This window comes from Pelophylax lessonae (assembly GCF_965119305.1).
Source record: "Pelophylax lessonae genome assembly, chromosome: 4".
Classification (NCBI taxonomy): domain Eukaryota; kingdom Metazoa; phylum Chordata; class Amphibia; order Anura; family Ranidae; genus Pelophylax; species Pelophylax lessonae.
Genome location: NC_138771.1, coordinates 632,970,902 through 633,259,259, shown reverse-complemented (window position 1 = coordinate 633,259,259; position 288,358 = coordinate 632,970,902). Strand labels below are relative to the sequence as shown.

Sequence of the window (288,358 nt, the reverse complement as noted above, 5' to 3'; positions counted from 1 at the left end):
CAGCCAATGTCTCACATACCCTCCCCATCTATTCAGAAGAAAGGAGCACATTTTGCCAAATACAGCAGAAGCTTGAAAGCCAATCAGATTTAACTTGCTGGGTCCCTGGCCTGTGTTCTACATAAAATTGTATGTTTTGCAGGATGGGAAACCTTCTTGTAACCGTTGTATTGTTCCCATGTTCTGAGGCATCCAGCCTATTTAATCAAACTGTCTGTGAGTGTTTGTCTGACTATGGTGGTGACATCATATAAGAAGCCCCATAAGGACAGGGATAGAGTACACAGTTTATACTTTATATTTTTTAAACTATATAGACAGGGAAACAATAAATGGTAAGCTTCCTAAAGAAGATACATCTACATAGCATGAGTATTTCTTTTTTTCATCTGGTGCAATCGTACCATTGTTTTGTTATTAACCCATACAATGCTAGCATGGATTAGACTCATGGTGTTCCCATCTGTAGAGCTGGAGTCATATCTTCCTACTATAACTTGCTCCAAGGACCCAGTAGAACTTATCTGCCAGTTCACAATATCATAAAGGGCTGGAGGATCTCCATTGTCATCAAAAAATATGTTTGTCTTGTCTGATGTCTGAAACTTTGTTGTTTTAATATAATGGAGAAGCTAGAAAATAACATTAGGAAGAGGATTAAAGCAAAACCAACAAAACATATTATCAATTGACTTTGTGAAAAATAAAAGTAACGTACTTGCCAAGGGTCAAATGACAAAATGTTTGCACATCCATTATGAAATGGGCCTTTTCCTGGCTGGCAGTGAAGTAGACTGTGTAAGGCCCATGCGAATGCATAAACTGAAGTGTAGACATTGAAGGTTATTCCAAAATCAACTTTCAGCATTGACTTCCCAAGGTTTTCTTCTCCAGTGCAGACACGTGCTGTTTTGTTACTTGTCCCATCATCTGAATTCAGGTGGTTAGTCCATCTACAAGAAAACATTTGCTCCCAAAACTCTTCTATAAAAGAATCATTTAGAGCTTTTGATGGATGTAAGCTGTTAAGATACTCCATAAATCCTGGCAATTGTCCTCCATGGGCTGCAAACCCAACAGTGCCCTCCAAGACATGCCGGTACTTTTCTTTAGAAAGAAGAGCAGAGGATGACCATGATTCACTGGCTATCCAGATTCTGTCAGTCACATTCTGCCTTGCTAACTCTTCTACCACTGGTAAAAAGTCTGAGTTGGAAGATAACACTGCCACAACTTTAGCTGTTGACCCCTTAATAACTTTGGCAATGTGTGGAGCATTCCTGTTGGCTTGGCCAGTCATAATTGTTTCGATGAAAGCTACACATGCACCAGCATTGATTAATTCCTGCTTTACCACCTGGAGACTTACTTGGCCATAGTCATTATCACTTGCTAGAAAGCCAACCCATGACCAACCAAAATACAGGATTAGGTTAGCAAGACCTTGGGACTGAAATGCATCACTAGGTATGGTGCGAAAGAAAGAAGGAAAGACTTTTCTGTTGCTGAGAGTTGGGCTGGTTGAGAGGTAGCTTATCTGTGGATTAAAAAAATGACAGGAACCTCATTAGACATACTGGATAAACAAAGCAAATTTTGGTAATTTGGTGTCATCTATGTATGAATAAGATTTAGTGTGTGTAAAGAGGATCACGTTTCTTGGGAAGCCCATCACCAACTGATGAAGAAATGCCCATTAAAAGGTATAAAACATCAACACTATAAGGAAAAAGTTAAAAACACTCATCCTGCTCATCTTATATCTGGGCCCCAGTTGGCTCTCTTAGGCAAGGGTGACATCACTGGGCCTCACTGTAGTATTCTTTAAAAAATGTGGAGCCCACAGTATGTTTTTAAATCATGGGATGGAGGCTTCCCAGATAAGTTGAATTGCATTTACATGACATGGAATAGCCTAATGTCTAGTCTTTTGAATTCTAAAGCATTAAATAAATAAATGTGGCAAATAAGGAAAGGGGTAAAACTTGGTAGAATTTTAATGTTCAATAGTTTCCTTGCCATACCAGTAGGCCATAGAAAAAACTTGTGAAAGATGGAAGATCCTTCACAATGAAAGAGATCAACTAAGGGCACCCACGAGGCAGGCTGCAAAAATTGTGTGAAAAAACTTTATTAGGCACTTGTGCCGTGAAAAGCAGGTATATACATGTGAAAAGATGTGGCACAGCAATGTATAATAAGTATAATAAGTTATTATACATTGCTGTGCCACATCTTTTCCCATGTATATACCTGCTTTTCACGGCACAAGTGCCTAATAAATTTTTTCACACAATTTTTGCAGCCTGCCTCGTGGGTGCCCTTAGTTGATCTCTTTCATTGTGAAGGATCCTCCATCTTTCACAAGTTTTTTCTATAGTCTTAGTGTTTGATCAACGGTCACCCTGTGGGGAACTCAACATTTCAATGCCATTTTTTATTTATGTAACCTTCTAGGGCCATATATGGGAACACATTCTTGTTTCTTCCATACCTGTAGGCCATTTACTCTCTGCCCTCTCAGAAGGCCAAAAAACTTACAGTTAGCAACCACTACATCCTGTTTGGTAGGGTGTGAAGCAATTGTTTTTCATTCCTGTTATTCTGGAAGTTAGCAACCAATGGTTTTCCCATACTATCAACAAGATGGGATGTGAGGGTTGCTAATTAGGAATTTTTTGACCTGGCTTCTGGGAGTCCAAATGGCTTACGGGTATGACAATAAAAAGAATGAACATTTTACAAAGCTGCACAGTTTTTTAATATCTGCTAGGGCATATGACTGAATACCTTATTTTCTAGAAAAGGGAGAATAGCCTTTAAATAAAAAACATGTATTAAAGTGTTTTTAATGGTAAAACTTTTTTTTAAATCTTGGATAGATTAATAAGGGGTTAAAATTATAATTTTTTTTTTTTATATATCTACCGTTTGGGAGATTTTCACTTTCTATGTGTCCTGGTAACTATTGTCGGTGGGACTTGAAAGTGAGAGAAAAAAATAAAAATTTTAAGTTGTCACCAGAAGAGCAACAAAGGGAAATCTTTCAATGAGTACACTTGTTTTGGTGACAACTGTCTAAGACACATGTGTCAAACACAAGGCCCGTGGGCCGAATACGGCCCTCCAGGCCATTTCATGTGGCCCTTGCACCCCTACTAGAGCTGCAGTAGAGCTCCAGCCTTCCTTTAGGCCTCCTCCAGACCCTGCACTTTCTGCTTCCCAGCTCTGCCCCCAGCTTCTTCCTAGCAGCAACACAAGGTAGAGGAGGGTGCACTTTGATGTGGGGGGGGGGGGAGACTCTTGACATCTGATGTAAGGGGATTGGGATACTTTGGACATCTAGTATTACAGATACAACTGGCCCTTTGAGGGCAATAAAAATGCTGATGCGGACCTTGATGAAGTTGAGTTTGACACCCCTGGTCTAAGAGGATATTTCTGTCACCTTTCACTGATTTATTTTCACTTCCTATTGAATCTTCCGGAAGTTTCTTCCAATATTTCTAAATGGTACAGTTTTCCTATGTCTAAAAATTAGCTACCAGTTATTTATTGTCTCATTATGGGTCCACCTTTGTCCAGACAATTCTACATTTTTTAAAGCAGAACTCCAGCCAGCAATAACAAGATAATAACGAATAGCCAATTAAAAGACAAAATAACAAAACCAGCTGCAAAGTTTAGCTCTAATCCAGAGATCTAACCCACAATGCTTTTTTTATGTTATTAGATGTCCTCAGCCTGATGGCCAGCACCATTCCTGAGCCCGGGTAATCCTAAACTGCCCCCAGCCTGTGATTAGACAGTGAAAAGAGAATTAGCACAATGATGTGCTCATCTATCTGTCACTCTGCTCTCTTCTCCTATTCATAGGATTCTTTAGAACAAGAAATGACTGGCTGTTTGTTCTGCTTCTTCCTCTCACACTCCAGCTTTGTTACACAGGAACTGCAGGAGGGTAGTAACAGGTCAAATTCAGATACGTACACTTCTTGCAGTAAGAGGATACATTTAATGATGTATTAATGAATATATAGTGGCATTAAGGTGTATCTTTTATATCTGCCCAGAGTTCAATTTTAGGAAAAGTATTATTTTGTACCTGTGGATATCTATAAAGACCTAAAATGTGTGCCATTAGAATGGAGCGTGTAGACCCAGAGTCACCAACAATACCAGCAAAAGTGCCTGTTTGTTCACACCGATAATTTGGAATGCTTTCCTTCCCTCCAGACAACATCCACAGAGTTCCTTCTACTGCCCGTCTGAGTACAGTACAAGTGTCGAAGATCTGGTAGCCCAGGGTGAGATTGGGTAGAAGGTTTGGATTCTTGTTAATCTCTTCTATGGCATATATCATGGCTTGCATGCTATGGTAATTATCAAGTTCAAGGCTAGCGTAGAGAGTAAAGTATCCAAAAAAGAAGATTAGTTAGTCAATGTCCAGCTTAATCCAACTTATGTACATCCATGATTTCAAAGTACCATTTATGAATAAGTGACTATCATATACAACAAGAGGGACAAAGGGAGTTTTCGCTAACAGACTATTTGTTTTATAGGTTACATGAAATTTTATATTGCCCAGGAAAATAAGTTTCTCCAGTCCTTGAGCATGATGTACTTACATACTAAATGTATTACAATGACTAGCTGTTTTCAAAGGGTAGGTTCACCTTTAAAACACAATTTACAGCACAGTCAAGTTTCCCCAAGTAGGTTACACATCATGGTGCATTGCAGTAAAGATGATTTTATTTTAACCACTTGCCGACCGCCCGCCGCATATATACTGCGGCAGGCTGGCTTGGCTGTGCGAATCGCCGTACCTGTACGGCGATCCGCGGGAGCGCTCCTCGGGTGAGCGTGCGCCGCCGCCAGTGTGCTCCCGCCCCCACTAGGATGCCGATCCACCCTCAATCGCTCCCCTCTGAGAGAGAAGTACAGTCGGCAGTTGTAAACACAGCTGACCGTTCTTCTTCTCCGTGAAATGATCACAGAGCGCCTGTGATCTTTCTATATAGGTTAACAGGTCTCTATGATCATTTCACAAGTCCATCCCCCCCACAGTTAGAAAACACTCCCCTAGGCTCACAATTAACCCTTTGATCAACCCTAGGTAAACCCCTTTTCTGCCAGTGTCATTATTACAGTAACAGTGCATATTTTAAGCACTGATTACTGTAGTAATGTCACTGGTCCTCCCAAAAGTGTCAAAAATGTCAGTTAGGGTCCGATCTGTCTGCTGCAATGTCGCAGTCCTGCTAAAAAAAATGCAGATCGCCGTCATTACCAGTAAAAAATGAATAAAAAATAAAAATGACATGATTCTTTCCCCTAGTTTGTAGACTCGATAACTTTTGCGCAAATCAATTAAAATACACTTATTGGGATTTTTTTTTACCAAAAATATGTAGCAGAATGCAAATTGGCCTAAAAGAATGAGAAAAATAGATTTTTTATTTTTTGGGGGGCGGGGGGGTGTTATACAGTAGAATGTAAAAAATATTGTTTTTTTTTCTTTAAGAATTGTCGCTTTTTTTTGTTTATAGCGCAAAAAATAAAAATCGCAGAGGTGATCAAAGTACCACCAAAAGAAAGCTCTACTTTTGGGAAAGAATGGACATCAGTCTTATTTGGGTACAGCATCGCACGACCGCACAATTGTCCATTAAAGTAACGGACAGCCGAATCGCAAAAAATGGCCTGGTTATTAAGGGGGCAAATCCTTCTGGTCCAGAAGTGGTTAAATTACATAGCTATAGGCCATGTGTACCCTCTGCAAACCCTGGCCAAAAAAGTAGCATCCAGAATGATTTCAGCCATCCTTCATATGTTGAGCACACCTCCATCATCACAGCAAGAAGGATAAAATAGGACTTCCCTTCGTCTACAAATCTGCACATGTTTGGGACTTATTGGGAAATGTTGGAAAGAAGGTCTGGATTCTGGCTTATATGCAGGATTTCATAGATCATTCTAGGTGCTATTTTAAATTTTGTTTTAATAATAAACTAACCTTTTAACACTAAGGTAGGCATGATTTTTTCTTTTTCACACTTTCTTATGTTGATTCTAAGGATGAGCTTAAGTTTGTTTGGATCCTAGTCCAAGCCCAAATGAGCTATCCCACCAGGATTCTGTAAATGTACTTGGTCAATCATAAGCAGATATACTCTATATCAGGCATGTCCAACCTGTGGCCCGGGGGCCTCATGTGGCCCAGAACCGCAAGCAATGCGGCCCCCTGACAATTTTTTTTTTTGAAGGAAGTTGGGTCGGGGGGCACGGCCACAGTGGCTTCCAACTAACTGTAGGCAGAGGCTGCCTCGGAAGGGATCATCCTCTAGTTGTGTTAAATTAGTGCTGGGGGGGGGTGGCAGCGTGGGAAGGGCGTGGCAGCGTTTTATTACTTATATACCTTAACTATAGTAAATATTTTATATGCGGCCCGAGAAAATTTCTCTACACTCAATGTGGCCCAGAGAAGCCAAAAGGTTGGACACCCATGCTCTATATAGAGACTTGTCCTAGTAGCTGCTTCATGCTTATTGCATTTATTTTTTTTATGTTTCACTTAGCAATCATTTATTTAGTCATAAAAGTTACATAGGCTTACAGCTTGCATTTGAGGTCCTCTGGCTTGCTGGTAAATGTGTTTTCAGTGTAGCTTCTGTCCACATGAATAGGGAAAGTTCCTCCAATCACCAGATCGCCTGGCTGCTTTAGGTACCCATTAATAGGAACAACCGGCAAGTGGCAACCATGCATAGGCTCCAGACAGTCCAAGACATCCATAAAAACTATATAAAACCCCCAAATCTTACAGAACAGCAGGCACATAGTACTGCACAACTCGGTCATGCCATTGTAGCTGAAAAATATCTCTATTCTGTAGGCCATGCAGGTGCTTTTTCAAAATTAAGTATACTAAACGTTATATTACCTGCTAGTAATGTACACAGAAGACCATCACACTTATATGCTACCATGAAGCTTCAGATACTATAGCCTTCTACTGACTCATTTATTTCTAGGCGGAGACCTTCAGTGCCATCAAACGTTTCAGAGAAGATCTTTTTTAGTTAAAATTGCACAAGGAGGCCTTATGATATCACGCAACACAAGACCTTCTTCATTCTATTAGTGTTACACACAAGGCAACACCTTCTTTATTCTGTCTGTGTCTTGGACAAGAAGAGTTGTTTTATATTTTTTTAGCGCAACATACAAGAGAAAAATTCCCAGTTCCACCAATATTACATGCAAAAGAAAACCTTAATCGTTATACTGGCATTATATACAAGCATCCTTATTTATAAAAAAAAAAATACCAAATTGACTATATAACAAAAGAAGGAATTGACTGTTACAATGTTTTAGTCTTTGTTTGTCTCAAAGCTGAAGATCATCTTAAGTTATTCATTGTGAGCAAAAAGAAGAAAGTTGGGGACTAGACAGTCACGCAGAGAGTGCTAAAACAAAGAAATGGACAAGCAGACTTCTCATGGATAACAGATTTCCATGTATGTGATGCGAGTTGTCTGCTCTTAGAGAAGCTTTAGCGTTTCAATGGTGGTCTATGGTAGTCCCTTGTGTAAAGACTATGACAGTTACTTCGATCGATGGAGAAATTAGCTTTGGAAGAGTGGAGAGCATCAGTGAGACCCAAAATGAGCCACTTTTGCCTTTTGCTTTCTCAGATGCCAACAGACTTCATTACAAGAAGATATCACGTATACAATCACTTACGTGGCAGCACCGCCAGAAAGCAAAGCTGACAGATATTTTATACACTGCAAAGGTAATTAGACTTAAGGGAATATAAGACCGAATATGATTATATGATGCAAATTGTTTTAAAGGGTAAAAATCTCCCAGGATATTATTATTATCATTACTTAATTTTCTTTTTCCCTTGTCATAGCTGCCAGTATCAAAGGACACTTTGGCATTTGGGTAACTTGTGTAAAATTAGTTATTATGTAGTTTCTGATGTTGTGTTGATAATAATCTCTTACACTCTTACACATCTATCACATTTTATAATGTACAGTTTGTATGATAAAATGTTTTAAAGTGTACCTGTAGGCAAAATAAATAAAATGGCATATACAGTGCCTTAAAAAAGTATTCATTTTCCACATTTTGTCATGTTACAACCAAAAACGTAAACTTATTTTATTAGTATTTTATGTGGTGGACCAACCCAAAGTGGCACATAATTGTGAAGTGGAAGGAAAATAGTAAATGTGTTTCCAAATTCTTTACAAATAAATATGCGAAAAGTGTGGTGTGCATTTGTATTTAGCTTCTCTGGGCCAATACTTTGTAGAACCGCCTTTACCTGCAATTACAGCTGCAGGTCTTTTTGGGGACATCTATACCAGCTTTGCACATCCTGAGAGTGAAATGTTTGCACATTCTTCTTTGCAAAATAGCCCAAACTCTGTCAGATTGGATGGAGAGCGTCTGTGTACAGCAATTTTCAAGTCTTGCCACATATTCTCAATTGCATTTATTTCTGGACTTTGACTGGGCCATTCTAACCAGTGTTAATTTTGGCAGCAAATTTCAATTTAGTTTCAGTCTTAGTCTTAGGACTAAAATGGCATTTTAGTTTTAGTCCCATTTTAGTCTTCTGCAAGTGTTTTAGTTTTAGTCGTATTTAGTCGACTAAAACTCCAGTACATTTTAGTCGACTAAAACATTTTACATTTTAGTCGACTAAAACTCATTTTAGTCATCTATAATCGAATGGGTGTAGTTCAATTGTAATTTGTAATGCATTATTTAAGCATTTCTCTACAATTTCCAAACTCATTATATACTACTGCTGGTCCTGGAGTGAAAAATCGAATATGTTATTATTTATGGTATTAAGCTTTGAGCATGCACTAGCACAGCACTACACCAGTGTTAATATTGGCAGCAAATTTCAATTTAGTTTTAGTTATAGTCTTATGACTAAAATGCCATTTTAGTTTTAGTCGTATTTTAGTCTTAAGACTAAAATGCCATTTTAGTTTTAGTCGTATTTTAGTCATCTGAATTTTTTATAGTCGACGAAAACGTTTTAGTCGGTTTTAGTCGACTAAATTAACACTGATTCTAACACATGAATATGCTTTAATCTAAACCATTCTATTGTAACTCTGGCTTTATGTTTAGGGTCGTTTTCCTGCTGGAAGGTGAACCTCCGCCCCAGTCTCATGCCTTTTGCAGACTTTAACAGGTTTACTTCTAAGATTAGACCTGTATTTGGCTCCATCCATCTTCCCATTAACTCTGACCAGCTTCCCTGTCTCTGCTGAAGAAAAGCATCCCCACAACATGATGCGGCCAGCCGGCCACCACCATGTTTCACGGTGGGGGCGGTGTGGTCAGAGTGATGTGCAGTGTTAGTTTTCCACCACACATAGCGTTTGCTTTTAGGCCAAAAAGTTCAGTTTTGGTCTCATCTGACCAGAGCACCTCCTTCCACATGTTTGCTGTGTCCCCACATGGCTTCTTGCAAACCGCAAATGGGACTTCTTATGGCTTTCTTTCAACAATTGCTTTCCTCTTGTCGCTCTTTAATAAAGGCCAGATTTGTGGAGTGTATGACTAATAGTTGTCCTGTGGAGAGATTCTCCCACCTGAGCTGTAGATCTCTGTAGCTCCTCCAGAGTTACCATGGGCCTCTTGGTTGCTACTTTGATTAATGCTCTCCGTGTCTGGCCTGTCGGTTTAGGTGGACGGCCATGTCTTGGTAGGTTTGCAGTTGTGCCATACTCTTTCCATTCTTGGATGATGGATTGAACAGTGCTCCGTGAGATGTTCAAAGCTTGGAATAGTTTTTTATAACCTAACCCTGCTGTAAATGTGTTCCTTGGCGTTTATGATGCTGTTTGTTAACTAAGGTTCTCTAACAAACCTCTGAACAATATACTACGTATATATTTTTTTACATCAAACCTCTGAACAGCTGTATTTATACTGAAATTGAATTACTCACAGGTGTGATTTCTAAAGGAAATTGGTTCCACTAGATTTTAGTTAGGGGTATCAGAGTAAAGGGGGCTGAATACAAATGCACGCCTCACTTTTCAGATATTTATTCGTAAAACATTTTGAAAACCAGTTATCATTTTCCTTCCACTTCACAATTATGTACCATTTTGTGTTGGTCTATCACGTAAAATCCCAATAAAATACATTTACGTTTTTGGTTGTAGCATGACAAAATGTGGAAAATTTAAGGGGTATGAATAATTTTTCAAGGCACTGTATGGTGCAGTCTATCTGTAGCTTTAAAAAGGCGGATTTGTTCTTCCAAGTCTATTACCTTTTGATCCATGATATCTTTTTTTTTTTTAGCTTTCTGTATGAGCATTACGAGCCAAGTTGTCCAGCAAAAATGTTAGGTGAGATGTTTCCAAAAATGTGGTTTGCATGGACTGATCATAACTGCTCAGCAGATTAGCACAACAATTTGAACTCTCAGCAACTGATGTAGTAATAGAGGGAAATTTTTACGCAGGGTTATTACACACTGGGTCTTTGATTGATCTAATCCTTGTTCTCTTGGCATGGGTTGTATGCATATCACCTAGCCTGAACCCTTTGCCTTGACTCTTTTTCCCTGGTCTTTGTTTTCTCTTTACTTTATCTATTCTTTATAGGTAAACGGTCTGTTGGAGTTCCCTACCTTTCCGGGGAATCTCCACCTGGGAGACAATCTTACCCTGTCTTTCCCTACATCCCCCTTTGCACCTGTGCACATTTTCATTGGTAATACAGAAGGAACTTACTCCAATTAATTTGTTTGCTGTCAGTAGAAATATGTAGGGAGATTTAAGCCTCGTACACAGGATCAGATCTTTCGTCCATTTTTTGTTTCATGCGGGTCTCATATGGAAAGTGAAGAGGTTACTTTCATATGAAAATTCCCATACAACAGAATTCAACTTCAGAAGTGAAGTCATGTTTAATTGTTTTGTATGTGTTCTTTCATTAATGAGCATGAGTAGTCTTGCTCTTACGATTTTTTTCGGACGCAAACTGTACCAATTAAAAGAAAATCGGACATTGTGTTGACTAACGATAACATTTTTATAGCCTGAATATCCAGTTTTTGTTGTCCAAAAATTCATAACCGGCTGTGGAAAGCACTATACTAACAATCTGAAAATCGGCAGATCGTTCGTCGGACAAAATTATACTTCCGATTTTTGTATCGTGTGTACGGACCTTAACTGTATTGATGTGATTTTCCTATAAGAGAAATTTCTGTTTAATTGTTTGTTGTATAGAAATAATCAAGTCTGCTACGGGTGTTTATAAATGCCAATGGCTGCTCCCCTACATGTTGTTTTACTGTAATTTGATTGTTTCTGTCTGTCTTCTGATTGAATTGTTCATTCTAGTATGACTCCTTATTCTGAAAATCTGAAAATAAGGAATACAAAAAAATAAATAAATTAAGGTTGGATAAGGTTACAGAAGGTCTCAGCCTTAGCTGCTGATCAATGGCCAAGGTCATTGACTGCAGCAGTTAGGATGAAAGCCAAAGGGTAAGCACTGTCCTGCAGAACTGGTTGCTGATGGTCACCCTATTAAAGAAAGAGGCCTCAAGAAAAGCAAAAACTGGCTAGCTCAATAGGTGTTTGTTAAAAATGTAATCAAATAAGTATAAAAAAACTTTCATAACTACATTTACAAGCCATAAAGGGAGCTATTTACACGACTTTACATTTTAATTACCCAAGTATCTTAACCACTTCAAGTTGTTTTACCCCCTTCCAGTCCAGGCCATTTTTCAGTTATCTGAACTGTCACACTTTGAATGGCAAATACTCATGCAACACTCTACTAAAAATAATTTATATAATTTTTTTAGACTGATCAAGCTTTCTTTTGATAATATTTAATCACCACTGGCATTTTAATGTTTTTCTATATAAAGGAAGCTTATATAAAGGACGTTTCCACTACAGAATTTCACATAAAAAGTAATATAAGGCTTTATTTATTTGAGAATCTATTTTAATAAATGCCCCTCAATTTTTTTAATTGGATAATAAGAACAACAATGTAAAAAAAAAACATTTTTTGGTTATTTTACACTTAAAAACACTTGCCAGATCCTTAAACAAATGCATACAGTACTCACCTGCAGTGAAAGAGCTATTATACTCACCTCTCCAGTGGCCCCTGCATCCTATCTACCCTCTATTCCAGCACTGCAACTCTGTAAGGCTCTTTGGCACCTCTGGGAGTGTTGGATATCAATGTCCCACACTGTGGCTCCATCCTCTAAACTATAATGTTATGGCTATGTCCTGTATTGCTGTAGGGGTTGAAGGATGGGAACACATCCGACCCTATTAAAAGTGCCCAATTTCTAAGAATCCTAGAAGGAGCATCACCAGCACTGGACACCCAGGGCACATACGCTGCACCTCCTGCAGGGTGCCCCCGGTTCCCAACCCTGGGATTGCTCAACACTGAAGCAGCTGGAATCTCTCCCTGTTGCCTGCATGTCACAGCAATAGACATCGGAGCTGAGGGAAACTGCCGCTAGGTTCCTCCATGGAGTAAGGACATCCCTCAGCCGTCAGCCACATTGTATCTGAGGTCTGTAAGTTCAGAGGTGGAAGGGAGACAAAATGACTATGGGTGGTAAAAAAGTTTTATGCCTGGGGGGAGAGTATTTGTGTTGGGAGGGAGGATTAGGGGGAGAGGATTGGGGCTGGAAGGGAGGATTTTGTGGAGGGGGGATTTTTGCAAATTGTTCAATGTAAAATAGATAAAGTTGGAGACTTACATTATGTTGTATCTATGCTTCTGACCATGGACTATTCCATATATATATATATATATATATATATATATATATATATATATATATATATGTACTGTATATATATATATATATATATATATATATATATATATATATATATATATATATATATTGAAAAGGACGGGGCTTATTTTCCTAGAGTATCAAAAGATCACATTTAGATTAAAAGGCAAGAGCATAAAAATTGGGAATATTGGCTATGCCACATCTTTGACATATTAACCAATGTATTTTGTGATGTGGTATTGTGGCATTCTGTCTGGGGAGCACTGTACAACTGATTTTTTTTTGTTTTACTGTTACATACTGTAATGCTCTGTGACCCAAGATATCCTCAGTCTTCTGGGTTGAATAATCGTAGGCAGGGGGGAATAACAGTTTGGGACAGCACCACAGAGGAGGATTAGCTGTTTGTCAAAGCTGTTTTTTTTTTTTTTTTTTTTTGTGGAACACCTCTTGTGGCACCATTCTTTTAAAGTGTACTTGGAGATGGGATTTAAAATATAACAAAACCTCTAAACCTTCCACACTATTTGCTATTAAAGAAATATTTTTAGCAATGATAAATACATCAAAATGTATTATCTAATTTTGTAGAGTGTAAAATTCATAGAGGCTGTAGTCCCATTTTATTATAAAAATAAAATATTAAATACTATATGTATAGAACACCCAGTAACAAAATTCATAAACCAGATAATGCCCAACAATAGGGTCATTTAATACATAAAGTTACATTTTTTACATTTCATCTGAAACTACAAAATTGTACAAATATTCCAGGGAGAATAATCATTTGACCATTTTTAGTTTTAGGTAAAACACTCATTTCACAGGCTGTTATCTACATTCTATTTCCGGCCTCTGTCTTTCCCCATGAGATATTCTTTGGAGTTCATCTCTGGTCGAAACAGGATTACAAAACATTTAGGAAAAAACATACAGATCACTAGAGCCCAGCTTGATGACTGAATTGCAAAGATTTCCATGGCAACAGTGTATTTTCCTTTTGAGCTGAGAGAGGCCGGGATGTAGGAAATCCAGACACTTAGGAAGGCTAACATGCTGAAGGTGATAAACTTGGCCTCGTTGAAGTTATTGGGGAGTCTTCTGGCCAAGAATGCAACAACAAAACTGATGGAGGCCAAGAGACCAAGATAACCCAGCATGCTCCAAAAGGCAGTGGGTGAGTTTTCATTGCATTCAACAACAATGATTTCAGGTTGTGTTTTTGTGTTATTTTGAGGGAATGGTGGAGCAGCCACCACCCAACTACTGCATAGAAGAAACTGTAGAAGGGAACCGGTGACAATCACCATATAAGACACATAAGGACTGGTCCATCTCTTAAGGTTGCTTCCTGGTTTGGTGGCCATAAAGGCACAAACTACCATTATAGTTTTGGCCAAGATACAGGAGACACAGAGGGCAAAGGCCATACCGAATGCAGCCTGGCGCAGAAGGCACTTCTCAGGCTCAGGATAACCAATGAAAGCCAAAGAACAGAGAAAGCAGAGTGACAGGGACAATAACAGAATACAACTCACAGTGTAATTATTGGCTCTGACAATTGGTGTGGTCTTGTAACGAAGGAAAAGTTTAAAAATGGAAATGGGGATCATGGAAGAGGAAAGGCTTGTAGACATTAAGGTGATTCCCAACGGCTCACTGTATGAAAGATACTCAATGGGTTTTGGAATACATTGATCTTTTTCTGTATTCGGCCACATATCCCATGGACACTTGGAACAATCTATGGCATCTGCAGATGAAAAAGTATTATAAATGGGTTGTCAAAACAAGTCAGAGCTTAAACATATTAATTGCATCTGTTATTTCAGGTAGACACCCTATAGTTATTGTCAAATAAAAAAAAATCTAGGAAGTGAGAAGGAGCGATAGCACTGCCCTCCCAGCAGGTCTTATGACTCTTGGTCACATTATAGTAGCTGACCCACAAGTGCTGTTGACATATTCCATTAAAATTATCACAATGGTGGCTGATGTCAACAGTGCATGTACTGATATGCATGCATCAGAATTGTGCCTTGCCTCCACATCACTTGCTCTCTTTAATTCTCCCCAGGTCCTACACCAGTCACTGGCAACGTGCGCTATGTTCTCAAACATTTGGCATTTGCTGCTACTAGGCTCTTGGCTGGTCTCACACAAAAATGACAGCTACATTGCTTTTGAGAGATGGTACTGTTTTGTGGGAGACCAATTTGGTCTAGCCAAGTGCCTAAAAGTTACCATTGCAATTTTATGGCAGCATTGTGCAGAAGGCCAGTGACCAGTGACCATGTGGGTAGCAAAAGGCCAGGGGAGAATGGAGGAGAGTGACAGCTACTTAAGCAGGCAGGCTTGAGGCTGAGGTGGGTCCCCTGGCAAAGCAGATCTCAGACCAAAGGCAGTATATTGCCATGTTTCTTCTAGAATGTATCTCCACTATGGGAGAGGGATGACAACCAAAATCTAAACACTAAACAGGAAATAGTGAAACCATTAAACAAGTTTATGGTTGAGATCAAACTAAAGGATATATTTTCCCAGGTGATGAGGTTGTTGCATGAATGATCAGGGGCAAATGTAAAAATGAAAAAAAAAAAGGAGAAAGTGCCATGTCAGGAAACTCAATAGGGGTTAGTGTAGGTGTAATACAAATGATATCATGAAATATGATGTCAAACTGAAACAAAGTTTCACCAACTAGCTAACAAACTCTAGAATGAGCAATTTAAGATTGCCCAATTTTGCCTTTAGAGGGGAACGCATGTTATCACAGGGGGTTGTTAAGCCATATCGCTGCAGTTGGTAAGGAACCCTGAGGCTATAAGGACAATAATTTCAGTGCGTGGACCCTGGAGGGGAGCCTGTAGTATTAGAAGACCAGGCAGAAAGAGAAAAATAGCCTCAGGATTTAGGAGGTGCTTTTAGGAGAGGGAGCTAAATAGGAACAGTCCACATAAGGAGATAACATACACTAATGCCTCGTTTCCACTGAGCGGAACAGTTCGGGTTGGTACAGTTTGGAAGGGTTATAATGGTCCGGCCTATTCAGGTGAGCGTTTCCACTGGAAGTCTGGACTATTATCTGGACTGAGCTTTTCGTTTGACGTGAGCATTGACGTTTCCCTGTCCGCCAATCAGTGGAATGTATCGTGTGACGCCAGTAGCTCTGCCCTAACCGTACCGTACCATTTCCTATGGCCCTACATCTGAAGGAGGACCAGGAATGGTGCGGTGTGGTTCGGTTGTATGGGCCACTTTCATAATGGAAACACTCAAAATAGCGTACTGTACCGAACCGACCTGAACCAATCCGCTCAGTGGAAACGAGGCATAAGTGATCTATGTTTGAAAACCAGACACCTATCAGCCAAAACTTTTTTTTTTAGAGTGGGAAAGGTGAGAACAGTTGTCAGGACTTAGTTGCTGTCTGGGTACTGAGGAGATTTCCAATTGAGGAGATCTCGCTATACTTTCTTTCATAAGATACAAAACCGGAAGTGAATGGGAAAGAATGGAGAAACAATCTTACCACTTACAGTTCTTAATGGAACAACTGTCCCTAATAGAACATATCATCACTGACTGTTCCAGCCATAAAGCTTTCTATTCTCACTTTTACTTTCTATATTGTGAGTGACAATGGTCCCTGAGGACAAATAGTGAGACTACATCACTAGACATAGAAGAAAAAAAAAACTTACAAAGGTTCTTATACTCTTTCACTTTATCCAAAACAAAACTTTATTATGGCTGGGGTTGCATTTTAAAATCAAAAGGGACAATTTTGTGTGCCTTCACTGCAACTCCTACTGCTTTTGCCATGAATCTTCTTACCTGTGTTATTAGAGATCTCGCCTTGTGGACAAGGGACACATTCAAAGCAGCATATAGGCTCCCCTCTACGGTGGGCCTTCCTGAACCCTGGCAAGCAGCTAACGCTACAAATAGAGATGGGGACCTGGGAAGAAGTTAAGAATGGATTAGAGTTTATTGTAGCTCAAAGGGATATGAAGTTTGTTAATAGCTAAATTAGCTAAATTAGATAGAGAACATGTTAGAACATGATGTAAACTTGTTGCACAAGGCTAACTGTAGTCATAAGCATGCTGTGATGTTTGGGGGGGTTGATAACTTAAATGTAAAGTGAGTTCAGTCCATGTCAGATATCATGTGGTATTGAAGGCTTTAACCTTCAACATTGAAGAGTTTCCAGTGGATACTGGAAGGAGGCATCTGGTGATTCTATGACATTGAGTGGGGAATTGAGCTCAGGGTCCTAATGACTGTGCTGTTTTGTGGGCAGGGCTACTCACCCGACACGTGGGGATACCTTCTTTGTGAATGCGTTCACAAATGCCTGGGATCAAGCAGGGCTTACAGTCATGTGAAAGTCAAACATTAAAGCAGTTCCCTGACTTAGAGATAAGCCTTATCACCGTGTGCAGCAATAAAAATACAGAGTTCCTCTAAAAGCACTGTACCGTGTCACTGCACACCTTAGCTTGATGTATGTTGCAATTAGGAGGGATGCTGCTGAGCCCACGCCCTCGCCACCATTTCAGTGAACCTCTGTTACCTCACACCTAACAGAATGGGGTCCTGTGGTGCACATAGCATGGACCCTTATGCGGGCACTTATTAACTGTTTCACTCTCGTACAACCAGTTCGTGGATTTCCCTAAGGCAGGTTTCCTTTTGGTTGCTACTGGAAACAAACCGCTAAGGAGGGAGCCAGAACATAAACCCCCTTGCTACCGGAGGATCTATCACCTATACTGGTTACCATGCTTCATGACTGGCTGCAATGTACCTTATTCTATGGTTATCCATAGCAACTGCATTACTCTTCCTGCTTGTCTTGCAGAGTAGACATTTTTAGTAGCTAAGCTTTATACCCCAACAGGTGCAGTAGTCAATAGCTGGCGTTCTTCCCAGTGTTGGTGGATTGTCAGATCCCCGGTGCCTACGATGGACTGCAAGGCACAGCAGTCATCCTCCACAGAAGTGGAGGCATGTCCTGCTTGTGTGGCTGAACCAAAGATCTCTGAACCCAGCCTTTCCCCAAACTGATGCCACCGGTGGGTAGGCTGGATTAAAAAAGCCCAGGAACCACAGCACTCACAATTAGAGTTGAGCGGACACCTGGATGTCCGTGTTCGGCGGGTTCGGCCGAACTTGAAAAAAAAGTCTGGGTCCGTGTCCCGGACTTTTGCCGAACTTTTCCCGGACACCGAACCCCATTGAAGTCAATGGGGACCCGAACTTTCAGGCACTAAAATGGCTCTAAAACACCAATGGAAAGGGCTAGAGTGCTGCAAATGGCAGCAAAACGTAGTTAAGAGCATGGCAAGTGCTCTGCAAACAAAAGTGGATAGGGAAATAACTTAAAACAACAAAAAAAAAAAAACAGAAAAATAAAACAATGTTCTTCATCTCTGAAGGACGAGGCCCATATGGAGTAGGAGGGAGGTTGAGGTGGTGGTGGATGTGGCGGTGTCAAAGGCGTGCGCACAGGGTGTGCCGGGTGTGCCTGGGCACACCCTAATCACCTAGGGCACATAGCATTATCACTCTGTTTGCCAGTGAGGAGATGGGAAAGATCTCCCTCGGACCTGCTCTGCTCTATTTCACTTTGCCAGCAGGGAGAGTAATGTATCGGGGCCATGTACATGTAGGCAAACACATGCATGTGTATTTAAACTTTGGGGTGCACACCCTAATGCAATAGGCTGCGCACACCTATGGGCGGTGTAGGTGGAAGCGGCGGTGGAGGAGGACCAGGCCCGGATTAAGAGCATCATGGGCTTGGTGCTGAGGATTTTGAAGGGCCTTAAGGGCCTTGCCTTGGCATGCACCCAGAGGAGGAAGGGTGCAGCCATGCATGCCTAATTCAACATGGGATGCTGTCTCTGAAGCCCATAAACACATCTATGCATCGGCAACTGTCCCTCCTTGTCCGGCCTTCGTGCTGTGTGGGGAGGTTCTGAGGGAGCTGCCTGGGGAAGCGAGCATAGAAGCCAGACTTCTGTGTTTACAAGTGACAGAAGAGCGGTAACAGTGAATATGGCCAACCCGGGGCCTATATAAAGGTAGGGGCCTGGAGCTGCAGCTCCAATAGCCCCTATGTTAATCTGGCCCTGAGGAGGACGAGGTAGCCAACACTGCTTTTTTTCAGAAATTTTAAATGAGGGTACACCCCAAAAGAGTGAGAAAGAGCAAAAATAGAACAATGGCTGGGTAAGGTCGGTATCCATCGCTATTCTGCACAAGGTACGGAAAAGTCCCGTGGGATCCATGCCTGGTTCATTTTAATGAACGTGAGCTTGTCCACATTGTCTCTGGACAGGCGGCTGCGCTTGTCTGTGAAAACCCCCACAGCCATGCTAAATACCCGTTCAGATAATACACTGGCTGCAGGGCACGCCAGCACCTCCAAGGCGTAAAGGGCAAGCTCAGGCCATGTGCCCAATTTGGAGAACCAGAAGTTGAAGAGGGGAGACCCATCATTCAGTACGTCTAGGCGTGTGCACACATACTGCTCCACCATGTTGGTGAAATGCTGCCTCCTGCTAAGACGTTCCATATGAGCTGCTGGTGCTGCTGTTTGTTGTGGCGTGCTGACAAAGCTTTTCCACATTTCGGCCATGCTAACCCTGCCTTCTGAGGTGCTGGCGGTGCCCTGGTTGCATTGGCGACCTCTTCCTCCTCCTCCTCCTCCTCTGCCTTGTGCTTCCACTGTGGCCCCGCTGTCAGGTGGGAATGCCAGCAGCATCGCGTCTACCAGCGTGCGCTTGTACTCGCGCATCTTGCTATCGCGCTCCAGTGAGTGAATTAAGGACGGTACGTTGTCCTTGTAACGGGGATCCAGCAGCGTGGCCACTCAGTAATCAGCACAAGTTAGAATGTGGGCAACTCAGCGGTCGTTGTGGAGACACTGCAGCATGTAATCGCTCATGTGTGCCAGGCTGCCCAGAGGCAACGAAAGGCTGTCCTCTGTGGGAGGTGTATCGTCTGTGTCCTCTGTATCCCCCCAGCCACGCACCAGTGATGGCCATGAGCTGGCCTGGGTGCCACCCTGCTGTGAACATGGTTCCATCTCCTCCTTCTCCTCCTCATCCTCCTCATCCTACAGAACTGTGCCCCTGCTGGACAATTGTGTCCCTGGCGTTTGTGTGTGCAGGAACCCACCCTCGGAGCCCCTTGCGAATGACTGCCCTGAAAGCCTTGGAAATGTTACCTCTTCATCCTCCTCCTCCTCCTCATCCTGTGCCACATCCTCTTCCATCATCGCCTGAATTGTTTTTTCAAGGAGGCATAGAAGTGGGATAGTTAAGCTGACAACGGCGTCATCGGCACTGGGCATGTTGGTGGAGTACTCAAAACAGCACAACAAGGCACACAGGTCTCGCATGGAGGCCCAGTTATTGGTGGTGAAGTGGTGCTGTTCCGCAGAGTGACTCACGCGTGCGTGCTGCAGCTGAAACTCCACTATTGCCTGCTGCTGCTCGCACAGTCTTTCCAGCATGTGCAAGGTGGAGTTCCACCTTGTGGGCACGTCACATATGAGGCGGTGAGCGGGAAGGCCGAAGTTACGCTGCATCGCTGACAGGCGAGCAGGGTGAGAACGCCGAAAGTGCGCACAGACGGCCCGCACTTTCTGCAGCAGCTCTGACATATCGGGGTAGTTTTTAAGGAACCTCTGCACCACCAAATTCAGCACATGTGCCAGGCAAGGGATGTGCGTCAAACCGGCTAGGCCCAGAGCTGCTATGAGATTTCGCCCGTTATCGCACACCACCAGGCCGGGCTTGAGGCTCCCTGGCAGCAACCACTCATTTGTCTGCTGTTCCATGCTCCTCCACAACTCCTGCGCGGTGTGTGGTTTTTCCCCCAAACAGGCAAGTTTTAAAACTGCCTGCTGTCGTTTACCCCTGGCCCCACTGAAGTTGGTGGTGAAGGTGTTACGCTGTCCGGATGAGGAGGCGGTAGAGGATGAGGAAGCGGAGTAGGAGGAGTTAGGAACAGGAGGCAAACTGAAGCGCCCTGCAATCCTCGGTGGTGGAAGGACATGCGCCAAATTGCTATCCGCCTCAGGCCCATCCGCCACTGCATTTACCCAGTGTGCCGTTAGGGAGATATAACGCCCCTGACCGTGCTTACTGGTCCACGTATCGGTAGTTAGGTGGACCTTGCCACAGATGGCGTTGCGCAGTGCACACCTGATTTTTTCCCCCACTTGGTTGTGCAGGGAAGGGATGGCTTGCCTGGAAAAGTAGTGGCGGCTGGGCACGACGTACTGTGGGACAGCCACCGACATAAGGTTTTTAAAACTGTGCGTCTCCACCAGACGGAATGACAGCATTTCAAAGGCCAAGAATTTTGAAATGCTAGCATTCAGGGCCAGGGATCGCGGGTGGGTTGGGGGGTACTTCCTCTTCCTCTCAAGTTTTTGGGAGATGGAAAGCTGAACGCTTCCACGGGACATTGTGGAGATGGTTGGTGACCCAGGTGGTGGTGTTGCTGACAGCTCCTCTGTTTGCGGGTTGGCAGGTGCCAGTATCACTACAGATGTGGCTGGAGTGGCCGAGACTGCAGCAGAAGAGGAAGCAGGATGAGCCAGAGAAGTTTCTTGGTTTTGAAGGTGTCTACTCCACTGCAGCTCGTGTTTTGCACTTAGATGCCTGATCATGCAGGTTGTGCTCAGGTTGAGAAGGTTTATGCCTCGCTTCAGGCTCTGATTGCACAGGGTGCAAACCACTCGTGTCCTGTCATCAGCACATTTTCTAAAGAACTTCCACGCTAGAGAACTCCTTTGAGCTGGCTTTGGTGCTTGTTCCCTTGCTGCGTTGGGCAGTAGCAGGTGTAGTGTCTAGGGCACAGCCGCTCCGCTTCTGCACCCTGCTCTCTCTTCTGCTGTGCTGGTGGCTCTGTGCGACCACCGCCTCTTCCTCCAAACTACTCAGGTCACCTGCATGACCTTCATTCCATGTGGGGTCGAGTACCTCATCGTCCTCCACATCATCTTCCACCCAGTCTTCACCCCTGCCCTCCTTGTCGGTCTCCACAATTCTGAACGCCGCAGCAGTTGGCACCTGCGTTTCGTCATCATCGGAGACGTGCTGCGATGGTCCTTGCATGTACTCATCTTGAGAAATAAGTGGTTGGCCATCGCTGCACTCAATCTCTTCCACTTCTGGGGCAGGGCTAGGTGGATGGCCCTGGGAAACCCTGCTGACAGAGTCATCAAAAAGAAGAAGAGACTGCTGTATGGCTTGGGGCTCAGACTGCTTGCCTGATTTGCAAGGGGGTGAGGTGAAAGACAATTGGACATTGGCTGCAGGTGCCAACTCTGACCTTTCTGCAGTAGACTGGGTGGGAGACAATGTGAAGGAACTGGAGGCACTGTAAGCAACCCAATCTACTATCGCCTGTACTTCTTCAGGCCTCATCACGTCTAGAGGCACATTATGCCCTACCAAATACTGCTGCAGGTTCTGTCGCCTACTCACACTTGAGGAAGGTGTTTCACTTGTGTGTGTAGCTGGCACAGATCGACCACGTCCTCTCCTTGCAACAGGAGCTCTACCAGCAGCACCATGACCCAGGCCACGGCCCCTATTTGACGGTCTCCTCATATTTCTGTAATTTATGATCTTGCCCTAGAAAGGTGTTTATTGAATAGCGGAACAAAACAACAACAGTATCGCACGGGTGTATCTCACAGTCAAATATGCAAACTATGCCGCAATTTAATGTTTTTTACCCCAAAAGGGTGTATATTGAATAGCGGAATAGGAAAAAGGATTAAAAACGGTGTATCTCACACGTACAAACACAGACTAGGCCCCGATTAAAATTTTTTTGTACCCTAAAGGGAGGATGAGGAAGAGGAGTAGGAGGAGTTGGGAACAGGAGGCCAACTGAAGCGCCCTGCAATCCTTGGCGGTGGAAGGAGATGCGCCAAACAAATGTAAAAGGTGTATCTCACACGTACCGATACAGACTATGCCGTAATTTAATTTTTTACACTCCAAAAGGGTGTATATTGAATAGCGGAATAGGAAAAATGTTATAATACGGTGTATCTCACACGTACAAACACAGACTAGGCCCCGATTACAATTTTTTGTACCCTAAAGGCAGGATGAGGAAGAGGAGTAGGAGGAGTTGGGAACAGGAGGCAAACTGAAGCGCCCTGCAATCCTCGGCGGTAGAAGGAGATGCGCCAAACAAATTTAAAAAGGTGTATCTCACATGTACCGATACAGACTATCCCGCAATTTAATTTTATACACTCAAACAGGGTGTATATTGAATAGCGGAATAGGAGAAATTTTACAAAACGGTGTATCTCACACGTACAAACACAAACTAGGTCCCAATTACAATTTTTTGTACCCTAAAGGCAGGATGAGGAAGAGGAGTAGGAGGAGTTGGGAACAGGAGGCAAACTGAAGCGCCCTGCAATCCTCGGCGGTAGAAGGAGATGCGCCAAACAAATTTAAAAAGGTGTATCTCACATGTACCGATACAGACTATCCCGCAATTTAATTTTTTACACTCAAACAGGGTGTATATTGAATAGCGGAATAGGAGAAATTTTACAAAACGGTTTATCTCACACGTACAAACACAAACTAGGCCCCGATTACTATTTTTTGTACCCTAAAGGCAGGATGAGGAGTAGGAGGAGTTCGGAACAGGCAGGAGGCAGACTGAAGCACCCTCAAATCCTCGACAGTATGAGATGCACCCCAAAATTTGGAAAGGTGTATCTCACATGTACCAACACAGACTATCCAGCAATTTAATTGTTTATACCCAAAGGTTTTTATTGAATAGCGGAATAGAAAATATTATCAAAAAAAGTGTATGTATATCACATGTACAGAACCAGACTAGGCCCCAATTACTATTTTTTGTACCCCCAAAGGCAGGATGAGGAGTAGGAGGAGTTCGGAACAGGCAACACCCTTAAATCCTCAGAAGTATGAGATGCACCCCAAAAATTTGAAAGGTGTATCTGACACGTACCAACACAGACTATCCCGCAATTTAATTGTTTATACCCAAAGGTTTTTATTGAATAGCGGAATAGAAAATATTATCAAAAAAAGTGTATGTATCTCACACGTACAGAACCAGACTAGGCCCCAATTACTATTTTTTGTACCCCCAAAGGCAGGATGAGGAGTAGGAGGAGTTCGGAACAGGCAGCACCCTCAAATCCTCAGAAGTATGAGATGCACCCCAAAAATTGGAAAGGTGTATCTGACACGTACCAACACAGACTATCCCGCAATTTAATTGTTTATACCCAAAGGTTTTATTGAATAGCGGAATAGAAAATATTATCAAAAAAAGTGTATGTATCTCACACGTACAGAACCAGACTAGGCCCCAATTTCTATTTTTTGTACCCCCAAAGGCAGGATGATGAGTAGGAGGAGTTCGGAACAGGCAGCACCCTCAAATCTTCAGAAGTATGAGATGCACCCCAAAAATTGGAAAGGTGTATCTCACACGTACCAACACAGACTATTCCGCAATTTAATTGTTTATACCCAAAGGTTTTTATTGAATAGCGGAATAGAAAATATTATCAAAAAAAGTGTATGTATCTCACACGTACAGAACCAGACTAGGCCCCAATTACTATTTTTGTACCCCCAAAGGCAGGATGAGGAGTAGAAGGAGTTCGGAACAGGCAGCACCCTCAAATCTTCAGAAGTATGAGATGCACCCCAAAAATTGGAAAGGTGTATCTCACACGTACCAACACAAACTATCCCGCAATTTAATTGTTTATACCCAAAGGTTTTTATTGAATAGCGGAATAGAAAATATTATCAAAAAAAGTGTATGTATCTCACACGTACAGAACCAGACTAGGCCCCAATTACTATTTTTTTGAACCCCCAAAGGCAGCATGAGGAGTAGGAGGAGTTCGGAACAGGCAGCACCCTCAAATCCCCAGAAGTATGCGATGCACCCCAAAAATTGGAAAGGTGTATCTCACACGTACCAACACAGACTATCCCGCAATTTAATTGTTTATACCCAAAGGTTTTTATTGAATAGCGGAATAGAAAATATTATCAAAAAAAGTGTATGTATCTCACACGTACAGAACCAGACTAGGCCCCAATTACAATTTTTTGTACCCTAAAGGCAGGATGAGGAAGAGGAGTAGGAGGAGTTGGGAACAGGAGGCATACTGAAGCGCCCTGCAATCCTCGGCGGTAGAAGGAGATGCGCCAAACAAATTTAAAAAGGTGTATCTCACATGTACCGATACAGACTATCCCGCAATTTAATTTTTTACACTCAAACAGGGTGTATATTGAATAGCGGAATAGGAGAAATTTTACAAAACGGTGTATCTCACATGTACAAACACAAACTAGGCCCCGATTACTATTTTTTGTACCCTAAAGGCAGGATGAGGTGTAGGAGGAGTTCGGAACAGGCAGGAGGCAGACTGAAGCACCCTCAAATCCTCGACAGTATGAGATGCACCCCAAAAATTGGAAAGGTGTATCTCACACGTACCAACACAGACTATCAAGCAATTTAATTGTTTATACCCAAAGGTTTTTATTGAATAGCGGAATAGAAAATATTATCAAAAAAAGTGTATGTATCTCACACGTACAGAACCAGACTAGGCCCCAATTACTATTTTTTGTACCCCCAAAGGCAGGATGAGGAGTAGAAGGAGTTCGGAACAGGCAGCACCCTCAAATCTTCAGAAGTATGAGATGCACCCCGAAAATTGGAAAGGTGTATCTCACACGTACCAACACAGACTATCCCGCAATTTAATTGTTTATACCCAAAGGTTTTTATTGAATAGCGGAATAGAAAATATTATCAAAAAAAGTGTATGTATCTCACACGTACAGAACCAGACTAGGCCCCAATTACTATTTTTGTACCCCCAAAGGCAGGATAAGGAGTAGGAGGAGTTCGGAACAGGCAGCACCCTCAAATCTTCAGAAGTATGAGATGCACCCCAAAAATTTGAAAGGTGTATCTGACACGTACCAACACAGACTATCCCGCAATTTAATTGTTTATACCCAAAGGTTTTTATTGAATAGCGGAATAGAAAATATTATCAAAAAAAGTGTATGTATCTCACACGTACAGAACCAGACTAGGCCCCAATTACTATTTTTTGTACCCCCAAAGGCAGGATGAGGAGTAGGAGGAGTTCGGAACAGGCAGCACCCTCAAATCTTCAGAAGTATGAGATGCACCCCAAAAATTGGAAAGGTGTATCTCACACGTACCAACACAGACTATCCCGCAATTTAATTGTTTATACCCAAAGGTTTTTTATTGAATAGCGGAATAGAAAATATGATATAAAATTGGTGTGATTTATCAATAGCACATGTGAACAGCAGTGTCTTATATCATTCAGCTCTGCTGCAAACTATGGAGGGAAAAAAAAATTCCCCTTTTAAGTTTGTAATTTTTAACTAGATTAGTACAGACTATGCCACAATTTAATTTTTTAACCCAAGGGTGTATATTGAATAGTGGAATAGAAAAAAGTGTATAATTTTTGAAATCACTCAATAATAGCACATGTGAACACAGCAGTGTATTATCACAGTCAGCACAGCAGCACTGAAGGAAAAACGCTGCACACAGTGACTGATAGAAAAATACTTTTCTCCCTCCTCTTCAGTGGGCAAAAAAGATTGTTTTCACTGCACCCCACACACAGCAAAATCGATGTGGACCACTGACACCTGCCTATCTCCAGCCTCTCCCTAAAAGGATTGATAAGATCGGTCACTGCAAACCCCCCCCCCCCCACACAGCAAAATCGATTGTAGAACACTGACCCTAAAAATCTCAGCAGCCTCGCCCTAAAATGCCCTACAACTCGCCCTGCCTAACACACTCCGACCTGTCCCTCAATTCTATCCGGACACAAATTATTTTTGCCTGTCTGTCCCTAATCAGCAGCCAGCACGTATGATGTGTGCTCTGTCCCTGAACTACACAGCATAATGACGCAGCGGCGCTGGCTCGAACTTATAAAGACTTGGTCACATGCTTCAGATGGCCAATCACAGCTACTAATACATTTGTAGGCATGGCTGGGATTGGCTGTTGAAAGCCCGCCATGAAAAGCGTGCCAATGCATACAAAACCCGGAAATAAAATGACTGAACACGGATTTTTACCCGAATATACAGTAAAGTTTTCGGGTCCGTGTTCGGGTAACAAAAATCCAATTATTCGGTACGAACACGAATAATACAGTCCGTGTTCGCTCAACCCTACTCACAATAACTCTCTCCTCCCTAGCCTGAGCCAGCCACTAACTAAAACCAGCATACGTATAATAGGCATTGATTATAACAGGTGTGCACAGCTGCTCACTCAGCCTGCTGAACTCCACCAAGACCCGGGCTAAGGATTGGAGGCTTCTTTCCACCCAAAGCTCTCCAAAGCATCCAAGCTTCAGACCCTGATCCTGAAATTACAAAAATATTAGTTTTTGAACTATGGTTAGACTTACATAAAGCTTGGATCACTTTTGTACTATTATAGTTACAAACAGATTTAACAGCAGATGTATGGATTTACCTCCTGTCTGCCTTTAGGCCACTGCATTGAACTTGTATTTATCGAAAATGTTTTTGCAGGTGAGGCAACACTGTCATAGTTTCCAACCTTCACCTGGACCATGGCACCCCTTTGATTCTTTTGCCAATTCACAATATCATACACAGCTGGTGGATCCCCATTTTCATCAAAGAAAACTTCTCTCTTGTCACTTAATTCAACCCGTACTTTCTTGAAGTATTGCAAAAGCTGAAAAGATAGCAACAACCCAGAAATAAATGTAGCTCAAATTTTAATCATTAGATCATGCATAAAAAAATTTGTGTGTAGTGTAACCCATAATAATTAATTCACTTTTGGGAAGTAGTAGTCAAACCAAAGGAAGACCAATAGGAGTTAATTTGGAATTGATTGCTAATAAGGATGGACAAACTTCCAGGTACTTGCCCAATACAAATACATAAGGGCCTCTATTATGAATGAGAAATAGAGGGGGTTCAGGTTTTGATATTTGCCATACTGTTTGTTACATAATTAAATAAAAACATTATTTTCTCTTGTATTCTGTTGACCAAAGGATCCCTTTGCGTTAATAGTCATTTTTTATTTCTACTGAAAGCTTGTGAAAGAAATTATCTCATGATAATAATATAGGGGCCATCATTGCTGACCTCCTCCTAAAAATGCCAAATTGGCTGGCCAATATGGTGATCTCACTTTAGGGCTTTCTAAGCCACTAACTTGCTACAAGAATACAGATAGAGATATAAGAATTACCGATGTGTAAACAGTACATGTTCAGAGGACTGGCATAACATTGAAGTCAGCACTGGCAGCCTATGTAATTTCCTTGAAGCAGGTTTATTTAATGTAGAAATAAATATTCCTTAAAGAATGAAAAACTGAATCCGTTTTTTAAAAGTGAAAATAATGGTGTATATTAAACGTAACCGCATTCTTTAGAACCTGCCATAGGCTCTCCAATAAGTGGAGCCAGACTTCATGACCGCTATTCTATACTTTTGCTAATAGAGGTTTGGGTTTACAGATATAAAAAGGCCAGAAGAGGTTTAGTCACAACCAGTCAGCTATTTGCTGGGTCACTGGTCTCCAAGATCTCGGTGCTCATAGATCATGTGTCAGCTGTCAAGCTTTAGGGCTTCTATGTATTGCATTTGATAATTAATGTCAGAGATTTATTTAAGGGTTCAATTCATGTCAAAGGGTAAAGGTTAAAGTCTTCCCACTTTAGCACCTAAATTGAATAATTTAATTTAATAATTTAATATTTGGCCCCTAAATTTGCATTGATTGCTTATGTATTATCAGACTCACATTAAAAATAAAAAACATTTTTGGACAGCCTTTTACCTGCCATGCTTTAAATTTACCAATATCTACGCATTTTCTCCTTGAAAAGGATCCTTCCTCATCATTGCAAAACATAAAGTCATCAAGAGCTTTGGCTATAACATAGACAGCAGTGTAAATATTGTAAGATGCTCTCAAGCTTGACACATCGTTATAAAGATTATGGATGCTATTAAGGTCCTCATCCCCAGTACATACATTTAATGCATTCCTTGATCCATTAACCATCTTTTGGTCAGGTAATGTGCATCCAAAAGCTTCTTCCCAGAAAATATTGGCCCAAGAGGCACCTGGAGTATTGTACGGGTCAATGTTGTTAAGAAAGTTTTGGAAGCCTGGGATCTTTGAGCTGCGGAATGCAAAACCAATTGTTCCCAACAAGATGGTAGAATACTTATCTATTGAGAGTACGTTTGTAATAGACCAAGCTTCGCTAGCTACAAAGACTTTCCCAGTTGCGTTAAGTATCAAAAGTTCATCAAGTAAAGCAATAAGATAGACATCTGTAGAGAAAACCACCACAACGTTAGCTGTTGAGGTCTTGATTACCTTGGCAATCTTAGGGATGTTTCTGTTTGTAGTCTGCAAATACTCTGTGAATGCCACACAAGCTCCAAATTTTGCAATTTCTTTCTTAATGATCTTAATGCCTTCTTGGCCATAATCATTGTCAGCAGCAACAAGACCTATCCATGTCCATCCAAAATGTGTGACCATCTGTGCCAGTCCCTGAGACTGGAAAGCATCACTTGGAACGGTCCTGAAGAAGGAAGGGAACTTTGCCCTGTTGCTTAGGAGAGAACTGGTTGAAAAATAGCTTATCTGTTGAGTGAAAATTTGCGAGTAAATTATCATTAAAAAAATAAAAAAAATTATTGTCAGTTTTTGTAATGTTGCTATAGAGGAAAATAGAAAACATGTGAAGGGTGGTCATGGAGGGAATACAAGGTAGACCACTTATAGTGTAGTCATTTTATGCAGAAAAAATATTTCTGAAAGGATTCTGATTGAAAAAATGTTGTACTCAAATTTGTGAGGCTGTGTTTTGCCTGTTATGGAAAGAGTTGTATAAAGTACTCAAAACCCATACTTGAGTAAAAGTACAAGTGCTCGATCAAAAAGTGACTTGAGTAGAAGTACTAAAGTATTCAACATTTTTTGTACTTAAGTATTGCAAGTAGTTTTTTTAAAAATTTTGCTACTCAAGTACTGAAAGTAAAAGTACCAGTAGTTTTAAAAAAAAATTGCTACTCAAGTACTGAAAGTAAAAGTACAAGTACTGTTATGTAGTTATTAAAGAAAGAAGTCAAAAGTTTGAACATCATATTGTTTTTATTATTTCAAATGCAGCTTTTATTTATACATACAGTAGCATTTATTTTCGTATGCGCTGATGATACACGTTTTGAGCTTCATGAAACCTGCCATCTACTGTTCTGGCAGTGGTAATTTTTATAATAGTAACGAGTAACTATGCAGCACAAAAAAAAAATATTGGAGTAGAAGTATTGAAATCATCGAAAAAATGTAGTGAAGTAAAAGTGGAAGTAGGAGAAAAAAATTCTACTCTAGGAAAGTACAGATACCGCATTTCGGTACTTAAGTACAGTAGTGAAGTAGTTCTACTTAGTTACTATACATCTCTGGTTATGGCTGACAATCTGGATCTTCTGTGGGTAGAGTATATATCTGTCTCTACTCTTGTTTTTCAATGTTGGATAGCTCTTTAGGCTATTTGTGTTCTTTGACTTTCCATGGTGCCGAAATTAGATAATCATGATCTAGGACTAGGTTGTGTGTGCTAAAAAACAAGGTCTACTATAATGGATATGAGTGTCAATGCTTCTTTAAAGGATTATGTAATGATACATTTTCTGACTTCATTCAAGACAAACTTAGCTAAAAATATCTGTACACAAAACCAAAAAATCATTCAAATAAATTCCATTTAATATGGAAAACAAAAAAAAAGCAAACTTTTTGTTATGAATACAATCATTGTGAAGAAATGTAATTGCTTATTATATAGTCCTTCAAAGGAGCCATCATTGCCATCTTCTCAGCTGCATCTTTTAGATTCAGAGTCCTCTCTGTTCTACCATTGGGTAGCCACAAATGATGTACAGTATCTCATGGGCACGTGCAATGGAAACTGCATTGCATTAGCACCTGGCTACACTTTCAGCATCTGATAGATGGCAGCAATGAGCCCAGAGTGTACATATGCATACAACAATACTCTCCTGAGCATAAGTATGATAGTACAAATCAGAAAAGAGCTTGGTAGTCAGAAGTGGATATTACTTTAGAGCCTTGTTGCCCTCTAGGACTAGGGTTGTCCTCAGAACACTTTTGAAGATAGATAAACACAGAGAGTGCACTGGCCTAGTGCATTATCCAAAACTGTTTTGGCTCAGATGAAGAAGGACATACCTTCGAAATGTGTCAGACAGGAGAAACCCTGGTGAGGTCCTCCCTGAGCTAGAAGCTTTGGCAAAACTGAGATAATGCAACCACTTGCAGTGGCCTGATGAGCACTTTTACTACCTACATTTGTGAGTACTTATATTTTATATTTTATCTTTTACAAATTTGTTGTTGGATAATGCACTAGGCCAGTGCATCCTCTGTTTTTATCTATCTTCCACAGTGTTCTCCAACCCTGTTTTTATGTATCTTGTACATATGCATGGGCTGTAGACAGTGTACACTAAAAAGGTAACGGCTAGGAGAAAGGGGAAAATGTTTTAGGCAGAGGAAACATGCAAAGTCTCTTCTATCAAAACGTTCTACCTTATAGTTACTTTATTTTCAGACTTTCTGCTTTATAATGGCCTTTATGTCTGAAATCTAAACATTTTCCTCAGGAAGATACTTTTGTCAGAGAATGTTCCAGTTATTTGTCTCAGACACACCTGCTGTAATGATCTTTGCTGGCTGTAAGGCCACCTACCCCATGATTTTGCCAAGCAGAAGCATGTTGTTTAGCAACAGAAGAAATGGGGCATTATGAGTCCAGTATGACTCTTTGAAAAGTATTGGAAAACAGGTTGTGGGTGCAACTATTAAGAATCATGTGAGCTCATATTGGTATCACTTAGGAACTATTTAACAGAGCTACTGTACACTGTAAATGTAGTAACAATTTTGGTACTGGTCCCAGGCCAACTAGTATGCTTGTGGAAAAACCAGCCATGTAGCCTTGAGGCCCATACTGGATATGTCTCACTATTGGAACAATGCGTTCAGTGGCAGGCACAGACAGTATCATAGCTACTTTTTTCTTATTTCTAAAACTTTTTGTCCAAGGAGCAATATTGTAAAGAGCTACAACATGCCGGACACAGGCTTTGTCTCCAAAGCATTCCTCAATTCATGGTATGGGACCTAATCCTAGAAGCCCTGAGATTAAGCCCTATATCATAGAGAAATGCATTAATAGAGGAACCTGTATCCAGTGGGATGTTGCTGTTTTTATTCATTAGAGTTAAAAAAAAAAAAGAAGTAAGTAGCGGTGGTATGGCCTGTGTCTCTATATTGATGCAGAGTCAGATAGAGATAGTGAGGTCACAGTTACATACTCATCATTTGGCCCAGTCTCCTATTCCAGATCACCGTGTCTCCTAATCTTTTGTGGATTATATTACTAAGCACAACAACTGCTACTAAACCAGCTAGTTAGCAACATTGAGGTTCTGATTGGCCAGTGTTTGACTAATGGTGACACCTTGATCCAGTCTGTACCCAAGTGGCTTTGGTTTCTTCACCTCTAATGGCTTATGTGTCTTACCTGTGGGTATCTATACAACCCCAAAATGTGAGCCATGAGGATGGAGTATGTGGAGGTTGAGTGGCCAATGATGGCAGCCAGTGGGGGATGGTCAAGACAGCAATAGTTGGGTATGATCGAATCATGTCCCGTCATCATCCACAAGGTGCTCTCTAGCTCCCTCTGCAGTACAGTGCAGGAATCATAAGTATAGAAGCCCAAAGTGATATTGGGGAGAAGTTTGACGCTTTGGTTGATCTCGTCAATAGCAAACCGCATAGCCTGCAACAGCTGATACTGTTCAACGAGGAACCTGAAAGTGAAGAATGGAACAAGAGTAAGAAGTGTGGAGATAAAACAATTTTTGGTAATTGTTTTATCCCAACAGCTGGAAAATATCACCATCAATCTGTCATCATATCATTCTGTGTGCAGACACTCCAAATAAACCAGAAAGAAACAGTAAAAAACTGCCTGTTTACCTCATTATTAAACTGCTGCTCTTTCATTGTCCAATCGCTGTCTGGGGGTCAGAAAGAGTACTTATCTGTATTGCTTTAACTGCAGAAGAAAGCCAGTTCGGCAATGCTGTTTGGCAGTGCTATGTGAGTCTCAAAACAGCTCTCATATACAGTAGGTCGTTCATCTGTGTATTTAGCTGCTTGCAGGGACTTCAAATTTAACACTGGCCACTGTTTAGCTTTTTGTTGCTATGCTTGCATTGGCTGACAAGAGAACCTCCCAGGTTTACTGGTTTGTAGGTGGCATACTGGATACTATGGCTTCTCCTCCACTCCATAATGAAGTGGTGTAGTTCTTTGGACCACATTTTCACAAGTTCTGTATTACAAAAATCAGTGTTAAATATGCCAAACCAGCACCAGGACGTGAGTCGAGGGGCTTTGGGCTGGTGTCAATGGGCAAATGCAATTGACATCAGTTTGAGTTGCTTATGAAATCATTACGAGTTCAGTGACAGGTGCATCAACCAGTACCTGATATCTTTCTGACCTGCACTTGATCTGTTTCTATATTGCATCAACCTGCAGTTTACCTCCTTTTGACTTGCACTTGACCTGCTTCTAAGCTGAATCAACCTGCAGTTGACCTCCTCCTGATTCTGCACTTTACCTGCTTCAACCTGCAACTAACCTTCTTCCAACCTGCACTTACCCTGTTTCTAAGTTGAACAACCTGCAGTTGACCTTTTCCTAATAAATTATCTAACTGTTGATTTGAAAGGGTAGAAAAGAAGTTTTGATGTGAACAATGCTGGCCCTTAGAGAGGATTTTACATTATTTTTTCCCCCCAGGAAAGGAAGGGTCAGCAAGAGGTAGACTCATTTAGGTGAGGTCCATACACAACTTGTACTGGGGCCCCATGTACCTTCTGCCAGTACTGTGTTTTGTTGCTTATGCAATAGAATAATGAGAAAAGAGATGTGCCAAACGCACTCAAACTTGAAAAATCAAAAGCCCTCATTTGGAAGGCTTATATACAAATTATTGGCCATAAAATGGTACTGCCCTGGGGGACATGTACCAATGCAAAAAAAAACCTTTAAAAAAGATAGTTTTTAAATGAGCAGTGATTTTAATACTGCTTAAAGTGAAACAATAAAAATGAAAAATTCCTTTAAATATAGTGGGGTCCCCTAAGTCTTCCTGTAAAGTGGCACATCTGTACTGTGTATAGAACCTGCTGCAGCAAAACTGACATTAATAAAGAAAAAAAATGATATTTAAACTGATTTTCCCTGCAAGCTTTCTTTATTTTGTAAACTGATTGGAGTCTGTGTGATGAGGCTACATATTAGGGCACTCGAAATAAGATTAGACATTCTTTTTTTTTAAATTCTACTGTCTCTTTGGCAGACTTTGGCTGGAAATAACACATTTTTGGGACCACAGTGAGCAAGCCTTATGTGAAGAAACCAAATTATAGTACTCAGGCCAATATTAACACATTTTTTTTTACAAAAATTGGGCCTGGGTTGTTGGTGGTGCCCTCACATCGTAACCCTATAGAGATACTCTTGATAAAAGCAAGAATTGGCCTTGCTGTAAAAAATTGAATTTTTTTTGTCCTTGTCACACAGTTGTGGAAAAAAAGTATGTGGGTGCTGATGGTGCCTTCACCCTGTAACCTTCTAGAGACACTCTTGATAAAAGCAAGAATTAGCCTTGCTGTAAAAAATTGAAATTTGATGCCCTGGTCCAACAGTTGTGTAAAATTAGTCTTTAGGTGTTGGTGGTGCCTTTACCCAGAAACCTTCTAGAGGTACACTTGATGAAAGAAAGAATTAGCCTTGCTGTAAAAAAAAATAAATTTGATGCCCCTGTCACAGTTGTGGAAAAATTGGTCTTTGGGTGTTAGTGGTACCTTCCCCCCGTAACCTTCTGGAGGTAGTCTTAATGAAAGCAAGAATTGATCTTGCTGTAAAAAATTGAAATTTGACTTCCCTGTCACACAGTTGGGGAAAAATTGCTTTTTGGGTATCGGTGGTGCTTTTACCTCGCAGCCTTCTAGAGGTACTCTTGATGAAAGCAAGAATTGGCCTTGCTGTAAAAAAATGTACTTTGATGCAGATGTCAAACAAATGCGGAAAAAATGGTCCTTGGGTGTTAATTGTTTCCATGAAACCTTTACCAAAAAATGACTTCAAGATAAAATCAACACCCACAAAGCTAGGCAGCTTAGACAGTCTTGCAGAGATTCGAGATCCCAATAACACTAAATCAGTGACATCAGCATTAGAGGCTTAAAAATCTACTGCTAATCAAGGACTAATTCATTTTGACAAATATCGGCTGATCAATGGAGCCTGTGGACAGACAAGCTCTTTTATCTGTTACAAAACCTCCGGGAGCACTGAATGCCCATCCAGGAAACACTCTGGATGCAGGGCAGTGCAGAAGCTCAATTGCATACTGGGCAAGTTCTGGCCATTAGTCTATTCTCATGACCCAGAAACCCAGCGGATCGCCTATTCGAGCGGAAAGCTCTCCCTGTCTGTTTTCACCCCTAGATAATCTTCCACCATATGATGCAGATATTGTCAATGGGATCTTAAAACTGACAGCATTTTGAAATGCATCACTGAAGCGTCCCCCTTCTCCGCCGCTCCAACTTTGACCAACAGAAGTGTCAATAGCTTTTCCATGAGACTGTAACCCACCAGAGACTAGAAAAGGCGTTACATAAACTCTTCTTTGTGGTGTCCTCAAGATATTTCATCCTGCGCTCCCTCTGTGAGGGCAGGATAAGTTCTGTGACTTTGCCCTTGTAACGGTGGTCAAGGAGGGTTGCCAACCAATAATGATGTTTTTCCTCAATACCACAAATTCTCTGGTCCTTTCGCAGGCTTTGAAGAATAAGGGAGCCCATGCACCTCAAGTTTGCTGAGGCATGAGAAGCAGAGTCCTCGGGTCACTGAGGATTACAGAATCTGGAACTGCCTCATCCCAGCCACGTCAAACTCCCAAGGTTTCTGGGGACTGAAAATCATCCATTAAGGTTGGACATATGTCTTCCTCTGCTTCTATGTCTCCAAAACTTCAGAATTCACCTCCTCCACCTTCTCATCTTTTGTGTTCTGTGATGTCACAAGAATGGTGACTACAAAAAGCGGGCCCTGAGAGGAAGTCCTCCTCTTCCTCAAGATGCACTGCCTTGAGTGCCCTGTCCATATTGCCATGCAGAGTCTACCCCAGCAGGAACGCAACAAGGATTGTTTCATTGATGCATTCATTGTAACGGCTCACCATCCTTGTCGCCTCCTCAAATGGTGACAGTACAGTGCATGCATCCTTTATCAGCACTCACTTTCCCTGTCAAAGGTTAGTGTCATTATCACACACCACCATTCCTGGCTCAAGCCTCCATGGCGTGAACCACCTCTGGGCCTCCCCTGCAGAGCTAAAATAATTTTTTCTCCAGTATGGCTCCTGTCCCCTAGACAGACCAGCTGAAGCACTGCATGGCATCTTTTAGCCTCACTTGTTGAATGGCCCCTTGAACACTTAGGGGGTACTGGTGGTTCATAGGACAATCCAGCATAGGAGAGAATGGAGGAGGAGGGGTGGAGCTGACATATCTTGCATCATCACCACCAGTTGTATGGAGACATGGTAGAAAAACAAGCTCCAGCACTGGGTTCTTTCCTGCATCCTTCCTAGTTGCAAGTAGAGTTACCCAGTGTTCTGTTAACAAAATATATTGTCCCTGACAATGCTTGCTGGACCACATGTCAGCAGTAATATAGTCCTTGCCACTGATTGCCCTGCAAAACAATACAAAAACATTGCCTTTCACATGACGGTACAGATGGGATGGCCTTAAGTGCAAAGAAATAGCGGCTGGGAACCTTGCATTGTTGTACAGCACATTCTGCAAATTCACAGAAAGGGGCAGAATCCACCAGACGAAAAGGCAGGAGTTTAGCTGGAATTTAGACACTGGGTATGTGGGTAGAAGGGAGTGTATTTATTTTTTCAATGCAGCAGCTGGGGAAATTTGCCTGCTATACTCCACAGCTGGTGGTGTGCTGCTGGCAGACGTGTTGCAAGGATCTGTGACATCCTTAGATATATCATCCCTGTCAGTGGAAGCTGCTTAGAGATCATGAGATATAGTGGGGGATAGACATGAAAGGTGAGGAGTGAGGAGGAGAAAAATTGTGTCCCTTGTGTGTGGCTTTAGGAGTGGTGGGAGGTTAAATGCCTTGCCAAGCATGTGGTACTCAAATGGCTGATGTTTTTGCTACGCTTGATCTGCTTGCGGAAAAGACTGCAAATTGCAACAGTGCGATTGGCTGCACATGTGCTAAATAAGGCCCAGAAAGCTGAGCTTTGGGAAGTGGGCTGGGAGATAACTGTTACACAATCTGATGGAATAGGGTGGCTGCTTTCTACTCTTCCATGAAGGAGGACATCCTGCTTCTTTGTGGCTGTTTCTTCCCCTCACTTTCCTCCTCTGCTCTATCCGGCACCCAAGTTGCATCGGTGACCTCATCATCATCATCCCCTCCATCCTCATCATCACTGAAGCCAACTTGGCAATACGCTGCAGATGGAGGAACAGGACTGCCATTTTGTTGTTTATCATTGTTCTCCCCTCTCTGTTGTCTCATGTTCCTACTTTCCTCAACCTCAGAAGCAACATCAGAATCAAAAAATATCTGTGCATCCTCAGGAAGCAAGTGGCTGACATTGTGTTCAAATATTTAACCTGACTCCTCCATGCATGATGCTGGGGCTATGGCAGGAGTAACTGTGGACAGGCAAAATAAGCTGCTCTGGCACTAGTGTCAGCTTAGATCATAGAAGATGAGGAGGATAAGAATGATTAATAGGCCAGTCGATCCTCTCCCCTGCATGCTGTGGCTGAGTAGCATGGGCAACATCACTAAACAGAGTAAAAGGAATTGGCTGCACTCCAGGTTGGGTCAAAATCCAGATTTATTCACTGGACATCCAAATATGACAATCGTGTCACGATTGTCATATTTGGATGTCCAGTCAATAAATCTGGATTTTGACCCAACCTGGAGTGCAGCCAATTCCTTTTCCTTTACCAAGTTTTCACGGAGGCGACCTGGGGCATGCACCAGTGTGAGTCATCAGGCAATTACACCACCTTGAGCAGTGAGTCCTTGTCTTTCCAATCACTAAACAGAGGCAAATGTGCTCTGCCCGAGGACTGACTAATTCTACCTTTGCCTATGAACACAGACACTGCTGGCCCCCTCATAGTGGCAGGGAACGTCTGCCTCTCTTTGTTGGCCTCCCAGACATGATGGGGGGGTTATTACCAAAATATAAAAGAAAGTACACTTTAATTTGAGGACTGACGTTGACAGAAATGTAAAAACTATAAAAAAAATAAGTTAAATAAATGGGGGGGGGGCAGCATCGCAGTTGAAAAAACCGCAGATAACAATATAAAAAATGGGGGCAGGCAGGGGAAAATAAAAAACAAGACAAAAAGACAAAAAAGAAACAAAAAAAACATGCGGCAACCAAAAAGAAAAAAAAAGGATATACAGCTCTAAATGTTTTGTAATGATGTGTTAAACAATGCACTACACTAACACACTATACTAACACTACACTAACACTCACACACTTCACAATAATTAAACACACTAACTCGAAAGTAGCAAACTGAGCCTTGCCCTATCTATCTCCACTCCAACACACTTAAAAATCTTACTATGGGAAGGAATCTTTTAAACCTTTTACAGTGTGCAGTGGGACTATGAGCACTGAGCCGTCATTGGAGAAAGTCATCATCACTTTGTCCATTCAAGCCTCTGACAGTGCTCTGTGCCCTAACTGGGAAAGCCTTGCACCTGATCAGAGGTCTGTGAAGTGCTCAGTGCATTGTGGGGTGCTCAGCGGGGTGTTCGCCCGCAAATTCGTTTGTTTGCCGAACGGGCGAACAGGCGATGTTGGGGCCGAAACTGGAACTGTTAGCCCAACACTATTTAGGAACTTTATTTCCATTCATTGGTAATAAATAACTATGGATCCACAGAAGGGTGTGCGATTCAACACCCAGCCCCACAACCATACACAGAAATTTTATGACTTGTCTTACATTAAACAAACATCTGCAGGGGGTTTCTCTTGAAAGGTGACTTCTTGGTTAAGATAGTCAATATGGAGGGGAATCACAGCCCCAATGAGAACATCTCCAGGTACCAATATCCCGCTGGGAGGCAAGTCTGTTGGGTTACCATCTGAGTTCGAGGCCGGGACATTGTACAGGACAACAAGGTGCCAGAACGTTTGGTACAGATGGGGCATCAACCTGTAAAAACAAATAAACACACTAAAAATGACCTGTTGATTTTTCAGATATGGTTCAGTTAGATGCCAGTTTGCTCTTTCATTTATGCAAAAAAATTATATATTTTCCAATTTTAATTTTTCCAGTTTACAGCAGTAAGAAGGTGAAGACATCTGTCAATAGCCCAGGCTTCTAAGAAAGTTTGGTGTAACTTTTCTATAAGTATTGCCAGTCAATAGACAGGGGGAATGTTTGGAGATGGGGAAGAGGGCTTGGCTATCAGTCTTTAAAGCGGGTCTCTCTTACAAATGGACATTTTTGTTCAGTAACACAATGTATTTGTCCTGCAAAGCCACATCAATCAGCTAGGTAAGAAGTTCTTCCCGCCCCCTGCGCATGCGTGTATTTACCAAAGGGCTCGGATCCTGAGAGTGCCCTTCAACAGCACATCTATGCATGCACTGGTTTCCCTGGCTATCTGCGTCCATATGGGTTTTCCCACCCATGCGCAAAGACTGCTAGCAGGGGAGTCCAAAACATTTCCTGTATATGTGTATGCATGGAAAATCACCTGTGCATGCACAGATGGGCTGATGGACTTTGCCAGGTGCGTGTGAATTCTTTCCATTTGTTAATTCAGGCGCACATGATGCAAGCCGATATTGTCCAATCAGCTCATGCCATTTCTCTTGATGGGTTTTCTTGGTGGGATTTCTCTAGTGTCCGAAAATATTGAATCTTTCCAATACGATAACATATCGCAAATATATAGCAATCTTCATGAAAAACTGATAAATTTTTTTCGAATCCACTCAGGCCAATGAATATATGAAATGAATGCTGAAGCTATGAAACGAATTCTGAAAATGAATTGGGTCATAATGAATATAACTAAATGAAGGAAAGGACTGCTATATGGCCATGTACATCAATTTATACATAAAGACACCTACGTACCCAATGGAATATTGACCAATATGCTAAAAGGGGTCACCATGAACCAATTGCAAAAAGTGTAACCCAACTAAAATGGAAAAACGCCCATGCACCCAATGGTCAGTGGGCTACTGCACTCGCGACATGGAAGCCTCCAAAAAACATATAAGGGGAGGGGCAATGTATGGGACTTTAATGGTGTCATACAAAAAATTAGTAAAGACAAATTAATAAAATTTGAAAAAAGTATTTATTACATCAAGACAAACATATCTTAAAAAGTGTGCAACGAATAGGGTAAATATACCCACTTCAGAGGACATTGGATACAATATCACATTAATCTGACAAGAGGGACGGCCTGGTCATATGGGTTACTATCAGTGAGTTGATATAGTAGAATATGTATTACTGAATTTTCATTATTGACGCTGTTTTTCTTTTCTTTTGTTTTTGTTTTATTGCTCTATGTTAGAAAATTTAGACCATTGTGTATAATAAACTTCTGAAGAAGCGGTCCAAAACACAGCGAAACATGTAAAGTATCTCAGACGGACATGGACCCTTTGTACCTACTTACCGGAGTTTCTGTTTTTTTGATTAAATATGTATTTTTCCATGTCCCTCTTGTCCAATTAATATGATATTGTATCCAATGTCCTCTGAAGTGGGTATATTTACCCTATTCGTTCCACACGTTTTAAGATATGTTTGTCTTGATGTAATAAATACTTTTTTCAAATTTTATTAATTTGTCTTTACTAATTTTTTGTATGACACCATTAAAGTCCCATACATTGCCCCTCCCCTTCTATGTTTTTTGGAGGCTTCCATGTCGCGAGTGCAGTAGCTCACTGACCATTGGGTGCATGGGCGTTTTTCCATTTTAGTTGGGTTACACTTTTTGCAATTGGTTCATGGTGACCCCTTTTAGCATATTTGTCAATATAACTAAATGAAATTCTTTCGTGAACAATAAACGGATGCATCAAAAAAAAATTGAAATAAACATTTTCAGTGTGCACTTGTCTAATGTGATCAGAAAATAGATGGTATTGGAATCCGTGGGAGTTTAATAAGTGACAAAAAGAGGACATGTAGATAGAGAGAAGAGGTCCCAGGATGGATCTTGGGGGACACCTACAGAAAGAGGACATGTAGATAGAGAGAAGAGGTCCCAGGATGGATCTTGGGGGACACCAACAGAAAGAGGACATGTAGATAGAGAGAAGAGGTCCCAGGATGGATCTTGGGGGACACCTACAGAAAGAGGACATGTAGATAGAGAGAAGAGGTCCCAGGATGGATCTTGGGGGACACCAACAGAAAGAGGACATGTAGATAGAGAGAAGAGGTCCCAGGATGGATCTTGGGGGACACCTACAGAAAGAGGACATGTAGATAGAGAGAAGAGGTCCCAGGATGGATCTTGGGGGACACTTACAGAAAGAGGACATAGAAAGGAGGAGACAGTGTTGAAGGAAACATTGAAGGAACGCTTTGATTGATAGGAGAACAAGGAAAGAGCAGAGTCTTGGAGGCCAAGGGAGTAATGTTTATAGAGGAGGAGTGGGTGGTAAACAGTATAAAAGGCAACAGAAAGGACAAATAGTAAGACGATAGAGCAGGGGCCATTGGTTTTAGCAGCTAGTAAATTATTAGTGAGTTTAGTAGGACAGTTTCTGTGAACTGCTGCAAGCAAAAGTCACACTGTAAGGGCTCAAGAAAGTTGTTGTTGTGAGGTAGTAGGTCAGAAAGTTGTAGACTAAACGTTCTAAAAGTTTTGAGGTAAATGAGAGAAAAGAAATGGGTATTAAAGAAGAAGTACAGCCAAAGCTTTTTTGGCTGTACTTCTCCTGTGGATCACAGCAGTGCAATTCAATCTGCACTCCAGTGACCAGTTTTCAGTAGACAGTGGGATGAAGTCCGCTGTCAGCTGATGTCACAGAGCCGGTCCAGGCTCGGATAAGATCGCGACAATGAAGTCGGGATCCGCCCACATGCCTGGACTGGCATCCGCCTCAGCCTCTCAGCGAGCCGCTGAGGGCTGAGCTGGCCGCTCCCACCCCTTCCACAGCTGAGCACTCCAGTGAGTAAGGGGAGAGGGGCAGAGAAGAGAGCTGCTGACTGACAGTCAGCAGCTCTCTGCTCAGGGAGCTGTGAGAACCGAACGATCGGTGGTATTTGAGCACTCGGTTCTCAGTGTTGGAGGCGCCGGGGGACAGATACAGCATCCAACTGATGCTGCACTCACCTAGGTAAGTATGATTCTTAAAAAAAACAAACAAACCCATACTTCTCTTTTAAGTTGTTCAGGGTGATCAGGTTCAGTGAAGGCTTTCTAAGTATGGGGATGGTCTGTGCATGCTTTAAAAGGAAGGGGAAGGTGCAAATAGAGAGGGAGGGATTGAAGATCTGTGTGAGAGAATATAGGATAAAAAAAGAGGGTGATTATAGAAGTTGCGAGGGAACAAGGTCCAGGTGGTTGCCTGAGAAAAGTTTGATCACCTCTTCTGCATTGGCCGGGTCAAAAGAGGAATGTGCTGTTAGACCTACAGTAGGTTTTGTTAAGCTGGGAAGATCTCCATACAGTGATGTCCTCACGAAATGTATCAATCTTGTTTTTAAGCGATCAGCAATCTCTCGAACGGTGGGAGAGTTAGTGGATAGAGGTGGTGGGGGAAAACGTAGACAGTTAAAGGTAGAAAAGAGCTGATGAAGACTGGATGACAGAGTATTAATAAGAGTGACCAAGTAGGTTTTGTTTAGCACCATGGAGGCAGGAATTGTATTTTGGGAGGGCAGATTTGTATAGGGTGGAGTCTTGCAGGGATTTTGTTTTACACCACAGTCACTCAAGAATGCAGCTCTGTCTCTTGACATTTCTAGTGTTATCAGTTTGCCTAGGTTGTAATGGTTGAGGCCCGATTCTGTGTGTAGTTAGAGGAACAAGTGTATCCAATGAGGACTAGAGTGAACTACTGTACATAGATACATAGTTACATAGTTAGTGAGGTTGAAAAAAGACATCAGTCCATCCAGTTCAACCTATGATGTGTGTGTGTTTGCTTTTAACCGTACATTGTATACCCCTGTATGTTGTGGTCTCTAAGGTGCCCATCTAATAGTTTTTTGAAACTATCGATGCTCCCTGCTGATACGACTGCTTGTGGAAGAGAATTCCACATCCTTACCGCTCTTACAGTGAAGAACCCCTTACGCATTTTAAGGTTAAACCGTCTTTCCTCTAGTTTTAGTGAGTGGCCACGTGTCTTATTGTATTCCCTTACTCTGAATAGTTTGTTCCTTATGCTAGGGTCGCCAGTACAGTATTTGTACATTGATATCATATCCCCCCTCAATCGTCTTCAATCCCCCTCGTAGTCTTTCCTCATAGCTGATGTCCTCCATTCCCCTAATTATTTTTGTTGCCCTTCTCTGGACTCTCTCCAGTTCCAGCACATCCTTCCTGAGGACCGGTGCCCAGAACTGGACAGCATACTCCAGATGTGGCCGGACCAGAGTCTTGTAGAGAGGGAGAATAATCTCTTTATTTCTGGAGTGAATCCCCTTTTTTATACATCCCAGTATTCTGATGGCTTTGCTTGCAGCGGCTTGGCATTGCATGCCACTTCCAAGCCTGTTGTCTACCAGTACCCCCAAGTCTTTTTCCATCCTAGACTCACCCAGACAGAAGTGGGCAGGTTAGAACAGCCTTTTTCAACCATGGTGTCCAGGCTTCCTGGGGCACCTTGAGGTTTCTTCAGGGGTGCCTTGGCAAAATGCCTAAAAAGTTCCCCCACATTATATACAAGCCGGATGGTGGATAAAGGTGTCTTATAGTTACACAAATCCACAGGTTTTCATTGGGCACCATTACAAACTTCTTGAGGGCACCTTAGCTGAGTGATGGAGAAAAATTGAGGGAGAAGAGAAACATTGGAATACTAGTCAGTACCAGTTTGCAAAAGTGTATTTGCTATGAAATAATAAATCACCTCTAACGTTGGATGTTCTACTTGTGTGGATGTTGCTGTGTTATGCAAAACTAATAGAATCGCTTTCAAATTTTAGAATGGAGTGCCTCAAAACTGTCCATAATTTTTAAAGGGTGCCTTGACTGAAAAAATGTTGAGAAACACTGGGTTAGAGCAGGACAGGGGGGAGATTTTGTCATAGAGGTGGTCATTAGAAGATAATAATTGAAAACAAATAAAGCCTCCATGTCATCCTGCCCACACATGAACACAAGTGTATATGTGTATGTAAATAGGGACAGTGCCACACATGTTAGGTATTTCCACAAACATCAGAGTGAGAGCAATAATTCTAGACCCATTATTTGCAATTTAGGTAGTATTGGATTAAAATGTTTAACCACTTTAAGACTGGAAGGCTTTGCCCCCTTAATGACCAGGCCCTATTTTGCAATTCGGCACTGCGTTACTTTAACGGGCAATTGCGCGGTCGTGCGATGCTGTACCCAAATAAAATTGACGTCCTTTTTTTCCCACAAATAGAGCTTTCTTTTAGTGGTATTTGATCACCTCTGCGGTTTTTAGAATTTGTGCTATAATCAATATAAGAGCGACAATTTTGAAAAATTGCCATATTATTTACTTTCTGCTATAAAACATTCCCAATAAAAAATTTTAAATTTTTTTTTATCAGTTTAGGCCAATTTATATTCTGCTACATATTTTTTGGTAAAAATAAAAATCCCAAAAAGTGTATTTTAATTGGTTTGCGCAAAAGTTATAGCATTTACAAACTACAGGATAGATTTTTGGACTTTTTATTTATTTATTTTTTATTATTAATGGCTGCAATTTTTTGCGGGACTGCGACATTGCGGCGGACAGATCGGACCCCTAACTGACATTTTTGACACTTTTTGGGGACCAGTGACACTAATACAGTAATCAGTGCTAAATAATATGCACTGTTACTGTATAAATGACACTGGCAGGGAAGGGGTTAATACTGGCGGTGATCAAAGGGGTTAAATGTATGCCTAAAGTGCTTACTGACTGTGTGTGTGTGTGTGTGTGGGGGGGGGGGGGTTCTGTGACAGGCACAGAGAGATCGGGGTTGTAGCTTAGCTGAAATTGCTGATCTCTCCCTGCCTGTCTGACAGAAGATCCGCCTGCTTTGTTTACATAAGCAGGCAGGTCTTCTCTCGGTTTTTCCGACGATCGCGGGAGGGTAGAGGCAATCGGCGGCGCTCCTCCCACGTCCCGCCTCCCGCTGTGTCTAAACGCAGCGGGAGCGCGGCTCTGGCGGCGTGTGTGCGCCGCTGAAACCACATGCACTCAGTCACGTGACTGGACACAGCCGAACCGTCCTGCCACAGTAAAAAGCCGGCGGGCAGTCGGCAAGTGGTTAAAGCGCAACTCCAATTTTGTTGAGAAAAAACATTCCCCTCTGGGTGATCTCTGTACATTGCAGGGATTTTAACAAACTTTGTTGCAGATTCCTATCTTCCGTTATTCTAAAGAAATCCCCGTGTGTTTATCTGTGTCCATGTGGAAAATTAATCTGTATGGGAGTGGTTTCATAATGATCAATCAGCTGCTTTATCTGCAGGGCTCTAATGAGGAAAATTGCAGGGTCTGCAATTTTCCTATTGGGAGTATCTCACCAAAAAGGAAATTTTTGTTATTTTTATTATAATGCAGGATTTATATATCACCAAAAGTTTGCGTAGCGCTTTACAATATAAAGTGAGACAATACAGCAACAAAACAATTTAATACAAGAGGGTAAGTGGGGCCCTGGTACTGCGAGCTTACAGTCCAATAGGGAGGGGGCTGGTGAAACAAAAGGTAGGGACTGTGAGAGATGAACTGATGAGGGAAGTAAAAGATTTGGTTGTTAGCTGAAGGCAGGATAGGCCTCCCTGAAGAGGCGAGTTTTCAGGAATCGCATAAAAGTGGAGTAGGAGGTAACTGGACAGGTTGGGGTAGTGAGTTCCAGAGGATGGGAGAGGCTCTGAAGAAGTTCTGGAGACAAGCATGGGAGGAGGAGACAAGGGAGCTAGAAAGTAAGAGATCTTTGGAGGAGTGGAAAGCATGATTTGGATGATATTTGGAGAGAAGATTGGTGATGTAGCTTGGTGCAGAGTTGGAAATGACTTTGTAAGTTATTGTTAGTGTTTTCAATTTTTTTCATTGGGCAATGGGAAGCCAGTGTAGGGATTGGCGGAGAGAGGTGGCAGACACTGAGCATGAATTATTTTGTCATAATTAAAAATATCATCGTGTTTGTTATTATTGTGGCTTTTAGTATAACTTTTATCCTAAGCACCGATCCCTAGCAGTCTGACTATGGTGAATGACCTTCCGCTGCCTGTCCCTGATTGACCTCTTTATGACTGCCCGCTGCAGATGTACTGCGGCAGGCAGCGGCTCCTGCGCAAACCGCCATAACTGTACGTCGGTCGTGAGCAGGAGGCTAGTCTAAAACCTGGAAGCTGATTGGTTACCAAGATTCTGTGTGCATCGTCAGCGTGGAAGCCGATGCAGTGGGCAGGCGGGTCCAATTGTGGAGAGAGAAGAACGGTCAGCTGTTGTAAACACAGCTGACCGTTCTTCTCCCTGGAATGATCACAGAGCCCCTGTGATCCTTCTATATAGGATCGCAGGTCTCTATGGTCATTTCACAAGCCACGCCACCCCCACAGTTAGAATCACTCCCCTAGGCTTACATTTAACCCCTTGATCACCCACACTGTTAACCCCTTGCCTGCCAGTGTCACAAATGCGCTTCTGTAACAGTAACAGTGCATATTTTTAGCACTGATTACTGTAGTAATGTCACTGGTACCCACAAAAGTGTCAAAAATGCCAATTAGGGTTTCGATCTGTCCCTTGAAATGTCGCAGTCCCGCAAAAAATCGCAGATCGCCGCCATTACAAGTAAAAAACAATAAAAATGACATAAATCTTTCCCGTAGTTAGGAGACGCAATAAATTTTGCGCAAACCAATCAAAATACGCTTATTGCGATTTTTTTTTTTCTAACCAAAAATATGTAGCAGAAAACAAATTGGCCTAAAATGTTAAAAAATTTAGATTTTTACATTTTTTTTTTGGGAATGTTATATAGCAGAATGTGAAACATAATGATTTTATTCAGAATTGTCGCTCTTTTTTTGTGTATAGCGCAAAAAAATAATCGCACAGGTGATCAAATACCACCAAAAGAAAGCTCTGTTTGTGGGGAAAAAAATGATGTAAATTTTATTTGGGTACAGCGTCGCACGACCGCACAATTGTCAGTTAAATTCACACAGTGGCAAGTTGAAAAAAGTGGCCTGGTCATTAAGGGGGCAAATCCTTCCGGTCTTAAAGTCGTTAAGGGGAAGTTCACATTGGAGCAGGTTTGAAATCGTGGGAGTTCAACCCCCATTTCATTGTGAATTTGGGGGGGCGATTTGAAAGACATCTGTGCGGGTTCATGCACATATGTCTATTGAAATCGCCCCCCCCCCCCCAAGTTGCCAAAAGTAGTGCAGGAACTACTTTAGTACATCAGTGCCACGCTGCAAAGTCGGCGTCCCACCAATTCGGGCGGTGCTGTTGCCGGCAATAGATAGCGATTTGGCATGCGATTCAACATGTCAAATCACATGTCAAATTGCCCCGATGTGAATGGGGACTCAGGCGTACTTTATGTTAAGATCAACACACCTTGGGAGAGATTTACAAAGAACATGTGCACGCAGAATCTGGTGCAGATGTGAATAGTACCAATCAGCTTCGAACTTATATATACATATATATAAAATTATAAATACCTTTTTTCCCTTTCTATAAGTGATCACATCCCCTCTGTTCTCAGCTGCATAAGAGCTGGGGGAGGAGAAGCAACAGCACACTGAGCTTCCCAGTAAATGGCTGTGCAGAGTGTGTGTGCGTGTGTGCGCATGCGTGGTGTGTGTGCGTGTGGGTGGTGTGTGTGTGCTTGTGTGTGTGTGTGCGCGTGTGTGAGTGTGCGGGCGCGCGCGTGTGTAAGGCGTCTAAGTGTGCACATGCGTGCATGTGGGTGTGGTGTGTGTGCATGTGTGTGTGTGTGCGTGCGTGCGTGTGTGTACTCGTGTAAGTGTGCACATGCGTGCATGCACGTGTGCATGTGGGTTTGGTGTGTGTGTGTGTGCATGTGTGTGCGTGCATGCGTGTGTGTGTGGGTGTGGTGTGTGTGTGTGCATGTGTGTGGTGTGTGCGTGCTTGTGTGTGTGTGTGTGCGCGTGTGTGAGTGTGCGTGTGTTCGCGCGTGTGTGTAAGGCGTCTAAGTGTGCACATGCGTCCATGTGGGTGGGGTGTGTGTGCATGTGTGTGTGCGTGCGCGTGCGCGTGCGTGTGTACTCGTGTAAGTGTGCGCATGCGTGCATGCACGTGTGCATGTGGGTGTGGTGTGTGTGTGTGTGCATGTGTGTGCGTGCATGCGTGTGTGTGTGCGTGTGGGTGTGGTGTGTGTGTGTGCATGTGCATGTGTGTGCGTGCATGCGTGTGTGCGCGTGTGTGTGTGTGCGTGCGTGTGTGTGGGGGGGATGTCAGGATAAGTCTCATCAGTGGAGGAGGGCCAGCTGAGTTCTCAGCGCAGCTAGAGAACTGATGATGCTATGTTCACCTGTTTAGTGTGGTCAGTTTTTGATAGAAAAGCTAAGGGACTGACAGGAACACCGGAGATTTCATACAAAGGCGGCGATACAAAGAAAACAGGATACATTTTCATACAAATACATGGTACAACAAGCACATATTAGGAATAATAAATGTTGGGGTAACAAACACTTTAGGCTTTGACAATAAAACCTGGAAGCTGATTGGTTACTAAGATTCTGTGTGCATCAGTTTTTGTAAACAACCCCCCCCCCCCCCATTGTCAAAATTGATATAGCTAACTGCTACACAGAAAGCAGGGAAACCCCCAACAGAATTTTGCTATAGGGCCCCATGATTCATAGGTTCCTCCCCACAGGCAATGGAGCTGATTTACTAAGAGCAAACTTTACAAAAAATTACAAATTTGCAAGGGCTTTTGCACAAGGGCTTGCTTAAGAACACCCAATCACATGCAAGGAACATAAAAACATACAGCTATGTTGCTTGGACACGGTTAGATGATGGAAGTCAGCAGAGCTTTACGTCATTCGCTAAACTCTGGAGCAAATTTCTTTGCAAAGTGCAAAATCCCTTGCAAAGTGAAAAGTCTATCTGTCTTTAGTAAAACAACCATAATGAGACAACGGAAAAGGCCCAATATGACCTAAAATAAGTTCTTAGCTTCCTATACACCTACCTCATTCTGTCCATCTCCCCTGCACTGCGTACACCGCCTGGCCTTTATATAAGATTCATACAGGTAAACAATATCACCCCCTCCCCCCCCTCCTAATTACAGTCCATAGTGGTTACCTTGGTTTGTCCGGGATAATTAACAAGGCCCATGTGCATTTCGCAGCACGGGGACACGTAATAACTCAGTATCCTTCACTAGATAATGCACATATCATATTTAGAATAATAAAGCTCAAGTATCCATATAAAAACCAGCTATACATTCCTATTATAAATGTGCCTATGGCTTCAAGAAACTGTAACCGTTTTTTAATTGTTATTTTATATTCTTTTTAAAGGGCAACTAAACTCTCTCAATCAGCATGAACTATTTTTAATCCTTATGCTGCTAGCCTTAGTAAAAATGTACTCGCTCATCCGTCTCTTTATGGACCTTGCTTTGTGCACCGGTCCAAATCATTTGGTGGAGGGGAGATTATGGTGTGGGGTTGTTTTTCAGGGGTTGGGCTTGGCCCCTTAGTTCCAGTGAAGGGAACTCTTAAGGCGTCAGCATACCAAGACATTTTGGACAATTTCATGCTCCCAACTTTGTGGGAACAGTTTGGGGATGGCCCCTTCCTGTTCCAACATGACTGAACACCAGTGCACAAAGCAAGCTCCATAAAGACATGGATGAGCGAGTTTGGGGTGGAGGAACTTGACCCGCCAGCACAGAGTCCAGAGCTCAACCCAAAAGAACACCTTTGGAATGAATTAGAGTGGAGACTGAAAGTCAGGCCTTCTCGTCCAACATCAGTGCCTGACCTCACAAATGTGCTTCTGGAAGAATGGTCAAACATTCCCGTAGACACTCCTAAACCTTGTGGACAGCCTTCCCAGAAGAGATGAAGGTGTTATAGCTGCAAAGGGTGGGCCAACTCAATATTGAACCCTACGGAGTAAGACTGGGATGCCATTAAAGTTCATGTGTGTGTAAAGGCAGGCGCCCCAATACCTTTATATAAAGGAAGCTGGCATGCAAGGGGCACGGGTGTATCTCAGTCCCATATTGTACAAACACAAAAATAAATCATTGCCCAAGGGACTTTAGTGAGTAACACTCCAACACAAAGTAAAAGAAAGAAAATATGTATATAAAATTTATAAAATAGTTGTATTAATCTAAACCAGCAATGTAACATACATTTAAAAACAGTCATATACAATTGCCAAGGAGAATACAAGAGTAGACAACATAAGAACAATTAAAGTGAGAAGCGTTCCATCAAAAAATTAATAGTCTATGCTGATTGTTTCTCTATGCGTTTCGTGAGATAAAAGCTCACTTCTTCAGGAGAAGCACAGAAGGAAATCTGAAAATAACAAACACATTAGAAACAGGGAGAGAGAGAGAGAAAAAAGGAGAGAAAAAAATCCTCATTTCTACTATGGCAGCACCCTATGTGGTTGATTGAGACACAATCTTTTTCTTTCTTTCATTATGCATGTATGTTTGTTTCTTTATGTCTTCACATTTCACTCAAGATTTTAGTTTTATCATAAACATTGTTTGGATTCTTGGTTTTGTTGGTTTCTTTTTCGTTCACTTATGGACCCATATCTTTTGGTCCTCCAATGTGTTGCAGTCACTCTCCCCTTCCCCTTTTTTATGTCACTTATACACTAACTGGCCAAAAAAAAGTCGCCAACAAAAAAAAAGGTCACACACCCTAATATTTAGTTGGCTTTGATGAAGGGACGCATTCGCTGTGGCATTGCTTTGATAAGCTTCTGTAATGTCATAAGATATATTTTCCTCCAGTGTTGCATTCATTTTTCACCAAGATCTTGTATGGATGATGGTAGAGTCGGACCACTGTGCAATGCCTTCTCCAGCACATCCCAAAGATTCTCAATGGGGGTAAGTTCTGGACTCTGTGGTGGCCAATCCATGTGTGAAAATGATGTCTCATGCTCCCTGAACCATTCTTTCAAAATTTGAGCCCGATGAATCCTGGCATTGTCATCTTGGAATATGCCCTGTGCCATCAGGGAAGAAAAAAAATCCATTGATGGAATAACCTGGTCATTTCGTATATTCAGCTAGTCAGCAGACCTCATTCTTTGGGCACATGCAGTAACTGCATGCTTGGTTTAGTAATGCCTAGTTTTCACTGAGCGGAACGGTTTGGGTCGGTACAGTTTGGAAGGATTGGAATGGTCTGGCCTATTCAGGTGAGCGTTTCCACTGCAAGTCGAACCGCCAGGGGCCATACGGGGTTCACACCAAATGTGGTGTTTGTTTTACGCTTTCATTTGATGTGAGCATTGACGTTTTCCTGTCCGCCAATCAGTGGTATGTATTGCGTGACGCCCTAACCGTACCGTACCATTTCCTATATCTCTTCATCTGAAGGAGGACCAGGAATGGTGCAGTTTGGTTCTGTTGTATGGGCCACTTTCATAATGGAAACACTCAAAATAGTGTATCGTACCGAATCAACCCAAACCGATCCCCTCAGTGGAAACGAGGTATTAGTTGCTTAGTTAATTCCAGATGGCGACTTTTTTTTTTTGGCCAGGCAGTGTATATCATTTGTGGATATTTCATCTTGGTTACACTGTTTTTTCTTGATCATGCGATTTGGCCTTTTATTCACCTTTCTCTTCATGCACATTAGGGATGAACGAACTTTTGAAAAGTTCGGTTCGACCAGAACACCCAAACTTCCCAAAAGTTCGGCCCGGATTTCAGAACCCTATTGAAATCAATGGGACCCGAACTTCGGTAATCAAAAAACACAATTTTGAAGCCCTAAAACCCAATAAATGCCCCTAAAAAGTGCCTAGGGTTCTGGGTCATGCCCCAGGGACTATTAATCACACAAAAAAAGTTCTTAAAAATTGTCATTTTTGATAGAGAGCCAATTATTGAAAAAAAAAAAGAGATTTTTTTTATTTTGACTTTGGATTTAGTGTCTGGGGGGTCTAAAAAGTGTACCTGTGAAGTTTCAGCTCTGTAGCATGTCCAGAACCATAAAAAAAAAAGATTGTTCGTATTGGGTCACTTATAGAACAGGGATATGGCTTCGCTATTTTCACACCTTGCCGGTTTTGTAGCAAGCGTTTTTTTGGGCATTTTTTGGGGGTTATTGGAGGCAGGCATGACATCTAAACTTGTGTATTGGGGTATATATACACACACATGTCTGTATATATACACCTGCACATATATAGGTGTGAAAGTAACAGAATACTATACTTGCGCTAATGAAATAATTAACACCAATATGGTTACGCTCCTATCACACCTATATATGTGTAAAATACATATAAGTGTGTGTGTATATATATACCCCTATACAGAAGTTCAGATGTTTTGCCTGCCTCCAAAGACCCCAAAAAAATGCCCAAAAAAACGCCTGCTGCAAAAACACACCTGGGCGTTTTTTTTTGGCGCTAGCGGTTTTTTTGGGCATTTTTTTGGGTTCTTTGGAGGCAGGCCAAACATCTGAACATGAACATCTGAAGCCTGCCTCTGGTTCCTGTCCCCTCGAAACACCGACTGAAGCAATGCATGGCACCTTTTAGCCTGACTCATTAAATAGCCCTCTTAGGGGTACTTGTGGTTCTTAGGACAATTCAACAGAGGAGGGCATTGAGGAGGAGGAGGTAGAGCTGACAAATCTAACATCATCACCATTAGCTGTATGGAGACATGGCAGCATAACAAGCTGCAGCGCTGAGCCCTGTCCTGCATTCTCCTGAATTGCAAGCAGAGTTACCCAGTGTGCTGTGAATGAAATATAGCATCTCTGACCATGCTTGCTGGACCACGTGTCAGCAGTAACGTAGACTTCACGGCTGACTGCCTTGCTCAATGATGCCACAACATTTCCTTTCACGTGATGATACAGAGCTGGAATGGCCTTAAGTGAAAAGAAATAGCGACTGGGAACCTGCCATTGTGGTACAGCACATTCTGCAAATTAGCTGTAGTCTACAGCTGGTGGTGTGCTACTGGCAGATGTGCTGCAAGGACCTTGGACACCCTTCACTATACCATATCATCCCTGTCAGTGGAGGCTGCTGAGAGGTCATGAGGTTTTGCGGGGGTAGACTGAGGTGAGTAAGGAGAAGTAGCAGAATTGCGCCCCTTTTGTGTGGCTTTCAGGTGTCCTTACTAACGGGCTGAGTGGTGGGAGGTTAAATGCCTTGTCAAGCATGTGGTACCCAAAACGGCTGGTGTTTTTGCCACACTTGATGTGCTTGAGACAAAGTTTGCAAATTGCAACAGTGCAATCGGCTGCACATGTGGTAAAAAAGGCCCAGACAGCTGAGCTGTGGGAAGGGTATTGGGAGATAATAGCTCCACAATGTGATGAAATAGGGTGGCTGTTCTCTACTCTTCCATGATGGCTGTAGGCTCATGTTCCTACCTTCCTAGCTGTGGACAAGGAGGCAGATTTAGCCACTCTGGCAACTGCAGTGGACTGCGCACTAGTCTCTGCTTGGGTGAAGTAGAATGAAGAGGATGAGGATGGTTTAGTAAGCCAGTCCACCACCAAATCTGCATGATGTGGCTGAATAGCATTGGCAACATCACTTAACAGAGTAAATTATTCCCTGCCTGAGGACTGACCATGTCCATTTTTGCCTGTGGAAATATACGCTGCTCGCCCCCTCACAGTGCCATGGGAACGTCTGTCTCTCCTTGTTGGCCTCCCAGACATGATGGGAAGGTGTTTTTTAACAAAATGTAATAAAGATGTGGAAATGTGTACGTGGATGCACTTTAATCAATGGAAAGTGGTGTTTGTTGCACTTTAACCCGAGTATACACAGACACACTCCACCGACACACTACAATATACTGCAGTAAAACTGCACTAACGCACTGAAATAAACTGTGTTAAACATGCAGTAATGCACAGAAATACACTGCGTTAAACGTGCAGTAACGTACTGAAATATACTGAGCTACACATGCACTAACGCACTGAAATATACTGCGTTACACGGCACGTGACGCACTGATATATACTGCGTTACACGGCACGTGATGCACTGAAATATACTGCGTTACACGGCACATGATGCACTGAAATATACTGCGTTACACGGCACATGATGCACTAAAATATACTTTGTTAAATGTGCACTAAGGCACTAAAATATACTGCGTTAAGCGTGCACTAATGGATAGAAATATACTGCGTTACACGTGCAGTAACGCACTGAAATATACTGCGTTAAATGGCACATAATGCACTGAAATATACTCCGTTAAATATTCACTAACGCACAGAAATATATTGCATTAAACGGCATGTAACGCACTGAAATATACTGCGTTAAATGTGCAGCAACGCACAAAAATATACTGCGTTAAACGTGCACTAATGCACAGAAATATACTGCATTAAATGTGCAGTAACGCACAGAAATATACTGCGCTAAACGGCACGTAACGTACTGAAATATACTGCATTAAACGTGCACTAACAGACAGAAATATGCTGCGTTACATGTGCAATGACGCATAGAAATATACTGCGTTAAATGTGCACTAATGCACAGAAATATTCTTGCTTTAAACGGCACGTAGCACACTGAAATATACTGTGTTAAATGTGCACTAAGGCACTGAAATATACTGCATTAAATGGCAATTAATGCACTGAAATATACAGCGTTAAATGTGCAGTAACACACAGAAAAATACTGTGTTACTCTCCAGGAACACAAAACGGGATATCATCTCATTCCTCAACTCCCTTCTCCTTCCTTACCACCATTCCCCAATTGCTTTTCTCCCTGTTTTGTTCTGTTACCTTATATTGCATCATACAGTGGGTACGGAAAGTATTCAGACCCCCTTAAATTTTTCACTCTTTGTTATATTGCAGCCATTTGCTAAAATCATTTAAGTTCATTCTTCTTCCTCATGAATGTACACATAGCACCCCATACTGACAGAAAAACACAGAATTGTTGACATTGTTGCAGATTTATTAAAAAAGAAAAACTGAAATATCACATGGTCCTAAGTATTCAGACCCTTTGCTCAGTATTTAGTAGAAGCCCCCTTTTGATCTAATACAGCCAGGAGTCTTTTTGGGAAAGATGCAACAAGTCTTTCACACCTGGATTTGGGAATCCTCTGCCATTCCTCCTTGCAGATCCTCTCCAGTTCTGTCAGGTTGGATGGTAAACGTTGGTGGACAGCCATTTTTAGGTCTCTCCAGAGATGCTCAATTGGGTTTAAGTCAGGGCTCTGGCTGGGCCATTCAAGAACAGTCACGGAGTTGTTGTGAAGCCAGTCCTTCGTTATTTTAGCTGTGTGCTTAGGGTCATTGTCTTGTTGGAAGGTAAACCTTCAGCCCAGTCTGAGGTCCAGAGCACTCTGGAGAAGGTTTTTGTCCAGGATATCCCTGTACTTGGCCGCATTCATCTTTCCCTCAATTGCAACCAGTCGTCCTGTCCCTGCAGCTGAAAAACACCCCCACAGCATGATGCCGCCACCACCATGCTTCACTGTTGAGACTGTATTGGACAGGTAATGAGCAGTGCCTGGTTTTCTCCACACATACCGCTTAGAATTAAGGCCAAAAAGTTCTATTTTGGTCTCATCAGACCAGAGAATCTTATTTCTCACCATCTTGGAGTCCTTCGGGTGTTTTTTAGCAAACTCCATGCAGGCTTTCATGTGTCTTACACTGAGGAGAGGCTTCCGTCTGGCCACTCTGCCATAAAGCCCCGACTGGTGGAGGGCTGCAGTGATGGTTGACTTTTACAACTTTCTCCCATCTCCTGACTGCATCTCTGGAGCTAAGCCACAGTGATCTTTGGGTTCTACTTTACCTCTCTCACCAAGGCTCTTCTCCCCCGATAGCTCAGTTTGGCCGGACAGCCAGCTCTAGGAAGGGTTCTGGTCGTCCCAAACGTCTTCCATTTGAGGATTATGGAGGCCACTGTGCTCTTAGGAACCTTAAGTGCAGCAGAAATCTTTTTGTAACCTTGGCCAGATCTGTGCCTTGCCGCAATTCTGTCTCTGAGCTCTTCAGGCAGTTCCTTTGACCTCATGATACTCATTTGCTCTGACATGCATTGTGATCTGGAAGGTCTTATATAGACAGGTGTGTGGCTTTCCTAATCAAGTCCAATCAGTATAATCAAACAAAGCTGGACTCAAATGAAGGTGTAGAACCATCTCAAGGATGATCAGAAGAAATGGAAAGCACCTGAGTTAAATATATGAGTGTCACAGCAAAGGGTCTGAATACTTAGGACCATGTGATATTTCAGTTTTTCTTTTTTAATAAATCTGCAACAATGTCAACAATTCTGTGTTTTGCTGTCAGTATGGGGAGCTATGTGTACATTCATGAGGAAGAAGAATGAACTTAAATGATTTTAGCAAATGGCTGCAATATAACAAAGAGTGAAAAATTTAAGGGGGTCTGAATACTTTCCGTACCCACTGTACATTAGGTACTGGATTACTCACTTACTGTTATTTGATCCAATATGTTTGTAATGATAATTACCTCAAACCATAAGCCTTAAACTCTTGAAGTATATTGTACACTGAATACCATGTGTATCCATTGTACTTAGAGATGCAACGTTTTAGTCTGTAATTGATACATGGCTAATTTCTGTATGGATACAAATATTATTTATACAACATGTTTTTTGGGGAAAAAAATATATATACTGTGCTAAAGGTTTAACACACTGAAATATACTGCTTTAAACATGCATTAACGCACAGAAATATACGGCATTAAGCGTGCCCTATACTGTGTTGAATGTGCACTAATGCACTGAAATATACTGCGGTAAACATGCAGTAATGCACAGAAATTGACTGTTTTAAATGTGCACTAACACACAGAAATATACTGCATTAAACGTGCAGTAACACACTGAATTATACTGCTTTAAACGTGCAGTAGCACACTGAAATATACTGCGTTAAACATGCACTAACATAAAGAAATGTACTGCATTAAACGACATGTAACACACTTAAAAATATATTGGGTTAAACGGCATGTAATGCACAGAAATATACTGCGTTAAACGTGCACTAATGCATTGAACTACAATGCAGTAAACTTGCCCTGACAAAATAAACTGACACTAAAGTAAAAATGAATGGTCACTACACTCACACTCACTGAACTATCACTAGATTCACGCTAAACTGATATTCTACACTGACAATAAAATCAGAATAGCACACTATAGCACACTAACTCTCTAGTAGCACTGAACAGAGCCCTTTTCTATCTCTCTCCATGGTGATATCACACTGAAAATGGCCGCTTTTGAAAGAAAACTTTTATAGTGTGGGGTGGGACAAAGAGCAATGAGCCATTATTGGGTAGAGTCATTATTACTTTCTCATGGCTCTGACAGTGCTCTGTGCCCTGTTTGGACAAAGCTTTCATTGCTTCAGCCAATCAGGGCGGCCAATGCACTGTGCGGTGGTGGTGTGGGGCAGGCCGAACAAACGGTTGGTACCCCTGATAACTTGGGTGTTTGTCGAACGGGAGAACAGCCAATGTTTGGCCTGAAATCATGCTTGGGCCAAACCGTTCGCCCAACCCTAGCAATAAAATTCAAGTGGTATTAAACTCAAAACTAAAAATGTAATATATTGCAACCTACTAATCATTGGATGTGGTGGCTGCAATAGTTTTCCTTTTTGTAAGCTCCTTCCTTTCTGGTTTCACCTGGTGATCTGGCCAATAACACACCTCCTGTTTTAGAGTGTCCCCACTTAATATAAAGGAGCACTTGGTGCACCTTTGGACAGCAGCATTGTCAGTCAGGGGGGGGGGGGAGGAGTGTTATTTGTACTAGATACACTAACATATTGAATCCACACTCCAGCAGCAAGTTTCTTTCCTTTTAGGATAAAGGTTTTACATGATTAAATAAAAGCTGATCATTGTAAGCACTCTCTAAGCAGCTCTGCTGGCTCTCAGAGCAGTGGGAGCCATTGGGTCCTGCTGCTGTCAGTCAAATCCTGTCAGAGCAGGGGGCAGGGACAAACCAGGCTGTTTGTCTGAATAGATGCAAAGAGCCCAGCTCAGTATTGAACACACACAAGTGCCTCCATAGGAAGTCGCTTCCTATGGGGGCACTGGGCAGTAGTGATGTCGCGAACCTAAAATTCGCCGTTCGCGAACGGCGAACGCGAACATCGGCAAATGTTCGCGAACCGGCGAACCGGGCGAACCGCCATAGACTTCAATAGGCAGGCGAATTTTAAAACACACAGGGACTCTTTCTGGCCACAATAGTGATGGAAAAGTTGTTTCAAGGGGACTAACACCTGGACTGTGGCATGCCGGAGAGGGATCACGCAAAAAAAAGTTCTTAAAAATTATAATTTTTTGATAGAGAGCCAATTATTGGAAAAATTAAAAAAAAATAAAAATAAAAAATTTCTTTGGATTTAGCATCTGGGGGGTCTAAAAAGTGTACCTGTGAAGTTTCAGCTCTGTAGCATGTCCAGAACCCCTAAAAACAGCATTTGTCTTATATTTTCAGGAATATGGCTTCTCTGCGGCTGGCTTTTTCTCTTGCAGGCATTTATCGGGCATTTTTTTAGGCAGGCATGTCATTTTTTGTATTTAGTGTCTGGGGGGTCTAAAAAGTGTACCTGTCAAGTTTCAGCTCTGTAGCATGTCCAGAACCCCTAAAAAGCAGCATTTTTCTTATATTTTCAGGAATATGGCTTCTCTGCGGCTGGCTTTTTCTCTTGCAGGCATTTATCGGGCATTTTTTTAGGCAGGCATGTCATTTTTTGTATTTAGTGTCTGGGGGGTCTAAAAAGTGTACCTGTCAAGTTTCAGCTCTGTAGCATGTCCAGAACCCCTAAAAAACAGCATTTTTCTTATATTTTCAGGAATACGGCTTCTCTGCGGCTGGCTTTTTTTCTTGCAGGCATTTAGCGGGCATTTTTTTTAGGCAGGCATGTCATTTTTTGTATTTAGTGTCTGGGGGGTCTAAAAAGTGTACCTGTCAAGTTTCAGCTCTGTAGCATGTCCAGAACCCCTAAAAAACAGCATTTTTCTTATATTTTCAGGAATACGGCTTCTCTGCGGCTGGCTTTTTCTCTTGCAGGCATTTAGCGGGCATTTTTTTAGGCAGGCATATCATTTTTTGTATTTAGTGTCTGGGGGGTCTAAAAAGTGTACCTGTCAAGTTTCAGCTCTGTAGCATGTCCAGAACCCCTAAAAAACAGCATTTTTCTTATATTTTCAGGAATACGGCTTCTCTGCGGCTGGCTTTTTCTCTTGCAGGCATATATATCAGTGGTGGGTGGGCAGTGGCACAGTACACTCTCTGTGGACCTGACAGCAGTCACTGGCACCCAGGCAACTGCAATTTAAAAAATATATATATATTTTTTTACTTTGCAAGCTGCTGTGCCACTTTATATATCAGTGGTGGGTGGGCAGTGGCACAGTACACTCTCTGTGGACCTGACAGCAGTCACTGGCACCCAGGCAACTGCAATTTAAAAAATATATATATATTTTTTTACTTTGCAAGCTGCTGTGCCACTTTATATATCAGTGGTGGGTGGGCAGTGGCACAGTACACTCTCTGTGGACCTGACAGCAGTCACTGGCACCCAGGCAACTGCAATTTAAAAAAATATATATTTTTTTTTACTTTGCAAGCTGCTGTGCCACCTTATATATCAGTGGTGGGTGGGCAGTGGCACAGTACACTCTCTGTGGACCTGACAGCAGTCACTGGCACCCAGGCAACTGCAATTTTAAAAAATATATATTTTATTTTACTTTGCAAGCTGCTGTGCCACCTTATATATCAGTGGTGGGTGGGCAGTGGCACAGTACACTCTCTGTGGACCTGACAGCAGTCACTGGCACCCAGGCAACTGCAATTAAAAAAAATATATATTTTTTTTTACTTTGCAAGCTGCTGTGCCACCTTATATATCAGTGGTGGGTGGGCACACAGTGGCACTGCAGTGGGCACAGTACACTCTGTGGACCTGACAGTAACTGGCAGCCCAGGCAACTGCAATAATAAAAATTTTTTTTTTTTTTTTCAATTTATTGCAACAAGATGCTGTGCCACCGTATATATATCAGTGGTGGGCAGTGCACTGCAGTGGGTACAGTGCACTCTGTGGACCTGACACAGCACTCACTGCAATTATGACAGAGGAAAAAAAAAATATTTTTTAAAATGCAAGGTACTGTGCCTGTGCCACCCGAAATGAGTGTGGTGTGCACACAGTACAGTCTGTGGTAGGTCTGTGGCCTCTCACACACAGCGGGCAGGCAACTGCAGTGTACAATAGATATATATAGATATATATATAAAGAAAAAACTCTATTACCTTACCAGCCCTTAAAAGGGCTTTTGGGGACACTATATATATATATATATATGTATATATAAATAAAAAAAATCCTCAATTACCAGCCCTTAAAAGGGCTTTTGGGGACACTAGATAGATATAGATATATATATATATATATATATATATATATATATATATATATAAGAAGAAACAACTCAATTACCAGCCCTTAAAAGGGCTTTTGGGGACGCTAGGTATATATATATATATATATATATATATATATATATATATATAAAAAAAAAAAAAAACACAAATACCAGCCCTTAGAAGGGCTTTTTGGGGTGCTGATATTACAGCAGTAGTGGACCAAGAACACTGCAAGACCAGGAACACTGACTAACTGTCCCTAGCTTAACAGCAGCAGCAGCAGCAGCAGCAGCAGCAGCAGCAGCAGCAGCAGCTCTCTCCCTACTCTCACTACACACACTGCTTCAGAATGATCTAAGATGGATGCTGCCCTTGCTTATTTATAGGAGGTGGGAGGGTGTGGGAGGGAGGTATGCTGATTGGCTGGAAATGTGTCTGCTGACTGTAAAGTTCAGGGTCAAAGTTTGCCTCAATGATGTCTTATGGGGGGCGGACCGAACATCGCATATGTTCGCCGGCAGCGGCGAACGCGAACATGCTAAGTTCGCCGGGAACTGTTCGCCGGCGAACAGTTCTATACATCTCTACTGGGCAGGAGGGAGGAGCCAGGAGCACCGGTGGGGGACCCGAAAAGAGAAGGATTTGTCGGGATTATTGGGGGTGATTAAAATAATAATAGGTAAAAAAAATGGATTTAAAAAGCCATGTATATTTCATCTTATGCATATATGATGTTGGACAGTGCAGCGTCCGTTTTGTTCAAGGTGAATGGGAGTTCATATATGTTCATTTTCAAAATGTCTCTTACAAGCTTACAAGAGAGAGTAGAGTTTTAACAGAGGTCTTTGTATTTCTTTTAAGATTGTAAATAAGATTTACGTAGACACCTCTTTTGATAAGACATAATGGTAGTGCCACTCTGTCTGTAATTATTTAACAATGGACAATACCCCCAGTATACTCTAGCAGACATTTAAAATGAACTAAATATAAGTTTTTAAAGATACATTATTATGTGTGAGAAGATATTAGCCATAATTATGTCATTATATTATGTAAGGCATATAAATATATATTTAGGAATGTTATATCACATTTTGGGTTTATATTCTTACAGTAGAAATCTAACTTGGAATTATTCTTTCTATTAAGTGTAAGAACATGTGTATCTCGTCACTAATTACCTCATTTCAGAGAAGTTTGTGTTTAAGTGTTTGAGGTATCATAGATCTTCCAATCCCAGAAAAAAATGTCTGACAGCCTATGGCATGGTCAAATAATTAATGGACTTTCACTAGCCAACAGGTCAAAGATCATTAGATAAGAATAGTGGTAATTATTGTTACATACAAAATTTAATGAACGGTATGATACTGCCATCTTTGGACGAAATACCAAATGCAGTCTTGGGATAATTTTGGTATTTCCCATATAGAAATATTATATTGTATTAAAAATATAATTATTGAAATGGCATTACTTGCCAAGGTGAATGATGGAGATACAGATGGACATTTATGTATGTACTGGGAGTATGGACAAAGTTTTATGTTGTGTTTTGTGATTACTCTCACATATAGAGAAATCATCCTTTAATTTTATTATACAAGGTATTGAATTATCAGGAGAGGTGTGGCTCTGACCTCACCAGTTAAGGTATAGAATATCCCAACCAATGGGGATAATGTTTCATCCCTCTGGGTTTAACTTATGGTAATTTTAATAGCCCTTTGTTCATACCATATAAAAGAAGGACCCAGATATGAGACATGACACATCACTACTGACAACACACCTTACACTTACATCACACACACACTACTACATCCATCTATAGACTCATCCAGACATACTCCATCTTGCTCCATCATTCATCTGAAACTTTGAGGGACACCAAACAAAACTCCTCCCTCACTGGCATCCATCTTAAGACTCTGGTAACAACCATTTGAAGCTAGCTGCCATCTTAAGTGTGATAAATATAACTTTGCTATGTTAATTGATTTTATTTAACAATTGTTTATTTCCTTCCTTATATGTTTTATATTGCATATTTAAGGGTAATAAGATTACAATCCCAGTCGTATAAACCATGGTAGATTTTTCTCTAAAAAGCTGATTTTTTTTTTATACATTTTATTAATATCAGATTTAGCGCATTATTGCGAATTTAGTCTTCTGTTTTGCATGGCTTATTCTCACTCCATCTGCAGTGGAGTGACTTCGGCCGTGTGATTCGCAGACAATTGTGGTCTGTTTATATAGAACATATACCTATGGTTCATGCTATACCGGGAGAAATGGTAATCTTGCTTTCACTTTCACTTTGTTTCAGTTTCACTTTCATTATTGAGCTAAACATCACATTGCATTAATTGTTTGAAGTTAGTATTTCATGTAGAGTTATTTTTTTTATGTCACTTCTTGTTTGATCATATATTGTGAATACATGTCTGGTGAATAAATATTTTATATATATTCCATACTGTAGACTGTACTCACTAAGATTGGTACATGCTTTTAAAAAGAAATTAATCAATTAAAAAGAATTCACGCCATATTGATTTCTGGAAATAGGTGAAGATTCCCCTTCCTCATAGATCTTTGCTTATTAACCATAAATAGACACTGTTATATTGAGAGCAGTATAAATATTCTGACATAATGAAGTACGAGCGCGAGATATTGTTATTAAATATTCTTACAGATTGGTGGCTGCTCTGTGCAAAACCGTAGCACAGAGCAGGTAAAACCAAAACAAACGTACTGCGCTGAAGGATCAAGACAAAAAATCCTCTCCATGGTGATAAGCTGGGGACCATAAAGCAGCTGTGTGGAAAATCTGCACCAGGAGTGGTGCTGAAGGGCAAGCAAAACACCAAAGGAACCACAAAAGAGCACTGAATGGAACCATTGATGAGTGATATAGATGTCAGCTGTGTGCAGAGTAGCCAATGTTTATAACACCAGTGTAAATGTAAAAACAGTAAAACGTTTTTTTTTAAAACAGACCCATAAGTAAACAATATGTTAGTGGTAATGAGTACAGAGCTCTTCTCAAACACACTGGAAAACCAAAACCAGGGCAAAGATTTACGGGATGGAGCTCCTCTGGGGTGCTGTCAGCTGTGACTCTACCAAACTGGACGGTACTGCGGTGATAACCACCGTTCTGCTCATCAGCGCATGGTAATGGACTGATGGAGAAGAAGCCCGGTGGAACCACAATGGTTGGCTGGGGGAGTGCTGGAGGATGTATAACATGTTTATTATTTTGCTTAAAAAAAATGGAAGGCTTTACATTCACTTTACTGCTTTCAGAGCCAAAGGACACTGCTCCTAGGTTCCTGAATGATTTTAACATGTCACATGTAACATGTCACATGACAAATGACAAGAGGGAGCCTGGGAACATACTTTAGCCATAGGCCACACTATATCTGGGGTCTGTAAGGTCAAGGATGGAAGGAGGACAAAATTACCCTGGGTAGTAACGAAGTTTTATGCCTGTGGGCGAAGATTGTGTTAGGAGGGAGGATGGATTTAAGGAGAGACGATTTGAGCTGGGTGGAGCATTTGTGCAGGAAGGATAGATTTTGTGGAGGGGGGATTTTTGCATATTGTTGAATGTGAAAAAGATATAGTTTGGGGGGGATGTAGTACTTATGCTTCTGACCATGGACTAGTCCTTGTAAGGCATTTACATCCAGCTGACCCTGTCTTGTAATCTTCCACCTATATAATTAAAATGCAGGGCTCATTTTCCTAGAATGTCAGAAGGTCACATTTTGATTACAAAGTAAGAGCATAACGACCAGGAGTATTGGCTATGTCACATCTTTGACACCTTAGCCAATTTAATTTGTGATGTGGTGTTGTGACCCCATGTCTCAGGAGAACTGTACAACTTGTAATATTCATTTCGGAAAGCAAAGTGTAAAAATCATCCAGGCTGTAGTCTCATTGCTATTGAATTTTATTATAAACATAAATATTAAATACTATCTGTATAGAACACACAGAAACAAAATTCATAAACCAGATAATGCCCAATAAATTTAATACATAAAATGCATTTTTTACATTTTATCTGAAGCTACAAAATTGTACAAATGTTCTGCGGACAATGACCATTTGACCATTTTTAGTTTTAAGTAAAACACTCATTTCATGGTCTGTTATCTATGTTCTATTTCCGGCCCTTGTCTTTCCCCATGAGATGTTCTTTGGAGTTCATCTCTGGTCGAAACAGGATGATGAAACATTTAGGAAAAAACATACACACCACTAGAGCCCAGCTTGATGACTGGATTGCAAAGATTTCCATGGCTACGGTGTACTTTCCTTTTGAGCTGAGAGAGGCCGGGATGTAGGAAATCCAGACACTTAGGAAGGCTAACATGCTGAAGGTGATAAACTTGGCTTCGTTGAAGTTATTGGGGAGTCTTCTGGCCAAGAATGCAACAACAAAACTGATGGAGGCCAAGAGGCCAAGATAACCCAGCATGCTCCAAAAGGCAGTGGGTGAGTTTTCATTGCATTCAACAACAATGATTTCAGGTTGTGTTTCTGTGTTATTTTGAGGGAATGGTGGAGCAGCCACCACCCAAATACTGCATAGAAAAAACTGTAGAAGAGAACCGGTGACAATCACCATATAAGACACATAAGGACTGGTCCATCTCTTAAGGTTGCTTCCTGGTTTGGTGGCCATAAAGGCACAAACTACCATTATAGTTTTGGCCAAGATACAGGAGACACAGAGGGCAAAGGCCATACCGAAGGTAGCCTGGCGCAGAAGGCACTTCTCAGGCTCTGGATAACCAATGAAAGCCAAAGAACAGAGAAAGCAGAGTGACAGGGAGAATAACAGAATACAACTCACAGTGTAATTATTGGCTCTGACAATTGGTGTGGTCTTGTAACGAAGGAAAAGTTTAAAAATGGAAATTGGGATCATGGAAGAGGAAAGGCTTGTAGCCATCAAAGTTATTCCCAGTGGCTCACTGTATGAAAGATACTCAATGGGTTTTGGAATACATTGATCTTTTTCTGTATTTGGCCACATATCCCATGGACATTTGGAACAATCTATGGCATCTGAAAATGGAGAATATTTATAAATGGGCTGTCAAAACAAGTCAGAGCCTAAACATATTAAGTGATAGCACTTCCCTCCCACCTCCCACTCCCGTGGAAAAGTGCACAGGAGGTTTTCTGACTCTTTGTCACCTTATAGCAGCTGACACACAAGTGCTATTGACATATTCAATTACAATTCACAAATGGCAACTGTTATCAACTGTGCATGTACTGATACGCAAGTATCAGAACTCTGCCCAACCATCCCCCGTCACCTAGCTGCTGCTCTCTTTCTTCTCCCCAGGTCCTACACTAGTCACTGGCAGACTGCACAACGTTCTCAAATATGCGCAGTGACTGCTACTAGGCTATTGGCTGATCTCACGCAAAAAATGACAGTGATTTTGCTTTTGTGGGAGATCAGGCTTTAAATGACTTCTGTGAATGCATGGTATCAATTTTTTTCAAGCCAAGTGCCTAGAAGTGACTGCAAAAGCCCAAAGCTAAATAATTATGCCTTACGTCACTTGGCTACCAGCGCCTAAACCACTCATGGATAATTGTAAAACGAATGATAATAATGAGAATAAATTGTTACTGGTAATATGGCACATAATAAACGATGATGATAAACAAAATAAAGGGGGGGGGTGGGGTAATGAGTGGGTAGCCCTTATAAATAGACAAAGGAAACGAACAAACTAGGGGTGCTGCTGTCAGCATGGAGGAGGCACTCCATCTGTTAAAACTAAACCTTTTTGGAACTTACTACACTAGAGCGGTTGTGCTGTCTCCCCCCCTTTAAAAGTGCTTAGAAGTGACCATTCCAATTGTATGGCAGCATTGTGCAGAAGGCCAGTGACTAGAGACCATGTGGGCGGCAGAAGGCCAGGGGAGAATGGAGGAGAGTGACAGCTACATAAGTGGCTAGGCTTGACGCTGGGGAGGCTCCCTTGGCAGAGCAGCTCTTGGGGGCCAAAGGCAGCATAATGCCATGTTGCTTCTAGAATGTATCACCAGTTAGGGCAGGGGTGACAAACAAAAGCTAAACAGGAAATGGTGAACCCAGTCATTAGATAAGTTCACGGTTGAGCTTCAACTAAATAATATATTTACCCAAGTGGTGAGGTTGTTGCATGAATAATCAGGGCCAAATGTCAAAACCAAAAAAATAAAAATAGAAAATGCCTTGTCGGGAAACAAAATAGGGGATAGTGTGGGTGGAATAAAAATAGTATCAGGGAAAAAGTGGTCCATCTGAAACACAGTAAAAAGTTGCATCCATTAGCTAACTAATCTAAAATGAGCAGTTTAAGATTGTCTAATATTTTCATTTAAAGGGGGATGCATGTTATCACAGGGGTTGTTCAGCCAAATCCCTACGGGTGGAAAGGAAGCCTAAGGCTATAAAAAGCACAGTAATTTAGGGGGGCCTGCAGTGTGGGAGGACCAGACAGAGAGAGAAACAAGCTTTAGGATTTGGGAGGTGTTTTAGAGGTATTTTCAACAGAGGGAGCTTAGTAGGAACAGTCCACATAGGAAGATAACGTAGATTAAAGCCCCGTACACACGTACCGATTGTCGGCCGTAAATATTCGACCGACGACCGATCGGCCGATTGTAGGCTTGTTAGTATGATGCTTCCGACAGCCGACAGCGCATTTTCGGCCGAACAGAATCTGTCGTGCAGGCATTAAAATTTTTGTTGGCCAACACCAGAACAGCCGATTGTTCGCCAGTCAGTACAGAATTCGGCCGACAGACAACAGATTAGCAAGACTGGGCATGCTCAGAAAAGAAAAAAAAAAAGGAAAGTTAACCATCACATGACATCACTTCTGCAGTCGGCTGTTGTTGGCAGACAAAATTCGTGTGCAGTCTTTTGCAGTTTTCAACAGACACGACAGCCCTGGACAAAAGACGGCCGATCGTTCGGCCGACGATCGCTACATGTGTACGGGGCTTTAGTGAACTATGCATGAAAACCAACTATCTGTCAGCCAAACATTTTCTTTTTTTAGAGTGAGAAGGGTGGGAACAGTTGTTAAATCTTAGTCACTGTCTGGATATTGAAGAGATTTCTAGTGGTGGAGTCCTCCCTATACTTCTTTTCATAAGATACAAAATAGGAAGTGAATGAGAAAAAATGAAAGGAAATCCCGCTACTGAGTATTCTTAATGAAGCAACTTTCCCTACTGGAACATAGTCCCATTACCAACTGTTCCAGCCATAAAGCTTTGCATTCCTACTCACTTTCTAGATTGTGACAATGGTCGACAGGATAAATAGTGAGGAGACATCACTTGACATAGAGAACTTGACAAAAAAAGCCTTACAAAGTTTCTAATCCTCTTTTTCTTATATTTTGACCAGGATGGCTTTTTTTAAACCAAAGAGAGTAGAGGGACACTTCTATGTGCCTCCACTGCAACTTCATTGCTTTTGCCATGAATCTTCTTACCTGTGTTATTAGAGATCTCGCCTTGTGGACAAGGGACACATTCAAAGCAGCATATAGGCTCCCCTCTACGGTGGGTCTTCCTGGACCCTGGCAAGCAGCTAACGCTACAAACAGAGATGGGGACCTAGGAAGAAGTTAGGAATAGATTAAAATTTGTTATAGTACACAGGGATATTAAGTTTGTTAGTAGCTTGACTAGATAGAGAACATGTAAGAACATGATGGAAAATTGTTGCATGAGGCTAACCATAGACATCCACATACTGTGATGTTTGGGGGTTGATAGCTCAAGTGTAGCGCTCACCAGTGAGTTCCGTCCATGCCAGATATGCTGTTTCAGGGCTTGTTGGCTCACTTTTATTTGAGAAGGAAAGGAAGGTACACAAAAACAATTACGATCACAGGAGTTCCCACCATCACTACAATATATGGAAGTAAACTACTTTAGACTCCTGGCTTTGTTTCACAGCAGTGCTGCTCAACTCCCAAACTTAGACCATTGGTTTTGTCCCACAGACCAACTCACTCTCAGCACTGTTGTGCGCTCGTCCAACCTCTGCATGTAACACTCGGCCCTATCTTTCAGCTACCTGCTGCTGTGGACCTCAGGTTTAGGGCCTCTGTCTGTTCAATCGCAGACTATGCTTGTACCTGCACCAAGTAGACACGTACATGCTGGCTGCTCCATTGCAGCCTCACAAATTGCTGCTATGTCCTTGATTATAACAGTTGCATTCTCAGCCTGCTGGTCTCTGGCAAGACCTGGATTCAAGATTGGAAACTTCTTTCCTCCCAAAGCTCTTCAAAACCTCCAAGCTCCAAACCCTGCTCTGGGAATTAGTAAACCCAGAGAAAACCAAAGCTTAGTTTTCTCTGCTCTAAACAGCATTTCTGGATCCCCTTACTCTAGCCACTGAAAGAACCCTGTGCTTTGTTCAATCCAACTAATTCAGTAGCAGGGCCTCACATTGTTGCAAATTCAGATTAAGGAATAAAGCTAGTAAAAGGAAGGCAAAGGCTAATAATGAAACAGCTATAATAACCACAGACAAAAAGACCTGTGAATGGATCTGGCACCCAACCATATGTCCAAAATGATTTCATAGTAAACTACAAAAGTAGGTAAAAAAAACTTAAATTTTTAACTCTGTCCCTGTAACTCTCTATTGTGATCTCTAACATTGACCCTCAATCACAAATCTACACAACCTATTCTAAACCATGAGTTCTGCATCTTTGCATAAGCAGTGTAAGCCAAATGAAAGCACTTGAAAAATAACCACAAGCTTCTCTTATTTCCCTCCTTTTGGTCTTTTGTAACCATTTTGTTATATCTGTTCGATAAATAAAAAACAAAAAAAAAAAAAGTTGATTCTGCCAAAAATCTTGTGGGAACTTCCTTTTTTTTTTTTTTTTTTTGATTAAAAACGTTTATTGAAAGGTTTTCAAATACAACATTAGTGATGCAATAGTATGAACCAGTGCATATACATCACAGTAAAAAGAAATATAAATGAACAATATAGGAAATACCTATGTAACGCGTGTATTTTTTTTTTTTGTAAATTTAATAGAAAAAAATAAAGGTTTCAGAAAAATATAAAATTCTCAATGGGTATCACAGATGGTATAAATACATAGAACATAAAAACTACTAGCGGACCAGATTCTGCCCATATTAGAAAGTACTGGGTTCCATCATTCAATGGAGGGTAAAGACCACTTGAGAGGTCTATCTAGTATATCATTGTGTAGATAATTGAGAAATGCCGGAGGGATAGTATATGGAGTGTGCATGGATGGTGGTTTAACCTTCCTAGCGGTATTCCGGAGTGTGACTCGGGGTAAGATTTTAGAGCCAAAAGCGGTAACCTCGAGCCACACTTGGGGTAGCGCTAGGAAGATCGCTGGATCCTGGAAGAGGTTTTACTTACCTTTTCTCCTGGATCCAGCGAAGAACACGGGCGGTATGCGGCGGAGGAGCTTCCTCCCGATCGTCTGCGAGCCCCGGCTTCCGTCTCCGGTGACGTGACGTCCGCCGGGGGGTGGAACCGGCGGCAAATTCAAATGTAAAACACACCAAACACACTGATACAATGCAAAATAAAATAAAATCACATTACATTGCCCCCCAGTGCCCTTTCCTGCAGTTTTACTGTACTTTTTATGTATATATATATATACAGTATATATATATATACACATATATATATATATATATATATATATATATATATATATATATATATATATGTGTATATATATATATATATATATATATATATATATATATATATATACACGTATATATATATATATATATATATATATATATATATTCATAATTCTTGTGAATGAGCAGCCCAAACCAACTGTATACATTATATATATATATATATATATATATATATATATACGTATATATATATATATAATATATATATATATATATATATATATATATATATATATATATATATATATATATATATAATATGTATATATATATAATATATGTATATATATATATATATATATATATATATATATATATATATATATATATATATAATAAATGTATACAGTTGGTGTGGGCTGCTCATTCACAAGAATTGCATGCAAAATAATGGTACCGCTTTCAGCACCTAAAATCCAAAAGAATCATACCACCAGGGAGGTTAAGTAAGATTTATGAGACTAAGGAGCATTTATATAGAAACCATGGGTTCCATTTTAGGTCAAATGACTTTTTAGAGCTTGTTATTGTGTGATGAAGATTCTCCATGGACCTGATCTCTTCGATTCTGTTCAATACTTGGGAGAATGGGACTTCGGTGTCCTTCCAATGATAAGCTATTGTCCACAACATTGCAACACATATGGTGTGTATTAGTTTTGTGAGATGAGGGGGTATTTCTGGAACGTTGTGAAATAGCAAGCATTGCTGAGGTAGAAGAGTGATTTTTTTATCTGTTAATTTTTCTATTAATGAGAATATCAGGGACCAGCAGCTGGCAAGTTTAATACAGTCCCAGAAAATATGTTTAAGGGTGCCTATTTCACCGCAACCCCTGAAGCAGTCTGGTGGGGTATCTGGGAAAAATGTATTAAGTTGTGCTGGAGTGTAATACCAGCGGGTAAAAACTTTCAATGCCGTTTCCCTGATATTTAAAGATTTGGTGGATTTACGTATATTTTGCGACATACTAGACCATTCTGCTGGGGAGAATGTTATATTACAATCTGTTTCCCATTTCAACATATACTTGAGTTTTGGTGAGGAGACATTTGTAATAAAGTTTGTGTAAATAGAAGATATAAGGCCCTTCCCCTTAGGATTATTCAGACATAAGTGTTCGTAAAGGCTCAAGGAGTTGAGAGAGGGGAGGGGGTAATAAGTGTTAACGTGTTCTTTAATTTTATCGTAATTAGATAACTCCGAGTCTGGAATGTTGTGGGTTTCTTTAAGTTTATTGAAGGAGAGGAACGTTCCACCGTCGCAGAGGTCTTTTATTCTGTGTAGGTTCTTAGTATCCCACCAGAAAAACTGTTCAAATCTGGGGTCGCCTAAAAAGGAGACCGCCAAAGGTGGACTGGAGGATAAGTCTTTAAAGCCCCATACTTTAGCCCATATTTTTAGGGTGTCAGAGACAATTTTATTGCGTGTAGAGATCAGTCTAGTTGGGACAGTACAGTGCCAGAGAATGCTAGATAATCGGTATGGTTTTATGGCAGTCGCTTTGAAGTTAACCAATGGAGGAGCTTCTTTTATTATATGCCACTGTGTTATCTGAGATAGTCTACAACTAACATAATAGGACCAAATATTAGGGGCACCCATCCCTCCTGAGGATTGAGGGTGGTACAATATGTTTTGGGAAAATCTGGGTCTTTTATTATTCCATATGAACTTATTTATTGAAGATTGTATTTCGGAGACATATGTTTTGGTGATGGAGATAGGGAGAGCTCTAAATAAGTATACTAATTTGGGGAGAATGTTCATTTTAATCGCCGTTATTTTCCCTAGGAATGATAAAGGAAAGGAAGACCAGGTTTTAAGGGTAATACGTATACTAGCAAATAAGGGGGGTATGTTACTTTCAAATAGGCTATTATATTCTTTAGTAAGTTTTATACCAAGATATTGGAGTTTATCGGTGGCCCAAGAAAAAGGATACATTTCTTTAAGCTGTGTGAGTTCTGGATCTGTAAAATTGATAGGGAGCGCTACTGTTTTGGAAACATTAATACCTAAACCTGAGAGGGATGCAAATGTATATAAGGTTTGTAGAAGGGTTGGTAGCGAGATATGAGGGTCTGTTAGGAATAAAAGGGTGTCATCTGCGTATAGGCTTAATTTGTAGTTATCGTCTCCTTTCCTAAATCCAATAATATCTGGGTGGTTTTGTATCGCTATGGAAAGAGGTTCAAGAGCTAGAGCAAATAGGAGGGGGGGCAGGGGGCAGCCCTGCCTCATACCTCTGCCCAGGGGGAAGAAGGGAGAGTTACAGCCTGGTATTTTTATTCTGGTTTTGGGCTGGTCATATAGCGCTGAGAATCCATTAAGGAACTCCTTTTCAAATCCAAAAGAAGGCAAAAGTTTCTGTAGGTATGTCCAAGACACACTGTCGAATGCTTTATGGATATCTAATCCGAGCAACAGTAATTTTTTGTTGGATAAACCCACATCTTGTATTATATTGCATGCCAATCTGATGTTGTCTGTAATTTGGCGGTTAGCTATAAATCCAGTTTGAGCGGGGGAAATCAGTTTATGAATAATTGAGGATAATCTGGATGCTAACTTCCTGTGCTCTCTGACCCTGCACTCTGTTATCTGTTAACACTGTTCTCATTGCTCTCTGGACTAAATAACACCTTCTCCCTATGTTATGGAGATGAGGAGAGAGGAAAATGTTCTGTCGTCCTAATACACTTGTAGGCAGGTGCAGTCTACTTTCTCCACTGCAGGTGGCACTTTCCTGCAGTGGCACTGCAGTTGGAGAGGAATTCAGGAGGAACAGTGTTCCTCTATGGTTGCCTGTGTCAATGGGGAAGCTATCCCATTGGATGCTGCTGCCCTATGTGACTCTGGTGGCCATGTTGGGCCAAGCAGAGCCTTTTTAAGGCCTTGTCTTTCAGGTTTGGCACACATTTGCGAGTTGGTAGAGTAGAGACAGGTACCCTGCTTGGTTGGGACAGAACTAGTAGCAGGGAAAGGTTCCTAACCAGAAGGGGAAGCTTAGGGCTTGCAACTTCTCTGGACACCTGCCAGCTTGGGCATAAGACAGGCAGGTCCTATTCTTCCCCTCTCTACAGGCGCTGCATCTTGCTCTCTACACGCTGTTGGAACTGTGAGTGTTCCCGGTTGGGCTGTCTTCACACTTGTTATTTGTAGGGTTGCCACCTTATCCCTTTAAACCAGGACACACATTAATTACAAAGGTTCTGTGGCTGATTAACCACTTTACCACCGGTGGATTTTCCTGCTTTACGTCCAGGCCAAGAGCGAAAATTTTGCAAAAAAATTGACATTTTCTACTTTGACAGTTAAAAAATATCCAATATATTCAACTTTTGTCATATATTTAGGCCAAAATGTATTTAGCTACATGTCTTTGACAAAAAAACTCTCAATGAGCATATTTTTAACCGCTTTAAGACCGGAAGATTTTACCCCATTCCTGACCAGGCTATATTTTGCGATTCGGCACTGCGTTACTTTAACGGACAATTGCGCGGTCGTGCAACGCTGTACCCAAATTAAATGTATGTCTTTTTTTTCCCACAAATAGAGCATTCTTTTGGTGGTATTTGATCACCTGTGCGATTTTTAATTTTTGAAAAAAAGAGCGACAATTTTGAAAAAAAAAAAAACAATATTTTTTTACATTCTGATATATAACATTGCCCAAAAAAAAGGCCAATTTGTTTTCTGCTACATATTTTTGGTACAAAAAAATCACAATAAGCGTATTTTGATTGGTTTGCCCAAAAGTTATTGCGTTTACTAACTACGGGAAAGATTTGTAATTTTTATTTTTTTTTTACTAGTAATGGCAGCGATCTGCAATTTTTTTTTTGCGCTACTGCGACATTGCGGTGGACAGATCGCACCCCTAACTGACATTTTTGACACTTTTGAGGGTACCAGTGACATTACTACAGTAATCAGTGCTATAAATATGCACTGTTACTGTAATAATGACAATGGCAGGGAAGGGGTTAACTTTATTGGTGATCAAGGGGTTAAATGTATGCCTCATGCTTACTGATGTGTGTGGGGGGAGGGGATCACCGCCTCTCCTCCCCTGGCTCGACTCCCGCTTTGTCTGAATACAGCGGGAGCGAGCCGCCGGTGGCGCGAGAGCGCCGCCGAGAGGGGGCAGGATCCAGCGACGTAGGTCTACATCGCTGGACGATAACGAGCCACTTTGCCGCAGTACCTTTCTGTTCTGGTTTAAAGGGATGATGTGGCAACCCTAGTTTTTTGTGAACTGTCTCTGCTTTATTTAAATACAACTGCACTGGGACTGAGTGTGCTACTCCCGCTGCATCGCGTTACATCCCATCTACACACTACTCTTTGGGTCCCAGTGCACTCAACAAACGTAGCCTTTTTAAACATTTTACCTTATTAAAAATGAAAAAAGTATGCAGATATGTTAAAGAAGGATTTAATGGGCCTGTATTCACTCCTACTGTTGCCTATGTGTAGACCTGTTCCAACACCATTGTAATTTGTGCCATTATAGTTACAAACAGATTTATCAAGAGATGTTGTATGGATTTACCTCCTGTCTGCCATTTGGCCACCGCACTGAACTTGCATTTATGGAAAAGGTTTTTTCAGATGAGGCCACACTGTCGTAGTTTCCAACCTTCACCTGGACCATGGCACCCTCTTGGTTCTTTTGCCAATTCACAACATCATATGCAGCCGGTGGATCCCCATTCTCATCAAAGAACACTTTTCTCTGGTCACTTAGTTCAACCCGTACTTTCTTCAAGTAGTGCAAAAGCTGTACAGATAGCAACAACCCAGCATCAGACTTAGCTTAAATTTTCATCATTAAATAATGAGAGGAAAATGTATGTGTAGTGTAACCTAGAGCACTGAATTCACTTTTGGGAGCTTACAGTATTCAAACCAAAGGAAGACAAATAAGAGTTAATTTGGGATTAATACTGTTTGTTCCCTCTTTGTTGTAATCTGTAAACCAAAGGATCCCATGGGCAATGTGGTCCTCTTTGGGGAAATAGTAATTTTTTATTTCTACTGAAAGATTGTGAAAGAAAATCTCTATTGATAATAATAAAGAGGCCACCATTGGCCTCCTTCTAAGAAGAGTAATTGGCTGACCATTATGGTGATCTGGCTTTCTAAGTCACTATCTCACTACAAGATAGGGAGGTAAGAACTACTGTACATGTTCAGAGGATTGACATAACACCAAGGTCAGCACTGGCAGCCAGTGGCAGAACTACCAGGGTTGCAGCAGTCGCACTTGCGACTGGGCCATGAAGTTCCGCCACTGTGGGAGGGCCCGCCGGTCGCCGTTTCTAGGCAATGATCGGGGCATTATGTCCCAGACATAGTGTACACTGTGGGCGCCACCTGCCACTGCCGCTTATTGCAGGCATCATGTCATTCGGGACATTATACACTCACTGTGCCTGAGTGAGCACTCACTGCTACTGGCACAGTGCTTCGCCTATTCCTCAAAGCAGATCAGTTTCGGGTGGAGGAGATAGTCAGCTGATGGGCCAGTAGAGTGAAGGGGGAGGAGATCTCCCCTGCGTGAGCCAATGTGAAGACAGAGTCCCCATGTCGGGAGAACTGCTACTGGAGGCACTGTGAAGCCAGATTGAGAGCGCTGATCAAGGAGGGGGATCTGAGAACAGGTGAGTGCCAATATCACCATCCCATCCCCCTCACCATCCCTCTGCTACTGATCCCATCCCTCCACCACCATTCCATCCCATCCCCCACACCATTTCTCTGCCACTGATCCCATCCCTCCACCACCATCCCATCCCCCCCACCATCCCTCTGCCACTGATCCCATCCCTCCACCACCATTCCATCCCATCCCCCACCATTTCTCTGCCACTGATCCCATCCCTCCACCACCATCCCATCCCCCCACCATCCCTCTGCCACTGATCCCATCCCTCCACCACTATCCCATCCCCCCAACCATCCCTCTGCCACTGATCTCATCCCTCCATACCACCCCCCACCATCCCTCTGCCACTGATCCCATCACTTGATCCCATCCCCCCACCATCCCTCTGCCACTAATCCCATCCCTCCAAGGCCATCCCACCCCCTCACCATCCCTCTGCCACTGATTCCATCCCTCTACCACCATCCCATCCCTATACCCCCATCCAATCCCATCCCTCTACCACTATCCCTCTGCCACTGATCCCATCCCTCTACCACCATCCCATCCCCCCACCATCCCTCTGCCACTGATCCCATCCCTCTATCCCATCCCCTCCACCATCCCTCTGACACTGATCCAATCCCTCCACCACCATCCCATCCCCCCCACCATCCCTCTTCCACTGATCCTATCCCATCCCCCCACTATCCCTATGCCACTGATCCCATTCCTCCATCCCAATCCCCACCATCCCTCTGCCCCTGATCCCATCACTCCAGCACCGTCCCATCCCCCCCCCACCGTCCCTCTGCCCCTGATCCCATCCCTCTCATCATCCTATCCCCCCACCATCCCTCTGCCACTGATTCCATCCATCCATTTCACCCCCCCCAATCCCTCTGCCCCTGATCCCATCCCTCCTCCATCATCCCATCCCCCCACCATCCGTCTGCCACTGATCCCATCCCTCTCTCCCTGATCCCATCCCTCCCACCATCCTATCTCCCTTACTATCCCTCTGCCACTGATCCCATCCCTCTACCACCATCCCTCTGCCAGTGATCCCATCCCTCCATCTCTCTGCCACTGATCCCATCCCTCCACCACCAACCCATCCCCCTCACCATCCCTCTGCCACTGATCCCATCCCTCTACCACCATCCCATCCCCCACCCTCCCTCTGCCACTGATCCCATCCCTCCATCCCACCCCCTATTATCCCTCTGCCCCTGGTCCCATCCCTCTATCACCATTCCATCCCCCCACCATCCCTCTGCCACTGATCCCATCCCTTCATACCATCCCCCAACATCCCTCTGCCCTGATACCATCCCTCCCAGCATCCCATCCCCCTATCATCCCTCTGCCACTGATCCCATCCCTCCACCACCATCCCTCTGCCACTGTACCCATCCCTCCACCCCCACCACCACCATCCCATCCCCCCAACCATCCCTCTGCCACTGATCCTATCCCTCCTACCAGCCCTCTGCCACTGATCCCATCCCTCCCACCACTATCCCTCTGCCACTGGTTCCCCCCCCCCCCACCACCATTGATCCTACCACCACCACTGACTCCATTCCCCTGCCACTGATCCCATCCCTCTCTCATAACACCACCTCCACTGATCCCCCCCCCACAACCACTACTGCCACTGATCCCAAGAGGGCACTCAATAGGATGTGAGGGGGCACTCTGCAGGTACTGTTTTAGTACCTCCAGAGTGCCCCCTTATATCTTCCAGAGTGCTCTGTTACATCCTCCAAAATGCCCGCTAGTAATAGTAATAGTAAAGTCAGTGGCAGAACTACCAGGGTCTTAAAAGTCGTACTTCGACTGGGCCCTGGCGTTCCACCACCATGTGGGGGCCCACTGCAAAACATGAGAAAGGGCCCAGTATGGGTCGGGGGGGGGGGGGCTTTCATGGTTTCTTGCACTGGGTACTGGGTGCCCTTAAGGTTGTAGTTGCGCCTCTGCTGGCAGCCTATGTAATTTTCTTATTTGTAGAAAAAAAATATCCCTGAATGAATTAAAAAAAGATTGAGCTTCCAAAGAGTGGAATTAGTGGAGTAAATGACATGTGTCCCCATTCTGTAGAACCTGCCACAGGCTCTCCAAAGAGAGGAGCCGTAGTTCATGTCTGCTGTTGTATACATTTGCAAATAGGGGTTTGCGTTTGCAGACTTAAAAATGCCACCACCAATCAGTTATTTGCTGGATCACTGGTTTCCAAGACCTTGATGCTCCTAGATCATGTGTCAGGACTGTCAAGCTTTAGGGCTTGTATATATTGCACTTGATACATTTATTGCAATTGTAAGGGATTTAATTAGGGATAAATTATTGTCATGGGATGAGGGTTAAAGTCTTCCCATCCGTCAATCGGTACATTCAGATTTAAAAGAAGTGAAAGATGCCCATCACTGGGGATCCATCAGTTACCACTTCGTGTGGGTAGAGACTCTTAATCCCAGATGTCATTGACAGCTCTGGTCCCCGCTAATGATTGGGAACCAATCAGAGTGCTTGCTGATCATGTGATCACTATATCAGCTATGACACAGTGACTGCTGACATGCAGGCTGGAGGCTTTATTGATAAAATAAGTCTTTAGATTGCAGAAGGCACTGCAGTTGCCCCTCCAGCCTGAATTTGGCAGTGTTCCTCTGTTTAATACTGTAATTGTGGGAGGCATTTGGACAATGCTAAATTTAGCCTGGGAATTTAGGTATCAATGCCCTCTGATCACAAAGGGGTTATTGTTAGGACTGTGTTTTATAAGGTATTTTTACGTTTAACTGGGTATATCTGTAAGGGTTAGGTTTCCTGTTAGGATTTCAAAAAGTCTGGGGTTAAGTGTTAAAGGCTAGAAAAAAGATCAAATATTACATAGACCATACAGGTGCATCTCATAAAATTAGAATACCATCAAAAAGTTTATTTATTTCAGTAATTAAATTCAAAAAGTGAAACTCATATTTTTTATATAAATGTGTTACACACAGAGAGAAATTCTTGAAATATGTCATTCTTTTAATTTTGATGATTTTGGCCTACAGCTAGTAAAAACCCGAAATTCCGTATCTCAGAAAATTAGAATATTACTTAAGACCAGAAAAAAAAAAAGGATTTTTAATACAGAAATGTTGGCTTAGTGAAAAGTACAGTGGGTACGGAAAGTATTCAGACCCCCTTAAATTTTTCACTCTTTGTTATATTGCAGCTATTTGCTAAAATCATTTAAGTTCATTCTTCTTCCTCATGAATGTACACACAGCACCCCATACTGACAGAAAAACACAGAATTGTTGACATTGTTGCAGATTTATTAAAAAAGAAAAACTCAAATATCACATGGTCCTAAGTATTCAGACCCTTTGCTTTCCATTTCTTCTGATCATCCTTGAGATGGTTCTACACCTTCATTTGAGTCCAGCTGTGTTTGATTATACTGATTGGACTTGATTAGGAAAGCCACACACCTGTCTATATAAGACCTTCCAGATCACAATGCATGTCAGAGCAAATGAGAATCATGAGGTCAAAGGAACTGCCTGAAGAGCTCAGAGACAGAATTGTGGCAAGGCACAGATCTGGCCAAGGTTACAAAAAGATTTCTGCTGCACTTAAGGTTCCTAAGAGCACAGTGGCCTCCATAATCCTCAAATGGAAGACGTTTGGGATGACCAGAACCCTTCCTAGAGCTGGCCGTCCGGCCAAACTGAGCTATCGGGGGAGAAGAGCCTTGGTGAGAGAGAGGTAAAGAAGAACCCAAAGATCACTGTGGCTGAGCTCCAGAGATGCAGTCAGGAGATGGGAGAAAGTTGTAGAAAGTCAACCATCACTGCAGCCCTCCACCAGTCGGGGCTTTATGGCAGAGTGGCCCGACGGAAGCCTCTCCTCAGTGTAAGACACATGAAAGCCCGCATGGAGTTTGCTAAAAAAACACCTGAAGGACTCCAAGATGGTGAGAAATAAGATTCTCTGGTCTGATGAGACCAAAATAGAACTTTTTGGCCTTAATTCTAAGCGGTATGTGTGGAGAAAACCAGGCACCGCTCATCACCTGTCCAATACAGTCCCAACAGTGAAGCATGGTGGTGGCAGCATCATGCTGTGGGGGTGTTTTTCAGCTGCAGGGACAGGACGACTGGTTGCAATTGAGGGAAAGATGAATGCGGCCAAGTACAGGGATATCCTGGACAAAAACCTTCTCCAGAGTGCTCTGGACCTCAGACTGGGCCGAAGGTTTACCTTCCAACAAGACAATGACCCTAAGCACACAGCTAAAATAACGAAGGAGTGGCTTCACAACAACTCCGTGACTGTTCTTGAATGGCCCAGCCAGAGCCCTGACTTAAACCCAATTGAGCATCTCTGGAGAGACCTAAAAATGGCTGTCCACCAACGTTTACCATCCAACCTGACAGAACTGGAGAGGATCTGCAAGGAGGAATGGCAGAGGATCCCCAAATCCAGGTGTGAAAGACTTGTTGCATCTTTCCCAAAAAGACTCCTGGCTGTATTAGATCAAAAGGGGGCTTCTACTAAATACTGAGCAAAGGGTCTGAATACTTAGGACCATGTGATATTTCAGTTTTTCTTTTTTAATAAATCTGCAACAATGTCAACAATTCTGTGTTTTTCTGTCAGTATGGGGTGCTATGTGTACATTCATGAGGAAGAAGAATGAACTTAAATGATTTTAGCAAATGGCTGCAATATAACAAAGAGTGAAAAATTTAAGGGGGTCTGAATACTTTCCATACCCACTGTATGTCCATGTACAGTATAGTATGCACTCAATACTTGGTCGGGGCTCCTTTTGCATGAATTACTGCATCAATTCAGCATGGAATGGAGGCGATCAGCCTGTGGCACTGCTGAGGTGTTATGAAAGCCCTGGTTTCTTTGATAGCGGCTTTCAGCTCATCTGCATTGTTGGGTCTGTTGTCTCTCATCTTCCTCTTGAAAATATCCCACAGATTCTCTATGGGGTTTAGGTCAGGCGAGTTTGCTGCCCAATCAAGCACAGTGATACCATGATCAATAAACCAGGTATTGGTAGTTTTTGCAGTGTGGGCGGTGCCAAGTTCTGCTGGAAAATGAAATCAGCATCTCCATAAAGCTGGTCAGCAGAGGGAAGCATGAAGTGCTCTGGAATTTCCTGCTAGAGGGCTGCACTGACTTTGAACTTGATAAAAGTCAGTGGTTTAACACCAGCAGATGACACGGCTCCCCAAATCATTACTAACTGTGGAAACTTCACACTGGACCTCATGCAACTTGGATTCTGTGCCTCTCCACTCTTCCTCCAGACTCTGGGACCTTGATTTCCAAATGAAATGCAACATTTCCCACAGTCTGTGATGATTTGGGGAGCCATGTCATCTGCTGGTGTTGGTCCACTGTGTTTTATCAAGTACAAAGTGTCAGCACAGTCCTCTACCAGGAAATTCTAGAGCACTTCATGCTTCCCTCTGCTGACCAGCTTTATGGAGATGCTGATTTTATTTCCCAGCAGGACTTGGCACCGCCCACACTGCCAAAACTACCAATACCTGGTTTAATGGTTATGGTATCACTATACTCAATTGGCCAGCAAACTCGCCTGACCTAAACCCTATAGAGAATCTGTGGGGTATTGTCAAGAGAAAGATAGGAGACACTAGAGCCAACAATGAAGATGAGCTGAAGGCCTCTATCAAAGAAACCTGGGTTTCTTTAGCATCTCAGTAGTGCCACAGGCTGAATGCATCCATGCCAAGCCGCATTGATTTAGTAATATATGCAAAAAGAGCCCTGACCAAGTATTGAGTGCATAATTATACTATACATGGACATACTTTTCAGTAATCCAACATTTCTGTATAAAAAAAAATCATTTTTTTATGGTCTTATGTAATATTCTAATTTTCTGAGATACTGAATTTTGGATTTTCACTAGCTGTGAGCTAAAATCATCAAAATTAAAAGAAAGAAATGCTTGAAATATATCACTCTGTGTGTAATGCATCTATATAAAATATATGGTTTCACTTTTTGAATTGAATTACTGAAATAATTGACCTTTTTGATGATATTCTAATTTTATGAGATGCCCCTGTATATTACTTACATAACAAGAAAAAAAAACTACATTCATTATTTGTTTAAATGCTGCAAAAAAATTATGAATAATTAGCTCCTAAATTTGCATGCATTGCTTATAAATTATCAGACTCACATTAAAAAAAAAAAAAAAACATTTTTGGACAGCCTTTTACCTGCCATGTTTTAAATTTCCCAATATCGGCGCACTTCCCCCTTGGAAAGGATTCTTCCTCATCTTTGCAAAACATAAAGTCCTCAAGAGCTTTAGCTATAACATAGACAGCAGTGTAAATATTGTAAGATGCTCTCAAGCTTGATACATCGTTATAAAGATTATGGATGCTATTAAGGTCTTCATCTCCAGTACATACATTTAATGCATTCCTTGATCCATTAACAATCTTTTGATCAGGTAATGTGCATCCAAATGTTTCTTCCCAGAAAATGTTGGCCCAAGAAGCACCTGCAGTATTATATGGGTCAATGCTGTTAAGATAGCTTTGGAAGCCTGGGATCTTTGAGCTGCGGAATGCAAAACCAATTGTTCCCAACAAGACAGAAGAATACATATCTACTGAGAGTATGTTTGAAATAGACCAAGCTTCGCTAGCTACAAAGACTTTCCCAGTTGTGTTAAGTATCAAAAGTTCAGCAAGTAAGGGCATAAGATAGATATCCGTAGAGAAAACGACCACAACTTTAGCTGTTGAGGTCTTAATAACCTGGGCGATCTTATGGATGTTTCTATAATAGGTCTGTATATACTCTGTGAATGCCACGCAAGCTCCAGACTTTGCAATTTCTTGCTTAAGGATTTTAATGCCCTCTTGGCCATAATGATTGTCAGCAGCAACAAGACCTATCCATGTCCATCCAAAATGCGTGACCATCTGTGCCAGTCCCTGAGACTGGAAAGTATCACTTGGAACGGTCCTAAAGAAGGAAGGGAACCTTGCCCTGTTGCTTAGAAGAGAACTGGTTGAAAAATAGCTTATCTGTTGGGTGAAAAGGTACAAGCCAATTATCATAGTTAATAAAATATTTGCTGGTACAAATTTATAATGTTGCTATGGAGGAAAAAAAGTAAACATGTGAAGGGTGGTCATAATGGGGATACAGGAGAGACCACTTTTGGTGTAGCAATTATATGTTCAAAAATAGTAAAAACCAGTAAAATTGTACTATTCTTTAAAGTCCCTTGACCGGAACTGTTTTGCTTGCCAATAGATCTGTAATTCTTCTCAGCTAGTCTTGTGATCCAAACACTTCTGCCAAACGGCACAGCCAAGCCTGGGAGTGCCACAGCAACAGCAGCACCACGGCTTGGTCAAGAATAGGGATGATTGAACTTTTGAAAAGTTCGGTTTGACCAGAACACCCGAATTTCCCAAAAGTTTGGTTCGGATTCCAGAACCCCATTGAAATCAATGGGACCCGAACTTCTGGAATAAAAAAACACAATTTTGAAGCCCTAAAACCCAATAAATGCCCCTAAAAAGTGCCTAGGGTTCTGGGTCATGCCCCAGGGACTATGAATCAGGCAAAAAAAAGTTCTTAAAAATTGTTGTTTTTGATATATATATATGTATACCCCTAACCCAGAATCTGCATAGTGGGGTCACCCTGACATGGCAGAGTTCGGTCACCCTGACATGGCAGAGTCAGTTCACCCTGAACTACACTACGGTCACCCTGATATGGCAGAGTCAGGTCACCCTAAACTACACTACGGTCACCCTGACACTTAAAGCTATCCCTACAAAAACTAGATTTTTTAATCTAACTATAGTGGTATATAGTACCCTAACTACACTGCATATCCCTTTCCTCACACTAATAATTGCAAAATGACACTGGAGCAGGACAAATGCTTCCACTCTCTTCCACAGCCCCTGTATTACAGTGCTAGAGTTTTGGTAGGGCTATGTTATATACTGGGGGGCGTATGGGGGGCGTATATACTTCTCATTGGGCTCTGTACCCCGTAGTCACTCCAATCACATTTTACTGATGTTTCTGGGCCAATCATGGGCTTTTAAAGCCCAGTTCCTGTCCCATTGCATTTTGAGCGGTTCTGGTGGCTGAATTCCGAACTTTTACCACAAAAAGTTCAGAATTCGGCCGAATTTCGAACACCCAATGTTCGGTTCGAACCGATGGTCGACCCGAACCGTTCGATCATCCCTAGTCAAGAACACACTCTAAGATTGATAATTGGACTACAAAGGATGTAATGAGTCATCATTCTGCTATCTCTGGTCACTTTTCCTGTCAGCATGTTCACTGTAAGCACAGCCTGAGTGGCTCCTAGTTCTGCCCCTCGTTCTTTGAGCCTAAACGCTACTGTACAGGGGATTATAGAAGGTCAGTATCAAGTTTAATAAAGGAAATAATTAATGCAAATAAACCAACATTCCCTAAAGTACTGGGGAATTTAGCTGAATTGAAGGTCTCCTTAAAAAAAAAAAAAACACATTAGTTTCCTCACCTCTGATGACTTATGTGTCTTACCTGTGGGTATCTATACAACCCCAAAATGTGAGCCATGAGGATCGAGTATGTGGACATTGAGTGGCCGATGACGGCAGCCAGTGGAGGACGGTCTTGACAGCAGTAATTGGGTATGACCCGATCGTGACCCGTCATCATCCACAGGGTGCTCTCTAGCTCCCTCTGCAGTACAGTGCAGGAATCATAAGCATAGAAGCCCAAAGTGATATTGGGGAGAAGTTTGACGCTTTTGTTGATCTCATCAACAGCAAACCGCATAGCCTGCAACAGCTGATACTGTTCAAAGAGGAACCTGAAAATGAAGAATGGAAAAAGTGTAAAAAAAAAATAAATAAATAACTTTTTTGTTAATTGTGATATTTTAACAGCTGGAACATATCACTATCAAACAATAAAAACACAATCATATAAAAACAATAAAAAGGTGTACAGTATAACCCTGACTGGGAGAGGGAGAGGCAGCACTAGGAGCCAAGCGATAGCTCACGATGAAAGGCTTTATTGAACAAGGATGCAAGGTATAGCAAAATGGATGGTACCTTGTTCAATAAAGCTTTTCATCGTGAGCTATCGCTTGGTGTGCGGCCATTTCTCTTGTATCCTGTTTGCGGTGGCGATCCGAGGTCCTGCACCCATGGCTGGCTGTGAAGTTCCAACTGCCTGAGTGGTGTACATCTCTTTCTTATCACTAGGAGCCAATCAAGACTTCTAATAAACCAGAAAGAAACCGTAAAGTACAGTCTGATGACCTCATTAATCAACTATTGCTCCTTTATTGTCCAATCACTGTCCAGGAAGGTTACTTATCTGTATTGCTTTAAATGCAGGAGGAGAAAGCCAGATCGCCAATGCTATTTGTTGTGTGAGTCTTACAACAGCTCTTTTATGCGGTAAGTATTTCATCTGTGTATTTAGCTGCTTGCATGGAGTTCAATTTTATCACTGGGCACTGTTTAGCTATGTGTTATGTTTTCATTCTGGCAAGAGAACCTCCCAGGTTCACTGGTTAGTAGGTGGCATACTGCATACTATGGCTTCTCTTCTGCTCCATAGTGAAGTGGTAAGTAGTTCTTTGGACCAACATTTTACAAGTTCTGTTTTACAGAAAACAAATTAAGAGATACCAAACCAGCACCAGGAGCTGTGTTAAGGGGCTTTGGGCTGGTATCAATGGGTAAATGCATTTGACATCAGTTTGAGATGCTTCTGAGATCTTTCAGAGTTCAGTGACAGGTGCATCAACCAATAGCTGCATTTGATCTTTTTTCTGTTTTCTATATTGCATCAACCTGCAGATGACCTCCATCTAACCTGCATGGAACCTTCTTCTAAGTTGCATCTACTTGCAGTTGATCTCCTTCTGACCTGCATGTGACCCGCTTCTAACTTATACCATCTTGCAGTTGACCTCCTGCTGACTTGCACTTGACCTTCTTCTGTAGCACTACCCCCTTGAGGACTGCGGATTTCTTCACCTTCAGGATTCCCCTGGGTTACCATTAGCAACTGCCACATGCACAATTTAACACTTTACTCCCTGGCTCAGTCAATGAACAGTCTAGGGGATGTAGTTGTTTTTTTGATGTTTTATTTAATTAGGGATGGGAGAAGGGGAGAATGGGATACTCCAAATTGAACTATTCACAATGGTTGAGGACTTCTTACTTGCGATGCAGCCAGGCTGCTAATTCACCCTGCCACTAGGTGGATTTTAGATTAAGTCTCTGTGCAGATAACTTGATAGGATAGATTATCTTCAGGATACCCTCCTGGTATCCCCTTTCACTCCACAGACTGACACCCGTCCTCTGACTATCCTACACCGGGGTGGCCCCCCTCAGGTCAGGCCCCTAGACACGATCCCCTGTACTCACAATACTGTTTTTCGAGGGTCTCCAGTGTCTCTACCCATCCAGTCAGTTCTCCTGGACCTCTGGGCTCAGTTTCTTTCCTCTGGTCCCCAGGCCGACTGCCTGTGACCAGGTGCCACCACTAGAGAGTAGGAGGCAGCTGCCACTCTCCCTCTGGGACTCTGCTCACCAGCCAAATACCCTGCAGCACATGTGCTCCTGGATTTTATACAGTATCCCATAATGCAACCGATCTCTGCCAATCACTGGGACTGTATCAAACCCTATGTACCCATTGGTCAGGTTTCCTCCCACTGTCCAACATACCTCCCTATTGGACCAGTGTGAAACACTATCTAGACCCAATGAATCACACACTGAGCACACTGAGCAGACCTAACTCACAGATCCTGCTCTCTGGTATACAGAAAGCAATATAGATTTGCCTGCTGCTCCTCTGATAGGCAGACCAAGCCAAAAACGATACTCTCTCACTAGCACCTACCTAGGAGGGTGCTACATTTATAAGTTGCATCAAACTTCAGGTGACCTCCTTTAGACTTACACTTGACCTGCTCCTAAGTTGCATCAACCTTCAGCTGGCCTCCTTTCGACCTGCACTTGACCTGCTTATATGTTGCGGCAACCTGCAGTTGACCTCTTTCTGATTTTACCCTTAACCTGTTTCTACTTTACATCAACCTGCAACTAACCTCCTTCTGACCTGCACTTAACCTGTTTCTGAATTGCAGCAAGCTGCAGTTGACCTTTTCCTAATCGATGAGCTGCTTTAATATACTGTAACTGTTGACTTGTATGGGGAGAAAAGAAGTTCTGACGTGAGCAAAAACATATCAATGCTGGCCCTTAGAGAGCATTTTCCATTATTTGTTATCCTCAGGTAAGGAAGCAAGAGGTGGACTCACTTAGGTGAGGTCCATAACACTACTTTTACTGGGGCCCCAGGTACCTTCTGCCAATGCTGTTTTTTGTTTCTCATGTGATAAAATAACTTAAGAGCTTTATTTCCATCCAATGGTAATACATCATTATGGAACCACAGAATGGTGTGAGATTCCACTCCTAGCCCCACAACCATACACAGAAATTCTACTATTTGTCTTACATTGTGCAAACATCTGCAGGGGGTTTCTCTTGAAAGGTGACTTCTTGGTAAATAGGGTTGATGTGGAGGGGAATCACAGCCCCAATGAGAACATCTCCAGATACCAATATCCCGCTGGGAGGCAGGTCTGTTGGGTTACCATCTGAGTACGAGGTCGGGGCATTGTACAGGACAACAAGATGCCAGAGCGTTTGGTACAGATGGGGCATCAACCTGCAAAAACAAACAAAAAAGACACTCTAAAAGGAACCTGTTGATTTTTCAAATATGTGATTTATCAATAATGGCGCTTTTCCACTGCATGGAACCGTACCGGTTCGGCATGCTTTTGTGCTTTTCCACTGCTGGTACCGCATGGTATAGGGTCCGAACGGTTCGGTACGGTACGGTATAGGTTTGCTTTTCCACTGCATGGAACCGAACGGTACGGTACGGTACGGCTCTGAAAAAACAGTACCTACTCGATTGTGGTTCCAACAGGTACCAAACTGGTACCATATCCCACAATCCTTTGCATGCAGTCACTACTAGCCACTGATTGGTCAGAGAATCCCACCCACCCCCTTGTTATCCCACCCACTTAACTTTAGTACTACTTTAGTGGAAAAGCAAACCTATACCGTACCGCACCGAACCGTTCCGACACTATACCATGCGGTACCAGCAGTGGAAAAGCAAACCGGGCCAAGCAGGGCCGAGTAGAGCCGAGCCGCTATGAGCCGGTACTTGCAGTGGAAAAGTGCCATTAGATTCCAGTCTGGTCTTTTATTTACCCCCCCAAAAAAAAATATATATATAATATATATATTTATATATATATAAATATATATATATATATATATATATATATATATATATATATATATATATATATATATATATATATATTTTTTTTTATATATATATATATATATATATACAGTATCTCACAAAAGTGAGTACACCCCTCACATTTTTGTAAATATTTTATTATATCTTTTCATGTGACAACAATGAATAAATGACACTTTGCTACAATGTAAAGTAGTGAGTGTACAGCTTGTATATTTGCTGTCCCGTCAAAATAACTCAACACACAGCCATTAATGTCTAAACCACTGGCAACAAAAGTGAGCACACCCCTGAGTGAAAATGTCCAAATTGAGCCCAAAGTGTCAATATTTTGTGTAGCCACCATTATTTTCCAGCACTGCCTGGGCATGGAGTTCACCAGAACTTCAGAGGTTGCCAGTGGAGTCCTCTTCCACTCCTCCATGATGACATTACACCCCACAGATGCTCAATAGGGTTTAGGTCTGGAGACATGCTTGGCCAGTCCATCACCTTTACCCTCAGCTTCTTTAGCAAGGCAGTGGTCGTCTTGGAGGTGTGTTTGGGGTCGTTATCATGTTGGAATACTGCCCTGCGGCCCAGTCTCCAAAGGGAGGGGATCATGCTCTGCTTCAGTATGTCACAGTACATGTTGGCATTCGTGGATCCCTCAATGAACTGTAGCTACCCAGTGCCGGCAGCACTCATGCAGCCCCAGACCATGACACTCCCACCACCATGATTGACTGTAGGCAAGACACACTTGTCTTTGTACTCCTCACCTGGTTGTTGCCACACAGACTTGACACCATCTGAACCAAATAGGTTTATCTTGGTCTCATCAGACCACAGGACATGGTTCCAATAATCCATGTCCTTTGTCTGCTTGTCTTCAGCAAACTGTTTGCGGGCTTTCTTGTGCATCATCTTTAGAAGAGGCTTCCTTCTGGGATGACAGCCATGCAGACAAATTTGATGCAGTGTGCGGCGTATGGTCTGAGCACTGACAGGCTGACCCCCACCCCTTCAACCTGAGCACTGGGTAAGGTAGATGAGTCTGGCAGTAACATTCATGATAGACTGAAGGGGCCATAGCCTGTGTAGAAGTAGGCCTATGAGAAGGGAGTTGCAATAGAGATCTTAGAGATAAGAGTGGAGTGAATGAGTAGCTTGATGGTTTCATTGATTAGGAAGGGGCATATTTTAGAGATGTTATGGAGGTGAAGTTTACAAGCTTTGGACAGTGATTGGATTTGAGGCTGAAAGGACAGGTCATAGTCATTAATTATACTTAGTACCCTACCGTGGGGTGCGGGACTGATAGTTGTATTCTTTATCTTGATGGAGGAGGGCATGAGCAAGGGGGGATATTACAAGCTTGGTTTTAGAAAGATTTGGTTCGAGGAAGCTGTGTGACAGCCATGCTGATGTGGCAGTTAGTAAGTTAGTAATGTGAGAGGAGACTGAAGGAGTGAGTTGAGGGTTAGAGAGATTCACTTGGGTGTCATCAGCAAACAGATGGTATTGGAAGCTGTGGGAGATGATCAAGTGACCAAGAATCTGGATGTAGATAGAGAAGGGGTCCAAAGACAGATCTTGGGGGACCCCTACAGAAAGTGGAAAGGGGGAGACAGAGTTGTAGGTAACATTGAAGAAAAGCTGCGATAGATATAAGGAAAACCTGAACAGAGCACAGTTTTGGAGGCCAAGGGAGTAAAGTTTGTTGAGGAGGAGCAGGTGGTCAACAGTATCAAAGGCCGCAGAGAGGTCTAGTAGTAAGAGTATGGAGTAGTGGTCATTGGTTTTAGCAGTTAGTAATTTATTAGTGAGTTTAATAGGGCTGTTTCCGTGGAGTGCTACAAACGAAAGCCAGACTGTAAGGGGTCAAGAAGATTGTTTTCAGTGGGACAGAAGCTCAGACAGTTGTAGACTAAGCACTCTAAAAGTTTAGAGGTAAATGGGAGCAAGGAAATGGGTCCTAAGCTGCTCAGGCTGGTGGGGTCCAGTGAGGGACTTTTAAGTATGGGGATGGTTTGTGCATGCTTTAAAAGGGAGAGGAAGGTGGCATTAGAGAGGGAGAGATTGAAAATGTGAGCGAGAGAACATAGGATAGAGGAAGGGGGTGACTGTAGTGGTTGCGAGGGAATGGGGGCAAGGGGGTCGAGTGGTTAGGTGGGAGTCTGAGAAAAGTTTGGTAACCTCTTCTGTAGTGTCCAGGTCAAAAGAGGAAAGTACTGAATGTGCTGTTAGACAAGGTATTTTAGGCGGGGAAGATACATTGCCTGTTTTACTCCCCTAAAATCCTTCACCACTGTGTTAAAACTGCATGCATGGAATGTCGTTGCAGCTCATCGTGTTCAGCGGGCAGTACTGCCTGTGAAACATGACAGGGGATCATTTTTACATGTGTATATCCCTATACAGCTTCCTTTGCAGCTCTGGAAGAGGAGCAATAAAACATGGCTCAACCTCCTGTTTTTACCACCCATCCCCCCTGAAAAGAAAGTGTAAACAGCACTGCCCATTGTTCACACTTCTAGCAGGGACTGAGTTACTAGAGGCAGGATATTAAAGCTCCCAACTGTCCCTGATTTTGAGGGACTGTCCCTGATTTGGAACAAAGTCCTTCTGTCCCTCTTTCCTCCTCATTTGTCCTTCATTTTGGTCTAATCTATATATTTGTATATAAAATTCACTCCTTATCTTTAAAAATGTGTTTCCCAGTGCTAAACCTTTCATCCGATTTCTAAATTTCTTCACTTGTAAATTTCAAAAGCCAATATAAAGGAATAGTAGTGGTAAAAAAAAGCATTTGTGGGTTTAACTAATCTTTATTTTGTATAATTGTCCTTTAAAGGGGCGTGGCAGGGGGCGTGTCCTATGCCTGCATACGTTTGCTATTAGGTGTCCCTCGTTCCCCTCTCAAAAAGTTGGGAGGTATGTTAAAGTATAACTAAAGGCAAAACAATTTTTAAAAATTTTTGGACAAAGTGGAGAGGGATGAGACCCCCTGTCAGGTTTTTATTGCTGTCTGTGCCCCCGCTAATGAGATTCACCCTCTCTATTTCTCCTATTAACCATTATCATTGAAAGTGAAAGTAAAAGAAAATCCCAAATTCTGGATTGTCCCCGGAAAAGTAATAGAGGGGAAATCTTCCAATGGGGATACTAATTCTGGTAACCTGGGGGTCCCCAAGGAATTCCTTTAACCACTTTAGCTCCGGCCACTGTGCCTCTACTGCGGCACAGTGGCTCGTTATCGTCCAGCGACGTAGACCTACGTCGCTGGACTCCTCCCCCTGTAGGCGGCGCTCGCACGCCGCCGGAGGCGCGCTCCCGCTGTTTTCATTCACAGCGGGAGTCGGGCCAGGGGAGGAGCGGCGGCGATCGCCGCTGCTCTTCCCCGATCGTCGGGGAATCTAGTTTGGAGATCCGCCAGCTTGTGTAAACAGAGAGGGCGGATCTCCTAAGTGACAGGGAGTGACAGATCAGAGTGTTCAGCATAGCTGAACCTGCGATCTGTCCCTGACTCACTCAGTCACCTCCCCCCACACACGTCAGTAAGCACCAGGCATACATTAACCCCTCCCTCTCCAATAAAATTAACCCCTTCCCTGCCAGTGTCATTTTTACAGTAACAGTGCATATATATAGCACTGATTACTGTAGTAATGTCATTGGTACCCCCAAAAGTGTCAAAAATGTCAGGCGAGGGTCCGATCTGTCCGCTGCAATGTCGCAGTCCCGCAAAAAAAATCGCAGATCGCCGCCATTACTCGTTAAAAAAAAAAACACCAAAAATGACAGAAATCATTCCCTTAGTTAGTAAACGCAATAACTTTTGCGCAAACCAATCAAAATACGCTTATTGTGATTTTTTTTTACCAAACATAGGTAGCAGAACCAAATTGGCCAAAAAGTAAAAAAAAATTTGATTTTTACATATTTTTTGGGAGGAATTTCATATAAAAAAAATTTAAAAATATTGTTTTTTTTTTCAAAATAAACGCTCTTTTTTTGTTTATAGCGCAAAAAATAAAAATCGCACAGGTGATAAAATACCACCAAAAGAAAGCTCTGTTTGTGGGAAAAAAAGGACGTAAATTTCGTTTGGGACCGCGCAATTGTCAGTTAAAGTCGCACAGCGCTGAATCGCAAAAAGTGGCCTGGATGTAAGACAGCAAAATCCTCCGGTGGTAAAGTGGTTAATTTGTAGGGATTTCCTTTCACTTCCTGTTTGGCTATGGGACAGGAAGTAAAGGGAAATCTCCGCAATGGGACACAGGTGGTGAAAAAAAAAAATCTGACAGGGGTTATAACCCCCCCTTGCTCTATCCAAAATGAAAAAAAAAAAAAAGTTTTGCCTATAATTCTACTTTAGGTATACCAATACTGCACCTATACCACACCTTTGCTACATTTTTACTACACCTCTTTTTTTCACTTTTATGGGCCCCCCCCCCTCCTCCTGCCGTTTTCCTCGCTTACCGAACCCATCGGTAGCGGGGAAAATGATCCGGTCCAAGCTGGCCCCCACTCAACTCTATGGCCTTGGGGGACCGAAGCAATATCATACGTCGCTTCCTCTCAACGGCCTTAATTTTTTTTTGCTTTTAGTGTAGATGTGAGATGTGAGGTCCTTTTGACTCCAGATCTTACATTAAAGAGGACCTGTCATGCTTATTTCTATTACAAGGGATGTTTACATTCCTTGTAATATGAATAAAAGTGATCAAGACATTTTTTTTTTAAAGGGACAGTGTTAAAATAAAAAAATAAAAGATAAAATAAAGAAGAAAAAAAAATTTAAAGGCCCCGTAACTCCAAGTTCGCGTGCAGAAGCGAACGCATCTGCAAGTCGCGCTTACGGTGTTCAAACCACACATGTGAGGTATCTCTGCGATCGTTAAAGCGAGAGCAATAATTTTAGACCTAGACCTCCTCTGTCACTCAAAACTGGTAACCCACAGAAATTTTTAAAGCGTTGCCTATGGAGGTTTTTAAGTTCCAATGTTTGTCTCCATTCCATGAGCGTGCACAATTTTGAAGCATGACATGTTGGGTATCTATTTACTCAGCGTAACATTATCTTTCGCATTATAGAAAAAACATTGGGCTAAATTTACTGTTTTCCCAGTCTGCGCAGCTGCGGACCAGGAAGTGTCTCACTGCCTGTGATTAGGGGTGTGCAGTGTCGGCTTCCTGGTGGGATCGGGCAGGTGGGTTGGTACTCGGATCACTCGTCAACATCAATGCACCTTGTCAGCATAATTCCTGTGTTCCGTAAACCAAGCTTTATTACTGCTCACTGCTACACTTTAGGGGACCTTGCCAGTGGTGTCACTATGGGAGTGTGGACCGCACCCAGGTGACACCTGCCATAGGGGTGACATCAGGGCCAGGACAAGGGGGGCATGAAATGATGAGAGTGCAGACAGTGCCAGGTAAAGTCTGCCTGATGGCAGTTAACCATGCACAGTGGTGCACAGATCACCACAAAGTCCAGAATAGAGCCTGCGCAGTGCCCTTGCAGAGCTGCAGTGGGGTGCCGGGTGCTGGAACCCTTTTGCACTCAGCACTAGTAGACATCAATAAGACTCTGTTCACATCTCAGTGTCCCAGATTGCGGGCAGAATCGCTGCTAATCTGCCCACAATCCTGAATCAGGGCAAATCGCGGGATGCCTGTGCGATCCCCGTCACTTCCAATGGCACCCCAAACGCGGTGCGACTTTGCCGCGATTGTCACCCGACAAATCGCGGTAAATCCTGCAAACAGAATTGCAAGACACCAAGATGTTAACGAAGCCTTACACTTTTCTGTTAACTCCACCCCAACAGATCATTTCTAGTCCCCGCCTCTGACATGATGTCATTCTGAGGTCGGGACAGGAAGAGAGAGGCACCGCCAGGGAGCGTGCATGTTGCTTGGATTAGTTAAGTGAGATAAAACGTAACCAATGCAGACAGAGGAGAATATACTGTATATTGCCTAGCAGTGTAATGGTGCAGTGATTCAGCCGTAAGGCTTTTCCAGTGCACTGGACTGGTTAACTCCTTGTGGTGGTTTCTGTAATTGGGAGTGAAGGGGTTAATTAACTCACCTGCCATTAACCAGTAATGTGCAGCACGAAGGGGTTAATAATGATGCTGGTCACTGATGCATTAGTGGCCAGTGTCAATTAACCCCCCTGCGCTGAATTAGTGGCCAGTGTCAGTGTTAATTACCCATTTGTGCTGTATTAGTGGTCAATGGCAGCGTTGATTAACCTCTTTATGCTCTATCAGTGGTCAATGGCAGTGTTAATTAAACACTTGTGCTGATTTAGTGGCCAGTGTCAGTGTTAATTAACCCCTTTGTGCTCTATTAGTGGTCAACGGCAGTGATAATTAACCACTTGTGCTGATTTAGTGGCCAGTGTCAGTGTTAATTAACCCCTTGCACTGAATTAGTGGACAGTGTCAGTGTTAATTATCTCTATCATGCTGCTGGGTTTTAAAATAGCATAACACCACTGACCACCTATGCTGGGGGCTATTATTGCAGCTACTGGACCAATACTGGGGATCATTGCAGAAACTGGCACCAGTGCTGGGGTTTATTATTGTGGAAACTGGCACCAATGCTGGTGGTTATTGCGGAAACTGGTACCGATGCTGGGGGTTATTATTGCAGAAATTGGCACCAATGCTGGGGGTTATTATTGCAGAAATTGGCACCAATGCTGGGGGTTATTATTGCAAAAATTGGCACTGATGCTGTGGGTTATTACTTCAGAAATTGGCACCCATGCTGGGGGTTATTATTGTAGAAACTGGCACCGATGCTGGGGGTTATTATTGCAGAAATTGGCACCAATGCTGGGGGTTATTATTGCAGAAACTGGCACCAATGATGGGGGTTATTATTGCGGAAACTGGCACTAATGCTGGTGGTTATGTTTGCTGCTACTGACATCAATACTGGGGGTTATTATTGCAAAAATTGGCACCAATGCTGTTGGTTATTATTGCAGAAATCGGCACCAATGATGGGGGTTATTATTGTGGAGACTGGCACTAACACTGGTGGTTATTTTTGCTGCTACTGACACCAATGCTGGGGATAAATATTGCAGAAAAAGACACCAGTGCTGGGGGTTATTATTACGTAAACTGGCATAGATGCTGGGAGCTTTTATTCTAGAAATCTTCACCAATGCGGGAGGGTATTATTGCTGCTACTGACACCAATGCTGGTGGTTATAATTGTGGAAATTGACACCAATGTGGGGGATTATTATTTCGGAAACTGACAGCAATGCTGGGGATTGTTAGTTCAGAAACAGGCACTGATCCTGGCGGTTGTTATTTCCTGGGGAGTTCTATTATTTTCCTATGATATTGTAATTCCTTATTGCTATTGCTAGTTGCTTGATAGGTGTTTACTGTACTATTAATGCCATTATATGCAGTGTTATATGGGAAAAAAAAATTATTGGGGGGGGTGAGACCATGTTTTAACGCACCAGGTGACACCAACCGTAGTGACGCCATTGGACATTGCTACTGTTTATGCTGATCTGGGTGCCAAGCAGAGTGGCCAACTGTCAGTAAATGTACGGACAGTTTGTAAAAATCTATTTTTACAAACTATCTGTATATATAAAGGGCTGATAATTTATCATGCTGTGTTGACTTCTTTAGGTGTAAACCAGTCAAATGACTTGTTATCGGTATTGTCAGTGTTTCCATATTGTGTTTATACTGTGTAAGAATTAATTGTCTTAGTTTTTAACCACTTCCGGACCACCCCACATACATACAGCGGGAAATCACGTACCTGTATGTCTTTTTAGTTTCCGGGTCTAGGGGGCGCATGCGCGCCACATTCGGCCCGCTCCCGCTGTGATTGGACACAGCGGGAGCCAATCAGCGGCTTCCACAGTTAGCAAGCACTGCAAGGAAACACATTTAACCCTTTGATTGCCCCTGATGTTAACCCCTTTCCTGCCAGTGTCATTAGCACAGAGACAGTGCATTTTTTTAGTACTGATCACTGTATTTGTGTCACTGGTCCCCAAAAAGTGTTACTTAGTGTCAGATTTATCCGCCGCAATGTCCTAGCCCCGCTAAAAATTGCTGATCGCTGCCATTACTAGTAAAAAATAAATAAAAAAATTTAAATTTCATAAATCTATCCCATAGTTTGTAGACGCGATAACTTTTGCGCAAACCAATCAATATACACTTATTGAGATTTTTTTTTTTACCAAAAATATGTAGCAGAATTAATTTTGGCCTGAATTGATAAAGAAATTACATTTTTGAAGTTTTAATATTGGCAATGTTTTATGGCAGAAGGTTAAAAAAAAAAAGTTTTTTTTTCTAAATTGACGGCCTTTTTTTGTTTATAGCGCAAAAAATAAAAACTGCAGAGGCAATCAAATGCCATCAAAAGAAATCTCTATTTGTGGGAAAAAAGGATATCAATTTTATTTTGGTACAGTGTCGCACGACTGCGTAATAGTTAGTTAATATAACGCAGTGCCGAATCGCAAAAAAATGGCCTGGTCATGAAGGGGGGTAAACCTTCCGGGGCTGAAGTGGTTAATGTCATTTTTTACGTTGTCAGTAAAAGATGTGCTCCGTCAGTAAATTTCCCATTTTTAAAATGCTGCGGGAGGTTGGCAACACTAATGTCAAGTGTCATCTTAAACCTAGTCCTTATTACCAATCACCCTGTATGCTAAAATGTGTTATTACCATTGTTGTACCCTTCATGCTTAAGGCTCGGTTCACGCTGGGGCAGCTTCAAAGTTGCCCAACTCTGAAGCCGCCCCGTGCAGCGCAACTTCAGCGTGGCTTGCAAACGACTTCTCTAATAGAAGTCAACGCAAGCCGCTCTGAAGTCACCCCCAAGTAGTGCAGGAACCTTTTTCTAAGTTGGAGTGACTTGAGTCACTCAGATTAGAACGGTTCCATTGCACTGAATGGAGCGCGACAAGTTGCCCCAGTGTGAACCGGGACTAAGCCTTTTTCTGACATTTGTTTCTTACAAGTTAAAATCTGTGTTTTTTGATAGAAAATTACTTAGAACCCCCAAACATTTTATATATATATATATATATATATATATATATATATATATATATATATATATATATATATATATATATATATATTTTTTTTTTTTTTTTTTTATCAAAGATCCTAGAGAATAAAATGGCGATTGTTGCAATATTTTATGCTACACAGTATTTGCGCAGCGGTCTTTTAAATGCAATATTTTTGGAAGAAACACATTTTCATGAATTAAAAAAAAAACAAAACAAAACAGAAAAACAGTAAAGTTAGCCCAATTTTTATTGTATGATGTTAAAGATAATGTTATGCTGAGTAAATAGATACCTAACATGTCATGCTTTAAAATTGCGCACACTCGTGGAATGGTGACAGACTTTGCCCCCTAGCTCCCTGCGCGCGACCGACGTATACCTACGGCGATTTACGCAGGAGCGGCTGCCTGCCGCAGTATAACTGCGGCAAGTGGTCGTAAAGAGGTTAAAGCACAGCTGAGGCTTGTAGTTGAAAAAAAAGTTGAAGAAGCTAGAGTTTAACCAGCTCTGGACTGGAAGGCTTTGCCCCCGTTCATGACCAGGCTATTTTTTGCGATTCGGCACTGCCTTAATTTAATGGACAATTGCGCAGCCGTGCAACGCTGTACCCAAATAAAATTGATGTCCTTTTTTTCCCCACAAATAGAGCTTTCTTTTGGTGGTATTTGATCACCTGTGCGATTTTTATTTTTTGCGCTATAAACAAAAAAATAGCGACAATTCTGTAGAAAAAAAAAAAACAATGTTTTTCACATTCTGCTAAATAACATTCCCCAAAAAAAATTAAAAATCAAAATCTTTCATCCTTTTAGGCCAATTTGTATTCTGCTACATATTTTTGGTAAAAAATCGCAATAAGTGTATTTTGATTGGTTTGTGCAAAAGTTATCGCGTCTACAAACTAGGGGAAATATTTCTGTCATTTTTATTTATTTATTTATTTTTTACTAGTAATTGCGGTGATCTGCGATTTTTAACGGGACTGCGAAATTGCGGCTGACAGATCGGACCCCTAACTGACATTTTTGACACTTTTGGGGGGACCGGTGACATTACTACAGTAATCAGTGCTAAAAATATGCACTGTTACTATAATAATGACACTTGCAGGGAAGTGGTTAACACAGTGATGATCAAAGGGTTAAGTGTGAGCCTAGGGGAGTGTTTTATAACTGTATGGGGGGGATGGACTTGTGAAATGATCATAGAGACTTGTGTTCCTATATAGAAGGATCACAGGCACTCTGTGATCATTTCAGAGAGAAGAACGGTCGGCTGTGTTTACAACAGCAGACCGTCCTTCTCTCTCAGTGGGGAGCGATCACGGGTGCCCGGCGGCAATCTCGGCCGTCGGTCCCATGGATTGGCATCCCCGCTGTCTAGTGGAGGCAGAAGTATGCCGCCAGTGGCGCGCACTTGCCCCCAGCACCACATGCGTGACCGACTTAGGGCTACGTCATTTTGCGCAGCCGAGCCAGCCTGCCGCAGTAAATATGCGGCGGGCAGTCGGCAAGTGGTTAAAGAGGGTATTTATTTCAGGAATTTAAAGTATCATCATGTTTATTATCGTTGTAAGTTTTTGTTATAAGTTTTTTATTTTAAGCACTAGTCCCTCCCTAAGCCCCCATTCACATGCAGGCGACGCTACCTCGCACCGCGACCTCGGAGCATTGAAGTCTAGCATTGAAGTCTACGGCGGTCGCCTCCTGGTCGCCCCAAAGAAGCTCCGGACCCTTTTTCTAAGTCGGAGCGACTTGTGTCGCTCCTATTAGAACGGGTCCGCAGCTTCCCTATGGGAGGCGACCTACGGCGACCTGTGAGGCGACCAGGTCGCCTCACAGGTCGCCTTAGTGTGAACGGGGGCTAATAGTCTGACTATGACTGTAACTGACAGATCTCCCACTGACTGTCCTTTATATACGCCTACTTTATGTTAAGATCAATACACCTAATTGATCCAAGGAATACCTGATTGCCTCTCGGGGGTTCAGGAAGGAATTTATTCACCTGCTGTAATAATTTGGATAATGCTTTGCTGGGGTTTTTTTCGCCTTCCTCTGGATCAACTGCGGGTATAGGATTGTGTATATGGGATTCTATGGTTGGGTTTTCTTTACTGTTTCTTGTTTTTTATTGGTTGAACCAGATGGAATTGTGTCTTTTTTCAACCTGACTAACTATGTAACTATGTAACCTAATGTAAAAGTTGATATAGCCAGCAGCTACAGAGAGATAAGCTGGATACACACTGTACAATTATCTTTAGATTTTTTCCTTACAGTTTACCAAAACCATATAATATGAGGTCAAACATAAACACTATCAAAAGTTGTATAGTATGTATCCAGCCTTAGCAGGGAAACCCAACAAAAATTTGCTATAGGGCTCCATTGACTTGTATGTACCTCTCTGCAGTAATGGAGCAGATTTACTAAGGGTAAACAGGCTGTTCAATTTTTAAGGTAAATTGCACGTTGCAAGAAAATTTTCACAAGAGCTTGCCAAAGAGCACCCAATCACATGCATGGAAAATACCAAAAAATACAACATTTTTGCTTACACGTGGTTGGGTGATGGAAGTCAGAACAGCTTCATGTCATACGCTAAGCTCTGGGGTGAATTCTCTTGCAAAGTGCAACTTTCCTTGCAAATTAAATCAACCCCAATGAGAGATTGGAAATTACCTAAAATCAGATGCAATAAGTTCTTAGCTTCCTATACACCTACCTCATTCTGTCCGTCTCCCCTGCACTGCATACACCGTCTGGCCTTTATATAAGATTCATACAGGTAAACAATATCACCCCCTCCCTCTCCTAATTACAGTCCATAGTGGTTACCTCGCTTTGTCTCAGATAATTAACAAGGCCCATGTGCATTTCGCAGCACGTAGACACGTAATAACTCAGTATCCTTCACTAGATAATGCAGATATTATCTTTTGAATGTTAAAGCTTAAAGTGTTCCTAAACCCAGAAGTCTGCAGTCACTATATCTGGTCTCCCACAGTACACAGAACATGGAAATACAATTATTTTAGTAAATATAACCTGCTTAATACCTTTTCTCATCATCAGTATATAGCAGCCTTGTGACTTGTATCATTTCCTAGTAAAGCTTGTAGGAAGAGTTTTCATTCTCCCCTGACCCTCTGTCTGGACAGTGCTGATTGGCACTGTGCTGATCACATGCACCTTCCCCAAAAAAAAATTACTAGCAACTAGTGATGAGCTGAACACCCCCCTGTTCGGTTCGCACCAGAACACAGCGAACAGAGGAAAAGTTTGTTCTAATAAACCAACCCCATTGAAGTTTATGGGAGTCGAACCTCAAAAATCAAACGGCCTTATTTTGAAGGCTTAAATGCAAGTTATTGCCCCACAAAAGTGTATGGGGATCCGGTTACTGACCTGGGGAACATGTAGCAATGAAAAAAAAAAGTTTTTAAAAACAATCGTTTGTAAAGGAGCAGTGATTTACTGATTTTAATGAGGCTAAAAGTGAAACTATAAAAAATGAAAAATTCCTTCAAATATCGTGCCTGGGGGGTCCCCTGAATGTGCCTGTAAAGTAGTGCATCTCTACGATGTATGTAGCCTGCTGCAGCTATACTGAAATTTCTAAAGCAAAAAATGTCATATACAAATATACATACAAATTTCAAATGGCATGTACTTGTCATACAGGTGCAGAAAAATTGGGCCTTGGTTGTTGGTGGTGCCTGAACACCGTAACCCCTCGCAGTTACTCTTGCTGGGTGCAGGAACGGGCCCTGCTGCTAAAAAATCCATACAAATTTGAAATCGCATGTACTTGTCATACAGGTTCCAAAAATTGGGCCTTTGGTGTTGGTGGTGCCTGAACACCGTAACCAACCCCTCGCAGCTACTCTTGCTGGGTGCAGGAATGGGACGTGCTGGTAAGAATTCCATACAAATTTGAAATCGCATGTGCTTGTCACTTGTCATAGAGGTACAGAAAAATTGTGCCTTGGGTGTTGGTGGAGCCTGAACACCGCAACTCCTCGAAGTTACTCTTGCTGAGCGCAGGAACGGGCCCTTCTGGTAAAAATTCCATACTAATTTGAAATTGGCAAAGATCAAGTGTTGTATGTGTTCTTATCAGTGATCTAGTGGGGGCGCTGTGCTGTCATCTGACCTGGCCAAGGTTGGGTGGTGGCTATGCAAACTGGCTAGAGTGATGGGGACCTGGAAGTTTAGTATCGGCAGGAACTGAAACTGAAATTGGGCCTTGGTTGTTGGTGGTGCCTGAACACCACAACCCCTCACAGTTACTCTTGCTGGGCACAGGAATGGGACCTGCTGGTAAGAATTCTATACAAATTTGAAATTGCATGTGCTATACAGGTACCAAAAAATTGGGTCTTTTCTGATGGTGGTGCCCGAACACCATAACCAAGCCCTCGCAGATACTCTTGCTGGGTGCAGGAATGGGACCTGCTGGTAAGAATTCCATACAAATTTGAAATTGCATGTACTGTACTTGTCATACAGGTGCAAAAATATTGGGCCTTTGGTGTAACCCCTCACAGTTAGCAGGGCACAGGGACAGGGCCTGCTGTTAAAAACGACATACGACATTTAAATTGTATGCACCTGTCATACAAGTGCAAATAAATTAGGCCTTGCGGGTTGGTAGTGACTCAAACCAAAAACATTCTTGGAAGCTAGCAGAATCAAGGTAGAGGAATAGAATAGGCAGCATATGCAGACTTCAAGGGATGGCAGACCCATAGCAAATTCAATCAGTTACATCAGCATCAGGGGCTTGATAGCTCTTGGGGATCCAGGACTGGTTCATTTTGATAAAAGTCAGCTGGTCAACAGAGTCTGTGGACAGACGCACTCTTTTGTCCATCACAAAACCTCCAGCAGCACTGAACGTCTGTTCGGAAAGCACACTGGAAGCAGGACTGGCCAGTAGTTCCATTGCATATTGAGCAAGTTCTGGCCAGTGGTCAATCCTCAAGACCCAGTAACCCAGTGGATGCTAAGCTGGAAAGGTCTCCAAGTCTGCTCTTGCGCCTAGATAATCATGCAACATATGATGGCGATGGTTGCTTAAACCTAACAGCCCTGGGTGCTGCTGAGGACAAAAGAACTGTTTAAAGGCATCGGTCAGCCGGCCACCTTCTCCACCGCTCATCCTTTGGCTGAATGATGCCTCAGAAACACGTCCAGAGAATGTTGACCTCCCAGTGTCTGGAAAGGTGGTACACACATTTTTTTTCAAGGCCTCCTCAAGATGTTTCATCCTCTGCTCCCTCAGTTAAGGCAGGATGAGCTCTGCAACTTTACCCTTGTAACGTGGATCAAGAAGGGTTGCCAACCAGTATTGATCCCTCTCCTTGATAGCATGAATCCTCGGGTCCTTTCGCAAGCTTTGCAGAATCAGGGAGCCCATGCAACGTAAGTTGGTGGAGGCATGAGCTTCTGAGTCCTCTGGGTCACTAAGGATGACATTGTCAGCAGGAGAAACCTCTCCCCAACCACGTACAACTCCTCTACATCCATGCTGCCGAAATCTTCCTCCTCCTCTTCCTCCTGTGTGTTTTGTGGCTCTGCAGGAATGATATCTGCATAAAGGGGGCCTTGTGAGGAAAGGAAGTCTTCCTCTTCCTCCCGCTGTTCCGCCTCTGTCCATGATTCCACGCAGTGTGTGCTCCAGAAGGTAGACTAGCGGGATAGTGTCACTGATACATGCATCATCCCGCCTCACCATGCTTGTGGCCTCCTCAAATGGTGACAGGACAATGCATGCATCCTTAATCAAAAGCCACTGGCATGGCGAAAAAAAGCCAAGCTCCCCTGACCCTGTCCTTATGCCATACTCAAACAGGTACTGATTGATGGCCCTATGATGTTTGTGCAGCCACTGCAGCATTGCCAACGTTGAGTTCCACTTGGTGGGCATGTCACAAATGAGGCGGTTGGTGGGCAGGTTGAATTCCCCTTGAATGTCAGATAAGCAAGCACTGGCATTGAACGAATGGCGGAAATGGCCACAGACTTTTCTGGCCTGCCTCAGGAGATCTTAGAAGCCCTGGTATCTGCTCAAGAAACTCTGCACCACCAGATTCAGAACATGTGCCAAGCATGGAACATGTGTCAAGTGTCCCTGTCGGAGGGCGGAGAGAAGGTTGGTGCCATTGTCGCATTCAACCATTCCTGGCTCAAGCTGTCATGGCGTCAACCATCTCTGAGCCTGCCTCTGCAGAGCTGACAGAATCTCTGCACCGGTGTGACTCCTATCCCCTAGGCCGACCAAATGAAGCACATCTTTTAGCCTAACTGCTTGCGTAGCCCCTTGAACGCTTAGGGAGCACTGCTGCTACAGAGGAGAATTGAGCAGAAGAGGACATGGAGGAGGAGTAGGAGGAGAATGTGGTGGAGTAGCCAGATGTGGCAGAACCAACATCAGCTTTTGCATGCGTGGCGGCAAAACAAGCTGTAACACCGAACCCTGTCCTGCATCCTTTCCAGCTGCCAGCAGAGTCACCCGGTGCACCGTGAAAGAAGTGTAATGTCCCTGTCCATGCCTGCTGGACCAAGAGTCAGCAGTAATATGTACCTTCCTGCTGACCGCTTTGTCCAATGAGGCCAAAACACTACCTTCCACATGACAGTAGAGAACTGGTATGGCCTTACGCGAAAATAAATGCCTTTTTAGAACCTGCCACTGTGGTGCAGCACATTCCACAAATTTGCAAAAAGGAGCAGAGTCTATCAGATGAAAAGGCAGCAACTGTAATGCTAGCAATTTGGCCAAGCTAGCATTAAGCCGCTGAGCATGTGGATGGCTGGGACAGTATTTCTTTTTTTAGTATTTTTTGTATTTTCTTTTCTTAGTTCAAAAACTGGGGTAGTGAAATTTGCCTGCTGCTCAAATCAAGCGGTGGTGTACTGCTAGCAGATTGGGTGCAAGTCTCTGTGGCACTCATTGCTATACCATCATCCCTCTCAATGCTGGTATTTGAGAAGGCATGAGGTATAGTAGGGTTAGAGATCACCGATGAGGAGCAAGGTGATGTATGCTTGTTTTGATCTGGTGCCTCTTTCAGGTGCTGTTCCCAACGGACTCCATGGCAGGTCGTCATATGCCTTGTCAAGCATGTGGTGCCCAAGTGGCTGGTGTTCTGGCCACGCTTGATCTGCTTTAGACAGATGTTGCAAACAGCAACACTGCAGTCTACTGCACATGTGCTGAAAAAAAGCCCACACAAATGAACTTTTGTGAGTCCGTGGGGAGTTTACAGCACCCTGCACCTGTGGAGCTCTGTGCTGTGATGCAATATGTTGGCTACTGCTATGGCGGCCCCTGGAGCATATCCTGCCTCGTTGGAGTTGTGCGTCCTCCTCATCCTCCCCCGCCTCACCCTCCCCTCCCCCTCCTCCCCCTCCTCCTCCTCCATCCTGTCAGGCACCCAAGTACAGTCAGTGACCTCATCATCCCCTCCCTCCTCGTCACTGGCGCAAACTTGGCAATATGCTTCAGCTGTGGCAACATGACTGCTGATTTCTTGTCCAACATTGTCACCCCCTCTCTCCAGGCTCACGTTATTGCCTTCATCAACCTGGGAACCAACATCACAGCTTTCAAATTGCTGCTTGCCCTCTTTGCGTGGCCTGTGAGCGTCAGCCTCTCCGTGTCGGACTTTGGGACATGATGTTGATACAGATCAATATAGGGTTTACGCAACTGACCAATAGATACTCAATGACCTGATATGATGTAATCAATAGCCCTATAGATGTCCTGCTTATTGGATGTACGCAAGTGACCAATTAACAATGCTCTCACTGATATGATGTAATCAATAGCCCTATAGATGAGCTGTGCTGCTTATAGGATGTACGCAAGTGATCGATTAACAATACTCTCACTGATATGATGTAATCAATAGCCCTATAGATGAGAATGTGCTGCTTATAGGATGTACACAAGTGATCGATTAACAATACTCTCACTTATATGATGTAATCAATAGCCCTATAGATGAGATGTGCTGCTTATAGGATGTACGCAAGTGACCGATTAACAATACGCTCACTGATGTGATGTAATCAATAGCCCTATAGATGAGCTGTGCTGCTTATAGGATGTACGCAAGTGACCGATTAACAATACTTTCACTGATGTGATGTAATCAATAGCCCTATAGATGAGCTGTGCTGCTTATAGGATGTACGCAAGTGACCGATTAACAATACTCTTACTGATATGATGTAGTCAATAGCCCCATAGATGAGCTGTGCTGCTTATAGGATGTACGGAAGTAACCGATTAACAATACTCTTACTGATATGATGTAATCAATAGCCCTATAGATGAGATGTGCTGCTTATAGGATGTACGCAAGTGAGCGATTAACAATACTCTCACTGATATGATATAATCAATAGCCCTATAGTTGAGCTGTGCTGCTTATAGGATGTACGCAAGTGACCGATTAACAATACTCTCACATATATGATGTAATCAATAGCCCTATATATGAGCTATGCTGCTTATAGGATGTACGCAAGTGACTGATTAACAATACTTTAACTGATATGATATGAGAATAGCCCTATAGATGAGCTGTGCTGCTTATAGGATGTACGCAAGTGATCAATTAATAATACTCTCACTGATATGATGTAATCAATAGCCCTATAGATGAGATGTGCTGCTTATAGGATGTACGCAAGTGACCGATTAACAATACTCTCACTGATATGATATAATCAATAGCCAGAGATGTATAGTAACGAAGTAGAACTACTTAAGTACTGTACTTAAGTACCGAAATGCGGTATCTGTACTTTCCTAGAGTAGAATTTTTTTCTCCTACTTCTACTTTTACTTCACTACATTTTTTCGATGATTTCGATACTTCTACTCAAGTATTTTTTTTTTGTGCTGCATAGTTACTCGTTACTTTTAAAAAAATTACCACTGCCAGAACAGTAGATGGTAGGTTGCATAAAGCTCAAAAAAATGTGTATAATGTCATTTGTAAATCAGCGCATACGAAAATAAAGGCTGTGTATAATAAAAGCTGCTATACCAAATCTTTCCAATAAAAAGAAAATATGAAACAAACAAATAAATGGTGCTACAGCACTTAAAGTGCATCAAGAAACTACTAACAAACACAGGTTAATCATTTAAATAAATCATTTGAAATAATAAAAACAATATGATGTTCAAACTTTTGACTTATTTCTTTAATAACTACATAACACAGTACTTGTACTTCTACTTTCAGTACTTGAGTAGAAATTTTTTTTCAAAACTACTTGTACTTTTTACTTTTAGTACTTAAGTAGCAAATTTTTTGAAAAAAATACTTGCAATACTTAAGTAAAAAAAATGTTGAATACTTTAGTACTTCTACTTAAGTAACTTTTTCTGCAAGCACTTCCACTTCTACTCAAGTAATTTTTTGATCGAGCACTTGTACTTTTACTCAAGTAGAAATTTCGAGTACTTTATACAAGTCTGTCAATAGCCCTATAGATGAGCTGTGCTGCTTATAGGATGTACGCAAGTGATCGATTAACAATACTCTCACTGATATCATGTAATCAATAGCCGAATAGATGAGATGTGCTGCTTATAGGATGTACGTAAGTGACCGATTAACAATACTCTCAGTGATATGATGTAATCAATAGCCCTATAGATGAGATGTGCTGCTTATAGGATGTACGCAAGTGGCCGATTAACAATACTCTCACTGATATGATGTAATCAATAGCCCTATAGATGAGCTGTGCTGCTTATAAGATGTACGCAATTGATCGATTAACAATACTCTCATTGATATCATGTAATCAATAGCCCTATAGATGAGATGCACTGCTTATAGGATGTACGCAAGTGACCGATTAACAATATTCTCACTGATATGATGTAATCAATAGCCCTATAGATGAGAATGTGCTGCTTATAGGATGTACGCAAGTGAACGATTAACAATACACTCACTTATATGATGTAATCAATAGAGCTATAGATGAGCTTTGCTGCTTATAGGATGTACGCAAGTGACCGATTAACAATACTCTCATTGATATGATGTAATCAATAGCCCTATAGATGAGATGTGCTGCTTATAGGATTACGCAAGTTACCGATTAACAATAGTGATGAGCTGAACACCCCCCGGTTCGGCTCACACCAGAACACCGCGAACAGAGGAAAAGTTTGTTCGAACAAACAAACCCCATTGAAGTCTATGGTACTCGAACCTTGAAAATCAAACAGCCTCATTTTGAAGACTTAAATGCAAGTTATTGTCCCAAAAAAGTGTATGGGGGTCCGGGTCCTGACCTGGGGAAACATGTACCAATGAAAAGAAAGTTTTTAAAAACTACAGAAAAATTGGGCCTTGGTTGTTGGTGGTGCCTGAACACCACAACCCATCGCAGTTACCCTTGCTGGGCACAGGAACGGGACCTGCTGGTAAGAATTCCATACAAATTTGAAATTGCATGTGCTATGCAGGTGCCAAAAATTGGGCCTTTGCTGTTGGTGGTGCCTGAACACCGTAACCAGGCCCTCGCAGATAGATAAGCTGTGGTGCTTATAGATGTATGCAAGTGACTGATTAACAATACTCCCACTGATATGATGTAATCAATAGCCCTATAGACGAGCTGTGGTGCTTATAGATGTACACAAGTGACCGATTAACAACACTCTCAGTGATGTGATGTAATCGATAGCCATATAGACGAACTGTGGTATTTATAGATGTACGAAAGTGACCAATTGCCAATACTCTCACTGATATGATATAATTGATAGCCCTATAGATGAGCTGTGGTGCTTATAGATGTACACAAGTGACCGATTAACAATACTCTCATAATATGATATACCGTATTTATCGCCGTATAACACGCACTTTTTCCTCCTAAAAATGGAGGAAAAAGCAGCAGTGCATGTTATACGCCGATATTAAAAAAAAAAAAACGGCCAGGAAGCATTGCCGAGAGCAGAAGGGGCGGGCCGGGTCGAGGAGAAGGAAGGACGAGCTGTCATAAGAGCAGAAGGGGGCGGGCCGGGCCGAGGAGAAGGGAGAACGAGCGAGCGCAGTCATCGGAAGTCCCGCCTATGACAGACGTCACACGATGACTGCGCTCGCTAGTTCTTCCTTCTCCTCGGCCCGGCCCGCCCCCTTCTGCTCTTATGACAGCTAGTCCTTCCTTCTCCTCGGCCCGGCCTGCCCCTTCTGCTCTCTGCGCTGCTTCCCGGCCTTTTTTAAAACAAATTTGGTCAGTTCCAATGGCGCTTGGGAGGCTGCATATTTGGACATTGCGCTTGCGAGGCTGCATATATGGACACTGCTGGTGGGCTGCATTTATGGACACTGCTGGTGGGCTGCATTTATGGACACTGCTGGTGGGCTGCATTTATGGACACTGCTGGTGGGCTGCATACATGGACACTGCTGGTGGGCTGCATTTATGGACACTGCTGGTGGGCTGCATATATGGACACTGCTGGTGAGCTGCATTTATGGACACTGCTGGTGGGCTGCATATATGGACACTGCTGATGAGGATGCATTGTTGGACACTGCTGATGAGGCTGCATTCATGGGCACTGGTGAGATATCATTTGATTTAAAAAAAAAAAATGTTCTGAGTTCAAAGCTGTTTATTTTAAATTTAAGCTTTTTTTCTGAAATTTCTCTCCAAATATTGGGGTGCGTGTTATACGCCGATAAATACGGTAATTGATAGCCCTTTAGATGAGCTGTGGTGCTTATAGATGTACGCAAGTGACCGATTAACAATACTCTCACTGATGTGCTGTAATTGATAGCCCTATAGATGAGCTGTGGTGCTTACAGATGTACGCAAGTGACCGATTAACAATACTCTCACTGATATGATGTCATCGATAGCCCTATAGATGAGCTGTGGTGCTTATAGATGTACGCAAGTGACCAATTAACAATACTCTCACTGATATGATGTCATCGATAGCCCTATAGATGAGCTGTGGTGCTTATAGATGTACGCAAGTGACCGAATAACAATACTGTCACTGATATGATGTAATCGATAACCCTATAGATGAGAAATCTCTCTCCCTCCCTGCTAGGAATGAATCACTGGCACTGCACTGTCTGACAAACGGCAAAGAAACTATTCTCTCCCTGCCTCAAACACGTTCCTCGCCCTCCTTACACTGCTAGGAATGTCTCTCTGAACTGTCTGACAAACTCCAAAAAAAGCTACTCTCTCCCTGCCTCACCCGCATTCCTCTCCCTGTCTCCTCGCTCGCACAATCACACTACACGCTGCGGATTCGCGGGCAGCCTTTATGTAGTGTGGGGCTTGTACTTGGCCCCTGAGCCATGATTGGCTAAAGGCAGCCTGCCTTTAGTCCAATCATGGCAGAGATCATTTGATTGGCCAAAGAATGAGGTCAGGGTGCATGCTTTGGCCAATCACATAACACGCGGCGCACGCGCAGTGCATTATGGGCGGGCGCTCGAATTTCCCACGAAGAAGCACATTTGTTCATCATTCAACAAATGATCAAATGACCAATGTTCGAGTCGAACTTAGCTTCTACTCGAACCTGAAACTCATCCCTAGTCACTAAAAAGATTCTTGGAGAGAATTGAAATGGAATTGTTAGATTGTTAGCTTGGCAGGGTCTAATTGTTCTTTATTTCAGGAATGACAATGGAAAATCGAGTTAAGTGTGCTCTCAGGGGGAAGGAATTGAATCAAATCTATACAAGAATGTGCAGTTAGAGATAATGTGGTGAGAAGGTTGCCTCTACGATTGCTAGGTCCTGGAGGTCTCCTGCCCTGCGGTTTGAGCAGCTTAGGCATAAATTATCCTGGATCATGATGAATGAACGATTGTCGGCTCAACTAGATGATAAGATGCACATATTCGACAAAGTGTGGGAACCATGGCTCAGCTACCCTACTGGGAACGAGTGAGGGATCCGCGTGGGTCTGGGGGCGGGGTGCGGGGTTGGGTCCATTTCCTTTCTTTCCCTTGCTTTTCCTTCCTTTTCTCTCTATACTTTCCTTTCTCTCTATCTTTCATGCTTGTCTTCTTGAAGAATATCTTCCTAAGGTTCTCTCAGTGGTTACATACTGCTGTATAACATCTTGTTTTGGTTCCAGCACAGTTTTCTAGCAGCAGCCCGTAAGGTTACTTATTTGCAGTAGGCATCAATGCTCGCTTCTAGAGTTGTAGTGCAATAAGGACCGATGTCTCAGAATAACTATTTAAATGGGAGCCTTCGGGCCCAAAAGCTACATAAATTCTCTTGTAAATTGCAGTATGGTCTTTGATGCATTTATTTTGTTTGCCTCCCTAAGGCTGTTACAGCCGACCATTGAGAATGTTATACCGCTGTTTGATGTTTTCTATTATTGTTTTCTATATTTGTACTCTGAAAAATTTACAATAAAAACCATTGAAAACGAGAAGGTTGCCTCTGAGGAGAGGGCAGTCTCACTGATGTAAGTAGTTATGTATTCATCCATGCTTAATCTAAATTCCTTTGCAGGCTTGCTTTGGATTTCCAGGTCTGGCTAGGCCCTCCACTACTTCATGTAGATTCTCATGCAATGTATATATTGTATCTAGTTAGCTAGACAGGGTAATGTCTTCTCACCTGTCCAAGCAGATTTTTGTTTGGCGGGCGTTGCATTGATTAAAATGCACCTGCTATGTGTATACAACCATGTGAATATTTGTACAGTAGAATCATATATATTTTTTCACGTAATTTATTATATCTTCTGGCCACATATGAGATATCCCTGTAAATGTGTTACTTCCCTTTTCCCCCTTTACCAGGTTTGTGGGATACTCCCTGGAAATTTTTGGTAAAATCATTTTTGTAGGGGTGGCTGCCCAGAGCAGAGCAGGACATGGCTCGTTTGGCGGGGGGTGAGTGTAGCACCCTCCTAGGTAGGTGCTAGTGAGAGAGTATAGTTTTTGGCTCTGTATGCCTATCAGAAGAGCAGCAGGCAAATCTATATTGCTTTCTGTCTAGCAGAGGGCAGGATCTGTGAGTTAGGTCTGCTCAGTATGCTCAGTATGTGATTCATTGGGTCTAGAGAGTGTTTCACACTGGTCCAATAGGGAGGCATGTTGGACAGTGGGAGGAAACCTGACCAATGGGTACAAAGGCTTTGATACAGTCCTGGTGATTGGCAGGGACCGGCTGTCCCTGTGCATTCTGGGGTACTGTATAAAAGCCAGGAGCACATGTGCTGAGGGGTCTTTGGCTGGTGAGCAGAGTCCCGGATGGAGGGTGGGCAGCTGCCTCCTCCTCTGTAGCAGTGGCATCAGGAGGTCGTCCTGAGGGCTAGAGGTCCAGGAAAGCTGACTGAGGGGGAGACACTGGAGACCCTAGAAAAACAGTATCATGAGTACAGGGGATCGTGTCAAGGGGCCTGATATGAGGGGGGCCACCCCGGAGTAGGATAGTCAGAGGACGGGTGTCAGTGGTCGAGAAAGAGGATGCTAGGAAAGTGTCCTGAAGAGAATATAGTTCATCAAGTCATCTGGATAGAGACTTAACCCCAAATTCACCTAAGTGGCAGGGTGAATCAACAGCCTGGCTGTATCAAGAATTAGAAGTCCTCCATCTTGTAAATAGTTAATTTGGAGTATCCCACTATTCCCTTCTCCCTTTCCTATTTAAAATAAAACACCAAAAACAACTACATATCCCTGGACTGATCATTGACTGAGCCAAGAAGTAAAGTGTTAAATTGTGAAGGCCTGCAATGTGGTCGGACAAACAGGTACCTCCAAGATTGACCTCTTACTAGCGGTGGTGTTCTGAATCATCGGAGTTGAGGGGGGGCATATCAACCATATACGCAGCCCTGATGGATCCCTTAGATAAATAGATCTTATGCCCTCAAATGGGAAAGTGATTTACAGACAGCTTACTCGCTAGACGAATGGCACCGTATGTTTCATAGATCCTTTAAAGGCGTCACTAACACGACTCTCATTGAGGCAAACGTTAAAATTTTGACCCGTTTGGCGCTTATGTTCCCTAGCACATCACCTTTGGGGTTGTGAACACCAGGGATCCTTCATTCACATTTGGTGGTCATGCCCTAGAATCCGTTCCTTTTGGAATAAATTTTTTCATCTGCTCCGACAAGTCACGAACCTGCAGGTCCCCCAAACACCACATGTCACCTTCCTCCACGACTTCCCACGGACGTACCCTAAGAGCTTGTCCGCCCTATTGTTTTTCATGCTCCTAGGAGCGAAGCTCACCTTGGCTAAGTCCTGGAAACGTCCTTCGGTCTCTCTTAATGCTGCTAAAAGTAAGATCTCTTGGATCATGGCCCAGGAAAAAATGGTGGCAATCTTCCAGGACCGAGTTACTAAGTACGAAGCGGTTTGGGATCCATGGGCTCAATATCTGCATATAACCTTGTAGACTTCCCTGACTTACCACACCTACTGTACCCCCGGTGACTTTCCTTCCCTTCTTTCCTCTTCTTCCTGATTCCCTTACCCCTACTTTTCTACTCTTTTCGTCTGATTTTTGAATTTTATTTTACTTCTATATCTATTGTTTTGAGGATTGGGACTTCCCCCGCTCCTCCTGGTGGAGCCTCTTCCCTTTGCACTTGCCTCCGAACCTGCTCAGGGATTCTTCTGCTGAGAACCCTGTTGCATCTTGGTGAGAGACCTGGTCCTCAAAAGGGTCGCAACCCTCTTGGGTGCTTGGGGCCGAAGTTTCCCTCGCCGATTTGCAATATTTTAACTCCTCATCCCCACATGGTTACGCTTGGCTCCCGGGAGGATCTGGGGAAGTCTCCCCAACACTGGTCCCTGTTTTTTGGCACTCATAACGGACCTTTTCTTTGGTCGTCGCTCTTAGTGGGCTAGTTAATGCTCTTTTGTATATTTCATTGCTGTTCGGCATTGTTCAGATCAACCGCTTGTTTCATTGTTTATTGCTCGTGTTTGCATTTGACAGTTTGTATTGTCTTTATTTCCTTCAATAAAAACATTTGAAAGTAAATTGTGAAGGCCAGTGTTGCTAACAGTAACCAAGGGGGACCCGAAAGTGTAATATCCAGCAGTCCTCAAGGGGGCAGTGCCACAATAATAACTACACAGGGAAAAGTTGCTTCCACCTATAGTCACAATACTACTGTGCTAAATGGGAAGTTCAGTACTACATGTGAAATAAAAAAAAAGAAATTCATAAAATGTTATTCTCAATTATTGGATTAACAGCACGCTGTTATCAACCAAACAATATAAGAATAAATTATGTGTTTTGATAGATAGACATCCCTTAATGCTTATAAGATCGTAAAACCCCTGTGTCAGGGTCCGGACTAGCGGCAGGTGACTGCACTGGAGGTGGATCCTCTGTGTCAATGAGGGATTGGCGTGGACCGTACCAGGGGACCGGTTCTAAGTTACTACCGGTTTTCACCAGAGCCCGCCGCAAGGCGGGATGGACTTGCTGCGGCGGTAGCAACCAGGTCGTATCCTCTGGTAACGGCTCAACCTCAAAGACAGCTGATTCAGGCGTGGTACAGAAGGACAAGGCAAAGGCAAGGTCAGATGGAGCAAAAGGTCAAGGCAGGCGGCAAGGTTCGTAGTCAGGGGCAACAGCAGAAGGTTAGATACACAGGCAGGGAACGATACACCAAAAGCTTTCTCAAGGCACCAAAGGCAACAAGATCCGGCAAGGACAGGAAGGGGAAGTGGGTTTTTATATGTTTTGGTACTGATTGGACCAGGCACCAATTAATGGTGCACTGGCCCTTTAAATTTCAAAGCAGCGGCGCGCGCGCCCTAGGGGGCGGGGCCGCGCGCCGGGAGGGGGAAGGCACCCGGCGTGTACCGAGCGGCCGGGATGACGGGACCCGGCGGGTAAGTTGTGTAGATGCGGGGGAACAGCCCGTGGGACGCCTCGAGTGCTCCGGGGAAGCCACGGGACCCGGAGCACTCGGCGGCGTTACACCCTGTAACAAGTTTAGTTGAGTATATCCTTATTGGGACACCTCTAGGAAAATATTCAGATCCATAAAGTTGTTATCATAAACTGAAATCAAAAACACAAACTTCTAAAACACAATCATCACTCATCAGTAGTGTTGAGCGAACACGGACTGTATTATTCGTGTTCGTACCGAATAAGTGGATTTTTTGTACCCGAACACGGACACAGACACTTTACTGTATGTTCGGGTAAAAATCCGTGTTCGGTCGTTTTATTTCCGGGTTTTGCATGCTTTGGCGCTCTTTTCATGGCGGGCTTTCAACAGCCAATCAACAATCGTTTAACTGGTGTGCCTTAAGCCATCCCAGCCATGCCTGCAAATGTCTCAGTAGCTGTGATTGGCCGTCTGAAGCATGTGACCAAGTCTTTATAAGTAGGGTTGAGCGGACACCTAGATGTCCGTGTTCGACGGGTTCGGCCGAACTTTAAAAAAAAGTCCGGGTCCGTGTCCCGGACTTTTACCGAACTTTTCCCGGACACCGAACCCCATTGAAGTCAATGGGGACCCGAACTTTAAGGCACTAAAATGGCTCTAAAACACCAAAGGAAAGGGCTAGAGTGCTGCAAATGGCAGCAAAACGTAATTAAGAGCATGGCAAGTGCTCTGCAAACAAATGTGGATAGGGAAATAACTTAAAACAACAAAAAAAAACAGAAAAATAAAACAATGTTCTTCTTCATCTCTGAAGGACGAGGCCCATATGGAGTAGGAGGGAGGTTGAGGTGGTGGTGGATGTGGCGGTGACATAGGCGTGCGCACAGGGTGTGCTGGGTGTGCCTGGGCACACCCTAATCACCTAGGGCACATAGCATTGCCAGTGAGGAGATGGGAAAGATCTCCCTGGGACCTGCTCTGCTCTATTTCTCCTTGCCTACAGGTACATGGCCCCGATACATTACTCTCCCTGCTGGCAAACACATGCATGTGTATTTCAACTTTGGGGTGCACACCTTAATGCAATAGGCTGCGCACACCTATGGGCGGTGTAGGTGGAAGCGGCGGTGGAGGAGGACCAGGGCCGGATTAAGAGCATCATGGGCTTGGTGCTGAGGATTTTGAAGGGCCTTAAGGGCCGTGCCTTGCCATGCACCCAGAGGAGGAAGGGTGCAGCCATGCATGCCTAATTCAACATGGGATGCTGTCTCTGAAGCCCATAAACACATCCATGCATCGCCAACTGTCTCTCCTTGTCCGGCCTTCACGCTGTGTGGGGAGGTTCTGAGGGTGCTGCCTGGGGAAGCGAGCATAGAAGCCAGACTTCTGTGTTTACAAGTGACAGAAGAGCGGTAACAGTGAATATGGCCAACCCGGGGCCTATATAAAAGGTAGGGGCCTGGAGCTGCAGCTCCAATAGCCCCTACATTAATCTGGCCCTTAGGAGGAGGACGAGGTAGCCAACACTGCTTCTTTTCAAAAATTTTAAATGAGGGTACACCCCAAAAGAGTGAGAAAGAGCAAAAATGGAACAATGGGTGGGTAAGGTCGGTATCCATTGCTATTCTGCATAAGGTACGGAAAAGTCCCGTGGGATCCATGCCTGGTTCATTTTAATGAACGTGAGCTTGTCCACATTGTCTCTGGACAGGCGGCTGCGCTTGTCTGTTATAACGCCCCCAGCCGTGCTAAATACCCGTTCAGATAATACACTGGCTGCAGGGCACGCCAGCACCTCCAAGGCGTAAAGGGCAAGCTCAGGCCATGTGCCCAATTTGGAGACCCAGAAGTTGAAGGGGGCAGACCCGTCATTCACTACATGTAGGCGTGTGCACACATACTGCTCCACCATGTTGGTAAAATGCTGCCTCCTGCTAAGACGTTCCATCTGAGCTGCTGGTGCTGCTGTTTGTTGTGGCGTGCTGACAAAGCTTTTCCACATTTCGGCCATGCTAACCCTGCCTTCTGAGGTGCTGGCGGTGCCCTGGTTGCGTTGGCGACCTCCTCCTCCTCCTCCTCTGCCTTGTGCTTCCACTGTGGCCCCGCTGTCAGATGGGAATGCCAGCAGCATGGCGTCTACCAGCGTGCGCTTGTACTCGCGCATCTTGCGATCGCGCTCCAGTGAGTGAATTAAGGACGGTACGTTGTCCTTGTAACGGGGATCCAGCAGCGTGGCCACCCAGTAATCAGCACAAGTTAGAATGTGGGCAACTCGGCGGTCGTTGTGGAGACACTGCAGCATGTAATCGCTCATGTGTGCCAGGCTGCCCAGAGGCGACGAAAGGCTGTCCTCTGTGGGAGGTGTATCGTCCGTGTCCTCTGTATCCCCCCAGCCACGCACCAGTGATGGCCATGAGCTGGCCTGGGTGCCACCCTGCTGTGAACATGGTTCCATCTCCTCCTCCAGCTCCTCCTCCTCCTCATCCTCCTCATCCTCCAGAACTGTGCCCCTGCTGGACAATTGCGTCCCTGGCGTTTGCGTGTGCAGGAACCCACCCTCAGAGCCCCTTGCGAATGACTGCCCTGAAAGCCTTGGAAATGTTACCTCTTCATCCTCCTCCTCCTCCTCATCCTGTGCCACATCCTCTTCCATCATCGCCCGAATTGTTTTTTCAAGGAGGCATAGAAGTGGGATAGTTAAGCTGAGAACGGCGTCATTGCCACTGGCCATGTTGGTGGAGTACTCAAAACAGCGCAACAAGGCACACAGGTCTCGCATGGAGGCCCAGTTATTGGTGGTGAAGTGGTGCTGTTCCGCAGAGCGACTCACGCGTGCGTGCTGCAGCTGAAACTCCACTATGGCCTGCTGCTGCTCGCACAGTCTTTCCAGCATGTGCAAGGTGGAGTTCCACCTTGTGGGCACGTCACATATGAGGCGGTGAGCGGGAAGGCCGAAGTTACGCTGCAGCGCTGCCAGGCGAGCAGCAGCAGGGTGAGAACGCCGAAAGTGCGCACAAACGGCCCGCACTTTCTGCAGCAGCTCTGACATATCGGGGTAGTTTTTAAGGAACCTCTGCACCACCAAATTCAGCACATGCGCCAGGCAAGGGATGTGCGTCAAACCGGCTAGGCCCAGAGCTGCTATGAGATTTCGCCCATTATCGCACACCACCAGGCCGGGCTTGAGGCTCGCTGGCAGCAACCACTCATTTGTCTGCTGTTCCATGCTCCTCCACAACTCCTGCGCGGTGTGTGGTTTGTCCCCCAAACAGGCAAGTTGTAAAACTGCCTGCTGTCGTTTACCCCTGGCCGTGCTGAAGTTGGTGGTGAAGGTGTTACGCTGTCCGGATGAGGAGGCGGTAGAGGATGAGGAAGCGGAGTAGGAGGAGTTAGGAACAGGAGGCAAACTGAAGCGCCCTGCAATCCTCGGTGGTGGAAGGACATGCGCCAAATTGCTATCCGCCTCAGGCCCATCCGCCACTGCATTTACCCAGTGTGCCGTTAGGGAGATATAACGCCCCTGACCGTGCTTACTGGTCCACGTATCCGTAGTTAGGTGGACCTTGGCACAGATGGCGTTGCGCAGTGCACACCTGATATTTTCCCCCACTTGGTTGTGCAGGGAAGGGATGGCTTGCCTGGAAAAGTAGTGGCGGCTGGGCACGACGTACTGTGGGACAGCCACCGACATAAGGTTTTTAAAACTGTGCGTCTCCACCAGACGGAATGACAGCATTTCAAAGGCCAATAATTTTGAAATGCTGGCATTCAGGGCCAGGGATCGCGGGTGGGTAGGGGGGTACTTCCTCTTCCTCTCAAGTGTTTGGGAGATGGAAAGCTGAACGCTTCCACGGGACATTGTGGAGATGGTTGTTGGTGACCCAGGTGGTGGTGTTGCTGACAGATCGTCTGTTTGCGGGGTGGCAGGTGCCGGTATCACTACAGATGTGGCTGGAGCGGCCGAGACTGCAGCAGAAGAGGAAGCAGGATGAGCCAGAGACGTTTCTTGGTTTTGAAGGTGTGTACTCCACTGCAGCTCGTGCTTTGCACTTAGATGCCTGATCATGCAGGTTGTGCTCAGGTTGAGAAGGTTTATGCCTCGCTTCAAGCTCTGATTGCACAGGGTGCAAACCACTCGTGTCCTGTCATCAGCACATTTTCTAAAGAACTTCCACGCTAGAGAACTCCTTTGAGCTGACTTTGGTGTGCTCGTTCCCTTGCTGCGTTGGGCAGTAGCGGGCGTAGTGTCTAGGGCACGGCCGCTCCGCTTCTGCACCCTGCTCCCTCTTCTGCTGTGCTGGTGGCTCTGTGCGACCACCGCCTCTTCCTCCAAACCACTCAGGTCACCTGCATGACGTTCATTCCATGTGGGGTCGAGGACCTCATCGTCCTCCACATCATCTTCCACCCAGTCTTCACCCCTGCCCTCCTTGTCGGTCTCCACAATGCTGAACGCCGCAGCAGTTGGCACCTGCGTTTCGTCATCATCGGAGACGTGCTGCGATGATCCTTGCATGTACTCATCTTGAGAAATAAGTGGTTGGGCATCGCTGCACTCAATCTCTTCCACTTCTGGGGCAGGGCTAGGTGGATGGCCCTGGGAAACCCTGCTGACAGAGTCCTCAAAAAGAATAAGAGACTGCTGTATGGCTTGGGGCTCAGACTGCTGGCCTGATTTGCAAGGGGGTGAGGTGAAAGACGGTTGGACATTGGCTGCAGGTGCCAACTCTGACCTTTCTGCAGTAGACTGGGTGGGAGACAATGTGAAGGAACTGGAGGCACTGTCAGCAGCAAACCAATCTACTATCGCCTCAACTTGTTCTGGCCTCATCACTTCTAGGGGCGTTTGATGCCCTACCAAATACTGATGCAGGTTCTGTCGCCTACTCACACTTGAGGAAGGTGTTTCACTTGTGCGTGTAGCTGGCACAGATCGACCACGTCCTCTCCTTGCAACAGGAGCTCTACCAGCAGCACCACGACCCAGGCCACGGCCCTTATTTGACGGTCTCCTCATATTTCTGTAATTTAAGATCTTGCCCTAGAAAGGTTTTTATTGAATAGCGGAATAGGAAATATGATCCAAAAAAGTGTATGTATCTCGCACGTACAAAACCACACTAGGCCCCAATTACTATTGTTTCTACCCCTAAAAGGATGGATGAGGAGTAGGAGGAGTATGGAACAGACAGCACCCTCAAATCTTCAGAAGTATGAGATGAACCCCAAAAACTTGGAAAGGTGGATCTCACACGTACCGACACAGACTATCCCGCAATTCAATTGATCCTCAAAGGTTTTTATTGAATAGCGGAATAGGAAATATGATCAAAAAAAGTGTATGTATCTCGCACGTACACAACCACACTAGGCCCCAATTACTATTGTTTGTACCCCTAAAAGGATGGATGAGGAGTAGGAGGAGGAGTATGGAACAGGCAGCACCCTCAAATCTTCAGAAGTATGAGATGAACCCCAAAAACTTGGAAAGGTGGATCTCACACGTACCGACACAGACTATCCCGCAATTCAATTGATCCTCAAAGGTTTTTATTGAATAGCGGAATAGGAAATATGATCAAAAAAAGTGTATGTATCTCGCACGTACACAACCACACTAGGCCCCAATTACTATTGTTTGTACCCCTAAAAGGATGGTTGAGCAGTAGGAGCAGGAGTATGGAACAGGCAGCACCCTCAAATCTTCAGAAGTATGAGATGAACCCCAACAACTTGGAAAGGTGGATCTCACACGTACCGACACAGACTATCTCGCAATTGAATTGATCCCCAAAGGTTTTAATTGAATAGCGGAATAGAAAATATGATCAAAAAGAAAGTGTATGTATCTCGCACGTACACCACCACACTAGGCCCCAACTACTATTGTTTGTACCCCTAAAAGGATGGTTGAGCAGTAGGAGGAGGAGTATGGAACAGGCAGCACCCTCAAATCTTCAGAAGTATGAGATGAACCCCAAAAACTTGGAAAGGTGGATCTCTCTCACACGTACCAACACAGACTATCCCCCAATTTAACTGATCCCCAAAGGTTTTTGATTAAATAGCGGAATAGAAAATATGATCCAAAAAAAGTGTATGTATATCACACGTACACAACCACACTAGGCCCCAATTACTATTGTTTGTACCCCTAAAAGGCTAGATGAGGAGTAGGGGGGGTATGGAACAGGCAGCACCCTCAAACCTTCAGAAGTATGAGATGAACCCCAACAACTTGGAAAGGTGGATCTCTCTCACACGTACCAACACAGACTATCCCCCAATTTAACTGATCCCCAAAGGTTTTTGATTAAATAGCGGAATAGAAAATATGATCCAAAAAAAGTGTATGTATATCACACGTACACAACCACACTAGGCCCCAATTACTATTGTTTGTACCCCTAAAAGGCTAGATGAGGAGTAGGGGGAGTATGGAACAGGCAGCACCCTCAAACCTTCAGAAGTATGAGATGAACCCCAACAACTTGGAAAGGTGGATCTCTCTCACACGTACCAACACAGACTATCCCCCAATTTAACTGATCCCCAAAGGTTTTTGATTAAATAGCGGAATAGAAAATATGATCCAAAAAAAGTGTATGTATATCACACGTACACAACCACACTAGGCCCCAATTACTATTGTTTGTACCCCTAAAAGGCTAGATGAGGAGTAGGGGGAGTATGGAACAGGCAGCACCCTCAAACCTTCAGAAGTATGAGATGAACCCCAACAACTTGGAAAGGTGGATCTCTCTCACACGTACCAACACAGACTATCCCCCAATTTAACTGATCCCCAAAGGTTTTTGATTAAATAGCGGAATAGAAAATATGATCCAAAAAAAGTGTATGTATATCACACGTACACAACCACACTAGGCCCCAATTACTATTGTTTGTACCCCTAAAAGGCTAGATGAGGAGTAGGGGGGGTATGGAACAGGCAGCACCCTCAAACCTTCAGAAGTATGAGATGAACCCCAACAACTTGGAAAGGTGGATCTCTCTCACACGTACCAACACAGACTATCCCCCAATTTAACTGATCCCCAAAGGTTTTTGATTAAATAGCGGAATAGAAAATATGATCCAAAAAAAGTGTATGTATATCACACGTACACAACCACACTAGGCCCCAATTACTATTGTTTGTACCCCTAAAAGGCTAGATGAGGAGTAGGGGGAGTATGGAACAGGCAGCACCCTCAAACCTTCAGAAGTATGAGATGAACCCCAACAACTTGGAAAGGTGGATCTCTCTCACACGTACCAACACAGACTATCCCCCAATTTAACTGATCCCCAAAGGTTTTTGATTAAATAGCGGAATAGAAAATATGATCCAAAAAAAGTGTATGTATATCACACGTACACAACCACACTAGGCCCCAATTACTATTGTTTGTACCCCTAAAAGGCTAGATGAGGAGTAGGGGGGGTATGGAACAGGCAGCACCCTCAAACCTTCAGAAGTATGAGATGAACCCCAACAACTTGGAAAGGTGGATCTCTCTCACACGTACCAACACAGACTATCCCCCAATTTAACTGATCCCCAAAGGTTTTTGATTAAATAGCGGAATAGAAAATATGATCCAAAAAAAGTGTATGTATATCACACGTACACAACCACACTAGGCCCCAATTACTATTGTTTGTACCCCTAAAAGGCTAGATGAGGAGTAGGGGGGGTATGGAACAGGCAGCACCCTCAAACCTTCAGAAGTATGAGATGAACCCCAACAACTTGGAAAGGTGGATCTCTCTCACACGTACCAACACAGACTATCCCCCAATTTAACTGATCCCCAAAGGTTTTTGATTAAATAGCGGAATAGAAAATATGATCCAAAAAAAGTGTATGTATATCACACGTACACAACCACACTAGGCCCCAATTACTATTGTTTGTACCCCTAAAAGGCTAGATGAGGAGTAGGGGGGGTATGGAACAGGCAGCACCCTCAAACCTTCAGAAGTATGAGATGAACCCCAACAACTTGGAAAGGTGGATCTCTCTCACACGTACCAACACAGACTATCCCCCAATTTAACTGATCCCCAAAGGTTTTTGATTAAATAGCGGAATAGAAAATATGATCCAAAAAAAGTGTATGTATATCACACGTACACAACCACACTAGGCCCCAATTACTATTGTTTGTACCCCTAAAAGGCTAGATGAGGAGTAGGGGGAGTATGGAACAGGCAGCACCCTCAAACCTTCAGAAGTATGAGATGAACCCCAACAACTTGGAAAGGTGGATCTCTCTCACACGTACCAACACAGACTATCCCCCAATTTAACTGATCCCCAAAGGTTTTTGATTAAATAGCGGAATAGAAAATATGATCCAAAAAAAGTGTATGTATATCACACGTACACAACCACACTAGGCCCCAATTACTATTGTTTGTACCCCTAAAAGGCTAGATGAGGAGTAGGGGGGGTATGGAACAGGCAGCACCCTCAAACCTTCAGAAGTATGAGATGAACCCCAACAACTTGGAAAGGTGGATCTCTCTCACACGTACCAACACAGACTATCCCCCAATTTAACTGATCCCCAAAGGTTTTTGATTAAATAGCGGAATAGAAAATATGATCCAAAAAAAGTGTATGTATATCACACGTACACAACCACACTAGGCCCCAATTACTATTGTTTGTACCCCTAAAAGGCTAGATGAGGAGTAGGGGGGGTATGGAACAGGCAGCACCCTCAAACCTTCAGAAGTATGAGATGAACCCCAACAACTTGGAAAGGTGGATCTCTCTCACACGTACCAACACAGACTATCCCCCAATTTAACTGATCCCCAAAGGTTTTTGATTAAATAGCGGAATAGAAAATATGATCCAAAAAAAGTGTATGTATATCACACGTACACAACCACACTGGGCCCCAATTACTATTGTTTGTACCCCTAAAAGGCTAGATGAGGAGTAGGGGGAGTATGGAACAGGCAGCACCCTCAAACCTTCAGAAGTATGAGATGAACCCCAACAACTTGGAAAGGTGGATCTCTCTCACACGTACCAACACAGACTATCCCCCAATTTAACTGATCCCCAAAGGTTTTTGATTAAATAGCGGAATAGAAAATATGATCCAAAAAAAGTGTATGTATATCACACGTACACAACCACACTGGGCCCCAATTACTATTGTTTGTACCCCTAAAAGGCTAGATGAGGAGTAGGGGGAGTATGGAACAGGCAGCACCCTCAAACCTTCAGAAGTATGAGATGAACCCCAACAACTTGGAAAGGTGGATCTCTCTCACACGTACCAACACAGACTATCCCCCAATTTAACTGATCCCCAAAGGTTTTTGATTAAATAGCGGAATAGAAAATATGATCCAAAAAAAGTGTATGTATATCACACGTACACAACCACACTAGGCCCCAATTACTATTGTTTGTACCCCTAAAAGGCTAGATGAGGAGTAGGGGGGGTATGGAACAGGCAGCACCCTCAAACCTTCAGAAGTATGAGATGAACCCCAACAACTTGGAAAGGTGGATCTCTCTCACACGTACCAACACAGACTATCCCCCAATTTAACTGATCCCCAAAGGTTTTTGATTAAATAGCGGAATAGAAAATATGATCCAAAAAAAGTGTATGTATATCACACGTACACAACCACACTAGGCCCCAATTACTATTGTTTGTACCCCTAAAAGGCTAGGAGTAGGGGGAGTATGGAACAGGCAGCACCCTCAAACCTTCAGAAGTATGAGATGAACCCCAACAACTTGGAAAGGTGGATCTCTCTCACACGTACCAACACAGACTATCCCCCAATTTAACTGATCCCCAAAGGTTTTTGATTAAATAGCGGAATAGAAAATATGATCCAAAAAAAGTGTATGTATATCACACGTACACAACCACACTAGGCCCCAATTACTATTGTTTGTACCCCTAAAAGGCTAGATGAGGAGTAGGGGGAGTATGGAACAGGCAGCACCCTCAAATCTTCAGAAGTATGAGATTGTGTTCACTGTACCCCACAAAGATTGAGTTCACTGCACCCCACAATGATTGTGTTCACTGCACCCCACAAAGATTGTGTTCACTGCACCTCACAAAGATTGTGTTCACTGTACCCCCCAAAGATTGTGTTCACTGCACCCCACAAAGATTCTGTTCACTGTACCCCACAAAGATTGTGTTCACTGCACCCTAAAAGGATGTTGTTCACTGCACCCCACAAAGATTGTGTTCACTGCACCCTAAAAGGATGTTGTTCACTGCACCCCAAAAAGATTGTGTTCACTGTACCCCCCCAAAGATTGTGTTCACTGCACCCCACAAAGATTGTGTTCACTGCACCCCAAAAAGATTGTGTTCACTGTACCCCCCAAAGATTGTGTTCACTGCACCCCAAAAAGATTGTGTTCACTGTACCCCCCAAAGATTGTGTTCACTGCACCCCACAAAGATTCTGTTCACTGTACCCCACAAAGATTGTGTTCACTGCACCCCAAAAAGATTGTGTTCACTGTACCCCCCCAAAGATTGTGTTCACTGCACCCCACAAAGATTCTGTTCACTGCACCCCACAAAGGATTTTGTTCACTGCACCCCAAAAAGATTGTGTTCACTGCACCCCAAAAAGGATTTTGATCACTGCACCCCAAAAAGGATGTTGTTCACTGCACCCCAAAAATGATTTTGTTCACTCCACCCCAAAAAGATTGTGTTCACTGCACCCCACAAAGATTGTGTTCACTGCACCCCAAAAAGATTATGTTCACTGTACCCCCCAAAGATTGTGTTCACTGCACCCCACAAAGATTCTGTTCACTGTACCCCACAAAGATTGTGTTCACTGCACCCCAAAAAGATTGTGTTCACTGCACCCCAAAAAGGATGTTGTTCACTGCACCCCAAAAAGGATGTTGTTCACTCCACCCCAAAAAGATTGTGTTCACTGCACCCCACAAAGATTGTGTTCACTGCACCCCAAAAAGATTGTGTTCACTGCACCCCAAAAATGATTTTGTTCACTGCACCCCAAAAAGGATTTTGTTCACTGCACCCCAAAAAGGATGTTGTTCACTCCACCCCAAAAAGATTGTGTTCACTGCACCCCAAAAAGATTGTGTTCACTGCACCCCACAAAGGATTTTGTTCACTGCACCCCAAAAAGATTGTGTTCACTGCACCCCAAAAAGGATGTTGTTCACTGCACCCCAAAAAGGATTTTGTTCACTGCACCCCAAAAAGATTGTGTTCACTGCACCCCACAAAGGATTTTGTTCACTGCACCCCACAAAGATTGTGTTCACTGCACACCAAAAAGGATTGTGTTCACTGCACCCCAAAAAGATTTTGTTCACTGCACCCCAAAAAGATTGTGTTCACTGCAGCCCAAAAAGATTGTGTTCACTGCAGCCCAAAAAGATTGTGTTCACTGCAGCCCAAAAAGATTGTGTTCACTGCAGCTCACACACAGAAAAATGGATGTGGATCACTGACACCTGCCTATCTCCAATCCCACACCACACAGCAATATCGATTGTAGTTTGTAGAACACAGTTTCCCTAAAATTCAGCAGACTCTGTCCCTAACAGGATTGAGAAGAGATCGTAGATCAGGATTGAGTGCAGATTCACCCCACCCCCCACACAGCAATATCGATTGTAGTTTGTAGAAGACACTGACCCTATAATTCAGCAGACTCTATCCCTAAAATGCCTACAACTCGCCCTGCCTAAACACTCCGACCTGTCCCTCAATTCTATCCGGACACAAATGGTTTTTTCCTGCCTATCTTTCCCTAATCAGCAGCCAGCACATTGATGTGTGCTCTGTCCCTTAGCTAAGCAGCAGAATGACGCTGCTGCGGCGGCTGCCTCGAACTTATAAAGACTTGGTCACATGCTTCAGACGGCCAATCACAGCTACTAAGACATTTGCAGGCATGGCTGGGATGGCTTAAGGCACACCAGTTAAACGATTGTTGATTGGCTGTTGAAAGCCCGCCATGAAAAGAGCGCCAAAGCATGCAAAACCCGGAAATAAAACGACCGAACACGGATTTTTACCCGAACATACAGTAAAGTGTCCGTGTCCGTGTTCGGGTAAAAAAAATCCAATTATTCGGTACGAACACGAATAATACAGTCCGTGTTCGCTCAACACTATTTATAAGTTCCAGGCAGCCGCAGCGTCTTCATTCTGCTGCTTAGATCAGGGAAAGAGCACACATCAACGTGCTGGCTGCTGATTAGGGAAAGACAGGCAGGAAAAAACCATTTGTGTCCGGATAGAATTGAGGGACAGGTCGGAGTGTTTAGGCAGGGCGAGTTGTAGGCATTTTAGGGATAGAGTCTGCTGAATTATAGGGTCAGTGTCTTCTACAAACTACAATCGATATTGCTGTGTGGGGTCTGCACTCAATCCTGATCTACGATCTCTTATCAATCCTGTTAGGGAGAGGCTGCTGCTGAATTTTAGGGTCAGAGTGTTCTACAAACTACAATCGATATTGCTGTGTGGGGTCTGCACTTAGTCCCGATCTACGATCTCTTCTCAATCCTGTTAGGGAGAGGCTGCTGCTGAATTTTAGGGAAACTGTGTTCTACAAACTACAATCGATATTGCTGTGTGGTGTGGGATAGGAGATAGGCAGGTGTCAGTGATCCACATCCATTTTTCTGTGTGTGAGCTGCAGTGAACACAATCTTTTTGGGCTGCAGTGAACACAATCTTTTTGGGGTGCAGTGAACAACGTCCTTTTTGGGGTGCAGTGAACAAAATCTTTTTGGGGTGCAGTGAACAAAATCCTTTTTGGGGTGCAGTGAACAACATCCTTTTTGGGGTGCAGTGAACACAATCTTTTTGGGGTGCAGTGAACAAAATCCTTTGTGGGGTGCAGTGAACACAATCTTTGTGGGGTGCAGTGAACACAATCTTTTTGGGGTGCAGAGAACAACATCCTTTTTGGGGTGCAGTGAACACAATCTTTGTGGGGTGCAGTGAACACAATCTTTTTGGGGTGCAGTGAACAAAATCCTTTGTGGGGTGCAGTGAACACAATCTTTGTGGGGTGCAGTGAACACAATCTTTTTGGGGTGCAGTGAACAGAATCCTTTTTGGGGTGCAGTGAACAACATCCTTTTTGGGGTGCAGTGAACAAAATCCTTTTTGGGGTGCAGTGAACACAATCTTTTTGGGGTGCAGTGAACAAAATCCTTTGTGGGGTGCAGTGAACACAATCTTTGGGGGGTACAGTGAACACAATCTTTTTGGGGTGCAGTGAACAAAATCCTTTGTGGGGTGCAGTGAACACAATCTTTGTGGGGTGCAGTGAACACAATCTTTTTGGGGTGCAGTGAACAAAATCCTTTTTGGGGTGCAGTGAACAACATCCTTTTTGGGGTGCAGTGAACAAAATCCTTTGTGGGGTGCAGTGAACACAATCTTTGTGGGGTACAGTGAACACAATCTTTGTGGGGTGCAGTGAACACAATCTTTGGGGGGTACAGTGAACACAATCTTTTTGGGGTGCAGTGAACAAAATCCTTTGTGGGGTGCAGTGAACACAATCTTTGGGGGGTACAGTGAACACAATCTTTTTGGGGTGCAGTGAACAAAATCCTTTGTGGGGTGCAGTGAACACAATCTTTGTGGGGTGCAGTGAACACAATCTTTTTGGGGTGCAGTGAACAAAATCCTTTTTGGGGTGCAGTGAACAACATCCTTTTTGGGGTGCAGTGAACACAATCTTTTTGGGGTGCAGTGAACAAAATCCTTTGTGGGGTGCAGTGAACACAATCTTTGTGGGGTACAGGGAACAGAATCTTTGTGGGGTGCAGTGAACACAATCTTTGGGGGGTACAGTGAACACAATCTTTTTGGGGTGCAGTGAACAAAATCCTTTTAGGGTGCAGTGAACACAATCTTTGTGGGGTGCAGTGAACAAAATCCTTTTTGAGGTGCAGTGAACACAATCTTTGTGGGGTACAGTGAACACAATCTCATACTTCTGAAGATTTGAGGGTGCTGCCTGTTCCATACTCCTCCTCCTACTGCTCAACCATCCTTTTAGGGGTACAAACAATAGTAATTGGGGCCTAGTGTGGTGGTGTACGTGTGAGATACATACACTTTCTTTTTGATCATATTTTCTATTCCGCTATTCAATTAAAACCTTTGGGGATCAATTAAATTGCGTGATAGTCTGTGTCGGTACGTGTGAGATCCACCTTTCCAAGTTTTTGGGGTTCATCTCATACTTCTGAAGATTTGAGGGTGCTGCCTGTTCCATACTCCTCCTCCTACTGCTCAACCATCCTTTTAGGGGTACAAACAATAGTAATTGGGGCCTAGTGTGGTGGTGTACGTGTGAGATACATACACTTTCTTTTTGATCATATTTTCTATTCCGCTATTCAATTAAATCCTTTGGGGATCAATTAAATTGCGTGATAGTCTGTGTCGGTACGTGTGAGATCCACCTTTCCAAGTTTTTGGGGTTCATCTCATACTTCTGAAGATTTGAGGGTGCTGCCTGTTCCATACTCCTCCTCCTACTGCTCAACCATCCTTTTAGGGGTACAAACAATAGTAATTGGGGCCTAGTGTGGTGGTGTACGTGTGAGATACATACACTTTCTTTTTGATCATATTTTCTATTCCGCTATTCAATTAAAACCTTTGGGGATCAGTTAAATTGCGTGATAGTCTGTGTCGTACGTGTGAGATCCACCTTTCCAAGTTTTTGGGGTTCATCTCATACTTCTGAAGATTTGAGGGTGCTGCCTGTTCCATACTCCTCCTCCTCCTACTGCTCAACCATCCTTTTAGGGGTACAAACAATAGTAATTGGGGCCTAGTGTGGTGGTGTACGTGCGAGATACATACACTTTTTTTGATCATATTTCCTATTCCGCTATTCAATAAAAACCTTTGAGGATCAATTGAATTGCGGGATAGTCTGTGTCGGTACGTGTGAGATCCACCTTTCCAAGTTTTTGAGGTTCATCTCATACTTCTGAAGATTTGAGGGTGCTGTCTGTTCCATACTCCTCCTACTCCTCATCCATCCTTTTAGGGGTAGAAACAATAGTAATTGGGGCCTAGTGTGGTTTTGTACGTGCGAGATACATACACTTTTTTGGATCATATTTCCTATTCCGCTATTCAATAAAAACCTTTCTAGGGCAAGATCTTAAATTACAGAAATATGAGGAGACCGTCAAATAAGGGCCGTGGCCTGGGTCGTGGTGCTGCTGGTAGAGCTCCTGTTGCAAGGAGAGGACGTGGTCGATCTGTGCCAGCTACACGCACAAGTGAAACACCTTCCTCAAGTGTGATTAGGCGACAGAACCTGCATCAGTATTTGGTAGGGCATCATACGCCCCTAGAAGTGATGAGGCCAGAACAAGTGGAGGCGATAGAAGATTGGTTTGCTGCTGACAGTGCCTCCAGTTCCTTCACATTGTCTCCCACCCAGTCTACTGCAGAAAGGTCACAGTTGGCACCTGCAGCCGATGTCCAACCGTCTTTCACCTCACCCCCTTGCAAATCAGGCAAGCAGTCTGAGCCCCAAGCCATACAGCAGTCTCTTCTTCTTTTTGATGACTCTGTCAGCAGGGTTTCCCAGGGCCATCCACCTAGCCCTGCCCCAGAAGTGGAAGAGATTGAGTGCAGCGATGCCCAACCACTTATTTCTCAAGATGAGTACATGCAAGGATCATCGCAGCACGTCTCCGATGATGACGAAACGCAGGTGCCTACTGCTGCGGCGTTCAGCATTGTGGAGACCGACAAGGAGGGCAGGGGTGAAGACTGGGTGGAAGATGATGTGGAGGACGATGAGGTCCTCGACCCCACATGGAATGAACGTCATGCAGGTGACCTGAGTAGTTTGGAGGAAGAGGCGGTGGTCGCACAGAGCCACCAGCACAGCAGAAGAGGGAGCAGGGTGCAGAAGCGGAGCGGCCGTGCCCTAGACACTACGCCCGCTACTGCCCAACGCAGCAAGGGAACGAGTGCACCAAAGTCAGCTCAAAGGAGTTCTCTAGCGTGGAAGTTCTTTAGAAAATGTGCTGATGACAGGACACGAGTGGTTTGCACCCTGTGCAATCAGAGCTTGAAGCGAGGCATAAACCTTCTCAACCTGTGCACAACCTGCATGATCAGGCATCTAAGTGCAAAGCACGAGCTGCAGTGGAGTACACACCTTCAAAACCAAGAAACGTCTCTGGCTCATCCTGCTTCCTCTTCTGCTGCAGTCTCGGCCGCTCCAGCCACATCTGTAGTGATACCGGCACCTGCCACCCCGCAAACAGACGATCTGTCAGCAACACCACCACCTGGGTCACCAACAACCATCTCCACAATGTCCCGTGGAAGCGTTCAGCTTTCCATCTCCCAAACACTTGAGAGGAAGAGGAAGTACCCCCCTACCCACCCGCGATCCCTGGCCCTGAATGCCAGCATTTCAAAATTATTGGCCTTTGAAATGCTGTCATTCCGTCTGGTGGAGACGCACAGTTTTAAAAACCTTATGTCGGTGGCTGTCCCACAGTACGTCGTGCCCAGCCGCCACTACTTTTCCAGGCAAGCCATCCCTTCCCTGCACAACCAAGTGGGGGAAAAAATCAGGTGTGCACTGCGCAACGCCATCTGTGCCAAGGTCCACCTAACTACCGATACGTGGACCAGTAAGCACGGTCAGGGGCGTTATATCTCCCTAACGGCACACTGGGTAAATGCAGTGGCGGATGGGCCTGAGGCGGATAGCAATTTGGCGCATGTCCTTCCACCACCGAGGATTGCAGGGCGCTTCAGTTTGCCTCTTGTTCCTAACTCCTCCTACTCCGCTTCCTCATCCTCTACCGCCTCCTCATCCGGACAGCGTAACACCTTCACCACCAACTTCAGCACGGCCAGGGGTAAACGACAGCAGGCAGTTTTACAACTTGCCTGTTTGGGGGACAAACCACACACCACGCAGGAGTTGTGGAGGAGCATGGAACAGCAGACAAATGAGTGGTTGCTGCCAGCGAGCCTCAAGCCCGGCCTGGTGGTGTGCGATAACGGGCGAAATCTCTTAGCAGCTCTGGGCCTAGCCGGTTTGACGCACATCCCTTGCCTGGCGCATGTGCTGAATTTGGTGGTGCAGAGGTTCCTTAAAAACTACCCCGATATGTCAGAGCTGCTGCAGAAAGTGCGGGCCGTTTGTGCGCACTTTCGGCGTTCTCACCCTGCTGCTGCTCGCCTGGCAGCGCTGCAGCGTAACTTCGGCCTTCCCGCTCACCGCCTCATATGTGACGTGCCCACAAGGTGGAACTCCACCTTGCACATGCTGGAAAGACTGTGCGAGCAGCAGCAGGCCATAGTGGAGTTTCAGCTGCAGCACGCACGCGTGAGTCGCTCTGCGGAACAGCACCACTTCACCACCAATAACTGGGCCTCCATGCGAGACCTGTGTGCCTTGTTGCGCTGTTTTGAGTACTCCACCAACATGGCCAGTGGCAATGACGCCGTTCTCAGCTTAACTATCCCACTTCTATGCCTCCTTGAAAAAACAATTCGGGCGATGATGGAAGAGGATGTGGCACAGGATGAGGAGGAGGAGGAGGATGAAGAGGTAACATTTCCAAGGCTTTCAGGGCAGTCATTCGCAAGGGGCTCCGAGGGTGGGTTCCTGCACACACAAACGCCAGGGACACAATTGTCCAGCAGGGGCACAGTTCTGGAGGATGAGGAGGATGAGGAGGAGGAGGAGCTGGAGGAGGAGATGGAACCATGTTCACAGCAGGGTGGCACCCAGGCCAGCTCATGGCCATCACTGGTGCGTGGCTGGGGGGATACAGAGGACACGGACGATACACCTCCCACAGAGGACAGCCTTTCGTTGCCTCTGGGCAGCCTGGCACACATGAGCGATTACATGCTGCAGTGTCTCCACAACGACCGCCGAGTTGCCCACATTCTAACTTGTGCTGATTACTGGGTGGCCACGCTGCTGGATCCCCGTTACAAGGACAACGTACCGTCCTTAATTCACTCACTGGAGCGCGATCGCAAGATGCGCGAGTACAAGCGCACGCTGGTAGACGCCATGCTGCTGGCATTCCCATCTGACAGCGGGGCCGCAGTGGAAGCACAAGGCAGAGGAGGAGGAGGAGGAGGTCGCCAACGCAACCAGGGCACCGCCAGCACCTCAGAAGTCAGGGTTAGCATGGCCGAAATGTGGAAAAGCTTTGTCAGCACGCCACAACAAACAGCAGCACCAGCAGCTCAGATGGAACGTCTTAGCAGGAGGCAGCATTTTACCAACATGGTGGAGCAGTATGTGTGCACACGCCTACATGTAGTGAATGAGGGGTCTGCCCCCTTCAACTTCTGGGTCTCCAAATTGGGCACATGGCCTGAGCTTGCCCTTTACGCCTTGGAGGTGCTGGCGTGCCCTGCAGCCAGTGTATTATCTGAACGGGTATTTAGCACGGCTGGGGGCGTTATAACAGACAAGCGCAGCCGCCTGTCCAGAGACAATGTGGACAAGCTCACGTTCATTAAAATGAACCAGGCATGGATCCCACGGGACTTTTCCGTACCTTGTGCAGAATAGCAATGGATACCGACCTTACCCACCCATTGTTCCATTTTTGCTCTTTCTCACTCTTTTGGGGTGTACCCTCATTTAAAATTTGTGAAAAGAAGCAGTGTTGGCTACCTCGTCCTCCTCCTCAGGGCCAGATTAACGTTGGGGCTATTGGAGCTGCAGCTCCATGCAGGCCCCTACCTTTTATATAGGCCCCGGGTTGGCCATATTCACTGTGACCGCTCTTCTGTCACTTGTAAACACAGAAGTCTGGCTTCTATGCTCGCTTCCCCAGGCAGCACCCTCAGAACCTCCCCACACAGCGCGAAGGCCGGACAAGGAGGGACAGTTGCCGATGCATGGATGTGTTTATGGGCTTCAGAGACAGCATCCCATGTTGAATTAGGCATGCATTGCTGCACCCTTCCTCCTCTGGGTGCATGGCAAGGCACGGCCCTTAAGGCCCTTCAAAATCCTCAGCACCAAGCCCATGATGCTCTTAATCCGGCCCTGGTCCTCCTCCACCGCCGCTTCCACCTACACCGCCCATAGGTGTGCGCAGCCTATTGCATTAAGGTGTGCACCCCAAAGTTGAAATACACATGCATGTGTTTGCCAGCAGGGAGAGTAATGTATCGGGGCCATGTACCTGTAGGCAAAGAGAAATAGAGCAGAGCAGGTCCGAGGGAGATCTTTCCCATCTCCTCACTGGCAATGCTATGTGCCCTAGGTGATTAGGGTGTGCCCAGGCACACCCGGCACACCCTGTGCGCATGCCTATGTCACCGCCACATCCACCACCACCTCAACCTCCCTCCTACTCCATATGGGCCTCGTCCTTCAGAGATGAAGAAGAACATTGTTTTATTTTTCTGTTTTTTTTTGTTGTTTTAAGTTATTTCCCTATCCACATTTGTTTGCAGAGCACTTGCCATGCTCTTAATTACGTTTTGCTGCCATTTGCAGCACTCTAGCCCTTTCCTTTGGTGTTTTAGAGCCATTTTAGTGCCTTAAAGTTCGGGTCCCCATTGACTTCAATGGGGTTCGGTGTCCGGGAAAAGTTCGGTAAAAGTCCGGGACACGGACCCGGACTTTTTTTTAAAGTTCGGCCGAACCCGTCGAACACGGACATCTAGGTGTCCGCTCAACCCTACTCATCAGCACAATCAGCAAAAAACAATAGGTCCATAATGTTCATAGCAAAAATGGATGGACAACTGGGATTTTCTATTTTCTGCTTTAAAACATTCCCAATAAAAAAAAATAAATAAAAAATAAAATGTTTTCATCAATTTAGGCCAATATGTATTCTGCCACATATTTTTGGTAAACAAAATCCCAATAAGTGTATATTCATTGGTTTGTGCAAAAGTTATCGCGTCTACAAACTAGGGGAAAGATTTATGTCATTTTTATTTATGTCATGCGTTACTTCCTCCCAACGGCCCTAAAGGGCCTGTTTTTTTATAATGAAAAAAATTATTTTTTTTTTTTTGCTTTTTAGTGTAGATGTGAGATCTGAGGTCTTTTTGACCCCAGGTCTCACACTAAAGATGACCTGTCCTGCTTATTTCTATTACAAGGGATGTTTACATTCCTTGTAATAGGAATAAAAGTGATCAACAAAAAAACATTTTAAAGGGACAGTGTAAAAATAAAAAATAAAAGGTAAAATAAATAAGAAAAAAAAAAAAAATTAAACCCTCCGAGCTTGTGCGCAGAAGTGAACGCATATACAAGTCACCCCCACATATGTAAACGGTGTTCAAACCACACATGTGAGGTATTGCCACGATCGTTAGAGCGAGAGCAATCATTCTAGCCCTAAACCTGCCCTGTAACTCTAAACTTGTAAACTGTAGACATTTTTAAAGTGTCGCCCATGGAGATTTTTAAGTATTTTGAATCATGACATGTTGGGTATCTATTTACTCGGCATAACATTATCTTTCACTATAGAGAAAAGAAATTGGGCTAACTTTACTGTTTAGTTTTTTTTTAGATGCAGTGAAATGTATTTTTTCCCAAAAAATTGTGTTTGAAAGACCGCTGCGCAAATGCTGCATGACAAAAAATATTGCAACATTTTATTCTCCAGAGCCTTTGCTTAAAAAAAAAAAATATATATATATATATATATATATATATATATAATATTTGGCGGTTCTAGGTGATTTTCTAGCAAAGAATACTGATTATAACTTGTAAACAACAATTGTCAGAAATAGGCCTGGCCCTTAAGTGCTTAACTTAAGATAGCCGATATAGGGTGCTCCAAATCTTCCATTTTGATCAATGGTCTACAGGTACAACACTCTGCCACAGAGTTAACTACAATACAAAACAAATTAAAATATGTAACATTTTATTTCCAAGGCTACAATGATTATAGGAAAAATTGAAAGCTCAGTCCCTATGGGAATTATTGTTCTCTCCTGGGCAAATGAGTACAGGATACATTGGGATGGATTTAACTCCTCTCATTATTAGCAAGCTATAAAATCCCTCCTGCCCATCGTAGAGAAAGAGTTTTCCCAGCACATGTCTGAGATTGATGTACTTCCAAGGGGTCAAAACTTATTAGTCTTCTTTTGCTAGTGAAGGAAGTCCGATATTAGAGTAGAAAAAGTAGACTGCATGTGTAGATTGCAGTAGGGAGCTCTTCTGGAAATCTGGAGATGAGGTAAGGACATATATATATATATATATATATATATATATATATATATATATATATATATATATATATATATATATATATATATATCACTTTATATACAAATTGTCCAGTGGCAGTTATTTAAGATTACAAATAGGACTTCATTCTATGCAGATATTATATTATAAACAATGGTGCTTAGTAGGCTTTATCTTGTATTGTGTCCATGTTAGGCCAACCATTCTGCTTTTTGACATTCTGAAAAATCAAAGTACTTTCATTGTTATTTTTTGTTCAAATTTAAAAGGAATGATTGGGCTTTTAGATTGTAAGATCTTTTGAGTAGGGCTCTCTTACCTGTAAAGGCAGTCCCCAGAGTTACAAACAAGATAGGGACTGTAGGTTTGTTCTTAAGTTGAATTTGTTTGTAAGTCGGAAAAGGTAAATTTTTTAAGTGTAGCTCCAGACAAAACAATCATTTTTATGTTTTTTGGATAGCATAGGGAAGGGGTAACACCCCTGTACCATTTGTTTTGCTGTCTGTGCCCCTGTACAGAAGATCACACCTCACTTTCTGCCCCTATGACAACTGGATTTTGAACATTTTGGGTTGTTGTGGAAACAAGGATTGGTTATAAAGCTTCAGGGGAGACACCTTTTTCCCATGAGAACTCTTCCAGGAGTGAATTTCCCTTCCTAGGAGGAGATTTCCTCTCACTTCCTGTTGTCTCTCTCCGTTTTTAAGTAGGAGTCATTTGTATGCTGGATGTTTGTAACCCGGGGATCCGCCTGTACTGTCTCCCATTATATATTCGAAAGTGCTGCGCAAACTGTTGGCACCGTCTACATCCTGTATTATAATAATGATAATAATAATATTAATTAGTAATAATAATAAAAATAATAATTGGACATGCCAGAAATCTTTAATTGTTTTTAACTGTTTAATTGTTTTCGTAGAGAATGTGGTAGAATATAAAAAATGTTTTGGTTTTTTGCTCTTTGTAAGTTTAAATTGAATTACGTTTAAATAATTAAATCTTCATACCATTAATGATTTTAAAACTCAATTTGATTCCAAATAGGATCCTTGGTTTTTGTATCGCTTACCTCAGTTCTCTTGACCTAAAAGTTTTCCTGACTTAAAGGGGTGGTTAAAAATGCAGTGAATCCTCAGCTATAGGAAACCCTGGATGTGGGTTGCCATCGTTCCTAAATACTGCAACAAACAAAAAATTCCCCCTAGGGATGGGACTATAAAGGCAACCACACTTCCAATAGAGTAAAAATTATGTATTTATTCTTGGTTTTTAAAACGAATCATGAGATCAGACTATACATAGAATAGTGGCAAACAACATTCAAAGTGGTACAAAACAAAAATAAAGGTATAATGGTATGAAACTGTAGATATGAGCAATGGGTTGGAGGATTTCCTCATCTCCACTGTATACCTATACACAGTATATGTGTTTTTTATGATCATACCTAAGGTTTCATACCGTTATACCTTTATTTATGTTTTGTACCACTTTGAATGTTGTTTGCCACTATCCTTTATATAGTCTGATCTCCTGATTCATTTTAAATACCACAAATAAATATATAATTTTTACTCTATTGGAAGTGTGGTTGCCTTTATAGTCCCATCCCTAGGGGGAATTTTTTGTTTGTTAAAGGGGTGGTAAAGTCAGGTTTTTTTATCTTAATGCTTTCTAGCAGCCCCCCTTAGCCCCCCTAATACTCACCTTAGCCCCCTCTCTATCCAGCGATGTCCATGACTGTCTGAGCCATCCGGGACTCCCCTCTTCATTGGCTAAGCAGCTGTGCCATTGGCTACCACTGCTGTCAATCAATGTCAGTTAGCCAATGAGGAGAGAGAGGGGGCGGGGTCGAACCACAGCTATGAGTCTGAATAGATACACGGAGCTATGGCTCGGCTCAGGTGCCCCCATAGCAAGCTGCTTGCTGTGGGAGCACTCAAAGGGAGGGAGGGACCAGGAGAGCCGAAGAGGCACCTGAGAAGAAGAGGATCCGGGCTGCTCTGTGCAAAACCAACTCCGAGAAGTGGAGGATCCGGGCTGCTCTGTGCAAATCCGCTGCAACAGAGCAGGTAAGCACAACATGTTTGTTATTTTCATAGGAAAAAAGTGATTGTAAAGTCTCATTTTTTTTCCTATGAAAATAACAAACATGTTGTACTTACCTGCTCTGTTGCAGTGTATTTGCACAGAGCAGCCCGGATCCTCCTCTTCTCGGATCCCTCTTCTGTGATACTGGCCCCTTCCTCCTGTTTAGTGTCCCCACAGCAAGCAGCTTGATATAGGGGGAACCAAGCTGAGTCACAGCTCCCTGTGTCCATTCCGACACAGAGCCCCGACCCGGCCCCACCCCTTTCTCTCCTGATTGGCTAGCCGACTTTGCTTGACAGCAGTAGGAGCCAACGGCACTGCTGCTGTGTCTCAGCCAATCAGGAAGTAGAATCTCAGCTGGCTGAGACACTCGTGGACATTGCTGGATAGAGAGGGACCTCAGGTAGGTATAGGGGAGGGGGGTTGAGTGTGGCTGCTGAACACAGAAGGCTTTTTATCTTAATGCATACAATGCATTCAGATAAAAAAACCTTCTGACTTTACAACTCTTTAATGCCTGATCTTCAATGTCTGAGTATTCCTTTAAGATACATATCCTGTTATGGTACTAACTTGTATCTTTCTTTATACCGGTATAGTGCCTTTTTTTATGTTTGTTATATTTTCTCTTTGTACTGTTTATTTTTCTTTATTGTCTATTTCATAGATACCATTGTGTGCCATCCATTTTGAAGATGATTCTCAATGGCTTGTCTATAGATCCGTTCGGGATCTCGTTTTGCTATGGATAAGCTTGGTTGTAATTATGCAGTCCTTTGTATTTCACTTTTGTCTTAATAAAAGTTTGTAAACAAATAATTAATTTAATTTTTTTTAAATAAATGGGCAGTGCATGCTACAAGCAATCTCTGTACACTCATAAGAAAAAGATTCATTTTCAGTGAGCTTCTCATTGTAATCTTTCAGATTTCGATGCAACATTGAAACCTATGTGACCTGTTTAGGGTGCTCACACACACAGATACACCGATAAGCCACAACTTTTTGACCACTGACAAGTGAAGTGAATAACACTGATTATCTTACAATGGCCGCTGAAAGTTGTTGGGGTATATTAGGCAATACAAATGTCCCTGAAATTAACTTGTTGAAAATAAAAAAAAATGGAAATACAGTTCTTTTTTTATGTTTTATGTTGCCTGTTTGGTTGTTCAGACAAAAGCCAAAACATTTGCCTGTTTAGCCCCCTGTTTGGCAGGAGCCTAGCATCATATATAGAAGTAATATTTCTTTCAATCGTTTCTAAGGAAGCAGCGGGTGCTGGCAACCACTGCGTCCCTAACAACCAGCCAGCACATTGGCTTACATGGTCCCTGGCCGTTTAAGCCAATGAATGAGGATAGTAATGAAATCACTGCCTGAATATGTTTACTGGCCATATTGGGCAATGATGTCACTACTATTCCCCCCTCTTCTCTTATATAGCTGTTGACAGCTGGGGAAGCTGTTTAGTCAGAATCATTCATGTGTTCCAGGTCTATTGGATTATTAATTGAATGAGTCAGCGATGAGTCAATGATGATGGATTTACGAGAGACTTTTTTATGGGAATTTTTTTTAAATAAGAATCAATGTCAAATGTTTGGTGTGTTTATGAAGAAGTTTTTTTTTTCTTGTGAATGAGTAGTACTAGGTGCCCATTACACAGAAGTACAATGTCAGCAGACCAGTACAGCCAGTCACAGTTGCCCTGATCACCGCCTTACCAGTCACAATGTCACCATAACTTTCACATGTATAGTACTCTCTAAGGAGTAACCTGAGTTTGGATCGTTCTTGAGAGAGGAACAGGTTGTGAGGAGGATTTAACAGGTTGTGAGGAGGCATTAAACCTCATGGTCCCCACACAAGCACCCTCATTATCTTGAATGGGTCACAATGGGTGGTGACATGACAGGGGGTATCATTCTTGCCATGGCTGTGAAGCAAAGCATTGTGGCCACAGCATATGTACACCCCCAGCTGCTGCCTCTGCAGCTAAACGGGGTAAGGTTGGGTGGTGGTAAAACAGTGATTGCCTGGATTATTCATTTGCCTGTTTGATGACCATGTCTCCACCTACCACCTGAACTGACTCATCTGCATGTCCCACTGACTACATTCATGTGAGGCACCATCCTGGGAGTCTCATCCATCCCCTGCATACAACTGTGCTCCTGAACTCTTTTTGTTCAGCCTTTGTTCCGCCTCCTGTACTTCCTGTGCAGGCCAGGTTCATCTATTTTTCTGTCGCCGCGCAATCGGGGGGGGGGGGGGGGTTAAGGTGGTGCCGGTGAAAATAATCACAGCTGATTCTGTAGGGGGTGATGGCCAGGCCCCCTTGGAAGCTCGGGCCCCTTACAAGTGTACTGCCCATACCCCCCCCCCAATGGCGGTCCTGACTGACTGATCTGCATGTCCCACTGACTCCATTCGTGTGAGACACCATCCTGTGAGTCTCATCCATCCCCTGCATACAACTGCACAACTGAACTCTTTTTGTTCACCTTTTGTCCAGCCTCCTGTACTTCCTGTGCCTGTGAAAATGGCATTGCTAGTTAAACAAAAAAAAAGAATCACTGCTCCTGGTCAAATTGAATTTAGATTTGACAGATTCAGTTTCAATTGATTTCAGTAGGGTTTGGGTTGAATATCTAAACTTCTCTGAAGTTCACCAAACCCTGCTTAAACCAAAACCAGGGCAGTTCAGCTCGTCCCCAAGTGCAGTTGAGGAAAGCTGGAGAAAAGTCATAAGTCCTTATCTGCATACATGTTCCAGGTCAGCGATTCCCAATATCAAAGCCAATGGTTTAGCATGGCAACCAATTAGCTAACATTTTTTGAAAGAGAGGTGAGCAAAGACTCTCTCATTGACTCTGTTACAACTAGTTTCCTTTAATTTTGTTATTCATTATTTTATTGATTGCGGACCAGGACAATAAATACAGACAGACCTAAATAATAATAAAAAAGAAAATAGGAAGCAAAAATTCAGTTTTGATCACCAGGCTATTTGATATTTTCTCAAAAATGCTTATCAGAGGTGGCAGGCCTTGTGCATGTCCTGTAAACTGGCTTTTTTAAATCTGCAGTTTAATCTGTCTATATTTTTTACCTTTCTTATTTCCTCCTTTCCCTCCTTATCAAGACGCTAATGAAATGTTTAAATAAAACCTTTCAATTTTCATGACATACCTTATTTTAGATCTAGTGATTTAATCACTGGTATTTTGCGCTCCTCTATGCAATACAGGCAGATCATGACTGGTGGGAAGGGCTGGAAGGGTGCTGTACATACTGCAAACATCACAGTAACCTGTCTTAGGATTCTTCTCAAGAGTTATCAGTCCTGATGCAGGCAGTACGCTGGCTCTTGGGAGGAGTTATGCAAATACTAACTTGTCTTGATCGATGGATTTCAGTCTGGGGAAGTAGGTGGTCCTAGGCAGGCTGCATTTGTATGGAGCATGACCTAGGTAATGCCCACATTCAATGATATGCCTCCATGGCTGAAGGAACCGAAGTCTAATGATTGAAAAGGGTGGGCAAGGGATAGGAAAGGGCTGGATGATGCTAAACGTCCTCCAAAAAGGAAGTTGGGGGATCTCTTTGACTTGCTGCAGCTTTTAATTCACACTTTAGGAAGCTCACAGTGTACAGAAAATTATGAGCAAGCAATTTCTCCACAGGAGAGGCTCCTGTCCAACTGTGCATGACTGAAGAGAATGCTGGAGTACAGCTTTAAAAAGTTTTTTAAAAGCAACATTGTGAATCTAGTCTTTGTAATATGTTTTACATGTGCTTTACTTACAATTCCTTGTGTATCCCTTATTCAGACTGATCTTTCATGTGTACTGGTCTCTGTGGCATATTATACTGACCTATGTCCTGCCAGCTTCTCATTTGGACCAGATGATGAGCAGACTGAGTGGCTTGAGCCTTGTTGGAGCCACACAGAGCGGAGATGTGCTAATCGGAGCAATACTTCCCATCCATTTTGACAAAGAGTTTCTGAAAGTGGATTTCACAAGCAGGCCTCCACAAGGAGTTTGTAAGATGTAAGATAAGAAAAGACAATTCACTATATTCCATTGTTTTCTGCCATCAGAGCTGATGTATGTATAGAATTTTAATACAAGGGCTGTACTAAATGTACTGCAAAAGTGGGCATAACTATTTTATTAACTTACATAAGTTGCTTAAATTTCACATTGGTAGAGTAACTCTTCCTCTATAGTAACTCTTCATCTTTTTCATTGCAGGTAAATAATGGATTCCAAGCAGAAGCAACTTGCAATTATTAAAGCCCTGTACACATGAGTCGAAATTCGGCCGATTTTCGGCTTGTTAGTATGATGCTTCCGACAACCGACTCCGACTTTTCAGCCGAAAAAATTCTGGTGTGCAGGCTATAAAATTTTTGTGAATGCTCCAAAAGACAATAAGGTGTGACCACCTTTCTCCTGCGCTTGGTATCCCAGCCCCTCTACCACACTCCTCACGGGACTCACACCTGGCTTCTCAGATGGCTATGGTCTTGCTGCCCAAAACGGACTGGGGTAGTCCACCGATACTAGAAGCAAAGAAAACAAAAAGAGGGCGCACCGACCTAGCGCATTATCCTCAATAACAGGCTTTATTGTGTAACACTAAAAATGACTACTCACAGACGTAGATGAAAGTAAAGCATATCGACCTAAACTGCTCAAATGTCCGGGTCAGTCCATATAATTATCCATGACCGATGAGATGATGGCTGACGCGTTTCGAGGCCCAGCCTCTTCCTCAGGGCTCTGAGGAAGAGGCTGGGCCTCGAAACGCGTCAGCCATCATCTCATCGGTCATGGACAATTATATGGACTGACCCAGACATTTGAGCAGTTTAGCTTTAGCTCGATATGCTTTACTTTCATCTACGTCTGTGAGTAGTCATTTTTAATGTTACACAATAAAGCCTGTTATTGAGGATAATGCGCTAGGTCGGTGCGCCCTCTTTTTTTTTTTTTTTTTGTTTTCTTTGCTTCTATAAAATTTTTGTCCTCCGTCAAAACACGTCCGATTTTCGTGCAGTCAGTACAGATTTCGACAGGGAAAAATCTTATGAGCAAGACTGGGCATGCTCAGAGAAGAAAGAACACAAAGAAAGCAAACCAACACATGACATCACTTCTGAAGTAGAATTCTGTCTTGCGGGAAAATTCGTGTGCAGTCTAGAGCACATTCCAATCAACAGACACCACTCTGGACAAAAGACGGACGACCGGTCGGCGGAAATTCGTTGCGTGTGTACTAGGCTTAAGCTCTTGACGAAGGAGGGATTCAGGTTTTCTGACATTCACATAAGATTACAGAAACTTTATGGAGATGACTCACTAACAAGAGTCAACAATTCAAAGACGTTGAGCTTTTCAATGGTGTCAAAGAACTCAATAGCATGTTGCCTCTGCTTGGAATACATTATTTACCTGTAACGAAAAAGAAGAAGAGTTACTATAGAGGAAGTCTTATTCTACTAAAATTTGACATTTTTTTTAACGGCCTATGTCCATTAATAAAAAAGTTATGACCACTTTTTCATTACTTTTGTTAAAGCCCTGAACTATTCGTCAGTGGTACACCTAGCATATTTGACACCCAGGCAGTGTTATTTTTTATTTTTTTTTTTAAATAATAATTTTTATTGAATTTCACAAGAGAAACAACAAGTACAAACATTCTCATGAAAATAGTTGAAACAAGGCATGTAGTACATAACTTGAGTACAAGAAAAGAGGGGAGGGAGGGGGGAGGGGAGGGGAGGGGGGGAGGGGGGGGTTACTCCAGACAGGACCAGGTGTAGGTTCCAAAACTATAAAATCAGCAGTAAGAACATAGACCAATACTGTCAAGGTACATGCAGTAATCATTATGTGCAAGTCAAGCTATCATATGTGCTACCATACGTGTTAACCTATGTGCTAGGACCCAGCTGAGTGGCGAGTAAGCTTAAAGCATCGGCAGATTGGAGTAAAGACCACCGGTCCAGGCAAGCACGGAGAGGATGACAGCCCCCTCCCCGACATCCCAGTGGGAACATAAGCGTCAGGGAGGAGACCGACCCCACCGCCCCGCCCAGCACCATGGTCAGTGCTTATGATATTTCCAGTGTTGCCACGCTTCAGTAAATCTATGAAGCATCATGTCATTAGTTGCTAGTGCCTTTTCCAGGCGATAATTATCATTTACTACTGTTATTAACTCAGAGAAAGCCGGGATCTCCAGAGACTTCCATCTGCGCAGAATAAGTATTCTAGCCGCTAGCAGAATATGTAATATCATCTGTCGAAATTGAATTGGGTAATCATCAATACCCAAATTCAACAGCGCCAGTTCCTTCTTCGGAGGCCGTAGAATCCCCGTACAGTCCGCTATGCAACTGAAGATTTTTTTCCAGTAGCTTGTGAGTGAGGGGCACTCCCAAAGCACGTGAATCAGGGTTCCAATGCCACCGCATTCACGCCAACAATGTGCTGGGGTGGCGGGGAACAGTTTTGAGAGCCTATAAGGCGTATAATACCACCGATTTACAATTTTTAACATGAGTTCCCAGTGGGAGGTGCAGTGTGAATAACGATAGGTAGACGTTAAAGCTCTAGACCATTGTGTCGTGGTGAAAGTGAGCGCCAACTCCTTCTCCCACCTAATCATGGGCACAGATTTTGGGATATCTGTTACGTCAAGGAGACTGTCATAAAAAATAGAGATGCCTTTGGTTGTGCGTGAATCAGTTTGGTAGAACGCCCAGGGCTTAGCAGGTAAATGACCAGTCGTCGGAGGGTGCCCAGCCAAGAAGCTGTGTATGCGGTGGACCGAGAAAAGCAGCGTGGAAGGGAGCCTATAGTCCTCCATCAGTGAGGCAGTGGAGCGCAAAGAATCGCAGTCGTAGAAATGCGAGATAGAAGTCAGACCCAACCTGGCCAGGTGTGTCAGTTGGAGGGAGGGAATGTGAGCGGACAGGATGTAAACCGGGAGCGACCGAGAGTCTAAGGAGTGTCCGTCCGTCTGCCTCACGCCGGCTAGAGCCAGTCTGCGCCATGCAAGGATCGAAGACCGGGACGTGGGGGGCAGCCGAGATAACGTCCATGGGATCCATAAGTCCCCAAGGAGAAGCAGACGGAGGTCCCCAGTGGGGGCTAGGTGGCTTTCTAGTTGAACCCAGGGAAGGGAGGTAGAATTGAAGAACCACATACGGAGCTGGACCAGTCTTGTGGACCACAAGTACAGATACAGATCAGGAAGCTTGGCCCCGCCCATGAACTTGGGTAGAGCCAGAGTGAAGGCAGCCACCCGGGCTCTTGCGCCTCCCCAGATAAAATCTCGCATATTCTTGGAAAGAGCCTCTAAGTACTTTCTAGGGAAGGCCAGTGGGAGGGCACGAAAAAGATATAGGATTTGGGGCAATATCGACATCTTATAGGCGGCCATCCGGCCACCCCAGGAGAGCTCCACTTTGGACATGGCTGCCAATTGTTTTGATGTCTTCTTCAGTAAGACCTCTACATTAGCAGGGAGGAGTCGTTTAACGGTGGGAGTTATAAGTATACCTAGATAGGGAATAGAGTCTACAGTCCAGGGGTAGGGGAAATCTTTCTGGAGACGGTCAGCGACCCGTTTATCAATTCCCAGGTTCAATACTAATGACTTGGATGTGTTCACCTTGTGGTAAGAGACGGAGCTGAATTCTGAGAGCAGTCTATGGACAGCCGGAAGTGAGCGAGTAGGGTCAGTGAGGGCGATAACGATATCGTCCGCGAAGAGGCTAACCGTGTGGGATACTGACCCCACACGGAACCCCCGTACCTCGCCATCCGATCTAATGGCCTCCGCCAGGGGCTCGATCATCAGGTTGAAAATCGTAGGGGACAGGGGGCACCCCTGGCGGGTGCCATTAGTAATTTGAAATGGAGTCGATGTTACACCAGCAGTGAGGACCTTTGCTGAGGGGCAGGAGTACAGAGCAAGAATTGCAGACAGTATTGCACCCGAGAAGCCAAATTTCTCCAGTGTGAGCCGCATAAAAAGCCAATTCACCCTATCGAACGCCTTCTCTGCGTCCAGCGTTAGGAGCAGAGAAGGCGTTCTGGAGACCTCAGCCAGGTGGATCAAGTTGATGATCCGCCGGGTAGCATCCGATGTTTGCCTACCTGGCATAAATCCCATTTGGTCATTCTTAACAAGCAGAGGGAGGAGTGGCTGGAGTCGGGACGCCAAGATCTTGGCGTAGATCTTGAGGTCACTATTGAGAAGGGAAATGGGTCGGTAGTTTGCTGGGAGGCTGGCGTCCTTACCGGGTTTTGGGATAGTGGAGATGTAGGCACCCAACATTTCACTCGGGAATGCAGCTTTGCGAGCGGCCTGATTGAACACGTCCACTAAGTGTGGACCCAGGGTGTCACAATGAATTCTGTAGTATTCATTGCACAAACCGTCCGGACCCGGTGATTTTCCATTGGGGAGTAATTTAATGGCTTTGGAAACTTCACATAAAGTGAACGGGGATGATAGGGACTTCCTCTGGTCTTCTGTCAGGGAGGGTAAATGTAACTTGTCCAGGAATTGTTGTATAAGAGCCGGAGTCGGTTGAGGAGTGTCAGGGTCTCGGTTCAGGTTATACAGGGACCCATAGAATTCCGCGAATTCATTCGCGATGTCCCTGGGATGAGTCAGTCTAGCTCCAGTCCGTCCATGTGAGAGATGGGAGATACGCATGGACACTCTGCGTTGTTTAATCCTGACTGCTAGAGATTTGCCCGCTCTATTCGCGTGCGCATAGTACTTGAGCTTGAGCACCCTCAGATGACGGTCAAAGCGTTCCATGAGATGGGCCTTTAGAGAGTCTCTTGCACGGGAGAGTTGCGAGATTAGGTCATGGGTGGGAGAAGATTTGTGCGCTTTCTCAAGGTCACGGATCTCGGTTAAGAGAGCCGTGAGCTTGTGGCTGTATGCCTTACGGAGTCTTGCTGACTGTTGGATGCACACTCCCCGGACGAACGCCTTGTGCGCTCCCCAGAGCACCCAGGGGTCCGACACGGAGGAAACATTGATAGCAAAGAATTCTGAGAGCTGGTCCCGAATTAACTTACCAGCAGCTGGGTCCTGAAGCCCCTTTACATCACAACGCCAAACCGACGACCGTTCCCTAGGACCGGACTCCTCCAGAACCATCTCCACAGCCGCGTGGTCAGACCACGTGATGTTTCTGATGGCCGAGGAGGAGGCCTTTCCCAGCGAAGGGAGGTCAGTCCAGAACATATCAATACGTGAGTACGATTTGTGTCTGCAGGAATAAAACGAGTAATCCCTTTCCGAACCATGCTGGCAGCGCCAAACATCAAACAATTGCTCGGAGGCCAACAGAGAGGCCAATGAAAGTTGTCGGCCCCGGCAGGCACCGAGGTGTCAAGCCCCGGGTCGACCACAGAGTTCATATCACCACAAACCACTATATTACCGTAAACATTACTGGAGATTTCCTTTAGCAGTCTGGATAGAAAACGCTTCTGGTGAGTGTTGGGGGCGTAAACCGCCACTAAAGTTAAAGGCAGCGCATTAAAGTCACCCTGAAGAATGAGAAATCTGCCGTCAGGATCTTGGGTCAGGTTGCGGAGTGAGAAGGAAATCGAGTCTCTCAGAGCAATCATCACGCCTCTTTTCTTCACAGGGGCGCTGGCGAAAAAAAGAGTAGGGAAGTTCTTGTGTGAGAACTTGGGCTGATGGTTAAGCTTGAAGTGAGTCTCCTGGATGCATGCCACGTCAGCTCCACTGTTGCTAAGCTCAGTCCAGAGGGAGAACCGCTTGACAGGGTGATTTAGACCATTAACATTTAAAGAAAGGAACTTGATGGTCATGGTATCTTCAGAGACGTAAATAGGGTCATCTGCATGAGGGCCGAGGGGGGTGCGGGCATGTCAAAGAGCACAAGTCCACCATTCCGACTGGAGTAACAAAACAGGAAGGGAAGGGAAGGCAGGGAGGCTGGGGAAACCAAACAAAGAATAAAAAAGAGTCTAGAGGCAGGTACTACCTGCAACCGAAAAAGAGGGGCCAGTAGGTCACCAAAACCTTGGCCAGGGACTAACGTTGAGCAGGTGTGTGCGGGTGCTGGAGCTCCCCTCCGGGTGAGGAGTGTCTAGAGCTAGAACGTTTACGGGACACCACATGCCAGTCATCCGAGAGGGTCTGTGGCGAAGGAGGTCCGGAGGATCTCGAGGAGGCAGATGGAGGCTCCGGAATGATTCCCCAGCGGTGTAGCAGAGCCATACCTTCCTCCAGAGAAGCAATTGTGACAGTGCGGCCCTGATGGGTGATGGAAAGTTGAGCCGGGTGTTTCCACTTGTGCACTATTTGGTGATTCCTCAGGGCCTTTGTTATGGTGGCGAGGTTCCTACGCTTCTGGAGCGTGTGCCTGGAGAGGTCCGGCAGTATCTGCACCTGCGGGAAGTCGCCAGGAAGAACTTGGAGTTGCCTTGAGGCCATTAGGATTTTGTCCTTAGTCTGAAAAAAGTGCACCCGAAGAAGGACATCACGAGGCAGGTCTTGTGCTATGAAGTGAGGCTTAGGGATCCTACGGATCCTGTCTATCTCCAATTCAGAGGAAGACAAGGAGGGGATCAATGCTGAGAATAGGTCTGTAGCCATTTTGCGCAGGTGTTGGGGCTGGACAGTTTCCGGGATCCCCCTTAATTTTAAGTTATTTCTACGGGACCTGTCCTCCAGGTCTGCAAGCTTGTCCTTGATCCAGTCAATGTCATCAGTATGACCATTATGGGCTGTAATGAGAGTGTTGAGAGACAAAGTACATTTTGTCATAGAGGATTCAACAGAGTCCACCCTCACCTCGAGCTGCTGGACATCTTTCCTTGTTTGAGAGAGACTCTGCATCACATCTGAGTGCAGAGAGGACCATAGGGAGTGAAGCATTCCTTTCATGAGTGTACCCGAGATCGGGTGGTCCCCCACTGGGAAGGCAGCGAAGGGGTCTGCAGGAGGTGTGCCCATGCCCCCGGGTTCTGGTGGAGAGGATGCCGCCTGCTCCATCTCACATCGTTGGGATGGATCGGGGGGGGGGAGAGCACCAGCGTGGGCGCTGCTTCGCCGGGCTTCTCGAGGAGGGAGAAGGAGGGGTGGAAGCGCCGGAGGAGTTCCCGCTGTCCGGGTTGGCTACTTGCCTGAGCGGTGGCGGCTTGTGGTGTTGGTTCCCGTCCCGGGAAGAAGCGCGCTGTGGGGACCTGCCGGCGCCATCTTGTCTGCTGCCCGCCGCAGTGGAGACAAGGAATCCCTCCAGCTTACGTGATTGCGAGGTGTTCTTTTTATTCCTCATGGTGCCCGGAGGTTCTGCCACGTTCGTGGGGGATTTTAAACCCGCTGTGAAGGCTGTAGGTGAGCGATGTCCCGGGTGGCCGAGCGGAGCTGAAGATCTATGCGGCCATCTTCAGCGCCGGAAGCCACGCCCCTCCAGGCAGTGTTATTTTTAACACTTCCCACACACATGCTCCATTATACTGTACATAACAATTATTTCTAGTAGTTATAAATGAAATTTAAAAAAAAACGAATAATGGAGAGAAAAAAATGACACACAACACATTTTATGACGTGTTACTATATTAGCATGTTTAGGAATGTTTTCGATGGCGACTTTTCTAGAGGTTTGTTTAACACAATCTGTGAATTTTCTGCCTGTATTTAGTATGTTTCTAAATTTCTTAGGCTATTAAAATGTAAAATTACTCTTTTCTATCTGTCATAGGTTTAGCTTTGAGGTTTTACAGCAGTTCCAAGCCTTGAGGTTTGCTGTGGAAGAGATAACTAGAAGCTTGGACCTACTGCCCAACACCTCCCTGGGATTCCAGGTCTATGACTCTTGTGCAGCATTACATGAGGAGATTGATGGGACCCAAAAGCTGTTGACAGGAAGGGAAAGTGGGATCCCCAATTTTTCCTGCCAGGAGCGATCACCAGTGGTGGCTATCATTGGGCATTCTGTCTCCTCTTACTCCATACAGATGGCCCATGTTCTTGGACTTTTCAGATATCCACAGGTATAGAGCTAAGGGTGATGACCAATAGGAAGTAGGTAAACAATAAACATTTTTTTTTCTTGTCCTGCTATAGGTTATTTGCACATGACACTTTATCACATACATAGATAATTATAAGAGGAACAAAATTAAAGAAACAAAAAACTTATTATACTTAAAAGAATAACTGCACTTTCAAAGTGCCCTTATACTTTTTTGATGCCCTAAACTACCCCTCCCCTTTCCCAAAGCATACTAACTTGAAATTGTGGCCCCTGCTGTTTGTACACATTCTTCATGAAAACCGCTGCGTGCTGCCTGGGCTTGTATAGTAGCTCCTTACATGGGCCCATCACCTAAGCATCCCTGGTCTTGGGGAAAAACCACATAGAAGTCTTTTGGGAGCTTTGGATAGTGTCAGAAAGAGTTGGATGTTCTGTCAACTAGTCATCGCTGTCTGTTCTATTCTATTTTTTTGACAAATTGAGGATCAAACAAGGAGTGAAGAGAAATGTCCCCACAGATAGCAATGGAAACTACTTTTCTAGTAGAATTAAGAAGGTTTAGAAGCTCTGTCCATGCTAAATGTGCAAAAACAAGGGAAAGAGTGTGCAATGACCACATACAGAGGCATGTGTTGCTTGTGACTATGATTTTCCATTCTGCCTGAATATTACTTGATATTGGAAATGGTCACCGTTCCCAATACACAGGTTGAGTATCCACAAGGTAGTCTGCTTCTCCTCTGTAGATACTGAGAATGTGAATGCAGTAGGTTCTTCAAAACAGTGGTAGTGAGTGCTGGGAGGCTGATTAGCTCCATTGTTAAAATTAAACTAGAACCCCCCATGGATTTATATCTTTGAAGACAAAAACACATGGTAGTAAATCTAATAGTGATGAGATTTGCCTCATAGGTACTTGCAAAGCAGTGTAGTGGTTCCACCACAATTGGGCAAGAAAAGAAGTAGTAAAACACCAAGTCAAAAAAGTGATTTTTAGGAACAGGAACTTGCTAGAAACAAAGAAGTAGCCATAAAACAAGGTACTAAAATAGGAAACAAAGCAGAAGATCAAGCAAAGGTTAATACCAGTAGATAAGCCTTTCCTTTTCAAAAGTGATTAAGAGAGAAGCATTGGAAATGTAAAATGGAAAGCATGGAAAGGACCAAGGCCACAAGCTAGGTCAGGTCAGAAAATAGGTACAGAGGTAAAAAAAAAAAAAAAAACGGCTGTGACTAAGCTTAACCACTTAACCAGTCTCACTCAAAGACCAGGGCCTATTTTGCGATTCGGCACTTTAACGGACAATTTGCGCGGTCATGCGACGCTGTACCCAAATTAAATTGATGTCCTTTTTTTTCCACAAATAGAGCTTTCTTTTGGTGGTATTTGATCACCTGTGCAAGTTTTACTTTTTGTGCTATAAACAAAAAAAGAGCGACAATTTTGAAAAAATAACAATATTTTTCACATTTTTTTGTATGAAATTTCCCCCAAAAAATGTAAAAATCAAATTTTTTTAACATTTTAGGCCAATTTTTTTTCTGCTACATATTTTTGGTGAAAAAAATAGCAATAAGCGTATTTTGATTGGTTTGCGCAAAAGTTATTGCATTTACTAACTACGGGAAAGATTTATGTCATTTTTATTGCTTTTTTTTAAACTAGTAATGGCGGCGATCTGCATTTTTTTTTTTGCGGGACTGCGACATTGCGGCGGACAGATCGGACCCTTGACTGACATTTTTGACACTTTTGGGGGTACCAGTGACATTACTACAGTAATCAGTGCTATACATATGCACTGTTACTGTAAAAATGACACTGGCAGGGAAGGGGTTAACTTTATTAGAGATTAAGGGTTTAAGTGTGTCCCTAGGGGTGTGATTCTAACTGTATAGGGGTGTGGCTTTTGATGTAACCACAGAGACATACGATCCTACATAGCAGAATCGTATGATCTCTGTACTTACATCAGGGAGAATGACAGGCGGCTTTGTTTACATCAGCCGTCTGCCTTTCTCCCTCTCCATCGGGAGATCGCGAGTGACCGGCGGACATCCGAGCCGCTGGTCACTCGCACGGGAATGGCATTGTGAACGAGCGGGGGCGGGGGCACGCGGGCGAGTGACGTACCCACTTTGCCCAGGGGGGGCTGACCACCGCAGTATATGTACTTGCGGCGGTCGGCAAGTGGTTAAAAGAAATCAATAGTTTTCACATTCAAAACAAAACCAAAGAAAATTCTCAGCTCAGCTCACCAGCCAGTCTGCAACCAACCGAATTATGCTGTCTAACAGTTTGCGTTAAAAACAAGGGTTTAATTAGCAGACATTTGCAAATACATGCCTAAGCTGCAGAGCCGCTCCAAGGCACTCCAATATTATCTGCAGTCCTAACTCTTGTGGTGAGTTGAGCTGGAAATTTTATTTTTTTGTTGTTGTTTTGCTTGCGTTGCCCTTCCATGTGCTCCTTGCTGTGAAGGCTAGTTATAGGTGGGGGCAGTGGACAGTTTTTTGTTACTGATGGGGTATACATATTCCCCAACATTTCTGCAGGAGATATTTCATCAGTTTTGTGAAATGCAATGGAGTCAATAGGCAAGGTGAAATTAGGGTGTTTTTTTTAAGGGTCCAATGGGCTTTAATGGCCCTGAGCATTGCCAAAGCTTCTTTCAGCTATGAAAAAGGCAAAGCTGGAGTTCATACAATATCTGCAGAATTTATTTATTAAAAGTCAAGTGGTCCAGTATGCAGCAGAAAGCTAACACATTTTAGCTTACAAAGGCTTACTCAAAGCTCAGGAACTCAAGGAGTGGAATTGAACGTTTCCAAAATTCATTTCACTCAAATAAGTCTACTGATCCCTACATATAATCGCAAAATATTAGGGACTTACAGAAGTTTTCCTGCACCTTTTTTGTTTCCTGCACATGCCTATTGGCCATGTCCTGTGAGGCAGCCCATCATAGTGATGGATCAAAAAGAATGGACTGTGCAAGGTAGGAAGTGTTAGAACTTTTCCTGTTAGAACAGTCTGAAATTTGTGAAGAGAAATATAAAATTAAGATGGACTTCCCCTTTGCAGCATCTTGTATCTAGTAAGAGTAACGGTCAAATTAGCCTTATTTTTTTGTCTTAGATCAGTCATTATTCAACCAGCTCAATCTTGAGTGACCGGGTGCAGTTTCCTTCCTTCTTCAGAACAGTTCCCAGTGACCACTTCCAATCTGAGGGACTGGCTCAGCTACTGTTGCATTTTGGTTGGACTTGGGTTGGATTGGTGGCTTTGAATGAAGACTACGGCCAACAGGGAATCCAGGTCATTCGTCAAGAGCTTCTTAAAGCTGGTGCATGTGTGGAATTTGTGGAATACTTGATGACTGATCGTCAGGATAAAAATGCCCCTCACATTATCAAGGTCATTAAAGAATCCACAGCCAAGGTTGTCCTAATCTTTTCCACTGACCCAGAAATGCTCCCTCTTCTAGATGAGATGTTGGTGCAGAACGTTACTGGAAAGATCTTTGTGGCCAGTGAAGCTTGGTCTACTTCAAATTTGTTATCAGATAGAAAATACTCTTCGTTACTGTCTGGGTCCATTGGATTTTCTTTTCATAGCTCTGTCATCCCAAATTTTAAACACTTTCTTAACAGTATTCAGCCTATTTCTGGTCCAGGAAAAGCGTGGGCCAAAATGTTGTGGGAGAGTACATTTGACTGTCAAATATATGATCGGGAAATAAGTGGCGAATCTCTGAGAAATTTTACCAAAATTTGCACATTAGAGGAAGATCTAGATAGCATACAGAACAGGTACAATGATGTGTCCAATTTAAGAGGGGCGTATAATCTTTATCAAGCAATTTATGTTATAGCTAAAGCCTTACATGACTTGCACATGTGCAAAGAGGGAGAAGGACCTTTCTATAATGGGGGCTGTTCTACTCTTCAATTGCTGAAGCCTTGGCAGGTAGGAATTTTTTAAAATAAGAAAAAAATAAAAAAGACAGGCAATATGATAAGACTCTGAAGTATGTACCAAATATTATTTTGATTTGGCTTCTATATAATTTTCATATTAGAATAAAGATGTTTTTTTTTTTAACTGGTAAAATATTCATCAGTCTACGTAATTTGTAAACTGAAAAGGAAAGTATGGTGGATTTTGGTCAGTTTTATTTAACCACTTGCCGTACTGTATTTATACGGCGGCAGAGTGGCTCTCCCAGGCAAAACTACATGTGCATACGTCATTTGCTTGGGAGAAGCTAGGGGGCGAGCACGCGCCGCCTCCGCCGTGCTCCCGCCTCCGCCGCTGCTCCCGCCTCCGCTTGTCAGCGGGGAAGCCGAGCATGTGTCAGCGGCTCCGATTGCCACCTGACACTCTCAATTGTTTCCCACTGAGAGAGAAGGACGGTCGGCTATTGTAAACACAGTCAACCGTCCTTCTCCCGGGGATGATGACAGAGCGCCTGTGATCCTTCTATACAGTATAGGATCACATGTCTCTATGGTCACCTCAGAAGCCCAACCCTCATACAGTTAGAATCACTCCCCTAGGGTCACATTTAACCCCTTAATCACCTATACTGTTAACCCCTTCCCTGCCAGTGTCATTATTACAGTAACAGTGCATATTTTTAGCACTGATTACTGTAGTAATGTCACTGGTACCCCCCAAAAGTGTCAGAAATGTCAGTTAGGGGTCCGATCTGTCCCCCGCCATGTCCCAGTCCCACAAAAAATCACAGATCGCCGCCATTACTAGTAAAAATGACATAAATCTTTCCCGTAGTTAGTAAACGCGATAACATTTGCGCAAACCAATCAAAATACACATATTGTGATTTTTTTTACCAAAAATATGTAGCAGAAAACAAATTGGCCTAAAATGTTAAAAAAATTTGATTTTTAAATTTTTTGGGGAATGTCATATAGCAGAATGTGAAAAATATTGTTTTTTTTTTTCCGAATTGTCGCTTTTTTTTTTTAATAGCGCAAAAAATAAAAATCGCAACATTGTCCGTTAAAGTAATGCAGTGCCGAATCCCAAAATAGGGCCTGGTCATCAGGGGGAAAATCCTTCCGGTCCAAAACTGGTTAAAGTGCTTTCAAAAGTTTACAGGTTTATGAACACATTTTTTTTTCTCATTGAATGCATACAAATGTATTTTGAAAAAAAAAAAAAAAAAATCTAATATAGTGTATCTATGGATGCAGGGCATGCTGGCTTTTTTAACCACTTAAGCCCCGGAAGATTTTACCCCCTTCCTGACCAGGGGGTATTTTGCGATTCGGCACTGCGTGACTTTAACGGACGATTGCGCGGTCGTGCGACGCTGTACCTAAACGAATTTGACGTCCTTTTTTTCCCACAAACAGAGCTTTCTTTTGGTGGCATTTGATCACCTGTGCGATTTTTTGATCACGCGCTATAAACAAAAAAAGAGCGTACATTTTGCAAAAATAACAATATTTTTCACATTTTTTTATATGAAATTCCCCCCCCAAAAAAAAGTAAAAATCAAAATTTTTTAAAATTTTCGGCCAATTTGTTTTATGCTACATATGTTTGGTAAAAAAAATCGCAAAAAGCGTATTTTGATTGGTTTGCGCAAAAGTTATCGCGTTTACTAACAAAGGGAAAGATTTTTGTCATTTTTGTTGTTTTTTTTTTTAACGCGTAATGGCGGCGATCTGCGATTTTTTTTTGCGGTACTGCGACTTTGCGGCGGACAGATCGGACCCTTGACTGACATTTGTGACACTTTTGGGGTTACCAGTGACTTTTCTACAGTAATCAGTGCTATACATATGCACTGTTACTGTAAAAATACACTGGTTGTGAAGGGGTTAACTTTATTTGGGAGGGAGGGGCTGTGTGTATCCCTAGGGGCGTGCTTTCTACTGTGATTGGCTGTGGCTTGAGCTGTAAGGACACTGATCAACGGATCTACATACTAGATCCGTTTGATCAGTGTCTTTACAGCGAGGACAATGACAGGTGGCTTGTTTACACAAGCTGCCTGACATTCTCCCTCTCCCCGCCGATCGCCGAGTGACCGGCGGACATCGGGTCCGCTGGTCACACGCGTGGGGGGTCCATGACCACGCGGGAGCGCGCGCCTCCGGGGGCGCGTGCTCGCTCCCTAGACCCTCACAAGCTAGTGACGTAGCCCTACATCACTTTGCCTGTGAGGGGCTGACCGCCGACGTAGATCGGCGTTAGGCAGTCGGCAAGTGGTTAAAGTATGATAAGCATTGCTTGCATTGTTGTTGTACTCTATTTAAATATTGTATTGTTTGTGTGTAAAGCCTGGTACACTCGGGCTGAATATCGGCTGATATCAGCTGGCTCAACAGTAACCAACCGACATTCAGGCCCATGTGTACACAGCTTGTCCAACAGAAGCCGTCTGAATGTCTGGTTTCTGTTGAATGGGCATGCTAGAAGACCAGCATCTGATCAACATCCAATCAGCTGCTGACTGAGTGCTGAGTTCTGACTGGTGTGTTGTGGTGGTGGGAGACAGAGAGAAAGTGAGAGAGAGATACGCCCCTCACATCTTTGTAAATATTTTATTATATATTTTCATGTGACAACACTGAAGAAATGACACTTTGCTACAATGTAAAGTAGTGAGTGTGCAGCTTGTATAACAGTGTAAATTTGCTGTCCCCTCAAAATAACTCAACACAGCCATTAATGTCTAAACCCATGGCAACAAAAGTGAGTACACCCCTAAGTGAAGGTGTCCAAATTGTGCCCATTTAGCCATTTTCCCTCCCTGTTGTCATGTGACTCATTAGAGTTACAAGGTCTCAGGTGTGAATGGGGAGAACAAAAGTGAGTACACCCCTAAGTGACAATGTCCAAATTGGTCCCAAAGTGTCAATATTGTGTGTGGTCATCATTATTTTCCAGCACTGACTTAACCCTCTTGGGCATGGAGATCCCCAGAGCTTCGCAGGTTGCCACTGGAGTCCTCTTCCACTCCTCCATGACGACATCACGGAGCTGGTGGATGTTAGAGACCTTGAGCTCCTCCACCTTCCGTTTGAGGATGCCCCACAGATGCTCAATAGGGTTTAGGTCTGGAGACATGCTTGGCCAGTCTATCACCTTTACCCTCAGCTTCTTTAGCAAGGCAGTGGTCATCTTGGAGGTGTGTTTGGGGTCATTATCATGTTGGAATACTGCCCTGCGGTCCAGTCTCGAAAGGTGGGGGGATCATGCTCTGCTTCAGTATGTCACAGTACATGTTGGCATTCATGGTTCCCTCAATGAAATGTAGCTCCCCAGTGCCGGCAGCACTCATGCAGCCCCAGACCATGACACTCCCACCACCATGCTTGACTGTAGGCAAGACACACTTGTCTTTGTACTCCTCACCTGGTTACCGCCACACACGCTTGACACCATCTGAACCAAACAAGTTTATCTTGGTCTCAACAGACCACAGGACATGGTTCCAGTAATCCATGTCCTTAGTCTGCTTGTCTTCAGCAAACTGTATGCAGGCTTTTGTTGTGCATCATCTTTAGAAGAGGCTTCCTTCTGGGACGACAGCCATGCAGACCAATTTGATGCAGTGTGCGGCGTATGGTCTGAGCACTGACAGGCTGACTCTTCCACCCCTTCAACCTCTGCAGCAATGCTGGCAGCACTCATACATCTATTTCCCAAAGACAACCTCTGGATATGACGCTGAGCACGTGCACTCAACCTCTTTGGTCGACCATGACGAGGCCTGTTCTGAGTGGAATTTGTTCTGTTAAACCGCCGTATGGTCTTGACCACTGTGTTGCAACTCAGTTTCAGGGTCTTGGCAATCTTCTTATAGTCTTGCCCATCTTTATGTAGAGCAACAATTCTTTTTTTTCAGATCCTCAGAAAGTTTTTTGCCATGAGGTGCCATGTTGAACTTCCAGTGACCAGTATGAGAGAGTGAGAGCGATAACACCAAATTTCAGACACCTGCTCCCCATTCACACCTGAGACCTTGTAACACTAATGAGTCACATGACACCGGGAAGGGAAAATGGTTATTTTGGCCCAATATTGACATTTTCACTCAGGGGTGTACTCACTTTTGTTGTCAGCAGTTTAGACATTAATGGCTGTGTGTTGAGTTATTTTGAGGGGACAGCAAATTTACACTGTTATACAAGCTGTACACTCACTACTTTACATTGTAGCAAAGTGTCATTTTTTCAGTGTTGTCACATGAAAATATATAATAAAATATTTACAAAAATGTGTGTGTATATATATATATGTGTAGGGAGGTGTAGTACGGTGTGGCGGCAGTAATGACACTGAGTCCGGTTCCAAATAAGTCAAAATTTGTATTGCAGAGTATGCACTGCTACAAACTACAAACAACCCCAGCGAGAGAGTGCCACTTTGGGTAAGACTCATATTTCTGTTCAATGCAGAGGTACAGCGGGTAAAGATGCACCGACAGCATCTGTCTTCAGAGGTTAGAATGCAGCCTGGTTGGTCTGGTCCCAAAGAAGAGTCTTCCATAGCAGTCCATACTTTGTCTCTGTGAAAAAATTATAACATATATAAAATAAGTTACAAAAGTGCGCTAATACGTGAGCAAATAAACAATGCCAAGATGTCCAATATGACAAAATTATTATCCAAATAAAGCAATAAGTTATGATGGCAAAGTCTCTTTCATCTAGAAAGGGGTGATCCAAATTGCCCAAGGTGAAGAAAAATCAGCTGCTGGATAGTGCTGGTATGTGTAAAGTAGGTGGATTAACCTCTTACCAAATAAAAATCCATAAGCGTGATATTAAAACAAAAGTGCAATCTTGTGGTGACACCCAGTGATGCGAATGGACTCTTACCACAAATGAGGGAGAATAGAGCATATACTGTGGTACCCAGGAATCCAATATTATATCAGCCAAGGATGATGGAATATCCAGTGGGATGGATGAATCAACAAAGCTTCCTAGTTGTATGGGTCTGGAGACTTCCAGGAACGGGAATACCAGCGAGAGAACCACAATAGAAAAAGGAAGGGACTGATAGCGCATTACCCACGTTTTTATTAAGTATATAAGGTAAAACACTTACAAACATCCGATGTTTAGACAGCAAGTGCTCGGGTTAAAAGATCACGGTCGCCTGCAGTGCGATCCGGGGCGTATAGCAGCGTGACTGGCTCCACTGACGCGTTTCTACTGAAGAGTCGGCTTCTGGGATTTGTCCCTACTCATTAGGAACCTTTCCCTGCTGCAAATACTTTCCCTCAGATGAGTGCTCTTTCCCTACCCACTTTGCCACTGCTCACTAGAGCTCTACTGCGGCAAAGTGGTTTGTTATCGTCTGGCGACGTAGATCTACGTCGCCAGACACTCCCCTTTCTCGGCGGCGCGCGCGCCGCCGGAGGCTCGCTCCCGCTGTATTCAGTCACAGTGGGAGTCGGGCCAGGGGAGGAGCAGCGACGATCGCCGCCGCTCTTCCCCGATCGTCGGGGAATTGAGTCTGGAGATCCGCCCGCTTGTGTAAACAAAGCGGGCGGATCTCCTAAGTGACAGGCAGGGTCAGATTGCAGGGTTCAGCATAGCTGAACCTGCGATCTGTCCCTATATCACTCAGTCACCTCCCCCCACAAATGTCAGTAAGCACCAGGCATACATTAACCCCTCCCTCTCCAATAAAATTAACCCCTTCCCTGCCAGTGTCTTTTTTACAGTAACAGTGCATATGTATAGCACTGATTACTGTAGTAATGTCACTGGTACCCCCAAAAGTGTCAAACATGTCAGCCAAGGGTCCGATCTGTCTGCCGCAATGTCACAGTCCCGCAAAAAAAATCGCAGATCGCCGCCATTACTCGTTAAAAAAAAAAAACACCAAAAATGACAGAAATCTTTCCCTTAGATAGTAAACGCAATAACTTTTGCGCAAACCAATCAAAATACGCTTATTGTGATTTTTTTTACCAAACATAGGTAGCAGAAAACAAATTGGCCTAAAATGTTAAAAAAATTAGATTTTTACATTTTTTTGGGGGGAATTTCATATAAAAAAATGTGAAAAATATTGTTATTTTTTCAAAATTTACGCTCTTTTTTTGTTTATAGCGCAAAAAGTAAAAATCGCACAGGTGATCAAATACCACCAAAAAGGAAGCTCTGTTTGTGGGGAAAAAAGGACGTAAATTTCGTTTGGGTATGGCGTTGTATGACCGCGCAATTGTCAGTTAAAGTCGCACAGTGCCGAATCGCAAAAAGTGGCCTGGACGTAAGACAGCAAAATCCTCCGGTGGTAAAGTGGCTACTCTAGCCACTATCTGAAAGCGTGCCAAAACATGAAAATAAAGTATATACATAAAGTACATACACTACTGTGAAAAGCTTTTAGGCAGTGAAAAAATGCTGTAAATTGGGAATGCTTTCAGAAATAGAAGTGTAAGAGCCCGTTCACACTGGGGCGACCTGTGAGGCGACCTGGTCGCCTCACAGGTCGCCGTAGGTCGCCTTCCATAGAGAAGCTGTGGACCCGTTCTAATAGGAGCGACACAAGTCGCTCCGACTTAGAAAAAGGGTCCGGAGCTTCTTTGGGGCGACCTGAAGCGACCTGCATTGACTTCAATGATATGAAGTCCGTGCCGGCCGCCCCGAGGTCGCGGTGCGAGCAGCGCACCGCGACTTCACAGGTCGCCCCGGGAAGTAGCGTCGCCCCAGTGTGAACGGGGTCTTAATAGTTTATTTTATTCAATTCACAAAATGGAAAGTAAAACAATGAAAGTAAACAAAACAGAAGAGCATTCCAAATCCAATCAATGTTTGGTGAGACCAGCCTTTACCTTCAAAACAACATAAATTCTTCTAGGTAAACTTGCATACGGTTTTTGAAGGAACTTGGCAGATAGTTTGTTCCAAACATCTTGGAGAACTAACCAAAGATATTCTGTGGATGTAGGCTGCTTCATATCCATCTGTCTCTTCATGTAATCCCAGACAGACTTGATGATGATGAGATCAGGGCTCACTTCTAGGACTCATTGTTCTTCTTTACACTGAAGATAGTTCTTAATGACATTGGCTGTATGTTTGGGGTTGTCATCCTGCTGCATAATACATTTGGGGCCATTCACACGCCTCCCTGATGGTATGGCACAATGGATAAGTATCTGCCAGTATTTTTCAGCTTTGAGGACTCCATTGATCTTGACCAAATCTTCAACTCAAGAAATGCAGCCCCAAAGTTGAAAGGAACCTCCGCCATGCTTCACTGTTGCCAGCAGACTCTCATTAATGTACCGCTCTCCAGCCCTTCATGAACAAACTGCCTCCTGCTACAACCAAATATTTCACATTTTGATTCATCAGTCCAGAGCACCTGCTGCCATTTTTTCTGTATCCCCTTTCCTATGTTTTCATACATAGTTGAGTCTCTTAGCCTTGTTTCACATTGGAGGTATGGCTTTTTGGCCACAATTCCTTCATGAAGACCACTACTGGACAGACTTCTCTGGACAGTAGATGGGTGTATCTGGGTCCCACTGGATTCCGCCAGTTCTGTGCTGATGACACTGCTGGACAAGTGGACATCTTCCAATGTGGAAGGAAAATAGGTGTGTGTCTTTTATCTGCTGCATTAGGTTTCCTTTCTTGAGTCTGTGGTCCTCAATATGGCCCGTTTCTTTGTACTTCTTCAAATGAGCTTGAACAGCACATGTCCCTAAGTATAATAAATTATATTATACTTTTAAAGTAGCTTTAGGTGCTATTCACTTGGTCTTATACTTGCCCTTGGCTCCAGTCCAGTGTTCTTCCCTGTGCATCCCTGCTACTAGACGTTCAACATTCCTCCAGAAATGGCCACTTCATACGGCAAATTGTGTCATGGCCTCATTTATTCCTGTAGGGAAACTATACTTATAATGGCCTCAAGTGGTTGCTCATAGTGCAGCTTTCCTATAGGAATTAGTAGAGCTACAGTGCACTTGCCAAGTACAAGGCATTCGGTAAATATGAATGGATGGGGATGAAGGTAAGTTTAGTACCAGATGGGCAGCACTAAGGGGGTAGGGTGGGGAGACACTAAAGGCCCGTACACACGTACCGATCGTCGGCATACAAACGTCGGCGGACGAAAGATCTGCCGATTGTACGCGTGTTAGTATGGTGCCTCCGACAGATGTCTGCGCACAATCCGCGGACAAAAGTCTTTCTTGCAAACATGAAAATTTTTGTCTGCGGACACCAGAACGGACGATTGTTCGCCTGTCAGTACACAATTCGGCCGACACACAGCTACAAATCCCAACACGCATGATCAAACCAAATGAGTTCCCGGAAGAATTTTCTCTAGTAAACTCAACATTTTATTCAGAAAGAACTTTCGGCTCGCGGAAGTCCAAGAAATAGGTGAAATGCGGAGCACATGCTCATCTTGATAAATGTGAGAAGAAGGAAGATGCTGCTCATAATGCCATACTTTTCTAATCAAAAGGCATGTGTTCTGTTATGATGAAGATAATGTTTGTCTATTCTATCTGTTCTATCAAATTTTATAATTAAATAATTTGAACTCTTCACCATTATTTTTGTATTTTCACACCAAAGATCTAACTATTGATATGACCCTTTATTCTTGTATGAATTAATGTCTAAAACATATTTTTCAGGTTATGCACAATATTAAACATGTTAACAAATTCAGATAGGCCATTTTTTATTTTCATTTTCTTTATTTTTTGTATCTCAGCAAAAAAAACCAAAGAAAACATCAATACTTTCCGTATAATAAACTAAACATAAAAAAGTTCCATTTGGACAAAATTAAACTAGAAACTGGCAAACAGGGGTAAAATAAATAATAGGGGGTTACAAAAATTAAAGTTGCTGGTAACTGAAATCAGGTTGCCATGAGGGCAGGTTTGGATCCTGCTGGCCATATTGCCACTGGCCATGTGGCATTTGGCGAGGTGGTGGGTGTTGTGGAGGTGGAGGTGGAGGTGGAGGGCACGGGTGCTCCTGGCATGCATGGCTGTGCTCATTAAGGATCCCGTTTTCAGCCTTTTGCAGCACATCGAGGATAATTTTTCTGGCATACTGACACTGCCTGAGGTCCACCTTATCCAAAATTTTTGCCGTCATGTTGCCGAAGGACTCATTGGCCTCCGGTTTCCGACGTAGGGCTATGGTGGCCTCCTGGATAAATTCATCGGTTATGTCATCCACGTGCTTCCTCTTTTGCCTCCGTTTGGCAGGAGGAGGTGGTGGTGGAAATAGTTCCACAGGCTCCTCAGGCTCCGCAGGCTCCCCAGGCTCCTGGCTGCAACCTGGCTCCTCCTCAGTGACACTTCCCTGTTGATGAAATGAACAATTGATTAGAATGTTATAGTGTATATAAAAATGCATGTTTGTTATATTATTGTGAACAAATAGCAGACTTTACATACAGTGGCGTATCTAGGGTCTCCAGTGCCCTTGTTGAGGAGCTGTATTTGGCAACAACCCCCCCCCCCCCCAAGATCAATGTAAAACTGTAACCCACCCCCCAAAAAAAAATTAAAGGGCATTAAAAGTTTCTAATTTGCCCCTTGTTTGCCCAGTGTAGAGCTCTCTAGTGGGCAATCATTGTCTCAGGTGTGAAAAAGAAAGAGAGGGTTGAGAGATAGAGAGAGGGAGAGAAAGAGGGGGTGTGAGAGAGAGAGGAGGGGGTTGCAGAGAGAGAGGGGCCTGAACTTGCAGAGGGCTTGATGTAGGGCATTGAGGGTGAAGCAGTGCAGGGAAACAGGAATAAGGAAGCCACCTGCCTTGCTGACCCAGAGTGAGAGACCAGAGACATGGAAGCAAGGATGGATGGATCATTTGCAGGAGCTGTTAGTTTTGTATTAAAAAAGGTTGAGCCAGAGGAATGCTGAGGCTACAGCAGTGTTTGTTAGGACCAGAGGTGTGCTGGGGATGCAGCAGTGTTTGTAAGACCAGAGGTGTGCTGGGGATGCAGTGAGAGGCAGTCTCAGTCTCCTGGTCTTTTGGCTCAGCTGCTCTCAATGTTTTACACCTGCATGAAGCAGCTCTCAATGTTTTACACCTGCATGAATCCGCCTGCAAACTGGGGGTTCTGGGGTGTGCAGGCTGAGTGGATTGTTAAAATAAACAATAAAACAATGCCAATGTTTTTGTGACCCACCCCCCTTGGCCTGCGCCCCTGGCGGTTGCCTGTCATGCCAACCCCTTGCTATGCCCGTTTACATAAAGGGTCAATTATGGTTTAGCTTATAATTTTGTTACATGATTACATTTTAGCAGACAATATATTGTGAAATGCCATACCTGAGTAAAACTCTCCTCCAGGAAATCCTCATCCTGGCTTGGATCAACCGACACTGAGCCCTCTGCCGAAGTAGAAGGCAGTGTTGAAATTGACGGCCTGGATTCCATGGTGTCTGCCAGGAATCGCATGTTATCATAGTACCACAGCCGTGGTACATATACATTCCGTGCACCTGCTCCAGACTGGGTGGACTCCTTTATTTTTTTTTAACTCCCGCCTGTAGGCAGTGCGAATACTGTTTATTTTTTTGCGTATATAATTAAAATTTGCCCCAGGACAGACGGGCTTGTAGAAGGCCACCAAATGTTCCATGGCCTGTTTTCTGAGTTTTCTATTTTTATAATCTGCGGACTTCACTTGCCACAAACACGGCAGTTGCCTGAACTCATCAATAAAACTTATTAGAAAGTTGTGGCTGGTGTAATTGTCCACCATATTGCAGGACAGTATATGCCTGCAAGACACAAAACAACACATAACATATTAAAATAGCATGTATTTTGGCACATAATAAAGATATTCCTAATAAAAGCTGTATAGGGCCCAAAACACACACTTTCTATTAAAAGAGTCGTACCTTTGTTTGTGGGGAAAAGTCGTGATTCGCCGCTCGATCGTGCTCCAACTCTCGATATGTCCGCTAGCGAATCGTCGGCCGAACGATCTGGCGTCCTTTAAATACAGCGCAGGCGTCAACTCCTCCTCCAGTGGCGGGCTTGTGCAGGGGTGTGTACGTGCCGAAGATCAGGCCTACATGCGACACTCACACCTGAAGCAGTGGAAAAATCTTGTAATCAAGAATAATGTCTCAACAATCTGGGAGCTCAATTAGTGTGGGCCGAAGTGATTGGGCCACCCGAAAATCAAGGGCTACACCCATGTCAAAGCCAGAAATGGTGGAGATGGTCTCCATTTTAGAAAAAATGGATTATGATGGCAAGTTGGCAAATTACGATCGGCCCAATGCCAGGAAAGATGGCATCATGGATAAGGTGGTGGCCTGTTTGGTAAAAAAATTCGGTGTGGAGCGATCGAAAGATCAGATTCGTAAACGGTGGTCTGACCTGAAACACCGTGAGCAGGATCAGCTGGGCCAAATCCATCGGATTTTGAAAAAAAGTAAGTTTTATTTATTAATTTTTTTTTTAATCATGCAATATGTTTTTTATAATTTTGTGTATGTTGTATTAACATGTCTAGATTATAATGTCTATGTAAAAAGTTAGATTACTCATTTTAGTTGTCATGTCGTGATTAGATCGATCTATTGATGATGTTTTAGTATATGACATTAAAAGTCAGGAAGCCATAGTTAAAAATATATGTATTGTGTTGCAACGAACGTTCTTTCCTGCACGAATCTTCTCAGCAAACATTCCTATTAATCACAGATTATTATTCAAACCTTTAAATAGGAGAAAAACGTAAACTCCGTGCCAAACAATGGGAAAGGAGGAGGAGAGGTTTGGCAGCTCCATCGGCAGTTGTGGAAGAAGAGGAGGACATGGGCCCAGATGGTGGCACAGATTCTACTAAAGGTAATTGGTTCCTATGCACTGTCAAACATTAATGTACCATATTTTTCGTAGATAACCATGTACATGTCTTCATATTTGTTACTAAAAGAGCTATCAAGCAGGGCACCATGTCCTAACAAATGTACCTCTTGTGACTTTTATGATACGGCCAATGTTTTGTATTATGTAGATGAAGACATTATTCCTGAACTTATTCTGGTGGAGCCAACAAGTGATGAGACACCAGAGCAACATGAAGGTTTGTAGGCACAGATTTTTGTGTAGTGGGATCATAGAAATATGTGTATTTGCAATGATTGTTTAACCTTATATTCTTGTATTCCCTTACAAATTTACATTGCAGATGTTGCGTCATGCGAGGATGTGGCATCCCCAGTCAGGTCAGAACCCAGATCTCCTGGCAACTTGCCAAGCAGCGTGGAAGCCACTTCCGAAAATGTGGAGGATCCAGGACCAAGTGTCAGAGAGCCAATTGTGTGCCCACGTAGGTTTTTTCATAATGATTTTTATCAGTGTTTTTTTAGCCTCCAATTGTCAACACTAGTTCCCTATGGGAGCCTCTTTATTTGAATGGAAGTGGCACCGTAAGTCGGATCAGGATGCTCTGACTTGCGGGGCCACTTGCGCTGTGAAGATTTTTGAGGGGGAAGTACACAGACAAATTGAATAACCCACCGTGGGTGTCCACCCCAAGTTTACAACCAGGCCTTTTGTGTGTGGTATTGAGTTTGAGGGTATGCCCACAACAAAAAGACAGCGTGGGTTACCCCCAAAACCCCTACCAGACCCTTATCCAAGCATGCAGCTTGTCAGGCCAGGAAAGAGAACGAGCAAGCGGACCAAACACCCCCTGGACCACAGCAGGACACATGCCCTCAACATGGGGGGGTTTTGTTGCTTTGGGCCAGGGGGCCTCTGCACCGCACACACAAAAGCACCTTGCTCCCATGTAGAGGAGGACAAGGGCCTCATCCCCACAACCCTGTCTGGTGGTTTTGGGGGGTCATGCGGCCAGGGGGTTCCTAGGACTTTGGAAGCAACCTTTAACAAAGGGTGGCCCCCAGATCCCAGACCCCAATCCCTATGTGAATGGGTATGGGGTACATAGTACCCCTACACATTAACCACATAAATGGAAGTGTATGTGAATAACGACAGGAGACGTTTATGAAATGTTCTTAAATATCTTCATCCGGTCTTCTCCACTCTGCTCTTTGGATCTTCTCCTCTCCACTCTTCTGCTGTCCAATCTTCTGCTCTTATGTTGTCTGCTCTTTTGCCCTAGGCTCTTCTTCTTCCTCCTGTCCTCCTCCGATGCTGTTGCCGTGCATTCTGCCCGTCTCTGGTCTCTGCATCTTAATATATATACATTACGACCATGCCCTCACAATGACGTCATCATGCGTTCACACCCCTAATAAATCTATAGTAAGCTCAGGAGACCGGCAGAATCATCAGCAACAGCATCGGAGGAGGACAGGAGGAAGAAGAAGAGCCTAGGGCAAAAGAGCATAAGAACAGGGTAGGTATTAACTCGAGAGGAATTTAAGATTACCTGGACACCAAATGTTTCTCTATTATTATGACCTCATGTAGGTGATTCACATTGACTCATTTTTTTTTTTTTTTTACAGACCATGTTTTACATAGTTGCACATTAGCCAAATTGACCCGTGAGGCTCTCCAATGCTGCGCAGACCTGGAACAAATAAAGGAGACTGCAACGGCATTACAAATCAAAATGCGCAATTTTGTGGACATGATTGGCAAATTTTAAGCCACAATTTTACTACGTTTTTAATGTTTGTATTGGGATGTTCCTGATGTTACAAATTTTTTATAATGTTTTATGGCATTTTAATTACACTCAGATGTTAAAGAGTGTACCCAAGTTTGGGAAAAGCACTTTACAACACCCTAACCCTAACCCTAACCCTAACCCTGTGAATGTTTGATACTAAAACATTTTTACATTCAACAATGTGTGTTCAATTCTTTATTAGACTTTCGTTGGGGGGTCGAGGTCTAAAGCTGTGTAAAGAAGCACTAAATGTATGATGGCTGTCCTATTCACATATTTACATGTTAATGAAAGCATTTTGGACACTGCCATATGCGAGTTGCTGGAGGTGTCAATGAAATGTTAAAGATACCCCCAGTTTTAACGCATATCACAGTGCGATCTGACATTTCACACAGGATCGGATCACACAAGTTTGAACGACTGTGCGATCCTATCCTGATGCGGCTGAATAAATGCATCATGTGCGACTTTTGTGCGAGTGCAGTGCGAATTGAGCCATACAAACTGTATAGCTGATTTTCGCATGAACATCTGATCGCATGTAATAAAGGAGCAGTGCGCTACGATATTACATGCCATCAGATGTGCAGTGTGAATTGAGACATACACTTTGTATGGCTACATTCGCACTGAACACGCATACAAGTCGCACATGACCCTTTATTTCTGATGTATCTGGATTGGATCGCACAGTGCTTAACACTTGTGGAATACAATCCTGTGCAAAAAGTAAGTGGCGGGTCACCCTTATGCAATGCTGGAAGGCTGCAAAGTCGCAGACTTCCCGCATCGCATAAGTGTGACTCAACACTCAAGGTACTAGCAGTCCTAGGATTCAATATGGCATTGATATTGCCAGTAGCAATCAGTGTAGGGAGATCAGTGTAATCTATAGTGTATTGCTTGTTCGTTGCTCTAGTTCACTTTCCATTACCTATATATATATAACACTTTGAGATGAACAATGATCAAGTTTCACATAACACTGACATATCCTAACATTGGTGGGCAGTGAGAAGGAAGTCATAAATGAACACAACATAACAGGTGTAGGTACTTTGTTAATACCCTAATGTATTATATGAAATATATAGTATGGGCAACTTCTGGACAATGAACACCAATGTAAGGTGACATTAGATGAACCTTGGGTGTGACCTAGTTCTCAATGTGACAGGGTTTGTGTACATTTTGTGGGGTGCAGAAGGCCCTTGTATTTACACCACTGGCTAAAAAATAACACATGGCCATCATCACTTTGGATCAGCTGGTGAGAGACTACAGTCAAGAAACACACTGATGAATGTATTAACCCTTCCAAAGTCACACATATATAACACATGATTAACCCAAATAATTGTGTTTGGCATATGTGCCCAAATGATTATAATCCACAATACAGAATCATTGCAATTTTTGTTTAATGTGTTGAAAAATAATATATCTCTGACATTTATCTTGTGTGTCCAATCTTTAACAAGATTAATGGGTGTGTGACAGTGATTGCTGCCAGGACACAGCTCCTCTCCCCACGAAATAGTCCAGATATTCCTGGCGGATCTGACGGCCCTGTGTGATGTCAATGCTGACCGTCCAACTTCCATTGACGGCATGGACTCCACTTGGTTAGAAGGTTGGGCCTCTCCACTTGTACCTGGCATAGCAGGGTCAGTATCCAGTTGCTGCAATACATAATTTTGTGCATTCCTGCGTAGGAAGTTGTGCAAAATGCAGCAACACAAGACCACATTATCCACTTTGTACAGTGCCAGGTTTATGGACGTCAGGAATATCCGGAACCGGTTGGCCATTATCCCGAAGGCATTCTCCACAACTCTGCGAGCTCTGGACAACCGGTAGTTGTAAATCCTTTGGTCTGGGGTGAGGTTCCTCTGAGGGTAGGGCTTCATGAGATGCTCCCCAAGCGCAAAAGCCTCATCTGCGATAAACACAAAGCTCATACCCTCAACAGTTTGCTCCCTGGATGGCAGGTTCAGAGTGCCGTTCTTTAGACGACGAGCAAACTCCGTCTGATCAATAACTCCCCCATCCGAATTGCGGCCATTTTTGCCAATATCCAAAAAAATAAACTCATAGTTTGCATTAACTATGGCTAGCATGACTATACTAAAAAAACCTTTATAATTATAAAAAAATGTGCCGGAATTCGGAGGGGGGACAATGCGGACGTGCTTCCCATCAATAGCACCCCCACAATTGGGAAAATTCCACTTCTCCAGAAATTGATCAGAAATCTCCAGCCATTGCTCTGCGTTTGAAGGAAACTGTGGGGAAAAAATAAAAAAAATAAAATTAGTGCTTGAGCACATCACATTATTAATTACACACACAGTTGTCTGTTAAATGCTTATGCAACTTGCTAAAAAAATATACAACAGGAAGGCAAAGGTTTGGATATGGGGATGTAACATCTACATACATTTATTTTCAACCTCCTATTGTTCTTATATTGTAAAGGGCCATACACACTAGAAGATTCTCTGAAGACTTTTTCGTGCAGATTTACCTTTTCTATGTAGTGCAAGGGCCTACCAGATTGCATAGGATTTGAAAGTGTTTGTTGGACCTCATATTATTTGGTTTTGGTAAATCGGAAGGATAAATTGTTCTGACAATCTTCTAGTGTGTATGGCCCATTATACTCACCAGCTAGAGCTGAGATTTACAAACTACGGCCATCCAGCTGTTGCAGAACTACACATCTCATGAGGCCTTGTAATTCTCTGACATTCACAGACATGACTAGGCATGATGGAAATTGAAGTTCGTGAACAACTGGTGGGCCATAGTTTGAAGACCGCTGAACTTGAGCTTTGGTATATGCTGACTTTGAGATTTAGCATGTGGGTGGGGGATGGGTAAGTAAAACTGGGCATTTATACATCAATAAGGGCTTGTGGTCAGTGAAGGTTTTAACATCATTACATAAACATACAGAATCATAGGTGGGAATGGATGGACTGATGTATTTTAGATAAATCATTAACTAGGTACTAAAACATTGGCCAAGGAATAATTGTTTGAGGGAAAGCAATAAAATTAGATAAATTCGACATACTGTTAACAGGCAATGCGTTTAGGGACACATAGGAGAGAATGGTGGGGTGGTTAGTGGGTAATTTTACAAATGGTTAAAGATAATCTACATCTTTACTACTATGTGCATGCGGACAGAGGGTAGTTTACAAATAATGGCCTGTGTCAATTGCTGTACATCCAAAAACATCATAATTCGGGTGAAACTAGTAATACATGTAATGTAATGTAAACAATCAAACATACCTTGATATAGTCCTTCTGCAAGACCTTGATGATGGCAGAGCAGGTCTCAGGGATGATGATACCAAGAGCTTGGGGGGAGATGCCTGTGGTGAACTTCAGATCCTGCAGGCTTCTCCCTGTTGCAAGATACCTCAACGTCGCAATTAACCTTTGCTCAGGAGTAATTGCAAGCCGCATACAAGTATCCTGCTTCAGAATATAGGGGGACACCAGGGCAAGAAGACGGTAAAAGATGGGATCCGTCATCCTCAAATAATTCCTGAAGTCATCAGGATTATTTTCCTGGAGCTCCCTCAGCAAGGACATATGAGAAAATTGATCACGGTTAAGCAACCAATTTTTCGTCCAGGAGGTCCGCTTCTTCTTCCTATTGCTCGTACGTCGTCTCAGAGCCAAAACTCCAACACTAACGACAGCAACGGACGAATTCACGGTCGCCATAATAAATTCTCGAACGATGTCTCGGAAAATAGCAAAATGTCGTCAACCAAACAAATGCTACCGAAATCAGCGCGAGATGCCCAGAAGGGTCACGGCCAAACACTCACTTCCTCTTTTGTAGCGGCGAACGTGCGTGGAACGTAGTGACGTCATTTTCTGTCGGCAGACAAATGTCCTGGGCAAGTTTTGAGCACTTTTCAACAGACAAACAACAAACACACCAGCCGCGAACATTTGTAGGACGTTCTGTCGGCCGACGATCGGTACGTGTGTACGGGGCTTAAGTAAAAAAATAAATAAATAAAGTGCAGTTGTCCTTTAAAGCCAAGTGGATTGATATTACAGTACATATGTTTTTAGGTCAAAGAAAAAAAAATTGAAAAAAACTTAACGTGTTACAAGTTCAAGGATTCAATGATTATTACATTTACATATTATCCGCTTCCAAACTGGGCAAATTCTGGCATTCCTCTCCTACCTATTAAAATCAACATTTTTTTGCTATAAAATTACTCAGAACCTCTAAACATTATACATATATTTTTTTAAGAGACACTAGGGAATAAAATGGCAGTCATTTAAATTTTTATGTCACACCGTATTTTTGCAGCAATGTTTCAAACGTTTTTGATTTTTTTGGTAAAAAAAAAAAAAACACTTTCATGAGTTAAAAAAAAAAAACAGTAAAGTTAGCCAAATTTTTTTGTAAAACTTAAAAGATGATCTTATGCCAACTAAATAGTTACCTAACATGTCACGCTTTGAAATTGCGCACACTCATGGAATGGGGCCAAAGCTCGGTACTTAAAAATCTTCCTAGGCTATGCTTTAAAACGTTTTACAGGTTACCAATTTCGAGTAACAGAGGAGGTCTTGTGCTAGAATTATTGTTCACGCTCTAACGTTTGTGGCGATACCCCACATGTGTGGTTTGAACGTTGTTTACATATTCAGACACGACCTATGTGTGCGTTCGCTTCTGTGTGCGAGCACGAGGGGACCAGGGTGCTTTAATTTTTTTATTTTTTATTATTGTTTATTTTATTTAAAAAAAATATTTTTACACTTTCCCTTGAATTTATTTTTTTTTTGGATCAATTTTATTCCTATTACAAGGAATGTACACATCCCTTGTAATAGGAATAGGGAATGACAGGTCCTCTTTATGGAGAGATGTGGGGTTCATAAGACCCCACATCTCTGCTCTAGGCTGGATAGCCTGAGACCAAAAAAAAAAAACAAAAAAAAAAACGACCTCAGGCTTTCCAGCTGAACACCCGGCAGTGTTTACAACTGTTGGGGGCGGGTGTAACGTCATAATGGCCTCCGAGAGTCATAGAGATAACCGGGAACCATCTGGTCCTCAGTCCACTCTATGGTAGACGTCCCCTCCCACCGCCTGTAAAAACAATCAAGCTGCGGAACTGCTGCAATGATTGTTTTTACGGTGCAGGGAATCTCCGTCAGAAAAAAAGGATATCTGAATGATGCCTGCAGGTGTATTCATCATTCAGATATCCCTATTGAAAGCCCAGGACATCATATGACGTTCAGCGGTATGGAAGTGGTTAAAGATACAGTACTATACAAATTATGACTTTACAAAAAAAGAGACAAAACCCAAAAATTCCAAATAAGAGGACCAATATCATACTCCCCCAGATTAAGCTATTTTTTTTTTTTTTTTAGTGGGTATTGTTTTGCAGCCTTTAGTACCTGTTTTATAAAAAATTCTCAAATATGCTCACAATTTTTTCCTTGCAGCTCTCTCACTATATTCAGAAGGTCCACATCAGGCTAAGCAATGGTGGTGAAATGTTCTTTGATGAGAACGGCGACCCACCTGCCAACTACGACATTGTCAACTGGAAGATAAATGATAACGGTATTATAGAGCAAGCGAAGGTCGGGAGCTATGACACAACCCGAACCGAAGGAGAAACTTTCACCATTAACACTAGTGCTGTCATTTGGCCTTCTGGAGATGAACTGGTAAGAGCTGACTTATAGCACTCATTGTAGTACTGTGCAAAGGTTTTAGGCAGGTGTGAAAAAATGCAGTAAAATACGAATGCTTCAGGCTGGGTTCACACGAGCTGCACCCGCGGCTCACAGCAGGGGGTCCGCTGTGTCCCTGTTCTCTGTTACATAGTTACATAGTTACATAGTTACATAGTTAGTGAGGCTGAAAAAAGACACAAGTCCATCCAGTTCAACCTATGATGTGTGTGTGTGTTTGCTAACCGTACATTGTATACCCCTGTATGTTGTGGTCTTTAAGGTGTCCATCCAATAGTTTTTTGAAACTATCAAGGCTCCCCGCTGATACGACTGCTTGCGGAAGAGAATTCCACATCCTTACCGCTCTTACAGTGAAGAACCCCTTACGCACTTTAAGGTTAAACCGCCTTTCCTCAAGTTTTAGTGAGTGGCCACGTGTCTTATTGTATTCCCTTACTCTGAATAGTTTGTTCCTTATGCTAGGGTCGCCAGTACAGTATTTGTACATTGATATCATATCCCCCCTCAATCGTCTCTTCTCCAGAGAGAATAAGTTCAGTGCTTGTAGTCTTTCCTCATAGCTGATGTCCTCCATTCCCCTAATTATTTTTGTTGCCCTTCTCTGGACTTTCTCCAGTTCCAGCACATCCTTCCTGAGGACCGGTGCCCAGAACTGGACAGCATACTCCAGATGTGGCCGGACCAGAGTTTTGTAGAGTGGAAGAATAATCTCTTTATTTCTGGAGTGAATCCCCTTTTTTATACAACCCAGTATTCTGTTGGCTTTGCTTGCAGCGGCTTGGCATTGCATGCCACTTCCAAGCCTGTTGTCTACCAGTACCCCCAGGTCCCTTTCCATCCTAGACTCACCCAGAGGTTCCCCCCCTAGTGAGTAGCTTGCTTTCTGGTTACTGGCCCCCAAGTGCATTACTTTACATTTTTCTACATTAAACCTCATCTGCCATGTAGTTGCCCACCCCGTTATTTTGTTCAGGTCTGCTTGCAAGATTTCCACATCCTGCATAGAAGATATTGGCATGCCTAATTTAGTATCATCTGCAAATACTGAGATTGTACTAGATATCCCCTCCTCTAGATCATTTATGAATAAATTAAACAGGATTGGTCCCAGGACAGAACCCTGGGGGACCCCACTTTCCACACCCGCCCACTCAGAGTACTCCCCATTAATCACCACCCTCTGGACTCTCCCCTGGAGCCAGTTCTCTATCCAGGTACTCACCTTATGGTCCATACCTACCTTCCTTAGTTTGTACAGTAAGCGTTTGTGGGGAACGGTGTCAAAGGCCTTTGCAAAGTCCAGATACACCACATCCACAGGCTTACCTTTATCTAAGTGGCAGCTCACTTCATCGTAGAAGGTTAATAGATTGGTTTGGCATGAACGATTTTTCATGAATCCATGCTGATTACTACTTATAATACCGTTTTCATTACTAAAGTCTTGTATGTGGTCCCTTATCATCCCCTCCAAAATTTTGCAGACTACTGATGTTAGGCTGACCGGCCTATAGTTACCCGGGATATATCTCGGCCCCTTTTTAAATATTGGTACCACGTTGGCTTTTTTCCAATCAGCTGGCACCATACCTGTCTGTAAACTATCCTTAAAGATCAAGAATAATGGTCTGGCAATCACCTGGCTGAGCTCATTAAGAACCCTTGGGTGCAAGCCATCCGGTCCCGGGGATTTATTTATGTTAAGTTTCTCTAGTTTAGCTCTAAGTCTATCCTCTGTTAGCCATGGCGGCACTTCCTGAGGTGTATTATTTAGTTCGGCCTTACAAGCTGGGTTCGTGTAGCCCCCCGATTCCTTTGTGAAGACTGAAGAAAAGAAATTATTTAACACTTCCGCCTTTTCTCTGTCCTCTGTGGCCATTTTTCCTTTATCATCTTTTATGGGGCCAATGTGCTCTGGCCTCGCTTTCTTACTGTTTATATACTTAAAGAACTTCTTGGGGTTCTTTTTACTCTCCTCCGCTATATGTCTCTCGTGTTCTATTTTAGCCGCCCTGATTTCATCTTTACATTTCTTATTACACTCTTTGTAGTGCTTAAATGCTGCCACTGACCCCTCAGTCTTGTATTTTTTGAAGGCCTTTTCTTTAGCTCTAATATACATTTTTATGTTGGAGTTTAGCCACCCAGGGTTTAGTTTTGCTCTTTTAAATTTATTTAAGGGGCGAATCAGGCGAATCAGTTCAGCCCCAATTTTTGGCCGAATTCAGACTTGAAATGGACCAGAAGACGCACAGGACCCTTTTCCAGTGCGGACCGTGGCCCGTCTTGGAGCTGTGTGAACCGGCTCCATTGAGAGACGGTCATTGTCTCCTGTCATGCAAATTGGGAAACCTGCATCCTATTTGCATCAAAATGAACCTAGCTTCAAAAAATATATATATTTTAATTGTTTATTTGCATAAATTAACAAAAATGCAAAGTGAGCGACCAAAAGAAAAATTTAAATCAAATCAATATTTGGTGTGACCACTTTCTGGCTTCAAACAATTCTTATAGGTACACTTACCTGCATGCTTCACAGTTGCCTGCAGACCCTCATTATTGTACCGCTCTCCAGCCCTTCGCCAACAAACCGCCTTCTGCTACAGCCAATTATTTCACATTTCAACTTATCAGTCAAAAATTCTGGCAGTTGGGAAACCTCCCACAGTCATAATACAATAGTGCAGCAAGAGGGATGAAAACAATAATGCAAAGCTGCATGCGCATATATATATATATATATATATATATATATATATATATATATATATATATATATATATATGTATATATATATATATATATATATATATATATATATATATACATACTGTGTGTGTGTGTGTGTGCAGAGCTGGGGATAAGGGGGTACCACCAGTCCTCCTGTATGGGGCCCAGGGGGACAGCTGGGTGAGTAGGATGTGGACAGTGAGGATGATCAGCACGGGGGGAGGAGGACATTACTGCAGCTGATCCCATATATGGCTCTCTCTGCAGCAGCTGAAAGCTGGCTTCTTCTCCTCTCCCTCCCACTGGCTTTCAGCTGCTGCAGAGAGAGCCATACAGGGGATCGGTTCCAGTAATTGTGCCCCCCCCCTCCCCCGCCACACCCAGGGCAGCCATCAGAAATTTTGGGGCCCCTTAGACAGCTTTAGGCCTGACAACCAATATTCCCCTCTGGCAGTCCCACCGAATCTGCCCACTGGCCATTCCACCGAGTCCTTCAGTGCACACCGAGTCCTTCAATGCACACACTTTTATTTTAACACTCTTACAACTTAATATATGAAAATGAATCCAATCCAGCAAAGATACAGCCCCAAATATTCAGCAAAGAGACATCCCAATCCAGCAAAGAGATGGCCTCAAATAGTCAGCAAAGAGCCCAATCCAGCAAAGAGACATCCCTTCAGCTGCATTGGCTTACTCTGCGGCAGGGCTTTGTTTTCTCAGAGAATAGGTGCAGGAACTTCCCCCTTCAGAGTGACCCCTTGTCTCCACCCACTACCCACCTCTGAGCACTGTCTCTTGGTTCCATCCCCTACCCACCTCCCACACACAACAAAATACCTCACCCCACAACAAAATATCCACCCCAGCAACATTAGACCCCCCTCCAGTAGCAATAACCGCTCTCCCAGCAACCAGTATCAATAGATCAGCCAACAATAGACCTCTACCTCAACAGGAGATCCCTACCAAGAACATAAGCCCCCCCCCAGCAACAATAGATCCCCCAGCAGCAACAACAGACCCTCACGCAATAACAGATCCCAACCAGTGACAATAGATCCCCAAGCAGCCAGCATCAAGAGACCCTCCAACACACCCCACTCCCCTTGCTATTACATACATACATTCAGTGCTGGAGGTGCCGGAACTGCGTTCCCCCGCGTTCCTGCTGAAAAAAAGCCCTGCTCTGTGGCCACCCTGCTTTAGCAATTGCTAGTTACTACAACAGCAACAACTCAATCTGGTTTGTTGGAGCCTGAGCGGCTGGGCCCCTCAGAATCCCCGGGCCCCCTACATGTGTATGGGCTGTCACCCTCCCTGTGCACCATAAATTTCCCCCTGCTGCCCAGGCCCCACCTGTGTGCCCCTATTACCGCAGTGCACTGGCTTTCCTCCTTCTCACCAGCATTTGCAAGCACACAAAAGGATCCTTCGAGATAGAGAGTGGGGGATGGAAGAGTCTGTTAAATATGTCACATTTACCAGCCCCTTCCTTTCCTGAATGAACACAATAAGGGATTGGTACTGATCACTCAATGTGTCCATTCATAACTTTAAAAAAAGTTTTTTTTTTTTTGGGTGGGGGCTTCTAACAGCAGCCCTGTGTGTGTGTGTGTGTGTGTGTGTGTGTGTGTGTGTGTAACTATTAACTATTTACATATACACTATATTACCAAAAGTATTGGGACGCCTGCCTTTACACGCACATGAACTTTAATGGAATCCCAGTCTTAGTCCGTAGGGTTCAATATTGAGTTGGCCCACCCCTTGAAGCTATAACAGCTTCAACTCTTCTGGGAAGGCTGTCCACAAGGTTTAGGAGTGTATCTATGGGAATGTTTGACCATTCTTCCAGAAGAGCATTTGTGAGGTCAGGCACTGATGTTGGACAAGAAGTCCTGGCTCACAGTCTCCACTCTAATTTATCCCAAAGGTGTTCTATTTAGTTGAGGTCAGGACTCTGTGTGGGCTAGCCAAGTTCTTCACCCTAAACTGGCTCATCCATGTCTTTACGGACCTTGCTTTGTGCACTGGTGTGTACCAGGTTGCTTTGATAGCGGTCTTCAGCTCATTTGCATTGTTGGGTCTGGTGTCTTTCATCTTCTTCTTGACAATACCCCACAGATTCTCTATGGGGTTTAGGTCAGACGACTTTGCTGGTTTATCAAGCACAGTGATCCCATGATCAAGTAAACCAGGTATTGGTAGTTTTGGCATTGTGGGCGGTGCCAAGTCCTGCTGGAAAATGAAATCAGCATCTCCATAAAGCTGGTCAGCAGAGGGAAGCATGAAGTGCTCTAGAATTTCCTGGTAGAGGGCTGCGCTGACATTGGACTTGATAAAACACAGTGGGCCAACAATAGCAGATGACATGGCTCCCCAAATCATCACTGACTGTAGAAAATTTTGCATTTCATTTGGAAATGAAGGTCCCAGAGTCTGCAGGAAGAGTGGAGAGGCACAGAATCCAAGTTGCATGAGGTCCAGTGTGAAGTTTCCACAGTCAGTGATGATTTGGGGAAAGCCCTCTCCCCGCGCCCGGCCTCAGCTCCTCAGCTGGCGTGCGTCCCAGCTCTCCCAGAAATTACGTCAATGGTTAGTCACCATTATTTTAAAACTTTGTTTATTCATTCCACTTGTTATCCACAATTACCAGGCTATCCCTGTAATCTGTTCTGTAGCTTTTTTTCCAAATAAAAGTCCTCCATTTAATTCCTGACTGATTTGATCTCTAGTGATCTAGCCAGTAACACACCTCCTGCATTAGAGTGCCCCCACTCTGGATGAAGGAGCACAGGGGGCACCTTTTGACAGCAGCATCGGAGTGTTAAATGTACTAGCAGATTTGGATACACTAACACATTGAAGCCAAACTCCAGCTCAAACTTTATAAACAGTTACAGTAAAGAGTTTTTTTTCCTTTTGGGATAAAGGTTTTACATAAATAGATAAAAGCTGATTGTCGTAAGCCCCCCTGGCAGTGGTAAATGGTTTGTCTCATTCCTGTAAACTGATACATCCGCAAGAAAGCTTGTTCTTTTGAAAGATAAACTGACTTACTGGCTGGATCACCAGATGAAAATAGAAGAAAGAAAGCCTAAAAAGAAAACGAATGCAGCCACCACATCTAAGAATTGGAAAGCTGCATTATAATAAATGTTTGCTTTTCAGTTTAATACTGCTTTAGGAAATCTCCATAAAATAAGGAATGCCTCGGACACCGTGAAATCAGATTTTCTAAAGTGTCAGACGTAGCAAAGGTTTATGTATATGTATAAGTGTATATTTTTTTCTGAAATTTACAGTGTAATAATATTTATCATTTGTGGTTGCTCAGGTCCCTCGTTCGGTGTGTAGCAGCAGCTGTCTTCCAGGTTTCAGACAATTGGTGAAAAGAGGACAACCCGTGTGTTGCTTCCAATGTGTTCCCTGCCCCCAAGGAGAGATCTCCAATATAACAGGTAAAACGACCGGGCCTATTTCTGACATTTGTTGTTTACAAGGTAAAATCAGTATTTCTTCCTAGAAAATTACTTAGAACCCCCAAACATTATATATATATTTTTTTTAGCAGAGACCCTAGAGAATAAAATTGAGATAATCGCAATACTTTATGTCACACCGTATTTACACAGCAGTCTTACAAACGCAATTTTGTTTGGAAAAAATATAATTTTTTAAATAAAAAGTTAGAAAACAATAAAGTTAGCCCAATTTTTTTTCTATAATGTGAAAGCCAATGATACGCCGAGTAAATTGATACCTAACATGCCATGCTTTAAAATTGTGCACGCTCGTGGAATGGCGACAAATGTTGGTACTTAAAAATCTCCATAGGCGACACTTTAAAAATTTTCTACAGGTTACCTGTTTAGAGTTACAGAAGAGGTCTAGCGCTAGAATTATTGCTCTCGCTCTAACGATCGCAGGGATACCTCACATGTGTGGTTTAAAGACCGATTACATATGTGGGCGTGACTTGCGTATGTGTTCATTTCTGTGCGCAAACTCAGCAGGGATGGGGCACTTAAAAATTTTCCCGCTGTCAGCTAAATGTAAAAAAAAAGGATTTGCCGGCTAAAAAAATTAAAGAAAAAATCAGTGTGCCTCCCCCCCAAACCATACCAGACCCTTTGGTCTGGTATGGATTTTGAGGGAAAACACCACACCAAAATAATAATAATAAAAAAAGGGCGTGCCCTCCCCCCACAATCCATGCCAGATGAGCAAGTGTCCCCCCTCCTGAACCAAACCAGGCCACATGCCCTCAATATGCGGTAGGTCCCCATGTTGATGGCGACAAGGGCCTCTTCCCCACAACCCTGGGCTGTGGTTCTGGGGGTCTGCGGGCAGGGGGCTTATTGGAATCTGGAAGCCCCTTTAACAAGGGACCCCCAGACCTGGCCCCTCCATGTGAATAAGTATGGGGTACATTGTACCCCTACCCATTCACCCCCAAAAAAAGTAGTGTAGTGTAACAAAGAACAAGAGACAATTTTTGACAAGTCCTTTATCAAAAATGTCTTCTTCCTCCTGTCTTCAGTCTTCTTCTTTCTCCAGTCGTCTTTTTCCTCCGTTGCTGCCGCTGACCCACTGAGAATAAAAAAAGCATCATCCTCTGATGCTACCTTCCGTCTTTCTGTCCGCTCCGATGTCTAACATTTCTTATATAACTATGGGGCGTGGCCATCGGGTGATGTCATCTAGAGACCCCGCCCCATTGTGACATCACTACCCAGGGCATTATGGTTCCTTATGAAATGTAAGACATCGAAGAAGACAGAAAGGCAAGAGGCAGTATCGGAAGATGATCGCTTATTTTTTTTTTTCAGTGGGTCGGCGGCGACCGCGGAGCAAAAGAAGAAGACCAGAGATAGAAGAAGACCTGAGAAAGAAGAAGACCAGAAAAAGAAGAAGACCGGAAAAAGAAGAAGACCGGAGATAGAAGAAGACCTGAGAAAGAAGAAGACCGGAAAAAGAAGAAGACCGGAGGAAAATTTGGAGGATGAAGAAGATTGGAGAAAGAAGAAGACCAGAGAAAGTAGAAGACCGGAAGAAGAAGTGGAGGAAGAAGACATTTTTAATAATTGTTAAAGGAGGCTTCCATATTCTGACAAGCCCCCTGCAGACCCCCAAAACCACAGCCCAGGGTTGTTGGGAAAAGGCCCTTGTCCCCATAAACATAGGGACCAACCCTCATGTTGAGGGAATGTGGCCTGGTAGGGTTTGGTGCAGGAGGAGGGGGGCTCACATGCCCCCCCCTTTTCTGGCCTGCCAGGCTGCATGCTCAGGTGAGGGTCTGGTATGGTGGGGGGGAGTCCATGCCATTTTGTTGGAGGGTTTACCATCAACATCCATACCGGAACAAAGGGTCTGGTATGATTTAAGGGGGAGGGGGGTGGGGCATGCCATTTAAAAAAAATAACAAATTCAGCTGGAAAATCTTTCTTTTACATTAAGGCCCTGTTCACACCTGAGCGTATTTCAGCTCGTAAAACGCTCATCTCTGAAGTCTCAAAACTCCCAACAAGCAAAATCCCATTAATTTCAATGGCCCCTGTTTACATCTGAGCATTTTGTCTCCAGAAGAAAAACACCTGAAGCTCAAAAAAGTACATGAGCTTCTTTTTTGGCTGATTACAAGCGTTTTTGTTAGATGTCAATGCCTTCCTACAAACCCCTGCAAAAAAATGCCTGAAAAAAGCCAGAAAAAATGCCCGTAAAAAGCCCAAACAAAACGCCTGTAAAAAGCCCCAAAAAACGCCTGAAAACGATACGCTCAGGTGTGAATGGAGCCTAAGCCATCAGCGGGAAATCCCGCTGACAGCTGATGACTCATTGGTTGTTAAGGATGCAGCAGTTGGCTTCCCGTCTGCTCCCTAGCAACCGGTTTTATACAGTAAATGTAAAGCAAAAAAAAAACCACAAAACGCAAATCGCTGTAAAACCACAGTAAAAATGCAGTAAAACCCCATGGAAAGTACAGCAAAAAGCAATGCAGAAACGCTCAAAAACAATATGCATAGATGTGAATCGAGCATAAGAAGGTACAAAAAAAAAAATGTAAACCTTAAAGTTGTACTTCAGTTTTAAAAATACTCACCTTGAATTAGGATCCATCTCCTGCAGTAACTCTTAACCCCATTTTACTTCTCTTCACTAGCATGTCTTTGGCAGAAGCGTTGCAGCCTTTTTATGGAGCATCAGAGTAGCCCAGGGGGCAATTGCCCCCCTGCCCCCTGGCCCAGTCCTCCCCCGATCCCCAGTCAGGCAGAGTGATGTGCCTCATCCCCCCATCTGTGTACAGGAAAACAACACAGCAGGAGGAGGGGCGGCTTCAGTGTACTCGGTTTCGGACACACACAGTGACTGCAGAGGCAGCCCTGGAGAAATCCCGACTGCCATACAAAGTGTTGCCCATGGCTTGCGGGAACCAAGACATCCCGCACATGCCGCGGACATTCTGTGGCTCAGTCCTGATTGCCCGAGATCCTGGGACAGGGATCAATTTCCGGGACGGTCCTGGACAATCAAGGTTGGGATTTATGCTCCTGCTACAGGAAGTACAACAGGCCAAATGGCAGACACAGCACTGCACATTAACCCTTGAGTCACTAAACATTAACCCCATAAATGAAGGCCACAGTAGAATTTTAGGCATCTGCCCACACATGGGTTTCTGAGCTTTGTACACAGCACTCTACGGGAGCATTTGTAGCAGATAATTCTAAAGCCAGTGCTTCCACACTTCCTGTTGGTATAGAGGTTTAGACAGAGTGGCTGCAGCTCTGTCCAGCCTATCTCTGTTCATATTTCCATATTTTAAATAACCAGTTAATAAGCCTTGAAACAAATCCTCACTGACCTCTGTAGCTGCAGGTACTGTGGAATAATTCACTGCCAAACTACAGGAGATACAACTTTCACTTTGTCAAGTACCTGGTAGAAGAACTTGACATGGTCAAGAAGGCCTCTCTTGCCCATAACCCACAACTGTCCCTCATTTAGAGGGACTGTCCCTCACTGGAAACCAAATTCCTCTGTTCCTCGTGTAGCCTCAGTTGTCCCTCATTTTGGACAGATGTGTGGGCCTCTATAATAAATACAATACTTAACCACTTTACCTCCAGTCACATTGCTGCTACTGCAGCAATGTGGCTCGTTATCGTCCAGCGACGTAGACCTACGTCGCTGGACTCCACCCCTTGTGGGCGGCGCTCGCGCGCCGCCGGAGGCTCGCTCCCGCTGTGTTCAATCACAGCGGGAGTCGGGCCAGGGGAGCTGCTGCTCTTCCCCGATCGTCGGGGGAATCCAGTTTGGAGATCCGCTCGCTTGTGTAAACAGAGCGGGCGGATCTCCTAAGTGACAGGCAGGGACAGATAGCATGGTTCAGCATAGTTGAACATGCGATCTGTCCCTGTGTCACTCAGTCACCTCTCACCACACACGTTAGTAAGCACCAGGCGTACATTAACCCCTCCCTCTCCAATAAAATTAACCCCTTCCCTGCCAGTGTCATTTTTACAGTAACAGTGCATATTTATAGCACTGATTACTGCAGTAATGTCACTGGTAACCCCAAAAGTGTCAAAAATGTCAGTCAAGGGTCCGATCTGTCCGCCGCAATGTCGCAGTCCCGCAAAAAAAATCGCAGATCGCCGCCGTTGCGCGTTAAAAAAAAAAACACCAAAAATGACAAAAATCTTTCCCTTAGTTAGTAAACGCAATAACTTTTGCGCAAACCAATCAAAATATGCTTATTGTGATTTTTTTTTACCAAACATAGGTAGCAGAAAACAAATTGGCCAAAAATTTAAAAAAATTTTGATTTTTAAATTTTTTTGGGGGGAATTTCATATAAAAAAATGTGAAAAATATTGTTATTTTTTCAAAATAAACGCTATTTTTTTGTTTATAGCGCAAAAAGTAAAAATCGCACAGGTGATCAAATACCACCAAAAGAAAGCTCTGTTTGTGGGAAAAAAAGGACGTAAATTTCGTTTGGGTACGGCGTCGCACGACCGCGCAATTGTCAGTTAAAGTCGCACAGCGCCAAATCGCAAAAAGTGGTCTGGACGTAAGACAGCAAAATCCTCCGGTGGTAAAGTGGTTAACTACCAAAAGTATTACACTACACTAAACCTTCCACGCAAACCTTTTTATTATCACATTATTTAAAAATCCACTATAAAGTAAACCTAATGGTAAAAATAAAGAATTTTTGGGTTTAACCAATTATTTTTTACTTATTATTTCTTCATGGGCCCTGTAACTGGGGGCATGGCAGGGGATATATCATTTGCCTACACATTTTGTGCTAAACAGTGTCCCTCATTGATGTCTCAGAAAGTTGGTAGGTATACTTCCCCCTTTGATTCGGGGCCCCTGAGAAATTAGACAGGTAGCACAGGAGTGCAGAATTTCACGAGTGCCTGATGGTCCTTTTGTCACAGGGCTGGACAGGATCTCTGAGCCAAACAGCAGATGGTCATCAGTGAATCACATCAGGCAGAGATGTCAGGTAGCAGCCAAAGAACAGTAGGCAGGAGCAGGCTGGCACTGGCAACAGCAGATAGGAGAACCAGAGGTGGGTAGCAGGCAGATGGATAACAGGCACTGTTCTGTCCTCCCTATGTGTGAGGGTACATAGATTGACAGGCAGTATAACCCTGATTTCCTTCAATGCATTGACAAAGGAGCAAGGTCCAACTTCAACTTTTATTGCAAGGAAATACATGAAATTAGAGTGGTAAAACTGTGGAACAGAAAAGAGAATACACTTACTAATGTATACTGACATGTGGCAATGCATATAAGACATTACTGTACATAGCAATGCAAATACAAGAAATGTGCACAAGATGTAAGTTACACAAGACATAGATACAGGATGATAATGTTAAGCATCCATAAGAGTATACACACCAGCGATGCCGCCATAAACTAAGATGAGGGAGGATGCAACTAGCTGTGTTTCCTCTAGCTGAATTTCCTGTAGAAAACAAGATATGGAGGGAAGATGATGTCACCAAAGTTCATAGGTGAAAGCTATGGTAGCTGGGCTGGGACAAAAATTGTTCCAATATGTAATATGTGAATGGCCACTAGATGGCGCTGGTACAACATGAACAGTAGGTTACACAGTAAATTACACATTGTGAAAACTCTCATAAGAATAACATGACAATATAATGATGGAGACATGACACTCCCCGCTTGGTATCCCAAGGATACCACATTAACTATTCTCTGGAGAGAGTAACAAAATCAGTTCAGTAACAGGTCTCTGGAAGAGTTTAAGCTCATTTTGCCTGCAGACTTTCACTTCCACCTTCCTGACTCTTCCATCTTCACTTGGAAATACTTTGGTTATCAGTCCCAAAGGCCAGTCATTTCTTTTTGACTGAGAGTCTTTTACAAGAACAACATTACCAACCTTCATGTTGGGTTTACTGGTTTGCCATTTATTCCGGGACTGTAGAGTAGGGATGTATTGTTTTCTCCATTTATCCCAGAAGGCATCCGCTAGAGTTTGCACTCGTCTCCACTGACACTTGTACAAATCTTTAGTGCTAAACTCACCAGGGGGAGCTGTAACCGTACCAACCTTTTGGGTGAGGATAATAGAAGGAGTGAGTAAAAGAGGATCTTCTGGATCACTGGATATTTAAGTCAAAGGTCTGGCATTCATGATCGTCACTACTTCGGCCATAAAGGTTGTAAGAGACTCATGGGTAAGCTTCAAAGTCCCCAGCTGTAGAAAGATAGAATCAAGGATCCTGCGGGCTATACCAATCATACGCTCCCAAGAGCCTCCCATGTGAGAGGAGTGTGGGGAATTGAATGTCCATTTACAGTCTTGGTCAGCAAGATATCTCTCTACATGGTCACTGTCGATGTTTGAGGGGATCTGCAGTTCCTTACAGGCTCCCACAAAATTAGTGCCTCTGTCAGAGCGGATTTGTTTGACCGGGCCTCGAATAGAAATGAAACGTCTGAGAGCATTTATGAAGCTGGATGTGTCCAAAGACTCAATGACTTCTATATGCACAGCCCTAATACTCATGCAGGTGAATATGACTGCCCAGCGTTTGCTGTTTGCACGACCTCCTCTGGTGTGTCGTGTAGTGACAGACCAAGGGCCAAACACATCAAGACCAACATTTGTAAAGGGAGGGTCTGTACTGAGTCGGTCGGCAGGAAGATTAGCCATTTTCTGTGACTGAAATATACCACGTAGTCTTTTGCAAGTGATACATTTGAAAATTAGACTACTCACAAGTCTTTTTGCTCCCACTATCCAGAATCCAGCTGTCCGTAAAGCTCCTTCAGTGAACAAACGTCCCTGGTGCTTGGTCTTTTCATGGTAGTGTTGCACAAGTAACAATGCAATATGACTGTTTGGAAGTATTATTGGGTTACATTCCTTACTCTCAAGTTTTGCCTTAGAAATACGTCCCCCAACTCTCAACAGTCCATTATCATCTATAAGTGGGTCAAGTCTCTTAAGGGAACTGTCTTTAGGAACGCATTTTTGCTTTTGGAAGTGTTCAAGATCTTGAGCATAAACTTCTTGTTGGATACACCGGATGATAGCGTCTCTAGACTGTGTGAGTTCATCCAATGTATAGGCTTTATGACAGTAATGCCAACCTTTACAATGTTCTGATCTTGTAGATGTGGCTCTAAAAGATCTGGCTATGTGGATCAAACCAGCTAATGCTCTGTTTAACGATTTCCATGTGGAAAACTTGTTGAATCGTTCAGATCCAAGATGTCTGTTAGAAACTGTTGTGGTGAGTACAGAAACGTGAGGACGAATCTCTGCATCAGAATTCGGCTCTGACAACTCAAATGTATCTTCCTCAAGAGTGTCCACTACTGGTCTGTAGAGGAATGTTGGCCCTGTGAGCCAGGTAGAGTCTTTGAGGTGGGCTGCAGGAACAGCTCTTGTGGCATGATCTGCCGGGTTTTGGTCAGTTGGTACATAGCGCCACTGGGTAGGCTGTGTTGACCTCCTAATTCTTTGCACTCTGTTGTGTACATAGACGTAGAATCTCCTAGTCTCATTGTAAATGTAGCCCAACACTACTTTGCTGTCTGTATGAAACACTGTATTGTCAAGTTGTATGTCTATTTCTGACACAATAAGCTCTGCTAGTTCTACTGCCAGAACAGCAGCACAAAGTTCCAACCTTGGTATGGTGAGCTCAGGACATGGTGCCAGCTTTGCCTTGCCCATTACAAAGCCAATTTGAACTTGACCTTTATTGAATATTGTTTTGAGGTAAGCGACAGCAGCAATTGCTTTTACTGAAGCATCACAAAAGATGAACAGTTGCCTAGACTGAACCTCTGCTGGAGAGAGGTGGGTATATGACCTAGGTATGTGTAGGTTAGATAATGACTTTAAAGAGTCTCTCCATGTTATCCATAGTGCCTCTTTCTCTGAGGAAAGTGGAGAATCCCAATCACATGTATCTGTGGTTAACTCTCTGAGCAGAGTCTTACCTTGGATGATCACGGGTGCTGCAAACCCAAGTGGGTCATATAGACTGTTGATTGTGGATAAGACACCACGTCGTGAGAAGGGCCTTTCCTCTTGGTTGACCTGAAAGGTAAAGGTGTCAGACTTGAGATCCCAGCTGAGTCCCAGGCTGCGCTGCATGGGTATTGTGTCTGTAGCCAAGTCTAGGTCTTTCAAGTCGCTGGCGTGATCTTGAGTAGGAAAAGCTTCCATAACAACTTTACTGTTTGAAGCTATCTTATGCAATCTGAGGTTTGAACATGAAAGCATAGTCTGAGTCCTCTTGAGTAGGCTGATTGCAGCTTCTGGTGAGGGAAGTGACTTTAGACCATCATCAACATAAAAGTCCCTTTCAACAAACTTCTTAACATCCTGTCCATAGTCTTTTTCACCTTCTCGGGCAGAGAGTCTGAGACCATATATTGCGACTGCAGGAGATGGGCTGTTCCCAAAAACGTGTACCTTCATACGGTACTCTATGATGTCCTTGGTGGGGTCATTGTCTCTGAACCAGAAGAATCTCAAGAAGTTTCTGTGCTCCTCTGTAACTTGGAAACAATAGAACATTTGTTGTATGTCAGCAACTATAGCGATGGATTCTTTACGGAATCTGATGAGGACACCTAGAAGAGAGTTATTGAGGTCTGGTCCTGTCAAAAGAACATTGTTGAGGGAGACTCCCTGATATTGTGAGCTGGAGTCAAACACCACTCGGATTTGATCTGGCTTCTTAGGGTGATAAACACAGAAGATTGGCAGATACCAGCATTCTTCTTTTTCTTTCAGAGGTGGAGCTACCTCTGCATGGTTGTTTTCAAATATCTTGCCCATAAATAAGAAGAAATGTTCCATCATCTCTGGTCTTTTCTGGAAATTGCGTCTAAGTGAACAGAAGCGTTTTAAGGCCTGATCCCTGTTGTTAGGGAGACAGCGTCTCCGAGTTTTGAATGGAAGTGGTGCAACCCAGGTGTTTGTTTCATCCTTGAAAATTCCTTGTTCCATTATTTTTAAAAAGGTCTCATCTTCAAAGGAGGGAGCTATCTTGTGATCTTCTTTTGTCCTCTGGAACACTGTGCATCCTAAGTGGTCTAGGTCTTCACCACAAGAAGGGTTCTGGATTTCAGTAAAGTCCGAATATAGCATACCTGCAGGCTTCTCTCTTACAAGGAATTTGTTAGGGCAAGGCTGAAAGAGGGATGGACGTCCATTTTCCAATGTATGCGTGTAAAAATAATTTACAGTGGTTGGCTTGTGGACATTTCCTAAGCAGACATCACCTATAATGACCCACCCTAGGTCCAGCTTCTGAGCATATGGAGAATTGTGAGGACCGTTTATCTGTTCTCTCACCTTGTGGACTCTTATGATGTCTCTTCCCAGCAGGAGTATTATTTGAGCCTCTGGATCAAGTGCAGGAATGAGATGAGCTATGGGTTTCAGATGCCAATGATGCGATGCAGCCTCAGGTGTAGGAATCTCTTCTCTATTGTTTGGAATCTGGTTACATTCGATCAGGGTAGGCAGAGGCAAGGATGCTTCCCCATTTACGGATTCGATTTGGTAACCAGTAGCTCTTCTGCCTTTTTCTTCACTCACACCTGTGCAAGTTTTAAGTGAGTATGAAGAGTTATGTCCTTTAATACTGGAGATATCAAAGAAAGCTGAGCTAGCAAGAGATCTATTGCTTTGATCATCAAGGATGGCATACAACCTTATGGCTTTCTCTTTGTGACCAATGGGGTACACTGTAACCAGACAAATCTTAGAGCATGATTTGTTACTAAGACCTTCCCCACAGACTTGGGTGCACTGGGGTGTCACTTCAGGAGGTTTTGTATCTCTCTCCTCCCCGCCGTGCTCTGCAGCCTGGTCTGAAGGTGTGAGAGTCCATGGAGGTGGCCCAGGGTGTAAAGCTGTAATATGCTCTCCACTGTCACATTCTGAGCATTTAATGTTCTCTGTACAGTCTTTTGCGAGATGAGAGGTAGATGCGCAACACCTGTAGCAAATATGGTTTTCCTTGAGGAAGGTTTTGCGTTCCCTGAGAGGTTTTCCTCTAAATCCTCTGCATTTCAGCAATGAGTGTGGTTTCTTATGTAGAGGGCACTCTCTGTGCAGGTCTTTTGTTGGGACCTTCTCAGTCTCTGTAGTACTGTAAGTTTTGATTGAGGAGTCTTTAAGAGATACACTGGTTTTGTGTACTGCAACAGGTGTACCTTTCAGGTTGCGAGGTGAGACAGGTTTACCTAGTTTAGGGTATGCGGTGTCAAACATTGAGAAGTCAAAGCTAGGATCATTTCTGGTCTTTGCTTGTTGGTGCACAAAGTCCACAAAGAATGAAAATGGAGGAAATTGGATATTGTACTGCTGTTTGTACTTGGAGCCTTGAGCGATCCACTTCTCTTGTAGACTAATAGGTAGTTTTTGTACAATGGGGTTGACACCACGCGCCGTATCTAAGTATGCTAGACCTTGCAAGTCTCCTTCGTCCTTGGCAACTTGGAGTTCCATCAGCAGATCGTTTAGTTCTCTAAGCTTTTGATAACCTTTGTTATGAATTTTGGGAAAATCTTGAATTCTTTGGAATAGTGTGTTCTCTATTACTTCTGGTGAGCCATAACACTCTTCAAGTCTCTCCCATATGGCGTTCAGCCCTCTAAATGGATAGTTAATGTTAATGTCTCTAATCCGCTTTGCATGTTCTGCTGACTCATTTCCTAGCCACTTGACTAGAAGATCAACTTCTTCACTTGCAGACAGATCTAGATCTCTGATCGTATTCTTGAATGATGATCGCCATGATCTATAGCCTTCAGGTCTGTCATTAAACTTGGAGAGCCCCTTGGTTATTAGCTCACGTCGGGCAAAGAATTTAAGGAAGTCTGACATACCTTCATTTCTGCTTGATGGACCCGGAGATAAGTTGTGGTGTAAAGGTCCCGGCGGGCTGGTATAGCTTTTTGGTGTCAACTTGTTGCTGTAATAGTCACCATCTACTTCAGGTTGCACTGAGGGATGATGGTATGCAAAATTGCTCTCTTGCTTAACATGAGGAGAATGGTCAGCAGAAGTTGCTTGCCGTGTGTGAGGATTCTGCTGCTCTTTAGCAGGGGTTGACTCTGCTCCTGGTCCTAAATGCAGACTGTCACCTGACTTAGAGTGCTGCAGTATGTAGTCTGTAGTGCGTTTCATGTTATCAGGATGGCCAGGTTCAGGCCCAAGCATGTTGCTGAGTCTATCACTTGTGGAGTTTGCTGCTTCTTCTAAAGCTTCTGCTTCTGCGATAGCGGCTGCAGCTTCCTTCTCCACTTCTAGCTTTTCCAATGTTGCCTGTTGTTCAGCTAGGACTGCTTCCATGCGTGCTTTCTCTATTTTCAATTGTCTCTCTTGTTCAGCAAATGCTGCTCGCATTTTGGCGGCTTCAGCCTTTGCGCGGGCAATGGCAATAGTGGAGCTGCTCACTGACCTCTTTGAGCTTCTGGAACTGGCTGAGGTGTGGGACCTTGTCTCCAATGGATCAGACTTGCTTGTTGACATGGTAGCAGGTTTGCACACTTGCACTGTGTGGGGTTCAGTATCACGTGGTCCAACCTGTACTCGGTTGCTGTTTCACTGCAGCTTGTGAGAGGTCACAGCGTCTTGCATCAGCTTGTGCAGAATCTGCAGCTTTACTGTGTCTCTAGCTTGTTAGGAGGTCGCTGTTTTACTGTTCTGTCCTCCCTATGTGTGAGGGTACATAGATTGACAGGCAGTATAACCCTGATTTCCTTCAATGCATTTACAAAGGAGCAAGGTCAAACTTCAACTTTTATTGCAAGGAAATACGTGAAATTAGAGTGGTAAAACTGTGGAACAGAAAAGAGAATACACTTACTAATGTATACTGACATGTGGCAATGCATATAAGACATTACTGTACATAGCAATGCAAATACAAGAAATGTGCACAAGATGTAAGTTACACAAGACATAGATACAGGATGATAATGTTAAGCATCCATAAGAGTATACACACCAGCGATGCCGCCATAAACTAAGATGAGGGAGGATGCAACTAGCTGTGTTTCCTCTAGCTGGATTTCCTGTAGAAAACAAGATATGGAGGGAAGATGATGTCACCAAAGTTCATAGGTGAAAGCTATGGTAGCTGGGCTGGGACAAAAATTGTTCCAATATGTAATATGTGAATGGCCACTAGATGGCGCTGGTACAACATGAACAGTAGGTTACACAGTAAATTACACATTGTGAAAACTCTCATAAGAATAACATGACAATATAATGATGGAGACATGACAGGCATTAGTAGACAACAGGCAGATGTTTGCAGCTTGGAAATCTAGTAGGGCCTGAAACATAGACAGGGTCAGACAAGCAGGGGTCACCACAGGCATGCGCACAGGGTGTGCCAAGCGCATCCTAATCACCTAGTGCACATTAGCACTCTGTGTAGCAGCGGGTTTACAAGTTCTACCATAAGAGAAGTGCTTACTCAATTCTTTCATTGTGCCGGCAGGCAGATACATGTGCCAGGCCATATATATATATACATATATATATATATATATATATATATATATATATATATATATATATATAAATATATATATATAGACACATTAACACGCATGTGTGTTTGAGCTTTAGGGTGCACACTCTAATGCAATAGGCTGCGCACATACACACACCTATGAGGATCCTATACAGGTAGACAGATCAGATATAGATGTCAAAACAGGAGCTAAGTCACTGTACAGGCCAAGTCAGTAATCAGCCAAGTAACAATAATGGGCAGAGGCCAGGGACAAACCAGGGTCGGTGCAGGATGAGTTCAGGAGTAGTCAAGGCAAGCCAGGTCAATAACTGGAGACAGATGCAGAGTAACAGTTTGTAGGTTTGCACGGGAATGCTGTAGACAAGACAGAACTGATCTTGAGCACTGGCCAGTGGCTCTTGTATAAATTTATGCGCATTTCTATGCACTCCAATTTACATAGATGCGTGCGAATGCGCACACGCTTGGGCATGAGCATGTACACATCTCCTACATGCAAGTGAAGAGCCATGAACAGGAATCTGCCCCAAGGAGCCATCTTGTCTGCTGGCATGCCCTTCCTGACACACCTTCTCTCAGTAGCTCCTCTTCCCGGCAGTGATTTGCCAGTCTACCAGCCTTCCAATTTATAATGTAATTATAGAGCAGGTGCACAGGAGAGGAGAGAACAATGCAGAATGCTGAAATCTGACTTCATTTACTTTACTAGTACTGTTGTAAAATTTGAGAATTATTTGTGCTGCTGTGCCTGGAGCTACGGAGGACAGGGGTTGCTTGTTTTCTAGCAAATTTACAGCTTTCTAGGAATCTGTTAATATATAAATACCTATAGTCTTGTCACAGTTCCACCTCCAGCCAGTTTAGAGGCTCAGTCAGAGATGTTGCAGTTACTACTGTTGTAGTGATCTATTGCTGGCTGATTACAGCTAGTAACAGATACAGATAGCTATTACAAGTGATCTGTTGCTGAAGAGCTGAAAAGCTGCATGGGGGGGGGGGGGGCAGGATCAGCTCTCCTTTGTTCAGATCCAGACCCCCCCGCCCCCATGAAGGAAAAAAAATATACTTTTTTCACATTTTTCTACAATTTTATCCCCACAAACCCAATGTAATTAAAATGTATTCATCCAAATTTGCAACTAAGTGAACATTATAGGGTACATTACAAATATACTATATTTGTATTATTTGTGTATTTATTGTATATTGTATTGTATGTTTGTACTGTATATTGTATTATTTGTATATTTGTAATATTACTATAGGGTACATTACAAATGCAAATAGGTATAAGGTGTGATACTGAGATACCACAGAAATAATAAAAAAAAAGATGAAAAAGCATTGGGATTCAAGTAGATTTAGAGATAAAAAGGCCCAGGGACCCAATTTTGTTACACTTTTTTAGGTACAACCATGAGATTAGCATTTGTTTTCAGGTATTATTTTGTCTCATTTCAATTTGCAGACTCTCATGAATGCACAAAGTGTCCGTGGGATCAGTGGCCCAATCTCCAGAAGGACAAGTGTTTGGATAAAGAAGTAGAATTTCTGTCCTACGAAGAACCATTGGGAGCCGCTCTGACTGCCAGCAGTGTTTTCTCCTCCAGCATCCCATCTTATATATTAGGACTCTTCTTTCATCACAGAAAAACTCCCATAGTACGGGCCAATAATTTTTATCTGAGCATTCTTCTTCTGGTATCTCTTTGTCTTTGCTTCCTTTCTTCTTTAGCTTTCATTGGATACCCCCAACCTGAGAAATGTCTTCTACGCCAAGCTGCTTTTGGAATGTCCTTTGCCTTCTGTGTCTCTTGTATCTTGGCAAAGACTGTCATGGTGGTTTTTGCCTTCATGGCAACAAAACCAGGCAGTAAGCTTAAAAAACTAACCAGCCCAAGAGTGTCTTTCATGATAATTATCATGTGTACATTATTTCAGTTTGCCTTATGTGTCCTCTGGGTAAAGTTTGCCCCTCCGTTCCCAGAGAAAAATGTTCAAACTCAACCTGGGATTATCATTGTTGAATGTAATGAAGGCTCCCCCACAGCCTTTTGGTGTATGCTGGGATATCTTGGTCTCCTGGCCACTGTAAGTTTTGTAGTTGCCTTCTTGGCCAGGAGGCTGCCTGACAGCTTCAATGAGGCCAAGTTCATCACTTTCAGTATGTTGGCTTTTCTCAGTGTCTGGATATCCTTCATCCCTGCATACCTGAGTGCCAGGGGAAAGTACACTGTTGCCATGGAGATCTTTGCCATCCAATCATCCAGCTGGGCTTTGGTGATCTGCATGTTTCTCCCTAAAAGCTTTATATTATTATTCCGTCCAAGCATGAACTCTAAAGACTATCTCATGGGAAAGAACAAAGGCTGAACTGTCATGTAATCTTTGCTAGTAATATTATCATGATGTGACAGTTTCATTTTTATTAAACTTGCATTTTAGAGTTGAATTAAGATTAACAAATATCTACAAATGTAACTGGATAGCAAACATTCTCAGGGCTAGTACTCATATTTGGATTGTTCCTCTATTGTCCCCACTTTCTGCTGGAGCACCTTTAAAAATCTCTGTGGAAGTTCTCGGTCAGAGCTTACAGAGCACAAAACACTCTCACCTTGCTCCTAAGTGCCCCTTCCCTGGGGGAGGCATGAGACCAAGTCACATTGTCCTCTCTAACTGGAAGAATTTAGGTGTTAACATCAAAGTCGATTCATGGCCAGGCTATGAATATTTTTACATTTACATATTGTTTACAAGTGGTCAATAAGCCTTAAAACAAGTGACCTCTGTAGCTGCAGGTACTCTAGATTAGTTCATTCTCAAAGTCTCAAAGTGAAACAACTGTCACATTTATTTTTTAATTTTGTCCCCTCCTAGCAGTGAGTTACATATACATAGTTACATAGTAGGTGAGGTTGAATAAATACAATAGTCCATCCAGTTCAACCTGTGTAGGTGTGTGTGGCTGTAATCATCTCACATAGCCCTGAATGTTCTGATCCATGAGATGTACGTCTAAGAGTCTTTTGAAAGTCACCATACTTCCCGCAGAAACCACCTCTTGTGGTGGAGAATTCCACAATCTTGTAGCCCTAACAGTAAAGAACCCCCCACGTTGCCTGAGGTTAAAACTCTTCTCCTCTAATCGCATTGTATGCCCTCTTGTCCTCATGCAATCCCTTCGACTGAACAGCTTTTTTTCTACGCTGAGATCCTCATTGAGATATTTATAAATTGCTATCATGTCCCCCCTCAGGCGTCTCTTCTCCAGGGAGAATAAATCGAGCGATTGCAGACGCTCTTCATAATTAAGGTTCTCTAATCCCCTGATCAGTTTAGTTGCCCTTCTCTGGACTCTCTCCAGCTCCAACACATCCCTCCTGAGGACTGGCGACCAGAACTGGACAGAATACTCCAGATGCGGTCGGACCAGAGTTTTATAAATTGGAAGGATTATACTCCAGATGCGGTCGGACCAGAGTTTTATAAATTGGAAGGATTGTAGTCTTATCTCTGGAATACATCCCTTTCTTTATGCATGCTAATATTCTGCTGGCTTTGGCAACTGCAGCTTGACATTGCATGCTGTTGCCTAATCTATCATCAACCAAAACTCCCAGATCCTTCTCCATTTTTGATTCCCCCAAGGGCTCCCCTCCTAATGTGTATTGTGTTTTTATGTTTTTAGTCCCCAAGTGCAAAACCTTACACTTCTCCACATTAAACCTCATTTGCCATGTCGTTGCCCACTCCGTTATTTTGTCCAGGTCATTCTGTAGGATATCTGCTTCATGCTGTGCAGTTATTGCCCTGGCCAATTTTGTGTCATCTGCAAAAACTGATAACGAACTACTGAGCCTGACCTCAATGCTGTTTATGAATATATTGAACAAGGTTGGTCCCAGGAGTGAGCCCTGGGGACCCCGCTTACTACCTCAGACCAGTCTGAGTATACGCTGTTTATTACCACCCTTTGGACACTCCCTTCTAGCCAGTTCTGTATCCAAGAGCAAACCCTGCTGTCGATATCTGCAAACCTTATTTTGTAGATTAAGCGCTTGTGGGGAACTGTATCAAACGCCTTAGCGAAATCCAAGTACACCACATCCACTGGTCTGCCCCTATATAGCTCACAGCTCACCTCCTCGTAGAATGCTAATAGATTGGTTTGACAAGAACGCCCATTTGTAAACCCGTGCTGATTACTGCTGATGATGTTGTTGTCTTTAGCAAACTCTACGATATAGTCCCTTATCATCCCCTCCAGAAGTTTACATACTATTGATGTCAAACTGACAGGCCTATAATTTCCCGGGATATGCCTCTGGCCCTTTTTGAATATTGGAATCACGTTAGCTTTCCTCCAATCCCCTGGTACATTTCCTGTCCTAATACTGTCAGCAAAGATCAGGAACAGTGGTCTAAATATAACCTTACTGAGTTCCTTGAGTACTCTTGGATGTACGCCATCCGGGCCTGGTGATTTGTTTGTGTTAAGTTTATCCAGCCTTTCCCTGATTTCATCCTCTGTTAGCCATAGTGGCAAGTCCTGTGTATTATTACTAACCATACAGTCATGGTCAGTGTACCCCTCCTTTTCCTGTGTAAAGACTGACGAGAAAAAAGCATTCAGCACGGTTGCTTTTTCAGTGTCCTCTGTAACCATCCTCCCATCATCGTTAATTATGTGTGCAATATGCTCTGCCCTAGTTTTTTTGCTGTTGATATATTTAAAGAATTTCTTTGGGTTTTTTTTTACTATCCTCCGCTATTTGTCTCTCAAAGTTGATTTTAGCCATCTTGATTTCGTATTTACATTTCTTATTTGCCTCCTTGTATTGCTCGAAAGCCGATACTGTGCCCTCTGATTTTTATTTCTTGAAGGCCAATTTTTTTCCCCTAATAAGTTTTTTAACACTACGGTTTAGCCAGCCAGGTTTGGCTTTGTCTCTTCTAAATTTATTTCCCATAGGAATGCACTGCAAGATGCATTTGCTTAATATGTTCCTAAAGCATTCCCATTTTCCTCTGCGGTCACGGATCCCAGGGTTTCGTCCCAGTTTACCCTTTCCATCAATGAGTACAATTTTGGAAAGTTTGCCCTTCTGAAGTTTAGGGTTCTTATGTTCCCCACTTGCCTTGTTATATTGTTATTTACACTAAATGTGATCATCCTGTGATCGTTAGAGCCCAGGTTGTCCTGGACTCCTACCTCCGAGATTAGGTCTGGGTCATTAGTGATCAATAGATCCTGGACTGCGTTCTCTCTAGTCGGAGAGTCCACCAACTGTGACATGTAATTATCCTGTAAGGTTTCCGTGAATAGACGGGCCTTCTGTGAGTGTGTAGTCCCCTCTTCCCAGTCAATGTCAGGATAATTGAAGTCCCCCAATATGATGACTGATCCCAGTTTTGCCACTTTACTCAGTAGTGCTAAAAATTCCAGCTCTACCTCCTCCCCTTGTTTAGGTGGCCTATAGCAAACCCCCACAATTACTTTTCCCTTTTCACCTTCCCTATGGAGATCTACCCACACAGATTCTAAACCCATGCTCATCCCTTCCGTAGTGTCACTCCTCTCTATCACCTTTACATTGTTCTTGACATACCCCTCCCCCTCTTTTTCCTACCCTGTCCTCCCTTGGATATTGGCCAGCCAGTCATGTGAGGGGTCGAACCAAGTCTCTGTTATTCCCACTAGGTCTATGTCCTCCTCATGTACTAACATTTCCAACTCATCCATTTTATTAGCTAGGCTCCTGGCATTAGCATATACCCCTATTAGTTTTACGGAAGTTAAACGTGATTGGTGGTTATGTTTATTCCTGTTTGGTCTGGGGTTTGGTCTGAGGTTGGTCTGAGGTTGGCACTGGCATCTTGTTAGCCTTCTAATTTTTAATGTAAATATAGAGTACTAGACATTAAGCCGGTTAAATTAATGGGTGCTAGAACATATGTGGTCAAACATTTGTAAAAACAGACTTGTTCCAGTTAAGCGAGAGCCCCTTATCTCGTTCTTTTTTTCTAACAACGCGAGAGCAGCATGACGTAGCCAGCTCTGCGCATTGCGTCCCTGTTGCCCTAGCAACATCGGGGACACGCGCAGAGCTGACCGAGTGGCTCTCGCGTGACATCGCTCGCCCGCCGCCACTTGTAACGGATGCTGCTGCTTAGCAGTAAGTCCATGCGAGCACGCACCCGCCGCGTGCCCATGCACACCCGCCGCTTCAACAGTTTCGCCCGGCCGCCCGAAGTCTCTGCGCTCCAAGTCCCAACGGCTGTCCGTGGGGCACATGCGCAGTAGCGCAGATCCCACGGACACAGGGACTGGACACAGAGACACTTGGACTTTATTATATTAGATGTGCACAAGAAAAGTAAAGAACTGCTTCTGTTAACGTTGAGGATTATTTTTTCTACAGTACTGGGAACTACAGAGGTCAGGGTAGGCTTGTCTTCAAGCTTATTTATGGTTTGTTATGAATATATACCTGTGTGTGTGTGTGTGTGTGTGTGTGTGTGTGTGTATATATATATATATATATATATATATATATATATATATATATATATATATATATGAACATAGCCTGGGCACAGTTCTGCTTTAAAGTGGTCCTTGCACTACAAGCAAGGTCTGCTTACTGACTTGACTATCTGCCTATTGATCTCAATCGATGCTCAGAAACTGCTTTCATTTTATTCCTTCAGGAAGAGAGTTCAATACTATTTCATATATTGATCTGTAAAGTCACTGTTTTCTCTAAGTCCACCAAAATGTTATCCCGTGTTGAGCCATGATGAAGGAAGAGAGGTGTTGTCCCTGCAATGTGATGGCTGTTTTTATCTGGCACTTTTTTTGTATTTTTCTGGTTTGATGTACTGTTGGGTGTCTATCGAGGAAAGCCTTGCTGGGTGGGAGCCACCTCATCTGGGCTGTTGAGCTTGTTTGAAATCTGACAACACATACAAATATGAATGTTCCCAGTGCCTCTTTGAGTATGCTGTTCTGGGTGTTTATTGACTTGTCTGGCCAAAACGCCACAGTAACCTAACAAAGTTAAAACAAAGTGCGAAGTCTGCTTCAAGATGTTGGGAAGCAATCGGAAGGTAAGTACAAGCCCTGAATGGGCAAAGTACATATTCTCTTTAAACACTTTTTCTGCGAACCCCCCCCCCCCCCCCCCCCAGTAATGTTCCTGGTTTTCATTGCTGCTTTCACTTTACAATAAAATCAATGTGTTCTGTATTTTTTACACTTGTTGCAAAGAGTATTTCTGCATTTGCAGCCAAATTGTGATAATACCACATGTCATTCACATATTGCTGCCTACATTTTTTTTTATTTTTTTTTTTATATTTAGTCATGTCTGTACTATGCTGGCATATCTCATAATCATTTGGAAACTATATTTGAACACTGTCCTAACAAAGGAGTTAAGCTGAAATGAGGCTGGTTCAGCAGGGACTGGCCAAATTTCAATCCATGTATGGGCAGGCTGGTTGTACACAACTCAATCTATCAATGTATAGCCTATTGGGAAATGTTCTTTTGATTACCACTGCCTGTGGGTGGGGCCAGTTGATTGGTACCCAAGATAGAGGAAAGGTACAGGAAAGGTACACAGAGACCAATGCAGGTGGCACAATTATCATTTTGGAAAAGTATCAGTAGCATATAACATGTGGAAGGCAGCGGCAAGGTGCTCACTTACAATTCCAAACAATATGGCAATGGAACCTCAATATTACTGGCAACCCAGGTACAATAGCTCCGAACAACATTGATGGTACTTTAAAGCGGTAGCGGTTTTGGTTTTTAATTTTTACACCTGCAAGGCAAAGTCATTATGTGAAACTTACCTTAGAATGAAGCCCTCCAGCAGCGTGCTGTCACCGTTGAAAGCACTGTCATCTTCAAACAGTTTTCCTTCCGTGTTTGCGGGTGAGGTCATTCCTGCGCATGCGGGTGGGAGCTGTCTATTACGGCATAGGTTTCAGTTTCTTCAGAGCACAAGCGCGGGGGATATCATCTACAGTAAATATGTCCTAAACGGAGCACAATTAGGAGATATTTACAGTACCTATAGGTAAGCCTTATTATAGGCTTACCTATAGGTAAAAATTATGCATGGAAGTTTACTCCCACTTTAACACAGTCTCTATATTTGGGAGGACACTTTTGGTAGGCTTACTTTACTGGAACAGCATCTGATGAAAAGGGTGTCTGGTAGGCAGAAGAGCGCTGCAGGTGCCTTTAGTAAACTGATAGGAAGGTCCTTATCCTAACTGTCTAGAGTTGCCAGATGGGGGAGCCAGACATGGTATCCCTGCACTATCCCTCTTCGACCAGATCCTCTCCCTAGCACCAAGTACACCGCCCTATCACAGTGGAGATCCTGTCACTAAACTATCCACTTTGCATATGGTTGCCAACAACAGTGGGAATGTGCTATTTTATAGCATTGCCCTCCAGTGGCGTATTTAGGTTTTGTGCTGCCCTAGGCCTGACTAAACTTGTGCACCCCCTAATTTAAATATGACCCACCCCTTCCTGTAAAGGCCACACCCCTTCCTGTTTATGACCCACCCTGTCGTCTGTAAACCACAGACCGCAACCACAGTCTATCAGTGCCCATCAGCATAGCTTCATCAGTTCCCATAAGTTCAGCTTCATCAGTGCAGCCTTTTTACTGCCCATCAGTGCAGCATATCAGTGTGGGCTCATCAGTGGTCACCAGTGCAGCGCCATCAGTGCCCATTAGTACAGCCTTATGTCATGGGATTAGTAAGATTACTCTTTTAAGATATTTGGACTTGTGTTTGCTGCCACTGATTGTAATTATAGGATTATTTCACTTATTTGTATAATAAATAGGAAGTCCATAGTCATTATACAAATAATTAAATATTTTTTCTGCTGCCCCCCTGCAAAGTGCCGCCCTAGGCCTGGGCCTTGTTGGCCTAGGCCAGGATACAGCACTGTTGCCCTCACTAAAGAGGGGCCAATCAGACGACCCCTCTCCTGATGACACCTAGAGAGGCTTCAGAGGAACAAAGCACCTCTCAACCTCCATCCCCTCTACACAGCTGTCAGTTGCAGAGTGCCACCTACAGCCAAGAGGATAAACTGCACCTGTAGCCAGTGGTGTTGATGAGTGTATTCTGACAGTGGGGAGTTCTCCCCACTGCTTGAATGCAATTGTTTAGCGGGAGAGATTCCCCCATCCACAACGAGTGTGTGGTTGGGGAATCAAGTCTTTTTCTGTTACTCAACATGCTAGTTAAATGAAAAAAAAAAAATGACTTGTGTATGGCCAATCCTAAAGTTCCAGGAGCTGGGTTTCTGCATTGTATGTAATGGGTATCCTCAGTGTGTTCCTCCTTGTCAGTGGGGACAGATTGTTCCGCCCAACATGTCACTGTCACATTTGCTGTACAACTTTGTCTACAAGTAAATGTGGTGAAGAATATACATAACGTGATCCTGTAGTCCAGCCTTTCTAAAACAGAGTTCAGTGGAATCCTAGGGTTCCTCCAGAGGTTGCTTGAACAAGCAGAAATGTCTGCCTCTCAGATGAGTAACCTCCGATACCTATAAACTTTTTAGCAACAGTACCTGTAAGGGGGAATTCCTCCAAATGACCTCAAATGTACGGGTAGCACCCTCCTAGGTAGGTGCTAGGATAGTTAGATAAGTGCTAGTGTTTGTTTTGGTTAGGTAAATTTAGTTGCCACACTGTAGTCCGTGTGGCTGTAATGCTGGTCTAGATAAAAGCATCATTTGGCTCACTGTGCTCAGTGATTAACAATTGTTTGGTTAGGCCTGATCTGTGTGCTCCACTGCTGCTAGTCTGCTGGATAGCACCCTCTGTATCCAGGCAACTTGAGAAGTTTCTGGATGATAGGAGTGAAGCTTTGCATATAGAACATTGATACAGTCCCAGCCTATCCCAGAGAGGCAGGCTCTAAAAGTGGGCTGGGAGACTGTATTTATTCTTAGAGCACACAGAGCTCTGGGTCTTATCCCAGAGTGGAGGAGTCCAGCCTGAAGGGGGCACACTGCTCTCTCAGGCACAGGCTACCATGTGGAGGTCTCAGGTGGGTGACCTGAGGGAAGAATGCAGAGACCTGGGTGCTTAGAGGAAGCTGACTGAGGGGAGCAGTCTGCCACAGATCTGTCTGGTATCACTGGAGGGCCTCTTTTAGAAGATTGGAATGAGTCATCCATCTGTCCTTGGGCCTTGTGTGTACAGACAAAGAACTGAAAAGGGGAAGAAAGGAAGGACTCTCCATCCCCTTAAAAAAACAGTGGGATTTTAAAGGCATCTATGTTTTATACATTTTTTTGGGATGTGGCATCACTTCTACTATACTTGTGTGTACAGACATTGTACATATCTTGGGGACCTTGTGCTCTAGCTGCCTAATTATAGTCAGCTGTGGGTCTGGCTGGTGTCCTGAAGAGCTCTGTCCAGATACTTAACACTTTACTTTCTCTACTGGCTCTACAACTACTACTACTTAAACTTTAAGAAGATTAAGTCCTCAGTCATACATGGTTTTTATTCTTGGAGAATCCCATCACTTCCTTCATCCCTATCCAAGTTCTCCAAAAATAAAAACAACAAAGACAACATCCCCTGTGGCTCCCACAGGAGTAGCACTAACATAGGGAAAATTCTCCCCATTGACCACCAATGTAAGGAACATTTCTTCCACTGACCACCAATGGAAGGAGAACTCACCCCATTGACCACCAATGTAAAGAACATTCTATCCACTGACAACCAATGTAAGGAGCATTTTTTCCAATGACTATGTACTGTGTGCTATAGATATAGCAATTATTAATAGGGGTTCCCTGAGCCTCAAAAATTATTTCAACGGTTCCTCTATGTTTAAAGGGTTGAGAAAGGCTGCTGTAAAAGCATACAATTTAGTGCCCAAAGCATCACCCCTTTGCTAAGATTAGCTCTTCTGTGCCGATCATTTTACTGTTCTAACCTGGCTTGGAATATTGTAACAATGTGTAAATAACCTTAGATAAAATTACTGTATTTCTACCATAGGAAAGACTTTTATGTGTCCTTTCAGCCACAAACCCAATCACCATCCAAATTGTACAGACTTTATCTCCGTAACATTTCCAAACTATGCTGCATCTTAACCAATTAAACTGCCAAGCTACGCATTCACAATTATCTCTTGCCTCAACTTTTGCAACTCTGTCCTCAGTGGCCTAACTCCCCTCTTCAGTCCATCATGAATGTTGCTGCCAGATTCATCTACCTCATCAACTGCTTGGTGTCCACCACCCCCCACTTTCAATTCCTCCACTGGCTTCCGCTCACCTAACAATAATACAGAATACTAACAACAACATACAAAGCCATTTACAACCCTGGCCTGAGCTACATCACCAACCTCATCTCAAAGAATCAATTAAACCTACCTCTCCATTCCTCCCAAGACCTCATGCCCTCTAGCTATCTTGTCACCTCCTGCTATCTTCGCCTCCAAGATTTTCTCAGGGTGTCCCTCACCTTCTGGAGCACCCTACCTCAATCTGTCTGGCTATCTCCTACTCTGTCCTCCTTTAGATGATTCCTGTAAGTGTATCCCTTAGGAAAGCCCATCCCACCTCCACCTAATTACTGGACTTTTAGTTTCACCATCTGATTATCCTTCTCTCAGCTATTACCTTTTATACTACTTGCCCCACCTATTAGATTGTAAGCCCTCGTGAGCAGGGACCTCCTAATTCTCTTGTGTTGAATTGTATTGTAACTGTATTGTATCCCTTTATGTTTTAAAGCACTGTGCAAACTGTTGGCACTATATAAATCCAGTATAATTATACATATAATAATAACTACACAAGGAAAAGTTGCTTCCATTTATAGACACAAGCCTACTAAGTCTGGTAAGTCCAGTACTACATGTGCAATTTAAAAAAAAGGTGATGCCCCACTGGACGTTTCCCTCCCATCTCAATTATGGCAATTCCTCACATACCCCAATTGCCCCCAAAAAGGCATTTCCATGTTCTATAACACCATCCAACATAAGGCTATATTCAGGAAATCGCCGCACATGGTCACTTGGGAAAGAGAACTCAAACAAGAGTTCTCGGACACACAATGGCAAGTAGCCATTCAAGCTATTTTTAAAGCATCCAAGTGTGTATCCCACTGGGAGCAGGCACAGAAACTCCTTACCCGTTGGTACTTAACACCATATCGTCTATCTAAAATTTACGATACCCAAAGCCCTCTCTGTTGGCGCAACTGCGACCAGGTGGGCACGATTGCTCATGTCTTTTGGCATTGTAGGGGGTTGACCAGCTTCTGGGGAAGGATATTCGAAATTATCTCAGACACTACTGGTATACTTTGTAAACCGGATCCTGCCTTAGCACTCCTCTTCCTGGGCCTAGACACGTTTCCAGCCCATATGCGTATAGTTGTAGCACATATCTTGATCGCAGCCAGAACTATCATAGCGAGATGCTGGAAGCAACCTATTGCTCCATCACATTTGGAAGCATTGAAACAAGTTAACCTCCAATTCTCCCTAGAGCGGGCCTATGCCTTTTCGACCCTCACAGGCCCTAAGTTCCACAGAGACTGGTCAATTTGGTCTAACAGCAGATATTTTATTCCCTCCTGCTGACATTCTTATAGACACTTAGTTCACTGTGTCGTTGTTTGTTTGTTATAACCCTGTTTTGCTTTTCCTGCTGACAGTTCTGGTAAGTAACAGTTAGTCCACGTTATGCATAATTCATGTCCTATGCTACCGCGACAGGTCAAATGTTTCTCCACCATACACTGCCATTATCTCATGTTCCTTCACATTGTTCATTATGTTTTATTCTCTTGTATGTCTATTTTGAATATTTCAATAAAAATTATTGAAAGTAAAAAAAAGGTGATGGTCGTGCTTGGATGGGATAGGAATGGGGGGGTTGAACCCACCGGACCCCCCCCCCCCTTCCTGCCAACTTCCTTGAGCTCCTTGGATTCCCTTAGATACTCATCATACACCCCCCCTCCTCACCTGATCCCCCTGGCTCCCCCCCCCCTCGCTAGCTCTTTCTTCCTCTCCATTTTTCCTTTTCCTTGCTGACCCTTACTCTTCCCCGATCCTCTTTCTATTCTCTTTTATCTGTTAGGCGAATACCACCAATTCCATGACCTTTCCTGAACACTAAAATATACATAAGTGGTCCCGATACCTGTGGGTACTTATGACTGATTGGCGAAACATATCTTCTGTTATACAGTATACCCCTGCGACACTCATTAATCCCCCTCTGTTAAGCTGTCTTCCAAGAAGTACATGTGATATATTTTAGTCTCAAATAGAAGACGTATCATACTCAGAGTACTATGTTCCACTTGATAGTTATTGTATGCCCATGTATTTACTACCACTAGAATTTGTAATCTCTTAAACTTGTTGAAATGTTATGTTCTTTGTTAACATGTATAAGTTGTATTCACATATGTTCCATGCTTGTTTACACGCCTGTATTGTACACCATTCATACTTTTCAATAAAATTTTCTAGGAAAAACAAAAGGAACTCATTAAATTTTATTCTGATTTCATGGATTAACAGCTGTTATCAAGCAAACAATATAAGAATAAAATATGTTTTGCAATAGCCGTCCTTTAAGGCTTATGGCGTTGTAAAGAACCGAGTTTAGTTGAGTATATCCTTCTGGGGACACCTCCTCTAGGAAAATATTCAGATCCATAAAACTGTTATCAATAATTGCTGTTTTACTGCAGGAAAAATATAATGACATGCTAATTAGGGAATTACAACCAACAGCTGCAATTATCCTTCTTTTATATAAAGGCTGAATAATGTACAGGGACATACAGATCACCGCACGCCATAAGGAAAAATGAGGTAACCTATCATTTGGCTATGGGAAAATGGAGGGAATGTGGAAAAATGTTAAAGGGACTCTGTCCTACAGCAATGGAAGTCTGACTCTTTTCCTGGTCTGGATTGGTATGGACTAGTTCAGAGACATTGCTTTGCATTGAACCTGAATAGGTACAGCTTCACGCTCACAAACCTTGAATGTGTCCCATTGGTAGGGTTACCATTTGGCTTGTATTTTACAGACCTAGCTGGTAGAAATGGGATATGTTGCCAATTTTTCTGTTGTTTTTTTGTAGTGTTAGCCAGGTGCATTGTCATTAGATACATGTTGCTCTGAGGACCACAGTGCTCTTTATATTCCTCTACCAGCTTCTTGATCTGATGTCCACACAGTTTGGACCCATAGCTAGTCCATGGGGCCTAGCTGCAGCACATGCATGGAATGGGAATCTGATTAATAAGCCAGCAAAGGAAAAATAAGCAATGCCATAGTCCGTTAGGGAAGATTAAGTATAGCAATTTGAAGGGGGAGGATGGTCTAGACCTACCTTGGGGGTGGGGGCAAAAGAGTAAGTTCAATTTGTGTAAAAGCTTACAAAAAGCATTATGTCACAACATTTTCTTTAAATTAAATTTAACTTGTTTCAGGTATATTTTCTCATAAAAATCCAACGCTTTATGTGTATAAAATTATCCAAAGTAATTTTTTCGATATATTCTTGATAAAACTTTGAGGTTTAAAAAAAAAAAAAAAAAACATATACAATGCAAAGCTTTATGTCACAACATTTTTTAAAAATTAAATTTAACTTCTTTCGGGTATATTTTCCCACATAAATCCAACGCTTTATGTGTATAAAATTATCCAAAGTAATTTTTTCGATATATTCTTGATAAAACTTTTAGGTTTTAAAAAAAAAAAACATATACAATGCAAAGCTTTATGTCACAACATTTTTTAAAAATTAAATTTAACTTCTTTCGGGTATATTTTCCCACATAAATCCAACGCTTTATGTGTATAAAATTATCCAAAGTAATTTATTTCTATATGTTCTTGAAAAAACTTTTAGGTTGTAAAAAAAATATATAAAATGCAAAAATAAAATAATGGCATATAACATCAAGCACTACTGTGTACAACCCTTGATCTAAATTGATTATCCTTTCAACTCCGATTGAAATATTTTGTGGTCTTACCCTGATTATTTTCCTTTTTATACATATATAGAGTTGTGGGATACAATTCCTCATTTGTACAATTAATGTCCTTAGTTCTTTGATGGGTTTTGTTGATATAGAAAAGATAGAAAAGTGATGGAAGAAAGACAAAGAAATGGTCCATCAAGTCTGCCCATCTTTTATTTCATATTTTGAAATTTATACGTGTTTTTTGTATTATATATAGTATATAGATACCCTTGATCCAAATTGTTATTCATTTCTATAGACTGATTGAAACATTTTGTAGTCTTATCCTGACTATTTCCCTTGTTATACATACTGTATGTAGAATTGTGTGCTAAAATTCATCCTCATTTGTACAATTAAATTCCCGATACTATGATGGGTTTTGTTGATGTCATGGTGTTACTATAATGAAAGCTGCAGATTAACCACTTCCATACAAGGCCAATTCTGGCATTCCTCTCCTACATGTAAAAATCATCATTTGTTTGCTAGAAAATTACTCAGAACCCCCAAACATTATTTATCTTTTTTTAGCAGAAAACCTAGGGAATAAAATGGCAGTTGTTGCAACTTTTTATGTCACATGGTACTTGCGCAGAAATTTTCCAAAAGCGTTTTTTTTGTATAATGTGAAAGATGTTACGCTAAGTAAATAGATACCTAACACGTCATGCTTTAAAATTGCGCACACTCGTGGAAAGGCGACAAACTTCAGTACTTAAAAATCACTAAAGGCGACGCTTTAAACATTTTTACAGGTTACCTGTTTAGGGTTACAGAGGAGGTCCTGGGCTAGAATTATTACTCTCGCTCTAACATTTGTGGCGATACCTCACATGTGTTTGTTTGAACGCTGTTCACATATGTTGGCGCGACATGTGTATGCATTCGCTTCTGCATGCAAGCACGTGGGGACAGGGGCACTTTAACATTTTTTTCTTTAATTGTATATTTTATTTTTATTTTTAAACTTTCCCTTTTAATTTTTTCTTTTTTGATTACTTTTATTTTTACACTTTCCCTTTTAATGTTTTTTTTTTGATTACTTTTATTTTTACACTTTCCCTTTTTAATTTTTTCTTTTTTTGATTACTTTTATTCCTGTTACAAGGAATGTACACATTCCTTGTAATAGGAATAGAGCATGACAGGTCCTCTTTACAAAGCCCATATGGAAGAAAAATATATTTCCAATATATTTAGGGAAAATTTTTTAGAAATAGCCAAAATTGTAGCAAATATATTTGGGAGGGTAAATTAAAAATGTTTTTTTTAAATATATTTTAAATATATTTTTCTTCCATGTGGCGATCTGGGATCTAAAAAGGCCCCACATCTCTCCTCCTGCCTGGAAAGACTGAAAAAAAAAAAAAAAAGCGATCTCAGCCTTTTCAGCCGAATACATGGCAGTGTTTATAATGTCGCGCCCGGCCTTCGAAGGTTATAGATACTGCCGGGGACCATCTGATCTGCCGTATTCCCTATGGTAAATTTCTGCCGCCTGCAGATTTCTTCTCCGGCTCGCCTATCGCTCGCCGATTGCACGTCCCCTCCCACTGCCTGTAAAACAATCAAGCGGCTGAACAGCCGCTATGATTGTTTCTACAGTGCAGGGAATCGCTGGCAGAAAAAACATGATATCTGAATGATGTCTGAATGATGTGCACCCATCACCCAGATATCTCCAGTCAAAGTCCAGGACGTCATATCAAGTCCAGCGGGCAGGAAGTGGTTAAGAAATATTGGGAAAAAAAACTTTTTGAAATGACATTAATATAAAGAAAGCTTACATGGGATTTTACTGATTGGGTTTACATTTACTTTAACCTTAGGGACAGGATTTATGACAGCTTGGGTACATTAACTACTTCATGGTATCTCATGAAAGACAGAATCTCAGATTTTTTTTACTTAATTTACCACTGACCATTATCTAACTTATTTACTTTTTTTATCTGTTATGTCACTCATATTTCATCTAAGTATATTGCTTTTTTCAGAAACATGTTTTCTATGCTAAAACTTTTAGCTGTTGGTACTGTATCTCAGATGGCCATACACTGTTACATTTTTATTGTTTAGCCTGCGGGCTGAATAAATAAAAAAACAAAAACAAAAAAAAAAACAATCTAACGCTATGGACAAATCTCCTGTTATGCTGCGGGTGCTGGCTGTCAGAATACCCATATGCATGTAGAAAGAAAGTGGCACTTCCAGTCTCAGGAAAGTAGAAACTTGAGTTTTATTTCTTCAAATCAAAAAGTCCAACATCGACATGTGCAAGACAAACAGGATAGCAGCAAACGCGTTTCACACCATGTGCTTATCATTGCAATGAATATGCAATGAAGCAATGATAAGCACATGGTGTGAAACGCGTTTGCTGCTATCCTGTTTGTCTTGCACATGTCGATGTTGGACTTTTTGATTTGAAGAAATAAAACTCAAGTTTCTACTTTCCTGAGACTGGAAGTGCCACTTTCTTTCTACATGCATATGGACTTCTCAGGTTGCGGACCTTGGTGAGCACCCAGTCTTGCAGACTACTACAGTTTACTTGGGAATCCTACTGGCCCAGCTGTCAGCACTTTGAGCGGTGATTTGTTTCTTTGCTTCTTTGGACTGTCAGAATACCCAATCAGCGACTGCTGATTTGCAATGTGCCAAAACGCGTCAAAACAGATGTCACATGAGTTATTGCATCACAGTGACATTCTTTTTAATGCCATCCCAAAACACTGCTCCAACGCACATGCATCGCACAAAAACACAAGGTATTACACTACACTGTATGGCTGAAAATGGTGCATGTCAGGTGCATGGGTTGGTCATTCATTGGCTGTCTTAACACAAAGCATGTTAACACATGAAAAATATTCACACATAATGATGCCAAACCATGAATGGGCCATTAGTGTCCCTTTACTATTTTCTTCCAGTGTTGGATAGCGTAGGAATGAGAAGGAATATCTGCCATTTTCTTATTTTAGTCTGTGCCCCTCTTTGGGCAGATTTACAGAAGATCATAGTCGGGGGAGGACTGGGCCAGGGGGCAGGGGGGGGGGGCAATGGCTGCTCTGATGCCCCATAAAAAGGCTGCGCTGCTTCTGCCACAGACATGTCTAAAGGATTCCCTGTCAAGAGAAGTAAAAAGTCTCCACCACTGACCTACTGCGGGATGAAATCAAGGACAGAGCGCAGCCCCCCCCCCCAGCATGGATGGTGTAAACTGTGTCTGAGCAGAGGCCATTTCCATGCCCCACTGGAGAATCTCCTCCACCGGCCAGCCCAGATTGAGCTATCCCAGCTCCCCTCAACTGCCCCCTGCTGGCAAGGTCAGGAACCCAGATTCAGCCAGTGGGTAGAGAGTACTTGAGCTTCAGCCTGGAATGGGGGCCAGGAGGAGGCTGGGAAGAGGGATAGTTGGAGCGATCCTGATTCACTGCACCAAAGGTTGCCAGTCAGCCCCTGACCATAGTCTCCAGGACAGTGTCACATACCTGATAGAGACAGAGTTGACGAGAGGGCTTCTTTTTCACTTATTGTCTTTTTGTAAACACATACCAACACAATTCTAGCAAATTATGCTATATTATTGCCGACAATGACATCTTATAAAAAAAATATATGTGTAACGCAGGCCCCTCTAATCTGCCCCAGGTTCTCTTCCCATTTGGGTGTACAAGCAGCCAGGCACACAACAACTTGGACAGTCTCATATTTCAATGACCAGGCAAGGGATGTCTTTTTATGCTTTAATGCTCGTTGAACTTGGTTGGGGTGCAGAGTGAGCTTTGAGATACTTTGAGATTTAGTGCGCAAAGAAACCAGAGGACACGTTCTGCCTTGTTTACACCCTTCAAGATACAGTAATTCCCCTCCTGGCAAACAATAGGAGGAGAGCAACCCTGGGAGTTAAAGCAAAGGAAAGGTACCAATTCAACAGCACTGGAGCAGACACCTAAGGGGTTGAAGAAGCGAACAATCACTAGGATCCTATATCTGGGTCTATACTCACAATGTCCCAATATACTTGGATGCCTCTTTCCAATATTGGTCAGTCAATTCTTCTATGAGTCTCCAGGCCAAATCCTCAGTGAATTGCCTTGATGTGGCTTCCAATAAATAAGCCCCCCAGCTCTCACTGAGCTGGGACCTTGATGAACTCCTGCATACTTTAGCTAGACTGCCCAGAAGGGCTACAGCCCTTCAGGCTGGGAACTTCTCCTCCTGGACAAGAACCTTGCTACTCCAGGCATCAAACTATCTGTGCCCTCCTTAACCACTTAAGCCCCGGAAGATTTTACCCCCTTCCTGACCAGGGCCTTTTTTGCGATTCGGCACTGCGTGAATTTAACGGACAATTGCGCGGTCGTGCGACGCTGTGCCTAAACGAATTTGATGTCCTTTTTTTCCCCACAAACAGAGCTTTCTTTTGGTGGTATTTGATCACCTGTGCGGTTTTTACTTTTTGCGCTATAAACAAAAAAAGAGCGTCAATTTAGCAAAAATAACAATATTTTTCACATTTTTGTATATGAAATTCCCCCCCAAAAAAAAGTAAAAATCAAATTTTTTTAAAATTTTTGGCCAATTTGTTTTATGCTACATATGTTTGGTAAAAAAATCGCAAAAAGCGTATTTTGATTGGTTTGCGCAAAAGTTATCGCGTTTACTAACTAAGGGAGAGATTTCTGTCATTTTTGGTGTTTTTTTTTAACGCGTAATGGCGGCGATCTGCGATTTTTTTTTTTTTGCGGTACTGTGACATTGCGGCGGACAGATCGGACCCTTGACTGACATTTTTGACACTTTTGGGGTTACCAGTGACATTACTGCAGTCTATACATATGCACTGTTACTGCAAAATGACACTGGCAGGGAAGGGGTTAACTTTATTGGGGAAGGAGGGGTTAAGTGTGTCCCTAGGGGCGTGTTTCTTACTGTGATTGGACTTGGCTACTGGTGTAGGAACAGTGATCAACGGTCCTACATAGTAGAACCGCATGATCACCATTCCTAAACAGGGGAGAATGACAGGCAGGTTGTTTACATTAGCCGCCTGCCTTTCTCCCTTCACGGAGGACGATCGCGAGTGACCGGCGGACATCGGGTCCGCCGGTCACATGCACGGACTTCCCAGGGAACGAGCCAGGGCGGGCGCGCGCCTCCACGGGCGAGCGCTCGCCTGCTATTGGCTCACAAGCAAGTGACAGGCTAGTGACGTATATATACGTCACTTTGCCTGGCCGGGGCTGACCGCCGCAGTATATGTGCTTGCGGCGGTCGGCAACCGGTTAAACACCTAGTAAAGCTTCATCTCCAGGAAATGGCTGAGACCACACAAATATTCAGACCAAGGGTCTGCCTCCTCCAACCCACTACATTCTAGAATCCACTAGAAGGCAAGGAGAAATAGTTGACCCTGCAGGAAGAGAGACCTAGAACAGCCAAAAATAATCACACACCACTCCAATGTTTAAAGAGGAGCCAAGTAATAGATTTACCTTAGCCTCTTTAGCTACATTTGCTAGAAAATCATTTATTTATTAGCTAACAGAACCATTTGAAGAGCACAAAAATAAAACATTTATACGTGCAAAAAAGCCACACCTATCCTGATTTGTGACATACTGTACACATGCTGCAAAAAAAACAACCCTAACCACATAAAAGCAATTAAAAACAGATCCAAGATGCAAGCCCTCCCATCACTTTCAACAATATAAGATGATTCTAAAGGATATAAGCAAATATAATTGTGAAATTGCTTGATCAAATGGGGAAAAAAGAAAAATTAATCTTGAGTAAAAATACCAACCAAACTATACTACCTACATAATCAACCTTTTAAATAAAGGTGTGAGAAGAAGGCTAAAGGGATTGTAAAGGCAGAAGGAGGGGATGGGGCCAGGTCACAGCTCCATGTCTGAATGGACACAGGGAGCTGTGACTCGGCTCAGGTGCCCCCATAGAAGCTGCTTGCGGTGGGGGCACTCAACAGGAGGGAGGGGCCAGGAGAGCCAAAGAGGGACCTGAGAAGAGGAAAATCTGGGCCACTCTGTGGAAAACCACTGCACAGAGGAGGTAAGGATGACATGTTTGTTATTTTTTTTATTTATTTTTTTCTAAACAAGACTTTACAACTACTTGTATAAAGATGGTTCCTGGGATAACCCACAAAGTGTCTCATATGCCAAAGAAAAAAAGAGTACTAGAGGGGAACAGAGAGAGACTCAATGCATTTCATGGCAATTGCCCCCTTCTTCAGGAGTGTATGATGCATGTGAAAAATGATCCTAAAATGTCACCTATTAGTTAGAAATGAGAATACAAAGTATTTAGATGCAAAACAAAATAGCTGACAAAAAACAAACAAACATTTCTTGTGTTTTTTTGCTTTGACCATAACAAATAAAGATAATGTTACAAAATAAAAAAAACACTTGTGCTCCCTTTAATAGAATGCACTGATTTGTTCTCCTCCATGCAGGCTGAAGTCACATCTTTATTGCTGCTTGTGGCATCTCTTCCTCTCATACCTCATTCCAGTCTCTTACTGCAGTGGCACAGGGTGTGGACTGAGTGCCTCCAACCTCTCTGGAGACATGGGCCATGGAGATATCCTGATTGGGGCTTTGTTGCCTTTCCATATCGATAAACTATTCAAGAAATTCATGTTTACAGAGGCTCCTCCACCAGACATCTGCTCCATGTAAGACCTTATTGTACGTGGAATACAATACGTAGAGAATATCATTATGGTACATATCATGTATTTCTGTATATCCAGCGAGAAAATTATAATACAGTACATGTAATGCAGTCTGTAATAGTAGAAGAGATGTTCCACGGTTTAGCCTGCAGTTTCCTATTTTCTGCAATGGTTCTGCTGGACCTGTGGTTCTTCTCACATGTGCTGCTGGCTTCTGTGTTCACCTAGGGCAGGGGTGAGGAACCTTTTTTCTGCCAAGGGCCATTTGGGTATTTATAAAATCATTTGGGGGCCGTACAAAATTATCAACTTAAAAATGTGCCTATTATATTTGGTCAAACATTTAACTCACCCCTAATGTGATGGCTGCAACTGCTTCTCTTTGGTGAGGTGTGTGATGTTAGCTGGTATTGATGATGTTGCTACTCGCAACTGGTTTTCCAGGTCTGCGTCGGTCAGTCTGGAGCGCAGTCGACTTTGTGGTGGTAAATTTTGAAAAGAACTGCTGGCGGGTACTGCTGGTAGGTATAGTTGGCTGGTACTGCTGTGAGTACTGCTGGCTCTGGCTGGTACTGCTGTGTTTGCTGCTGGCGGGAAATGCTGGCTAGCAGCGGGGCCGCGCTGGAGGAAGAGGCGATGTTTCCTGTATTGGTCACAGGCGGAGTGCATGTGATATCACTTCGTCTGCGACTCACTCGCCTGTGACTCAACTATACAGGAAGAATCGGCTCCATTCTGACAGATCAGCTGAGAGACACAGACTCAGCTGCACGGGGGGGCGGACCAAATGACTTCGAGGGCCGCATACGGCCCCCCGAACATAGGTTCCCCACCCCTTACCTAGGGGAAAGCCTCCATCAACAAATACAGACAGAAAAAAAGAGTTCTTTAGTACAGTAGGGGAGTAGGGGAAGGCTATAACTTCTTTTTTTTTTTTGTTAATCTTTATTTTGTTTTTTTCATCAACATAACATAGAAGTTGATATGTCGTAAAAGTAAATGTAACTGCTGCATCTGTTTGAATCTAATTTTTTTTTTTTTGCATTAATACATGTCCCCATGGTCAGTGCCAGTGGTGTAACTACAGGGGTTGCAGGGGTTGAAATTACAACCGGGCCCCATGCTCTAGGGGGCTTGTGCAGGTCCCCTGTACACATGGATAGGAGGGGGGGGGAGGCAGCATGTGGAGAAATCCCTGTCCCCCTTTTTCCTCCTGTAGCTGCAGAAGGAAAATGGAGGAGATTGGTTCCTCTGTATGCTGCCCCCGCCACTCCTCCTATCCAGTTCACTTGTGTTCGGCTGTGTCTGGGCTCCTGTGTGCTCCCCTGGTTCCCTCCTCCCCCCACTGTGCTCCCTCCCCTCTCCTGCCGGCTGCTGCAGGGGATGTGTCACAATAGAGAACCAGGAAGGGGTCGGCAGATATGTAATTTACCAGCTCCTTCCTTTTCTAAATGGACAGAGTCATAGTCAGTGACATTGTAAAAAAAATAAAATAAAATGATAAAAAATAATACAATTAAATTACCAAAAAATAAAAACTACTGACACTAGTGGGAGAACTTCCTGGATCGCAAAGGTCACACTTGCGACCGGGCCCTGGCATTCCACCACCGTGGAGAGGCCCCAGAATGGCAGTAAGGGGGCCCACTGCAGAACTTGTAAAAGGGTCCTGGTGCGGGACCGTAATAAAGGGCCCCAGGATCGGGGGGTAGAGCCCCAGGCTTGAAGGGAAGGGCCCAGCCAGGGGTCCAGGGGGGCCCTTCATGGTTTCTTGCACCGGGGCCCTGAAGGTTTTAGTTACACCTCTGATCAATGCCCAGTCCCCCTCCATGCCAGTTGTTTGACAATCCCTAGCCTAAAATCCTTAAGCTATTTTTGATTTACTGTTTGGCTCCCATTGATTTTGACGAGGTTTGGATTCAGTATCTGAACTTATCTAATGTTTGCCAAACTGCTGAAACAGAACCCGGGTACATTCAGCTCATTACTAGTCCCTACCCTGTATTGGAACGTGTCTAAATGAAACCTATAAATAATGGTATTGTTTTCCTTTCCCTCCTCTTATTTTATCCCTGTGTTCTCCTTTATCACTTATTTTCCTATCCTTCCCTTAACCACTTGCCGACCCCCGCAAGTACATTTACTGCGGCAGTCAGCCGCTCCTGGGAAAAGTGACGTAGTACTACGTCGCTCGCCCAGGAGCCTGTAGGGGGCGAGCGCGCGCCGCCGGAGGCACGCTCTCACCCCCGCTCGTTCACGGAGGTCCCCGTGCGAGTGACTGGCGGTTCCGATGTCCGCCGGCCACTCACAATCTCCCGCTGGAGAGGGAGAAAGGCAGGTGGCTGATGTAAACAAAGCCGTCTGTCATTCTCCCTGATGTAACAGTAGAGATCATACGATCCTGCTATGTAGGATCGTATGTGTCTGTGGTTACATCAAAAGCCACGCCCCTTTACAGTTAGAAGCACGCCCCTAGGGACACACTTAACCCCTTGATCTCTAGTAAAGTTAACCCCTTCCCTGCCAGTGTCATTTTTACAGTAGCAGTGCATATGTATAGCACTGATTACTGTAGTAATGTCACTGGTACTCCCAAAAGTCTCAAAAATATTAGTCAGGGGTCCGATCTGTCCGCCACAATGTCGCAGTCCCGCAAAAAAAATCTCAGATCGCCGACATTACTAGTTTAAAAAAAAAACAATAAAAATGACATAAATCTTTCCCTTAGTTAGTAAACCTAATAACTTTTGCGCAAACCAATCAAAATACGACTATTGCGATTTTTTTTAACAAAAATAAGTAGTAGAAAACAAATTGGCCTAAAATGTTAAAAAATTTTGATTTTTACATTTTTTTTGGGGAATTTCATATAAAAAAATGTGAAAAATATTGTTATTTTTTCAAAATTGTTGCTCTTTTGTTGTTTATAGCTCAAAAAGTAAAAATCGCACAGGTGATCAAATACCACCAAAAGAAAGCTCTGTTTGTGGGGAAAAAAGGACGTAAATTTAATTTGGGTACAGTGTCGCGTGACCGTGCAATTGTCCGTTAAAGTCACACAGTGCCAAATCGCAAAATAGGCCCTGGTCTTTGAGCAGCCAAATCCTCCGGGGCTTAAGTGGTTAACTTCATTTCCTCTCCTCTGTTCTCTTTCTCCCCTTCTTCTTTCCCATCTATTTCATCCTCTTCCTTTCCCTCCTGTCTTTATCTCCTCTGTCCACTCTTCTCTTATCCTATCCTCTTCGCTCATCTCTCCCCACATCCGTTTCTGTCCTCTCCTACAGTGAGGGATAAAAGTATTTGATCCCATGCTGATTTTGTACATTTGCCCACTGACAAAGAAACAATCAGTCTATAATTTTATTGGTGGGTTTATTTTAACAATGAGAGACAGAATAACCACAAAAATATCCAGAAAACCACATTTCAAAAAAGTTATAAATTGATTTGCTTTTCAATGAGTGAAATAAGTATTTGAACCCATTGCAAAACATGACTTAGTACTTGGTGGCAAAACCTTTGTTGGCAATCACAGAGGTCAGACGTTTCTTGTAGTTGGCCACCAGGTTTGCACACATCTCAGGAGGGATTTTGTTCCACTCCTCTTTGCAGATTCTCTCCAAGTCATTAAGGTTCCAATGCTGACATTTGGTAACTTGGGTAATGTGGGAAGAGATGGATGTGGCACTGCTTATTTTGTGTGTTCCTCTGTAAATGTGCTTTAAATTAATGTGGTATGAAACTAGATTGTTACCGGTATAATGTATCACCATACTAGGTAGGTGCTAGGGAGAAAGTATAGTTTTGAGCTCTGTCTGCTTACCAGAGGGGCTGCAGGTAAATCTATATTGCTCTATGCCAACCAGGATCTGTTAGTGAGGTTTGCTCATTGTGCCCAGTATGCAACTCATTCTGTCTAGGGAATGTTTCACACTGGTCCAATAGGGAGGCATATTGGACAGTGGGAGGAAACCTGACTAATGGGTGCATAGGCTTTGATACAGTCCTGATGATGGGCAGAGAGAAAGTGCCTCGGTGCATGCTGGGATACTGTATAAAAGCCAGGAGCACATGTGTTCGAGGATTTTCGTCTGATAGCGGAGTCTCGGAGGGAGGGGGGTGGCTACATCCTCTTCTGTAGAGCTTCCCATGTGGCCTCAGGGGGTCATCCTGAAGGCCTGAAGAATGGCAGTGAGGAACTGAATCCAGAGGTCCAGAGAAGCTGACTGAGAGGGGAGACACTGGAGTATCTGTCTCTGCAATACAGTGAATACAGAATCTCGTGTCAAGGGGCCTGACCTGAGGGGGGGCACCCCTGCTCCTAGGATAGTCAGTGGATGGGTGTCAGTTGAAAGGGGATGTTAGTGAGAGTGTCCTGAAGATAAGTTATCATTAGGGATGATCGAACTTTTCAAAAGTTCGGTTCGGCCAGAACATCCGAACTCCCCGAAAGTTCGGCCCGGATTTCAGAACCCCATTGAAATCAATGGGACCCGAACTTCGGTAATCAGAAAACACCATTTTTAAGCCCTAAAACCCAATAAATGCCCCTAAAAAGTGCCGAGGGTTCGGGGTCATGCCCCATTAACTATTAATCACACAAAAAAAGTTCTTAAAAATTGTCATTTTTGATAAAAAAAGCCAATTATTGAAAAAATGAAAAAAAAAAAAAGAGAGATTTTTTTATTTTTTTAATTTTTTTTGGATTTAGTATCTGGGGGGTCTAAAAGGTGTGCATGTGAAGTTTCAGCTCTGTAGCATGTCCAGAACCATGAAAAAAAAAAAAAGATCATTTTTCAGTAGACCAGGGATGTGGGTCGGGACCCTCCTTTAACTTTAACACCTATATGATCTTTTTTTCTGGTCCTGGACATGCTACAGAGCTGAAACTTCACAGGTACACCTTTTGGACCCCCCATACACAAAATCACACAAAAAAAAGTTCTTAAAAATTGTCATTTTTGATAAAAAAGCCAATTATTGAAAAAATTAAAAAAAAAAAAAAAGAAAAAGATTTTTTGATTTTTACTTTGGATTTCAGATCTGGGGGGGGGGGGGTCTAAAAAGTGTACATGTGAAGTTTCAGCTCTGTAGCATGTCCAGAACCATAAAAAAAATATTGTTTGTATTAGAAAACTTTCAGACAGGGGGTTAGCTTCGCTGCTTGCCTTGCCGGTTTAATAGAAGGCATTTTTTTGGGTTCTTTGCAGTCAGGAAAAACATCTGAACTTGTGTATAGTGGTACTATGCACAAGTTCAGATGTTTTGCCTGCCTCCAAAACCCCCCAAAAAATGCCAGCAAAAACACACCTGGGTATTTTTTTTTTTGACGCTAGCGTTTTTTTTGGCATTTTTTTGGGTTCTTTTGAGGCAGGCAAAACATCTGAACTGGTGTATAGTGGTACTGTGCACAAGTTCTGATGTTTTTCCTGCCTCCAAAAACCCCCCAAAAATGCCAGCAAAAACACACCTGGGCATTTTTTTTTTTTTGACACTAGCGTTTTTTTTGGCATTTTTTGGGGTTCTTTGGGGCAGGCAAAACATCAGAACTTGTGCACAGTACCACTATGTGTGATTTTGTGTCTGGGGGGTCTAAAAGGTGTACCTATGAAGTTTCAGCTCTGTAGCATGTCCAGAACCAGAAAAAAAAAGGATTGTATGTATTAGAAAACTTTCAGCACAGGAATATGGCTTCTCTCCACACCTTGCCGGTTTCAAAGCAGGCATTTTTTTGGGTTATTTGCAGTCAGGAAAAACATCTGAACTTGTGTATAGTGGTACTGTGCACAAGTTAAGATGTTTTGCCTGCCTCCAAAAACCCCCAAAAAATGCCAGCAAAAACACACCTGGGCATTTTTTTTTTTGACGCTAGTGTTTTTTTGGCATTTTTTGGGTTCTTTTGAGGCAGGCAAAATATCTGAACATGTGTATAGGGGGTATATATATACACATATATGTCTGAATATATACCCCTAGACATATATAGGTGTGATAGTAGCAGAAATATATTACTGTAAATGATTTCATTAGCGCAAGCATTTATTTCTGCTACTATCACACCTATATATGTCTAGGGGTATATATTCAGACATATATGTCTATATATACCCCCTATACACATGTTCAGATGTCATGTCTGACATCAAACATGTCCTCAAAAAAGCACTGGCAGTGGCAGCCCCTGCAGCATAAAAAATGCTGGCTGGTGAGAAGCCATATTCCTGTCCCGAAGCAATTCAGAGAAATGATCATTTCTCTATAGCGGTCACCCTGCTATGGAAGGGTTTGGTCACCCTGCCATAGCAGTCACTGCCAGTTAACCCTACACTACACTACGGTCCCCTTACACTTAACACTTTCCCTACAGAAACTAAATTTTTGAAGCTAACTTAAGTGTAAAGGAGCACTCTAACTACACTAGATATCCCTTTCCTCACACTAATAAATGCTAAATGACACTTTTAAAGTAAAATTCACAGAACTGCTTCCACTCTCTTCCATGTCCAGTATAACAATGCTAGGAATATGGCGGGGGGCGATCTTATATACTGGGGGGCGTATTCACTAATGATTGGTCTAGGGACCCCCTAGTCACTCCAATCACATTCCTAGCATTCTCCTGCCCCCTCAATTGGCTTTTGATAATGGTTCTGGTCCAATCACGGGCTTTTAAAGCCCATTTCCTGAAGCATTGCATTTTGGGCGGTTCTGGTTGCTGAATTCCAAACTTTTTGGGCAAAAAGTTCTAAATTCGGCCGAACCTCGAACACCCAATGTTCGGGCCGAACCGATGGTTGACCCGAACCGTTTGATCATCCCTAGTTATCATCCACTAAGTCGTTTTGCTTTGCTTCTACACTTGTGGCAGTGTGGATTAAGCAGCCTAGCTGCTTCCAATAAACCTAGAAGGCTTAAAGATAGAAGTCCTCAGCTAATGTGAATAGTTCAAACTGGAGTTTCCCACTATTCCCTTCTCCTATCCAAGTTCTAAATAAACATAAAAAAACAACACCCCTAGACTGTTGATTCGTGTGATGAGCCATCAGGAGCAAGGAGGGATCCGCAAACTATACCTCAAGGTAACCATGTGCTGGTAATCAGGGGAGCCCGTCAAGTCATTATTCAGCAGGCCCTGTGGGGACAGTGCTACAATAAGAATTCATAAATATGTAAACAATATTGTAAAAATGGTGTGCGATATATTTTAACTAATGCATAAACAGACATTAATAAAACATTATATTCTTTACAATAAAGTGACTTCACTGTGCTTGCAATAATTTTCGTGAATACAGTGACGTGCTGAGTAGTGTTGAGCGAACACGGACTGTATTATTCGTGTTCGTACCGAATAATTGGATTTTTTTTACCCGAACACGGACACGGACACTTTACTGTATGTTCGGGTAAAAATCCGTGTTCGGTCGTTTTATTTCCGGGTTTTGCATGCTTTGGCGCTCTTTTCATGGCGGGCTTTCAACAGCCAATCAACAATCGTTTAACTGGTGTGCCTTAAGCCATCCCAGCCATGCCTGCAAATGTCTTAGTAGCTGTGATTGGCCGTCTGAAGCATGTGACCAAGTCTTTATAAGTTCGAGGCAGCCGCCGCAGCAGCGTCATTCTGCTGCTTAGCTAAGGGACAGAGCACACATCAATGTGCTGGCTGCTGATTAGGGAAAGATAGGCAGGAAAAAACCATTTGTGTCCGGATAGAATTGAGGGACAGGTCGGAGTGTTTAGGCAGGGCGAGTTGTAGGCATTTTAGGGATAGAGTCTGCTGAATTATAGGGTCAGTGTCTTCTACAAACTACAATCGATATTGCTGTGTGGGGGGTGGGGTGAATCTGCACTCAATCCTGATCTACGATCTCTTCTCAATCCTGTTAGGGACAGAGTCTGCTGAATTTTAGGGAAACTGTGTTCTACAAACTACAATCGATATTGCTGTGTGGTGTGGGATTGGAGATAGGCAGGTGTCAGTGATCCACATCCATTTTTCTGTGTGTGAGCTGCAGTGAACACAATCTTTTTGGGCTGCAGTGAACACAATCTTTTTGGGGTGCAGTGAACAAAATCTTTTTGGGGTGCAGTGAACACAATCCTTTTTGGTGTGCAGTGAACACAATCTTTGTGGGGTGCAGTGAACAAAATCCTTTGTGGGGTGCAGTGAACACAATCTTTTTGGGGTGCAGTGAACAAAATCCTTTTTGGGGTGCAGTGAACAACATCCTTTTTGGGGTGCAGTGAACACAATCTTTTTGGGGTGCAGTGAACAAAATCCTTTGTGGGGTGCAGTGAACACAATCTTTTTGGGGTGCAGTGAACACAATCTTTTTGGGGTGGAGTGAACAACATCCTTTTTGGGGTGCAGTGAACAAAATCCTTTTTGGGGTGCAGTGAACAAAATCATTTTTGGGGTGCAGTGAACACAATCTTTTTGGGGTGCAGTGAACACAATCTTTGTGGGGTGCAGTGAACACAATCTTTTTGGGGTGGAGTGAACAACATCCTTTTTGGGGTGCAGTGAACAACATCCTTTTTGGGGTGCAGTGAACACAATCTTTTTGGGGTGCAGTGAACACAATCTTTGTGGGGTACAGTGAACAGAATCTTTGTGGGGTGCAGTGAACACAATCTTTGGGGGGTACAGTGAACACAATCTTTTTGGGGTGCAGTGAACACAATCTTTGTGGGGTGCAGTGAACACAATCTTTTTGGGGTGGAGTGAACAAAATCATTTTTGGGGTGCAGTGAACAACATCCTTTTTGGGGTGCAGTGATCAAAATCCTTTTTGGGGTGCAGTGAACACAATCTTTTTGGGGTGCAGTGAACAAAATCCTTTGTGGGGTGCAGTGAACAGAATCTTTGTGGGGTGCAGTGAACACAATCTTTGGGGGGGTACAGTGAACACAATCTTTTTGGGGTGCAGTGAACACAATCTTTGTGGGGTACAGTGAACAGAATCTTTGTGGGGTGCAGTGAACACAATCTTTGGGGGGTACAGTGAACACAATCTTTTTGGGGTGCAGTGAACACAATCTTTGGGGGGTACAGTGAACACAATCTTTTTGGGGTGCAGTGAACACAATCTTTGTGGGGTGCAGTGAACACAATCTTTGGGGGGTACAGTGAACACAATCTTTTTGGGGTGCAGTGAACACAATCTTTGTGGGGTGCAGTGAACACAATCTTTGGGGGGGTACAGTGAACACAATCTTTTTGGGGTGCAGTGAACAACATCCTTTTAGGGTGCAGTGAACACAATCTTTGTGGGGTGCAGTGAACAACATCCTTTTAGGGTGCAGTGAACACAATCTTTGTGGGGTACAGTGAACAGAATCTTTGTGGGGTGCAGTGAACACAATCTTTGGGGGGTACAGTGAACACAATCTTTGTGAGGTGCAGTGAACACAATCTTTGTGGGGTGCAGTGAACACAATCATTGTGGGGTGCAGTGAACTCAATCTTTGTGGGGTACAGTGAACACAATCTCATACTTCTGAAGATTTGAGGGTGCTGCCTGTTCCATACTCCCCCTACTCCTCATCTAGCCTTTTAGGGGTACAAACAATAGTAATTGGGGCCTAGTGTGGTTGTGTACGTGTGATATAAATACACTTTTTTTGGATCATATTTTCTATTCCGCTATTTAATCAAAAACCTTTGGGGATCAGTTAAATTGGGGGATAGTCTGTGTTGGTACGTGTGAGAGAGATCCACCTTTCCAAGTTGTTGGGGTTCATCTCATACTTCTGAAGGTTTGAGGGTGCTGCCTGTTCCATACTCCCCCTACTCCTAGCCTTTTAGGGGTACAAACAATAGTAATTGGGGCCTAGTGTGGTTGTGTACGTGTGATATACATACACTTTTTTTGGATCATATTTTCTATTCCGCTATTTAATCAAAAACCTTTGGGGATCAGTTAAATTGGGGGATAGTCTGTGTTGGTACGTGTGAGAGAGATCCACCTTTCCAAGTTGTTGGGGTTCATCTCATACTTCTGAAGGTTTGAGGGTGCTGCCTGTTCCATACCCCCCCTACTCCTCATCTAGCCTTTTAGGGGTACAAACAATAGTAATTGGGGCCTAGTGTGGTTGTGTACGTGTGATATACATACACTTTTTTTGGATCATATTTTCTATTCCGCTATTTAATCAAAAACCTTTGGGGATCAGTTAAATTGGGGGATAGTCTGTGTTGGTACATGTGAGAGAGATCCACCTTTCCAAGTTGTTGGGGTTCATCTCATACTTCTGAAGGTTTGAGGGTGCTGCCTGTTCCATACTCCCCCTACTCCTCATCTAGCCTTTTAGGGGTACAAACAATAGTAATTGGGGCCCAGTGTGGTTGTGTACGTGTGATATACATACACTTTTTTTGGATCATATTTTCTATTCCGCTATTTAATCAAAAACCTTTGGGGATCAGTTAAATTGGGGGATAGTCTGTGTTGGTACGTGTGAGAGAGATCCACCTTTCCAAGTTGTTGGGGTTCATCTCATACTTCTGAAGGTTTGAGGGTGCTGCCTGTTCCATACTCCCCCTACTCCTAGCCTTTTAGGGGTACAAACAATAGTAATTGGGGCCTAGTGTGGTTGTGTACGTGTGATATACATACACTTTTTTTGGATCATATTTTCTATTCCGCTATTTAATCAAAAACCTTTGGGGATCAGTTAAATTGGGGGATAGTCTGTGTTGGTACGTGTGAGAGAGATCCACCTTTCCAAGTTGTTGGGGTTCATCTCATACTTCTGAAGGTTTGAGGGTGCTGCCTGTTCCATACCCCCCCTACTCCTCATCTAGCCTTTTAGGGGTACAAACAATAGTAATTGGGGCCTAGTGTGGTTGTGTACGTGTGATATACATACACTTTTTTTGGATCATATTTTCTATTCCGCTATTTAATCAAAAACCTTTGGGGATCAGTTAAATTGGGGGATAGTCTGTGTTGGTACGTGTGAGAGAGATCCACCTTTCCAAGTTGTTGGGGTTCATCTCATACTTCTGAAGGTTTGAGGGTGCTGCCTGTTCCATACCCCCCCTACTCCTCATCTAGCCTTTTAGGGGTACAAACAATAGTAATTGGGGCCTAGTGTGGTTGTGTACGTGTGATATACATACACTTTTTTTGGATCATATTTTCTATTCCGCTATTTAATCAAAAACCTTTGGGGATCAGTTAAATTGGGGGATAGTCTGTGTTGGTACGTGTGAGAGAGATCCACCTTTCCAAGTTGTTGGGGTTCATCTCATACTTCTGAAGGTTTGAGGGTGCTGCCTGTTCCATACTCCCCCTACTCCTCATCTAGCCTTTTAGGGGTACAAACAATAGTAATTGGGGCCCAGTGTGGTTGTGTACGTGTGATATACATACACTTTTTTTGGATCATATTTTCTATTCCGCTATTTAATCAAAAACCTTTGGGGATCAGTTAAATTGGGGGATAGTCTGTGTTGGTACGTGTGAGAGAGATCCACCTTTCCAAGTTGTTGGGGTTCATCTCATACTTCTGAAGGTTTGAGGGTGCTGCCTGTTCCATACTCCCCCTACTCCTAGCCTTTTAGGGGTACAAACAATAGTAATTGGGGCCTAGTGTGGTTGTGTACGTGTGATATACATACACTTTTTTTGGATCATATTTTCTATTCCGCTATTTAATCAAAAACCTTTGGGGATCAGTTAAATTGGGGGATAGTCTGTGTTGGTACGTGTGAGAGAGATCCACCTTTCCAAGTTGTTGGGGTTCATCTCATACTTCTGAAGGTTTGAGGGTGCTGCCTGTTCCATACCCCCCCTACTCCTCATCTAGCCTTTTAGGGGTACAAACAATAGTAATTGGGGCCTAGTGTGGTTGTGTACGTGTGATATACATACACTTTTTTTGGATCATATTTTCTATTCCGCTATTTAATCAAAAACCTTTGGGGATCAGTTAAATTGGGGGATAGTCTGTGTTGGTACGTGTGAGAGAGATCCACCTTTCCAAGTTGTTGGGGTTCATCTCATACTTCTGAAGGTTTGAGGGTGCTGCCTGTTCCATACTCCCCCTACTCCTCATCTAGCCTTTTAGGGGTACAAACAATAGTAATTGGGGCCCAGTGTGGTTGTGTACGTGTGATATACATACACTTTTTTTGGATCATATTTTCTATTCCGCTATTTAATCAAAAACCTTTGGGGATCAGTTAAATTGGGGGATAGTCTGTGTTGGTACGTGTGAGAGAGATCCACCTTTCCAAGTTGTTGGGGTTCATCTCATACTTCTGAAGGTTTGAGGGTGCTGCCTGTTCCATACTCCCCCTACTCCTCATCTAGCCTTTTAGGGGTACAAACAATAGTAATTGGGGCCTAGTGTGGTTGTGTACGTGTGATATACATACACTTTTTTTGGATCATATTTTCTATTCCGCTATTTAATCAAAAACCTTTGGGGATCAGTTAAATTGGGGGATAGTCTGTGTTGGTACGTGTGAGAGAGATCCACCTTTCCAAGTTGTTGGGGTTCATCTCATACTTCTGAAGGTTTGAGGGTGCTGCCTGTTCCATACTCCCCCTACTCCTCATCTAGCCTTTTAGGGGTACAAACAATAGTAATTGGGGCCCAGTGTGGTTGTGTACGTGTGATATACATACACTTTTTTTGGATCATATTTTCTATTCCGCTATTTAATCAAAAACCTTTGGGGATCAGTTAAATTGGGGGATAGTCTGTGTTGGTACGTGTGAGAGAGATCCACCTTTCCAAGTTGTTGGGGTTCATCTCATACTTCTGAAGGTTTGAGGGTGCTGCCTGTTCCATACTCCCCCTACTCCTAGCCTTTTAGGGGTACAAACAATAGTAATTGGGGCCTAGTGTGGTTGTGTACGTGTGATATACATACACTTTTTTTGGATCATATTTTCTATTCCGCTATTTAATCAAAAACCTTTGGGGATCAGTTAAATTGGGGGATAGTCTGTGTTGGTACGTGTGAGAGAGATCCACCTTTCCAAGTTGTTGGGGTTCATCTCATACTTCTGAAGGTTTGAGGGTGCTGCCTGTTCCATACCCCCCCTACTCCTCATCTAGCCTTTTAGGGGTACAAACAATAGTAATTGGGGCCTAGTGTGGTTGTGTACGTGTGATATACATACACTTTTTTTGGATCATATTTTCTATTCCGCTATTTAATCAAAAACCTTTGGGGATCAGTTAAATTGGGGGATAGTCTGTGTTGGTACGTGTGAGAGAGATCCACCTTTCCAAGTTGTTGGGGTTCATCTCATACTTCTGAAGGTTTGAGGGTGCTGCCTGTTCCATACTCCCCCTACTCCTCATCTAGCCTTTTAGGGGTACAAACAATAGTAATTGGGGCCCAGTGTGGTTGTGTACGTGTGATATACATACACTTTTTTTGGATCATATTTTCTATTCCGCTATTTAATCAAAAACCTTTGGGGATCAGTTAAATTGGGGGATAGTCTGTGTTGGTACGTGTGAGAGAGATCCACCTTTCCAAGTTGTTGGGGTTCATCTCATACTTCTGAAGGTTTGAGGGTGCTGCCTGTTCCATACTCCCCCTACTCCTCATCTAGCCTTTTAGGGGTACAAACAATAGTAATTGGGGCCCAGTGTGGTTGTGTACGTGTGATATACATACACTTTTTTTGGATCATATTTTCTATTCCGCTATTTAATCAAAAACCTTTGGGGATCAGTTAAATTGGGGGATAGTCTGTGTTGGTACGTGTGAGAGAGATCCACCTTTCCAAGTTGTTGGGGTTCATCTCATACTTCTGAAGGTTTGAGGGTGCTGCCTGTTCCATACTCCCACTACTCCTCATCTAGCCTTTTAGGGGTACAAACAATAGTAATTGGGGCCCAGTGTGGTTGTGTACGTGTGATATACATACACTTTTTTTGGATCATATTTTCTATTCCGCTATTTAATCAAAAACCTTTGGGGATCAGTTAAATTGGGGGATAGTCTGTGTTGGTACGTGTGAGAGAGATCCACCTTTCCAAGTTGTTGGGGTTCATCTCATACTTCTGAAGGTTTGAGGGTGCTACCTGTTCCATACCCCCCCTACTCCTCATCTAGCCTTTTAGGGGTACAAACAATAGTAATTGGGGCCTAGTGTGGTTGTGTACGTGTGATATACATACACTTTTTTTGGATCATATTTTCTATTCCGCTATTTAATCAAAAACCTTTGGGGATCAGTTAAATTGGGGGATAGTCTGTGTTGGTACGTGTGAGAGAGATCCACCTTTCCAAGTTGTTGGGGTTCATCTCATACTTCTGAAGGTTTGAGGGTGCTGCCTGTTCCATACCCCCCCTACTCCTCATCTAGCCTTTTAGGGGTACAAACAATAGTAATTGGGGCCTAGTGTGGTTGTGTACGTGTGATATACATACACTTTTTTTGGATCATATTTTCTATTCCGCTATTTAATCAAAAACCTTTGGGGATCAGTTAAATTGGGGGATAGTCTGTGTTGGTACGTGTGAGAGAGATCCACCTTTCCAAGTTGTTGGGGTTCATCTCATACTTCTGAAGGTTTGAGGGTGCTGCCTGTTCCATACCCCCCCTACTCCTCATCTAGCCTTTTAGGGGTACAAACAATAGTAATTGGGGCCTAGTGTGGTTGTGTACGTGTGATATACATACACTTTTTTTGGATCATATTTTCTATTCCGCTATTTAATCAAAAACCTTTGGGGATCAGTTAAATTGGGGGATAGTCTGTGTTGGTACGTGTGAGAGAGATCCACCTTTCCAAGTTGTTGGGGTTCATCTCATACTTCTGAAGGTTTGAGGGTGCTGCCTGTTCCATACCCCCCCTACTCCTCATCTAGCCTTTTAGGGGTACAAACAATAGTAATTGGGGCCTAGTGTGGTTGTGTACGTGTGATATACATACACTTTTTTTGGATCATATTTTCTATTCCGCTATTTAATCAAAAACCTTTGGGGATCAGTTAAATTGGGGGATAGTCTGTGTTGGTACGTGTGAGAGAGATCCACCTTTCCAAGTTGTTGGGGTTCATCTCATACTTCTGAAGGTTTGAGGGTGCTGCCTGTTCCATACTCCCCCTACTCCTCATCTAGCCTTTTAGGGGTACAAACAATAGTAATTGGGGCCCAGTGTGGTTGTGTACGTGTGATATACATACACTTTTTTTGGATCATATTTTCTATTCCGCTATTTAATCAAAAACCTTTGGGGATCAGTTAAATTGGGGGATAGTCTGTGTTGGTACGTGTGAGAGAGATCCACCTTTCCAAGTTGTTGGGGTTCATCTCATACTTCTGAAGGTTTGAGGGTGCTGCCTGTTCCATACCCCCCCTACTCCTCATCTAGCCTTTTAGGGGTACAAACAATAGTAATTGGGGCCTAGTGTGGTTGTGTACGTGTGATATACATACACTTTTTTTGGATCATATTTTCTATTCCGCTATTTAATCAAAAACCTTTGGGGATCAGTTAAATTGGGGGATAGTCTGTGTTGGTACGTGTGAGAGAGATCCACCTTTCCAAGTTGTTGGGGTTCATCTCATACTTCTGAAGGTTTGAGGGTGCTGCCTGTTCCATACTCCCCCTACTCCTCATCTAGCCTTTTAGGGGTACAAACAATAGTAATTGGGGCCCAGTGTGGTTGTGTACGTGTGATATACATACACTTTTTTTGGATCATATTTTCTATTCCGCTATTTAATTTAACTGGGCCTCCATGCGAGACCTGTGTGCCTTGTTGCGCTGTTTTGAGTACTCCACCAACATGGCCAGTGGCAATGACGCCGTTCTCAGCTTAACTATCCCACTTCTATGCCTCCTTGAAAAAACAATTCGGGCGATGATGGAAGAGGATGTGGCACAGGATGAGGAGGAGGAGGAGGATGAAGAGGTAACATTTCCAAGGCTTTCAGGGCAGTCATTCGCAAGGGGCTCCGAGGGTGGGTTCCTGCACACGCAAACGCCAGGGACGCAATTGTCCAGCAGGGGCACAGTTCTGGAGGATGAGGAGGATGAGGAGGAGGAGGAGCTGGAGGAGGAGATGGAACCATGTTCACAGCAGGGTGGCACCCAGGCCAGCTCATGGCCATCACTGGTGCGTGGCTGGGGGGATACAGAGGACACGGACGATACACCTCCCACAGAGGACAGCCTTTCGTTGCCTCTGGGCAGCCTGGCACACATGAGCGATTACATGCTGCAGTGTCTCCACAACGACCGCCGAGTTGCCCACATTCTAACTTGTGCTGATTACTGGGTGGCCACGCTGCTGGATCCCCGTTACAAGGACAACGTACCGTCCTTAATTCACTCACTGGAGCGCGATCGCAAGATGCGCGAGTACAAGCGCACGCTGGTAGACGCCATGCTGCTGGCATTCCCATCTGACAGCGGGGCCACAGTGGAAGCACAAGGCAGAGGAGGAGGAGGAGGAGGTCGCCAACGCAACCAGGGCACCGCCAGCACCTCAGAAGGCAGGGTTAGCATGGCCGAAATGTGGAAAAGCTTTGTCAGCACGCCACAACAAACAGCAGCACCAGCAGCTCAGATGGAACGTCTTAGCAGGAGGCAGCATTTTACCAACATGGTGGAGCAGTATGTGTGCACACGCCTACATGTAGTGAATGACGGGTCTGCCCCCTTCAACTTCTGGGTCTCCAAATTGGGCACATGGCCTGAGCTTGCCCTTTACGCCTTGGAGGTGCTGGCGTGCCCTGCAGCCAGTGTATTATCTGAACGGGTATTTAGCACGGCTGGGGGCGTTATAACAGACAAGCGCAGCCGCCTGTCCAGAGACAATGTGGACAAGCTCACGTTCATTAAAATGAACCAGGCATGGATCCCACGGGACTTTTCCGTACCTTATGCAGAATAGCAATGGATACCGACCTTACCCACCCATTGTTCCATTTTTGCTCTTTCTCACTCTTTTGGGGTGTACCCTCATTTAAAATTTTTGAAAAGAAGCAGTGTTGGCTACCTCGTCCTCCTCCTCAGGGCCAGATTAATGTAGGGGCTATTGGAGCTGCAGCTCCAGGCCCCTACCTTTTATATAGGCCCCGGGTTGGCCATATTCACTGTTACCGCTCTTCTGTCACTTGTAAACACAGAAGTCTGGCTTCTATGCTCGCTTCCCCAGGCAGCACCCTCAGAACCTCCCCACACAGCGTGAAGGCCGGACAAGGAGGGACAGTTGGCGATGCATGGATGTGTTTATGGGCTTCAGAGACAGCATCCCATGTTGAATTAGGCATGCATGGCTGCACCCTTCCTCCTCTGGGTGCATGGCAAGGCACGGCCCTTAAGGCCCTTCAAAATCCTCAGCACCAAGCCCATGATGCTGTTAATCCGGCCCTGGTCCTCCTCCACCGCCGCTTCCACCTACACCGCCCATAGGTGTGCGCAGCCTATTGCATTAAGGTGTGCACCCCAAAGTTGAAATACACATGCATGTGTTTGCCAGCAGGGAGAGTAATGTATCGGGGCCATGTACCTGTAGGCAAGGAGAAATAGAGCAGAGCAGGTCCCAGGGAGATCTTTCCCATCTCCTCACTGGCAATGCTATGTGCCCTAGGTGATTAGGGTGTGCCCAGGCACACCCAGCACACCCTGTGCGCACGCCTATGTCACCGCCACATCCACCACCACCTCAACCTCCCTCCTACTCCATATGGGCCTCGTCCTTCAGAGATGAAGAAGAACATTGTTTTATTTTTCTGTTTTTTTTTGTTGTTTTAAGTTATTTCCCTATCCACATTTGTTTGCAGAGCACTTGCCATGCTCTTAATTACGTTTTGCTGCCATTTGCAGCACTCTAGCCCTTTCCTTTGGTGTTTTAGAGCCATTTTAGTGCCTTAAAGTTCGGGTCCCCATTGACTTCAATGGGGTTCGGTGTCCGGGAAAAGTTCGGTAAAAGTCCGGGACACGGACCCGGACTTTTTTTTAAAGTTCGGCCGAACCCGTCGAACACGGACATCTAGGTGTCCGCTCAACCCTAGTGCTGAGATCCAACAAAAAAGTCAATCCAAAAAAATCAAAAAATCAATAAAGTGACATATGCCTTTAATTCAAAAAAAGTCCGTAATCCAGTGACAATTAAGATGCAAAATTATTAGGGTGTTGGTGGTTTCCACGTGTGGTTCCCCTTCTCCACCTCACCAGAAACTCTCCCCTTACTAGGGGAAAACCAGTATTCACAGCACTACAGTATGTGGCTGTACACAACATCCAGGTACAAGGCTTGCTCAGCTTTTCTAGCAGGTTTATATTGCTCCAGATACAGGAGGAAGATAAAAATCAGCATGTACAGTAGTATTATTGGGAACCTGCAGGGACCCTGCCCCCAGTTGTGACATCATCCATGCGTACAAGTGTCTCCGAGCACCACCGAGTCCCCTGGAAGTGCTGGCAGCCACCATCGTGGACAGATACGAAGCAACTCCCACGGCCACAGAACCTCTCTTGGGGCAGAGTGGATTATCCCAATAATACTACATTCTTGTTTTTATCTTCCTCCTGTATCTGGAGGGGTATCTGGAAGAGCTGAGCAAGCCTTGTACCTGGATGTTGTGTACAGCCACATAGTGCTGTTGTAGCACCCTCCTGGGTAGATGCTGGAGAGAGAGTGTGGTTTTTGAATCCTGTCTGCTTACTGGGGCAATTGCGGGTGGGTTTGTGTTGTTCTCCGCCTGCCAGAGAGCAGGGTCTGCTGGTGAGGTCTGCTCAGTTTGCTCGGGTGCGCCTCAGTCTGTCTGCAGAGTGTTTTGCGCTGGTCTGGTGGGGGAGGGGGGGGGCGCATGTTGGACAGTGTGGGGAGGCCTGGTGAATGGGTGCGCGGGCGTTTGGTGCAGCCCTGGTGATTTGGCAGGGGGTATCTTGGTACATGCTGGGATGCTGTGTGGAGGCCGGGAATGCATGTGCTCGGGTTCTTTCATCTGGATAGCGGAGTCCCGGAGGGGGCAGCTGCCTCCTCCTCTGTAGAGGTGCCATGTGGCCTCAGGTAGTCGACCTGAGGGCCTAAAGAGCTAGAGAGGAACTGAACCTGGAGGTCCTGTGGAGCTGACTGAGAGGAGAGACACTGGAGGATCTGATTCTACAATATAGTGAGTACAGATCTGTGTCAAGGGGCCTGACCTGAGGGGGGCCACCCCTGCAGCTAAAAGAGTCAGTGGACGGATGTCAGTAAATGGGATGCTAGTGAGTATCCTGAAGAAAATGTAGATCACCAAGTCTATTGCTGAAGAGAGAGAGCAAGGATACTTAACCCTTTCCATACATGTGGCAGTATGGCTTAAGCAGTGTGTGACTGCTTCCACAAGCAACCTGGTGAGGCCAAGTGAGAGTTGTCCTTATCCAATGTACAAAGTTCCAGTTGGTGTATCCCCCTTTTCCCTGCTCCCATCCAAGTTCCACAATAAATACTAAAAACCAACACCCCTAGACTGTATATTGAGCAGCGAGCCATCGGGAGTAAGGATGAATGTGTGAAATGTGCTCTAAATGACTGTCTGCAGGTAATCAGAGAAGGCCCAGCAAGTCATGATATAGCAAGCCCTATGGGGACTGTGCTACACTGTGAATGCTGGTTTACCCCTAGTAAAGGCAGAATTTCTGGTGAGTGAGGTGGAGAAGGGGGAGCATGTGTGGAAACCACCAACACCCTAATCATTTTGCATCTTAATTGTAACTGGATTACAGACTTCTTTTGAGTTAAAGACACATGTCACTTTATGGATTTTTTTATTTTTTTGGATTGACTTTTTATTGGATCTCAGCACATGTCACTTTATTCACGAAAATGATTGCAAGCACAGTGAAATCACTTTATTGTAATGACTATAATGTTTTATTAATTTCTGTTTTTGCATTAGTTAGAATATATTGCATACATATCTTCAAATTCTTATACCGGTAACTATCTAGTTTCATAACACATTAATTTAAAGCGCATTTGCAGAGGTACACACAAAATAAGCAGTCCCACATTAATCATTGCAGACTCCACCAAGGTGGTAGTTTTGATTAGGTATGCACCGATCCGACTTTTTTGGGCCCGATACCTATATCTGGCGTTGTGAAATCGCCGATACCGATACCGGAACCGATCCAGAGCACAAAGCAAGCGGCTGCAGTACAGAGCAAAGCCGCTGCTTCATGTGTACGGCTCCTCCATTCACAGGCGGAGTGCATCTGATATCACTCCGCCTGTGAGCTGGGACTATACAGGAAGTAGCGGCTCCCATCCCATACTACTACTGCACCTAGTAAGGGATGGCTGAGCCGTTACTAAGCAAAAACCGGATCGGCCAGTGGATCGGCCAGTGGATCAGTCAATGTTACCGATCCATCTAAAATGGCCATATCGGCGCCGATATCCGATCCGAATATCGGATCGGTGCATCCCTAGTTTTGATGGGGGCAGCAGCTTGAATACACTTCAAATATGTTGTCCATATCGCGGAACATTTTTTCTTCTTTATTTGATTTGGTAACTTGAACCTTCAGCTCCCTCCACATATTTTTTTATGGGATTAAGATTTGGAGACTGGTTCAGCCACTCCAGGACCTTAATGTGTTTCTTCTTGAGCCGCTCCTTTGTTGCCTTGGCCATGTGTTAGGGGTCTTTGTCATGCTGGAATACCCATCCATGACCCATTTTCAATGCTCCTGTCCTCCTCTCTCTTCTTCACTCTTTTGCTATTCCATCCTCTCTTAAAATCCCTATCCATCCCACTTCTATCTGCCCTTGTTGGCTCCTTTTTAGTCTCCCACTCTCATCCTCTCCTCTTATTCTGCCCTGCCGTAGATTTATTTTTGGATCTCTAGATTTAGAAAAATAGGAACCAACATCTCTCTTTTTCTATCACATACTTATTTTTATTGCGTCACCATCCAGGTTCCTCCTCGAAATGTTTCAGCATTTCCAGGCTATGAGGTTTGCGTTAGAGGAAATCAATGGAAGCCAAGATCTTCTCTCTAATGTTACTCTCGGATTTGTTGCTTTCGATTCTTGTGCTGCTTTACGGAAAGAGCTGGAAGGAACTTTGTGGATGTTAACGGGTCAGGCTCAACCGATACCTAATTATAGTTGCCGTGAAAGACCACATCTGTCAGCTGTCCTTGGCCATTCAATGTCCTCATCTTCCATTCTAATGGCTCATGTACTGGGAGTTTATAGGTTCCCACAGGTAAGAAAAAAAAACATTGTTTGTGAAGTAGGGTGGAAGAAACTATGGATGATGCTGCTGTTAATGTTTGGGTGGATGCAATAAAAATATAGATCTATTGGCTGCAACTATGTCCAGGTCTAGTTCTCAAATTTTAAAGAAGGTAGGCCTCCATTTTTTAATGATCTTAAAAAAAAAAATTACAAGGTTAGTCTCCATATTCTCTCCTGGTGGCACCGAAGTATGCAACAAAAGTAACTCGAAACCTCCTCAGGGGTGCCACAGGTAGCTGTAAAGGTCTGACAGAGGTTCTAACCTCTCCTTACTTAATACCTAAAAAGTTTGTCTGGAGTTGATAACTCGATATGCAAGCCAATTTAACAAGGTGTGTTGCTTAACTCAAAAAATAGCTTTCTGATTAATTTGTTAATTTGTTTTTATTCTAAATCTACATTTTTAGATATCTTTTTAGTACATAAAAGGTTCATTGGTATGCCGCTTTAATAAATAATAATAAAAAAAGGCTCTGCTGTGTTTTTATTATAGGCTGGCATATGCTCAAAGATGTGAATCTTTTTTTTTTTTTTTTTAATTAATGTATTATTATTTTTAAATATAACTGACAGAAGAACTAGAAAATGCATGATACTGCAGCTGAAGCCTGAAGGTGGCAATATTTATCCGAAGGCTAAAGGTGTTACTTTTTATCAGGGCTTTTTTTCTCAGAGAATAGGTGCAGGAACTACCTCTTTTGGACTTACCCCTTGTCTCCGCCCCTACCTACCTCCGTGAACCGTTCCTTGGTTCTACCCACTACCCACCTCCCAGTACCATCCCTTTTAGAAAATACAGAACAAAGTAACATTTGTGGTACTAAGTAATTTGTATGGAATTTGTTAATGACAACAAAAAAGCAGTAAAATAGATCCCATGCAGCCAACAACAATAGATCCCCCAGCAACAATAGATCCAGCCAGAAACAATAGGCCATCAGCAGCAACAACAGATCTCCCAGCAGCTAGCATCAATAGACTGCTGCCTAAACAGTAGATCCCTCCCAGCAACAACTGACCCCCCAGCAACAATAGACTCCCTGCAAAACGAGATCTCTTACAGAGACAATAGATCCCCCAGAAGCCACACCAGATCTCCCCAGCAGCAATAAATCCTCCTGCAGGAATATATCCCCTCCAGCAACAATAGGTTCCGCAGCAGCCAGCATCAATAGACAGTGTAGCACAACCCAGCACTCCTTGCCATTACATACATTCAGTGCTGGAGGTGCCGAAACTGCGTTCCCCCGCTTTTTATCAATGTAGCCTCCAGCCTGCCAATTATTAGAGCTGCAATAATATTCACCATGTGGGGAGCTTGGGGGGTCTCAATGGTGACCATGCCCTTGCTCCAGGGGGCCTCTCACATTAGGTTTTACATTGGGGGTCAGCAACCCATCAATCTACCAGTCGATTGTGGGCAGGTGATGGGTAGCTTGCTTTCCTTCCTTGTTGACCCCCGAAATCTGGACAGGAGCGGGGGTGGCAATTAGTGGAACTGGCCCCCTTTCCTCCTGCAGGAGCTGAATCGGCTTCTCCTCCCCTCCCTTTCACTGTCATTCAGCTGCTGCAGGAGGAAAGGGGATCTATTCCAGTCTGAATAATGTGATTGATCAGTACCTATTCCTCAGTTTGTGTATGAACAGGAAGCTCTGTGCAGAGCTCTTCCTGTTTATTCAATCTGTATAGTTGAGGCTGCAGAGATAGAGATTGAGAACTGTGTACATTTTTAAATATTATGACATGATATATTTTCTTTCTAAAATGTTTTACAGATAAGTCATTTTTCTACAAGCTCCCTGTTGAGTGATCGCACCCAGTTCCCGTCTTTCTTCAGGACTGTCCCTAGTGACACTTTCCAGTCAAAGGGTCTAGCCCAGCTCATCCTACATTTTGCATGGACGTGGGTGGGGTTGGTTGCTTTAGGAAACGACTACGGTGAGCAAGGTGTTCAAGTGGTCAAGAAGGAGCTCCTCAAAGCAGGAGCTTGTGTGGCCTTCACAGAGTTTATTGTTGCCAACAGTGAAGACAGAAACATACCACATATCACTAGGGTTATAAGTGAGTCAACTGCCAAGGTTGTGCTCGTGTTTGCTAGTGATCTCTACTTTGTGCTCCTTGTGGATGAAATGTTAAAGAAAAACATTAATGGGAAGATTTTTGTGGCCAGTGAGGCTTGGTCTACCTCAACGATTTTAGGGGTGGAGAAATATTCTTCAATATTGGTGGGTTCTATTGGCTTTGCCTTCTACAGCTCTGGTATTCCTGGGTTTAAAGAATTTGTGACTGATATCCACCCTCTTAAAAGTCCAGAAAAAAGCCTGTACCAAAAATTCTGGGAAAAAACTTTTGGATGCAGATTTTTGGACCAAATGAGTCTTTCTCAGCCATGGAACAATTCCACAAAATTATGTACAGGATTTGAGGATCTCAGCAATGTACACAATGTTTACACTGATATGTCTAATTTAAGGGGTTCTTTTAGCATCTACACTTCAGTTCAGGTTATTGCTAAAGCTCTCCATGACATGAGCACTTGTGAGAAAAGTAAAGGCCCTTTCTATAACAGGAGTTGTGCAGACATTTGGGACTTCAAGCCATGGCAGGTGAGAATAGTTTGTTTAATTCAAAAGGCAAGCTTTGTTTTTCATGTAAAGCCTAGTACACACGCAACGAATTTCCGCCGGTCGTCCGTCTTTTGTCCAGAGTGGTGTTTTGTTGGTTGGAATGTGCCTAGACTGCACACGAATTTTCCCGCACGACAAAATTCTACTTCAGAAGTGATGTCATGTGTTGGTTTGCTTTCTTTGTGTTCTTTCTTCTCTGAGCATGCCCAGTCTTGCTCTTAAGATTTTTCCCTGTCGAAATCTATACTGACTGCACGAAAATCGGACGTGTTTTGACGGTAGACAAAAATTTTATAGCCTGCACACCAGCATTTTTCCGGCCGAAAAGTCGGAGTCGGTTGTCGGAAGCATCATACTAACAAGCCGAAAATCGTCAGATCGGTCGTCGGACGAAAATTCCGACGCGTGTGTACGAGGCTTTAGCCTGATTGCTAAGCCACACAGGGAATGTATTGCCTGCTATTCAGCGATTTGTTTTGTCTGCATAGTGTACTACAAATAAGATGGTTGACAAAGGTTTGAATGGACCAGTTGGTCACCAGTGGCGGAGGAGGGCTCTCTGAGTTGCATGTTTTTAAGTTTGGCTGTTGTTCTCCAGGCAGCCCTCTCAAAAAGATTTTGATTTTGTTTATTGACCATACAACATTGTTGCTCTTGGCTTTTCATCACTGATGAGAGCTGGCAGAAAACCAAACTATGAGGCAAGATCACAGTTCCAAAGTAGGTCAGAGCAGCCATTCTTAACCCTAGGCCTCCTCCAGAGGTTGCCAGGGGCTGTGGCTGATTGACATCCTTTTTGATGGTACCTTCATAGTTCAAAGTCTGTTGCCAATTGGCCAAGCCAGAAACCTCATTCCAATAAACTTTGTATCTGTTTGTAAGAGTGGCACTGTGAGGAGTTGAGGGGAGGCATGTTTTTCCTGTTCACGACTAATGCAAGGGGCAATTTCTTAATGAGCCTGGGAGGATTTGCCTTAGCAGGGGTTCCCTGAGACCTTAACAGGTTGCCGACCGCCGCACGACGATTTACTACCGCGGTCAGCCCCTCACAGGCAAAGCGACGTAGTACTACGTTGCTAGCCTGTGAGGGTCTCAGGAGCGAGCGCGCGCCGCCGGAGGCGCGCTCCCGCGCGGTCACAGACCCCCCCCCGCGCGTGTGACTGGCAGATCCGATTGTCCGCCGGTCATTTGCGATCGTCAGTGAAGAGGGAGAAAGGCAGGCGGCTAGTGTAAACAAGCCGCCTGTCAGTCTCCCCTGTGTATGAATGGTGATCATACGGTTCTACTATGTAGGACCGTTGATCACTGTTCCTACACCTCAAGCCACAGCCAATCACAGTTAGAATCACGCCCCTAGGGACACACATAGCCCCTCCCTCTCAAAAAAAGTTAACCCCTTCACTGCCAGTGTAATTTTACAGTAACAGTGCATATTTATAGCACTGATTACTGTAATAATGTCACTGGTAACCCCAAAAGTGTCAAAAATGTCAGTCAAGGGTCCGATCTGTCCGCAGCAATGTCGCAGTCCCGCAAAAAAAAATCGCAGATCGCCGCCATTACTCGTTAAAGAAAAAAAACAACAAAAATCTTTGCCTTTGTTAGTAAACGCGATATCTTTTGCGCAAACCAATCAAAATATGCTTTTTGCGATTTTTTTTACCAAACATATGTAGCAGAAAACAAATTGGCCGAAAATGTTAAAAAATTTTGATTTTTAATTTTTTTTGGGGGGGGGGAATTTCATATAAAAAAATGTGAAAAATATTGTTATTTTTGCAAAATTGACGCTCTTTTTTTGTTTATAGCGCATGATCAAAAAATCGCACAGGTGATCAAATACCACCAAAAGAAAGCTCTGTTTGTGGGAAAAAAAGGAAGTCAAATTCGTTTGGGAACAGTGTCGCACGACCGTGCAATTGTCCGTTAAAGTCACGCAGTGCCGAATCGCAAAATAGGCCCTGGTCAGGAAGGGGGTAAAATCTTCCGGGGCTTAAGTGGTTAAAATTATTTCAATGGTTTCTTAGTGTTAAAAAAATTGAGAAAGGCTGGGCTACAGGTTAGCATTTGGCAAATTCAGATAGAAGAGCTGCAGACAGAAGAGCAATGAAAACAAGAAGACAGCTCAGGGTCTAACCAGTGATGAACAGGATGCTAAAGAGCTCACAAGGAGCAACATGAACTATTTTCTCAGTCACTAAGGCTGGCCATACACTATACAATTTTCCTATTCAATTTCCTTTAGATTTACCTTCAACTATGTAGTACAAGGACCTGCCTGATTGCATACAAATTGAAAGTGTCTAGGTTCGACCTTATAATATATGGTTTTGGTAAATCTAAAGGAAAGTTGAACAAGAAAATTGTATAGTGTATGGCCAGCCTTAGACAGGGCAGCTTTGGTTTGCAATTTAAGTCAGCAGATGGAAGGATTATGCATAGTAACAAAGTGCATCTGACCCAAAGTGAATCACATAAAATATATCTAAAGTAGGTTTTCTTAAGTGCAATAAATGCTGGGGCTTGTAGAGCACAGGATAGTACTTCCTATGTACTAATTCCTAAAAAGGAGCCTGGATAGTCACTTTGCAATGATGATGATGTCAGCAACCACCATCTTGGTTGTTTTTAATAACAGCATTAAGTTGGGCAGAACATGGGAATCTTTGTTTAAGTGGAAAAAAATGATATACCACTTATGTTGCTGATGTAATGTGTGCTAAGCTCATTACAATAATGATTTTTAAAACAATGGTGCAGTTTTCCTTTAACCAATTTACGTCTCCTCACAGTAATACTACTGCGGCAGAGTGGTTCGTTATCGTCTGACGACGTAGGCTCGCTCCCGCTGTTTTCATTCACAGCGGGAGTCGGGCCAGGGGAGGAGCAGCGGCGATCGCCGCTGCTCTGCCCCGATCGCCGGGGATCTAGTGTGGAGATCCGCCCGCCTGTGTAAACACAAGCGGACGGATCTACATAGTGACAGGGAGTGACAGATCGGACTGTTCAGCATAGCTGGACATCTGATCTGTCCATGAATCACATAGTCACCTCCCCCCCTACACGTCAGTAAGCACCAGGCATACATTAACCCCTCCCTCTCCAATAAAATTAACCCCTTCCCTGCCAGTGTCATTTTTACAGTAACAGTGCATATGTATAGCACTGATTACTGCAGTAATGTCACTGGTACCCCCAAAAGTGTCAAAAATGTCAGTCAAGGGTCCGATCTGTCCGCCGCAATGTCGCAGTCCCACAAAAAAAATCGCAGATCGCCGCCATTACGCGTTAAAAAAAAAACACCAAAAATGACAGAAATCTTTCCCTTTGTTAGTAAACGCAATAACTTTTGCGCAAACCAATCAAAATACGCTTATTGTGATTTTTTTTACCAAACATAGGTAGCAGAAAACAAATTGGCCAAAAATTTTTTAAAAAATTGGTTTTTACATCTTTTTTGGGGGGAATTTCATATAAAAAAATGTTAAAAATATTGTTATTTTTTCAAAATAAACGCTATTTTTTTGTTTATAGCGCAAAAAGTAAAAATCGCACAGGTGATCAAATACCACCAAAAGAAAGCTCTGTTTGTGGGAAAAAAAGGACGTAAATTTCGTTTGGGTACGGCGTCGCACGACCGCGCAATTGTCAGTTTAATTCGCACAGCGCCGAATCGCAAAAAGTGGCCTGGACGGAAGACAGCAAAATCCTCCGGTCGTAAAGTGGTTAAACTCATCACCAAGCCCTATCATCAAACCACAACCATTGTGACCACTCTGTTTTATTCTTAGCAGTTTTTTTTTTTTTTTTGTATTTTATTTACCAATGTTTGAGCTGGTAAATTTTCTACTATAAATAGGTAATGGTTTTGGTTACTGTTTGTATTTCAAAGTTGGTTAGGGAAGGCAGGACAACATCCATAAAATAATAACTACCTTAAGATCATCAGTTGTTAATATTATCTGTCTAATATCACTACAGCTTAAGCATTATATCCAGAACGTGCACGTTAAGCTTAAAAATGGAAGAGAGGTCTTCTTCGATAAAAACGGGGACCTCCCAGCAGTGTATGATATTGTGAACTGGCAGCTGGGATCGGATGGGATCATAAAGAAGGTCAAGGTGGGAAGCTACGACACATCTGTCACCGATGGAGACATCTTTACTATTAAAAAAAGTGAAATCACATGGCCTACAGGAAAAGAACAGGTATTGTATAGTGGGTAACTGGGTAACATGAAAATTCTAAAGGCTTTTATATTATAATCATTCTTAGGAAATCTCACTGTTTATCTCTGCATTCTTTCCAAAGATCCCAAAGTCAATATGCAGTGAAAGTTGTTCTCCAGGTTTCAGAAGAGTTGTTAGAAGAGGGAAACCTGTATGTTGCTTTGAGTGTGTCCCATGTCCCTATGGAGAATTTTCTAACGGAACAGGTGAGTATTTAAAGTAAATCTATTTCCATTTTTTTTTTTCATTTTGGATAGCATATGGGGTGATTAAAACCCTGTCATTTTTTTTTTACTTCCTCTCCCATAGGCACAATAGGAACTTTAAAAAGTGTCAGTGTGTTTATTTAATTTTTTTATTTTTTTTACTCATTTACAGGGGGAGAGGAGGTTTTTGGGGACCCCATTATTGCTAAAGGCGATTCCAGATTTCGATAAGCCCCTGCCTTCAGACCCCTTGTCTTCTTTAACTTTAGAATACCCCCATGTAGAGGGCATTTGGCCTGGTATGGTTTAGGAGTGGGGCACACTCATTTCCACCTTTCCATACCAGCCAGCTTGCATACCAGGTAATATCAGGTAAAGGTCCAGTATGAATTTTTTTTTTTTTGGGGGGGAGGTGGGCTTACATTTTTTTCTTGTTTTTTTTTTGCATGGGTTTCCTCTTGAAATCCATGCAAGAACCTCAACACGGATAAGGGTCAGGTACATATTTTGAGGGGGAACCCCATACTGTCTTTGTTTATTTATAGGGTCCCCAATAAACATCTATATCAGACTCTTATCCAGGATTAAGGACTTATAGATAAGGGGAACCCCTTGATGCTTTATTTTCAAAGAGAAGTAAGCAACTTGAGCTGGCAATCTTAACAGCATTTTTTTCCTTGTAAATGTCACTGTTGCTGTAGATGGTTTTATAAATTATACCCACTTCACAGTCAGTATGAGGGCCTCCCCAGGCATGTTGTATTTTGCAATTTTAACCACTTGCCGCCCGTAGGACGTCCATGGACGTCCTTAGGTTTCAGTAGTTATACTTGGATGATGCACCTACAGGCATCACCCCGGTATCAATCTTTTCAGCTTGAAATTCCCAGTAATGCAGAACTGATCTGAGTGGCTAATTAGTCACTCAATCACTTCTGCGGGTGGCAGAAAGGGGTCTCACCTTCCTCCTGTTGATGCCTTTCCCAGGCTCTCCTGTCCCATCGCGGAGTCTGGGAGCAATGCAGCCATTGATGATAGCTGCCTTGTATAGAGAGTTAGGAACTGACATTGTTCCTCTCTCTCTGTAACCCCAGAAACGGGGAGCAACAAGTAGTTTGCCACCTCCAGTTCTGCCCCTTTGTTTACCTGGCGACCAGCAGCCAGGGAAGCAGCCAATCAGACCAATCCATGTCTGACCGGCCGCATGGGAGGCTAGAGGAGAGATTTGGGGTCATGGACCCCATATCTCTCCATAAGGAAGACCTGTCATTGCCTATTCTGTCACAAGGAATTTTTTTCATCCCTTGTGATAGCAATAAAGTTAGTACAAAAAAAAGTGTAAAAAAAAGTTTTTGTATAAAATAAAAAAATAAAAAAATAAAAAATGAAAGCTCCCCCGTCCCAAATGTGAACACATATGTTACTCCTGAACGCATATGTAAACGGTGATCGTACCACACATGTGAGGTATTGTTGCGAATGTTAGCGCGAGAGCAATAATTCCAGCACTGCACCTCTTGTGCAACTCTAAACTAGTAACCTGAAAATTTTAAGCCCCGAAGTTTGCCCATTCCACGGGCAGGCGCAATTTTAAAGCATGACATGTTAGGTATCTATATACTCAACGTATCATCATCTTTTACATTATACAAAAAAAATTGTGCTAACTTTAGTGTTTTGTTTTTTGAATTTATGAAAGTGTTTTTTTTTTTTCAACAAAATTCTGTTTGAAAAACTGCTGCGCAAATATCGTTTGACATAAAAAATTGCAAAACCCCCCATTTTATTCTATAAAGTCTCTGCTAAAATAAAAAAAAAATGTTTGGGGGTTTAAAGTAATTTTCTAGCAAAAAAAAGTAGATTTTTACATGTTGGAGTGAAGTGTCAGAATTGGCTCGGATGCGCAGTGGTTAATGTTTAATTTAAAGCATTAAAGTGATTTTAAACTCTTTTTTTTTTTTTTGGTTAAAAATAGCAAACATGTTATACTTACCTCCTCTGTGCAGTTGGTTTTGCACAGAACAGCCCAGATCCTCCTGTTCTCGGTTCCCTCTTCGGCTCTCCTGGCCCCTCCATTCTGTTGACTGCCCCCACAACAAGCAGCTTACTATGGGGGCTCCCGAGCCGAGTCACAGCTTCCTGTGTCCATTCAGACACTGAGCCATGGCCCGCCCCCTCTCTCTCTTAATTGGCTAACTGAATTTGATCGACAGCAGCAGGGGCCAATGGCGCCACGCTGCTGTCTCAGCCAATCAGGGGCGAGATTCTCGGCAGCCGAGACACTCCTGCAACATCGCTGGATAGAGATGGGGCTCATGTTAGTATTAGGGGGGCTGCTGCACAAGGAAGGTTTTTTATCTTAATGCAGAGAATGCATTAAGATAAAAAACCTTCCTACTTTACAACCACTTTAACTGCTTCCTGCCAAATTAAATTTAAAAATGTATTTTTTTTTGCTTTGGCACTTATTCCAACCCTTCCCTACTCTATCCAAAATGCAAAAAAAAAGATTTGGCTTCAGATAGATTTTAACAAGCTGTTCTGAACTATTGATAATATAAATATGGTTATTGTTCTTTTTGTTTGTGTTTTTCATTCAGACTCGGATGACTGTTACAAATGTCCATGGAACCTGTGGCCTAATGCTGAAAGGACCAAATGCCTTCCAAGGACAATTGAGTATCTTTCCTATGAAGGACCATTAGGTGGCTCCTTGACTGCTACTGGAGTCTCTTCATCCTTGATGACAGTGTTTATCTTGTGTCTGTTCTTTCGTTACAGACATACACCCATTGTTAAAGCCAACAACTACTCTTTAAGTTGTATTCTTCTCATGTCTATATCCCTCTGCTTTCTCTGCTCCTTAAATTTTATTGGATACCCCCAAACTCTTACATGTCTAATGAGGCAGGCAATATTTGGTATGGTCTTTGCAGTCTGTATTTCTACAGTCTTGGCAAAAACCATCATGGTTGTCTTTGCCTTCATGGCCACCAAGCCTAACAGCAGACTCAGGAGATTGACAAGTCCGAAGGTGTCCTACGTAATTATTTTTATTTGCTCTGCTATGCAATTATTGTTATGTGTTTCGTGGTTGACTCTGGATCCTCCATTTTTTGAATACAATACACAAACCCAACCAGAAATCATTATAGCTGAGTGCAATGAAGGTTCACCAAGTGCCTTTTGGTCAATGTTGGGTTATCTTGGCTTGCTGTCATCAGTCAGTTTTATTGTAGCCTTTCTCGCTCGCACACTCCCTGATAGCTTCAATGAGGCCAAGTTCATTACATTCAGCATGCTGGCCTTCTTGAGTGTCTGGGTGTCCTACATCCCAGCTACTCTTAGTGCTCGTGGTCAATATGTAGTGGCCATGGAGGTCTTTGCTATCTTGTCATCTAGCTGGGCTCTGGTGATCTGTATGTTTTTTCCAAAATGCTATATCATATTGTTTAGACCCAGCATGAACTCTAAGGAATATCTCAGGGGCAAAGACATGCAGCAAAATAATAATTACAAAAATCCCATCTGACCAACTGTATCGACATAGGCCTAATGGACACAGAGTATTTCCCATGCCATGCAGCAACACAAAACCAACAATGTAACAAAAATATTAGCACAGCATTAGCTAGCATAGGACTAGCACTGTCGAAAATACATTTAGGAAATACATCTGTTAAAGTTCCTATTTTTCCAAGTTATGGTTCAACTAGTAGTTAGGCACTTTTGATGGACTTCTTCTTGAACATTGACATTTTGCCACTTATCCAGATCTAATGAGTTGCCCATATGGGTAAATCAGTCATCTGAATCCAATCCACGATATATCATGTTATGTGTCAGTACAGTTTGTGTTTGTGCTTCACTGGATACATGACTCAACCAATGCATTGGTTGAGTCATGAGTTGAGTTGAGCCAATGAGTTGGTGCTCAATACTGAACTCAATTAATGCATTGAGTCAGTGCTTGTGATAATCTCAATAGATGGAGCTGTTCAGAATATATATGTTCTATATAAGGAAGCAAAACCCCACCAACACCCCAGCAATGTTTGTCTAACATGTTTATTGCAAAAGAAGCAGCTCAATAATCTACTATATGTTTCAGGGTCTTGCAGAGGCCCTTGCTTAACCACTTAAGCCCTGGAAGATTTTACCCCCTTCCTGATCAGGGCCTATTTTGCGATTCGGCACTGCGTGACTTTAACGGACAATTGCGTGGTCATGCAAAGCTGTACCCTTTTTTTCCCCACAAACAGAGCTTTCTTTTGGTGGTATTTGATCACCTGTGCGATTTTTTGATCATGCGCTATTATCAAAAAAAGAGCGACAATTTTGCAAAAATAACAATATTTTTCACATTTTTTATATGAAATTCCCCCCAAAAAAATGTAAAAATCAAAATTTTTTAACATTTTTGGCCAATTTGTTTTCTGCTACATATGTTTGGTAAAAAAAATTGCAAAAAGCGTATTTTGATTGGTTTGCGCAAATGTTAATGCGTTTACTAACTAAGGGAAAGATTTTTGTCATTTTTATTGTTTTTTTTTTAACGAGTAATGGCGGCGATCTGCAATTTTTTTTGCGGGACTGCGACATTGCGGCGGACAGATCGGACCCTTGACTGACATTTTTGACACTTTTGGGGGTACCAGTGACATTACTACAGTAATCAGTGCTATACATATGTACTGTTACTGTAAAAATGACACTGGCAGGGAAGGGGTTAACTTTATTAGAGAAGGAGGGGTTAAGTGTGTCCCTAGGGGCGTGATTCTAACTGTGATTGGATGTGGCTAGTGATGTAACAGCAGAAATCTACGGTCCTACATAGCAGGACCGTATGATCTCTGCTGTTACACAGGGGAGAATGACAGGCGGCTGTGTTTACATTAGCCGCCTGCCTTTCTCCCGGTGTAACCGACGATCGCGAGTAAACGGCGGACATCGGGTCTGCCGCTCACACACGCGGTGGCGCGCGCTTGATCCCTAGAGACTCACAGGCTAGTGACGTAGATCTACGTCACTTTGCCTGTGAGGGGCTGACTGCCGACGTAAAAGTCGTTAGGCAGTCGGCAAGTGGTTAAGGTGTCAGAAACAATTGGCAAAAAAAACAAACATCCATATACATACCTTATCACAACTCATTACCTTCATGAACACCCCATCCAATGATGTCCTTATGATGTCACAATCCCACCAGATTATGTAATTGAATGATTGATTACAAATTGTAAACCCTAAATCAAACTACTAGGACTTGGTAATCAAAATTGGTAGAACACCAAAGGGGTATATTTATAAAGCAATCAATTTGACATTCATCAAACATTCTCTGCATTGCATGTTTAGTGAAAGTAACATTCACTGCTTTTTAAATATACCCACAATGGGTCAAGGCAAGGATTAAAGTGACTAAGATGCCCATATGGATGGAAATGCTGAACACTTATAAGCACTGAGGACAAGGCCACCATTAGAAACCATGTGTACAGCCTAGCTGACAGCCCCCCATGTTACATGTGTTTATGCAATCCAGTATGGAGGCAATGCACAAGCAATGTGCATGTGCGAGGCAATGTACATTACATGCGTTGATGCGATACTATGCCATTCATTCTGAACATTATTCTGAATGACACTCCAACACACCTTGCAATGAAGGTGCGTTGCACTGCCAGCAAATATGGCATGAACCCTTCTTTATAGCAATCTGTGGGAGTGGTTCCGCGCTATGGACAAAAAAAAAGTATACAGGCATACCCCACGAGTACACAATGGGACCAGAGCATGTATGTAAAACGAAAATGTACTTAAAGTGAAGCAATACCTTTTTTAATTTCTCAATGCATGTAAATCTTGGTCAGCTTCACATGGCACTGCTCCCAAACCATAAGTGACAGGGACACCAAATTTGGGGAGCACATTAAGGGGACCCCAGGACTATGACAAGGTAGATTACCTAGGCAAGCTGGCCAGCCACAAAATAGGATATGTTTTAGTCCTGGGTCCCCTCTCGGTGCTCCCTATGTTTTGTGTCCCTGTCACTTATGGTCTGAGAGCAGTGCCATGTCAAGCCGACCAATATTTCCCATAGATGCCAATGTTAGAGAGGGAGGAGTGCCTTACCAAGCTGACCACGATTTCCCATAGACGCTAATATTTTAAACCGGCAGCAGTGCCATGTCAAGCTAGCCAAGATTTTCTATAGACGCTAATGTTAAAAACCGGGAATAGTGCCATGTCAAGCAGACCAAGCTGTGTCTGTACTTGCGAGTGTACGTAAAGTGAGTGTACGTAAAATGGGGTATGCCTGTATATGTAGCTCCTGCCTCTACTTAAAGCGGAGTTCCACCCAAAAGTGGAACTTCCGCTTTAGGTATTCTAACCCCCTGACATGCCACATTTGGCATGACATTTTTTTTTGGGGGGGGTACCTAGTTTTGACAGGTACCCGCTCCCACTTCCGTTCGGAGCGCCGCGGCGCCCTGAGCGGAAGTTCACCTCTCCCCCTCCCTCCCTGCAATCTTCTGGGACATGTCAGAGGTCCCAGGGATTGCCAGCCAATCAAGACACGCAGCGCGACTCGCGCATGCGCATAGGGTACCCGGCTGTGAAGCCGCAAACTGTCACAGCTGGGTGCCCACAGCAGTGATGCCGGCGCCGAGGGAGAGGATCGAGGCTTCGGGCGGCCGCATCGCTGGACCGTTGGACAGGTGAGTGAAATGGCTGGAACTCCGCTTTAAGCACCTGACAAGGTAGAGTCAAAATTAAGTAGGAAATTATAAAGTGGGTGTGATGCTGCTTATGGTAATAAGTATTTGTATGTGACTCAATAAAAAATGTGCAAAAAAAGCAAAAAGTACATATATGTGCTCTTAGAATAGTGCAAGAGGTTATTGTATACATGAGCTCAATACCAGCTGCAAATTTATTAAACAAAATGTGCCATAATAAATTAATTATTTACATAATAAAACAATTAATAAAGTGACCAGTGCTGTGATTTATAAATCCGTTGGTGATTCAACAAAAGCGACATGTGCTCAGAATATAAGTCCTTGTCCTTGACATACTGTAGTACTATAAAAAATCATGTGCCAAGAATATATTATATTAATATAGTGCTGCAAAAAATCCCTTATTTTGGTGCTGCAAAAGATCACAGAAAAACATGAGGTGTGCCGGGTGTCTCCACACATGCTCCCCCTCTTTTGCTTCACTCACCAGAAATCTCTCCCCACGAGGGTGGAGCAGCACTCACAGTGCCAACTGGCTGTATGTGGATTTCCAGACCCTGCGGATGGTTGTCCCTACTTTTCCTTACTTTCACTGCACCAGCAGTCTCATAAATATGTGGAAATATTGAAAACAAGCTCCATAGCGTGACTGCGTATATCAAAATTTATTATAAGATAGGTAGTAATACACTTACATGGGTAAAAAAAAGTTTGCAAACATGAGAACCAGGAAGTCCGGGACGCAATGCACTCCAAGAAACCAAAACCGGAAGTGATGCAATGACGCTGCAAGCTCCCTCCTTCACGTTTCGTCACAACAGCATCATCAGGAACAGGGCAGTGGAAGTAAGGAAAAGGAGAGACAACCATTCGCAGGGTCTTGAAATCCACATACAGCCAGGTAAAGCTGTGAATCTTAGTTACCCCACACGTGCTCCCCCTCTTTTGCTGCACTCACCAAAAAACTCTCCCTAGGAGGGGGGTAACCAGCATTCGCAGCACCACCTGGTTGTATGTGGATTTCCATACCCTGCGGATGGTTATCTCTCCTTTTCCTTACTTCCACTGCACCAGCAGTCTCAATAATATGCGGAAATATTGAAAACAAGCTCCATAGCGTGACAGCATATATCAAAATGTATTACAAGATAAGCAGTAATGCCCTTACATGGGTAAAAAAGTTTGCCAACAGGAAAACCAGGAATTCCGGGATGCAATGCACTCCAAGAACCCAAAACCGGAAGTGATGCAATGATGCTGCAAGCTCCCTCCTTTGCGTTTTGTCACAACAGCATCATCAGGAGCAGGGCAGTGGAAGTAAGGAAACAGAGACAACCATCCAAAGGGTATGGAAATCCACATACAGCTAGTTGGTGCTGTGAATGCTGGTTACCCCCTCATGGGGAGAGATTTCTGGTGAGTGCAGCAAAAGAGGGGGAGAACGTGTGGAGATACCCAACACACCGCATTTTCTGTGATCTTTTGCAGCACCAAATTAAGTGATTTTTTTGCAGCACTATATCGATGACTTTCATTCTTGCCACATGATTTTTTGTAGTACTATATCAAGGACCTTTTTTTGTAGTACTATATCAAGGACCTTTTTCTCTTAGCACATGTCACTTTTGTTGAATCACCAACAGACTTATAAACTGCAACAATGGTCACTTTAATGTTTTTGCACTATTTTATTAATTGTTTAATTATGTAAATAATTTATTTATGGCACATTTTGTTTAACCATTTGCCGACCGCCCCACACAGATTTACTGCAGTAAGGCGGCTCAGTTTTGCATAATTACATAGATTTACCTGATTATGTGCACACGGTCTCAGCGGCACGCATGCGTCGCCGGAACCGATTTCCTGCTGTGATTAGACACGTCAGGAGCCAGACCGCAGGAGGAGCGGACTCAATCGCCGCCAGCCTCCTGCGATGTTCGGGGAAACTGACAGAAGATTTGCCTGCCTATGTAAACAAAGCAGGCGGGTCTTCTGTCAGACAGGCACAGAGAGATTGTGTGTTTCAGCTAAGCTGAAACACCGATCTCTCTGTGCCTGTCACAGAGCCCCCCCCCCCCATAGTTAGCAAGCACGTTTAGGAGCACACTTAACCCCTTCATCACCCCCAGTGTTAACCCCTACCCTGCTAGTGTCATTTATACAGGAACAATGCATAATTTTTAGCACTGATTACTGTATTAACCTCACTGGTGGTCTGATGATGTCCAGATTTCTGTGCTAAAAGCGGTACATTGTTTTGCATGGAAATCTGTTGTTTTATATTTTAATACTCACCTTCCCCTGTGATCCCCCGTGTCCTTCCCCATGTCCTCCCTCACCGTTCTCCCCCGCCGTCCTCCAGCCATCCTCCCTCTGTCCTCCCAGCCGATGTGCCGGCACCTGTTTTTCCGGTTCCCTTCCCTGTGAGCGTTGCGACGCAGGGGGGGAGGGGGTGAATCCGGCGACAATTTCAAAAAAGTTATTTGCCCAAAAACAGCCTAGGGGCCCCCGACCCCCAGAGTGTTGCTTGACAATTACTGCATGTGATACCGCCAGAAAAATCCTGGTGGTAATTATTGTATGCTTTTTTACTCACTGGTCCGTGTGTGAATTGGATTTAGGAGGTTTTTAACCATTGTTATTACCCCCCCCTTTTTTTTTTTTTTTGTAAATGCCACATAATCATTTTTTTTTTTTTGTGAACTGGACTTAAATTTTTGCATGCAATCATTTATGCAAATTAGTAATATGATACTGTTGTCACATTTGTGAAATTCATTTGTATAGCATTGTGAATTGACCCCATAATCTGCCCACTCCTGTTACTGACCACTACATTGCACTAATTGTGTCATGGTGGGGGGGGGGGGGGTGGGTAAAGTTGCTGCCATCTTTTAACACATCATTGTGGCCTAACTGCCATACAATAAAGTATTTGAATGAATTTTTTCTTGTTGTCTTGAGTTTCAATAATAATAAAATGGAGGACAAATCAGTAAAAATGATAGCTCAAAATTCACTGGTACTTACAGTTATTATTCTAAAAGAAGATCCCCAAACCTGGGAACTGTGAGCTCCATCACTCAAGTTTGTTTTCAGATAGTAAAGCTCATATCTTGTACAGAAGCTCATAAAGACATGGACCGCAGATAGATATATACTCTATATACAGTATCTCACAAAAGTGAGTACACCCCTAACATTTTTGTAAATATTTTACTATATGTTTTGTATTTTATGTGACAACACTGAAGAAATGACACTTTGCTACAATGTAAAGTAGTGAGTGTACAGCTTGTATAACAGTATAAATTTGCTGTCCCCTCAAAATAACTCAACACACAGCTATTAATGTCTAAACCGCTGACAAGTGAGAACACCCCTAAGTGAACATGTCTAAATTGGGCCCAAAGTGTCAATATTTTCTGTGGCCACCATTATTTTCCAGCACTGCCTTAACCCTCTTGGGCATGGAGTTCACCAGAGCTTCACAGGTTACCACTGGAGTCCTCTTCCACTCCTCCATGATGACATCACAGAGTTGGTGGATGTTAGAGACCTTGCGCTCCTCCACCTTCCGTTTGAGGATGCCCCACAGATGCTTAATAGGGTTTAGGTCTGGAGACATGCTTGGCCAGTCCATCACCTTTACCCTCAGCTTCTTTAGCAAGGCAGTGGTTGTCTTGGTGGTGTGTTTGGGGTCGTTATCATGTTGGAATACTGCCCTGCAGCCCAGTCTCCAAAGTGAGCGGATCATACTCTGCTTCAGTATGTCACAGTACATGTTGGCATTCATGGTTCCCTCAATGAACTGTAGCTCCCCAGTGCAGACAGCACTCCTGCAGCCCCAGACCATGACACTCCCACCACCATACTTGACTGTAGGCAAGACACACTTGTCTTTGTACTCCTCACCTGGTTGCCACCACATACACTTGACACCATCTGAACCAAATGAGTTTATCTTGGCCTCATCAGACCACAGGACATGGTTCCAGTAATCCATGTCCTTAGTCTGCTTGTCTTCAGCAAACTGTTTGCGGGCTTTCTTGCGCATTATCTTTAGAAGAGGCTTTCTTCTGGGACGACAGCCATGCAGACCAATTTGATGCAGTGTGCGGCGTATGGTCTGAGCACTGACAGACTGACCCCCCCCACCCCTTAAACCTCTGTAGCAATGCTGGCAGCACTCATTCGTCTATTTCCCAATGACAACCTCTGGATATGATGCTGAGCATGTGCACTCAACTGCTGTCCTGCTAAACCGTTGTATGCTCTTGGCCACCGTGCTGTAGCTCAGTTTCAGGGTCTTGGCAATCTTCTTATAGCCTAGACAATCTTTATATAGAGCAACCATTCTTTTTTTCAGATCCTCAGAGAGTTGTTTGCCAGGAGGTGCCATGTTGAACTTCCAGTGACCAGTTTGTGAGAGCGATAACACCAAATTTAACACACCTGCTCTCCATTCACCCCTGAGACCTTGTAACACTAACGAGTCACATGACACCGGAGAGGGAAAATGGCTAATTCGGACCAATTTGGACATTTTCACTTAGGGGTGTACTCACTTTTGTTGCCAGCGGTTTAGCCATTAACCACTTAAGCCCCAGAAGATTTGGCTGCTCAAAGACCAGGCCCTATTTTGCGATTCGGCACTGCGTGATTTTAACCTCCTTGGCGGTGATCCCTAGTGTGACTCGGGGTTAATTTTTACTGTCAGGAGCGATAACCCTGAGTCATGCTCGGGGTAGCATTGCAGAGTGCCAGCAGAGGCCCCTTACCTGCCAGAGTAGTCCACTTACCTTGTCCCGGCGATCCAGCGATGTCCTTCGCTGTGATTGTCGGCCTGCGGGCACCTGACTTCCTAGTTCCGTTCCCTGCGAGCAGAGGCGGCACACAGGAGCGGAACTGGGCGGGAAATTCAAAAGTGTAAAAATAAACAAAAGAGGTGATACAATGTAATCTGAGAGGATTTCACTGTATTACCTCAGATTACCTCAGATCTGACATTTGTTACAGTACAGTGCCCCTTTCCTGCCATTATACTGTCATTTGTGCCCAAAAAAATATAACATGGCGTCAAAAAAGCACCACTTTACTAAAGCGCTTTTGAACCAGTTGAATGACAGCGACACGGAGGTGCTCGCAGAACTGAGCGATAGCGAGTCATGGGGTGATTTGTCGTCTGACACTGACACTGATCTGGCAAGTGACAACGGCAAAGATCCTGCACCTGACCTCAGCAATGTGCGCACTTGGTGTGCTATTGACTGCAATGCGGACCAGGTAGCGACCCCAAGATTCCCGTTCACTGGATCACCTGGGATGAAGGTAGATTTGGAGCGTGACAACCCTCTGGCATACCTGCAATTATTCCTCACTGAGGAGGCAATTGAAAAAACTGTCACGGAGACGAAATGTTACCAAGAGCAGAAATCCGCTATGCTGCATGCCAGGTTTTCCAGAAGCAGAAAGTGGGAACCAGTGACAAAAGAGGACATCTGGCAGTTTCTGAGACTCATCATTCTTCAGGGGTTGGTGGGGAAACCGTTCCAGAAATGGTACTGGACCACCAACAAGTTACTGGCCACTCCGTTTTTTGGCACCGTGATGTCAGAATACCGGTTTTCCCTGATTATGAAGTATTTCCACTTCACAAACAATGAGGAGTTTGATGAGGCCACGCATCCTGCGCCCAAACTGAAAAAAATCTGGGAGGTATGGCAAATTATTATGGCCAATTTCCTACGTGTCAGAAAGGGACGTCAGCGTGGATGAAAGTTTGATGGCCTACAAGGGACGCCTAAGCTGGATTCAGTACATTGCATCCAAAAGAGCGCGGTTTGGCATCAAATCCTATATGCTCTGCGAGTCATCCACTGGGTACATCTGGAATTCGGTCATTTACACAGGTAAAGGCACAAAGTTCAACCCCAGGTACAGCGGCTATGGGATGGCCACATCATCTGTCCTTACACTTCTAGAGCCATTGCTGAACCATGGACATTGTGTGACCACGAACAATTTCTACACGTCCCCGGTTTTGCTACAAAACAAAACTGACGCATATGGTACCGTTAGGCTTAACCGACGTGACATGCCATCTATGTTTGCCAAAAAAAAAAACGAAAAACCAGAGAAATGGTTGCCTGGCAGAAGGGTAAGATGATAGCAATGCCATGGCGAGACAAGAAGGACGTGTGTCTCATGAGTACTGAGCACAATACCTCCACTGCCATGGTCCACACAAAAGGTGGGAAAGATGTGCTGAAGCCGCAAGTCATGATAGACTATAATAAAACCATGGGAGGTGTTGACAGAGCTGATCAGGCAATGACATTTTATCCGGCTATGGGGTTAAGTATGTCCCTAGGGGTGTGATTCTAAGTGTGGGGGGACGTGGCTAGTGAAGTAATCACAGAGACATACGATCCTACATAGCAGGATCACATAGCCTCTGTGATTACTTCAGTGAGAATGACAGACGGCTGTGTTTACATCAGCCGTCTGTCTTTCTCCCTCTCCTGCGGGAGATCACGAGTAGCCGGCGGCCATCGGAGCCACCGGCCACACACGCTAGCTCCCCAGGCAACGAGCAGGGACGGGAGTGGGCCGCCGGAGGCGCGCGCTCGCCCCCTACAGGCTCGTGGACGAGCGACGTAGTACTACGTCACTTTGCCTGTAAGCGACTGAGTGCCGCAGTAAATAGTCGTTAGGCGGTCGTCAAGTGGTTAATGGCTGTGTTGAGTTATTTTGAGGGGACAGCAAATTTACACTGTTATACAAGCTGCACACTCACTACTTTACATTGTAGCAAAGTGTAATTTCTTCAGTGTTGTCACATGAAAAGATATAATAAAATATTTACAAAAATGTGAGGGGTGTACTTTTGTGAGATACTGTATATATATATATATATATATGCTCCGAAAAAGAGAAAATATCCAGTGAGCCGCAGTTGTGTGGAGGAAAATGCCTTGTTGATGTCAGAGGTCAGAGGAGAATGGGCAGACTGGTTGGAGATGATAGAAAGGCAACAGTAACTCAAATAACCACTCGTTACGACCAAGGTATGCAGAATACCATCTCTGAATGCACAACACTTTGAGCCTTGAAGCAGATGGGCTACAGCAGCAGAAGACTACACCGGGTGCCATTCCTGTCAGCTAAGTACAGGAAACTGAGGCTAGAATTCACACAGGCTCACCAAAATTGGACAATAGAAGGTTGGAAAAACTTTGCCTGGTCTGATGAGTCTCAATTTCAGCTGCAACATTCAGATGGTAGGGTCAGAGTTTGCCACAAACAACATGAACGCATGGATCCATCCTGCCTTGTATCAATCGTTCAGGCTGATGGTGGTGGTGTAATGGGGTGGAGGGTATTTTATTGGCACACTTTGGGCCCCTTAGTATCAATTGAGTATTGTTTAAATGCCACGGCCTACCTAAGTATTGTTGCTGATCATGCCCATCCCTTTATGACTACAGTGTGCCCATCTTCTGATGGCTCCTTCCAGCAAGATAATGCACCATGTCACAAAGCTCCAATTACCTCACCACTGGTTTCCTGAACATGACAATGAGGTCACTGTACTCCGATGGCCTCCACACTCACCACATCTCATCCAATAGAGCACCTTTGGGATGTGGTGGAATAGGAGATTCCCATCATGGATGTGCAGCTGACAAATCTGCAGCAACTGCGTGTTACTATGGAGCAAAATCTCTAAGCAATGTTTCCAAAACCTTGTTGAATCTAAGTTATCAATTAAATAATTAAAGCAATTCTGAAGGCAAAAGGGGGTCCAACCCAGTACTACTAGCAAGGTATACCTAATAAAGTGGCTGGTGAGTGTATATAAGACCAGTGGCGGCTGGTGCTCGGTAATTCAGGGTGGGGCAGCAAACCAATACGCACCCCCATACCCCGGTCGGTTGGGTCAGTCAGTCAGTCACGTTCCCCCCCCCCCCCCTCAATGGTCTGCCTCCTTACCTCCTCCTTCCTCCTGTCCAAGCTGGGGAGTGCTGCATAAGCCACTGTCTTCCTCCAGCCATGTCTATTCTGCCTCTTTATGGCCACTACCCAGTAAGATGGCTTCTCATTTTGGCCAAGCGGTAGAGAGGTCTCACAACACTTTTCCTGATTGGCCGGGAGGAGAGTCAGTGTGACAATAGCGAATATTCATTTGCTATTGTCACATAACTGGGTGGGCTCAGGGCACAGTGCTCTGCACCCCGAGCCCACCCTTTTTTGAAGCCTATTAGAGCCTCTGGTTCTAATCACGTGCTTCCAAAAAAAAAAACTCATTGGAATCAATGCGTCCGGTAGATTAGGGGGGCCGGATGCATGGATAGGGGGGCGGCGCCCCTGCGCCCCAATGGACAGGCCACCCCTGTAAGAGAAAGATATGAGCAAACACCCTGTCCCTACCTTCCTCTTACAATGTAAAACATTTAGTCAAGAGAGGTCAGGGTTGATCGATGTTTAAAGGGATGTACAGTGCTATGAAAAAGTATTTATACCCCTTGAAATTTTCCACATTTTGTTATGTTACAAATAAAAACGTAAATATATTTTATTGGGATTTTATGTGATAGACCAACACAAAGTGGCACATATTTACAAATAAATATGTAAACAGTGTGGATTGCATTTGTATTCACCCCCCCCCCCTTTACTCTGATACCCCTAACTAAAATCTAATGGAACCAATTTCCTTCAGAAGTCACCTGATTCATAAACAGAGTCCACCTGTGTGTAATTTAATCTCAGTATACATAAAGTTGTTCTGTGAAGCCCGTACTTTGAGACCCCTGCTTGAAAATGTGCTTTGAAAAGGTTGAGAAATGCTGGTTTAGAGTAAAGAACTGTATATCGCAGAAATAACTTCATGTGGCAATGTGGCCTTTATTTGTATTTGCAAATATAAGCAACAAAAGCTGATGTATAGACCATCTGTTTAAAAATGCGTAAACTAGCAAAAATTAAATACAATTAACACAATGTAAGTGGAACATGTTTTAGAGTTTGGACTGAGTCCCATAGTCTATACGCCCTCATCCTTTCAACCAGTTACATCATAGCTGAATTGAAAATGACTTGATATTGTGGCCCATAATATTAGTAAAGTAAGTAAATATAGATGAACTCAAGAAGTCCCCAATCCACCAGCTGCCACTAACATGTGTCAAAATTGATTTACCGTATTCTTTCCTAGTGTTGCCTGATTAGGAGTTTATGTATAAATCTCCATTAGTAATTGTAAATAGATAGATGCAAATATAAATGTACAAATTTTTGATTTCAAACTCATATTTGCTATATGATGGTAGATTTGTAAGTTGTGTAACCCAGACGGACTGGCAGTAGTATTAATCCAGTTTAACAAGTCCGTTTGAAATGCCAGCCCGCTATTCCCACTTAAACACATAAAAGGATAAGTCTGTTTGAAGGACGAGCTGTCTGCTAGTCGGGAGGTGGCCTGCTATTTACACATACTGATCTGCAAAATAGTATCACCTTGTAATTAAGTTCCAGTGAGCCAGACATCCTGGGGCCAATGCAATAGGGTGAATAGACCATGTCATGTCCGCCCTTAAATACAGCCTCCATATCAAAGGCACTGTCATTAAGATATGCAATGAAGATGGACCATCTGTCAAGGGTTTGACAATTTGCCCCAGATATGACCTTGCATATCTAAAAATTTAAATTTCAAAGCAAATCAACATGTATAATTAACTTCTCCCTCCAACAGAGAGGAGGGGTGAGCAAGGGGCTGAATTATGCTAAGCTAGGCGAGGAGGAAGTTGTCCAAACCTGAACGAGATACGCCCAGAGGGAGGAACAGGGAAGGATAGCTGTATCAATCAGAATAGCCCAATACAAGTCTATGGGATAGAGGGGTATAATATTCCAAGGTGAGCAGAGAGGAAGTAGGAAGCCATGGGCCTGAGAAGGGGACCCCATATCATCTTAAACCATTGGTAAATATCAGGGCACCTCCTAGCACTTCAATGTATACATGTCTGTAGTATTCGTTGTCTGTCTTGCGATGCATATCATAATGATTTGAATCCCATGCGCTATATGTGTTCAGTTAAACTTTGAATATTGTCCTGTTTGTATGTACTAGAGATAAAATTGTTGTAAATTAATTTAGGATTCAAGGCTACTTATCAATAAATTCATATTGCTGTTTTGAAGCTGTTACTCATGGTCAAAGAACTCTCATTTAACCCAAATATTGTCTCAGGTATATTACATCTCATATCTTCCGGGTAACACTAGCTTGTGTTCGTTGCATTCTCTATTCTCTGTTTTCCCAGGAGAAACTGTCTGGTGTTCATGTCAGGCCGAAATAATATAATGAAACATTTAGGAAGAAACATACAGATGACGAGAGCCCAAGTAGAGAATATTATAGCAAAGACCTCCATGGCAATGGTGTACTTTCCCCTTGCACTAAGAGAGGCCGGGATGAAAGATATCCAAACACTGAGGAAGGCCAACATACTGAAGGTGATGAACTTGGTCTCATTGAAGCTATCAGGAAGTCTTCTGGCCAAGAAGGCAACAAGGAAGCTGATGGTGGCCAGGAGGCCAAGATAACCAATCATGCACCAGAAGGCAATTGGGGAGCCCTCATTGCACTCCACAATAATGATTCCTGGGTAGGTGTCAATGTTATTTTCTGGGAAAGGAGGAGCAAGATACATCCATGAAGTGCAAAGGATGAACTGCAAGAGAGAACAACCAAGGATTATTGTGTAGGATACTTGAGGTTTTGCCAATTTTATTAGGCTACTTCCTGGTTTTGTGGCAACAAAAGCGATGACAACCATAAGGGTTTTGGCCAAAACACAGGAAATGCAAAGAGTAAAAACCATCCCAAATGCAGCCTGGCGAATAAAACACTTTATAGATTGGGGATAGCCAATAAACATCAAAGATGACAGGAAACAAAGGGAAAGAGAAGCCAGAAGTAGACAGCTTAGTGTATAGTTATTGGCTTTTACAGTAGGAGTATTCTTCTTTTTAAGGTAGAGGACTAAAAAGGACAACGGTATTGTGAACGAGGTGATGGAGGAGCCAGTAAGCGTGGCACCAAGTGACTCCTCAAAGGATAGAAATTCAAACGTTTTTTGAAGGCATTTATCTCTTCCTTGATTAGGCCACATGTCCCATGGGCATTTGTAGCATTCAAAAGAATCTAAATGAAAAAAAAAAATGTAAATGTATGATAGACTCAAACCACTTCTACACAAGTTTCCAAAAAGAAGCCATTTTTTAACTGTATCATTTAAAAATAAGAAAATTGGCTTTGTCGTTTCTGCCTATCCGTTTTATTAAAAATTGAAACTTACAGGTATATATATATATATATATATATATATATATATATATATATATGTTATAGCTATAAACATATAACAATAAACATTTTCTGCTTCATTTTCCTCCTTGCTTATCTTAAACATAATCTCACCTTTAGAGCTGGTTCACACTGCCGCATAAGGCTTCAGTGCGACTTGTATGATAGACGACTTTGTATTTGGCCAATCAGAATATGATGGTTCTGGGTCATGCTCAATCACACAAAAAAAAAGTTCTTAAACATTGTCGTTTTTGATAGAGAGCCAATTATTGAAAAAATTATTGAAAAAAAAAAATTAGATTTCTTTGGATTTTGTGTCTGGGGGCTCTGTAGCATGTCCAGAACCAGAAAAAGAGATAATTTTTCTTATAATTTTTAGTAGCACAGGCATGCCTCCAAAGACGCCCAAAAAATGCCCGATAAATGCCAGCAAAAAAAAAGCCCAGGTGGAGAGGAGCCACTACCCTGCTCTATTAATAATTATAAGAAAATGATCTTTTTTTCTGGTTCTGGACATGCTACAGAGCTGAAACTTCACAGGTACACTTTATAGACCCCCCAGATACTAAATCCAAAAAAAGTCATGCCTGCCTCCAAAATGCCCGATAAATGCCTGCAAGAAAAACGCCCAGGTGGAGAGAAGCCCTATGCCTGTGCTACTAAAAATTATAAGAAAAATTATCTTTTTTTTCTGGTTCTGGACATGCTACAGAGCTGAAACTTAACTGGTACCCTTTCTAGACCCCCCAGACACCAAATCCAAAAAAAGTCATGCCTGCCTCCAAAAATGATCGATAAATGCCTGCAACAAAAACGCCCAGGTGGAGAGAAGCCCTATGCCTGTGCTACTAAAAATTCTAAGAAAAATGCTCTTTTTTTTCTTGTTCATGACCATTTTAATGGAAAGTCGGATCATAAGTCGCTTCAAATAAGATAAGGAGGCGACTCCCATTGAAGTCTATGGGACAAGTCGGATACAAGTTGCCTCAAAGTAGTACAGGACCCTTTTCAGAAGTCGGAGCGACTTCAGTAGTGCCAATTAAGACGGCACTCCTTGATTAACATTGCTTTTGTTATGTCAAGCGACTTGGGGCGACTTGAGGGCACACAAGTCACCTCACAAGTCGCGGCAGTGTGAATGGACTCTTACTGTTGCTGCAGACACAATGAATTCACATTGTTGCACATTACCCCGTTGGATATAGATTATTTCTGTGGCTCAAGTACAAAAAAGAAGATACAAGGGACATTAAAATGTATGTTTGGGCAAATAAAAAAAATAAATAAAAAAAATAGATGAGGTACATATCTGCCATAAAAAAAAATAGTGCAGCGCCTCCAAAACAGAAAAATACAAGCATAAAACATAATGTGCAAAAAAAACAATACTCAAAAATAATAAAAAAACAATGTAAATAAAGTCCAAAGTGAAAGAGTTTATATATGTGATAAATATATTTGCAAAGAAAGTGTCTTCCACCAACTAATGAAAATTTTCTCCACCGCATGTGAGCAACAGAACTAAAATACACTCACTGACATTAGTGGTACTAGCGTCCTCTGAAGACATGCATTCGCATGAAACATATTGGGCACTATTTTTTCTTATCAGTTTGTTTGGGTACTGTACATCTACCTATTGCAAGTTGCCTATATTTTTTTAAAGCATTGACCTCTTTCTTATGTTTACATATCTGCAATACATGCACATTTCCCTGTGTTTTGTCTCATTAAACATGCTGGTAGTGCAGAAAAATACCCAGTGTTCTATTAGAAATCAATTACGCTCCAACCTGAAGCTCCTACCTTAAGCTGGACATAGATGGATTAAATTAGGCCAGTTCAGTAGGGACCAGATGAATTTCAATCAGCTTGTGGCAGTCCCAGCTTGATGGAAGTTGATCGCTTGATCAGCTTCTGTTGAAGGGACATGCCAGAAAATGTTTGTCCTGCTGTCTGAAATCCATGACCCAGCTGTGGTGGGGTTAGGGGGGATTCCTCTATGCACCTCGCTTGCATGGATGGCGGAATCTGTGGATGGCGGACACCTCCCTATTATCTTCCCCATAAAATATACAGTGGCAAAAATAACTATTTGATCCCCTGCACACTGAGGATGGGTCATGGATGGGCCAATCAACAAAGGAGTGGCACAAGAAGAAGCACATTAAAGTCATGGAATGTCCTAGCCAGTCTCCACTCCAGAGCTTAATCCTCTAGAACAGTGGTCCTCAACCCTGGCCCTCAGGGCCCACCAACTGGCCAGGTTTGCAAGATAACTGATATACATCCCAGGTGATATCATTTGCTGCTCAGTGATTGCAGTACTCTAGTCTGCATCTCCCCCAAGGTAATACTTAAAATCTGGCCTGTTAGTGGGCCCTGAGGACCGGAGTTGAGGACCACTGCTCTAGAACATTTATGGAGCGAGCTGAAACGTCAAGTTGCCAAGTGACAGCCAAGGAACCTTAAGGATTTAGAGAAGATCTGTAAAAAAGAGTGGATAAAAAATCCCTCCTGAGATGTGTGCAAATCTGGTAACCAACTGCAAGAAATGTCTTACCTATGTTCTTGCCAACAAGGGTTTCTCCACCAAGTACTAAGTCATGAATTGCTTGGTGGATCAAATAATTATTTTACTCACTGAACTGTTACAACTCCATTTATAACATTTGTATCATGTGTTTTTTCTGGATTTTTGGTTGATCTTTCTTCCCTATCATTTTAAATACACCGATGATAACAATTATAGACCCTTAATTTATTTATAAGTGGGCAAACTTACAAAATCTGCAAGGAATCAAACAATTATTTTTTCCCCACTGTAACATAGAGGGGGGTACTCTGAAGTAGAACTGGGCAGAGCTTGCACTGTCAACTGTGTCTCATTACAGTGTTTGGATGCTTGCTGTAGGATCTGACTGCTTGTGACATGTGACATAAATGAATACCGAGAAACTACTCTATGCTCTTAATTAACTCTAAAATTAAAAGCACAACCTGTAAGATTTTGAAAGTTTTGTCCTTTTTCTTCAATGATGCCAGTAAAGTCAATCAAGCTGAACAAGGTCATATGGTGCACTCATTAAAATATATATATATATATATATATATATATATATATATATATATATTTTTTTTTTTTTTTCAGTATATTACCAGTTTCATTGGAGATTTCTCCAGGTGGACAGGGAACACACTGATAGCAACAGACGGGTTGTCCTCTAATTGCAGCCTTCCTTGTCCCCGGAGAACAGCTCTCACTGCAGACTGACAAAGGAACCTTACAAAAAAATCAGATATTGTGTTCAGTTATTTTAGGTAGATCTCCAAATGATGTATAATTATAAGGATGCCTGCCAGTAAACACAGAATTTGCTGATACGTAATATGTAAAGATCACTCACGCCACAAGTGGTATTTAAATTATTAATGGTGTCCAGTGGGCTGAATCACCCTCTAACATCCTATATTTTTAAGGGTTCCAATAGCAAGATCTGTCAACCATACTACCTGACTGCTCCCAACCATCTTTAGTTTTTTGTTGTGTTCCCTCCCACCCTGTTCCAACTCCTGTTGCAATGCCACAGCAAGTATATGGCTTGGAAACCTAGACAGTGAGGTTTCCCTACCTTATCCCTCAAAGTAATAGAAGGGCATTTGGTGTCTGGACACCTCAGGATCTATCAAATGCTGCCAAGGGACATCCTACTCTATTGGGGTTTGCCGACTCTTCTACTTTCTGGGGAGGCACTGCTATCTCATATTTATCCTTATATGTCAGGTCCAATTACCAATCACCTCCTGCTTTTCCAGTGACTTGTATTGTGAACATACATCCCAGATTTAGGGAACATCTTCCAGATAACAGTTATATACATCCTGCACAGAGGTGTCGCCAGCCAGCATTTCACTCTTTATCTTCATATCTCCATACCTTGCAGGTACACACAAGCCAGACAGGGACCACAAAGGGGAAACTCTAAGGGCACGTTACTGCTACATTATGAGGAACTTTAAGCCTTCTTATTCCCATCAGTCCTATCGAAAACTCCTCCCTTCCCTTTTAAAGCTTCTCCCAGGGAAAGGATTAGACTGATAAGCTCCATATAAAACTATTATATCAATAGTAGTTAAGCCATTATGAAGTGAATCGCCAATAGGTTTCCTTTTTTTGAGGACCCTTAAAACCACAGAGTGGATAGCGCTATCTGCTTTCTGCTGGACGCCACAATATGGACAGCTTGTTCAAGAAATGCAGACAGTGGTGGCCCCTGGAGTTCTTCCATTTTTAATGCTGCATAAGACATTTTTGATTGTAGGACAGGCCAGTCACCTGACTTTTACAAGTCGTTTGACTGGGCTGACTTCTCCCAGCTTTTTCTTTTATTAACTATTGTAAATAGCACATCTGTAAAGCATACAAATATGAGTAATAACCATGCGCAAAGTTTTTTTTAAAAATCCCAACCCTGGGAAATCCTGAATGAAAATTGTCCCTTGTATTGGGGCTGTGCCCACACTGCATGGGATGAATGCTTGTTTAAGTCTAGGGGCAGAACTTACCTGATCCTCCACTTCTCCAGCAGAAGAGGCTCCCCCATTTTCCAGCAGTGGACTGTTCCTCGATATTCTCACATCCAAGGCCCTTACATTGGTCATAATGGTATCAGGACCTTAGATCGCTGGAATATGGGGGAGAAGACGCAGCAGGGACAAGCCTAGCAGCACAGAGGAGCAAAAGGGACCTAAATGAGTAGTTACAACCCCACTGCAAGGGGGAATTTCAAGTTTCCAAGAGTTGCGCTTTAACAGAGCATGATGGTCAGGGTAAGACCATATTTCTGTTTATAAATGGAGCTCTCAACTGGTCAGATCTTCCCACAATACTACATTTGTGTAACTCCTCCCACAAGCTGATTCCTAAAGTGTTACTCCCCAGTTGCTTGCTTGTTTACAATAGACAGCTTAATTACAAATCATTTGCCAGGTATGATAATTCACAAATGTTTCCTCTCTTTCCTACTACAGTTCCACATTAAGTATACCTATAGTACCTGGTTCTCCCAAGATGCCCACATTATTGCACTACTGTTGATTGTGAGGATGTCTTCAGAAGTGGATGCAGTATCATAGCTTCCAACCTTAACATGCTTTATGAGTCCATTATCAGTTCTCTGCCAGTTGACAATATCATACACTGCTGGGAGATCACCATTTTTATCGAAGAAGACCTCTCTTTTATCCTTTAATCTTACTCTGACATTCTGTACATAGTGGGTTAGCTGTAGGGATAAGGAAAACAGCACACGATTAAATCGCACATTTACTGTAATAGGGTTATAATGGGTCAGAGTTAACAATAAATATACTGTACTAACCATCAACCAATTCGTTTGCCTACAACAAGATACTTGATGATGAATCCAAATGATCAGTACTAGTATTGTTACATTAAAAATTGGAAATGATTAAGTTAATCATCAGAAGTTTTAAATTATCTTTACTTCTGTAATACTTTCTAAATTTTGTGGGACTCTTTCAGGATTTCATCAAAGTCCCAGCTTCCCCATTCTGTGCTCTGGAGTTGAGTGGTGGAACACACTCAGACCTTTTTTGTACTATCTCTGCTGCCTCTCTCTGAACTATCCCCACTACGTCACCTATTGATTCCACCCTTGAAAGGTAGTCTATTGGCTGGGCTCAGGTACTGGGGGAAATGGATTGGTGCAGCAGTGGGTCACATGAACAGGGAGTCTTGAGCTATTTGGGAATTGTCAAGAAGAAAATAAATAAACAAAACAAAGCATGGAGACAGCCTTGTGGGTGATTAGTGGTGGCATAGTGGCTGACCTGACACAACAAATGCCCTCTCTCAATTGCTGGAGCTAGTGGAGTGGGGCGGCCAGCCAACTGGAGTGTGACAATGGTACAGGACAAGTTGCAAGGCATACAAGTCAACTACCGTGCTAGGGGTTAATAATAATGAGCAGCAAGCACATATCTGTGATACCGGATAAATAGAATAAATAGATAATGTGCAGCACTAATATAGTACAAAATCAGTATTTCTATGATATACATACGTAAATTAAAAAACATAAACATGTTTATCTTAGAAATAATAGTGAGTCCCAAAAAATCCTTATAATGATTAAAAAATAGTGGATCAGTGTCCAACAATTTAATATAAAGACAATACTCTTCTCCAATTGTTCAGTGTCAAAGCAAAGTCAAAGCTGCTTACCAGATTTATATGTAGCACCCTCCTAGGTAGCAGAGAGCTGTGATTGCTTGGTAGAGTCTGCTCAGTGTGCTAAGGTGCTGCTCATGCTGTCTTGAAAGTTTCACACTGGTCTGGTAGCTATGGGATGTAATGGACAGTGGGAGGAAACCTTGCAGATGAGTGCATGGATGTCTATACAGTTCTGGCCAATAAAAAGGGGATGTACTCCAAGGCATGCTGGGTAACTGTATTCATATCTGAAGAGCACATGGGCTCTGGGTCTTCTTATAGAGAAAGAGGTCCAAGAGGGGAGGGGGGGTGCTGCCTCACCTCAGCGCAGGCTTCCATGCGGCCTCAGGAAGTCAACCTGAGGGCCTGAAATACTGAAGCTGCAACCCATGGTGAGAGCCGACAGAAGGAGAATGCCCATGGATCCTGTCTAGTACTACTGAGGAAGTCTGCCGTGTGAGCTTCAGGAGCCTTGGGAGTACAGACTCCCCACAGGGGATCCCTGGACCTTTTGATGCTTGATCCCCCTCTGGGTGCTTGAAATCAGCTTCTGGATATGAGCTAAAGGGGACAATGGCTAGTGTCTTACAGAGGCAAAGTTCAAAGGGACTTGTTTATTCCGTACAGTTGCTGTATGGTCCTACGGAAGATCTGCTACACAGTTCTATTGAGGGAGTTGTTCTCACCTTTGAATAGTTAATTTGGAGTATCCTACTAATTCCCTTCTCTTATCCCTGTTCTCCAAATAAAACATAAAAAAAAATCCCCTAGACTGGTCATTGGAGATAACCAGTGGTAGGCTTCATGTACACGGGACGTTGTTAAAAGTCCCTTTGAATGCTGGAATTTTTAGGACGTTTAAAACGTCCGTTAGGTCGCGTTTGCACCCGCGTTTAGCGGGCGTTTGCCTTTAGAACCGTTCCTAGAGGTCAAAAAAATCATTCCCCTTTAAAATGGAAAAACGCGAGCGCTAAGTGCGGGTCATCGCATTTGGTTGCGTTCGGCCGCGTTCGGTCGCGTTTTTGCGTTTGAAACGCCGGGAAACACACGTTCAAATGCAAATAATTGCTTTCCAAAAAACGTCCCTGAACTCAACTGCCTGCAAATGACTGTAAACGACCATGTGTACATGGACAGATAAGATAACATGTAGGTAGGTTCAGGGGCTTCTGAAAAAAAACGCCCAACTGCTCCTAAACGGCCATTTACAATGTCCCGTGTACATGGAGCCTAAGAGTGTGTGCACCTGACTGTGTAAAAATACCCTGTGACTGGCTCTGGATCAATCAGTGGGAGGCTTGGGCACCAAGATTCAAGCAAGTCCTGCGGGGGTAGTGATACATATATGACCATAAATTATAATGGTCACAAAGACACAAGGGTTAATAACTCTGATTGTAGACTAGATTGTTAGAATTGCCACTTCACCCTCGCAACAATATCTGCAGTTCGGGGTTTTATGCCACGAATACCAAGGAAGAGGAAGGTAGACTTCATAGGGTAATAATAACATATGGCAAGAGTGCACACTTACACAAAATTCACTTGCATAACATTGCATGGATGCCACAGGGACTCCCATGTAACAAACACCATTATGTCCAACAACAGATCATATGCATGATGACGTCACGCCCTGTGGCCCTAAGATCTGTTGTCGGACCTGGATGGTGTTTACCCAGGAGTACCTGTGGCTGTAGCTAGCTGTGGTTATTACTAGTTGCAAAGTTCAGGTCCCAGAAATCCACAGCCAGTAATTGACACATGTCTATAATGTGCATTGCAGCATTGTGAGTAAGCAAAGAAAAGGATGGTAAATAAGCCACGCATGGTACCACTGGCTACCCCCACCAACTGTGAAGCAAAACTATATTATGGGATACCAAGTCCCAGAGTCGTGGGACATGCACTAATTGTTTGATGAGTGTATGCCACTACTTTACTTCCCAAGAATTACAACCTTCAGAGTGACTCAAGAGTGGGATGGAAGGGTGCACAAGTGGATGGAGGACTGGGAACAGTAACTACCTATTACTATTCCTGCAGTTAAAACCATTGTGTTTGTCATCTAGGAATCACAAATGACCTCTGTTACCTGCCAAGGTTTAATATTCTGAAGCCTGGCACAAGTTCCATTAGAGAAAGGCCCCTTCCCATTTTGGCACATTCGAAGGTCATGCAAGGATTTAGCTGCAACCTGAACAGATGTGTAGATATTGTATGAAGTTCGTAGGTTGGATACATCAGTGTATGCATTCTCAATAGTTTTAAGGGTCTCATTTCCCATACAAAGCCTGGTATTCTTAGTAAAATCTGGATTTTTATTATCAAAAAACTTGCATCCAAAAGTCATCTCCCAAAATATTTTAGTAACCGTTTGCCCTAGAGGGTCAGAAGGATGGACTTTATTCAGGTAATCCTTAAATTCAGGGATTGTTGAGCTGTGGAAAGAAAAACCAATAGAGCCAGCAAGAATAGAGGAATATTTATCTACTAAAAGTATGGTTGAGATGCACCAGGCTTCACTTGCAATGAAGACCTTCCTAGTAACGTTCATCTTCATTATCTCATCCAGGAGGGGAATAAAGAAGACATCAATAGAAAAAATTATTATAGCCTTTGCTGTAGACTGTTTGATGACCCTCGCAATATAAGGGGCATTTCTGTCTGCCCTATTAAGAAGTATGACTTCGGTGAAGGCCACACAAGCACCAGCCTGAAGGATCTCTTGTTTAATGATCTGAATGCCCTGCTGTCCATAGTCATTTCCCATTGCCACCAAACCCACCCAGGTCCAACCAAAATGCAGCACCAGCTGAGCCAAGCCCTGAGACTGGAAAAAATCACTGGGGACAGTTCGGAAAAAGGATGGGAAATTTGTGCGGTCACTAAGGAGGGCACTGGTTGCATAGTGACTTATCTGAAAGAGTACAAAAATAAAATCATTAGGAGGTGTACACTATTTTAGGGTAAATTAACAAGCCATTAGAACAAACATGTTATAAAGCTCCAAAATAAAGCTAATACAGAAAAAGAAGAAGTGGCAGCTTCATAGGTAAACAACCATGTGCATGCAATGTGCTGTTATGAAGACCTTATAAAAAAAAAACTGGAACAAATTTTCTTCCACTTAACTCTTTTCTGCATTTATACCCACATTTAGGCACTGATTTAAACTAAATTTTTTTTTAAATGAAGAATAAATTTCTTAATGAGCTGTCAAGCCAATTTATTAGATTACCTAAAGAGACCCTGTCACCATTTTAAAAGAAATGCAGGTAAAAGCACAGAAAAACCAAATATTTTTCTCAACTTACAGCATACCTATGACTTTGTTAGCAAATTTGACTAGTCATTCCCTTCGCATGCAGGTGAAGAGTAAATTTGTTACAGAGAGTCGAAAACTAAGTCAGGATACAATAAAGAACAGTCTAGTAACAAGAGTAATTATATGGCAAAAATATGTCCGAAATAATTTGACATGTAGGGTATTTATCAGATATACACCTTACATTTTTCTTATTACTGCTGCATTGACATGCTATATTTAGGCATATACTAGCTCATTGGGTCGCTGGCCTTTAGACCTCTCTTCTCGGGAGTTGCGATGCACGTCGGCCGCCCTCCCTTTCTTCCCCCACCTCTTGACGTGGAGGATCCGGTGGGCGGTGCCGCCATGCATCTGCACCATGCCCTGCGCCGGTGCGTGACGTCATGATTGGCGCCACTGCGCCGACGTTCTGTTTTCCATCCCAGTGCATAAGAGACAGCCTGCGGGATGGTTTGCCTCTGTGCTCACCATCTCCATTGCGATCCTCAGTATGCACTGGCGTGACGCTGGGACCACAGTGCCTGGCTACAGTGGCGGTCACGGTACACACATGTCAGCAGCTCGGGCCTTTCTCCATCTTTGGTAATTGTTTCTCCTTTTATCTGCTGTTCTCATCTCTTGTCTGCCTCGCATCAAACCTTTGGTTGTTTGGTCCTTTTCCTTCACATTTCTCCCTATTTTTGCACCTGGTTCACCCCTCCTCCTTGGGTTCATCTCACAACTGCAGTTCCCACTACATCATGTGGTTCACCTCTGATCTCTTCGGCACCTTATTCATCCACCCTTGGTACTTTATTTTTCACTCTCTAATCGGTGTCACGCCCACACCACCTTTTTATATTTTGCACAGCCTTACTATGGTAGCAGCTCCTTGATACCTCTATCTATCATATATACTGATCACATTATTTATATATACGTATATATATATATATATATAATATTTTTCACATTTAGAGACATCTTTTGCTTTGCTGCCACCGGCAATACCTTCTACTCAACATATTTCAGCCCTACTCTCCATGTGTGTGACGTGCCTTGCCTTGTTTGCCCGTCCTGTGTTCCCTCAGCTCCCGTGGGAGACACCCCAGGCCATGTCTTTTTTCCCAATGTCAGCAACCATCTTATTACCATGTAAGTTTTGGGGACTCGAGGGCCTTGTCTCTCTCTTTTTCCCCCCTTCCCTCCCAGTCTTCATTTATCCTTATCTGCCGTTTCCTTATATATACATATTTTTTATAGATCAGACATCTACTCCTGATGAAGTGGCACAGTTAGTCCACGATACGCGTCGAGTTCAATGATGTTGTGACTATATCAATTTACTTTAGTACTGTTGATCATTACAGTCTATGGATGTTGTGAACCTCAATACTCTATTACTCTAGGAAACTTGCTATGTTTAGGTTTTTTTAAACACTGGAATTGGGATTACTTACCAGTTTTTACTCTGTCCATGCAACACATCTACTACTTTATATTTTATGTTATGGTTATTATCTGTATGTACATGTCAATAAATGTGTTATTTTTCCCTGGAAGCCGTGTCATGTCTCTCACTCAAAGTCCCAACCTTTTTCTTATTTTCAGAGAGTCGAAAACTAAGTCAGTATACAATAAAGAACAGTCTAGTAACAAGAGTAAATATATGGCAAAAACTATGTTGGAAATCATTTGATGTGTAGGGTATTTAGGATCTGTAGGTGTTTGCTTCCAGTGTGATCAATTGTGGAATAATGGTGGGAATAATTGGTATGCAAAATGGTGCCACTGCAGCCAAGGTTGCAATAGGGAAAGAAATTTTTTCCCATAGGAACCTCTGATGGATGCAAGCATCATTTCATATGAGCAGTGTTTGTGGGTCAGATCCTGGGTATCTACTGTTGAAGGAGGTTGCTGTGTTTTCCAATGTCTGGTAATATTGAGTCTGGCTGCTGGGAGGATGTGTGTTATTGAGTGTCGAACAGATGGTGGGAAGGTTTCTATTGTCAGATTTCTTAGGGCTAAATCAGGTGAAGGGGAAATTTCATGGGGGTGCCTAGGAGCCAAGTCTTTAGATTTTGTTCTGGAACGAAAGTAGATTTTATTTGGCCCTACCTAGTACAAGGTATGGGCCATAGCCATTCTCCTAATTGTGTGAGAAGAGTGGCATAATAGTAGTCTTTAACCACTTGCCGACCGCCGCACGACTATCTACGGCGGCGGTCAGCCCCTCACAGGCAAAGTGACGTAGGGCTACGTCACTAGCTTGTGAGGGTCTAGGGAGCGAGCGCGCGCCCCCGGAGGCGCGCTCCCGCTCCCGAGTGGTCACGGACCCCCCCCACGCGTGTGACCGGCGGACCCGATGTCCGCCGGCCACTCTGCGATCGGCGGGGGAGAGGGAGAATGTCAGGCAGCTTGTGTAAACAAGCTGCCTGTCATTCTCCTCGCTGTATGAGAGCTGATCATCTGGATCTACTATGTAGATCCGTTGATCAGTCTGCATACAGCTGAAGCCCCAGCCAATCACAGTTAGAATCACGCCCCTAGGGACACACACAGCCCCTCCCTCTCAAATAAAGTTAACCCCTTCACTACCAGTGTATTTTTACAGTAACAGTGCATATATATAGCACTGATTACTGTAGAAATGTCACTGGTAACCCCAAAAGTGTCAAAAATGTCAGTCAAGGGTCCGATCTGTCCGCCGCAATGTCGCAGTACCGCAAAAAAAATCGCAGATCGCCGCCATTACGCGTTAAAAAAAAAAACAACAAAAATGACAAAAATCTTTCCCTTAGTTAGTAAACACAATAACTTTTGCGCAAACCAATCAAAATACGCTTTTTGCGATTTTTTTTACCAAACATAGGTAGCATAAAACAAATTGGCCGAAAATTTTAAAAAATTTTGATTTTTACATTTTTTTTTGGGGGAATTTCATATAAAAAAAAGGGAAAAATATTGCTATTTTTGCAAAATGGACGCTCTTTTTTTGTTTATAGCGCGTGATCAAAAAATCGCACAGGTGATCAAATACCGCCAAAAGAAAGCTCTGTTTGTGGGAAAAAAAGGACGCCAAATTCGTTTAGGTACAGCGTCGCACGACCGCGCAATTCTCCGTTAAAGTCACGCAGTGCCGAATCGCAAAATACCCCCTGGTCGGAATGGGGGTAAAATCTTCCGGGGCTTAAGTGGTTAAAGTCAACATATCCGGCTTCTCCTGCTGATCTGTGTTTGGTTGGACTATGGTATGCGCAGCTGGGGTTTTTATTGTGCCACACATAAGTTCCCAACATTGATTGGAGGGAAGTAAAGTATGATTTTGGTATAGGGATTGGTAAGGTCCTGAATACGTAAAGGAGCTCAGGAAGCACTAGCATTTTGAATGCTGCTAACCTGCCTGACCAGGAGAATTCATATTTTTGAAGGGAGTTCTTTTTGCATTTTAGTTGAAAATGGGAGATAATTTTGTGGAAGAGACTTTTCACTGATTTGGTCAGTTGTATACCTAGATATGCTATACTCCATTCTGCCCAGGTGAAGGGGAATTGTTGCTGTAAGAGAGATCTAGTGACGGCATCTAGGTAAATGTCAAGAACGGTGGATTTGGTTTAGATTACCTTATAGTATGACACTCTACTGAACCATTGTAGTGTCTTGTATATTTCACTCAATGTTGAGGTTGAATTGGTTATCATTTGCACCACATCATCGGCAAACAAGCTGATTTTGTGACCTTGCAGACAGGCCCATACAGCAAAAAAAATCAGATGCTTTGCCTCAAAACAGTTTAGAAAATGGATCCTTAGCCTGAAAACATCTGTTTATATCCCTTCAATGGTTACTTTTCACCACCACTAGAGGGAGCTGAGGAGACAAGATACTATACTATCAAATACTTAACGTAATTTTCCTTTCCTGATGGACTCCCATAAATCTTTGCTCTGGGCCAGAGGCCGTGTTCCATTATTAGCTTACTGCAGCAGATGGGAGGTAACTCCTGTTGCCCTAGAGTCCATCAGGAAAGAAAGATTATGGTAAGTATTTGAAATTTTTTAGTTTTCCTGACAGACTCCATGGCTGCATATGTATGGGAAATAACTAGCCATACACGCCCGGGTGGGCAACTGCTGGTCAAAAGAAAAGTTTAATTTGCACCATCAACAGACAGTATTCGCAAACCAAAGTTAACAGAAGATAAAGAGGCCGGTTCAACACAGTAATGACCCATAAAGGTATTAACCACTTTACCCCCAGCCCTATTTCGGACACTTTTTGTTCACAAGTTAAAACCAGTATTTTTTCCTAGAAAACTACTTAGAACCCCCAAACATTATATATATTTTTTTAGCAAAGACTCTGGAGAATAAAATGTCGGTCATTGCAAAATTTTTTGTCACGCGGTATTTGCGCAGCGGTCTTTAAAACGCCATTTTTTTGGAAAAAATCTGAAAAATCACATTTCACTGCATTTAAAAAATACTAAACAGTAAAGTTAGCCCATTTTTTTTGTATATTGTGAAAGATGATGTCACGCCTAGTAAATAGATACCAAACATGTTACGGTTTAAAATTGCGCCCCCCCGTGGGATGGCGACAAACTACGGTCAATAGAGATCTCAATATGCGACGCTTTAAATTTATTTAACGGTTACCAGTTTAGAGTTAGAGTATAGCTCTTTTTTTTAATTATTGCCCACGCTCTGGCGATCGCGGCGATACCTCACATGTGTGGCGAGCTAACGGTGACGGGGCGGCTAAATTTTTTTTTTTTCCTATTTATCTTTTCTTTTTTTTTAACTTTATTACAGGTTTTAAAAAAAAAAAAAATCTGATCACTTTTATTGCTGTCACAAGCAATGTAAAACCCCTTGTGACACCAATATGTGTGACAGGTACACTTTATGGAGGGATCGAGGGTCTAAAAGACCCTAGACCCCTCCACTACACTTTTTGTAGTATTTTTGCATACAGCCGTTTTTTAAATCTGCCGCCTTTTGCAGCACAGTAACCCGGATGTGACGTCATGGACGCCGCCTCCGGGTTACGTCATCGGAGACCCGATCGATGCCGTTTCCGGCATTCATCGGGACTCCATCCAGCCGGCGGAAGCGCCGGCTGGGTGCTCGGGGCTCCCGGTGGGATGGGAGCCCCAAGCAAAGCCGCGGAAGGCGGCGGGAGGGGGGGGGGACGTCCCCCCCCCTCCCGCCCCCCCGGGTAACGATCGAGCGGCTCCCGAGCCGCATCGATCGTTACCGACGGAAAGCCGGCATCATCCCGGTATAACCACTCAAAGTCTGCCGACGTAGATCTACGTGGCTGGTCGTTAAGTGGTTAATTGAAAACTACGAGGCCGCTCTGCAGATTACTTCCGGGGCAACGTGTAGAGAGGCCATCCACGATGTAGAAACTCCTCTGGTTGAATGAGCAGTGACCGCCTCTGGAGGCACCAAGCCGTTCGCCAGTTAGTGGAACTATTGCTAGAACTCATATGTATGCTGCCATGGAGTCTGTCAGGAAAATAAGATTTAAAGTGTTAATAAACCTAGAAGCCTGCATTCACTATATCTGGTCGCCCACAGCACACAGAACATGGAAATGCAACAGTTTTAGTAAATATAAAATGCTGAATATATTTTCTTATCAGCACTATATAGCAGTCTTGTGACTTCTATCAGTTCCTTGTTAAAGATTGTAGGAGGAGTTTTCATTTTGCACTGAGCTGTCCTATTAGGCTGCAGGACCCCTGACCCTCTGTCTGGAAAGTGCTGATTGGCCCTGTGCTGATCACATGCACCCCCCCAAGAAAAAAACTCTCTTGCAATACACACCAAACTGAGCATGTAAAGCTTGTCCCCTAACCTCCGTTTTATCAGGAGATGGATCGGGGACAGTATGAGAAGGGGAGGATCAGAGAAGACAGGATCAAACAGCCTTTTTACACAATGCAGAGTAATAAGCCCTTAGGTTCCACAGTGAGTATAACAAGCATGCTTTACTGCATATACAAACTGATTTTACTGTTGTGGGTTTAGTAACACTTTAAACAGACTGTTTTAAGAGTGACATTCCAATTATTTGAAATTTTAAGTTATGAGCAAAACTGAGACCCCTTTTTACCCTGATTGACCTTTACTAATATATTTAAAAGACACACAAATCTAATTTTTATACATTATCCTTATCTGTTAATTTGCCTGCCCATTGCCCATGCATTTTGTGGCACATACATTAGATCAGAGCCAGGACAACATCCTTTACTACCCAAAGCAAAAAGGCCAAGGCGTGCTCCTCTTCTTCATAAACTACTCTAGAAGCATAGGTTGCAGGTCCTGTCCTTTTTGCTTCTCCCCTTTCTGTTGAAGCACCCAAGGTGTCCACCACTTCTGCCTACTGCTCAGCCCAGCTACACTTTTACCTGTGGATATCTGTACAGTCCTAGGATATGAGCCATGAGAATTGAGTAGGTGGACATGGAGTGTCCGAGAATTGCAGCCACTGGAGGTCTTCCAAGCAGTGAATAATTTGGAATTGCCTGATTGTGTCCGGTCAGCATGCCCAGTGTTCCCTCAAGCTCCTTGTGCAATACAGAACAGGAGTCATAGGCATAGAACCCCAACGTCATATTTGGAAGGACATCTGGGTTTGCATTAACTTCCTCCACTGCAAACCTCAATGCCTGGAACTGCTGGTAAGTTTCAAAAAGGAACCTGGAGGTTTAAAAGAAGAGTTGTATTATTATATTGATACTGTGCATTAATTTGAATGTATTATATGCGGCATATGGCCACTTGCCATATGGGTCGGTTGTGGTGGGGCACTGATTTAAAGTGGAAAATACTTCTTTTGGCCACTAGATGGTGTTAAATATTATAGGAATTCCCTATGAAACAGCATCGTCTAGTGGCCAAATGTGATACTTTTCATTTAAATCAATAAAAAACATTCATCCAGCACAGAATATAGTCTAATAACATTCCTTTTTTGCCCCATTAGCAACAAGCAAATGTAAATGCACTTTCACTGGGTGAATTTTTATTGGTTGAGCTAGATGGAATTGTGTCTTTTTTTAACCTGACTAACTACTGTATGTAATTGCTATGCAAACATTTTATAAATAGACCCCTATGTATCTCCTGTATACTGTATATGCATTTCTAATGTTTACACTTTTTCATACACCTGGTCTTGATATGTTTTGTGTACACATAGTAGTGTGGACAGCTTGTGAAGAACTGTTTTGTTGTTTCAGCTTTACATGTACATTGATCTCTGGTCCTAGGTGGTGCTGGTTTTAGGGGTATAGCCTTCAAATCAATAGTTGTGTCCCCTGCGGAGATCAAGTGCACATACCTCCCAACTTTCTGAGATGGAAAAGAGGGACTATTAGCAAAATGTACACAGGCAAAAGTCACACCCCCTGCCACACCCCATTACATGGAGAATGAACACATAAAAAAATGAATGGTTAAACCCACAAGTGTTTTGTTACCACTATTTTCCTTTATACTGGCTTTTGAAATTTACCAATGCAAAAATGTAGAAAACTGGATGAAAGGTTTTGCACCATAAACTACTTTGATAGATAAATAATGATTTGTCTTATATAGGCATTTACATTACACCACAAATGAGGGGCAAATGAGGAGCAGCGAGGGGCAGAGGGACTTTGTTCCCAAAGAGGGAAAGTTCCTTCAAATCAGGGACAGTTGGGAGGTATGTGTGTATCCTTAGCTCAGGCTGAACATATAACCTCAATATCAACCAATTTGAAATTAGACTCCACCCCTTTCAATAGGCCATGCCCCATCAATCGACAATGAACTGGCAGAACTTCAATATGAAGTAAAGCTTTACGAAATAGACAGATTGTTAAGCTGTAGGTTGGGGCTTAGTTAACCCCAAAGGGAATGGGCTCTATGACATTATTGGGTAAAAATCAAGGCCTTGGCCTAAGATCCATGTGGCACAGGGATGTCTGTAACCATAGGACAGAGCTACAAACACCCATCAATCGACAATGAACTGACAAAACTTCAATATGAAGTAAAGCCTCTGGAAATAGACAGATACTTAAGCCGTAGGTTGGGACTTAGTAAACCCCAAAGGGAATGGGCTCTATCACATTATTGGGTAAACATCAAGGCCTTGGCTTAAGATCCATGTGGCACAAGGATGGCTGTAACCATAGGACAGAGCTACAAACACCCACCTTTTCATAACATAGGGGGGATTTTCTATACTCCACAGTAGGGATGAGCTTGGGTTCACCTGCAAGTTTGGTCCAAACCCATGTTTGGCCAAAGCCCTTAGAGCAGTTGTCAGGGCTGGGCCAATAAAGTGCAGATGGGGCTTCCTCAACCTTCAGCTGCATGTACTCCAAAAGGGCGGGGATGCTCATGACATAATCAACCTAATATGGTCACATAGCCCTATAAGGTCAATGTCTCCATATTAGGTCAATTATATCATGAGCATCTCCTCCCCTTTGTGTACAAGCAGCTGGTAATGTCCCAGCCACAGATGACTAGCTCAAGAATGACCACTTACTTACTTTCTAGTTCAGCCAAACCCAAGTTCAGACCAAAACCATCACTTCCTCACAGAGATAGCTGCAAACAATTTAAAGCGGAGTTCCGGGCACAAAAACGATATTTTTTTTTTGTGCCCCTCCGCTAGTTCGAGATCACCTGAAAAGGAATTGGAAAGTTATTTTTTTTTTTTTTTTGTTTACTTACCTTTTAATTGAAGATCATAAATACTCACCTCAGAGTACTTCCTCCCTCGGAGCCGCGGCTCACCCCGTCACTTCCTGTCTCGCTATGATTCCTGGGAGCTGAACGTCATCGCTCCCAGGAATCAATGCGACGGCACCGGCCCCGCTCGTCACTTCCGGGCGACGCCCAGAAGCTGTTTAGGAATGCGGCGCCGCACCGGAAGTGACGAGAGGGGCCGGTGCAGGCGCATTCTGGGACAAGAAGACGCGGAAGAAGACACAGAAGAGGACCGCGCCGGCTTCAGCTGCCCACAAGAGAGATGGAAACGCTGTGGAAGAAATTTTATAAGTAAGTATTTCTTCTAAAAGGTAAGTGCAAACCGGGACAGATCAGAGGCTAGCCATTATGGAATGTGCTAGCCCTGACTGTCCCGGGGGTATGTTTATTAAAAAATGACTTCTGTGCCCGGAACTCCGCTTTAACTGGTACGAGCGCAGAACAGGCTGCATGCACAGGAAGTTATAAAGATAGAAGGTTTCTGGTAGGTTCAATAGCTTTTTGTGGCACTTATTGAACAGATAAGACACAATTCTTTTAAGGGCTCTTTCACACGGTCCGCCTCCGTAGGCGGATCCGTCTTGCTCAGCGGGGATCGATCCGCGATCCCCGCTGAGCCGGCGGATGACAGCTCCGTCTCCGCTTGCAGTGCGGAGAGGGATGTGTCTCAGCCCCCGCTGCCCTCTATGGGGGATCGGATGAGAGTGGGCCGCCTGTCCGCTCTCATCTGATCCGATCCGATTACTGAACGGACAGAAAAATAGGGTTTCCATCCGTCCAGATTTCACGGACAGGATCGGATACGGATGGCAGCGGGTGTCAGCGGAGGTGTCTCCGCTGACACCCGCTGCCCCATAGAGCTGCATGGAGGATCCGATCAGATCCACCTAAAAAACTGACAGGCGGATCTGATCGGACTGCCCGTGTGAAAGAGCCCTAACGGTATACAGTAATCATGACACCAAAAGGGACCAAATAAGAGAAGGTCATTATTAGAGTTTACACACTTTTTAGTACTACACTTTGCACCACTTCAATAAAAAGAGACTTTTGAGGCTGTGGTAACCCTGATGAAGCAGCTGTTGACTGCAAAATGTGTTGGAACAGACCAGCGGGATATACCAGCATCTATTTTGTCTATGTTGCCCTATCTTCAGTACAAAGCCTAAAAAGTCCCCTTTTATTGGAAAGTATTTTTCTTCTTGTTGTTTCTGGTATACATTGGGATGTGGCATCGTACGCTCATTCCCTGAGATATGGTATTACTTTTTGTAGCCTTGCACCACTGGAGTCCTTCATTTTGTGGTAGGATTGTCATCTGCTTGGAATTTGCATGTACTCTCTGTATTTGTGTGGGCTTTTTTGCATGTACTTTGGTGTTCTTTTACAATCCTAAGACATACTGATAAATTAACTGGTTACTACCCAATTGGCCCAATTGAGTAAGGTAATTTATGACAGGTACTCCTTAATTCTGTTGAACTTTGCATACAGCAGATAACACTTACCATGTGCAGATATCCTCTGGAGGCATCTCTGTAAAGGTTATGGTTGGAGAGACTCTGTCCGTGTGGAAGGGGATTATTGCTCCTATCAACAGGTCACCAGCCTCATAAATCAATGGCAGGTTTGAAAGGCTTAGGCGGCATCCAACATGGCTGCTGTGAGAGACCGGAAGGAGATAGTGGATGGTCAGATGCCACAAGGTCTTGTAAAAATGAGTCATGGCCCTGCAATAAAACAAAGCAAAACATTTCTCTTGATTAAATTTCAAGTGGAACTTTAGACAACACTTTTGTTCAATTTTGGATTGAATGGGGAAGAGTTAGAGCAGGGGTCTACAAACATTCTAAACAAAGGGCCAGTTTAATGTCCTTCAGACTTTAGGGGGGCCAGACTGTGGCGATTGGGAGTAGAAAAGGTCCTGATGTCAGTGGGAAATAATAATGTCCCCTTGTTTGTTTCATTGGGAGTAATTGTGCCCCATTGTTGGTGTAATTGGAATAAATTTTGCCACATCATTAGTGTCATTGGTAGGAATTGTGCCCCATCATTGATGTCATTGGGAGGAAGTGTACCTCATAGTTGGTGTCATTGAGTGGAATTGTGCCCCATTGTTGGTGTCATTGGGTGGAATTGTGCCCCATTGTTGGTGTCATTGGGTGGAATTGTGCCCCATTGTTGATATCAGTGGATGAAATAGTGCCTCAAGGGCTAGAAAAAAACAAGCAAAGGGCCGCATCTGGCCCCTGGGCCGAAGTTTGTAGACCACTGGGTTAGAGTTTCTATCAAGTTTTAATTTGCTGCTTTTGTCCCTGCTGTGGACATGGTCTTCTCCTTTCCTGTCCCAGAGACATGACAAGAAAAGAATGGAAATCTCCCAAAAATCCCCCTTTGCTCTCCTGTTTCAGAGTCAACAGTAAACATTTTAGGATTCTCCCTCACTCTTTGTAAGGAAGGTCCAATGAATTGCAGTACAGGAAGACCATTGCATATTGTGGCGAATAGCCTGTGCATAGGGTCATTGCCAGATGCATAAGCAAGTCTAAGGCCCCTTTCACACAGGCTGACCATTCAGATCCGCCTGTTCGTTTTTTTGGCGGATCTGAACGGTCCCCCCATGCATTCCTATGGGGCATCGGATGGCAGCGGAGACATGTCCGCTGACATTCGACCCGATCCGATCCGTCAAATCTGGACGGATGGATATGGGGGATTTATGCTTAAATTTGAGGGGTAGAGGAATTGTGCTAGGAGAGGGGAGTTGGGGAGGGAGATGATTTGAGCTTTAACTTGTAATTGCTCCCTCATGCAGCACTGTACTCAAACAAAATAAATATAATTTTACACACATAGCGCTTTCATTTGGTGGTATTTGAGCCCCCTGGGTTTATTATTTTTTGGGATTTAAATGAAAAAAAGATGGAAAATTTTGAAAAAAAAAAAGCAATATTTTTTATTTTCTCACTAATTGACACTGACATTAATAATGACACTAATACAGTGATCAGTGCTAATTCTATACACTGTCACTGTACTAATGACACTGGCTGGGAAAGGGTTAACATCTAGGGGGGAATCAAGGGGTTAAATGTGTGCCTAACAATGTGTAATGTGTGTGACATGTGCTGCTTTTACTAAGTGATCTTGCTGTTTTTGTCCCTGATTTTTAGGGAATAAAAAAACAGCAAGATCGCATGTCACTATTTGGAGCTCTGTGTTGTTGCGGCTGTCTCTCCTCCTGTCTGAGGAAGGTGGATGTCTTGGGGTGTCGCATGAGTCTCCAGAGAGTGCTGAGTTGAGCTGAGGGGATCCGGTGTGCCAAGAACCAGCGGAGAGCAAAAGGGGCCCAGTCCCAGGAAAGCCTACACAGGTCGTGAGTACTGAGGATTGCCCCTGGGGGTTCGCCTGAAGTGTTAGAGGGGACCACTCCGGAAGAGGTTCTAGGATCCAGTGTCAGCTAGCTGTAAAGGGGGTGCCTAGGTAGAGGACCCTGAAGTTGTAAAGGGAGTACCGGCAGTCTGGGCCCTGAATTGTACAGAGAGTGTCAGTGAAGCGACAGTTACACAGAGTTCTACAAGATACTACCTCAAGCTGTACCAAGCGGAGGGACAGTATTTAGTGACTTCCACAGCACAGCAGTGCCAGGAGTTCTACAGCTCTTAGTCTTGGATCTACAGGACTATAAGTCGGGGATTCAACACTTCTTCGGTTACACAGAGAGTTCTAAGAGTCAGTGGGCGTTGTCTTGCGCCGGCTGGCGTCGGGGAAGTGCCAACGGGCATTTTTCAGTAACAAAGTCCCACGTGTAATTAGTTTGAGCTGCAAGGAGTATCCCACTCATTCCCTTCTCCCATCCCCTTTAAATCAAATAAAAACCACAAACAAAGAGTTGTCGCTGCTTCAGTTATCACACCCAGGGTCACAGCTAACATGGGCTGGAGAGATTACCGGTTCTAATGGCAGACCCACATCAGGCCACAGGCCTAGAAACCTTGCTACATATATATATATATATATATATATATATATATATATATATATATATATATATATATATATATATATATATACTGTGGCAAGTCAGCCTCTCTGCATGTATGTGATCCGGCTCCTCCGAGTAGGGGGTGCATGCACGTGCTCCCACTGCCTCAGCTGTACTGCCATTCACTACAGCACAAGCCAATCAGTGGGTTCCGGCCAATGATTTATGTCTGGGACCTGCTGATCAGTGGAGCGAATGACACTAGAGAGCTCTGTGTTGGCAACAACACAACAACTCCACAGTGATGTGCAGCATTTTTCTCCCTGCAAATCACACACCGCAAAAGAAACACATTACGCATAGTTAGGCACACAGTAAACCCCTTGGTTGCCCTAGATGTTAATCCCTTCCCAACCAGTATCATTAGTACAGTGACAGTGTATATTATTAGCACAGATCACTGTATTAGTGTCCCTGGAGATGTCCAACCACTCCCTCATATGTACTTGTATAAGGATGGCCATACACTATGCAGTCTGATTGTACAATCTCTGTACAATTTCCTTTAGACCTCTAACCTTTTCAGGAAGTAAAAGACAGCTTAGCAAATTCAGATAACAGGAGATAGCGTTGTCGGTGAAGAACAGGAAGAAGCTGATTGTCCAGCTTAGATAAGACTTTCTAAGCTACACAAGCAGCTAGCCAGAAAATGAATAATATCAAAGATAAAGATATTTAACATACTATTAATAGGAAAAATTTCATTTTTGACTGGAGTTTCCCTTTAGCCACTTAAGCTCCAGAAGATTTATCCCCTTTCATACAATAATATATACAAAACAATAAAAAACAAAGAAAATTATTTTGTAAATTATTACAATGATATGTTAGGCACGCAGGCTGCAAAAAAGATTGTACTGGTGATCAATGTTGATCAGGGAGCAAATACAGTACAGCCGGAGCCATCAACAGTTCTGTAAAATACAGGAAAAGACATTTGCAAGAAAGGTTGACAAAATAAAATAAAATAAGATAAAATAAAATGAAATTGAGGGAAAGGGAAACCGGGAGAAAGGAGGGGGAGGGAAAAGGGGAAAAGGGGGATGGAGGGGGAGGGGAAAGGGGGGGATGGGAAAAAGGGGGAGGGACAAGAGGGAAGGAAAGGAAAAAACAAGAGGAAAAGAGGACCGATCTAATAAACAGGATCACAAAAAGTGTTTGTATGTGATTATTTAATTTAAGCCAGGGGGATAGTGGCATTCGATCTCTCTATCCACATGGTTTCCCATTGCAATAATCTTTTGTCCCAGTTGCCCCCTCGAGAGTAGGGTTGAGCGGACACCTAGATGTCCGTGTTCGACGGGTTCGGCCGAACTTTAAAAAAAAGTCCGGGTCCGTGTCCCGGACTTTTACCGAACTTTTCCCGGACACCGAACCCCATTGAAGTCAATGGGGACCCGAACTTTAAGGCACTAAAATGGCTCTAAAACACCAAAGGAAAGGGCTAGAGTGCTGCAAATGGCAGCAAAACGTAATTAAGAGCATGGCAAGTGCTCTGCAAACAAATGTGGATAGGGAAATAACTTAAAACAACAAAAAAAAACAGAAAAATAAAACAATGTTCTTCTTCATCTCTGAAGGACGAGGCCCATATGGAGTAGGAGGGAGGTTGAGGTGGTGGTGGATGTGGCGGTGACATAGGCGTGCGCACAGGGTGTGCTGGGTGTGCCTGGGCACACCCTAATCACCTAGGGCACATAGCATTGCCAGTGAGGAGATGGGAAAGATCTCCCTGGGACCTGCTCTGCTCTATTTCTCCTTGCCTACAGGTACATGGCCCCGATACATTACTCTCCCTGCTGGCAAACACATGCATGTGTATTTCAACTTTGGGGTGCACACCTTAATGCAATAGGCTGCGCACACCTATGGGCGGTGTAGGTGGAAGCGGCGGTGGAGGAGGACCAGGGCCGGATTAACAGCATCATGGGCTTGGTGCTGAGGATTTTGAAGGGCCTTAAGGGCCGTGCCTTGCCATGCACCCAGAGGAGGAAGGGTGCAGCCATGCATGCCTAATTCAACATGGGATGCTGTCTCTGAAGCCCATAAACACATCCATGCATCGCCAACTGTCCCTCCTTGTCCGGCCTTCACGCTGTGTGGGGAGGTTCTGAGGGTGCTGCCTGGGGAAGCGAGCATAGAAGCCAGACTTCTGTGTTTACAAGTGACAGAAGAGCGGTAACAGTGAATATGGCCAACCCGGGGCCTATATAAAAGGTAGGGGCCTGGAGCTGCAGCTCCAATAGCCCCTACATTAATCTGGCCCTGAGGAGGAGGACGAGGTAGCCAACACTGCTTCTTTTCAAAAATTTTAAATGAGGGTACACCCCAAAAGAGTGAGAAAGAGCAAAAATGGAACAATGGGTGGGTAAGGTCGGTATCCATTGCTATTCTGCATAAGGTACGGAAAAGTCCCGTGGGATCCATGCCTGGTTCATTTTAATGAACGTGAGCTTGTCCACATTGTCTCTGGACAGGCGGCTGCGCTTGTCTGTTATAACGCCCCCAGCCGTGCTAAATACCCGTTCAGATAATACACTGGCTGCAGGGCACGCCAGCACCTCCAAGGCGTAAAGGGCAAGCTCAGGCCATGTGCCCAATTTGGAGACCCAGAAGTTGAAGGGGGCAGACCCGTCATTCACTACATGTAGGCGTGTGCACACATACTGCTCCACCATGTTGGTAAAATGCTGCCTCCTGCTAAGACGTTCCATCTGAGCTGCTGGTGCTGCTGTTTGTTGTGGCGTGCTGACAAAGCTTTTCCACATTTCGGCCATGCTAACCCTGCCTTCTGAGGTGCTGGCGGTGCCCTGGTTGCGTTGGCGACCTCCTCCTCCTCCTCCTCCTCTGCCTTGTGCTTCCACTGTGGCCCCGCTGTCAGATGGGAATGCCAGCAGCATGGCGTCTACCAGCGTGCGCTTGTACTCGCGCATCTTGCGATCGCGCTCCAGTGAGTGAATTAAGGACGGTACGTTGTCCTTGTAACGGGGATCCAGCAGCGTGGCCACCCAGTAATCAGCACAAGTTAGAATGTGGGCAACTCGGCGGTCGTTGTGGAGACACTGCAGCATGTAATCGCTCATGTGTGCCAGGCTGCCCAGAGGCAACGAAAGGCTGTCCTCTGTGGGAGGTGTATCGTCCGTGTCCTCTGTATCCCCCCAGCCACGCACCAGTGATGGCCATGAGCTGGCCTGGGTGCCACCCTGCTGTGAACATGGTTCCATCTCCTCCTCCAGCTCCTCCTCCTCCTCATCCTCCTCATCCTCCAGAACTGTGCCCCTGCTGGACAATTGCGTCCCTGGCGTTTGCGTGTGCAGGAACCCACCCTCGGAGCCCCTTGCGAATGACTGCCCTGAAAGCCTTGGAAATGTTACCTCTTCATCCTCCTCCTCCTCCTCATCCTGTGCCACATCCTCTTCCATCATCGCCCGAATTGTTTTTTCAAGGAGGCATAGAAGTGGGATAGTTAAGCTGAGAACGGCGTCATTGCCACTGGCCATGTTGGTGGAGTACTCAAAACAGCGCAACAAGGCACACAGGTCTCGCATGGAGGCCCAGTTATTGGTGGTGAAGTGGTGCTGTTCCGCAGAGCGACTCACGCGTGCGTGCTGCAGCTGAAACTCCACTATGGCCTGCTGCTGCTCGCACAGTCTTTCCAGCATGTGCAAGGTGGAGTTCCACCTTGTGGGCACGTCACATATGAGGCGGTGAGCGGGAAGGCCGAAGTTACGCTGCAGCGCTGCCAGGCGAGCAGCAGCAGGGTGAGAACGCCGAAAGTGCGCACAAACGGCCCGCACTTTCTGCAGCAGCTCTGACATATCGGGGTAGTTTTTAAGGAACCTCTGCACCACCAAATTCAGCACATGCGCCAGGCAAGGGATGTGCGTCAAACCGGCTAGGCCCAGAGCTGCTATGAGATTTCGCCCGTTATCGCACACCACCAGGCCGGGCTTGAGGCTCGCTGGCAGCAACCACTCATTTGTCTGCTGTTCCATGCTCCTCCACAACTCCTGCGCGGTGTGTGGTTTGTCCCCCAAACAGGCAAGTTGTAAAACTGCCTGCTGTCGTTTACCCCTGGCCGTGCTGAAGTTGGTGGTGAAGGTGTTACGCTGTCCGGATGAGGAGGCGGTAGAGGATGAGGAAGCGGAGTAGGAGGAGTTAGGAACAGGAGGCAAACTGAAGCGCCCTGCAATCCTCGGTGGTGGAAGGACATGCGCCAAATTGCTATCCGCCTCAGGCCCATCCGCCACTGCATTTACCCAGTGTGCCGTTAGGGAGATATAACGCCCCTGACCGTGCTTACTGGTCCACGTATCCGTAGTTAGGTGGACCTTGGCACAGATGGCGTTGCGCAGTGCACACCTGATATTTTCCCCCACTTGGTTGTGCAGGGAAGGGATGGCTTGCCTGGAAAAGTAGTGGCGGCTGGGCACGACGTACTGTGGGACAGCCACCGACATAAGGTTTTTAAAACTGTGCGTCTCCACCAGACGGAATGACAGCATTTCAAAGGCCAATAATTTTGAAATGCTGGCATTCAGGGCCAGGGATCGCGGGTGGGTAGGGGGGTACTTCCTCTTCCTCTCAAGTGTTTGGGAGATGGAAAGCTGAACGCTTCCACGGGACATTGTGGAGATGGTTGTTGGTGACCCAGGTGGTGGTGTTGCTGACAGATCGTCTGTTTGCGGGGTGGCAGGTGCCGGTATCACTACAGATGTGGCTGGAGCGGCCGAGACTGCAGCAGAAGAGGAAGCAGGATGAGCCAGAGACGTTTCTTGGTTTTGAAGGTGTGTACTCCACTGCAGCTCGTGCTTTGCACTTAGATGCCTGATCATGCAGGTTGTGCTCAGGTTGAGAAGGTTTATGCCTCGCTTCAAGCTCTGATTGCACAGGGTGCAAACCACTCGTGTCCTGTCATCAGCACATTTTCTAAAGAACTTCCACGCTAGAGAACTCCTTTGAGCTGACTTTGGTGCGCTCGTTCCCTTGCTGCGTTGGGCAGTAGCGGGCGTAGTGTCTAGGGCACGGCCGCTCCGCTTCTGCACCCTGCTCCCTCTTCTGCTGTGCTGGTGGCTCTGTGCGACCACCGCCTCTTCCTCCAAACTACTCAGGTCACCTGCATGACGT

At 43.4% G+C, this 288,358-nt stretch overlaps 6 protein-coding genes across 6 annotated transcripts in view; 2 read left to right on the top strand and 4 right to left on the bottom strand.

The window, feature by feature from the left end:
• The window catches only part of LOC309554703 (extracellular calcium-sensing receptor-like), a gene marked incomplete at both ends in the record, with an annotated part of 8,043 nt that extends 3,680 nt beyond the window's left edge, over positions 1–4,363 (bottom strand). The window contains 3 exons of the mRNA XM_082256407.1: positions 405–632; positions 719–1,537; positions 4,106–4,363. Of these exons, the coding sequence (XP_082112533.1) occupies positions 405–632; positions 719–1,537; positions 4,106–4,363 (1,305 nt within the window). The remainder of the gene's footprint in view (positions 1–404; positions 633–718; positions 1,538–4,105) is intronic.
• A 9,338-nt stretch (positions 4,364–13,701) lies between these two features.
• Positions 13,702–16,742, bottom strand: LOC309553454 (vomeronasal type-2 receptor 26-like; the record flags this gene model as incomplete). The annotated part of the gene is made up of 2 exons (XM_082254663.1): positions 16,697–16,742; positions 13,702–14,612 (listed from the first exon to the last, which is right to left on the bottom strand). The coding sequence occupies exon 2, from the start codon at positions 14,578–14,580 to the stop codon at positions 13,702–13,704; it is 879 nt and encodes a 292-aa protein (XP_082110789.1). The 5' UTR covers positions 14,581–14,612; positions 16,697–16,742.
• Positions 16,743–65,299: 48,557 nt separating this feature from the next.
• LOC309553450 (vomeronasal type-2 receptor 26-like) lies at positions 65,300–66,178 on the bottom strand (the record flags this gene model as incomplete). The annotated part of the gene is made up of 1 exon (XM_082254659.1): positions 65,300–66,178. One exon carries the CDS (start codon positions 66,176–66,178, stop codon positions 65,300–65,302), a length of 879 nt encoding a protein of 292 aa, XP_082110785.1.
• An 83,516-nt stretch (positions 66,179–149,694) lies between these two features.
• On the top strand, positions 149,695–195,014 carry LOC309552880 (extracellular calcium-sensing receptor-like; the record flags this gene model as incomplete). The annotated part of the gene is made up of 6 exons (XM_082253791.1): positions 149,695–149,771; positions 150,126–150,417; positions 153,541–154,371; positions 173,566–173,793; positions 179,897–180,020; positions 194,110–195,014. 6 exons carry the CDS (start codon positions 149,695–149,697, stop codon positions 195,012–195,014), a joined length of 2,457 nt encoding a protein of 818 aa, XP_082109917.1.
• Positions 195,015–209,155: 14,141 nt separating this feature from the next.
• On the top strand, positions 209,156–246,270 carry LOC309552878 (extracellular calcium-sensing receptor-like; the record flags this gene model as incomplete). Its single annotated transcript, XM_082253789.1, has 7 exons — positions 209,156–209,223; positions 214,303–214,452; positions 235,352–235,643; positions 237,451–238,281; positions 242,284–242,511; positions 242,615–242,738; positions 245,339–246,270. The coding sequence occupies 7 exons, from the start codon at positions 209,156–209,158 to the stop codon at positions 246,268–246,270; spliced, it is 2,625 nt and encodes an 874-aa protein (XP_082109915.1).
• Positions 246,271–259,773: 13,503 nt separating this feature from the next.
• Positions 259,774–280,720, bottom strand: LOC309552877 (extracellular calcium-sensing receptor-like; the record flags this gene model as incomplete). The annotated part of the gene is made up of 6 exons (XM_082253788.1): positions 259,774–260,699; positions 264,024–264,147; positions 265,922–266,149; positions 269,195–270,019; positions 276,831–277,122; positions 280,695–280,720. The coding sequence occupies 6 exons, from the start codon at positions 280,718–280,720 to the stop codon at positions 259,774–259,776; spliced, it is 2,421 nt and encodes an 806-aa protein (XP_082109914.1).
• Positions 280,721–288,358: the final 7,638 nt, after the last annotated feature.